General features: G+C 39.4%; 7 protein-coding genes and 4 long non-coding RNA genes across 26 annotated transcripts in view; 5 read left to right on the forward strand and 6 right to left on the reverse strand.

Moving 5' to 3' along the window:
* Positions 1–18,279, reverse strand: part of LOC107202950 — a 22,500-nt gene extending 4,221 nt beyond the window's left edge. For both annotated transcript variants that reach the window (XR_004496942.1, XR_004496941.1), the window contains exons 1-2: positions 18,191–18,279; positions 705–758 (exon numbers count right to left, since the gene is read on the reverse strand). This is a non-coding gene — a long non-coding RNA (uncharacterized LOC107202950). The remainder of the gene's footprint in view (positions 1–704; positions 759–18,190) is intronic.
* Positions 1–21,791, forward strand: part of SYNPO2 (synaptopodin 2) — a 77,590-nt gene extending 55,799 nt beyond the window's left edge. For 2 of the 3 annotated variants that reach the window (XM_015624031.3, XM_015624032.3), the window contains 3 exons: positions 1–391; positions 3,496–5,681; positions 17,003–21,791. The exon at positions 1–391 is cut by the window's left edge and continues 400 nt beyond it. In XM_015624031.3, coding sequence (XP_015479517.1) covers positions 1–391; positions 3,496–5,681; positions 17,003–17,560 — 3,135 coding nt within the window. In that variant the 3' untranslated portion in view covers positions 17,561–21,791. Of the gene's footprint in view, positions 392–3,495; positions 5,682–9,829; positions 16,963–17,002 lie in introns of those variants that run through there. The other variant, XM_015624033.3, reaches the window with a different exon arrangement.
* A 16,064-nt stretch (positions 21,792–37,855) lies between these two features.
* On the forward strand, positions 37,856–53,707 carry MYOZ2 (myozenin 2). 2 transcript variants are annotated; one of them, XM_015624040.3, is made up of 6 exons: positions 37,856–38,113; positions 38,658–38,761; positions 43,781–43,950; positions 45,378–45,507; positions 46,872–47,055; positions 53,263–53,707. In XM_015624040.3, the coding sequence occupies exons 2-6, from the start codon at positions 38,686–38,688 to the stop codon at positions 53,492–53,494; spliced, it is 792 nt and encodes a 263-aa protein (XP_015479526.1). In that variant the 5' UTR covers positions 37,856–38,113; positions 38,658–38,685; the 3' UTR covers positions 53,495–53,707. The 2 variants fall into 2 exon arrangements, with proteins under 2 accessions (XP_015479526.1, XP_018861756.1); XM_019006211.2 differs by lacking the exon at positions 38,658–38,761 and having other exon boundaries at positions 37,926–38,113.
* A 10,776-nt stretch (positions 53,708–64,483) lies between these two features.
* On the reverse strand, positions 64,484–66,045 carry LOC107202951. Its single transcript, XR_001520930.2, has 2 exons — positions 65,928–66,045; positions 64,484–65,778 (listed from the first exon to the last, which is right to left on the reverse strand). It is a non-coding gene; the product is annotated as an uncharacterized LOC107202951 (long non-coding RNA).
* A 196-nt stretch (positions 66,046–66,241) lies between these two features.
* Positions 66,242–95,292, forward strand: USP53 (ubiquitin specific peptidase 53). 2 transcript variants are annotated; one of them, XM_015625306.2, is made up of 16 exons: positions 66,242–66,346; positions 73,112–73,794; positions 75,519–75,611; positions 77,491–77,625; positions 78,717–78,830; positions 78,917–78,999; positions 79,307–79,412; positions 79,835–79,981; positions 80,536–80,685; positions 81,149–81,320; positions 81,944–82,093; positions 82,720–82,863; positions 83,257–83,983; positions 85,938–86,011; positions 90,742–90,853; positions 91,634–95,292. In XM_015625306.2, the coding sequence occupies exons 2-16, from the start codon at positions 73,651–73,653 to the stop codon at positions 92,634–92,636; spliced, it is 3,354 nt and encodes a 1,117-aa protein (XP_015480792.1). In that variant the 5' UTR covers positions 66,242–66,346; positions 73,112–73,650; the 3' UTR covers positions 92,637–95,292. The 2 variants fall into 2 exon arrangements, with proteins under 2 accessions (XP_015480792.1, XP_015480793.1); XM_015625307.3 differs by lacking the exon at positions 66,242–66,346 and adding an exon at positions 66,664–66,802.
* A 1,453-nt stretch (positions 95,293–96,745) lies between these two features.
* On the reverse strand, positions 96,746–97,890 carry LOC107203330. The gene is made up of 2 exons (XR_001521125.2): positions 97,662–97,890; positions 96,746–97,338 (listed from the first exon to the last, which is right to left on the reverse strand). It is a non-coding gene; the product is annotated as an uncharacterized LOC107203330 (long non-coding RNA).
* Positions 97,891–98,037: 147 nt separating this feature from the next.
* LOC107203052 lies at positions 98,038–179,480 on the forward strand. Of its 4 annotated transcripts, XR_004496977.1 has the most exons (9): positions 98,038–98,387; positions 103,716–103,791; positions 111,679–111,768; positions 136,875–136,903; positions 137,399–137,457; positions 145,193–145,246; positions 165,099–165,184; positions 174,983–175,112; positions 178,282–179,480. It is a non-coding gene; the product is annotated as an uncharacterized LOC107203052 (long non-coding RNA). The 4 variants fall into 4 exon arrangements; XR_004496979.1 differs by lacking the exon at positions 103,716–103,791; XR_004496976.1 differs by lacking the exon at positions 98,038–98,387 and having other exon boundaries at positions 103,623–103,791.
* On the reverse strand, positions 99,508–101,507 carry FABP2 (fatty acid binding protein 2). The gene is made up of 4 exons (XM_015624378.1): positions 101,400–101,507; positions 100,544–100,716; positions 99,840–99,947; positions 99,508–99,614 (listed from the first exon to the last, which is right to left on the reverse strand). Exons 1-4 carry the CDS (start codon positions 101,464–101,466, stop codon positions 99,564–99,566), a joined length of 399 nt encoding a protein of 132 aa, XP_015479864.1. The 5' UTR covers positions 101,467–101,507; the 3' UTR covers positions 99,508–99,563.
* PDE5A (phosphodiesterase 5A) lies at positions 106,305–212,440 on the reverse strand. 8 transcript variants are annotated; one of them, XM_015624367.2, is made up of 23 exons: positions 211,796–212,440; positions 209,592–209,681; positions 163,166–163,268; positions 143,538–144,120; positions 142,777–142,866; positions 136,349–136,420; positions 135,173–135,262; positions 133,818–133,955; positions 133,276–133,343; positions 131,183–131,291; positions 129,395–129,479; positions 126,447–126,622; positions 125,002–125,061; positions 121,744–121,890; positions 120,139–120,264; positions 118,820–118,914; positions 115,580–115,667; positions 114,361–114,461; positions 114,194–114,271; positions 113,768–113,831; positions 113,471–113,545; positions 112,911–112,994; positions 111,451–111,591 (listed from the first exon to the last, which is right to left on the reverse strand). In XM_015624367.2, exons 3-23 carry the CDS (start codon positions 163,246–163,248, stop codon positions 111,457–111,459), a joined length of 2,547 nt encoding a protein of 848 aa, XP_015479853.1. In that variant the 5' UTR covers positions 163,249–163,268; positions 209,592–209,681; positions 211,796–212,440; the 3' UTR covers positions 111,451–111,456. The 8 variants fall into 8 exon arrangements, with proteins under 8 accessions (XP_015479852.1, XP_015479851.1, XP_015479853.1 ...); XM_015624371.3 differs by lacking the exons at positions 209,592–209,681; positions 211,796–212,440 and adding exons at positions 165,340–165,410; positions 166,747–167,076; XM_019006312.2 differs by lacking the exons at positions 209,592–209,681; positions 211,796–212,440 and adding an exon at positions 180,429–180,533.
* Positions 212,441–235,959: 23,519 nt separating this feature from the next.
* On the forward strand, positions 235,960–239,989 carry RPL7L1 (ribosomal protein L7 like 1). The gene is made up of 7 exons (XM_015624376.2): positions 235,960–236,070; positions 236,193–236,301; positions 237,888–238,051; positions 238,218–238,355; positions 238,597–238,706; positions 238,868–239,080; positions 239,339–239,989. The coding sequence occupies exons 1-6, from the start codon at positions 236,054–236,056 to the stop codon at positions 239,074–239,076; spliced, it is 747 nt and encodes a 248-aa protein (XP_015479862.1). The 5' UTR covers positions 235,960–236,053; the 3' UTR covers positions 239,077–239,080; positions 239,339–239,989.
* Positions 239,990–240,427: 438 nt separating this feature from the next.
* On the reverse strand, positions 240,428–242,840 carry MAD2L1 (mitotic arrest deficient 2 like 1). The gene is made up of 5 exons (XM_015624377.3): positions 242,722–242,840; positions 242,381–242,527; positions 242,173–242,293; positions 241,736–241,839; positions 240,428–241,268 (listed from the first exon to the last, which is right to left on the reverse strand). Exons 1-5 carry the CDS (start codon positions 242,804–242,806, stop codon positions 241,096–241,098), a joined length of 630 nt encoding a protein of 209 aa, XP_015479863.1. The 5' UTR covers positions 242,807–242,840; the 3' UTR covers positions 240,428–241,095.
* Positions 242,841–288,358: the final 45,518 nt, after the last annotated feature.

The raw sequence follows: 288,358 nt of genomic DNA on the forward strand, positions 1-288,358 counted from the left end.
AAGTGCCCCCCTTCAGGCAGAGGACCCAGTGCAACACATGATGGGAGCAGCTCCCTCATTGCAGTTCCTCTGGGTGTAAAGGAGGGCAACATCCAGTGGTCAAACAAAGTAGTCCACTTTTCTAGCAGCAAGGAGGTGAAGAGGATCCAAGGTGCAGCTCCATCTATCCCCAGGGTGGAGGTGATCCTGGACTGCTCAGACAGGGAGAAGGAAGCGCCCAGGTCTCAGTCTGAAAGGGGGTGTGTTGATTCTCAAGTAGAAGGAGGGCAGTCAGAAGCACCTCCTTCCCTCCTCTCCTTTGCAATCTCACCAGAAGTCACAGTGCAGGGAGAAGACAGCAAGCACTCGGAAAAGGAACACAGACCTCTCAAGCACAGGGCAAGGCACGCAAGTGAGTATGTCCCATCTAATCATTTGCACTGCCTGGGGGCATCTTTTGTAGCTTTTGATATAATTTCAGGATTTAGAATGCATTAGGGAAAAAATGTTTAGAGATTTTTTTCCGGCAGTTTTCTAACTTTCCCTGTCTCTTTTTCTTTCAAGTGACATTTCTGTTCTTGCTTTATATATTTTTTCAGGGTAATACAATGCTCCTGGTGATGAGCCAAGAGTGTACCCATGCCTTAACTGTGGCTGAATAACTTTGCTTAGTAGACTTCCACTTTGAAATTAACCCATGACTTTGTCCAACTAAAAATACTTACATCTCCAGAAAGGGCTGAACTCTGCTGGTCTTCTCACTCATATTCAGTGGCAATCTGTAAAATATTAACAAAAAGAGCAAGTTGCTTGCACATGCCTAAGTGAATCCTGTGGGTTTCTCCTTTTATAGCAAAAGCTTTGCATTGCCATTTGCATCATCAAAAACCAAAGCCATGCCACTGCTTTGAAAAGTTAATAAAAAAGTCTAGCAACAAATCTTAATGTTGTCTGCAGAAGAGATTTTGACAGACACCAGCATGTGTATAACTGTTACATGATCCTTTTGGTTTTGTCAGCCTTCTCTAGACTGTAAAGCGAACATGTTTTTTCTCCTGACTCCCAGACCCAGAGGTCAGCTTCAAAATGTGTCCAAGAAGTTCACATGGAAGCAAACTTGCCACTGGAGCCAATATTGATTAACTGGGTGTAGATGTGCATTATCTATTAATTAACCTATGTATTTCTTTGCTATTTTATTCATCTGAGACCTTTCTGTTGGTTGCTTGCTCCTTCCCAACAATGTGAAGAATCCTGTCTGGGGATTTAGTAGCAGTATGTCAAAGGTGCTTGAATGTGTGCAGTGAGATACTGTAGCAACAAACTATTTCATATGCAGCGTTGGAACTCCTCTGCTAACCCACTGCTAATTCCTCTGGAAGCATATTTTTAGCATGATAACCATTTGTGTCTCATTGGCAAGTGGATTAGGCTGTTACTTATACCTAAGTGTCTGTATGCAACCCACATATTTTGGCCATATTAAATGAAGTATAAAAGAAAAGTGCACATGCTTCACATTTTGGCTGCGAAGTCAGAACCAACTGTGGGACTATGCCTGCATTTCTTAGGGAATTGCTTGCAGTGCCTTTTATCTTAAAAGGCAAAAGTACAAAGAATGAGCTACTTTTTTACATGATAAACACTTCTAAGAATAGAAGTCCTGTCCTTTTCCCACATCAACCATGACAATCTCAGTCCCTTCTAAACTGGTGGCAGGTCATTATCCTTAGGAATCATTAATTGGATACATTTTTTTTGCATCATTATTATTATTATCATCATCATCATCATCATTATTAACCTATCTACATATTAGAAAAAACAAATTTCCCAGCACAGTGAATACTCTGTGTGCAGCAAATACTCTGTGTGTGTTTTCTGCCAAAGTAGAAGTTATAATGCAGCATTTAATTTTGAACTAGAGAAGAATTTTTTTTATGGGTCCTTGATCTCTTTAGCGGAAATTTTCTCTGTAAATATTATTCAGATTATATTTACCTGAATAGGTAGCATTCTAACACCAAACCCCATAGTTTTGGAAAATACCTTCAATGACTATTGTAAGCAATTGGATTGTCAAAGGACTGAGCCAAGGATTTTGTGATTTGGCTCACCAACAATAAAATATTACAAATTTCTGGTTTGGGTGCCAAGCTCTTTTCTCTTTTACACATTCTTGTGAGGACCATTGGTCCAGTTGTGCAGTCATCTGGCATAATGGCAAAACTCCAATTGTCTTTAATAGGAGAAGTATCAGACTCCATCTACTGACATAGCTAAAAGGATCATGACTAGAAAACACATTGCATGGCCTTCTTTAATAAGTTTGCTTTATTTATGCCAGCAAAAGATACTAAATAATTTACTGTTCTCTTTTCTTTTATCAGAGGCATGTTTTTTCCCTTATGACTATTGATTTATTCAGGAATAGCTTTAAATTCCATGTTTTTTGAAGGGGGGAGCTCTTGAAGCTGTCATTGATGAGATTCAGTGGTAGAGTACGAGCAAGGGAAAGCAGCAGGGACATCCCCTGACTAGCACTGCCCCGTGAGACACATGCTTCATGTCCCATTATAAGGAAGCAATCATGCTGATGTCCAGTGCATCCATCAGCTTTGCAGCTGCATCTGCTCCTCTTTCTCATGAGCTGATGAAAACCAGTAGTTTATGCTTTCAGAAACACAGTTATTGATACTCCAGTGAATAGCCTTGAGAAGTTAGTTTGAGTCTCCTTGGTTCTATTCTTCAATGTGTATTCACTCTTGCCACATTTCCAAAATAAATATTCTGTATATTTTATACCTTACAGAACTTATATTTCAGGCAAGTAATGCTTGTTAAAAGACTGCAGCCTGCTTTCATTGAGTACCACGGACAAACTCCCACATCTACCAAGGGTCTGAAAGTCAATGCTGATATTTTCTGTGTATTCCCTTCTGGATGTATACTTGTTTTTAAGCAGCTGATAGGCAGTAGCATACTGACTTTTAGTAAGTTTGCAATCTGTAAGAGTAAAATAAATGCCTGTATGGCAGAAACTGCTGCCACTGTCAGACAGGATCTGCTCAGTTTCATTTGGTCTCGGATATTAAGCAGCCATGGGCCTGCCTGCTGGGAATGGCTGCTGTAAGCCTAGGAACTTGTAGTCAAATACTTGGAAAATACCAGACCAGAAATTGGATAAATAAGAAAATATCACCTGCCTGTTGGTGCTGGGAATAAAAATTAAGAATGCTAGAAATAAAGACATGTGTAATGTTCCTGTTGAGCTAAGAGAGTCCTAAAGAAAGTGATGCAGCCTTTGAACTTGCATGGGTGTGTCTCCAAGGAATGCTGGGTATGGAATTTATAACACAGCTGACACCGTGAGAAAAGCTAGAGTATAATGAACTTTCCATACAAAAGAAATGTTTTCATATTTAATAAATTTCAGTACAGAAAAATACACTTCTTAATCAACTTGTGATTTCATGGGCCGCACGAACTTAATGTGCACTTTGGTTCTTTCCACAGGGCTCCGGCGAAGCGAGAGCCTGTCGGAGAAGCAGGTCAAAGAAGCCAAATCTAAATGTAAAAGTATTGCACTGCTGCTGACAGCAGCTCCCAACCCCAATTCCAAGGGGGTGTTGATGTTCAAGAAGCGCCGCCAAAGGGCGAGGAAATACACTTTAGTCAGCTACGGGACTGGGGAGTTAGAACGTGACGAGGACGAGGGGGAAGAGGGTGAAGGTGAAGAGGGGGACAAGGAAAACACTTTTGAGGTGAGTTTGCTTGCAACGAGTGAGTCGGAAATAGATGAAGATTTTTTCTCTGACATTGACAAGGACGGTAAGATCGTGACGTTTGACTGGGACAGTGGTCTGCTCGAGGTGGAAAAGAAGACAAAAAGTGGAGAGGAGATGCAGACGCTCGCAGACAGCACAGGGAAAGGGGCCCTCATGTTTGCCAAGAGGAGGCAGAGGATGGATCAGATTACAGCGGAGCAGGAGGAGATGAAGGCAAGCACAGTGCAGACAGAGGAGCACAGGGAAACCACCGTGACAGAGAACTTCCAGAAAGTAAGCTCTTCCATCTATCAATCAAAAGAGGAGGAAATGTCAAGGCAGCAGACCTGTGTGAGCAAAAGCTACACAGACGTGAGCCAGAATCACAGCAAAGTGGTACAACAAAATGGCTTTGGCTTAGCACCCGGCACAAACCTCCCGTTTCAATCCTCTGGAACACAAAAGGCAGCATCTTTGAATAAAACAGCGAAACCCTTCCCTTCTGGAGTTCAAAACCGAGCAGCTGCACCATTTTCCCCTGTAAGAAATGTCACCAGTCCCCTTTCGGATGCAGCAGCACCGCCTCCTTACTGCTCTGTCAGCCCACCTGCTGAGGCTTTCTACAGACCTGTCTCAGCTCCTGTGGCCAGCAAGGCTGCCCCGCCCGCGTGGGCAGCCACCGAACCCACGGAACACATCGCCTCCAGGGATGAAAGGATTGCCGTGCCGGCCAAAAGAACCGGGATACTGCAGGAGGCAAAGAGAAGGAGCACTTCCAAACCTATGTTCAACTTCAAAGACGCACCCAAAGTAAGTCCTAATCCAGCCCTGTTGTCCCTTGTACACAATGCAGAGGGCAAAAAGGGGACCGGAGCTGGTTTTGAGTCAGGACCTGAAGAAGACTACCTCAGTTTGGGAGCAGAAGCTTGCAATTTCATGCAGACTCAAACATCTAAACAAAAGGCCCCTCCTCCTGTTGCTCCAAAGCCTTCACTCAAGGTGTCTCCTTCTGCTGGTACTCCAGTTTCACCAGTTTGGTCACCTTCAGCTGCGGCTTCCAACAAGCCTCCTTCTTTCCCAGCACCATCCTCACCTCAGGCAGCGTATCCTGCACCACCCAAATCTCCACAGTATCCTCATTCTCCCGTCCATCCCCCAAGCACTCTCGACCTTGCCGGTCCTTTCAAAGGGCCTCAGGCCAGCCTGGCGAGTCCAAACCTTGCCCCCAAGGCAACACCAGTCACCCCAAGTGCTGGAGAAACAAAGCCTCCCTTCGAGATGCCACCAGCTATGAGTGGGAAAGGAGCACAGCTGTTTGCCAGGAGGCATTCCCGAATGGAGAAGTACGTGGTGGATTCAGAGACTGTGCAGGCAAACATGGCACGAGCCTCATCTCCAACTCCATCTTTACCAGCTTCTTGGAAATATTCACCTAATGTCCGAGCACCTCCACCCGTCGCTTATAATCCCATCCACTGCCCTTCCTACCCTCCTGCTGCTACCAAGCCTTCCTCTAAGGCTGCTGCTGCTACCAAAAACACAAAAAGAAAACCTAAGAAAGGCCTCAACGCTTTGGATATTATGAAACATCAACCATATCAACTCGATCCATCTTTATTTACCTTCCAACCTCCTAAGGAAAGCCTTGCCATGAAGCAGACATCGAAGCTGTCCACTTCAAAGCAAACACTGCCTTTACCTACCTACCTTCCACCTGGTCCTGGCTCTCCTACAAGGGCCCGGCCTTCGTCGGTGTACTCCGTGCCAGCCTACGGTTCCCAACCTTCCTTCCCATCAAACGCCTCTCTCCCAGGAAATGAATCATACTCACCCACAGGCTACTCTGCGTTTTCTAAGCCAGAAACCACCACATCCTCTTTGTTTACTGCTCCGAGGCCAAAATTTTCAGCCAAGAAAGCTGGCGTCACTGCACAGGTGTGGAAGCCATCGGTTATTCAGGAGTAAACCCGGTAGCAGAAACTTAGTGTCCGTTTTGCTTGCAGTCACTGGTTTGCAGTGGTCACCTGGCACACAGACTGTGCCAGTGGTATATTCCTCAGCTTACTTAAGAATGTCAGATGTATCACCTCAAATCTGGGTCCAAAATATTTGAACTTTTTAAAGGAATTAAAATAGATGGAAAATTTTAGCACATTCATGCATTTTAGCGGGTGCTTTATGGACATGCCATCCTGAAATGGAGAGGTACCATTGTGTGAAGTGAGCAGGACACTAAGTTTTTGCTGTAGGACTACAACAATAGAAACAGTGAGCAATATTCCCTGGTATGTCAAATTAACAGAGAACAGCTTTCTTCCCATCCCTCTCCTCTACTGTGTTCTAATTACGTAGGGATTTGAGGACTTTGGTGGTTGTTTTTTTTTTAAAGAAGTGCCTTATTAACTAATAGTAATATCTATTATTAACACAGCATAAAATAGATACATTGTTAGACTCTGACTGATCACTAACAGAATGCAACTGGATAGACCTTTAGCCAGCACAGAGCCTCATGGAATTCATTCAGAATCTGTCCTGGCTCAAAGGTCCTTCCACAGGAATCTGATTGATCAGCCAGGGGCTTAGCTTGTAAGCTATGTGGATCAGCTGTGATCCAAAATCATGAATTGCCTCTGTGATTTCACAGAGAACGTGCTATAAAAGATGCTGGAGTGTTACGAAGACTAAAAAGAGGTGGAAAGACAGCTGGACAAATTGTTTCAAGTTTCCCATTTTGGGGAAATTTCACATCCCACATGCAGGCATATTTTTAGCCAGAGTTTGCCTTGAACCCAGCAAGTATGAGAGAAGCCTGTAAATCAAAATTATTGAGCAGTCAGAGAGGTGAGCTGGGTTTTGCAGCTGCAATGTAATGCACTGGTTTCTTGTGAAAGCACAGTGACTCAGAGCTGGAGGGCTGCATATAGTGTAGAGTGCTGATTCTTGCTCCCAGAGTACTCTGTGCCACAGAAATTACCAGTAAATCATGATTATGAGTATGTCTTCCCACTGGCCTCTTGTACACTTTTCATTATTTTCTCTTGGGCCTCTACAGTGCTTCTTCCCACTTTAACTCTTTTTACTCTGGTTTTATCCTTTTATCTTTTACTTGTCGTATTGGGGACTAAGGATTGAAATACTGCTACTGGGGAAAACTTTTAAGAGCCTGTGGTCTTGAAATGTACTGTATAATCCTGCAGTGGATATAGAGTGAATATTTGAGTAGTTTAGCATGGCTTTCATCAGCATCAGTGGTGCTAGGGCTAAAACAAGGTGCTGTTCCTCACAACTAAGGGAATCAAAATCCATCCCAGGTGTGATCTTTAAAGTGTAACTCTGTGAATAAAGATGGCAGAATCTGTTGGTATATTTGTTTAAACTATCACTGAGCTAGTTACAGACCAGATTATGGACCTTGTATATCATTGCAGGGTTTCTAGAACTATCTTGACAAAGAAAACATTCCTAAGTATGAATAAAATCTCTGTGGTTTGGTCCCATGATGATAATTCAAACTGCAATCAAAGATGAGAAGAATGCATTTGGTTGCACATGCACAAAGCAGGCTGAATTAAAACTCTAATCAAACCAATAAAAAACACTCCTATGAATTTTGGACCTCCAAAATTCTACTCTTCCCTTCAAATTTTAGATTGGGATACTGACTGCATTAGAAGAAAATGACCAAGGGGTGTATCTCCCCCTTAAAATTCGGAAAAATAATAGGAAATTCAGAGGGAAAACAATTTGGAAAACTCAAGGAATATTTATACTGCATTTACCTGGAAATAGAAAGTAGCAATATTTTAGTCCTTTGAAGATCTCCTTTCTACCTGTTTTCCACTGTCAATATCTGTACTTTTCTTCTATCATTAAACTTGTCCCTTTCCTCTCTGTCTGTTTGAGGCTTTTTCTTTTGGTTTGGCTTCTATTTTTTTGTTTCACTTCTATGCACAGACTGCCAGTATATTTTTGGGAGAAGTTTATTTCCTGTGCTGGCCGTTAATATGAAATCTCCTCCCTCCCCTTCCTCACCCCTTTCCTCCTTCCTTTCTTCCCTTCTTCCCAAGTTCAATCTGGAGTTGCACACACTATTTTTAGGTAGCCTTTAAGACACCAATATGTACTTGGGATAAAGATCCCCCACCAAAGGTAAGTAGTGCTGTGAAGAGACACAGAAATCCAATCAGCCTCATGTTGCCTTCCATGTTTTTTTGCTTAGTCTCCTCCTGTAAACCACATCTGTAAATTATAATCACAATTCTGTACTTGTTCACCCCACCACCAAAAGAATATTTCCCTAATGAGATTTATAGCAGCTTTTTTCTCCCTCAACAAATGTTGGTGTTGATGCCTGTGGCAACGAGACGCAGGAACTTAGAAAGTGCATTTATGCTGAAAAGTTGATCACATTTGGATTCAAATACAAGTATTTCATATGGCCTAGAGCAGCAACAGAAGGATTTTTAAAGCTCCAATAAGGGTTAAAAAGAAAAGTCTCAATGACATTAGTGCTCTTAACCACGTTTGGGTCTTTTGAAAATCTCATTCAAAGCCCAACTCTGAATTAGATTTCTTACATACGCATCATTCTACACACATGGGACTTGGATCCAGCTTGGCTTCAAGGCTCTTTTTACTGATCAGGTAAGTCTTTAATTCTTGTTAATATTTCAAAAGACTGGTCTACCTACAGTAACAGGTTTATCCAAGATGTAATCTCTTGTGAAGCAGATATTTAGAGGAAAGCTGAGCTGCTCATTGTCATGGATCCAGATGAAAAGCTAAAGACAAAGCCAAACGTAGCTGAAATGTCAAGGAAATGACTTGATTGTGTAGGGGAGCCATCTGAAATTTCACTTGGAAAGGGCAGTGAGCTTTTGTAAATGGTTTTCTGAAAAAGCTATTAGAATTATTTTATATGATATGGCAAGGCTGCCAAGATGCAATTGTTGTCTTTGCAATAGAAGCATATCTAACAGTGAATTTTAAGCCATCACCAATAATTATACTTCCAGTATGCTCACATTAAAAGAGGAATTTAAGTGGTTTTTGACTATTTTAACACATTTAATTACAGCACAGACTGGAAGTATTATAATGCACCAGTTTTAATCTCACATTCTAGACAGCCTTTTCATAAAAACAGCTACCTCAATCAAGGGTTAATATACCTTCAATTTATGATTCAGTTATTAACATCTTGCTATAAAACTGAATTGAAAAGTTTTGTTTTGGAGATGAGTGGCTTTCAGACAGAAAGTTCAAATTTCTGCTGCAATAATAAAACATAAAATTCAGCTCAGAACTGCTTAATTCCTCCTCCCTTCTCTAGGGGAATCACTCTTACCATGTTCCTGCTTGCCAAAAAATTATATATTATGAAACAAACAGAAAGAGATTTCATTGAATTTTTCCTCTAGAAACATTTATAATGTAAATGTTACCATCTCTTACAAGCCTCATTCTCTTGCTTTCTGCTCTCCTAAGGAAGAAACAAAAAATAAGAGGTTGAGGTATCAGCAGACTCAAATAAAAATAAAAAATAGGAAGTGTGGAGCGTGTGTGTGATTCACATAGAAAAATCAGTGCTAAATGGCAGAGTAGCAATTTTGAGATTAAATACTACTGGCATTAGAGGGAGGCAAGATAGGGGGACAAAACTCCACAAAAAAAGAGTGACTACCCAGGATAAAATACCTGTCCAAAGGATTTTGAAATACTGAAGCTAAAAGAACAATCAGTGAGAGGGGCTCACCTATTCTGCATATAGAGACAGCTGACTATTTCCAGACTTTTGCTGAATTTTTTTGTTGAACTCTGATAAAAGATTACAAGCAGTTTACCAAGTAGTTATAAAGCAGTTATCAAGAGAACTTGACACCAGGTGATGTGATCTGGGAGGAGCATTGTTTATCATTTATCCAGGATCAGAGCTCAACAAAGACCCAGCCTGACCATCACGTGCTGCTGCTCCAGCTGTTCTGGAGTGGGGAATGCTCTGTACACTGTGAGGCAGGGGAACGGCAGGGGAATGACAACAACTAACACTATGCAAAATCTCTCTCCTCTCTTTTTTCCAGGATCCTTTTCCAGATTTGCTAGCTTTAAAATTCCAAACCCTTTGGTTCTAAAAAGATTCCCTCTTCCAGTCTTGCCTCTTTACATGATGCAGCTTTCTTTACCTGAAGTCAAACACCCGGGATTCCACTGATTGCTTTGGTGGTTTGGCACGGCAAGTGCAAATCTTAATCACGCAGCTTGGCATAATGATATTTTATAATGACTCTGCTCAGCTTGGAATGGAAACACTATACAAAGAAGAAACTTGACAAATCCTGAAAAACCTGTGGATTCAGAAGCCCTGAATATGAAAATATGGGAGCCTGGTAATTTCACAGCAGTCTTGGTGCCACCATCACAACTTCACAGTACCCATGACAACAACTGGTCTTATTTTACAATAGACATTACTTTTGCATGCCATTACATAAAAGAGGAGTTGGAATCGCTCAAGAGTTATGTTTGACAAGTGGTTTTCAGGCTGATTGCTTACTAAAAGAAGCACTTCAGGTTTTTATCAAATGATTTAAAAAGTAGGAAAAATCCTGAAGCTCTATGTTGAAATTATCTCTACAGATGCAGACTTGAACTCCTCCCTTACAAGCTAAGACAAACCATATGACAATAATCTCATGGGTTTAATATTTGCTTCCTTAAGTAAGGCAGGCAAAGACTTTATGTGCTAATCAAGTCTCCAGTTATCCTCCACAGCATTTAAAGGAAAAATCTATTCCTGGTTGTACTGATCTTGACAAACTTTTTAATTGAAGTGCATGCAAAACATCTGTGCAGGTTTCTCCCTTAGGCTGAGAAAACTCAGCTATGAGAAAATAGCTGAGTTTTCTCATAGCTGACTATCAGGAGGAAGGCTGACTATCTGGAGGAAGGCTTCCTGTGTGGGGAGTTAATGTAAAACCAGCATTTTCAAACAAGAATCCTTAGTCTTTTGTACATTTTAAGATAGAAATCTTAAACCAGAGACTACCCTCATAATTACAGGCAATTAAAAGAGAAGATTCTATAAAATAACCTGAAAATAACTAGGTCATTTCTAAATAGGTGTCAAGACTGAGCTGTTGAACAGTTGGAGTGTTTCTCTTGATGTTTCCATCTAGATCTGAAACAGCAGATTGTAATGGTTTTAAGAAACATACAACAAACAGAAGAAAAGGAGGAACATAAGTGAAACAAGAAGTGAAATACATTACCAATCACAGGAGCATGTTGGATTACAAAGGGTGACATGGAGCACAACACTCCGTTTCAGTGTGAACTTTAACTGATGGAGAAGCAAAGAATTCAGCACAATTATATTAGGATCAAAAGTTTCCATACAATGAAAACCTATGGGCAAATCTTTTCAGTTTTTTAAAAGAAAGATTATTTTTTCCCCCAAAACCATAAATAACTGCTACTCATTTTTGGGTTTGATTTGTGAGAATACTACTTCTCACAGCCTCTCTATGCAGGTTGTTGTTGGTACATGGCTCCATACTGCAAACAAAAGAAATCTGGCACCTGGGTACACTTGGTTTTCTTCCTAGAGTACTGAAGTAGTATTGATGCAAGCACTGACACTGTGTATATAAAATTATGAGAAAAACAATATTAAACACTATGGTCTGGATCGCAAAGGCACTTGGAATTCTTGTTGCCTGTGTCAGCTTAATCCAACCTTCTTGGGTGTTCATGTGGCCAGAACATCTGCAATTATGTCCTATCTGCTTTTTTTTTGCTGTAGGATTCCACACGGGGATGCCCATCTGACAAGCAGCTCTTTGCTGCTTTGTCTTGACATCATCCCATGCTCAGCACTGTTCTTTACTCAATGCACACTCTTCCAAAAGTGACCTTCATACAGAATTATTTTCTTACAGATTTTTGCTGTTAGCACCCAAAACCATTCAGAAGTTCATCTTTTCACTGGTGCATTCTACAAATGAGTAAATAATGCAGGGAGTGAGCAGCAGTGACACCAGGACACTCTGTAGCCCTGGGTGTGCAGTTCAAGGCATCTCCAGAGCCCAGCAGCACAAGCACAAGTTACTCTATGTGACCCTTAACATCCCTCTGTGAGTGTGAACAGCTGACAGACTCCAGGTGGAATTCCATAAAGGGAATCCTCAGTAACCAGCTGTGAATTCCAACCTTTTTTACAATACTCTCCTGTGTTAGAGAACCCTAATATTTCCTAAATGAATCCCTGAAATGGCACTGGTGGGGCAGAAATCCTGAAATGTAATCAAAATGTATCAGCACTGGGCAATGGTGCTTTTATTTCAGAGCTTTGGAACAGCTGACCTTCCAACTTCACTAGCATTGCTTTGAGGTAGCTTTTTAAGACCCAAAACAAGCCCTGGAATACTATCACGGAGCATGCTGTAACAGGGGGTTTGAACCACCAGGGACCTGAATAAAACCCTCCTGCCTCATAGGATATGGGGCTGGAACAGCTCTCAGCATGAATTTTCACACACAGGGACATTTACACTGAAATATGTGATGCTTCAGACACCAAGATTTGTGTCAGAGCAGTCCTAAAGAAGGCAGTGGTACCACGTCTCAAGGTGGAAAGGTCAGAAGAGAGGGCAGACTTTGCCCTGGTAGCTGTTCAATATAAAATCCAGAAGGTGGCAGCAAATATTCTTCCTTACAAGAAATAATTTATTCCGAAGAAATCTAAAATGTCTATGGCCAAAAGTTTCAGACATTTGCTTTCTATAGGCATAAATGGGCTGTATTTTGAGAACTGCACATGGATAAAGATTAAATGATAATGAAAAGTTGATTTTCTTTCATATTGCGCAGGTACAAAGTGAGCTAACTAAATAATTTATGGTAAATTAGCAGTAGTCTTACGTCTTTTAACCACACAGGAATTTTGCAGTAGTGAAGGCCTAATTCTAATAATTTACTTTCCTCTTCTACCACTACTTGGCAACTAAAAAGGACTTTATTTTCATAAGCAAAATTTTGTCACAAAGCTTATGTGAGTTGCCACAAAAATTTATGTGAGATGGCTGACAGTAACTGCTTCATTCTTTTGAATTCTTCTCACCTGAAATAACACCACATTTAGAAACAATCTGAATTTAGAATAAATTAGATTCCAGTGCAAAAGTTCCCTATAAATTTTCAGAATCAAACCCTGAAAAGACAGCTTTGAGGAAGTCAGGATCAGGCCTGAACTCTGTGATTCTAATCTATTCCTGGTCTCAGTACAGCCACTGACAAGGTTTTAGTTGTTAGAAAGGTGACATTCCCTTCTTCCCCAGCCATTAGCCAAATTTCTTCATTCCCATTTTAGTCAACTGTAAAATATTTCTAGAGTTTGAAATAAAAATTATTTTCCCATTTTATTTCAAGATTTTTGGTAGCTGTATTGTAAAATCGCTGTAGCATTTACTGCAGAGCTGGCAGCATTTCAGAGAGAAATTACTTTTTCATTACATAAAATTTATTAAATGCTTTGGGACAAAAAAAACCCCAAACTATAATAATATTAACAATATGTCTCCCTTCCATACTCAGTTAAAAAAAGCTGAAGAGCTTCTTTCATGTTGAAAAAAATGGAAAGAAAAAAATAATTTTAATGCATAAAAATTCATTGTAATTTATTTTGTCCTATCATTTTCCCAGTGGTTTAGTCTCTAACTTCAGTGGCCATTACAAGCCCATAGAAAGCCAAAGGAGAAATGCATTGCTCTGGGCTTTTTATAAAGACAGAGTCACTTTCTGAGATAAAACAATTGTTTTACCTGCTTCCTCCTCCTTTGTCCCCTTTCTGTGTAAACAGCATCCAGGTGTTATTGTTAATTCAGATTTTAATGTGCTTTGATGTGGGATTAAATACCAGGACCATAATGAAAAGATAAAAATAAAACTGCTTTAATGGCTTAGACACCAAGGCTTAACTTTTTCAAGTGACTTCATTAGGGAGGAGTTTATGTGGAGAGAGTTTCACTGGACTATCCAGAGTCCAACCTGTTTTTGTCTCCTTGACTGGAAAAAAGGCAGCTGTGACATGTAAACACACACACAGAGTTTTCTCTTACTGAGATGTGCCGCCTGAGACAGAAAAACAGCTGCTGGGAAATCATTTCACTAAGTAGTATTATGCATTCTTATTTAGACTGGAAAAGGAGAAAAAAAAACCTTTCTGACTCCTGCCTTTAAAATTTGCACTATTTTATGAACCTAAGTATTTTTCTTTTTGTCTTTGAGCTTTATATAATTAATAAGAAAATTGAAATTGCTCTAAGCTACAAATAACCCATTATTCCTGACTATTGATTAAGACATTATTGACTCAAACAGTCACACTCATCCATCTTACACTAACTAGATCTATACCTGCACACACCTAAGTACTGCTTTTACATTTGTTTGCTTATATATGGAAATAGTTACTTTTGCAAGTAATATTATACAAATTTTAATTTATATTGACATGCATCTTATAAATATCAGAGATTCTTGCAGTGCCATAAATGTTTGCTTTAGTGAGCAGTTTATAACTAGTTTGCATTTTCAAAATCAGTGTTAATCTAAACCTAACCTAAACAGTTTAATCTGTTTGCACAAACACCCAAAGCACCCAGCAGCTGCCAGGATTCTGTGATTGCAAAGGACGGCTCTAAATAGCCTTTCTTCTTCTTCTTCTTTGCATTTAGGAATCCCTTTCCCCTCAATAACTATTGTAGAAAAGGATTTTTCCTCTGAAAACATCCAGAAACTGGAAAAGAACAAATTAATCCATTAACAAATTAACAAATTAATTTAGTGTAGAGTGTTCTAGTTTATCTTACTGCATAATAATTCAACATTCTGTTGAATGTTTTACCAGAAGATTACAGGAATACAAAATGTGATAAAGTAATAATTCTGGTAGCATTTCACTTTTCTCTCCTCCCTTGATTTCTGAGGTGAAGAATAGAAAATCTCTACCCCTCTTTTTATTTTCTTATAGCTTAAGGGAGACAGAGGGGAGAGTAATTATTCCCTATTTACACTTCATATTTTCCACTATGTCTGGAGTTTGTGCATTGTTTCTAGTACATTGCTTCTAGTTTTGCTTTACCAAAGCTAGAGGAAACAGATGTGCATTTTCACATTTTGGAATTTGAAAATTAAAACGCAGCTTATTTATTATAGATAATATTAAAAGTATTTAGAATTTTTTTTCTAAAATCAAGCTATCAAGCAGGAAATGGAAACCCACACCAGAACTTCAACAAAATGATTCATTTTTGATAAAACCCTATCAACTAAGTGAAACACACTTAGTGACTCATCATTCTCTGATTAAACTCTATCAAATAAAATCAGTTCCTGCTTTATAACTTATGGTTACACCAAAAAGATACTTCCATAACTTGATGAACTCTGGAGTTTTTCTCTGAACAGGACAGACTAAACAGTATCTTCATTTAAATGTCTTGAAAAGCCAGATAATTTATCCAACACTTGTTTCAACAGTATAATTTCCCTCTGCATCTCTGAAGTCCTACAAAGTACTCACAGGGATTTGAACTGGAATTTCCATTGAAAAAGGGGGACTTTTCTGTTCTAGAGCCCTCCTGAGAGGAGCTAACACAAGTAGACTAATGAGGTGAACCTATTTGATCAACTTTTTCATCCCTTTCCACAACTTTATCTTCTCAATTGCTTTATATTCTTAATTACCACTTAACTTCTTGTGGTTTAGGTTATCTGATTAATTTCTAACATGGAGGGAGGGGGGTGGATTAATAATGTTGAGGAGTTTCCTCTCTGGAAATGCAAACTGGAAATAGCTGATCATAGCTAAGAGGTGAAAGGATGGTCCTGTCAAAAAGCATCAGTGGTGAAACTTGTCAAAACTCTCATGACATAAACTCTGAGTGTCACTCCACCTTTTTAAAGAGATTCAGGCTAAATACAAGCAAACTGACTGAAAATGATGAAATCTGAAGTCTCTTCCTCAGTTTCCATCTCTCATACAGAGGGCTGATATTACCTGAAATAAAACCTGAAGCAGTGGTCATTCAAGTTCCTTAAATGCAGCAAGATCCTGTGGCAGAAAAACTTAAAATGTGCATTTCTATGTGAATCTTTGCTAGATCAGCTATACCTTGAACGATCACACACCTGGTTGACTGCTCTCTAGCTCATGCTCACAATGTTTCAAGTTTGGGAAGCTCATTAGGAAAAATAACACTGGGCAATGTTGTTCAGATTCGTTTCTAGCAAAGCCTCTGGCAAAAAGAGCCAGGAATTTCACAGCAGATTTCAGAATTAAAGGCATTTAAGCCTGAGGACATGAATCAATGAATGTTAATCGCTGGTTTAGGAACCACCTTTACAGAAGCTCTAAGAACCACATCATTTGTGTGGCACAGAGAGCAGGTCTGGCTTGGGGACAGGCTGTACCTGCTTCGTGTGCTGCCAAATGGCTGCTGCAGCAGAACCTTCTCACAAACACAGTTTCTGTTTCAAAGTGCTGCATTACTAAGAAGATTAGGATTTGTCAAAAATGAATGGATTGCTCCTATAAGTGGGTCGGAATGTACTGAAATTCTGAGGGCATTGCCTTTTAAAGAAGCCAAAAGTAGCGTCATGTAAGGGTATTAAGTGAATGATTGCATTAACGCCTTTAATTGCTTGTGTTCACTTTTGTGCCCCAAAAAGGGGCACAAAAAAAAATAGGATAAGTCTAATAATTTCCAAGTAAGAAAAGCCTTTCTTAAAAGGAGATTGCCAAAGATATGTTCTCAGACAGATGTCCTAGACAGAGCCTGTTATCAAATAAATTAGGCTGTGCCTAATGTTAGAAAGAATCTAGTAAACACACACAGAACTGTCACAACATGACTCCCTTCTGCATTAAGAATGGTCTTTTCAGAGCAAGGCACACCAGCTAAGTAGTGGGCAAGCTGCACAGTTGCTAATGCCACTGTACTTTTTCAGGAAAAGCCTGTCTTTGGTCTGCTTACTTTCCTCAAAAATTCCATTTGCTGTGCCTTTGTTCCTGTTTCTTTCTCTGCCTCCTGTCTTTCCAGTAAATTACAGTTCTAAAAGATACCTGTAGACATAAAAAGGGACTTGCCAGGATGTCACATGCCTTCAGAGTCTTTTGTTCCAGTTTGGAAGTGAAGAGAAGGGGCTTCCTTTCTTGCTGTTTAGTAACTGTATTTGGTATTTTCTCTCCCTAGGGAAGAAGTAGTGGCCGCTCATTATCGCTTCCTGGGAGACCTTCTTCATTCATTCCTCGAGCCATGTCTCCGACTTCTCCTCTTGTATTTCAGCCCGCCCCTGACTACTTCAGCAAGCCAGACACAGCAGCTGACAAGCCTGGCAAGAGACTGACTCCCTGGGAAGCAGCAGCCAGATCTCCCCTTGGCCTGGTGGATGAAGCATTTGGTCCCCAAAGCATGCAGGAATCCATTGCTGCTAACGTGGTGTCGGCTGCTCGCAGGAAAACGCTTCCTGAGCCACCAGATGAATGGAAACTTAAAGTTTCTTACGAGCCTCCAGCCCCCAGTGGTAGCGTAGCCTTACTAGGAGGGAAGCAGTCAGGGGTTCTATCACCCCAAAAAAGCTCCCTGACTGCCCCCAGCCAGGCTGGCCCTAAGCTGCAGTATCCCTACTGCACTCAGCGCTCCACAACAGATCCTGATATATTATCCATGGATTCCAGGTCTGACTATTGCTTGTCAACAGCTGATTCAAACTACAACCCACAGCCAAGGGGATGGAGGCGTCCAACATGAGCAGCTCAAGGGCCTGGGGCATTTTCCCTTCCTCCAGCTCAGCAAGCCCTAAGATTTGAGTTGGAGAAGGAAAGTTTCTTGCTGGCCTGATGATCTCTGAAGTAAAAAAAAAAACAAGGAGACAAAAATTGAATGGAGCACAGTTTTCACATGTCTGCAGTGCTAGCAGCCTCTAGAATAGACTCAGTTTTTCAGAGTTAACCTAAGATCTCAGTTAACCTAAGATAGTTCTGTTTGTCAAAAGGCAAAAACACGCATTTCTTAGGGTGAGGGAGGAGATCAAAGTGGGTCAATCCATGTACTCGATGCAAAAATCTAGCAAGGATGTAGAAAGTGACAGAAAAATGCTTGCAGTTAAGCTAAAGTTGAAAAAAAAAAGTAAAATAAGGGCATTTTAAAACCAAGAAGTATTATACAGGATCTTGTAGGTTTTCTGAGTGTGTTTGACATGAGTTCCAAGTTACTAAACATAGTCACATTTGCATAAGTTCTAATGGAAGTGGATGACTTTGAAGCAGTGGCTTATTTGCCATATGGTTTTTTTACTGCATTTCTGTAATGAGCTAAGAAAGTAAATCTGTGAATACTTTCACTGTGGCAACAGTTAAAATACATCTGTGGCAATGGTACCTGAATCACCACAATATGTAGATGCAGGAAATCGTACACAGTCACTCATTTCAGGTGGATTTCAGGACACTTTCAGTGAAGTTTTACAGCTTGTAATTAACCTGAAAGCACCAGGAAGAAAGGCATTGTTAATAGAGATCAATACCATGATACTTGAACAACAAAAGAGATGAGGAGTGTATTTAAACTGGATTGCAAGATATTTTTGTAATAAACTATCAAACAAGTCAGAGGCTGAACAGCCTTTATTTCTCTGTGAAATGCACTATTTGCTGAGCATTTACTGCTCCAGTGCCTGGTAATCCAACTGGCTGAGCAGTTATTTGTGTTTCTGAGGTAGCTCAATGTTTAGAAAGCTTTTGAGTTGTATCTTCAGTTAGGAAGACATAGATAAGTTGTTTAGCAAGGACAGTCCCTGCTCTGTGTAGAAATTGGTACGTGACAGAGGGTTTCTGATACGTGGTGCACGGCGTGAGTCTAGGAACAAATATTTGGGTGGTTGGTTATACCTAAGTGATGTTGATGGATCTGAAGGGATGGTGAATAATTTTTGCTGGTGAGACATACCTTGCATTTGCAGCTTATTTAAACAGTAGAAATATGTGGCTAAAAATGTATTCCAAGCTTCCTGGGTAGTTTAGATGTTGTTAAAGCATTAAATGAGCACCCCGAGTTTTACAAAGTGCTGTCAATCCTCCTTATTTTGTGGGGAATTCTTGAAGGATCTGTCAAGCACAGTCAGCTGAAATTACTGCAGAAGCACTGTTAACTATCCTTAGTTGCAGTAAGGCTGTCACTGGGAGTGAAGGGATTAGATTAGAAAGAACTAAAGCATATATGTGGTAAGAAAAAAATAGTACAAACTATTCCCATCTGCAAAGAATTTTCACTTATAGCAGTTATACAATGTAATTGGTATGAAGGAGAAAGGAAAATTAAATCCAAGTTCATATGAGCTGGAACATCCCCTAAAAGCAAATAATTACAGGGAAAATATAGCCTTAATGAGTTTAAGTTGGCAGAAATTCTGTAGCCAAACAGAAGTCTCCCAAAAATTCAACTGATCCTTCTGACCAGTCAGGAAATGAAGATGCGAGTGGTAAGTCTTCAGAATAGGATCATATTGCTATAGCACTTTACAGATTTATTTCATGATATGAAATTTGCAAAAAAACCCAAAAGTGATTTAGAAAAATTACATGAACAAGGCTGCCATGATAAGCCTGAAAATGAGTTTTGCACCTCAGAGTTATATATGCACATAATCAGAGTAAATTTTCCTGCTGCACAGGCAAAAATAGGTGTTTCTTCACAAAGACCCTCAATGTCCTCATATATCACAATTGGGAATATTCCACCAGTGGGGCTGTGGAAGTCCCCTTAGCCTTGAGGGCTTAGCCTCAGATCTAACCCTATTGCCCTAGAAATACATGCCAAATCTTCACTTAATTTCAGTTAAATTATAAATCAAATTAAAATTCAATGAAATTTAAAGTTCAGGGTCATCAAGACCTTAATTATTCAATAAATACCAGGGCATATGCATTTCACAGAAGGCCTACATTCTGAAAACTGCATGCCACTCACATACTTTGCTGACCTGTGGTCCATATTACCATAACAAAACAAGTTCCTGTTTTTAGGTCAAGTTCAGGTTTCTGTTTTTAACTGTTTCTTTTACATCATTAAACAGAAAACCAGATTAATAAGTTTGCATATTTTTACCCAACATCATTATTTTAATTCTAAGAATTGAGCACCTAATTGTTACATTCCCGTTGAGACTAGTGCTGTGAATTCTGAGGTCATGCATCTACCAGAAGCAAGAGTGTGCTTAAATTTAAGGCACATGCAATTAGAAATTGCCAAAAGCATTTTTAAATGTTGATGTTGCAAAAAAAAGTTATGATACAAAGTGATCCCTGGAAAGGCTTTAATGCTGTTATCACACGGCATTACAGGAAAACATTCTTTAGGATGAAGCTCTAATTTCCCACCCCAAAAACTCAACAAAAATGGAAGTGAAGAGTTTCAGACAGGATCATGGACTTTTTGCCAACCTTTCTAGAATAAAAAATGTGCAGCCTTATAATTTCATTCTGTTCACAACTAGGAATTAATCTCTGAGTACTTCTGTGAACATAAGAATTCCTGACTCTGAGTTACATGTAGCTTTGTATCTTATGGTAGATTAATTTGAGTGTTTAATGTGACCTACCCCAGATTTTTTTTTTGTCCTCCTGCTGAGGATTTCTTAGCTCCCTTTTCCATGTGGATTCTCCCATATCTAATATGGAATGAGTTTCCAGTGCAGCATTTCCCTCAATAGCAACACTGGTAAGTGGATCTGGCCTCCCCAGCGCCATCTATTTTTACAAAGTCTGTGGGCAATGGATTGTCTCTGAGATCTGTTCCTCTGCCACAGAGAAATGGGACTAATAAACATTTTTGAAGTTATTAATGGGAGGGCAGACTTGAGGGCAGGCATGCAGACAGATCACACAGCCATGTTTAGAAGGAAATCAGGCTAAATCCAGATTGAGACCATGTAGTGATTTTGAAGATAGCAGCAGACCTGAACCAGTAAATGAAATATTAATGCATCAGAGCTTTAGAAGGACCCCACGGCATTTTTCACTTTCTGTCCTTCACCCCATTCCTCCACTGCATCTTTCTATCAAATAGTTGTGACTGTTGTGTGTGAGTTCTAAATATATTAACGCAAGAATTTCATACATTTGCTTTTGAATGCACAGATCTGCTCAGTAAATGTGAGGAAAAACTTCTCTCAGTATTTTAAATCGTTGGCTTTGTGCTCACCCTCAGAGGTGTCTCTGTTAACATGAAGAGCATTTGAATACACAGTATAACTGAAAATTTAGTTTCTTTAGTGATGTTAGATGATGATGTTCACAACTCTTGTTCATAGTTTGTTTTCATTTTGGTGTGCTTTAACACAACCAAATATCTATTCACACTGCATTTCTGCCTAGTAGCAAGAGACTGTGTTATCTTTATAAAAGACTTTTCACTTCTGAAGACTTTTGCTCATTGCAAAGGACACTTTACTTGAAAGTGCATGCCAGCGATGTAAATTGTATCACATAATAAAGTGATTTGACCAATCAGATGAGAAACACAATTGTTTTTTCCCTAAATTCTTGTCTGTTTGTTTAAATAATCTGAACTCAAGTAAAGCCTAATCTCTTTTTTTTCTGCACCATTTTTAGACTCACTGACTTTGCCTGTCAGTGACCTCTTGCTGGTATGAGCTTCTAGAAGCTTAAATCAGCATCAGGTCAAAAGGCAACTTATCAAATTTAGTGGAATTTCATTTCCATACTGACTAAGCAGAGGAAGGAAACGCAGTGAAGCACAGTCTACCCAGGTTAAATAATACAAAAAGAGTTATTTTTATTGTTTGAACATTTCACCCCAAAAATCTGCTACTAAAGTCTACTTACTATACTTACTTGTCTACTTTACTTGCACCTAACCCTCTGATTAGTTCCTTATTCATTCTGTATTATTGTTGTTTATTCTCAATTGAAACATACTGTTCAAACATGAAATAAATATTGTGAATAAATTGTGAACCCAGTCTGTACGCTATGCAGGCTATTTGGATAAATAGCTTTTCAGGAAATAAGGCCACCATATCCAGTCTAGCTGTGGCAAGCCAGATCAGATTTTCACTGTAGACATGAAACGAATCCCAAAGCAGTTTTTGCATCTATAAAGCAAGCAGGATTTTGTCCCCAGTAAAACAAAAATGATTGATGCATGTAAAACTTGGGGAACTGAAAAAGCTCCTCTTTTAAGAGCTTTGCCCTACAAAGGATTTGCAAGGTTACAAGAGACCCAGTACTATTCCTTTCCATGGCTACATTTCCATTCTTCTTTGGTAAGTTCTTAAACACATCATAAAGCAAGCAAGCATAACCCGGATTCACAGTTTAACATAACTCCCTTGACTTCAGTAATTTGCAACAGATTAAAAATCTCTCTGCCAGGTGAACAGTCATAGGTTTTGTAGGGTGTTTCACTCTCCAGAGAATGTACCCTGGGTTTCTTGGAATACCCTCGATTTTCTGGAGCATTCATCAATGCTTAAGAGCATTTAAAATTACCCCACTGTGGCAGACTGCTCCCTTACTGAATGTGAGGCTGCTGGAAAGAGGAATTTTAAGTCCAGAAAGGTGGATGTTTCCAGGGCAGTGTCTGGTTTTCCTCAAACTGAACATTTTTTGCTATGAAATTATTCCCTGGATATATTATTGGACCTTAAAAAGAAGCCTTGTGTTGCTGCTGAGTCAGAAACAGCGCCCAAGATGCTGGAAAATGTCTGGTGTTTGTTCACACATTTCCAGTCCTAAAAAAGGACTCAAGTATTTCACACTCCAAACAAAATTACCTCGGGAGTGTTTGTGTGCATGCATGTCAATTTGTGGGGGTTTTTTATGGAGAAAGAGAGGTAATGGTCAATTAACAGATGTTCATGGAGAACTAGGAGAACATACTGTGCTGCACTGCAGTGCAAACAGCTGGAAGGTTACAGTACACTGACACATATAAAAAAGGTGTTGATAAACCTCTAAATCTAATTTTATCTTTAAATCAAAACTCGAGGGTAACTTTGTCTAAATACTGCAGAGGTTTGTGACTAATTTTTCCCCTATAAATAAGGAAACCAAAGGAATGATGTGCTAACTGCTGGACAAAAAATATTGTATGTTGTAAATAATTTAAACCAGGCTGTAGACAAGCAGAATTTGCCCAAGGCAAAAATGGAAATTAAGAAGCTTTACAGAATTCAAAATCTGAACAATGGATGTATTGTTTCTATATATTCTATATTGTTTCTTTATAATTGGTATAGTTTCACAGCATGAACAACCTCACTGAACTGTGGCAGCTATAAAACAATTGCCACTCTTTATATTATAAACAATTGCTAAGTCATCTTCATTTTAATCATGCAAATATCAATGGATCACTTGAGTTTAGTCTCAGAAAGTCAATTATTTTTGAAAAACAAGAATCAACATAAGGTCATAATATTCTTAACTATGTGATATTTCTAATGTTTTGGGGACTTTTTCTAACAGAAGAGCTCCTAAGCATAAACTCAGTAGGTTTGATCAGGTTCTCATCAGATACTCTGATTTGTAGTTCTGTTCAAGACAGTTAAATTTAAATGCAAATATTTTGCCTATAAATTAGTTTGTATACAAACACAGGACTTGAAACTCCCTAGTGAATTACTTGTATGCAAAATGGAATATTTTTAAGAAGATGATCTATCTTGGTAAATTTTATAGTTTCCAAGTGATTCCCCACCACAGATCCACATAATTTCATGATTTTGTGAAAGTTCAAGATTACTTTCTCCACTATGTCTGTGGAGTTCACCATTCTTTACTTCCTTCTTCAGTTTAAAACCCCAAGAGTTTTTCCATGTGGCAGTAAAATTAAAAGATTAGTGTAGAAATTAATGAATCTTCCTACTGAATCAGTATGCCCTGAGAAAACTTTTATTTCAAAAAATCACTAAGAACAAAACAAGGCAACAGAACTCCTTTGACCATGTGGAGCAAAATCCTGATACCAGCTAAGTCAATGGGAGCTGGACTAATTTACTGCTTGTGCCAGCAGGGCAAGGACTTCACCTCACACAAAAATGTGCAGCACCACAAAACATGACAAATTTATAAGTACTGAATTGGTGTCAGCAGTTCTGTAGATTTTTGTAGCCTGTAGAAATAAAAAATGTGATTAACAAAACAATAAGACATTAATCAGAATTTGTAATGTTATCTTCTCTTAGGAACTTGCTCAATGATGTGCAAAATTATGGAGAGTTGTCTCTGCTGAGACTCTGCTGAGGCTCAAGTTGCTGTCTTGGCCTCCTGTATAATCAGTGTAGAGGGGCCATTCTTAAAAAGAAATTAACTCCATCCCCAAATAAATGCCTAAAATAGGAGGACTGGAGCACCAGGCATAGCCTTACACCACTCCAAACTCACCTAGGCTTGCAGAGATCTGTTTGGATAATTCTGCACTTGAGAAATGGATCACCAACAGAACAGAAAATCCAACCAAGGACAGTGAAGAGATGATTGCTGTTATTTTGAGGGCCATAAAGTTCTGGAAGTTTAGGCAGATACTTCTTCAAAATCAACTTGGAGGTTTCTCAAATGAGCAGATCACCACTCATCTCTTCCTGGATTTGAATAAGCTGCTGTTTACCCTGCAGAATTAGGTACAGATCACTGTGTTTTGGATGTTTATTACTGGAGTTGGATGTGAGTCCTCTGCATGTAACCTCAAATGAACAGCAGTATGAACACAGGTTTGGAGAGCAGCAATCCAAACAGATAACATTCAGACAGTATCAACAGTAGCTTTATTTTTCCCTGTGACCTTTATAATAATTTTACTGCTTTAAATGCTCTGCCATAAACTGTGTTCTGGAGGGCAGAAAACACAAAAGTAGTTAGGACTAAGTTCACAACTACAATGAGGATTATGGGCACTTCCAAGGAACATTGTAATGTTTTTCCCCCTCAGATAATAATTTGATTGTTTGTACCTTTCGTATTTTTACTTTCCTGTTTTAAATTCTTGCCATTATTCATGACCTCCCTTTCAGATGCTACAGTGTGTATGAAATGCAAACTTTTTGACAAAGCTTACAAACCTCCTGAAAAACCACAGCTAAACTAAATACAGGAAATACATTATATTGAACACTCACCTACATATCCACAGGAAGCTCACAGGCCACAGAAGATGTGAGGTAGGTAGAGAGCAAGAGGGGAAAAAATAAAATCATGTTTTACCTGATAGAAATATACCAGAAAGGTTCTGTTATATCAGACTGTAGGACATGACAGGTTTCCAAACTTCTATTTCCCTCTACATTTTAGGGACTGGGACAAGGATGGTCAGTTTGTCGCTAAACACTTCAAGTTTGCTTACACAGTTTTATCAGATCTATTGCTCTAAAGTTTTGCAGAAGGAGACAAGCACTTGGACTGAGCCTAGTGCTGTCCAACAGAGGGCAATGGTACACAATCCATACAATCCATACTATTTGCTCTCCCTGACAAAGCCTCTGTTCCAACAGAGAAGCTGTGGCACAGTTAGAGATCTGTGAGGACGCCAGACACCAAGCAACGCCATTATCAGCACGTCCACTGGAACTCAAATGCCATAGAACTTTAAAGCTTGAGCTAAGTCAGATGGTATAGGAGGCATTCATACAGCACTATTTAATGAGTCCCACAAAGACAGTAGCTAATTGTTCCTGACCTCAGCAGCACAGGGTGGACAGATGTCATTATCTCGTTTTACCAATGGAAGAGAATATGGAATGGAAAGAACACGTGCACTGCCCAAGGCTGTTGGGACAATGGCAATGCTGCACTTGGATGGGGACATTCCTGGCTCTTACCTTCACCTATAATTCACTGGCTATTTATAGCAGTCATGCATTCTTCACAACCAGCACAATTACATTCCTACAGCTCAGAAAAGGAAGAGGAAGGAAGCTCCAGGTCCTTTGAAGAAACAATCTAGTAATCCAAGAGACAGATCCAGTTATTGCCCAGACTGCCAGACAAAATTCACCAAATCCCATGAGAGAGAATGTAAGGCTTTGGAGTTGTTTACTCAGAGTAACCACAGCTGAGTGAACAGAGATTAACCTCAAAGGGCAGTAGAAGGATTAGTTTAAAATATCAGAATTAAAGGAGTCCACATTTGCTCACCATAATGGAAGCCCTTGTCTTCTCCCACGTCACCATGCTAGCCTCACCGAGAGCCTGTAACAAAGCAAACAAAACCAATCCAAAGGAACCAAATCTTAAGCTCCTGTTAAATCATGAGCCTCCCCATGAGCCACTGCCAAATCATCACTGGCAATGTCTTCAGGCCAATGCCTGTTACTAAGGAGCACATATTGTTTCTGTATCTGTCCGAACAGCGATGTAAAACATACACTCAGCTGCTACCAAGGGGATCAACCCTGCCACTAAAGGGAAAAGAATGGCACAGCCATACTCAAAGGCACCAAATGAAGGCATGTTTATACCAGGAGTCACTTCCACTAACCTGGGGAAAAGGTGACACACATGAAAAATTATGAAAGATGGTGCAAGAGTTTCTCTCGTGCCTCCTTGAATACTGCTTTAATAAGAAACTGTGATTAATTTAAAAACGAGTGAGCAAAACTTGACCAACTTGCCACTTCTTTCTCAACAAAGTGGAGTTAACAATTAACTTCTCCTTCTTAGCAGGTGGCATAACAATAAATGTAGATAAAATCAGTTTGCCGACAAAGTATTTTGATGAACAAAAAGCTTAAAGAAAAAAAAATAAAAATCTGTGCTAATGGATTAGCAATACTAATTCCTGGAATCAGAAACCTCCCAGAAAGAGAGACAACAAGTACATAAACAGAAAACAGCACAAGCACTACTAGAGAATCTTTTTTGAAAGCACAGTGGCAAGAACAGCCTTAAGAAAATGAACAAATGTATAATCAGCTCATGTGATTACGTGTCCACCAGCTCCAGCCATTTCCATGCAAGACACTGAGGCACAGTCTCTGGGGGAAAGAGAAGGAAGTTGGCAGAATTCAAATGCATTATGTGCACAGTCAAAAGTCACGCAGACTTTGGTGTTTTCAGCTTCCTTGCCACGCAGGTCTAAGTTATCGTCCACTTGAATGACAGTACTAAGTAGCTCTTTAATTTAAGTTCAAAAAGTAAACACAATTCAGGGGGAAAAGCAAAAACTTTGTCATCCCTAATCACACATCCATGTCTCTTCTTTCCTATTGCTCCAGAGCTTGGCTGTTTTTTCTAAATCAACTGTCACAGCATAAAGATAAATATTTCCCCAATAAAAAACCTTTAGCCTTTGTATTAAGTGTGTACATAATATATTATACAGATCCCTTTTTCCTAGTGCAATAACACTGAAGAAAAAATTCTGTCAGAGTTTGGATCAAAGGGAGTCCACATTTCTGGCAAGTTTTACTCTTCAAAAAGCCCTAAGTCCTGCACCAATGATTTTTACTCCAGCAGTGGGTTTTTTGAGGGGGGTGGAACTGTAAAGACAACTCCAGAACTTTGCCAACAGTAGTTTCTTTTAGTTCTGTTCACTGTTCTAGGCAAAAGAGGAATTTGGAAAAGCAATTTAGCTGCAAATGCTGGCAGCTTCTGTTTGATTTGACAGATAAGCTTTATCTGAATTAAGGCGTGTAAAAGTGTTGGCACAGTAAGTGTTACTCCACTGGGCACAGTGCCCACATTTGGGGCAGCTCAGGTAATGGAGAAATTACTCAGGAGAGCAAAACACACATGTACAATCCCACAGTGCATTCCCATGCAGTGTGAGGAGTTTTGATTCCACATCTGTAGAATATCAAGAGTAAGAATGGAAAATATCTATGGCATGGCTGGACTCTTGTAAAATGGAAAATATGAGATGGTAGGAGTTTTGTTTTCTGCTAATCATCTAGCCAGCTCATTAGTCATGGCATGCCTCTAAACACAGTGAATCTGTGAAGAAAGAAACAGGAGCAGCAACATGAAGAGAAAATGCAGCACATTTGAGGAGTGAAATATTCTTTCTCCCATTTTAAAATAATTCTTCTTGTAAAGATGGAAGCATGGATCAAACTTTGGCCTTTGATTCTTCACATTTAAGAGTCATGTGAGTTCACAATTATTTGGATGCAGCAAATTACTTTTTATTAAAAAGAAAATTAAGGGAGCAAATTGGTGATGATGTAACCCAGCAATTTTCACTTCCAACACCATTACTCACACTTGGTAAAGAATAGTATCCAACCTATTGAACATTGATTTATACTCCAAACAACCTGTGAAACACCTCTTTTCTGTGGCAACCTGCTCACTGATCTTTTCTGCATGACTTCAGTAACAGCTAAAGAAAAAAAAAGGGGGAAAATGCCAAGAATTAATCACAAACCCAGGTATTATCCCTAAAACGCATGCAAAGTGGTACAGTAGATGTACTTCACACAATGAAAACTATTGCAATTTTATGCATTGAAAAGGGTCAAATTGATAGCTATATTTGGGGATATAATGCAGTTGTGATGTGTGATAGTTTTAAAATTTATACTTGCTTAAGTTAATGATACTATATTCAGTTTCACTGACTAGCAGAGCCTTTTAAATGGGTTTGGAAACAGTACTCAAATTTTTGAAATTTTTGAAAGGTAAGGTCATGACATGTCTTGATGACACAGCAACAAAGAAATGGTACTTCTAATTCACCACTGCTAACTTAGAATATCTGCTGAACTCTACATTTCAGCCATGAAGTATTCTAATTAACTTCAAAGTTTATGGCATCACCAGAAAATACCTAGACACTGGAAATGCCACAAAGCAGAGCAGCAACATTATCCATACCTCTTAGGGAAAATTCACTAAATATGGCTGCTAACAATTTGCATTGCTGACTGCAGAAATTAGTTCCCTACATGTGAGACAAGGAAAAAAAACCACCCCAAAATCAAATTGGTAGTTTGTGTTGTTTCAATGGTGGCAATAGTGTTGAACTTTTTTCCAAGTTGGATTTTTTCCACAAGGAGACCACTTTGGTGGTGAGCAAAGACCTATCTTTTCCCTCAGCAAAATTAATAGTGACAAGAGAGAAACTCTGAGCCTTCCTTGATAATGAAAATACCAAACAGAAAACAAGTTCAGCCAGACCATAAGCTGAGAAGTGAGGCCTACATCTCATTTTTGATTATTGGGAAAAAAACACAACAGCAATACACCCACATCTTCTCTGCTGAGTGCCTGTGAAAAACACCTAGAGAAGAACCTTCACAAATGCCAGACTTAGAGCTTTAGAACTAACCCCTTACTAATAAATAATTATTCTGTGACTTTATTAAACAAATAATATCTGAAAGCTTCTAAAACACATCCAGGTGTCCCTGCCTCACAAGCCTGGTTGTTAAATGACATCCAATGCCTCCAAGGTCAGCAAATATTGCATGGTTGCAAGAGGAACATCCCTTTCTTTGGTTGCATGATTGTCAGCTGAAGATGACCCGAGTTTATTTGGATGACATCTTTATTTTTACTATCTTCACTGTGTAAGGATTTAATTTCTCAGCCAAAACTGAACAGGTCAACAGAAAAGCTTGATTCTTAAATACTCAATTGTTTGAATGAAACTGATTCATTTTGCACTAAAATTGCTGTCTTTTTTGTATTGTATATTCATTTGCCAAAATACAGAATGTGCTCTTCCAAAAGACCAAAGCAAATTTCTCTCTCTTCAGAGGTCAAATAAGGAACAAATTTCCCTTGCACAACTAATACAGAATTAACATCTTATATACACTTAAAAGAAAACTCAGTCTGTCCTAAGGGTCAATTTTCCTCAGATCTCTTTGCTGGAGAAAACTGACTTCCCAATAAAGGATCTGTTCCCCGAGAATCATCTACAACTAGCCTTTAACTTACTCTCTAGGTTTTCACGTGTCCTGAATACAGAGAAACAGAGAGTTACTGAAAAATGTTGGTCCAAGTTTGCGGTTTGGTAACCAGCAATCTCTGCTTCAAAAGTCCTTTTGCCCAGTATCGCATTGTGAAATCTAAAAATAGCCTAGCCTCTCTATTTACACTGCTGGATAAGGTAAGTCCCTAAATTCACATTCAAAGCATGTAAATAAAAATGGCTTTTCAGAAGCCCTGAGATCTGAAAACAGTAAATGCCTAAATGCCCATCACGTCTTAAAATCAGCCCCCTGCTCTGTAGCCTGCATATGGTGCTGCATATGCAATTTTGGACACCTAGATTTAAATGCTTTCTAAACACAGTCTCAATAAAACTGGTGACAATCTAAGTTAGGAATTTAGAGGCCTGCTGGTTTCTCCCAGTAGAATAGGTGCTTTCTAGCTTTTCCAGCCCAAATGTTTTCAGATGTAGGAAGAACAAAATAGGCAGCAGGTTCAACGTTACCCCCAGGACTCAGCTGCAGGTCCCCCTGCACTGAGCACACGCTGTTTCCACTGACGTTCAAGCGAGCTCTGCATGTGCTAAAGGGGAAATCTTATTTGGCAAGTGACACTACCACACAGCATTGCAATCCACTGAGTACAGAGACAAATCCTGCTTTCATCCTTCTGCAGCAGCAAAGCCACATTAGCCGACACTCCCTTCCCTGAACCAATCGTGGAAGTATCTTTGTTTTGATTTAAATATGTTCCTGTGCAGGAAGGGCAGAGGACGGTGATTTATTTTCACAGAAAAATATGAGTGGTTGTAATGATTAATGGGAACATAATTTTTCATAACACTGGGATGCTAAAAAGAGAAAGAAATGTGGGACAAGTTATGTAATGTGTACTTACTGAAATATGCTTCATGTCTCTGAAAGGAGACATGATTTGCCATCTCTGGAGTGAGCTTTGCTACTGAGGGAAACTTCAGGTGCCTTAAATCAGAAATCAATTCCCACTAATTTAGTCTGATTTATGGCAAAATGTTCGTCAAAAACTACTACACCCAACAGCAGAATACCCACTGCATGACATATTCCCACCTCAAAAAGAACAGTATCATCCCTGTGACACGGAGGCCTAAAGCTCAGTGACACCAATGAGTACAAGAGCTGCCTTGCCCCAAACCCCCGAGGATAAAGCAAGGTTAACACAGCTGCCCTCTGTGTCACGACTGAAGGTTCCTGCAGACTATGAGACATTAGTCTGAATCATTTACAAATAGCAACTGTACCCAGAGGAACAAGTGTCTTGGAAAGAAACCACTGTTACCTAGGATGACACTTCTCTTGGAAGCGTGCTGAAGTTTCCAGGACAGACTCACTTCAGTTCAAGGGATTAGAAGGCATGTTCACAGAATTTTTCCTCAGGGCAGTGCAGAAGTATCACATCATTTCTCTATTTTTTCTTGTGAAACAGGATTAGGAACTCGTGCACATGTCTCCATCAAGAAATGGGATTTTCAGCTGTGCTCTATGGGGCACTGGGGCCAGCCTTCAAACTTGTATTATGGCCTACACAGTGACTTAAGAAAAGAAAGAAAAATTATCCATGTTCCTTCTCCTGCAGGCTCCTGGTCTTCAGAGAGAGGTGTCTCTTCATCCTTTCTCCATCAGAGAAGCATGGACAGAGGCTTCCAGGCTGTGAGTCCAGTGAGGGGCTGTGGGAGCTCCTTTCCTCAAGGGAAAACAGAAAAATGTTTTTCACGTAATGGTTATAAAAAAGTGGATTCTGATAGAGTCTAGAGCTTTGCAAAATAAGTAATTAGAAGTTATGTTAGATTGTATTCTTCATTTAGATAAAAGAACATGAATAAACCAAAAGCAAAAAAAAAAACCAAAAAACAAACCTCAGAAGATGGTGATCTCTGGATACAATTACTCTTTATATAAAGCTTGTTATTATACATGAAGGGGGGTTGTTCTTTCTGGAGAACAAAAAATACACATGAATAAGCTGACACCCCAGTAAGTTTATCAGCTGGGGGAAAGAGAGCAAGTGATTAATGAAACCTGGGGTTCTAAAGGAATCTTGACTTTGGTTGTCAAAACAGAAGTCCACTGAAGCTCTATGCAGAGGTCCCAGGCAACTGTACAGAGGATGAAATGACGGAGGAAGAAACTGCAATAATACTGGAAAATGCTTCTTTAATAGATCTGCTCCAGGAAAAAGTGTTTAAAATAACTGAAACACGTCAGCAATTAAACAGGTACTGTATTACCCTGCTGCAGAGTGCTCCTAGGTGAAGGCAGTGGTTACCATAAGGTATTGTATCGGCCACAGAAATGTTTTCACAGCAGGGCTACCTTTGGCTGGCATCCAGAACGCCTGTTTTTGAACCAAATGTTGATAACTGCTCTCTTTCTCAAGTGTGGGAAAAAAAGGGAAACACCAAAGTAAGCTTTTCCACCTTATTTGTGCTGGTTTTGTTTTGTTTTTTTTTCTTTTTTAATATGAGGGTATTTTCCTGCCAGTTATTTCCTATGAAAACACTTGGCCAGCTGATTCCTTCTTGGGCTTTTTTATTGACTATTTCCTGCCAGCACAGTTCCTGTGTGTGCACAACAGCGTTCCTACTTAGCCATAACTCCATCTCAACCTCTGTGCCTTCACACTCACATGATGTTCTCAGCTTGGCAGACTTATGTTTAATTTGAATTGATTTCAGCATGAAAAGCTATATAAACCATAATTAACAACCACAGGGCTTGATGGTACTCATGCCTGGATGTAAAAAAAATAATCCAAATACTCTTCTTTATGTTCAAATTTGTTTCTACCCCTACAAACTTTTATTTGCTCTTTCAGACCACCTTTCTGTTGAAGTATCCTTGAACTCATGCTTCAATTAGTCCAGTCTTGCTTTGGAGCTGTAATCCCAGCGATCAGTAGATCAAACGCACATAAAATTGAACAGGTATTTACTGGTAGGATCAGGAGCTTATTTTTCTTTAAACCAAAAATAATTTCCCCTTACCCCCATTATTATTTACCATTTTTATTTATTTTATTATTATTATTTACCAGTGTTTACCATTTTAAGGCTGATTTTAAGTGGTGGCATTTTGCTCTCTTCTTTGTTTATTTTGAAGAGTTCACACTGTCCTGACTTAAAAACAAAAATATGAACTACAAACTACATATAAAGGAACTCACCCTTCTCATAACAAAAGTCTCTTGTCTTCTATGAGATAGATTCAAACCACCTAATTTATAGAAGTTAGATCAACAAGATACTTGCATCTTGAGTACTGTCAGCATCACAAGCCAAGCTTGTAGCAGCCTTAGCAGAGAAAAAAGAATTCAATGTTTATGAAGGCAGCAAGTTTGGGGGTTTTTTTTCTGAGTCAGGAGCAGCAATGTTGCTGTCAGAATTTAATCTCAAGTTTTAAAGCTTTTTTTTTTCCTTTTTTCTTTCTTTCTTTTTTTCTTTCCAGCTCCTGCATTCATAAGGACTTGTATCTTCCAATAGCTTCTTTTCAGCAAATTGAAAAGATGTCTGAAGCACATGTCAGACAAAATATACTTATATACTTTCCCCACAATGCAGTTAAAACCATACATTCTTTAGAAACCATTGTCCAGAAGATGGCTCTTCATTTTGAATGGCTAGATTTGTCAATACAAATTTAGGAAAAGAAGTATAAAACTAATCCACTGATCTGATAGGAGCAGTGGAGCTCATAAAAATCAGATACACAGAGAGATTGGCCTCGGATCTGCATCTTCAAATATTTTAAAAACATTCTATATACTTTAACCATTATGACATGTATTTTGGACTAAAATTTCCCCCTTCACCTTCAAACACAAAACCCCCAAGATACTCTGCCAATCTGATGTTTGGCACTCCCCAGCAAACAGAAGAAGTTCAACAACTTGGCAGAATAGTCAGTCTTTTCTTTGAACTCCTATTTCATTTGGAATGCTTCCTTTTGAAATCACAGCGCCACATGAAAAATAACAAAATAAAATTCTCAGGTATCCAAATCCTGTGGTGAAGGCATCTAAATAGATTCTCTAGGTATGGAGAAAGAATTTGGAATTGAATGCAGTATGAAAAGGGTTTATCTGCAAACATCAACCTGCCAGAAAGACGTGCATGCCCTACAATATTTAAGAGGAAAGGATCTTCTCTTTAAGAGCCCTTTATTCAGGCACTCTCCATATTGGTCACACTATGTCAGACTGCAGTGTTGATTCAAGCAGGGAGAAGACTTGTATCCTTTTGATGGAAGAAAAAAACAACCCCCAAAGCATATGTCAGGCTCACAGTGCCATGGACCACCCACAGAAATGAAGGAGTTTTCAACCAGTGACCATCAGAACATGCACATACCGAAATAAAGCTCCCTGGCCAGCTGCTGGCTCTGATTAAGTCTTTGACAGCACAGGCTGGTGCTTGTGGCCTCAGCCCTGGGGATTAAATCAGGCTGTCGGCTTGATGTTTTCTTAAAATGCCTATTTCAACTGGAAACGAAGCATGAAAGTGTCAGACAACTGTAAGTAATAAACCTTGAGGAGTCACCCCATATCTGTTACCCCTTTAGGCTCAGTTGCAGCCATACCCACACCACAACCACATCTCTGGGCTGCTGAGGCAGTTTTCCCACTCTCAGGGAATCCAGTGCCTCCAAAAATGCAGCTCCATCCCCACCTCTGCACAGAAAATATATTTCCAATGTGTCTGTACTAAATGCAGAAGGATCCCACAGCATGGAAAAAATGAAGAAAACTGAAGAAATGCTCCTATTTTTTTATGGATTATTTAACTTCAATCCAATGCAGACCAGAGTCTCCAATGACTTGCACTTACAGAACCATAAATTTCAGTGAGAAGTATTATTTAACAAGTAAGATAATTAAACCAGCCTGCTGGCCTGTGAACAAAGGCAATATTAATCTGTCATTCTCCTTCAGGTCTTCTTCTATTACAGACAATGCAGGTAAAATAAGGGGACTTTTTTCCTCAGGCTTTTATGTGAATTGTTACTGGGTCTGATGTGGCAAATGGAAATCCTACAAAATAAATCATTCCATTTGTTTTAAAATACTTGAGGCTAATGAGATTACTAAATCATATACAAAATCTTAGAATGTCTTCCTATGGATCCCAGATAAAAAAATTCTATTCTTTGGATCCTGAACAGAAAAACGACAGTAACAATAATTTTGAAAGCCTATCAGATTATTGATTATACATTATTGAATACATCAATGCCTCAAATGCAATGATCTTTTGCCAATCTGCTCAATGTAGCTACAGAAAAAGCACCAATGAAGCATATAATTGAAATGAAAATACTTTATTTTACATCTGAAAAAGAAAAAAAAATCCCTAAGCAAAAATTCCAGCTGGACATATTTGTAAAAAATTGCTTTTCCCACACTTTTCATAGGCAGAGAAGGATATTCTACATAACTCTACAGTGGTCATTTTATTTTTTTCACTCAAACATATTTTAATTTAGAAGTGCAAATAGGGAACCCTGTACTGCCTCAGTCAGACTGCAAGACATATTTCATGAAAATTTATGACAACAGCAGCACTCGGTCTCATTTGCAACACATGTAGGAGGCCTAGGTTCAAAATTTAAGTAAAAATAAGACTGTAAGTACACTAAGATCTATGAGGGCCAGTTTGAATAAAACAACTGTTGGCACTGTATGTCTACCTAACTTATTATTTGGCTCAGGTATTTTACAATAAGTTATACCTGTGAATTGCTGTCTGAAGCACAGGTGGACACAGAATACACAAACATCAGCCTCATCATTAATTAAACAGCAACTTTGTCATTGTCTAGTAATTAGAGTCCCCTTTTTTTCAAACAGATATTGCCTGTATTGTGAATTATACAATACACATACATTAACAGTAGTTAATAGAATAATTATCCTGAATAGCTAATTGATTTAAATTCATGGCATGAAGTTAGGCAGACATGGCAGTCACAGTCTCAGGTTAAATTTAAGCACCTGTTAAGAACTGAGGCTTTATTCAACATTTAAATTGCCTCTGTGGAGAGGAGAGGAGAAGCAAAGGATGGAAAAGGAGAGAAAATGAGGGAGAAATAGCTCAGTCTTTTTCCACTTGCCAGCCTGGGTGTCCTTTCTGGTCAATTATACAATTCAGAGGAAGCAGTGTGGTGGGAAAGAGCTCACAAGGTGCTGGAAAAGACCAGACCCAAAGGAAAAGTCTTACTTAGTTAAATAGAAATGTCCTAAAGGAAGAAGGGAGGAAAATATTGCCCTTGTTACCAGACTGACTAAACATCCTAGTTTGCCACAAATAAAGTCGTTCTTCTCATTGACATGCAGGGTTTAATTTTTGTGATATCACATGATACTGTAATTGTTCTTTAGCTTTTAGTGACATATATATATATATATATATATATATATGAATGATGTTTCAGCAACTTGGTGTATTTTATGGTGCCCTGAGCCTCTTTGAGCATAATAAAAGAAAGCAGCATTGAACAGGATCAGTTCTAGTTTTGCACTCATGACAGATAAACATTCTTTATTTCAGCTGCAATGACATGCTTAATTCTACTTTGGCTAAAAGCAAAATCTTTACACACTAATGAATTAAATTCTAGGATAGTCACTCTACAAAGGTTTTTAGCACTCAACTTAAAGCAATAAAATTTATGTACTTTTTAGTGTTTCAAATACTTAGTTTACAGGAATTGGAATAGACTAAACATGAGACTATCCCATTTGGGATGTCTCTTGATATTTCCTCCTGGATTAAACATTTAAGTCAGTATCAATCAGATGAATTTGCACTTTATAATTGCTTTTGGATGTTGCTTTACTGAATTGCATTTGATATTACCCCCTCCCCCCCAACCCCCAATTCATCAGGCTATTTTAACATTTAAGTTCTTCCCTTCAATCCCATTTGACAGGCTGATGGTGAACCCCTGAGACTATTCAAAATTGTTAGTTGAACAGATAAGATTCAACCAAGACTGTGACAACACTTGTCAGCACTTTTAAAAGTGTCTGATCCAGGCACAAAAGCTAGGAAAAATCACCAATCAGCAATAGCAGCGGGTTGATTCTGATGGTGAGGATTAAAAAGAACATTTCTTTGGGGCAGAGATGGCCAGGATCTCAGAAATATGTTTTGCAAAGCTAAGCAAAAGGAATACAAAGCTTGAGGGAAAAAAAATGCAGTTTTTCAGTTGGACAGGCAGACTTTCAGGACATTGGATCAGGCACATACATTTTATCTGTCTCAAAGCGCTTCTTGCTGGTAAAAGGTCTGCACGTTGTGCTGGTTTCTTTTATTACTCTCCAGATTCCCTTTACAGTCAGAATTCCTTTCTCATGTCATATCAGGATACATGAAATTTTCTGATCAATCCTCCAAACCAATAAGACCATTGTTTTCCATAACAAAAAGGAACTTCCTAGAACAAACTCAAATCCAAATCAGAAATACAAAAACTTCACCTTGCTTTTACTGCCCCAAAATTCATCTAGCTGCATTCAGACAGAAGGGCAAGGGGGGAATGTTCCCTTCTGCCACTGTTTTACTCTGTTCAAAGTTTGCTGATGTCTTGAAATGTCTGTGCACTACAAATCACACATTTCTTTGATAAAATGACACAACACTATCCTGGAATGCTGGGTATTAGTGAGCTTCAAATTGCAGAAGGTTTTTTGTCCCTAATGCTCAAAGAAAGTGAAGGGATTTTGAGTAACGGTTTGCGAGGCGTGTGCTCGTTGAGCAATTACTCCCCAGCACGTATAATGCTGAAGAAAATCTCATTTCTTTTCCAGAGCAGCCTCTGCATATCAGCCATCTGCCACTGACTTTAGCCATCAGCCCCTACAGAAGCACGGTTTCATCTTTCACTGAAGGATTAGCCCATGCCATTCTCATCCGCTATAGTCTTGCCTATCTATACCCTTAACGCCTTATTTTTAAATGTCTCCTTCCTGATTAAAACGCACAGGTTATAATTCTCAGGGGTGATGAGAAGATGAGGAGATGATCTCTACAGCTACCAGGGGGGGCATTCCATCAAATTTTCAGTCAGCTCTGAAAGGGATATAACCTCTCTTTGTTGTGGGTGCAGCTGAATCTTTTCTGTTCTCTTCTTTTGCCAGGAAGATATGAGTGGCTGGAGTGTTGGATTCTATATATAACTGGTTGATGTCAGCTGGATGCCAACCCCTTTGGAGAGGATCAGCCCCCCAGTTTGTCTCAGTACTAGGTACCATGCAGATCCCAGCACAAGGGTACAAACCATCCAGGACCAGGCAGGTCATCCCCATGCATAACTAACTTCTGAAGCCTCAGCTAAAGGGTTGACATCGCTTTTTATCTGCACAACAAAACAGTAGGGTAAGTGTATTGTTTCCTGAAATGTTTTGACATTGTTTATCCTACAAACTGTCATATACAAGACATTTATGTAACCTCTTGACTCTGCAACTTAAAAGATGTTTATATTTTTCTTATACAGAAATGCACCTTCTTTAAAGATGCCAGAGGAACTAGTTTCATTCCTCAGATTCTTAGATTAAAAAATTTCAAAACGTGACATTTCTGAAAACATAAACCAAGATGTAAATTAAAATTACTTAGGAATTTACATCTTGTAGTATAGTGAGTAGATGTGAGAAGGCCTATACCACTGACACTGATTTTTGCTGAAGAATTTATGTAACCAGCTCAAAGTCCATTCCTTTGAATCTTCTACCCATCAAAACATGTCCTAACATCTGTCTGCAAGCAAGGACTGCCAGTGCATTTTGCAGTGCAGTATTTCTCAGTCAGAAACCCCTGACTTCACTCTTCAGCCGTTCTAAACAGGCTGTTGGAAATGAAAGTTGGCCGAACTGTGCGCGCTGGCTCAACAATATAAAAATGTGTTGTTTTTTTGCAGCAAGGAAAAACCGTATCAGGAAATCACAATGTTATCAGACTCTGCCCTGGCCAAAGAGAGGAAAGAGCAAGCATCAGCCATTATGGATGAAATACACAGAAATGGTATAGCACTGAACCCAGCTTACTGCATATGCAATGTCCTCTAGCCCTCCCTAATACAGTTTTTTAATCATAGAGTTTAACTCTCTTACAGCTTTGTCTCTGGGTGTTTTGCCATAAATAATCTTGTGGGAGTATCATGCTGCCTATGGTAACTAATCCTTTTGTAGTTGCCTCTTTTCATTTGAAAGCTATTTTCAGATGAACAACTGCTGTGGAGGAATGAAGTAATCTAACAGCTGATGTACATTCTGCTAGGATAGCCTTTCAGAACATTGTTTGGGGTTAATAACATGACTTCATTCCACTTTAAAAGGCTATCTTCTAAGAAATATCATGATCTGTAACCTCTATTTTTTTTTTCTCTGTTTCACTCTGCTTTTTTTTATATAAATGATAAAAAAAATTGACACAAATCTTTACATCTCTGTTCCTCTCAAATCTTGTCTTTGTAACTAACACATTTTACTAGCTTTTTTGGCATTCTCTCTAATGCACAGCCACCAATTAATCTTTTCTGACAAAAATTTTACTTCTCTGTAGTTGCACTGATGAAAATGCAGGCACTTGTTGGAAGGTTGTTTGATTTTCTAAAACAGGTTCTTGATGTTATGCTTCTAGCATGACACCTCTAGAAGCAATTAACTCAGCTGGGAATACAAATCTGCTTGGCTCTCATTAGGCATGTGCTGGATGCTTTTGGAGAGCCTTCCAATCCTGCCCATGAAACCTTTTTTACCATCTACATAAGAGACCAATTTTCTAAAAGTGATAAGCACCCCACAAGCTTCACTGCAACCACAGGGAGTTGCATTAATATTTAGGATTTATGAAAGTTATACCACTTTTGTGGGATGAAATATTGAATTCCAGTTTTGAAAACATTTAGAGTGGACTGTTGTTTCAAAGATCTTGTGGTTGGTTTCTGCACTCACTCGATGACCACTGTGATTGCATGAAGAGGAGGGTGAGAGACTAAAGAATTTTTAGAACAAGAAGCTATGAGTTTGCCTGGTCCTACTCCTTCTGATATTTCCAGAGATTTTTTTTCTCAAGTTTCTATTTCTAAGCAAATACCTCTTTTCTATTTCCATTCTCCACTGAACACGCACTCAGATCTGAAAGCCAGCCTGTCCTTCCAGATTTCATTACAACCCCTGTTTTTTTGGGTTTTTTTTTGGTATTGTAAACCCAAGCACTACATGTGCCTGAAATAGCCTGTAAGCTCTTCAGGGCAAAAAGAAAAAAAAAAAAAAGTCTTTCATATGTTTGTTTGGAACCAGGCATTTCACATGGTAAATGTTGCTACTATTCATAGCAATACTAATAAATGTAGCATACAGCCCTTGAAATCATTGGTGTATCTGGATAATCTGTACTGATGCTTAACATTTGCCTCACATAATCTTCCCTTTTATTATTTACGTATTATCAGATTTGCTGTCAAGATTCATACTCATAGTTATAGCAGTTTATCCTGCAAGATATGCTGTGATATGTGGCCACTGAAGGCAATTCTAACTCTTCAAAAAATTCTATTTTTGACTCTTCTCTGGATGCTTGGGTATTTATATGTTAAGAAAAAAATGAAAGTCCATGAAATGGGCATGATAAGAGACTAAAATTTGTACAAGCTCAGTGAAGCCAGATAGAAAACAGAAAGATAAACAAAGCTGTGGTGACACAAAATAGAAGCCAGTTCTTTGGGACCAAATCTGAAAAATCCTCAGAAAAACCAAGGAGAAATCTGGCATTTAATTGGCTAGATTCAGTTCAACTAATTTTTGACATTTTGTTTTGCCCCGATTCGTTAATTCAATTACCTTAATTTGAGATCTAGAACGTGAACTGCTGTATTTCTGGGCTTGGAATCACTATTCCTAATGACAGTCCTGCAACTGGTAATTACATCAAAATTAATTGTACAGTTCCAGTCAGTCTCACAGCCCTGTGAAACTCTCCACTGCTAACACAGGTACACAATAACAAAAGGCTCTGTAACACAAACCCTAGCACCTTGGAATGGTGTAAGCATTCCTACTCCACTTTTATTTCAGGCTTTTTTATTATAATGCTTTCAGGTATACAGTGACTCTCCACTTCCTTGTTAAAAGATATTCATAGCAGAAACATTTGTTGGTAAACCCCAAAACCAGCCAAGTTTTTTGGCAATGTCTGAGACCACCTGGGCAAGACTGGTGAAGACTGAAAGTCCACCTCTGCTGTTGGCTTGTGGGACATGACTTTGTCCCGTTTTTTAGAGAAAATTAATCATAAAACACTGCAGGAATAGGCACCAACTGTAAACCTTCTTACAGTCCCAAAGAAAAACTGCCTGATAAACCAGTCTGTGCATGCAATGACCTCCTCAAGCCCTTGGTTTGTCACTTGTCAGACTTGGGCTAACCAGAACATTTCTAAGACTACTTGGTAAAGGTAAAATTGAATGTAAATATATATGTTAAAGGAAGCCCTTGGAGCTCATCACTTAAATCCCACGCCCAGTTATATATTACTTCTTAAATGCATTCTTCAGTATCTACATGATTAACTGTCTTTCCTGATGCAGTTAAAAAAATCTTATTTATGATACTACACCAAACATACTTTCTAATATTTATTATTAAATTTTGTAGTCCAGATAAAGATATTTAGAAGTTTGTACACTGAAGGATTAAAGGAATATTAGGTACTGAATCCAGGGAGAGCTGTATAAATCATATTTACATACAATTCACTGTAATTTTAAGCACAGGACAAGAAGGACTTGACAGGAGCAAATTAAAGAAATTAAGCTGAAAAGTTAAGATTAGGATTAAACTATGAATTAAGCATTCGATATTATCTTGCAACGTCTATCTATGACATTAATGTCTTCTTTCTCTCATCCCCTAAATGTCCTCCTCTCATTCTCCATCACCTTATCTGCACTGACACTGAAACTATCCCTAGACACATCATAAAGCTAGACAGATGATTAGATTATACTTGGCAAGGAATTCAAATGAACTTTACACTTATGATTTTGGGATGCTGCCTGGATACACAATAGAACACAACTGTGGCTTACAAAGTAGCTTGGAGCCTTCAGTTAACATTAACAAGAACAGTGTGTATGTAAGGGAACAGCAAGACCCAAAATAGATAACACCCAGAGTGTCCCAGAAGAATCCCGAGTGCTTTGGACAGAGCTGGGCAGTTGCCTTGGCTCCCCGGTCTCTGAGGATGTGCACGCTCCCCATTCTGTGTACAAACAACAAAAGCTTTTCTGTCTGAAAGTGTTGCTGATCCGTGGGGTGAATATCTTACTTCTTACTAACATAAAACCATCCAGCAGTCTCTACCCCCACAGTCATTTTGAGAAATGATAAAACAAAAATATGACTTGAGGTGTAAACTACAGGCCACAGGCCAATAACCAGTGCAGTTATCTCCACGTCAGAGCCAAAATCCCACCACTATCAGTCACTGATAGGGCTACACTGGGCAAGCTGAGTCATTTTCTTCCATGTTAAGAACCCTCTGTTTTGTAACTAGCTCTTAAATAACAGGAGGTTGTTAGGATTTATTGCACACACTATTTTTAAAGGAGAAGTGCACAATCCAGCTCATGATAAAGTTAACTTGCACTTGTTCCACTGAAATCCACTGCAAGCATTCAATTGAAATTAGTGTGGACAGAAATGGATCAACAGTGATGCACTCCAGGGCCCATCAACTTGTTTGATTTACTAGGTGGAAAACTCTTGTCCATCCAGCTTCAGCTAAATATTTAATATACCTGTCTCCATTAAGTTTTCCTAAATGTCAGCACATCACATTGTTTTTCCAATATAAAGTTACTAGGAGACACATGCCAGGCTGAACATGCCGTTTACTCAAAACAAAACCCTTCATATGCAATATTGACTTTGGCATCAGGTACCTTCTGCAGTTAATTAATTTGTAATGTTAATTTTAAACTGGGCCTCCTGTCTGCTTAGTCTCACAGCAGGGCACACATTATGTATAATTTGTCCTCATTTCCTTTTAATGTAATAAAATACATGTCAAAGTTCGTAATTTTATATCCTGGGGAACATAAGAATATGTGAAGCATAGAATGCCCTATTATTGTTATATTTCTTAAATTCTGCAACATTCTAAGCAAAAACAAACAGAAAATAGTTTATTCAGTGTTTAAGTTTCTGTATTCTAAGGTTTAAGTTTCATCTCTAGGTTGGGGACATTCAGTGAGAGTTCAGTCACTAAGCAATTCCTTGCTTGGTGCCACCAGCACCCCAGCTTCCGTAACACCACCATGAAGATGACCACAGGAATTCTGACATTCAGAGTTCTTTTTTTATGATCCTGATTGATCTCCCCTTCCCTTGCTTATGCATTCTCTTTTTCAAATTCCACAGGATATGAGTAAAGACATAGAAGAAATTTTTCCCAAGTGGTGAATCAAGAAATACACATCCAGTACTTCAGCTTCCGCTTAGGGAGAATAAAACCCAAAATGTCCTAAATTAATGAATTCCTAGAAGCACCTTGTAGTTCTTTGTTAGGACTCTCATTTTCCACACCTCGAGCTTTATTTGGAGAGTTAGTTTAAAAATGGTATTTAATAGAGACTGGTAGGTATGTTTAAAAGAGGTTATCTCTTATCTATCCAATGCAGAAACTTAACTGAAAGTTTGATGTGGGAACCTGGGATCAGAAGGAGTTTTGTTCCCAGTTTCAGCAGAAGCCAGTTTTTACTAGCCTGCTATTAATATAGTGTGTAGGACACTATAAATCTCATCTTGATAGCAGCTACTTTGGAGCTTGAGGTGCTTATCCTCTTTGAAAATCCAGGTTTGTGGTGTTCAACAATCTCCCCCAAAATTCTGGAAGAAGGCTTAATTTCACTAACACCATGTGACACTGTGCTATGTGCTAGCAAAATATGCATGAACATGTGCTGGATTTCAGGTGCAGAGCATGGAATATCAGACATTTCAGACAAACAGAGGTTTGTACTTACCCATTGCATTGCAGTCTCACCCAGCCTGAACCTTGGAAAGAAGGTCAGCACACCCAGAGATATCATGGTGGAGGAATTGTCGACGCTCAGCAACAGAGGGGCCAGGCTCTTCAAGAGACGCCAGCGGAGATCTGACAAATACACATATGAAAATTATCATTATGTGGCAAACAAACCAAGAAATGTGAGTATTTTGTAATGACTTCTTAGTGATTCTACATCGGGCTCCTTGGGTGCTCACAATACACATTGTGTGTGATTTACTTGCAGTTTCAGGAAGAATAAAAGCTAAGTTCTAGAATGAGGATAAGAAGAAGTGAGCCAATTGTATTTTATTAATTGAGATCCCATAGGCAATTAAAAAAACTAAATTTACATTTCTTTTTATATGCTATAAGTATTTCCAACATCTTTGATCACTTGCTCACCAGAAGTTAAATTACACTGGGATAAAAGGGGATCAAGTTTGAGCTTTGATAAATCTGCCTTTTAAAAATATATCTGCACAAAAGAAATCCTGTATAAAAAAATCTGAATAACTCCACTGAGCACCCAAGGCTATTATTAAACACTATTATTTAAAAGCCCATCTATGAATACTGTCCCCCCATTTCTCCCTCTATTGAGGGATTAGAAGCTACACAGATAAATTCTGAGCACACCGTCAATCCTGTCAGAATTCTGTACACAATTCCATGATTTTGCTACAGTCTGACAGATCCACTTCCCTCTAGTCCACTTTTCCCCCAAAACCACAAAGTACACATGGTTTACAGTTAGTATGACATTCCAACATATGAAAAAATGATGCCTCTGGCTCCTGTTCCCTCCCCTAAGTGTCTATTTAGCACTGCTGGTGGTGCCTGCATCATCTTTAGGATTCCGCCTGCCAAAGTTAATCTTTCTAACTTACTTCAGGATGACTAGAAAACATTCTGCCTTGATCATTTTCTTGTTGTTGTTTCAAGTTTAAACAAGTATTATTTGTTTGCTTTCCTACTTCAACAAACTCTTACTCTAAACCAGTCTATATTTAAATTGCTTTTAGCCTATGTGTCATAGCTAAAATAAGATGCTGACTTCTTATGAGACTCTAATTCTATATTTATGCAACAATGATTAAGCCTTCAGATGTTTCCTTAGAACCGATATCCCAATAGGAGGGTGGAAAATAACAGCATATCATGAATCTCCAGAAAGTGACCTGCACTGAATTTGTTATTTCTGCTACAAATAAAGGAAAAGACAATCCCAAACAAAAGCAGTTCAAGAAATGCAGCGAGTTTTCAACCAATAGGGAAGAGATGCTTTGAAGAATCAACGCTTTGAAACTCAAAGGGCTCAAACTTGCCAGATTTCTTGACCCTTTGGGTAGCATGGGTGCTCTGTCTGGCACAGAACAGCTTCTAGTGTCTAGTGACTGAAAAAAATGCTCATTTTTGGTTACTTAGGCAATTGAAGTGTGAAGGGAATACTGTACCAAACAGCAGGACAGCGTGCTTTAGGACTGTACACGCTGGGAATCAGATCTGAGCCATAAATCAGAGCATTACTGCAGCCTCCCCAGAGAATCCCATGCCTGAAGTGCTATTTCTTCCTGTCTGAATGCAGCGTGGAGAGCCCATCCAGAGTGTCAGAATGGACGGCCTCAGTGTGGAAGGAATCCCCCAGCATGCCCCGATGACACCTCCCAACACGCCCGACCCCCGCAGCCCTCCACACCCTGACAACATCGCCCCAGGTAATATGTGAGTCTACACACACTAAACACATTCAGTCTCATTTCATAACAAAGAAATCACCATTTTTAAGGCAGTACCTTCACCAAGGATGGACTAATGGACTAATATTAGAAATAGACACATTTGAGTCGGGTCAGAACTTCTCCCAGAAGTGTAAAGTGATGCTCTTAGTTGATTGTGTTCATTTTTAAAAGATCTGATTTACCTTTTGTACTACATCTCTCTAAACTGAAAATGTATCTTAATATCAAGAGAGACTGCTCCCATATATACAGGCCTTAAAAATATTGACAAAGAGATCCTCTGATTTAAAACCACATTTATATACTGATTTTTCCTTGCCCAACCATTGTTTCCAATATGAAACACCCTGCTCAACAGTCAGCGAGCTATTCATTGTACTTTAATTATCCATAAATGTAAATCCAAAGCCACTAAGTTTTGCTAGAACCCTTTAGAGAGGAGTAACTTTAAAAGGAATTTGCCTCTGGCTGCATAAACTGTTCTTTTTTAAATCCTTAACTGTGAGGGTACTGTTGGCTTTATTTAAAGGAGTGAATTACAAGAAGGCCTTATTTTGTATTCTTTAAAGACTAGAGAAGGCTAATTTGTTTTAATTAATTTATTCAGTGATATAGCCCTTCTTCCTGTTTATGAATTATCCATGAGCAGACCGTGGTTTTTACAAATTCATTCTTTGTTCAGAATTACTCAATGCATGTTTTGTGCAGACCTTTTCCAGTCCATGTAAACTAGGTCAGTCCTGCTCTGCTGGTGACTGCTGAGGCTCTGCATCCCTTGGCCAAACACAATGCAAACAGAGGTAACTTCCCTTGCTAAGACATGATACAAATCTTCAAGCCTTTCTTTAGGCAAAAAAGCCCTGGTTAGAGTAAGCCATAAGGAGATTTATGCTTAAAGAATGAAATAGCATTCATTTAAAGACTGAGATGTAGATATACTTGTGGAAAATTTCACTCAAAGAGGTAGAATTATCTTACTTTAAATCAACAGTCTCTTTTCAACATCTTTTTGTTAATTTAGCCCGAGGACTGTGTAGATACACTCTGTGGTTTCAAACAAATGCTTACAACAGAAACAAATTTATAAAAAACCAAAATAAATGTAGGCTCAAAAGAAGTTGGAATACTTCTTTTAGAGCAGTTACCTATCTAAAAGGCTACAAATTTCCCCTGCCAGATCTCTGTTTCTGTGTAGCTGTGGCCTGGTGACTTTACCCAACTGTTCATTTTAACTCGCTGAGAAATTCTGCTGTGTTTGTTCCTGCTCAATGCAGAATGGTGGCAAGGAAGCAGAACACACAAAGACTCATTATAATCATTTTACCTTGATCACACTGCAGGATATTCTGGACCACTGAAAGAAATTCCTCCTGAAAAGTTCAACACTACTGCTGTGCCAAAGTATTACCAGTCTCCCTGGATAGAAGCCATTAGGGATGACCCAGAACTGCTGGAAGCTTTATATCCTAAACTTTTTACACCTGAAGCAAAGCCGGAGCTGCCTGACTACAGGAGCTTTAACAGGTAATCCTGAATGAACACTGAATTTTACTGACCAGAGGAAAATTACTGTGAAATAAAATGTTTTTACACCAGCTTTAAAAACCCTACCACCTGTGTTTGCAAGTGTATGCATAAACATGAACACTCACAGAGATTACAAGTGGTTAACAAGAGCATTAAGGAGCAGATTACTCTATCTCTAAGGCATGGGCCCAAATTCAAACTGTAGAACTAGGAATAGAAGCTAAATTGCAAAAAAATATTGAAAGAAAGGAAGAATCAGAATCCAGAGCCCAGAGAAGTTGTGGATGCCCATTGCTGGAGGTGTTCAAAGCCAGGCTGGATGGAGCTCTGAGCAACCTGTTCTAGCAAAAAGTCTCCCTGCCCATGGCAGGCGGGTTGGAACTAAATTGTCTTTAAGGGACCTTCCAACCCAAACCACTCTATGATTCTATGATTCTGTGATTCAGTGCACTCAATAAATAGGAAATATGAGCTTCAAAGTCCTTGTTGACTTCAGTAGGTATGTTATTGTCAGATCTCTCAGGCAGAACTTTGTTTCTAAGTTGTATAATGCAAAGTACTCTTTTTCTGTTTCTTTTTTTTTAATACAGCTCACATGGTTTCATTTTAGGCAATGATGGTGCAATGGACTTTATCCCACAACTAATCCCTCACAATTTTGTTTTACTGCTGTATAACATTCTTTATTTATTTGACAACCTTCAGCAACAAATTAACAGATTAAACATTGTTTTACTTACATAGTAACTAGTGTATCATGGCTTTCCCTAGAACTTCTAGCTACATGGACAACACTGAGTTTCTGAAGTTTTAAAGCAAATTCTTACTCGTGTCTTTTGCTTTCTTTCATTGCATCTACACTATTTTTATTTACTGAAGTAATGGACAACCCTGCTGAGTTCTAGACAGCTGAGCCAAACCAAAGCCCCTCCTCAAAAGGCCAGACAGCAATCTATTGAAAAACAAAATTGCTCATGGCAATACAAACTTAGAGAAAAATACCACAAACATCACTTGTGTTCCTGATGTTGATGTGGGCCTCAACTATGAGTGCAAGCACTAAAACATCACACAATTCAACACCAAAATTGGCACTGCAGACACTGCATTAGTTCTGATTTCCTAGCAGCAATATACAGTGCCATGTTAATAACTGAGTCTGTGTGGCACCCTCTTCCCGGCAGACAAAATAGCAAATCCAAGTCAGAGATGTGCCACAGCTGCCAACATCAGAACAGTAACAGCACAGTTTATGTACTGTGCTTATTGTAACCTAAAAAACCCATAAATTTAAAAAAAAAATAAAATAAAGAACCCAAGAAAAAAATCTGAAGATACAAATAGATGGAGACAGAATCAGTTCTCCCTCTTACAAGAGGTGCTAGTCATTATTGTGAAGGACAGCATCAGACAGGGCACAGAGACTCCATTAACAGGGATATGTGTCTTGAGACAGTGTCTGATGGCTTCTTTGTGGATTTTAAGGCTGTCTCTGTGGCCCTGTGTTCTGCTAGCTGCCCTTTTTACAACACTAACTATTTGGATTTCTTTCTATGTGGAGTTTCTTTATGTATGACATGGCAGAACTGTGACTCACCATTCTGAATTTCTTGAACATATGTGCATTCTTACAAGGGAAAAGTCAATATTCTCCCTTGTAACTGCCATAAAAAACTAAAAAATTTGGCATGTAAATCCAGGCTGTGAAATTGGTAAATCCAATCTAAAAAATAAACATAGTTCACCACAGGTCTCCTTCTCATAGAAAAAAACTGATATCCAGTAGAGAAGGATGGCTGGTGGTCTTTGCTGTTATAGACTTATGTTTTCTAGCAGATTCAAAAAGAAATGGAGAATCTGAAAAACTAAAATTCAAGATAATAATCTCTTGGAGATGATTTTGCAGCCATGATTTAGATGTCTACACTCCTAAAAATGCACAGGAGAGTGTCTGAAGATGGGATTTTAAACAGCACGCTGTCATGCCAGCAGAAGAGGACTAACTGGACTTCTTTGTCTAGATCCTACTAAGTCATTCTGTGCATCTAGGTCACAGCATCCTTGGCCTGCTTAATTGCAGTCTTGGAGAGAAAGCAAATGATACTGTATTAAACAATTAAAGTGTGATATAATGTCATCATTTTGTTATCAGCGAGGGTATCTATCTAGGCTTTCCATCCTGCCTCATCATCCGCTAAAGTGCCATTGTGTTTGTTCTCCTGCAAAGCACTGCTACAGTCACCATTAGTCAGGAGGGGGTGCGGTTAACAGCAAGCGTGAGCCATAGGATTCCCAAGGGAAATGGCCCTGAGATCCTTCCCGGTTCATTCACTGGCGTCTGTCGAAGCGGCACTCAGACTTTACAAACCAATTTAGGCTCCTTTCAGCTTTCCTTGTTACACAACAAACTGGAAAAGCAGCACAACCTGAGCAGGTAGGAAGGTCTGATGTGTTGGAACTGCGGCCCACATTCACAGCTATGGAGCATCTTCAGCACTAAACAGCATCCAGATTTTTTCCCCCACTGTCCAGCAGTGAAGAAATGACTCTGGATGCTGCAGCAGTGCAATTTTTATTACACTAAGGAACTTTTAAAAACAAATAAGGAATTCATAGAGGTATTTTTTGGAGTCTAGTGTTCGTTTTAAGCTGCAGGGACTTTGCAGTGCTGGCAGGTCACTGGAGGAAGAGCCATGGTGGCAAATGTCAGGAGGGTTTGTGCAGTGCAGCAGGGCTGTCAGTGAGACAGGCAGCGGTGCCTTGGCTGGGCAGAGGGGACTGGGGCTCAGAGGGGCTCTGAACACACTCTGAACACCAGGCTCCTCTTTCTCCTCCTCAGAGGTAAAACAAATCTGTGCTAGCAGAGAAAAGCAGCAGAACAGACCATGCCATCTGGCTTCTCTTGGACATTCATTCCTATTAGGATTGAAGAAGCATTTACTAGTGGAAAATCTTTCTTGTCGCTTTTACCAGTGTGGAAGCACCAAGTAATTAATCTGTGGGAAAGCAGCATGAATCTGCATTTGCTGAGGAGTTTATAATATTACTTAAATTAGTACCTTTATTCCATCTGCTTTCTTGGAGCTGGATAAAATGTCAGAGGTAGGATTATGTGAGTAACATACAAAGCACCACATCTTACTCACATAGGACAAGCAAGTCAGACTAGTTCTGCCTCTCCTACCAGATAAATTCTTGCTCAGCTTTCTCAATTCCAGAAGACTACTCTTTCAAAAGCACTACAGGAATTCAGTCCATCTGGACTGGGCTCTGTTTTCATTGATTCATGGATTTTGAAGTCTATTGTAAAATGGTAAGATAGAGTCTCACAGAAATTTTGGGTGCTAACTTGAAGTGATGAGAGATTAGTGGGAGCTGGGTGCTTAGCCAATTCCTTAGCACTCAAATACCTCTGTGAAATTAGCATTAGCTCTTGCACAGTGAAGCTCTGAGCATTTTGCAAGGTCAAAGTCTTTGCTCTTATGTCTCATTTTTTAGTAGAATTAAAGATAAGAAAAATGTTCTATGAATGATGATCCTGCTTTAAAACGTGAAACTCACATTTTTTGTGGTTATGTAACCAGAGGTGCTAATCTAATGCAGTTAAAACATTTCTTCACTTTCCCAAATCATTAGCTACAAGCTGTCTCCTATGTTGAGAAAATACAATGTTCAATAAGAAAGACTAAGGGTAAAAAGTTAAAAAGAAATCCTGTTAAAACGACAGCTAAAAATAAACATGATTGTGCCTGCTATTGTTAAATCAAGCACCTACTTTTTAGGAATATGCAAAGTGAATATTAAACAATCTGTTACACTTCCTGGTGCTATTTCCTATGGCTCTGAACCAGCATTTCCACCCTTATTATGAGCAATGACTACTGGAATTTTTCAGGCATGAGATTTAGGCTTCTATACAATGAATCAGAGCTCAAGCAGCCCAGCTGATGTGCACACAACAGAGGTCATTACACCACCATGTTGTCAGACAAGTTATTGCTCCCAAGAATATATTTACTGGTGCTGTGAAGGAAAATCAACATCTCCTAGCCAATTACTGTACTCTCCTTTCTGTCAATCATCATGTGCCCCTGGCCTATAAGGCAGGAATGCAGAGTTCTCTGAGGCCAGACTTTGGGTAGCAACTGCAGGGGGGTATTTTGCCACAGAAGATACCTGAATTTCCAAAGAAAGCCCTCCTGCTTTTGTTACATACAGGAACATGGTCTATTTAGAACCCATAAATACCACAAAGAGGATGTTTTAGACAACAGAATTGTTTAGCAATTTATACAACTATTATAATTCTGTTTATTTTAATTATCCCTTTAATATACATATCAATGATAATTAAACATCACAACAACGTGAGAATGTGTATCGTAATTAGGGCAGCAATTAAAACAATATTTATTATCCGGTGAGATGTAGATCACTACATTCACTCTGTGCCAATTACCAAGCAATTACTTTTAATCAGTATCATACGGTATCCCTGTTGACATTGTGACCTAGAAGACATCTCCACAAGAAGAGCTTGATACCACAGGCTCGATACCAACTTTGGATAAACAATTTCCTTTGACCTCAAGAGAGTTTAATGCCTGGGCTGGCTGCTGCTGCAACATCTTGTCTTATCATCATTTGAGATACATTTTTAGAGCTTAATCCAAAGCAGTGTTCTTCTCTCAGGGAGGGTGCAAGCCCAGAGCGTGCATGATTTTTTATATCTCCCAGGATTGATGCTTTGGAGTTAACACCATCCCCTTCAACAAATGCTGCTCTTACCAAAATGCAGTGAATCATCCATGTAATGACAGAGCAGCACCACTTCTATGTCAGAGATGCATTTTTCTGAACTAATCTTTTTGTGTGTGTGTACTTAATTCTTAGTACAAAACTTAGGGGTTCTATCCTGCTGAAAATTCTAGACAGACCTTCAAATGCTCTCTTTTAGTTTCTGTTGGTATTAATTTCTCTGGCCTTCTGCTATAATACCTGGAGCCACGGGAATTATATTCCATCAGATCTCTTCTTCTATACCACACATAAAATATACCAAGGGTGCTGAAATTCCATTTCAAAAAAATTCATTTTCTCGTGCTATTGTATATCTGGTTTTGCAGAAATCAGGTGCTCTTGTGCAGTTTAAAAATCTGACACTCTTCACTGGCTAGAAAATATCCCAGCAAAGTTATGCAGCTGATTAAAATGCAGAGCACATACCATAGTCTGTTTGTTTGTACAAAGGAGGCTGGAAGAAGTGACAGGAAAACTCAAGTTGTTTTTTTTTTCAGGCTGAAACCTGTATATACAAAAAATCAGGGGAGGTATTTGGAAATACTGTTGTTTTAAATTATTTGCAAATGCATGTGAAAGTCAGTTCCAGCTTAGTATTCCTTATCTTTCAGTTTCTCAGGTTTACTGCCTGAGGGAAAATTTACATTTAAATAACATGAAAAATGCTGGCTGAACAGTGTTTCAAGGTTTAGTTACATAAACATTTTCTTCAGAAACAAAGCTGGTGTATCAAGTCCTCACCCATTCCCTCCTTTCCAGAGCCTGTTGTCTTTGGCTGTTCCTTTCTGCTTCACTCATTAAGCTCCACTCCTCTTCACTTGTATTGCTGCAACTGTTCGAGCACACTGTTACAAACCAGATTGTTGAAATAATTTGGGTTTTGAAGTGCTCCTTTGTTTTGAAGGGCCTTTGTTTAACCCAGATCACAGAAGTGACCCGAGTTTATAGCACAACCCACATACATTCTAACTGGTTCAACAATATGGTGCTGAAACACAGCGTAGTGGGAGGAACAAGGAGCTGAGGAGAGGAGAAAATGGGGTGAGAAGTTTCTGAACTAATTACTTGCTAGAGAGAATGTGTTGAGCTACAGTTTCAGACTTATCAACTTATCACCAACAAAATAAGTTTAGTAACTGTGACTCACCAGTTACAGGGTTTTCTTGCAACATCTTTTTCTCTCGGCTTTTCCATCCATTTGAATTTTAAAAAAGGCTTTGAGCTTTATCGTAGGGGAAATTAATCAGGTCTTAAAGAGAATTTCCCAGAAAAAAGTCAGAATGCTTTTCTCCAAAGCTTGAGAATGTAAACAAGGAATTGGAACAAAAATCTGTTATTTTCAGCTTCTGGCAGGAAAAATATTTTTAAAATCACATTTAACTTTTATTTCTCTGATATCTACAGAGTTGCCACTCCCTTTGGTGGTTTTGAGAGAGCATCAAAGCTGGTTAAATTCAAGGTACCAGATTATAATATGCTGATGCTAAACGATCCCAGATTCATGATCCTTGCAAACCCTCTTGCTGCCAGAAGATCCTTCAACAGGACTCCCAAAGGATGGACATCCGAGAATATCCCTGTAGTGTTCATTCAGCCTGCAGAATCCAACACTGTTCCAGAAACAGAGGACCTGTGAGAGAGGCTGCATTCTACATGCTACAAAATGCTGAAAGCTGCACATCCGTGAATTTTTGGTCCAAATATTAATAAAGCCTACTGACAAAATTTTCCCTTGGAAGCTGGAGTATAAGTAATAATGTGGGATGCAGTGTCTCTTTTCTGGCACCCAGTTTCATCTGTAAACATGAGCTAAATAAAGTAACTTGGAAAATATGACAGTGATATTTTCTATTTGTGTTTACATGTTCTTTTACTTTCTGAAATCTTTGCATGTCATTTAAGAACAAGTGTACCAAGAAAAATGAAGTGACACTACTCTAAAGGGCCTTGATAGGTACGGAAATTTAGGGAAAACAACCAAGCAAACTCTGCATTTAATGCAGCCCAGGTTCTGCCTGCTTAAGATAAGTTCTGACAAAACAACTTTCTTCCCAAACCCTGCCTTTGGCCCAAGGTAAGAATCGTGTCGTTACTTCAGTGACAGCAAGTTCAGGCCATTTTCCACCTTTCTGACTCTTCCTCAGCTGTTATGATGCACATCCGTGCCTGTGTCACCTGGATTTGTTTACAGAAAACTCAGTAAATTTGGCAATGACAAGGATTACGTACTGGGATGAAAGAGTACAGAGGTATTTCCTGGATGTCTAGAATGTTTGTATTATTCACAAGTAAAAAGCCCAGCAATGACTGGTTATGTCAAACATACAAAAATAGTATCACCAAGCTGTGTTAGCACAAATGCTTTACTTACTAGAAAGAAATGTCATAGATCTTTCCCCCTACATCTATACTGGGACTTAAAAGCATGAGAGAGTCCTTGCTCTTGATATACTGACAAGCTCTGACATTTTATAAATATCAGTATACATGTTCTTCAAATGTCATTTCAAGGCAGACAGCTGGCAAAGGAAATTTTGCCATCCATTTCCTTTAATTTACTTTGTCACACAATTTTCACAAATAAATGTACAGGTCCTGAACAGATTTAAGACTAAAAAAAAAAAAAAAATCCAACTCATTGACTGAGAACACTTTCCTAGCAAGGGAGCATCTTGGGAATCTTAACTGTCCACATTGTACAACCATTAAATGGACAATGACCAAATATGAGTTCTTCAAAGCTAAAGATGCAAGACCAAAGATAATAAAAACTTGGTGAGGTATAATACAAACAAGTTCTGGAGGAATTAGTATTTTATGAGCATTCACAAGGCTGTTTGAAGAGAAATATGTGAAAATTGGTGCATAGCACATATACACTGAGGACTGTGAAGGGGGGATAAATCATTTTTACTGTATTCTGTGTAAAAAATAAGCTATACATGCAGAGCATGCCACCTTGCTTCTTACACAGCACACATAATGGCAATTTTAATTCCCTGTTTATCCATGAATCTACTGGAACAGAACGGGCTCTGGAGGCTTCAGATGTTTGAAAGGCACTGAGCCTGATATTGACATGTGTAGCCGAAGGTCTGAGCAACAGAAATCACCGACAGCCCTTACATTCTGTCTCAGCCTTCTCAAAAGAGCTGTGTCACCACAAAACCGGGAGCTCTGTTCCCCTCCCAGCTCAGTCTTTAGCTGCAGAATAGGAGCCCTGTGCCTCCTGTCTCGCAGCTCTGCCACCAGAGAGTTACCAGGCTGGAGCTCTCCCTGGAAGCTGAGCTGGCAGGGAAGAGTCTCAGGCACACCGTTCAACCTTCCCGTACTGAGGGGCTTGTGCCAAACCACCTGCTGGGAAGAGGCCACTCTAAACTCCTCAACCGTGCCTGGGAAGGGTTTGGGAGAGTGCTAATTGGCAGAGGGAGGGCTGTGCAATGTGCTAAGCATTCAACAGCAGGCAGGAGCCAGTGCCAGTGTCCAGGAATGTTCCCTGGCTGCATCAGCCTGGATGGAGCCTCATTGTGCAAGTCCCACTGCAATAAACAAATCCCTCTGCCAAAACCCCAGTCGTTTGCCACAAAGGAACATCTCTTGGTAAGACTGGGAATTCAGAAGTCCACTGTTAACTTCATTGGGATTTAGGACTTGCATTTATTTCCTCGGACTGTTATATTGCACTTGAAATGTATCCTATAACCAAAGGAAAGCTGTAGGGGGGCTCCTGAAGGCTTCTTTTAGCTGTAACAAATACAGCTGCAAGGAGAGATTGAATGGGAAAACACACAAATAACAGATTTACACCAACAGAAACAAACACAAGTTTGTAAGTATTTCAGGAAAAGTGCATTTAACACCACGTACATTATATGACAAGACACTCATATTTGCTTCAAAAAGAGGAAAGCACTGAAGCGTATGGTGAGAAGGCAGAAGTATGGTGAGAATAAATATACAATAAAAACACCTAAAAGTCTCAGTTCCCAAAGTCCTTTCACCTCATTTTTATTTACATTAAGGTACCTGTTGCAGCAGTATAAAGGGAACTAAAAAATTAACGTAAATGTTTTCACTAAAAGTGTTGAATTGAGAAAATACATGTGCTATTTCCCAGTCTATACAAAATACCCTATGATCAAAATATGAAAAAGATAAATAAGAGATGTACATTTTTAACTAGCTCCATGTCTATAAGGGATTTTAAAAACATGAACCTTAAACCTTTTTTGACATGAAAAGTCAGGGTTCATGGCCTGTAAAGTCTGCTCTGGAGAAAAGAAAAAAAAAGAATTAACTGCATGCTCCCTTCTTAGAAGTCTGAAATATGTCAGCATGTCTTGGCTGCTTTCCCTCCTGCATGATCCATACAACTGACAATTGTGGGCATAAATTATTATTCTATTGTCTCAAAGTATCCCTGTGTTTAAATTGGTTTAATACACATTGTCTCAATCAGAAGCAGGAAAAACACACTGGAGACAGAATTCTACTCCCAGTGAAATCAGAGGTTTTGGCACTGCCCTCTGTGCAGACAGAACTTGTATATGGTTTTTATTTCATTGCAAACATGCATTTGCAGTCAGAATTTATACTTTGTATTCAGCATCAGAATGGGTACTTTGGATTACAGAGCTGGGTCTAACTGTGTAGGTAGTTTCTTTTGCATTTTACATATGGTGAAGTGCTAAGAACCCTAATCATGCCTTAGAAATACTCTGGGAAACTGCATGGAAATGCAGGGGGAAATGAGCCCATATCTAATTAGATCCCTTTAAAATGATTTTCAGACCAGACATGAATAATCTGCACTCTACCTCAGCTCTTAGATGGATGGCCTTACTAACCAGCACAAAATATTCTGGGCAGAATAACCAAGAGGAAAAAACAGACTTTCTGGAATACATTGAGACTGTGGAGCATAAACCCCCATATATGTTAGATTAGAATTTCTCATTGTGAGGCCCATAAATTATAAACAAACTAGACAGAAACACCAGAAGATCCCTATAAGGCTGACAAGTCACGTAGCACTGCCTCCTTCATTATTCCCAGAGGCTACATACTGTTCAAAACCAAATAAAAAGTGATCTAAATGATTTATAAATAGTGTGTTTGCCACAGAGCTGTTATGTAACTGGGTGTTAGAATATAGATTTTAAAAAACAGTTACAAAATGCAGCATACTGGTAGAGTTTAAGAAACAAAAAATTGCATGTAAAATACTTTTTCTAAAAGGAAATTAAATGGCCATTGAAAGGGTGAAATCCTTCCAAGGAAATAATGCATTATTTTAAACAGCCTGCAGACTAAGTGTTCAGAGCAAGGAAAACTGCTACACAGCTCTAACCCTTCTCTCCAAAAAGAAAAAGAAGTTATCACAGCTTAAGAGTACAATAGAGGAGACTCAGAAGACAAAAAGACAAATAGAACTTTACTGCAAGGACACAGTAATTAAACTATCTCAACACAAATAAAGGAAGTTATGACAGAGGTCTCCACAAATGGTATGGAAAAGATGATGAGGGAACAATAACACAGGAACAAACTGACTCTTAATAAAATGGTAAGGAACCAACATTAAAATTAACGGAATAAATATTTTTTCAAGAAATGGCTGGTTGTAGAATCTGGTGCTATAAGATGCTATGGGTCAAAAACTATTAATAACTTCAAAACAGGATAAAGAACTTCATAGTGGTAACTATGCCTGTTATAGATAATGGCTACTATGGGATCTGCACCTGGAACATAGGAAGTGTGTGAGAAAGATCACCCCACACTTACCCCATTTCTTTCTATAAATATCTTCTACTGGGCACCATCAAAAATCTGGGAAAGAAGGATTTGTCAGTGCTGTGAAATACTTCCCATCTCCCCAAAGCCATGTATTTAAGTACCATGTCAATTCTAGCATGTGCCGTTAGTACTGATGTTCATTAATTTATATCAAAATATCCCAAATTAGGGGAGCAGTCAGAGCAAAGTCAATTCCCACATGGAAATGGGGACATTTAAATGTAAGCTGGAACCAGAGAGAGCCAGGGTTAACTTAAACCTCCCACACAACATATGGGCACTGCAGGGAACACAAAAACCTGACCTCAGCTACGCCTTTGGCAAGACTCCTGATCCTATACAGAGAGCTCAGGTTAGGACACAACATACACAACTTTCTCCTCAGTCTTCCCTTTAATAAAATAGAAATACTAATGCAGGCTCTGTATAAAGCTTTCTTTTTATTATTGTATGTTTGGGGGTTTGAGTTTTGGTTTTTTTGGTGTGGTTTTTTGCTTGTTTTTGGTTTTGGGGGTTTTTTTCATGTTAAAGAATTAATTTAATGGTAAAAAAAAGGAAAGTGAAAAATAGCCTTACGTGAGTACCTGCATAATATTCCTAGCTATGGTGTATAATGAATGCAAGAAGCATTACAAGTAGAATAACATTCTACTTTCATTTTACTTGAAATACTGGACTTCATTCTACAATGGGCAGACTAACTAATAAAAGTATCAACAAATTTGTATTTGATTTTTTAAAATAAGATGTAACTTTAGCTATTAAAAAGTCCAAACGATTTCTCTTACTGTTATTTTTGGACAAAACTATAAACTGAATTCAGGATGAATTCACAACCTTTTTGTTTTCAGATGGAAATTGGATTTCCTGAGAACAGGCTATTCATCCAAAATACCTAGCCCAGAATTTGCAATACTTCTCTACCGCACTAAGACACTGTGAGACAAAGTTAAATAGCACTTGCAAGAGGCAGAGGATTTATAAATCACTGTAAGAGTGAAAATAAGCCCTGGTATTGTGAGCCAACTATTCTTTCAAAAGCAAATGGAGATTAAAATCTTCGATGGTGTTTGTACAAAGAACAGCTTGAACTTTGCCAGTTCAGAGCTGGCTGTACTCATTAGCACAGGAATGCCCTCAGGCTGCTTTGCATGGAAGGTATAACTTAGAACTGCATTTCTCTGGAGTTCTGAAGGACATATGGACAGTCATCTCCAAAATAAAAAATAAAAAAAAAAAAAGGAAGTTTAAAGTTTCAAAACTTGAGGAGATCCTGGGTGCCAGGAGGCTGACCATACCCAGTCCCCATAGTGGGAAGGCTGTCAGCCATGCAGAAGTCCAGAGTGTATCATTCCACTTCCCTTTCCTTTGAAAATATTTCCTTTGAGAAGATTGAGAAGTTAATCTAGGCAAATACTAACTTGAAACAGTAGTTACTGTGGTCATTACCCTGCAGATTACTGGAAGATGACTATGCAAGATAACTACAAATGATTATAAACAAACATTTGAGGCATGACAGGCTCTTCCTAGGCTGGCCTACTGTACGTCAAGGAGCCAAGTAAGGCTTAATTCCGGCAGCAAATTCCAGCACTATGTCATTCCTCAAGTTCTTAATGAGAACATTTTGACTATTTGCTGGCAAGGGTAAAAATAAGAACATGTTGTACGTAAAGGAAGGAAAAGAGCAACCTGAACTAAAATGGAAATGCCTATTTCCTATCCCAGTTTTGCAGTGATGCAAATCCTTTTCATCAGTGGCTCGTTGCTGAAAAGGAAGCGATACTACACAGAGCTGAAAATGAAAAGTCTCCTTATATTTAACAATGTCACTTTATCATTCGTTCAGATGTGCCTTATAAAACAGGCAGAAGGAAAGGAAAATGTGGAAATGGGAAGCAGCAGTGGGAAGGAATCAGCAAAGCAGACCTGTAGCTCTAGGGTTCTGTGAGATGAAGTCAGTGCTGTTCTAGAATGTGTTCCTTGCACAAGACATTTTCTCTTAGCAACATTTAGACACCTCAACAGTTAAAAAACTTCTTCTAATTTTCAATCTAAATTTAGTCATACCCATTTTAATTTCTTATCATAATTTTTAAAATTAATTAATACATGCTTCATTTCCCATCACATTTGCTTCAACCGGTATATTCAAAGACTGGAAGGTCTTTTATGCTTCAGTTGTCCAGACTAAAAAATTCAAGTCATTTTAGTCTCATGTCCACTCCTCTCATTTAGTAGGGATTTGAAACATATTTTTACAACTCCTCTAAGTTCAATTTCTTGCATGTGTATTCTAAGATTTGTTCTATTCTAAGGTCTCACTGACTACATGTACAACACATGTCATTAGTACTGTTTTATCTGTACAAGAAGTGCAGGGCTGAAACTATTTGTGACCGAGTTCACATTTTCCACAGTGGCATCAAATCAGTGACTCACATCCACTCTGTCTTTGGCTTGCACACCCACTTCTTTAAAATTCTCTCATCTTCCATCCGACAAGCTCTGAGCTTTTATCAGGGAGCCTTTCCCTGAGGGGCTCTAACAGATGACCTTGTACTTTATATCCTATCCCATTTTATTTCTCTGCTCCTCAAGCTCATCCAATTAGTTTGGCATGACATCACCCTACAGGGACTCTTTCCCCACTTTGTGATGTCAACAGAGCTCATTAGCAAGTTCTAGTTTTTGTTCCAGGATCACCAATGAAAAAATTCAACAGTATGAATTTCATTATCAATTTTTGGACAGAGCTCCAACAACTTCTCCCTGCCGTTGAGTGTAACATATTGCCACCTTTTCCTCTGGGCTATTTCTTTGTCCATCTGACACCTTAAACATTCCGCTTTTCTTCAGTGTAATAAATTTGTTTATCTAGGAAGCAGTTACTGTATCACAGAGAGAAAGTAGGTAGGTCTGGCATGGTCTGTCTATGGCAAAAATAGAAATGTTTTGTCCTATTTACTTCTACATTTTTTTCCCTAAGAAGTCACTATAATCTTTACATACTGTGTTTTAACCCTGTTATATTTTACTTGGGTAAAGACTGAGGTGCATGAGGAATCCAACTAATGGATTTTAAATCAAATAATGCTCAGTTTCTCACCCAGGACAAAATACAAAACATTTTTTGCATTCTATTATCTGAAGAACTTAATGTATTTTTTATTTTTAATGAGACAAAACATATATTTTGTATGTTATATTTTGTAATGTCTGCCACTATATTACTCCTAATTTTATACTCACTAAATTCTTCTCTTTTGTTTTCATTTTACTTCATGTTGGGTTTCACCCTGAAAGTTCAATTCAACCACAGGAGTTGTCTGTATGAATCAGATGTCTCTTTTCTTTTTCTGTTGCAGACACCCATTCTTATTGGTATACATGCTAGGAGGAAGCAATAAATGAGACCTGGAAACTTGAAAGGATTCTTGAAGACTGATGCAATGCTAAAAAAGATCATCATAAAAACTTTATTTTTTCAAGAGCATCCAGATGAGGACACAATTTTAAGCAGCTGTCAGATATACACAGCATGCACAGAATTGTCTTATACTTCGTTAAAGCAACTGACTTTAAAAACAGAATAGTCTAAAATAGGAAAGGATTTCAATTGCATTGTTGTTCCACAGAAGTAGATTATTGGACTGGAAATTGGATTATCCAAGAGGAAAAATATTCAGTTGCAAGACTTACGCAACCCCCACCCTTTTCCTTGTTCCTAAAGAATGAAAAAAAATCAAGAACACAGAGACCTTGTTCCAGGCCCATTATCATCAAAAAAGTCTGGAGAAGAATGCAAACCAATGTTTCTTTTTCTCAGGGTGAAATTCTAGGGGACTTCAATGAAATTGCTTTTGCCACCCCACTGAACATCGTAGCCCTTGAAAGCTACCAGGAAAAATTGTATAGTCAGGCTAATGTACAAAGAATAAGAGCAAAATATCTTCTGTTTATTCCTGCACCTACAGGAAGAAAAGTTTAAAAAAGGTGGCTGTGCTCTATGAAAGTGTCCACGGCTAACTGAGAGGAGGAGAAAAAATATCAAACTTGACCAGAAATGCTAGGCAGTTTTTTTTTAAACTTAGCTAAAATGAACCACCACTTAACACTCTCTCATTGCTTCTGAAGCTTCACTTAGAGCTTTTAAGATGAAAAAAGCCAGTGATGTCTTTTTTCAGACAAGATCCATTTTCTCCTTCTTTCATTCATGTCTTCTTATGTCCTCAATTTACATGCATAAATTTTAGGCTCTGTGCAGGATGTGGGAATGAGATCAATCGGATGAGTAAGCTTCATGTGACTGCTTGCTACAGACTACATGAGGAAAACACTGCTAGAGTGTGTTTAAAAGAAAGGTTACGGGAATAAGGTGTTCATGGTAGGGAAGATCTGAGCACTGGAATGGAGTTAGGTAAAGTTCCCCATAGGAAAACACATCCTCTTGCAGCTTACTGCAAGCTGAAGGTATATTTTTCATTTGTTTTGCTCTTGTTATGGATCTTTTTGTGGCAAAACAGCTGAGCATACAGCCTAGTGAACTTGGGCTAAAGTGCTGTGGGGGCTTCCCTTCAGAACCCATGGAAAATGCATATGATTGCTATTTGATGCCACAAATAATTAAAAATCCTGTTTACCTTTTCTCTGGTTCTTCTCCAGCTTTATGGCACTCCATCCTGCCAGGGTGTTTTCCTTAAATCTAGCAGGATTATGCACAGCACTGAGCAAATCACTCAGTTAAAAAGCACTGCTCCTGGAGACAAGCAACTGCAAGAACATATTGGAATTGCAAAGATTTTTTTTCTCCTCTCCAGAATTGTTTTAACACACGATCTGACAGTACCCCAAAGGCTTAGAGAACTTGGAAAAATCACATAACCTGAACCCTTACCTTACTTAATAAAACTTTATCCTGCTACAGCTTGTGCAGAGTAGGGCCCAGTGTCCCTGGTATCTTTCAAATTACATTTTCTTCTAGGAGAATGATTCTCTTTATCCTTTTTTCTCTTGAGGAGAGTAGCCAGCCTCAAACACTCTCTTCAGAGCTCAGTAATTACTTCACAACTACATGATGGCAGTTCCCATCCACTGCAATGAAATAAGTTTTTCAATTAAAATGGCATTATCTCTTAAGTGTCTTAAAGTCGATGCTAAATGGTACTTGATCACACAGAAACTGTTCATGGCCAGTAAAACAGACTTGACCATAACAGGCAGTGTGATGTGTGGTGCTGAACTAAATTCAGTGGAAACACTTAAAAAGAGAGCTGTAACTAATAAAGCACTCCATAAATCCTGCATGGGCTTGTGGAATTTTCTGCCTCAGACCTTACACGTAATTTCCTAGTTTGCTTTTTGCAAAATACTCCGGTAAGTACAGACATAGTCCCTGTTAAGTACACAAAGTTGATTTCACATGATTAACAGCTCATGAAGAAGAAATATCCATGCAGAAGAATGACCATGACAAAATCAATGACTCAATAAACTCATTGCTTAACTATTTTTAAAAAAACCCTCCAAATTTTAGTATTCTACCCCTCCAAGAATTTGAGGAGGCATAATTTTTTATGAAACATTTGAACCTGAAGAGGATTGCAGTTGATTTCAAAGGTTGTCGCAAACATGTTCCAAGCATTAAGAAGAAATATGAAAGAAATTAGAGAACAGGTGTTCCAGTAGAACTACAGGTATGAAAATGTTCATTAAAAAATGCATATATATATATATATATATATATATGAAAAGATACAATATAACTTTTTTTCAGAGGAAGAAGTCAGAATTTATTTACAGAACAGCCATTGGCAACAAGATTAGAGATGACCCGGGAATAGGAAAATTGTAACACCAAAATAAATCCTTGTGTGCATCTGTAAAACACAGATTTGTAGCTCAGTCATTGATGAAAACAATGTGTGACACCTGCAGCATTGAGGAAAAATATTTAATGCAATTACCTTGGAAGATTTTGATGTCTCCTAACTATGTTAAGACTTTTCTTTTGGCATGTAGCTATCCATAAATGTGTTTTACCCTGGAATGGACATATGCAAACCCCCAAAGCCCTGGATATGCTTAAGGATCTGGATAAGTTCTGCCTCCTTTCCCTCCCAGCTTGGTGGTTTGTGTCACATCCTGAACTCCTTCAACTCCTCTCCTCCAAGTTCAGCACCTCTTCAGCTCTCCATCAACTCTCCAATGTAAAAATCTATTAACTAATAATAACAAAGTGCACTCATAAACCCACAGAAACATTCTTCTGCATCATGCCTGGCATATATGCTGCACTGCCACAAACAGCAGCAGGAAATCATCTGCCCTGGTAGCATTGTTTTGTATGTGCACCATTTATTCTAATTTTAAAATTCTTCTGCTACCTCATTTAGGGCTTCCTGTGCTGCACCTGTGTCACTCTCTGCCTGAACTGTGTGTGGAAGGCTCTGCTAAGATTCACTGCTAGAGAATCTTAAAATATACTATAATCAAAGCTCACAGACCGTGCTTACTCCCAGAGGAAAAAAAAAAAAGGAACAGAAGAAACCAATATAAATCCTAAGGGACTTGTAAAGATTAGTGGTGAAAAACAAATCCGTGCTGAAGAAAGGGCAGAGGCAAACACGAAAAGCAGAGTTCAGGGAAAGCAAAAATATCAAAATGAGGTCATAATCAGAATGAGGTCATAATCCCACTTTGGGGGACACAGATGCCTTTGCTTGACTGGCTTTGCAAAGAAGTAATGCAGGGATCAAGGACTGAACTGACACTACCCAAAACAATAAGCAGAATGCATTTTGTAAGTGTACAATAACAAGATGCATGAACAGAAAATTGGATTTTTAATTGCCAGGTTAACTCACTGACTTTCAACATGTTTTAACCCTTAAATCTCTAGTGAGAACCTCTCAATAAACAGCTAAGAAAGAACTACACAACAAAGTAGTGCCAGGATACTGTATGAATCTTAGAAGAATGGATCAGATATTCAATTCCCTTTAAACAAATCACAAATTTAGGAAAACAGACAAGCTAATATGGTATCTGTTAAAAAATTAAAAAGCATCTGGTTAAAACATCCTAATGGTTCAAGAAAAAAACATCTTCTACAAATCCTGAAGTAAGTAATTCAAATTACTTGGAAGATGACTCCACAAATAATTGAAAAATGTGGCTATCTATCTATTGATCTAGCTATATCTAGATGTGTAAGACAAAAGTCTGGAAAATTTAATGGAAATCGTTCCAAAGAAACACCAAACCAAAAAGCTGCTGAAAAACTTAGGAGAGTGAACCTGCTAAAATGGCTTTGCTAGTGGGCGTTTTACACTTGCAATATAATGGAAGAAACTGTAGCAAAAAGTAATCCGAGGAAAATGTATCCATTTAAAGAAATGGATACAAGAACAACAAAAATGTCATATTTAACGCAGTGAGCTAATTTAACAGTGCCTTGTATTCCATACAGTCATTTTGCAATCTGGATGACCTAAAGTAGTTGCAGAAAGGGAACTTTACAGGGAAATTATTTTATTTACTGTTGCAGAAGATGCTGTTGGAAAACAGGACATGCTCTCAGGCACAGATGCATTTTTCCTTTCCTAGAAGACTATCAGAAAGGCAATTGGAAGAGAGAAAATACATTGTATTGTATTGTTGTATCCATCAGCATGTGCCAAGGATTGATGTTGGGTGTGGTAGCACCTAAAATATCATTGCTAATCTAGAAATGGAACGTGTTAGTGAAATCTACGTGTTTATCCAAGAAAAAGATCATAGCAGTGGAATATAAAAGGTACTTGAGCAACTAGAAACATGAGCACTTGTGGATACGGAATTCCTATCTCAAATAACAAAAGGAAACACCACTCCCTGGCTAACATAATAGACCAGATAAAAATCAGAGGGAACACAACTTTGGGGCAGTGACTTTGAGGCAGGTGATGGATAAAGTACTAATCACACAGGATCTTTCTGGGCCGCACGGAAGCCAAACTCGACTCTGAGGTGGATGTACACTCGCGTGGGGTGCGGCTCACAGGTCGCTCGATGCCAGTGCTATTCCACGGGCATCCCAAGGAAAGCCAACGCGCACAGCCAGATATCCTGCAACGAGAACTGGAAAACAATTGCTGGAAAAAACAAGCGCCGCCGCGCTCATTTTAACGGGCTGCTAACTCCAAACCTGAGCGCCCCAGGGGCGCCCGCTGCGCCCTCCAGCCGTGACCAGGCGGGGAGGGAGGAGCGGGGTTGCCAGGGCCTCTTACCTCGCCGCGGCTCCCCCTGCGCCTTGGGCAGGACGCGGGGATCCGAGCCCGGCTCCCGCTCCAGCCCCATCGCCTCAGGCGCCATCGCGGCCCCTCAGGCGCCCCCCGGCCTCGCGCGCCTTCCCGCGCGCGCACCGCGCACGCGCGCCGGCCGGGGGCGCGGCCAACGCCTCCAATCGCCTCTCCCCTCCCCTCCCCTCTGCCTCCCTCTCTCTCCCGGCTCGGGAATATCCGGGATACCGCTCTGGGAAAGCGTCCCGGCTGCCTCCCCACTGCGCAGGCGCGGCGGCGCCGGGCCGGGGAGGGGAGCGCGAAGGAGGAGCGGGAAGCGGGGGAAGCAAAAGTTGCCGTGAGGGCGGGGCCGCGCCCGGAGTCGCCGCCGAGAGGGGGCGGGAGAGGAGCTGCGTGAGGAGCCGCCGGTGAGCCGGGGGGACTGAGCCGGGGCTGGGATAGGGGCTGAGCCGCGGCTCGGGCAGGGCTAAACCGCAGCGGGCAAGGGTCGGCTTGGGCCAGGGGTCGAGCGCTGTTGCGGCCGCGGTGCCGAGGTGGGGACGGAGCGCGGAGTGCCGAGGAGGGACGGGACAGCCGCGTCCTCCCGGCCGGACGGGCGGCCGGGGTTAAATCCCTGCCGGGGCTGCGTGGGCGGGGGTCAGCGGCAGCTGCGGGGCCGCGGCCGGCGCTGCCCCCGCGCCCTGTGTGAGCGGAGGGGCCGCGGAGCCGGAGCGGGGACCCCGCGGGCGGCGGTGCGGGCTCCGGGCGAGCGGCGGAGCGCGGTCAATGTTCAACGCGGCGGTCACATGCCCACCAGCGAGTTCTTCAGGAGTGCTTCCAGAGGCTGTCTGTGTGTCCGTCTGGAACAGGAAATGCCGGTACAGGTAGTGTTGGAGCTGTTTGAAATTTAATCAGTTTTTGCAGCGTTTTGGAGGCAGGGTTGTTTGCTGTGTGTTCTAGTGCAGATGGAGTTTCGGAGGCGTGTGGGTAGATGTATGCAAATGTACGCAAATCACCTGGTTAGCATCTGGTCTAAGTTTACCTATATCCCTTCCTTTGATTTCCAATGCAAATATTTTTAAATCAGCTTTTCAGAGGAACTGTGACTTGTTCCCTCGACGTGCATTTTTCCCTTCCCAGAACAAGTGCGAGTTTTACATATCTTTACTTAGTGCTTTATTTTGCTCATGCAGCCCCCTATCAAAACCACCAAACACCAAACCACTTAAGCTTTCTTAACTTTGAAGCGACTAGGATTATTTTAAGAACAACAACTTAATCGTGCAAACAGCATTGTGCCTGATTGATGATGCAGTATCCCCTTCCACCCCAAGGCAATGGAAAATCCCTTGACGATTTTATGATTACCTGCTCTTTTCTTATAGAATGAAAGGGTGCTTTTTGCTGTCAAAAAAGTGAGACCTCACGTTATAATCTGACTATAAATTAGTCTTGTCAAAGGGTAAATAATCCTTTCTTCCCCTAACAAATTGTTGCAAAGTAAGAGATACTGATTATTTTTCTTAAGTATCGAGTTACTTGCATAAAAAATTATTATTCTTGACCAGTGAGATGTTGACAGTAAAAACACAAAAAATAGGCACTTGACTTTCATATCAAGCCTTGATAGTGCAGAATCTTTTTTTGGCCATACAGTATGCACCATGTGCTACTGACAAAATTATTTGGATGTGCAACCTGGAGGGTGTCAGGGTATTGGCACTCTCCTTGGTTATTCCTTGGTTTATGCTTCTTGAGAGGGTAAAACGGTTTAGTCATTGAGGGATGTAGTGGCGGGAGCAAAACCCATTCACAGAACTCTTCACAAACTTCATGGTTTGGGCAGAAACGAGTTGGAGTTTGTTTGGGCCGGGTTAAATGATGAGGTAGGAACAGGATTTTAGATGTGTAGACTGAGTGAAATGTTTGTTGGAAGGTTTGTACAGGATATGTTAATGTAGAAATATATGAGGTATAGTGATTCAGACATCCAAACTTTTTTTTTTGTCAAGCCTATAAAATATGTGTGGGTTTAAAGATGATGCTCTCATTACCATTCCTTGTAACTCAGTTTAGTCATTTTTTTTCCTGGTAACTTAAGAAAGCATCTTTTTGAGGAAGAGTGGAACTCGGTGTTTTGTATACCTGTTAATGATCAAACATCTTCACAGATCAAACAACTGAAAGGCCAGGGCAATTAATCTGAGATAAAAAGGCAAGTGTGAGTATGGCTGTAAAGATACATTCTATCTTTCTTAGGCTGGGGGAAAGAGTACATTGTAGTCTTTGAATAATCGCATGAAAAGCAGTAGGAAGACTGAGAAACAAAAATCTTCTCGGTAGTGTCTGTGTGATGATTCACTGTAAATGCTGGCCCATGTCATGGGCTGGGAATTTGTGTTCTCCAAGATCTTTACTCACAGTTCCCATTGTAGCTATTTCTAAAGTCGGTTTCTCCTTGTAACAGATGAGGGAGGCTGAGCTGTGAACCTGTTGTTTTGGTTTTGATGCAAACAGGAAAGTTTTTATTGGAACAGCTTAAAGCAAAAAATTGTACACTTATACAAAAGCCATCTGGGATAGCATCTACACTTCTGGTTCTCCATCCTGGAAGGATACAGAAACGTGTGACGTGCAGGAGCAGTGGTTTGGCATAGGAGGGACAGCTAAGTAGGCAAGGGCTCGAGAAGGCACAATAGAGATCTTGAAAAAAGAAAAAGTCTGGGTTGAAAATCTACAGGGATTGTTTGGAAGAATTTCTAGAGGAGATATCATCAAATACCCCTTCAGTGTCTTGGGGACTTGTTGAGTCAGTGACCAAAGGAGAAAAAATGTGTCATACCAATTCCAGTCGGTGGTAATATTCTGGCACTGGCCTTTTCTTGTAGCATTGTTCTGTTTCTTCTTATATCTGTTGCAAGTCAGACCTATTAATCAAGTTTTTCCTCCCTCTCTGATGTTTAAAATACTGAGAATTTGCATTCCTGTAAACATATTTCTGTGGCAACTTCTGAAGTGAATAATATTATTTCCAAAGACAAAGACTGGTGGCTACTAAAAGTATTACATGTATCTTAGGGTGCATGAGATTGGTTGACAAATATATTTAACAGGGGGGCTACAGGTCAAAGGGGACAGGATCTGTGCAGGTGCCAAAAAAATTATGATTCAGCCTCATTGAGGTGGGTGTAAGAGATTATTCCTTTCAAAGTTTGGACTTTTTCTACATTTAAAAAGCAGCTTCACTGTTTATTTCTTTTTTAAAATGTAGGGAAAAATCCTTACAACCTGCAGCACTGTCACAATACAAATCATATTTTCATTCTGTTCACAAAATTTGGCAATTTTAAATGTCAACCTTTAGAACTGAGGAAAACACTTGAATTCTTGCATTTGCAAGTTGTTGAATTTTTGATGAATTTCATTCTGTTAAGGAGGAGACGGTAACCCCAGTCCTAATAATAGTAGCTCATTGCAGAGAATTTTAGTGGCTTCCCATGATAACTTTATTAATATATATATATTTCATCACTCTCCCTTCACAATTTTTGTTGTCTTATGTTTAAATTCCTAAGTTACATCAGATAGAAATTGATTTCCCAGAGCTGTCAGACTGTTGGGTGGGGTTGCCAGGCTCAGCTCAGAGGCATGAACTGCAAGCAGAAGCAAAATGCTGTGTGGCTTAGAAGTAACCCCAGCACAGGGCATGAGAAAAGGTTTGCCATTAGTAATTTGTGCAACACCCTGAGAACAGTCAAGTGAAGGCGAGAAGATGTAAATAACTATTCTTCAGCCAAATTTCAGGGATAGAAACCGTCAACAACTTTTGAACTTGTTGGCAGGTTTCCACTCAATTTGACAGAAGGGATAGAAGACTCAAAGATGATTATGTACTTAGAAAGTGCATGAAAAGAGGCAGCTGGCTGGAAGAGAGAGACCTTGTAAGATGATGTGAGGAGCAGAGTTGGCTTATGCCCCAGCTAGGGAGAAAACTGGGAGAACTTGGCCATGAGGCAGAAAATTATCAGGAGCCCTGATAATACCGGGCATTGGTAGTTCCAGTGTTAACACAGCCAACTGTTTATCTCTTCACTTTTATCTCGATGGATATCAGAGATGCTTAAACCCAAATGTGCTTGTAGAAAGTGATTGTTTAGGCAAAATATCAGCTGCACTGATTTCTAAGCTTCTTTAGTGACACTGCTTCTTAAACTAAAGAGTCTGTGCCAGCCACAGCTACGTGCTGGGGTGTACCAACCAAGCAAGGTGATAACATGAGGTTCTGCTGACAAGTGGATTTGTTGTTCTGGAAGCTGTAAAGGCAAGTGCCAGGAATTTTTGACAGGAATGTGTTTTGTCCTGTGAGGCTGCACAGCTAAGGGTAGCCAGGTGCTTGATGAGATCACCTGTGACTGAAAAACAGTGACTGAAACTGGACAAGGTCAAAGGAGTTAGGCTGGTAAATAGACACTGGTTTGAGAGCTTATAGCCCTTGTTTATTGTCTTTGGTTGAGAACAGTTTTCCACAATCAATTCCTGTAGTTGGAAGGGCAAGAGTATTCCCTAATTCTCAGCTGCTAAAAATCTTCTGTAGCATGTCAGTAACACTGTGTGAAATAACCCTTTTCCTGAAATATTGCACTTACTGAAGACTCAGTATGGTTCAATCACAGAGTGTTTGGGTTGGAAGGGACCTTAAAGATGATTGTGTTCCAAACCCCCTGCTATGGGCAGGGACACCTTTCAGTAGATCAGGTTGCTCAGAGCCTCATCCGACTTGCCTTTGAGCACTGCTAGGGATGGAGCATCCATGATTGACGGTCTATACTCTGTCACTCACACCTTTGGCAAGCCAAGAGCTTAAAAAGTTCTGGTAAACCCCAGAGGTTAATTATGCTACAGTGCCCTCAGCAACACTGGCTTACCACAGACAAGGAAGAAGTCTTCAGGTCCTAATTATAGTGCTGTTGACTGCTGAATTTAGGTTATGGAAGTCTGATCCAAGTCGCAGTCACCTAAAAGTTCACTCAGACTCATGGTAGGTGAAGCAACCCAAACTGCTCAACAGCATCACTTCTCTCGTTTATGGAGCCATCTGTGATGGGGGTAGGCTCATCAGCAGATGAATAATATTCTTGTTGGTTTTTTGGTTCTTTTTCAAATCAAAACTGAGATATTTGTCCAGTGCAAATTTCAGAACAAGATGCCACTATAGGGTTTCTCATCTTGTGGAGAGTCTGATGACAAATTAATGCCATTGCTTCTGGCACCATTGGAAGGCTGATCTACCGTGCCTCTCTTCCTAATGAATGAGGAGCCACGTACCTTAGTATTCGAGGCAGTGGAGAAAAAATTTGCAGTGGAACTTTTACATATGAAAACTGCAATTAATGTGTTCTGCAATTTATTAGAATAAGATTGTGTGATAGATGGGATTTTGTATTCGCAGCTTTGTGGATGTGAAATTCAGCAGGAAGCATTTTAATGCAATGGGACAGTAACACAGAGCTAATCCAGAAACATTTTTTCATTAAATTATTGCAGTGAATCATTATAACTTTAACGAAGAGCCAGCCCAACAGCTCAGTGCTTGGTGTGTGCAGTGTTAGTTGCAGGGCATTCCTGAAATGCAAGAGAAAATTACTTCCTGTAAGTTCTTAGTAAATGAATGCTCTTCGTCATTATCCTAAATTGTTCCAGAAAACTCTTGTTTCCAAAACAGAGTGTGTATTTCTGAGAAGATATGAAGCTGATACACATTTCCAGCTACATTTTCTTTTCCTATCCTCTTTCTGAGTTAACTGAAGTGAACATAAAGAAAACAAAATTGTTACATGATGTTCTGTCAAGGTCAGTTTCCAGCTTGATTTCAGACTCCTCGCTCAGCGCTGCCACAAATCACACTTACTATCTCCAGTATTATTAAATCAAATTACTTACGGGTGAGATACAGTAACATCAGTAAACAAACAGAACTCATCCGATTATTCATGGGGCAAAAGAGATTTTTGGTTAGGTTCCATTTATTGATTTTATTTTTAAATACAAGCAAGTACCAATGTTTCTCTTAAATAAAGGGGAATAGTTTTAGGGTTGCAAGACATCCTGCGGGTATTTTTGAAAGCCACATATCCCAGCTGTACATTATTAGAGAGCTGTAGAATGGTTTTGTGTGAATGTGGTGTTGCTTGTTCTGAGCTGAGCAAAGTTCTCTTACAGTTTATACAGTATTCCAACTACACATTTAGTTTTTGTTTTTCAATGTTCCTCATTAATTTTGGTAAGTTTACACAGTGGAAAAACTGTAGTGAGAAGCTGCAGGTTTTGAAATGTCACCCTTTTTTTTTTTTTTTTTTTTTTCCCCTTCTTTCTTTCCCACATATGCAATCCCAGTTGTGTTGGTTTATTTAAATTTATTCTGTTCTGTGCTGTTCCTTCAAATGTTTGTGTGGGGGATGTAGTAATGCCAAACCGACAGAATAATCCATTGTTGTGAGAGGATCACAGCTTGGGCTTCACATGTGGTTGTGGGGTTGTTCTGGAAATGGACTCACTTAACCTTCAACATGCTCCTTCAAGAATTGGAGAAGCACCCTTTTTTGCTGGAATTTGAAAAATCTTGGAATTGGTTACTGAGTCAGCAACCAGAATGTTCTTGCATTGCTGTTAGCACTGTTGTTTTGGGTGCTTTGAGAATGCAGCCAGGTTAATGACACATTTATGTAGTGTTTAGTAGGCAGTACAAACTTCTGAAAGCTGAGTACTAGCTGACAATCCATCCATAAAATTAAAATCAAAACCAGCTTAATTTTTTGAGTGTTGAATAAAAAGATTTATTTCTTGGTAATGTTTTTGTTAGCTTGAAGATTCAAAGATTGAATAACTCATGTATTATCTTTTTATAAGCTGTTGCTGGTTACTAGGAGAACCTTTACAGCAATTTTTTTGATCTTCAGAGATGTGAAAGAAATTAGAATAAATTATGCTAGATAAAATAACTCCATTTTTATGCCTTAAAAACAATTTTAAGGTTGTGATTTCTTCTTCTCTTTCCTGGCTATTTCATCTTGGCTTTTTATTTAGAGGTTGTTTTAGCCACGATCTCTTTCCTAATTTAGAACCTCTTTAACATTTTGATTTTTGGTTGTTTTTTTTTTTTTTTTTAATAATTTCTGTTTTTTTTCTTATTTCAGGTTCACTGGAAAGAGCATGAAATAAACATGGAGTCTTCTAAACTAGAATATATTTCAGGGCTTACAGTTAGAAGTAAAAAGAAGATGGAAGAAAATGAGAGAACTGGAGTATAACACTGACAAGAACCAGTTCTGTGATACATACATATAAACTTTTAATATAAAAAAACTAATGATTTATAGTAATACTTTATTGATATCCCTGGAAGAAGTCAGTTACTGTTCAACTTGTTTAACAAGAACTTTTATTCCAATGACTTTTAACATGTTTTAACCTTAACTGGACACCTTTATTTATTTATTTTTTTAAGCCTGAGGGTTAAAAACTTTCTTCATCTGTATTTTTTACTGGGGGACTGATCCTGAAGGATGGCTCACAGCTGCTCATGGAAAATGGACTTAAGCCCATGGATGGTTACTACTGCACAGAGTTGAATGGAATGCCATGACTTTATGGTAGAACCACCTTCTTTGCCTTGCACCCGTCATATCCTTAAATATTTAAGCGTGAACATCGTGATTATAAACTCTAAAAAATAATGGCATGGGTGAAATTCCTAAGAAAACCTGGGGGTAACCTTGGAAAAGTTTATCAGCCTGGAAGTATCCTGTCTCTGGCCCCTACTAAAGGCTTATTAAATGAACCTGGACAAAATAGCTGCTTTCTTAATAGTGCTGTTCAGGTAAGAAAAAACTTCATCTATTGAACATTTTTTGAATAGACTTTCTCAAGTGTATGTGTGGGAAACAAAAATGGCAATTGTAGGACTAAGACACTGTATGAAGCTAATTTTATTCAGCATTTAACTGTGAAGAATTGAGAGTATTAATACTTTCTTTTGCACAAAATTTTATTTGCATGTGTCAAGAATGTCTGAAAAACTTTCCTTTTGTATCTGAAAACGTAGGAGTTAAAACTTTAAAACTTTCTGCTTGAATTTTAAAACTAATGTTCATGTCAAACGTAGCAAAATCTACTTCCAAAATTTACACAGCACTTTTTTATATGGGGCAACCATTACTACTTGTATTGACTAGGACATTATTTTTATTAAAATCTCATTTTCTCAGAATTAGCACATGAGGCAGTGATACTGGGGAATATCAGGATATGCACATATAATGAGAGCTTTGATTCTAATCTTAGCAAAGATTTGGGGAATTAGAGTAGGAGATACACTTGGTAGCAAAGAAATACAACTTGGAATTCTCTTTATAGCAAGATACTTCTTGTAACGCTCAGATTTTGGCTCTGAATTTAATTTAATTTTTAAATTGTACAGAATTATTTGTCAAACTGGCAGTGGGTTTAATAGAGGCATAGACTATCTGAAAGTTGGAAGACTTAAAACTGGCGTGGATTTAAACCTAGGAGATATGAGAGGTACAATTATGTGGTGTGTATGGTATCTATATGTGTTTAAAATAAAATTATACTGTAGTTTCAGTAGAGCATTTGCTGTTTTGTATCCAATGGGAGCAGCATGACCTATATTCTCTTGCAATTCTGCTATTTTCACTTAGATGCCCTAAAATGAGTAATTTTTAGTTCTAGTTTAAGACAGTCCTACAACTTCACAACACAGTGCTGTTTATCAAACAGTGGCAGATGGTTGGTGACTGCCCTTTTACAAGGAGGAATGTGTTCCTTTATTTTCTTTTAACCTCTGCTCACACTTTAGACCTGAACTTTGGACTTGCAGTCTCCAATGCATCCTATTTAATTTTAGCTTTTATATTTATAGATAGGATATATTTTTCTCCCTGGATTTGCAGCTGTTGCCTTACTGTGCCTCTGGACAACTCATTTTTAGGGGTTTTATTTTTATTTTTTTAATGGACAACTTTCTAAACTGCTTCACTTCATGTGTACCCAAGACATTAGATATCGAGCTCAGTGTGGTGTAGCCAAGCCATTACCTTTTTGTAGGGTATTTACACAAATAAGAGGTAGAAACATACTTGTGTAAGCACCAAGATTATTTTGATCTGTGGAAAAACAAATGTATTGCAGCAATCATTTTGATAAGAGACCGTAAGGATATAATATGGGACTTAACTCTTATGTGGAGCTTTAAGAAAACTGCTACAATCTCTGTACAGAGTTTAGATTGCTGCTTGTTTCCTTGAGAGTACTTCAGCTCTTTCTCCAAAATACATTGTTTCAAAAAGTTTCAAAGACAGATCTAAATTTTAAGTCCTGAATGTGAAACTTTCATTTCTGTCTCTGTAATTTACCAAGCTAATGGAAAACCCCCCACATTTCCTATTAAATACCTATTAAATTAAATATTGGTACTTGAGTTGTATGTTATGTGAAATAAAAGAAATAAATAAAATCTTCTGTAAATTATGTTAAACTAAGAGCCTTCAGAACTGATTACTTATTTTCTCTTTATTTTTACAGGTATTATGGCAACTTGACATATTTAGACGAAGTTTAAGAGGTTTAACTGGACACGTGTGTCAAGGAGATGCCTGCATATTTTGTGCTTTAAAGGTAGATAAAAAAATCTGGGAAAAAAAACATTTTTCAAAATAAGGGAAAAATAAATAGTTTCAAAATTCATGTCTGTATCGTACCTATCTCTGAATATGACCAAGTAATTCTTGTGTAAAGAAGCAATTTAGTTTTAAGGACATTTTTAACAGATGTTTGTAAGAGAAATATTTTTTTTGTATTTAAAGAAGATATTTTGCAGGGTTCTAGGTTGGTTAGAATGGGATAAGTTATTTTTTTAACAGTGTAGTTGTGATATTTAACTCCATGGTCTATGTACTGAGCTCAAAAAAGAGAAGCTAATTTGTTTGGAAATATCTGTCCCCAGGTGTTCTGCACACTACTGGTTTTGCTTTCTTGGCTTTTTAAGATACTGGTTGAGTAATTCTGTTTGTTCTGCGTTCAGAATTTTGTTCATTTGAATTTCCATGCAATATATACACTGCATGAGGATAAACACTAGCTTGTTTGTGACTTGGGTGGATTTTTTGGTTGGGTTTTTTTTGTGGTCTTGGGGTATTTTAACTCTTCTTACCTGTTAAAGAGTGAAGGATAATTTATCTCTGTCAGCCTCTCCTATAAACTAAAAGCATAGGCAATAAATTCTGGGACTTGGACTGTGCAGGCCACCAAACTGAGCATACCTATCTGCACACCTGCTTATCTCTACTGGATGTTTGGGGTTTTTTTTAGCTGGACATATAAAGTTATGTCGCATACCAAATATATGACCTAGCAGCCAAAATGGGAAGTGACAAATGTTTTCAAAGCAGATCTGTTAAAAACTTCATTTTGAATGTTTACATGGGTACAGTGTCTGTAATTTTTGTCTGTAGTCCCTGCTTTTTGTTTTCAGAGGGAAGATTAAATACTCTAGAGACACCCTGGACTGCATCATGGTTAAAGCAACACTTTTTGTTAGCAGCGAAACTTTGCTTCTCTGTTTTATCTTTGCCTTCTAGCCAACAGATTTTAATCATAGGAAACCTATGTAAAGAATGCATACCCTTATTTATATTTTACATGACTTCTCCTGACTTGCTTTGTCTTTAGTCTCTTCAGTTCTCCTTAAAGTTTGGCTTAGAATTCTTGACCAGGGAATACACCTTTAAATATCTGCAAATCTGTAATTCATTTAATAGCTTTTAACTTTCAGTTCTTTCAGAATCAACCTCCTTTACTTGCTAAATGATGAGCTCACTTGGAGGGCTATCTCTGCCAAAAAGAAAAGTAGCAGCCAACTGTCTCTTCTGGGAAATGAATTAAAAACCAAGTGCAATTTATTATCATGTTCCAGAAGTGAGGATATTGACCTTTTCTCTTGTATTCTGTGCGCTGGTTCAGCACTGAGCTAAATTCATAGCAAGGATTATTGGCATTCTTCTAATTGATGGGAGGTTTTGCATATCCATAATTTTAATAGAGATATACTGCCCTCCTAAGCAGTAAATATTACATAATTTAGTGAATCATGAGTGGTATTACATTATGCCCTAAGAAATACACACTATCTGTAGACATGAGATACATATGGATGAACTGCTGTTCCAGGGGCCAAATTAAAAAAAGCTGTATAATTACAGAACAGGGCTTGTGTTGCCTCAGGGAGCTCAAGTCAGTCACTGTTAGTTTTGTATTTTTTATGTTGTTGTACAGGTTCAGTGTTTAGTTTGGTACCATAACTTCTTGTAGAGGGATCAGTAGCAGAATACAAACACAGTAACTGGAAGAGAAAACAGTAATTTTGGAAGTTACGTGGGTCTATAAACATTATAAATATAAATATTTCAAATATTTATGCAAGAAACTGTGTACTTGTGTAGAACCACAGTGTCTAGCCAAGCTGATGAAGCTAAGTAATCACTGTGTTTCTTCCTAGGCAATCTTTTCACAGTTCCAACACAGCCGAGAAAAAGCCCTCCCGTCGGATAACATGAGACACGCCCTTGCGGAAAGCTTCAAGGATGAGCAGCGTTTCCAGCTGGGATTCATGGATGATGCAGCAGAATGCTTTGTAAGTGTTTTGATGAGAGTTGAGTAAAATTATGTTAGTTTAGAGGTTTTGGTAGCTCCAGGGTCATGGGTAGGATTCAGATGACATGATCCTGCTGAGCTTGTTTATGCCAGTTTAGGGCAACAGAGACATGGAGTAAGTGTCAGATAAGGGGTTTGGAGTACTCTTGCACTTGTTCCATACTTTACTCCCTTAGCTCTGTAGCTCAGGTAGAGCAGGAGGTTGGTGAGGATGATGAGCTCTAAGTCACTCCTAGAAATACTTTGATGGAGAGAAAGGGTACTTTCTCAGGAGAAGCACCTATGGATTTGAATATATTATCTATTCCTTGGAGTGTTGAATCACCAGCTATTGAAACACAGTGTGTTACAACTGGTCAGCTCATTGTCAAATTCTGCTGCAGAAGACATTTCCATTTTCTTACCCAAGAGTGAGGAAATACTTGAAGATCTTGCTGTGGTTACTTTCTGCTTCAGTCAAGTGTCTTACTGAAAAACACAAGCCACTACTGCAGCCTGTGAAGGTGTCTCCAGATATCACAGAACTCTGGTGAAGAGGTCCTGATTGTTAGACAATCCTTCCTAAGAGGTCCTGTGTTAGACAATGAAAATGTTCACCATAAAACACCTGCAGTATTAACCTTCAGACATAGATTTGAGGGCCAGGAAATATGGTGCCTGCTTCAGTTACTTTCAGCTTTGGACATCCTTTGGGAGTATCCCCAGATTAACTCCCACCTGCTAGATGTTTCTTCACATACATAGGAAAATCCAGTGCAGAACTCCTGAAAGAGGCTGCTTGAAATCTTGCAGTCTTGACAGGGAGACTCTTATTACTGCTCCATCTGTTCAAAATGCATTTGGACTCCTGAACTAATCATCTGTCTGATCTACCTGAATAGATTCACTTCTTCCCATTACCTCTGGTAATTTTTGTCGAAAGGAGAAAATGGCCTTGCTGATTCAGGGGACAAACTCACTGCAGCCATAGTATTTTGGAGTCAAGAGGCATAGCTGGAGTACTAAATTGTAATGTTCTTAATGTGTTCTGACTTCATCAGTTCAGTTTACATTGATATTATTTCTTTTTAGGAAAATATCCTTGAGAGGATTCATTTCCACTTAGTGCCAAACAGCGAAACAGATATGTGCACTTCCAAATCCTGTATTTCTCACCAGAAGTTTGCTATGACACTGTATGAGCAGGTCAGACCTTAATTTGACTGGTTTAACAAATACCTTGTTTTCTCTTTCCTGAATACATAAAAACAAAAGTATTTTTATTTTTGTAGTGTGTGTGTCGCAGTTGTGGAGCATCATCAGATCCGTTGCCTTTTACGGAATTTGTGCGTTACATTTCCACCACAGCCCTGTGGTAAGAGCTTTTATTCTTGTTACTCCTTTTTCTAGATACACCCTTCTAGTCATATGCAAAGCATGCCCAGAGAAGGGCTTTTAAGTGTTAAAAAATTAATGCGTAATTTTTTGCTGCATGTTTTTGAGCTACTGTTAAAAAGCAGCATTTGGATTTCAAAAGCAAGGTGTAGGCAAGGCTTGACAAAAAAATTTGTATTGCTACTGTTTTACCACTGTGTGTTTTCTTTTTAGTCATAGAATACAGTTAATTGAGATCTGTTACTCTTTAGAAGGGAGATTCATAGTTATGTAATTTATTTTTGCAGTAATGAAGTAGAAAAAATGATGGAGAGGCATGAACGTCTCAAGCCAGAAATGTTTGCAGAATTGCTGCAGGCAGCAAATACTGCTGATGACTACAGAAAGTGTCCTGTAAGTAAACAAAAATGCTGCATTACTTTGGGATCCAAGGGAGAACTTTTTAGGATTTTAAATCAGGCTAGAAGTATTCCTCTAAAAGAAGGGTTGTGTATTGTGTTGCTGTTTCAGAACAGTCAACTTAGGGCAAACAAAGCTCTTACACTTATGTTTTATGGTTACAATTAGAGATTTCTGTTTTAAGGTGGTGATGGGATATAGAAATTAGGCTGTTGTCTTCATCAAAGTGTTTTTATGGTGAAGAATGTTATCCTTAAATTGTTAGAAACCAACACCATGACTAAATTTTGGAATTAAAGATGTTGTGGAGATGTTTTTTTGAACTATTGTTTTTTCCTGTGTAGTGACTCACCTTTGGATTTCCAATTTTTAAACACTTTTCCTTCCCTTTATGGTTTTTGCTTCCTTTTTGATAGAGCAATTGTGGTCAAAAAATAAAAATTCGTCGTGTTCTTATGAATTGTCCCGAGATTGTCACCATCGGTTTAGTCTGGGATTCAGAACACTCCGATCTGACAGAAGAGGTTATGCGGAATCTGGCAACACAACTTTATCTTCCAGGGGTATCTGACCTAAAACTTACTCTTTGCTTTTTCTAGAATTTAATTTTACTTTTTATTTTATTTTTTGTATCTGAATATATAAAAAATAGAAATATTCGTGTGTGTTTTTTATAAGCACGACTTACCTTTACATGAAGTTTATATATTTATATAAAGTTTATGCCTACTTTTATGGTTCTTTATAGTGTGCTACTTGATGTAGTTTCTGTGAGAGGAAAAGGTCCTGCTGGAAGTGTTTTGTTCCTAAGTACCATAATTAATCTAGGAGACTTCCAAGTTGAAAACCTAGGTACATAATTTTCAGTTTGAAATTTGTGAAATTATTCCGGAGCATTAATACTTTATTCTTTGAAATATATAAAAAAAAAAAAAAAAAGCAAAACTGAACAAGTTAAAATGGATGTAGTAGAGCAAAAATCAGTATTTACACTCAGGAAAAATTGTATAATGCAACAGGATATTAAATATCAGTTTATTGGTGTAATGCCAGCAGTAGGTCAGGAAATTGAGGCTGTGTTTTACACGTGTTTTAAAATACGTAATCATTTTTACAGCTGTTTTATAGGGTTACAGATGAAAATGCCAAAAACAGTGAGCTTTTTCTTGTGGGAATGATTTGCTACACGAGCCGACATTACTGTGCCTTTGCCTTTCACACCAAGAGCTGCAAATGGGTGCTGTTTGATGATGCTAATGTGAAAGAGGTAAATATTGGCTTTACTCCTACCAAATTTTTGGATCTTTTCTTTTCTGGAGAGGGCTCTTCTGACACCAGTGTTGAAGAAAGTCAAACAACTGTTTTATTTTAACAAACATTCGGTGTAAGTAATTTTTTTAAATGGCTAGAATTGATTTCACTGCTTCGTGGTTGTGCCTTACAAGTGGTGAATGTTTCAGAATGTTTGTGCACTTGTCTGTTGTTGAGTTTTTACTTCTTTTAATGAAAAAGAGGATACTGGCAGCTGTATCCATAAGGATGATCTGATTTTTTAGCCCAGATAATACTCATTCCATCTTTGTTACAATTTATGTGAACCACAGTGCTAAAGTGTTGTATCTTCACGTACATTTGGAATTAGGCTCTTGCTTAATGAATTACTCTTTCCATTTTTGGGTTCAGCACTATTGATGAAGTTTTGGGGTTTTGTTTTGCTGTTTTTTTCTAAGATTGGAACAAAATGGAAAGATGTGGTGTCCCGGTGCATTCGGTGTCACTTCCAGCCATTGCTGCTATTTTATGCTAACCCAGATGGCACAGCTGTGTCTCCAGAAGATGCACCAAAGCAGATTATTCACTGGTCTCAGTGCAAGGCAGCAGGAGGAAATGGGGAAGACCTGGGTAATTAGATATATCTTAATTTTTTTTTTAATAACAGTATCAGCTCTATTTCTGAAATGGGGATTATGAAGGAGAAAAAATGGCTTGGCCTCTTATTCTGAAATACTTTTGTTAATCGTTATCCAAAGAGTCTCAAAAGAAAAGAGATTAGTGTGTATACTCATTGTACCTGTTAATAAGGGGATACAAATTGAGACTAATGGGTAATGGGAAAAAGTATCCAATCTTTTGGTTCTGTAATTTGTACTGCTGTCTCAGGCTGGCTCTTTAAATTTAATGGTAAGCATAACTTACAAGGAACTTAAATAAAAGGCAAATTGAATTTGACATGCTATTCTTCACATCATGTGTAGCAGCAGAACATAGATTACTTCAGGGAGCAAAGAATTGAGTACCCTGTTTCACTGCAGGCTACAACTCTAAATATGGCAGTATATAAAATATTACAGAACCTTATTGCCTAATCTATTGGAATGCAGTGTGGGTTTTGGTGATGTTTCTCTTCTGGTTTTTTAATCCACAACTAAAAAGCTTGCACTTTTTTTTTTTTTTAATTTATTTAGATATTGGATATTTAAATTTCAAAGCTTTCTATTTCTGAAGGTAAATATGTTGTTTTACAGGATTTGAAAAGCATTCTGCTGCTAAATCAGACCATGTGAAAGAGAATGGAATTGTAGATTCCACTAATCAAAGGAGTAATAAAAAACTTCAGCCAGATAATCCAGCATTCAGTAGAAGCCATATTCAAGCAAGTGGTGGCAGAGGTCCAGGTATGCATTCCCTACTTGCACCCCCAAAAAAACAGACCCGATATGTCTTATTATGAAATATTTCAGTTGGTAGCGTTTCAGGTGGGTTCTAACTCAGGACTAGAATTATTTCTAAGGGAAGAATCCCATCACTGACTCAGTTGTTAATTCAAAGATTTATTTAATGTTTAAGTAATATCTGAGTATCTGCCATGAAATGTTAACTTTTCCAGAGAGAGCTGTAAATGCAGAATATTTATTACTCTTGTTATTCTTTAACTAAAGTGGCTCTTGAGGCCTTGTTCCATTTCTCAAACACTATCAAGCTTTCCAGTGATGTTGCTGATTAAAAGGCACATTAGTGACTTGGGGCTGAGGTGTGGCTCTGTGGGTCACTGGCTACTTGAGGAACACTTTTCCCCAGCAATCCTATGATATCACCATTATTTGTAGTCCTGCATGTTAATGGACTTGATCTTACGGTTGGAAAGAAATCTCAAGTTGTTAATCTGTGTTAAATAATTCATTAGTCAGTTTAAATAGTCCTAATAGTAAAAACTAAATCTTACTGTCCATAAGTATGTTTGTGTGTTCTGGTGATGAATGACTTTGGAGTAATGATGTTTGACAAGAAGTATTTTTTGTAGCCAAGTTGGGATACGGCGAACACAAGGACAGGCTGAAGGACTTATCCAGAGAGTGTGCCCAGAAAGCTGCTGACATGAAAAGCTTCACATCTTTACGGAAAGACGCAGACAGAGGACCAAGGAAAGAGTCTGGGAGACAAAGAGGTACGTTTTAAAAATATAAGCAGAGAACCAATGGATTAAATAACTTTGTGCATCAGTGCTGCTTGTGCAGATTTTTTTCTCCTTTTAAGAGACCACACTGTAAGAGGAGGCTTTCCCAGTTTGCAGTATTCTGAAATCCATGCTGGATTTGTAGAGATACTGTAAGAACTGTTAAACAGTATCAGTTCCATGACTGCTTCCACCCTGGAAGTGTTTAAGGCCAGGTTGGATGGGGCTCTGAGCAACCTGGGCTGGTGGAAGGTGTCCCTGCCCATGGCAGGGCAGCTGAAACTTTGATGATCGTTCAAGTCCATTCCAACACAAATAATTCTATGAAATATTAATGAGAACTGTAATGGAATTTTTTTTTTTTCCCCTTTTTGTTCTTGTAAGACTTGATTGGGGAAGACCGTTCCAGTGCTAAGTCAGGGTCTCCTCCGGTTGGAAACGGACTGAGGCACTGCGCCGATCAGCGGATCTACGGCAGCCAGGGAAGGGGCCCCTACAAGCACGACAACCAAACATCTCACCAGGCAAAGCTTTCTGCACATGTGCTTGGATCAAACAAAACAGAACCTTTTCCTGCTGGGGAGAAACCAGCGACAAGGACACGGACCGACGGCGTCACTGGCTATGACACAGACACCAGTCAAGACTCCAGGGACAAAGGAAGTATCAGGAGCAGGAGTAAAGGCTGGAAACCAATGCGAGAGACATTGAATGTAGACAGCATTTTCAGTGAGACTGAGAAAAAACAGCACAGCCCAAAGCACAAAGCAAACCTGAGCAGTAAATCTAAGCATGAAAAGGAGCGGAGCTTTAACCACTGGCCAAAGGAGAACCAAATACAGAAGGGTTTAATGACTATATATGAAGATGAGACAAAACAGGATACAGGAAGTCGAAGTTCACTGGATTCTGAGGGAAAAGGGAATGCTGAAAAAAGCAAAGGATTTACAGAGAGAAAAATCCATGGTGATAACTGGCAAATTCAGAGGACAGAATCTGGGTATGAAAGCAGTGACCATATCAGCAATGGATCTGCAAATCCAGACTCCCCTGTTATTGAAGGAATCAATACAACAGATGCCAAGAATGTGAAGGAAAGTTCTTCCTGCAGGTAATGCTAGTGCTCTTAGAGCTTGCATAGGTTGTTTTTATGGAAAAATAACCTGTTCTAACCTTTATGTGTTCTTCAAAACCAACACCACCCAGGAAAACATGCTTTGAAACTTGCTTGAAGTCAGGTATGTGGAAAGCTAAAGTGTACCTTGAAATAAGGGTGTGGGCAATTAAATGTTCAATTTACCTTCACTCTGGTTCTCTTTGGGAGGCACTGAGCCAGTTATCCAGGCACTGAGCCAGACCTGCTGAGCCCTGCTGAGGGGCAGGGTGTGTTCATTTGTAGTAATTGATACACTTCTTTACTTAGAAGTTTTTTAGACTGTGTGTAAGTTTCCATCTGTAATGGAATAATACAATGTCCATATTAATCACAGCTGTAACATTGGTACAGGCCCTCACAAGGAGATGGGAATGGAAGCTGGTGAATCTTGGATGCTGTTACCAATCATGGTGCAGAAATTCAGTTTCCTAGATATCTCAGATACATATTGATCACTTGGTAATTGATTGACCTGTCTGAAATAAATCTTTGCTGAAAAGTGTAAAATTACTAAAACTGGTTGGACTTGATGATCTGAAGAGGTCCATTCCAACTTAAATTTATGTGATGCTGTGGAACAGAAAGTTATAATCCTTCCACATGGGGTTTTCAGTCTTGTGTATCTCAAACTGTTTGTGGAATGCAGATCCTTCTAAAACCCATTCATTCTTCTTTCAGATCTTGTTTGTATCCATAAAATGGAAAAGCACAGCTGGGAACCCAAACCTAGTCTCTTTGACAGATCTAATTTGCTAGATCCAAGCAAATTTTCAGACATATATTTTCATGGCAACTTATTTCACAGGAAAAAAATGACAGCAAATACCAGGATATGAAAGGGCTTTGACATTTCTGCCCTTGGTCCCACTCTTTCCCTCCACTAAACTGTACAAAATCCCACTATGCAAAAACCCAATGGGCTTTTAATGGTTAATGACATAATCACATATAAAGCTACTCCAACTCCTGGTTGTATTTTTAGTGTTTGATGGTTGCCTCATACAGTGATTTTGCACAGTTGAAACTGTCTCGTTTTTAAGTATGCCCAAGAGGCAATGGGGCACCCAAATGTGTCATTTTGTAAGGGAGAATATGATAAATTTCAAACAGTGTAGTTCATTAAGAAGCTGCTTACACTGTTGTTTCAACATTTGTCAAATAAATAAATTTTATCAAAATACAACTGACTTCCTAGGACTTGCAGAAGTGCTTTAAATGACTGGTAATTTCAGTTGGCTTGCAATACCTACTAGTTCCCTGCTAACCTTTCAGACTCTGTCTCATAAATCCCCAAAAATACAAATTAATTACTTGAAAGTTCTTTTAGAAAGTGGAAAAATTACTGTTTTGTTTTTAACTCCACTCTTCATGTTTCTTTCTGTATTTTTCTTGTTTTCCTGTCCTTTCAATAACAGGGTTTGTTTGGAGTTTTTTTAATTTAACTTCTGCCCCCGTGTATCTTCTTCCCTGCCTTACTCTTGTAGAAGGTAGAAATTGGCAGGGTGTTTGTCAGCTCCCTATCTGGATTAGTAGTGCATGTTTTCTGCTTATCTAAACCAGCAAGATTTAGTAAATTCTCTAATAGTTTTTTTTTCTCTCCTTTTGGGTTGTGATCTTCAATCAAAAGCTGTGATCTTCCAGTTTTATTCCAGTTTGAGGGAAAAAAAATAAATGAAAATCCCTATGAATGAGATACCAAGGACAATCACAACTTAGAATAATATTTGTTATCAGAACAAAGAATTAATGAATAGCATATTATCAAATTAGGAAAATGAACAAGATGATATGTTGATTAACAGTTTACACTTACTTAAGATATTGATAACTACAAATAAATTGGATTAGCTGTCCTGTGGTGTCTGTCAACAGTTTCATTGCTGTAATCATATATATGCTTCTTTTACAGTGAACAGAACTTGCCAACCAAAAAAGCTGACAGTGTGGTACATTCAGTACCCCAGCAGAACAGAAACTTCCATGGTAAGAACCCATATAAAAATAAAGTTTTCAAAAACTATAGTAGACATACCAAAATTTCTCTTCCCCCCTCCAGCCCCAAAACACCCTAACAGAGATGACATGGTAATTTGGTTCATTCCCTGTGATTTCCCCACAACCTTTTCTAAGAGATTGCTTGGTGAAGAGTAAGCAAGACTTTTTTGGTTTTGTTTTGTTTTTAATGTCTGGGTGGACTGTGGCACCATTTGTTTTCCTCCTAGATATGAAGCAGTATCAGGAAGAAACACTTGTAATAAGGAAGTCTCCTTCCTTTTACATACTAATATGTCTGCTGGGGTTTTATAAAGTTGATAAATGCCTTGGCATATAAATATTACAGGTCAGCCTGAGGCCAGCCAAAATCATTATCTGCTGTTGCTGAAACAATGGGAGGGTGCTTGTACAAAGAGGGGCAATAAATATTAGGCCACTTCCTCAGGAAACATTTGATTTTTATAGATATCATACTTCTTTTCAAATAACATATAGTAGAGTTTCTCCTAGGACTTAAAGTGGAGGTGAGGGTGTGTTGCCATAGCACTTCTACCTTTTCTGTCCTTATTCCAATTCATTTTTTGGTGCAGAAAGAGAAATAATTTGGTGTTTGCTTATTTTGACAACACAAAACAAACAAACCAAACAAACAAAAAAAAAATTCAACCAAATTAAAAAAAAACCAAAACCAAAAAAAAACCACAAAAATGAGTAGCATAGAATGCAATGATCTGGTTTTGAGATTTATTCTGCTTTAGTTTTGTATTATACCATTCTTATCAAACACAGTTGGATAGGAAGAAGGGAAGAAAACACCAGTGAAAAAGACATAAAATACCTTTTAGGCATGAAAAATTAGTGGGTTATGCACAATCTCTGGAGAGCATTTAAGAATACTTAAAGCTTTCAACATGCATCCTACATTTTCTTTAAAAAACTTTAGTGACTCCATGTGATCCTTGAAGGTATCATAAAGAAATTGATGATCGGATCCCACCTATTCATCTATTCTAATTCAGTAACTAATTATTTTAAATAGCTTCTTATGAAAAATTCATGTATTTAGCTCCATTTGGAAAATAATCCTTTTAATGGAAGTGAACCAAAAAGAGATCTGAAGAATTTGGCAATTTGACATGTGCATGGGGATAAAGATTTATTTGGACTTGGTTTTTTTGATTGCCAAAAGGTGTCAGGACAGCTTTAGCCAAGGACAACAGCAGTCATTTGTAGGTATCAGTTGTATTACTTTTTCTGAATTATTTGTATTATTCCACCTCTGTATAAGTTGTATTATTCCATCTCTGAATATTGAGACGTGGATTGGTAGGTAAATACCAGACAGACTCACAGAAAATAGGACTTTAAAAAACAAATGCTCAGTCCTTTCTGAGAGAGGAATGGAATGTAAGAAATCTTTGTTAGGCTCTCATGGCAACTCCAAAAAAAAAATGTCTGAGTGGCTTTTTATGTGTGGAAAAACTTCTTATGGAAATAATGTTGGTCATCTAATTATGCTCACCATTTGTATAACTGTACTTTACCAGCTCCATGTTTTTTACTGGAGCTGAATGAGGCTACTGTTGAGCACTTGAAGAATTCTGCTCCTGACTTATAAAAATAAACTTATTGTCAGAATATTATAAAGATAGAAACACTGAATCACACAGTGAATTGGGAGAGCAAATGGCTGCTCCTTACACGGGCAGTAAGCAGTGGATAACTGTAGTACTTAGGCAAAGGTCCCACAAGGCAAATCCTTAAATTGTGTGGTCAGATTTTGGCAGGAAAATGTAAATATTGAGCAAGCAGATGTAGTATCCATGATTTATGTTAATCACTTTGTGTTTATGAAGTCTGAACTTGATGAGCTGAGGAGGCAAAATTTTTTCTGAGTATAAAGAACTTGAAATATGAGCAGTGTGAGGACAGAATTTCCAACCTTGTGTTCTGCAAGTTAAAGCAAGATTGATAATTTTGATGCTTTTCCCATTGTTTTTTAATTGTTTTCCCACTGTTCAGTTTAATAGCATGAGACAAGTCAAACTGAAATCTAGAAGCATTCTGAAGTCCTGCTTAGTGTGTGAAGAAGAATCCAAATTGCCTTTGTTTATGTTTCACTTCAGAAAACCCCACAAACTAATCATAACTCTGAGAAAGACAGCTCATATGCTTAGGAAAACTGTATATTTATAGTAATAATTTAAAACATGCAACTGCTCTTAAGGAAATCCAGTTCTTACCCTTATGGTGCACTCAATGTACATAAATATCAAGTTTAAAGAAATGAGTATAGAGAGTTAAAACTTGTAGCTACTTAGCTTATTTACCATGAAAAAGAAACAAATAAATGCTTTACTGGAGTGTCTTTAAGTGATAAAATAAAGATACTTAGGAAAGGTTTTGCTACTGAATGTTGCTCCAGAAGTAGAGTTTCTAGTATATAAGGATGTCATTTTTTTTTTTTTTTAGAAGATTTGTCACTGTATTTCAACACTAATACTCTATTTTGAACAAGTTATAACATACTTCCTTGACTCAGAGGTTATTGTTATTCCACATTTCCAAAACTTCCAATAAATTTGCCTGTAATTTCAACTGAATACAGAAAAATAACAGAGAGGAATTTGCCACAATATTTATTACAATAAGTATTACGCTTTGTTGTTGGGGTTTTTTATTGACAACTTAGGGAATATTAAAAGAAAAAATAAAAATCTAGGAACCATGCAGCTGAAACCCATCAAGCACAAGTTGAATTTAATGTGGAATTGAGTTTTTGCTAGAGGTTTTGTAGGAGTTTAGTATTTATTTTCATTTGGGATTTTTTTCTCCACAGAAGCTGGGCAGATTTTGGCACAATGAAAATAGTAGACAAGACCTTTCCTGTCCTACCTGTGGGCTTTGTCCTACCTGTAGAATGGCCATTAATCTCTTGAAAATCAGGATTGACTATCCAGATGTGCAAATAGATGTCTGTACATCTTAAAAGCAGACTGGTTTATTACCTTTCATTTATTGCTCATCTCTTAATGACCCATTGATAAGGATGTGGGGCTTGTGTGTCCCGTATTTAGATTTACAGAGAACTTGGAGCCAAAATTCCCACCCGTGCATGGCTGTCCTGTCAGCAGAAGGGAAAATAACACATCTATTTTTAAGTTGGCTGGAATTCCACAGGCACAAAGCACCTGGTGCTGCTGGATGTGCCCGAGGGAGCTGCTCGCTGGGCTCTGCTGCCGTCTCCCGGCCACCTGCTGCACTGCCCTGGGAGCCTGTGGACACATCCAGGAGCTGGGCTTGCAGTGGAAATTATCACAGCCTGCAGCAGAATGAAATGTTTCTGTGTGAAATGTTACCTCTGTGTTGGGTATCTCACTGTTAGGCAGTTCTCTGTAACACAGATGGTTTTGAACTCTCAGGTTAATTATTTGTCCCTTGCATGGGCTCATTCAGTAAGGATATTTTCCCATTAATAATATTGCTAAATTTGTGGTATTGTGTATTGTGACATTTTTTATTATTATTTTTATCTCAAGACTTGAGGAAATCCTTGAGGATATGGGGGCTTTGTCCCTTGTGCTATGTGCTGCTTTAGCCTCTACTACCTGTGATCTTGGTCAAAGAATTCATTCATGTCTTCAGTCTCCTAAAGATAGGGCAGATACTGACCCTCAAAATGGCTATCACCAAACAGCAACACCCAAAGTTTCCAGTTTAGTTCTGCTCTGCTCTTGGGATTTTGGCTCATATGTTCATGAGTCTAAAGGTCCAAGATTTTAAATATTTAAACTTAGGGGGAAATAACAATTAGGTGTAGTAGTTATAAGTCTAGTCTGTACATAAACAAAATAAGTCATTATATTAATATTATTATTAATAATAATAAGTAGCCATTCTTGTGAGTGGCTTCAGAGCAGGTGACTGATATTAATGGGCTAATCATGGCATTAGCAAGACTATCTCTAAACAAATAGACTGCTGCTTGTCACTTTCCAAGTGTTTTATTCTTGTATGGTGTTGACACAAATACTTCAATGCTTCCTTTATTTCCTGCTCACTCAGCTGCCTTGCTCAGAACTTGTGTATTTTCAGGGAATGATTCTTTGCCTGGGAATAAAAAGAACTTCTGGAGTGGGAGTGCAGTGGTGCTGGCCCAGGCATTCAGTGCTGTGTTTGGGGCACGTGGGTGTCAGTGTTCTTTGTCTACCCAGTGTCCCTGTAAGCTTCACAGTCTGCTCTAGGGTTTGAGTTGTTAAAACCTACAAACAACAGAACAACCTAAACCACTCCCAATCTCTGCAGTATTCATTCTATTTAATCATTGTAACACAAATTGAATTTTTACAAGTCATAGTTTTTATTTTGTAATTTAAATGAAGTTGGATGTTTGAATAAACACTCTTTTAAGAAAAGCTTCCTTTGAAAATGTGCTTTTAGCCAGATTAAATATTAAGATAGTCTTGAAAACATGTCTACAGGACTTCAAAATTGTGATAATACCTATTTTCTGGTAACAAGGAAACACAGAAAGTTTCCTCCAGATTCTAAGATCTGACCTTCCATGACAGATTATCTTCAAAATGGTTATTTTGACTCATCTCAAATCTTGAAAGAGATTGTCCTGTTGCATTTTATTTGTTTCTGTAATCTCTGAGGAATTCCAAAGAAGGTATTGGGTTGTATATCTATTGATTTTGAAATATTTTCTTTTCTAGCCCCAGATTTGAGAAAAGACCAGATCAGTTCTGAAGTTAACTACAGACCTCATCCTCATGTTGGTTTTCCAACAGAACTACATTTGCAGGTGCCCAGTCCTCCAGTAAAGAGGTAACCAAGACTGGCATATTCCTCTGTAATAGTTTAAGAAATACTGATTTCTGTTATGTTAAAATGATTGATATTAAGCATTGATGAGTTAAGGCACTCAATGTTTTTGACAGGCAATTTCTTTTGAATTTGGTATGATTGATGGGTCTAAATTCTCTCTGTCTTTAATTTTGATGCTAGCAATGTCACCAAATAGCTTAGATGTTTTGAAACCATATTACCAGAAACAGAGGGATTTAACATTTTGGACTGTTAACTGTTTGGAATTCTATGCAACATGCAGTACTAACCAATCTGTGGTCAGTCATCCCATAAAGCTTTGAAAAGTTTGTCTGGAAGGGGGGAAAAGTTAATTTGTGTTCAGAAGGTACTGCTGTATCTTGTTTCTAATATGAACTCTTAAGTGCTCAGTTATCTCCTAAAAACTGAGAATCTAAATACAAATGTATCAACTTAAAGCAGCATCCAGTATTTGAACAATGGATGTATCAGAGTCACACGGATGTTTAGAAGAAAACAGAGGTCATATTTGAAATAGTCCTGAATGTTGAAGCAATTTATCTTAGCTTCTTGGGGCACATTTACATTTCAAATGAAAGAAACTCTGGAGTAATTTAACTCGACCTCCAGGGGCTGTATCCTATTGAACAGATCCTAATTCTCTTGTCAGTTTGAATATTTCAGCAGTTTTACCAAGGCTGTCTTCAAATAAAACCTCTGTTATCTGAGTCTTTTCATGTTTTTATGGATATTCACATTGTACATGGTTTTGTTTTTTAGAGCTGAAATACCTGAGACCAACAGGAAATTTTTCCCATCATCAGCTCTCCAGCCAGTTGTCAAAGAGATTGTGAAGTCAGATAGCAGGAGCAAAGCAAACGAGCCGAACTCTTCCGAGCGGCTTCACGTGGACAGGTTTGAGAAGCTGAACGCGCCAGTGTATTGTGCTGACGGCGTGTCCCACCCCTTCCCAGACAATGCCTGTGGCAGGAAGCCCATCCACAGTGACCTTCCTCCCCCTGCCCAGCCGCAGTCCCATCACACAAGAAGCGTGTCCCATCACACTCTGGGTCCCAAGGTGGGGCTGCTGCCCTGTGCGCCTCAGAACCTGCCGGAAAGGCCGGCGATGCCCCCCGCCCCTCCCGGTGAGCACTCCGGGCACCTGCTCCGGAGGGTGGATCCCCTCTGGGTGCCTGAAGCCGTGTACCAGAACATTCCTCCCCCCTTACCTCCGAAGAAATATGCTCTGGGCACTTTGGCGGGCTCAGAGAACAACTCGGTAGCGGATGTAAAATCAACGGAAGCGTTGCAAAATAGCCCATTAAGGCAACCAGGTGCACCTTCAAAATCTGCATCAGAAGCAAGTGCAGTCCCAGCTGAACAAAGGCTTAAAGAGCCCTTTCCAGGGAACGAAGTGTTTGTTCATAAACCGGATTCTCCACCTCGCTTATCAGTTAATGAGTTCTGGACCGTGTCTGAGAACATGCTGAAGAAAGGACCTCGTCACGCGGGACCCAGCCCTGGCTACCCAGATGGGAACGACAGTGTGTCCCTAACCACTTACTTCTCAGTAGACAGCTGCATGACTGACACCTACAGGCTGAAGTACCATCAGAGGCCCAAGCTGTATTTCACAGAGAGTGGAAGCTTCCACAAGGAGAAGCATCCTCCAGCAGCAGGAGCAGATCTGAATGCCACATACCCCGCCACTCTGGAGCCCAGGCATCCCACCCCTGAACCGAGGTACAAGGCAAACGCAGAAGGAATACACTGCAGTCGATAGGTTCTTGGAGAACTCTGCACCTGGATCTGACTTTGGCATTTCATGTAGTCTGTAAAGAGGCACAACCTCAAATCTGTGTGTGTGTGTGTGAGATAACCAGGTACCCAGCTGACTGTACTTGCTTGGAAGTTGTGACTGTTCAAACAAATATGCAAATAGAGGCCAACAGAGGAGAAGAGGTGCTAAACTTGTGGTTCTTTGATTTGTTACTCTAGTTGCCTTAATGCTTACCTCTGTTACTCAGCTTGTCTTCTCTGGTTTGTGTTCCATGTGGTCCTCTGCAGCAGCAGGATCAGCTGGATGTTACTAATTCTGTAAGATCTGGTTAGCTGCAGTGTAAGAAGGGTTCCTTCAGACTGTGGTCACTGTTCTTGGACTAACAAAAGGGATAAGCATGCTACCACAACTAAGGCAGTACCTGTAGTCACAACACAGCAGTATTTGTGCTCAGAGGTAGCAGGAGGTGACATGGTATTTTCAACTGATGTCTCTCAGAGTCTGTGCTTTCACAAACCTTCAAGTGTCTTTAATGAAAGTTTACCCAGAGGATTTATTTTTTATTTGAAAAGCCTTAATAATATTATTTCTTTAAAAACCATTTTGGTTTGCAAATATTAAATGAGACTTCCAAAGGGAATTGAAGAAATCTGCAGTAATATTTTCCTATTAATACCCCTGCTCTGTTTAGTGTACATTTTTAAACACATCAAATTTATTCACCCTTAAAGCTGTATACTTTTATTAAATTTAACCTCCTAAGATACAAACCAGTATAACAGAATAGGATGCTAATTTTAAGTGCAGAGTTATGCAACTATGAAAGATTGTGTAACATTTTAGAAGTATTTCCTACTTACATTCAGTTCAGACTTACTCTACTATTGCATGCAAAGTCAATGCTGCTATTTATTAAACTCCCCTTTTTTTTCCAGCTTGACATTTTTGTTCATGGGGATCACACATTTGATTCTTTTTTTAATTTATTTTTTTTACTAACACGTTTTCCCATTTGGAACAGTCCTACTCATGGATATGGTCTGTGTTAGCAGATCAGGCTTGAATGTGCAGCCAGACTGGTGGCTAAGGGGGCACGGAAAGAAGAGGTTTTTGTTTCTCTTCTCTGTCACTCTGCCTCCAGTTTTGGCAGCTCTGGAATTTACCTTGTCTTTTGTTAACCTGACTTATCTCAGTAACAAGGAGGAAGATTTATTTGGCTTTTATTTGGTTAGTTAAGTCAGTGCACAGAACCATCTAGTGAGTGCTGAAGCAGCATCGGCAAAGCCTGACACAACCCAAAAAGTGAAGGCAAAATTTTTCCATTATTCACATTAGAGTGTTAACTTGGGGTGCTGCTGATTACACCTAAACATCAATGCCTTTTATTATGAAAACAATGCAAGAAGGTTAAATATGCATAATAAACACTCTTACTTGCACTGTTAGTCAGAAAGGCTTTTTTTCATGTTTATAACCTTATGTACATGTGTTTTACTGCTTCAACCAAATGATGGCAATTGTTTAGCACAATTATCCAAGGTAAACATTTAAACAGTAGTTTTGGCTATTCTATGGCGAGGTCAGGTTTGTTTTTTTTTCTTTTAAATAACATGTACTTTACAGTAGAACTGGAATATTATATGTATGCATAACAAACCAGGTATTTCAGATTAACCTTCTTTCTACCTTCTTGATCAAAATTCATTGTAGCACTTGGGCAAAAAAAAAATTCTAGAATTTATAGTGAAAATACTATGCATGTTTCTGTTTGGCTGCTAGTAAACAGCAACTTAAACAATGATCCTTTTTGTAAGAAAATAGTTGAATACAGAAGAACACTAATAATGTAAGAACCTGGGTGATTCCTATTGTAATATTTTTAAGAGAGATTTCAGAACCTGTAAATTAAACTTTTCTAGTTCATCTAGCCATGTTACATAATATACATAGCCAGTTAAGTATAACTGTCCTCTAATATCTGTGTAAAAACAAAGATGATTGGAATTTGTAAATAATGTATAATTTGTAAAATGTTTTGCAAAAAAACAAAAAAGGTCTTGTATTTGAAATGACAGTATTTTTATGTATGGATAGCACAGCAACAACTGTGAATGATGTTAGAACACTTATTTTTAAACATGCATAGCAATGTTGATACTTCTGTACCACGAGCAATATGAATGCCTCTTACTGATACCAATGAACTCTGCTCCCAGTAAGCACAACTGGTAAACTCTCTAAAGTCAGCAACTTAGTAACTTAAAGCAGTAACTTCGGTGTACTTGACTCTCCTGCTTAGCTCAGAACAATCTTACCAGCTTCCAGCTTCCTCTGTGACCCAGTTTACCAGGTATTTCATGATTAAATAGACAGCTAATCAAGGCACCTTCGTTTTTATATTTGACTCTGCACTCCATGTATGTATGTACGTAATATTTGCTAACTAATATGTGATAACTCGTTTTAACTTACCTAGGGTGCCTATTTATTTTTTTATAAATGTCCCCCTCCAGCTTTAGATTTGTATGAGAGACTAGACAATTTTTGTAACAGTAAAGATATTAACAAGTCTTGTAATTAATATATTTTTCAGTCTTTAGAATTATTTACTTGCAAAGTTCTACTTGTTCAAAATATCAAGATAAAAATTTAAAATCCTCGTTGTCTGTTCTTTCTGTGTTCCATGTTTAAAAAAAAAAAAAAAAAAGTTGACTTTCCAGAACTACATTTTTAAAGTGACAGATAACGCTGCTCCTGTCATGGTTGAAAGTTTTTGTGGAGATGGTGGTTTGGTTATCTGAACAGTAAAATTCTTCTTCTGAAATATTTGTTCATAAAGCTATTAAGTAGATTAAACTTTTTAAATAGCTATGAAATGCATAAAGCCATTTTTATACCATAATCCCACAGACTGGGTGACAAGTGAGTGACAGATCCATGAGCTACCTTACTCTCTTGACTAGGGATAAACAAAATTTGCCAGGGTCTGTGTACCTGGGAGCTCCACGTGCCTACGGAAAAGCTGGAGCCCAGTGCAGCACAAGCCTGCACTTTGTTTGCTCTTAAGTTTTCTGAGATAAACAAAACATTTAACCTCAGATCTGGCTGAAGGAGAAAACTAAATTAGTGGAAGACACCTTGAAATTCAACTTTTTAATCCTTAATAGGCTTTAAATCTCACCTGTCTTCCTTATCAAAAAAGAAATGGAGCAACATTCCAGTCCTTTCCTGACAGGTTGTTCCCTGGGGATTTTACTTGTGATATCATGCCAGAGAGTGGGGTGGTAAAAAATTATAGTGACTGTATTTGTCTCTTTAATGGCTTCATTTGAAAAACTGGAACCCCCATTCTGGTGTTTGTGAGAATGCAATCACAGTTCTGGGTTCCTGTGCACCTTGAGTCAAGATATCTGATCTTACAGGTACCAGCAGCCAAGATGCTAAATGCCAGCAGGGCACAGCATCTCTGTTCTTACAGCACAGCTCTGACACAGGGAACAAACCACTGCCAATAGCAAAACTGTCTTAACAATCAAATAAAAATAAAAGGAAAGAGCATCTGTCTATTTTTGCATCCCAAATCCTATTTAACCTCATCCTGGCCCATTTTTTGTGGGGGAAGATATCGAACCTCTCTGTACTTCCAAGTCTCTGCCACTAGTTATTTTGTAATATGTACTCCTGGAAAAAAAAAACAACAACCAACCAAGCATGGATTGAACTTCTCAAAATTACAAAACGAGTATGCCCAAAGGAAAAATTCTAAAGAAAGCTGAACCCCTTCATCCATAGTTTGAAAACAGTCTTCTGCCATACCTGCCCTAGTAAAAAGCTCAGCTTCTATTTGTTTGTCCAAAGACTGCAAGAGACTCCTGCCTTTAACACAGGCTCCAAAGTCTCCCTCTAGTGAGACAGAGGAAATTGATGTTGAAAGCTTTTAATTACCTGTCACTGTCTACTTAGAGCCATCCGTGGCCAGTGAGGAGGAGGGAAACTTTATGTGTCATCTGCCAGTGCCTCAGGGCTGCTCTTGTCAGCTCCTCCTTCACAGTTTCTAGCAAGGAAGTCAGAACCTGATTTATCTTAATTGGTAAGTGAGGACAGGACACTGCTGCTGGGTTAAACACTGACATGTTTATATACATATATATTTATATTTATAAATACCAAGCCTGAGAGGGCTCAGTAACTGCTGAAGGTAAAGAAAGAAAAAACAGAGGACAGTATAATAGAAGTTCAACCAGCATCAACCCATGAGGATTAACTTTTTGGAAGTAGAATGGCTGGCTAAGCTCCATCTCTTGAGGGAACAGGTCTGAGTTATAACTCCAGTGTACACAATAGCTGGGTTTTATTCTCAGCCACTCTGCAGGGTGTCCTTGCAGTGGATTTTATTCTAACAGTGAACACTTCCATTCCTGCACAATAAACTTTCGGGACTGATCACAAAAACACCATCAGTCTCTCACACATAACCCTTAAGGCACAGTTTAGGACACAGAAGCAGGATACAGGTAAAACCTGAACAGCAACACTTGTGACACACAGAGATCTATTGCCACACAGTATAAAAATGTGCCTCCTCCATCGAGGCTCAAGCGGAGTCGTGTTCCCAGCTGCTCGTCCCGCACAAATGGTCCTTCTTTTCCACCGCCTGCGTTCCTAAGGTGCGAAATGGGTGAGAATTCCCTTGGTGGCAATGGCCCTGCAGGGAACAGAAAAGGTCTGGTTATGTTCCTAGTGCTGTACAGCACTTCTGAAGATACTGACACGTAAATAGCATCCATCACACCTCCTGAACGAAGAGCGCACAATAAATCTCGCAAACAAATCAATAAAGCTGGGGATGGTTTGGAATGAGTTTCCCGAGAGGCATTTGCGCTCCCGCGGCCTTCTGAGGCGGGGCTGTGGGAATGCCAAGGCTGCTCCCAGGGGCCCGCTCCTGAAGCGGACCCTTCCCTCCACAGGGTACAGCCCGCCGGGCCTTACCGACAGACGGACGGACAGACCACGAACGCCGCTCCTCACCTGGGCCGCGCCCTCAGGGCAGCAGGTAGATAAGCAGGAAAAGCGCCAGGTCGAAGAGGATGAAGAGCCACAGGTCCAGCCAGTAGGACTGTCCCGACAGGGATCGTGACAGCACCCGCCCGCCATCCTCCTGCTGCCGCTCCTGCTCCCGCGGCAGCCGCCGCGCCGCCGCCTCCATCACCTCGGGGCCAGAGGAGCAGCGCGGCGACCCCACCGCGCAGGCGCCGCGGCTCTTCCGGGTGCGGGGCCAATGAGAACGGAGCGCACGTACTGCGGCCACGCCCCCGGCAGCACGCGCGGCGGCCCCGCCCCTCCCGCCTCAGGCCCCGCCCCGCCATTTTCCCCTCAGGCACCGTCCCGCCCCTCCCGCCTCAGGGACAGCTTCTCCATTCCCGTCTCAGGTACAGCTCCTCCCTTCCAGCCTCAAGCACCGGCCCGCCATTCCCGCCTCAGCCAAAGCCCCTCATCCCCGCTTCAGCCAGAACACCCCCTCTTCCCGCCTCAGCCAAAGCCCCGCCATCCCCGCCTCAGCCAAAGCCCCGCAATCCCTGCCTCAGCCAAAGCCCCGCAATCCCTGCCTCAGGCACCGCCTTGAAGGGCGGGCCCTCGCGGCAAACACGCTGGAGATTGAGTGTTCCTGCCTGTCCCTCTGTTGTTGGGACAAGTGATGCTTGTGGTGTTTCCCCAGTGCTGGTGACTGACATTCCTCCCTGCTGCTCCTGCCAGGTGAGATGCGGGCATTGGGGAAGAGCAGGCAGGCGGTCAGTCCTGTCAGACCGTGCTGGTCTTGTCCTGCCACCTGAGCTGGGGCTTGTGTGGAAATAAACATTGACGAATTCGTCCCGATGCGGTTGCTTGGAGAGCAGATGATGCCCTGAAAAAAACTAGAGGACCTTTTGGGAAATCCTGAAGAAGTTTAGGATAATTAAAACTGTTTTAAGATACCCTCCTCTCCTTGAAGGTTAGCTGGAGCTTGTGCACGGAACAAGCGCGGAAAACTTCATGTAGGTAGTGTATTCTGTTGTTGTTTATTTCCACAACACACAGTTGCAGGAGTAAATAGAAATAAATGAAGTTGCACCACCTGATGCCACACTCACAGATGGGATGTGTCACCCTCAGTCCTTCCACTTTACTCCATATTGAAATCAGGGCTGTTATTTTCGTGTCCAGAAAAACGACCAGAAACCCAGGAGTGTGTGAAACAAAACCTTTCTCTTGGTAGCCATTACCCCTTTTTAGCCTCAATATTAGGAGATATTAAGAGATTTTAATAAGAAATAAGGCAGATGGCAGGCCTTCTGCTTCTGAACAGAGCTTACTTTTGTTAAACACTTAAGTGTAGCAGTTTTCCTTTGTAAGTTCTGTCAATAAAAATAAGGATGGATTTGTTGTTATACAGCAAGTATTGGTTACACATGTGCAGTAGATGAAGTATGTTCCAGATTTGAGGCAAGACAATGGCAGTACTTCCCTTATAAGTGTTGTCCCCATCTGTATGATCTCCTTTATTTTTGGTTTTCCCATGATTTTGCTCAATGTTAAATACACAGAGAAACATATAAATGCCTTTGTAAGGAAACTTAAGTCTTCATTTGAGAGCTTGTGCAAAAAATATTGAAGTTCTGTTCATGCAATATAGTTTCTGCAGCTTTTTGTATTGTGACACTTCGATAGGACTTAGAACAAAAGACATTTTAGCATTTGGCAATGGGGATTTGTTTCTTCAAGGCAAAACAGTAACATAAAGAGCTAGCCTATGTTTACAGCAGAGCTAGGTAACTGCAGCTAGGGAGGTGTTATGAGGGGATGGACAGGGAAAAAAAAACAAACAACACAGAGGAAGTGTAGAAAATGGTCTTTTATTGTTCCTTCATTCTGGTGCAGTTCTGTGTGAAGTGCTTAGCCCCTCTTGAAGATCCTCTTGGACTCAACTCCTTCATATACGTAGGTCTGTTAAAAAATTAGGAAGGAAAATCAGTGGCTGGAATTGCAAAGTTTCATTTCCCAGATACGGTTCAGAGAGTTTTAAATATTTTATAGGCAACTGAGAATTTTAACTAAAGATAAATTAAGCTATTTGGCTTGAAGAAAATATTTTCTACTTTTAGGAAAGCTCTTAAAACTTCTTTTGTTCATTTTGTTGCAAACTTGTGTGTAAATGATTTTTTAACTCACCTGAACGAGTTCATCACCCACGATTTCTCTGGTTGCTTTAAGTACCTTTCCATTGTCTTTTCTGGTAAATGTGCCCACAAGTTTATTTCCTTCCAGGGTCCAAGTACCCTGTGATGGGAAAAAAACCCTCAAATAATTTGCAACAGTTGTGACACTGATTTGGTTTAAAGGCTGTAGAATGCTTAAAGGTGAAAAAAGCTTAAAACAGTGTAATAGTGCTTTTTAGAAAGGCTGTAAAAAAGAAATTTTAATAAAAAACATTGGCTTATTTAAATACCTAATAGCCAAGCTAGGTGTTTTTTACTGGTCAATACATCTTATTTCAAATAACTGTATCAACAGAGATCTGTAATTTCTTGCAAATACCCACTCTGCACTCTAGGTGGTGGACTTGAGTATTGGAAGAAGTAAAATTGCAAATCACCCGGATTTCATCTTGTGAAAATTGCTACTTGGCTCTGCTTTTTGGGCTCTCTGGAATCCTGAGATCCATGGTACAGTGTTGAACCTCTAACAGTAAAGACTCCCTTGTGCTTTGGTGTATAAGCTGCAAGAATTCCTGAACTATCAGGTTCAGGAAAATTTAATGGAATTCAGAAGTAAAATTGAAATTAAAAACTAGGAAGACAAATTATTCATCTTGAAACTGCACATTACAAAGTCATTGTCATAAAGTAAATATTGAATTATGTAGGAAGACTTACAGAAAGTTCAGTCCCATCAGCCAGGCTGTACTCAAAGTTGACTCCCAGAGTAAATTCAATCTCTATGTTTCGGAAGTTGCTGGCTTCTTTGACATTAAATTTGTCCCCATTTTGTTGGATGGTAATCTTCAGATTATCATGGGCTCCCAGCTTTCTTTTCATCATGCCAACACCTGAAAAAATCAGTTAAATCAGAAAAAACCCCAAACCTCTGGAGCATCACATTTGTCCCTTTGAGTGAATTCTGTGTGGCCAAGTGAGTTTATTCCAGTGTTCTGACCCAAATTTTTGCCTTTTGGTTTTCATCGAGACCATCTTCACTGGTACACATAAAATACAGATCACTGTCTTAACTGGAGTGGTTAGATTTATATCCATATGATGCACAATTTGTACAAACTTTAAGTAACTATCAGGATGTTAGAATGACTTGAATCAAGTGTTTCTCTGAAATTGAAGAATGATGATTCTACCCTGTGTAGTTTTACATTTGTTCTATGTTGCCAAAATAATAATAAAAAATGATAGTTCAGCTATAGAATTCTCTTTAAAGTTTATCCAGTCAAGTTATCTGAGCCTTTCCCTCAAATCCATACTTAGAGATAATTTTTTTTCCTGAAATAAATCTGGAATTAGTTAAAATGCTTAAGATTAACAAATTAAAGTTTAATTAAAATCAGAACATTTCTCAGCATCTTCCCCCCCTACCCCAGAATATTTTGAAACTGAATGCAGAGGCAGAGCAGCCAAGAGTGAAAGGACAGGCTGGCCTGAAGGTAACTCTCAGACAGTCTGAGTTTGTATTCATCTGGAGTGATATTTTTCCTGCAGAAGGGGTTGGAAAGGTGAGCCTTACCCATTGCCTCCATGAACTTCTCATAGTTCTCATTTCTGTCAATTTTCCAAGTGCCGTCGAATGCCATGGCTGTGCCTGCAGGAGGGCTGCTCTGCAGGGACGAGTCTTTGCACAGGGAATTTATGTACTGCCTTATCTTGAGAGCAATTTACAGCATGATGTGGCTGAGTAAAGCTCAACTGCACTGACCTCTCCAAGGAGAGGTTTCCTGTAGTTTAATCAAATTCCCAGTCCTGACCACGCTGCTTGCTGCATCTTTCTTATTGCCCTCAGATCATGACAGAATCTTTATTGCTTATCTCAATGAAGAATTGCTAACCCATCCATTCTATCCACTATGTGGAATAAAAATCAGGTGTCTAGTGAAAGTAATAATTAAACTAACAGCATTGCTTGACATTTTTTATCTCAGTTGCATCTTCATGCTTGTGGTAGAGTCTTTAAGCAACTGGAGGTGATAATATTTACCCAACAGGACAAAGACAAGTCTCTATTTTGTCCTTTATAATTTTTCTGTTCTGCTCAGCATAACAAGCATGGGACAGAGGATTTACTGAATGTCTGCAGGTTGTTTCAGGAAACTCCTCTTGCTGCCTGTCTAACAGTGAGCTGTGACTATTGGGATGATAGTCTCTATTCATGTGATCACTTTTTAATATATATGTAGTTAATTCTCAGCAGCATCTACAAATTCTCTTCATTATAACACATTCAGTGAAGAAACCAGCCAGATGGAAGGTGTTCAGGCTGCTTACTGCTGAGGGTGATGAGGGAAGTGCCTCACAATGTGCATTTCACAGCAACAGTTCGGTCTTGGTGTGTAGTTTTCATATGCAGGGTTCTTTTCCCACAATTTCATGCTGGTTTTGATCACCTGAATAATTAAAAAAAATATTTCAGCCTGGGCCCTGTGCTGTGCCAATCATGCATTCCCATCTTACCCTTCAGCCAGCTCAGAAAATGGGCAGGCTTCATTCTAAGAATCAGATTATCTGATTTTATTGCACTGCTGTGTATCTTGACCTTTTTAGTTATCACTGTCAGTCTTAAGTGATCTCTGTAGTGTATACACATAAATAAAACTACTCAGTGTCGAGTTATAGTTCATCCAAGCTGCTGTTACATAACAAAACTGATAACTTCCTTTACAGTCTTGGCAGAAAGGTTCTTTCTTACAGGTTCTTTATTTTCTGCTGTATTTAGTAGAAAATTGAGTCCTAAAATAATGTGAGTTGCTCAATATTACAAAATATGACTTTGGTTTTTCTTATGTACTGGAATCATACAATCTGTTCTTCATTTGGAGTTCTTTTGTCTTCTTACAGTAGCTGGTTTTGCTTCTAAAATCACAGTTAAAATCAGTTTTATAGATTTTCTTAGTTGGAATATTCCATGACCTTTTTCCTCCTTCTGTCTCCCTCTTCCTTGTGTGGTTTTCAGAACAGTGCCTTGAAATCTTATTTTCTAGTATTGTTGTTTTCATGACAGTTTTGAAAGCTAAGGGTGTGTTCTTGGCTTTGTGGCTTTCTTCAACATGCCAGCTTCAGAAGCCTGAAAATGGACAAACTTTCTAACTTTGAAGTTTGATCTTTGGATAAGGTGGATGGCAATAAATTATTAACTTATATGGTTATGCCAACCTCATGCTGCCAACCTGTGATCATTGTAGCAAGGTGTATTGTGATGGCAATTGAGAGAGAAGTTCCAAAGATCAGGGTGACAAAAAGCCTTTTGCAGTGGGTTGTATTCATCTCTCCTGTTTATTGTTTTGTGGTTTGTATTTGAGTTGTTCTGACTAAAATTAGCTAGGACAGTAGAACTGTTGGGTTGGTTAAGGCTTGGTGCCAGCATAAACATAATATACTCATGAAAATACTGATTTATATAATGAGATATTAATTCCTTATAAAACCATGCAGATTGATTGTTCAGTATTTATGAACAATTATCATATTGATATGATAATTTATCAATTTATTCAGTTTTCTACTGAATGATTCTTCATTATGTCTTGGGATGAGTTGAAAAGATGGATCCCTTACTGGGAAGTTTCATTAAGCATTTGAACCACAATACTCAATTTTATATCAATGTGGCAAATAGTTCTATGCCAGTAAAGTCAACTTAAGCATTACAATGGGTGGCCTAGCAACCAGGAGCTTGATGGAGCCTAACTAATGCCAGGTCTTGGATAAATATTTTCAAAGTACATATTGCAGTTGGGTGTTGCATTGCAGAAGGATTACATCCTGCTTGGAGTTTTCCTACTCCAGCTGCCTGTTTGCTGAATTTCTGCTTTTATTTTGGTTCGTGGAGGATCTCCTGGATGCTTCTGATGTGGGATTTGCTCAGCAAGAGAATTCAGCATTTGAGGATTACCTAGAAATTTCCAGTGAGTATAAATCCATTTGTCTGATTAGTTAGTAGTGGGCTGTGGGTTTTAAAATTTGCTCTTAAACTGTCTGTATAGACTGATTTTTAATTCCTGTGTAATGGCTCTGATCTATAAAATGCTGCATTTTGGAGAGCTTTTTTATTGGAGAGAACTGAAGTGCAGGAGTTAAAAAGATCCAGGCTGAAAAACCCTGGAAGCAAAATTTAGGATTAAAACAGTAACAACCCTGGTATTTACTTTATCAGTTTCTGTATGCTAAAATGAATCCTAGGATTACCTAGAATAATAGAATCTGGCCTTGTTTCAATGAAAAAAGGGTGACAGTGAACAATTGCCAATAAAAATAAGTGCTTTTTCGGAAAAGGTTAAATTAATCTCTGAGTATTAGTGCCATTTGACACTTGTCACATAGTGACTGATACACCAATTGCCCTGTGGAGCTTTTTGTCAGGCTTTTCTAGAGGGTATTTAAATTTACATCTGAATATTGCTGTATTACCCAATTTCTTTCTTTGCTTACAATATGAAATGTGATCATAGTATGGGGTCAAGTTATAGTCCAGTGAACTAAGAATGTGCAGTATTGAAAGTCTGTATCAGTCATTTCAGTTTCTCCAAAATCTGAACTGCACTTTTAGCTCATTTCAACATAACTTTTTAATCACTTGAATTTAATTACTTAATTAAACTCTTTCTCTTGGTTATAATATAGCTCCAAACCCCATGAAAGGTTATTGTGATTATCTGGATTAGTGGCTTGAATCTAATTCCGTCTGTAAAATGGTGAGCTTCAGAGTTCTTCTGAGTGCAGCAGTATAGCAAGAGAGCACCCTGTTATGGCTAAGTTATTTAAATGCTTGTATTTGCAAAAGGAAAAGATGGTTTCAGATTGAAAATTTTTTCTTGGCTTGGGCATCATGTGTCTCATGTAAAAGCAGAAGAGACACCCAGGTTCTGGTGCACTTTCCAGCTCAGAAATGGACTTTCCATGTGTCCTTGATCAAATTAACCCCTGTACTTATCTGTAAAATGAACTTTCCTTTCATTAAGAAGCTCCATATATCATAAAATAAATTGCCAGTGACTTCATTAACTACTACAATAAAAGCATCCTGGATGCTTATATGTAAATGTGTGATGTGTAAACTACACTTGGTATGATTTAACCATGGATTTTACTCCTAGAATTTGATGGTGTCAAAAAAGAGAAACCTCTGTTAGCTGTAGATTTTTCAGCCATTTTGCAGCCATCATGAACTTGGGGTATTTTTCAACTGAAGCGGTTCTGAAGTTCAAAAGTGTGCTAAGAAATGCTGCTCTTCTCTGAGGGGCTGAAAAACACAGTGACTGTCAGATTCCCTAAGTCTGTCCCTAAAGCTTACTATCAGAACAAACTCACTCATGTCATTTTTTTCCTAAAAATCTTAAAGGGTGAGGTTTCATGGGAATGTGAAATGCAATAGGCATCACCACTGCTGCTAAAAATGTGGCTAGAGGAAAGAGCTTTTATCTTTTCTATTTGTTAATGAGGCATCAGATCTGTACCAAAAGAGGAAGACCTGGTGTAATGTTTGTTCACCTCTTCAACAAAAATGCCCTCGCTCAAGGCCTTGTTCTTTCCAGGGCTGGGTAAGAAATGGATCCCAGAGCTCCTGCTGCAAACACTGCCACTTCTCAGAAGGGAATTGAAACCTCCAGCAGGCCAGAAAGGCTGAGCAGCAGCACCACTGGTTGGTGAGGGGGTGGAAGGATTGTAGTCCCCACAGCAGATTGTGGCCTGATGTTTGCAGATATGCACGGGCAGTTGTGCAGTTCCACTCGTAAATTGCAGTTGGTTCGAGCAAAACAGCGCTTGTGTTTTGTGCTGAGCTAAATCCGGCCCTTCATAACTTCTTGAATGAGCCTGCTGTTTGTCAGGGGTGTACATACTTTTTGGTTTTGCCTAGAGCTAAAAAAAGTCAAGCCAGAAGTGTTGCTGTGAAGGACCTAATAGGCAAAGAACAGAAATTGCCAAGAAGCCCACTGGTCCAGAATTCTAGAAGGATCAGCAGTTTATGCAAGATGAGGCTTTGCTTGTCAAAAATATTTTTTTTTCTGAAGTTTTGGTTGAAATCACTGTGCTGACTATTTGTATCTCTCTTGCAATTGATGTTCCCCAGGAATTGATCCGTGGGGGCAGAGGATGAAGGTACATCTGTGTAACTCTTGTGTTTCCTGGTTCTGCTTTCTGTCAGAAATAAGCTGGTCTCTGACAGCTCTCAGGAGGTGCAGCTCCAGTGCTCTCTAGTGGTCACTGGCACTGAATTATTTGGTGTGGTTTTGAAACAAGAACTGCTTTAACTGCTGGCTGATCTCAGTAGTACTCAGAAGCATCTTGATATTAACAGATATTTTTCTCTTTAGGATTTCTAGGACCTAGAGAAGTTACCATGAAATATAAATTCAAAGAAGCAATGATTTGAATCAGGCATTGAAAATTCCACCTCGATAGTATCAATTATAACAAACAGTAAAATTTAACATCGTCCTTTTTATTTTAAAAAGCATGAAAACAGTACAAAGAGAAGAATGAGGAAATAAGTAATAAGCAGCAGTCTGATCACAGAAAATAAGCTGACCCTTATGTTCTCTAGCAGCTGTACAGTAAGTAGGTCTAATGATTCTCTTAAGTAATGTAACTAGCTTTATTCTAAGAAGTCATAGGACAGAAGCAAGAGAGAACACATAACATTCAGAAGACTTTAATACTGCTTAAAGGCAAAACATAATATACAGAGAAACCCCTTAACCTAGTACAAAAATACTGTGCCCAGAAACTATATATTTGTTCAGGTATTTTTAAAAGATAGAAGAATACAAATGGACAAACTCAGTGACTAGTGACTGTGATTAAGGATTTTATTAAACTGTGGTAGGAATGTATGTTAAAACTATTTACAGTGCATTTCAAACTACATTCTTTAAGAGACACATGCAGGTGTCTGCCATGTGAATACAAAGAGGACTCAAATTCTAACTTCAGTTACATCTGTAAGGTACCTTGGGCATCAGTGGGAATAGCTGAACCAGCAAAGAGCAGGTGAGGCAGCTGTCACCAAGGGTAAGGGTTTGGTCCCTCTTTACAGGTAAAAAAAATAAAGGTGGATTTAACCCATTCTTTCACTTTCTATACAGCTCCCCCTGAGGTAAATGGGAATCACAACATTGACTTCAGGTGGGCATCTGAGCAGGTGTGAGGCCCTGGCTTGCCAAGCTCGTGCTGTGGGAGTTTGTGGGAGCCAGCAATTGCAGAGCATTGTCCCATAAATACACATTTACAAACATTGGGTACTCAGATATGAGTTTCTCTATGGAAACACCCTTCCTTATGTGGAAAAGAAACTTTCCCATGCAATTTCCATTCAGCTTGCAATGACCAAGATAAAATGTCCTGCAATTAGCAAGTGTCACTAATTATCAGGACAGATTCTGTGACGTTTCTTCTTTCTGTAAAAATCCATACCGAAAAACTCAGCCCTCGCTATTTACCATACTCTGGCCAAACTTATTCTGCTATTCAAGCTTATGTTTTAAATTAGTGCAAGCCCCTGAAAATGTACAGCAGGGAACTGGGAAATAAAGCTGAAACCTTGTGGAATGTAAACTGCATGTAATTTGACATGAAGAAAAGACCTGCAGCATCACAAACTCTGAATGAATACTTCCTACATAAGTTTGCTTGAAATATGAGGTCTTTATAAAACCTTTAGAAACATGTGGATTTATTACAAGTGAGGCAATTTTTGTTCCATAAGAAGTCTTTGCTATGTTTTTATGCATAACTGGAAGAGACAGCGGCTGGATCACTCCTCTCATTTTAAGGGCATAGATCTGATTCTTCATTATCTTTCTGTATAATGAGTTGGAAAATAATTTACCTGGTAATTTTGAAAAACCTTATGTATGAGTTAGATAAGTGCCCTGAATTTGTCAGTTCATGCCACTACCAGGTAAAATGTATTGGGTTGGAATTGAAAAGATGCATGCAATTGTCAGGGGGTGATGCATATAAACAGGCTTTGGTTTTCTCTCAGAAATCAGCTATCATCAGTGAAATTAATTGTTTCCTTTTATCAGTAGCTGACTTGTACATGTGCTCGGTGAAGATATGAGTAATCTGCTCTTAACTATAAGCTGCTTCTAATTAAAAATTAACACCATCTCCAAAATCAGCATTACATTATTCCCCCCACCACCACCACTTTCTGTAACTGTGTGAGAGAACAGAAAACCTAGGGCTTCTACAGGTAGTATTGCATGTGTGGCTAATTTCTTGGAAGAGAAATGGCACCTACAAGCTCAAGAGTCTCACTGTTATTTGGAATTAGAAGAGGTAGGGTTAATCAGTAATTTGTGTGTATATTAACACAAGTAATTTTTTTCAGAACAAACCAAGAAATAAAAGTGTCCTTTAAGCATTCAGCTGTGCTGTGGAGTGAGTTTGAAAGAAAACATGTTCATATCTGAGATCAAGTAGGATGCTAACTCAGTTGTCTTCACTGAGAGGAGTATTTAGAATTAGCAGGAAAAATTGTTGTATGCAGAGAGTTAAATCTCAAATGTGACAATGGTTTCAATGGACTTAAGGCTGAACTGACAAAGTGATAAACTCCATTTCAGCTGGTTTCTTGTGTAAGCACACTGATTGTTACAACTAGACAATGTAAACTGGGGAGAATGTGTTTGAGAGCTGACTGAAATAATGAGATACACAGCTCACAATGAAATAATTAACAGCTGTGTGGCTGTAAGCCACCAGCTGGCTTGGAAAATGTTGAATTCTGAAGACAGTGAACTTCAAGCAGCAAATCTGTACCTAGTCTGGGTTGGGTTGTTTTGGGGTTTTTTTCCAATATTGTTCCCTATCTAAATTATGAAAGGAAGGAGCTGTTTCTGCAAGGGATTCAAACAAAGCCATGACATGGAACCAGCACACTCTGATTTTGCCTTCAGGCAAAGAAAAACACTTTGCAAAAAAGGCTTTGAATTTCATGAAATACAGCGCTCTATGCTTTTAAGGTTCTTAAACCAGTAGTTTAAAGGCTTTGGTTTTGTAGAAATATATACAGATACAGGAGTGTTATGATATTTAAATGTTTATTTGCTAGGGACTGTATTTATATGTATGTTCCAACATTTATGGTGGAAGGGATTCTGAGGGATAAATGTGTATGGATATGTAATTAAATATATGCACATATTGTATAACTGTTCATTTTAAGTGAACCTTTAAAAAAACGTAACATCATGCCCTTTTTTTTCAAGTCAAAGGTATGAATCCAGCACTCCTTTGTAGCATTTATAAATTTAGTTATAATAAAGCTTTGCTGAACACACAATATAGCAAAGAAATACTGGAATATTAATGTCAAAGTTACATCACTGCACTGGGATATCATCATAGTTATCTGCTGGGTTGTCACCATGAGTTACTAGTCCCAACCATAATAGCAAGAATACACCTTTATATACATATATTTTATTCCTATTTATATTAAATATGTATCTCATCAGCATAATAATTATATTTCAGTATCTCAAGCACTCAAGGAAAAGACTATACAAGGACTATGCAAATCCTGAAGCAGAGTTTTCTGTTTATCAAAAAGTACCTAAAACCTTTATTTTGGGGGTTGTGTTGGGGGGTGGGGGCAGGAATACTGCACAACAGGAGTCCTGGAATTTTTAGTGAGTGTTGAAATCCATCCTTTTTTTTTTCTTTTATTTGTTGGGGCAGAATAAGGAGAAATGCTTCTGTAGAAAAACGTTTTCAAATTCACAGCTGCAATAATTTATTATTGGTGCTCACTAGAGAAGTATGAGATAGGACTGACTCAGTGACAAATAATTTAGGTTATTGACTAAATATCAGAATACCTTATCCTACATTTAAAAAATATCAACTCTATAACTCAGTATCATCTAACATTTTGAAACCTTTGCTTCATCTTTCCTTAGCTTCTGGCATCGTTTATCTAAATGAAGAAACTGGTAAAAGGGGGAAGTTTTCCCCATCTTTCTGACCAGCTCTTATGAGTTGGGTTGGCAAGCTCCTGGGAAGAAGAATTTATTGCAGTTTCCAGTAGAATTTCCTGGTTTATTGTGATAGAACTAAATTCCCACACTTCAAAGTGCAATGCCAAAGGTGCTACTTTTGCCAAATACAATTGCTGATTTTAACTAAAAAACAGTTATTACAGATTAAAAAACTGGAACATTTTGTGTGTCTCTGTGCAGCCAAAGTTACATGTGCTCTAATGCATTTTAGACTGCTGCTGACTTTCATCTCCTTATCCTGTCTATCTGAAGGGTTGTATTCCTCTTTTGGGATTTGTCCAATGTGTATATTTTCTTTTATTGGGTCCCAATTCAAAACCATTTTTATTAATCATCTTCATTTAAATAATACACCAATTTTTTTTTTTACTAGTGCAAGTTAATTGATTTCTTACTTTTCAGAATATTAATGCGTCACATACAAATGGCAAATCCCTGTAGCACTCTGCTATTTTTGCTTTTGGTATTATTTTTTTCCTATTTCTTCCAGACACTATAATTAATCATTTTGTTAAAAATGCTTTTTAAGAGATGTTAACATGAAATTTTCTTCTAAGTGGTCAAAGCCATTTCATGGTAACACTGGCCTGAAGAATCAGTCATTGATGGTCACCAGGAGCGTGCCCTTCCTGCATCATTCTGATTCAGCTTTTCACCTCTTGCAGTCATTCTCTTCTGTCTGTGATCCAGTCTGTTGGGTTAGATGATGTTGAAATCAACTTCCAAATGAAGTTAAAACCAGCATACAAAAGCAATCCTGTTTTGTGTCCGTTTCTCTGCGTGCTCCTTGCAGCTTTCTGTGGGAGCCCTTCTTCCGTGGCAGCCTGTCGGTTACACAGGGACATCTCATCCATCTTCAAGCAGTTCCCATTGGGCTTGGATAACTCAGACACAAGACTCCCAAGATTCTCATTGCCTAGTAATTCACAGAGGTCTTAGCCAATGTGTTATTCCAGCTGAATAAATTTCTAAGACTTCCAGCTAATATGGAAAAAACTCAAACCCTACTGGGTGCACAGATTTTGGGGCTTTTCACCTCAAAGCCCAGTTCTGCTTTCTGAGAGAGGTTAGCAAGTTTATGCTGGAATAGGCACCCCAGAGCGAGTCCCAGTCTTTCCTCTGAACCTCTGGAAAGAGAACAGGCAAGACTGCTCAACACTTTTATAACACAACACAGCAAGATGGGAAGAGGGAGAGAAAAGGTGCAAAATGCAGTAGTCTTTCAGATACTGGCCACAACATGATCACTAAACAACTATGTACATCTGTAAAGCAACAGGCTCTCAAGCACAGTCAGTGCCTGCACCAGTACCTTCTTGTGGGGTGGGGGAGCAAAAACCACCCCTGCAGGTCTTTTTCTATCTCAGTCAGATGTAATAAAAGAAACATACTGTCTTCAGATAATCTTGGCATCTACACAGTCATGCTATATCTTGAAATGTGAAAAAAATAATACAGCAGTGGCAAAACATAAGCCAAATTCATACAGTGTTTAGCAAAATGTAGTACTCCCCTATTACTGTGTCTCCTACGTGAACTTGAGCTTGTGGTGGTGAAATTGGCATCTCAGTTCCGTTTGCCTTGGTTGCTTTCTCCATTAATCAGGTTCTCTTGCTGCTCAGCCAAGGCTTGCCATTTCTGCCTGTTTTTTCTGCAGCCATCCAGCAAAGGGGAGCAGGCCTCTGAGACGTGCGTTAGGGCCTGAAATAAATTGAGAACATGGAAAACAGATTGCATTCAATTTTTAATTTAAGAATGGAGAATGAAACATGTCTCTCGTTTTTTCAGATTTCTCAACTCAGGAGAAGACTTGTAGATCATTAACTGCACTGGATACCTAACACAAGATCTGGGTACAATTTGGATTGGAATCACTTGGTAAGTGTACATTAGTACATATTTCAGAGTAAATAATTCCAGTTTTTCTAGTTGTTTCATAAATGGAAAGGTAAAACTCTCCCCTGGCAGGAAGAAATATAGATGTTCAGGCTCTAGAACTGTGGGAATTCAAGCCTGCTCAGGTGTTCTGTTAAAGAGTTTTCTGTTTGTCCAAACTGTGCCTTTCTCCTACTGTAGAAAGTTTTCTGAGGCTGCAAAGCAAAGGCTGCCTTATTTTCCTGACAGTTTCCACAGCACAGAAACACTTGATTTTCACAGACAGCAGGTAGTAGCTCCCTTTCTTTATGCCTGTTTCCTTTGAACTAGTGAAAGGGCATTCTTTTTAGAAAAGTTTCTTGTGTCAGAGAGAAAAATTCAAGTAGTCATGCTGTTCCTTGCACTGGAAGGTTCTTAAGAATTCGGTTATCTGTTAATCCCCTTTCTTTCTCTCACCTTGGTTTCTGTAAAATACTTGCTACAGTTCAAATGAACAGACTTTCACTCTAATGTTGTACTGGTTGAAAAAAAACAACAACCCAGAAATCATTATGTTGTGCTTCACACTATATTTGGCCAAGCAGTTTCTCATACAGTTTGTAACCAAGGCAAAAAAAACCATTTCAATGAATTATCTCATGCAATACTTTGGTGTGTGATGAAAGAGAAGAAAAAGAATGGATGGGAAGTGTTGGGTCAATTTCCAATACATAGCATATCACCTTTTGTATGACAAATTCTGAATTCTTTAAAATTTCTAAACATTTTCCATCAATACACTACCTGGATACCATTCTTTCCCTAGAGATCAAAGCATTAGTTTTGTGACTTGCCCTGATAAGCCAGCATGTAACACCAATTGCACAGAGGAACAAGGTTTAAAAAAACTGTGAAAAACTGTGAAAAAATACATTAATCAGACAAATACATAACTAATTATAAATACGAAAATAATAATTTCTTCAATGAATAATTATTGAGTTATGAATAATTTCTACATATGAACCACATGTAATATAAAATAAAAAATATTTTCTAACTAAGGGGCTAGTTTTTAATTTGATTTTTATTCCAATTGTAAATCTGTGTCTACCAGTGAACAGCTCTGGTTTCAGAGACTTGCTGTTCTTCCTTAGGCACCATACCTCATACAGCTGCAAACAAACAGCATCTATGAATCCAACCTGCATGCTGGGAATTTTGTTTTTCTTCTCTCTGTTCATTAGATCCTGCAGATAATAAGTAAACAAGCTCTGTGTTTAAATGCATTAAATAAAAAACCAAAAGCAAAGACAATCTGGAATTAAAAAGCAGCACCTTAAACAGCACAGCAAGCTCAGCACAGTGGGGGAACATTACAGGTGTTATAATGAAGGGAATTGGACTGCATGACTTCCCTCTGGAGATTGGCTTTGGGTTGACAGAGCCGAAACAGCCAGGCAAACTTACTGGGTTTGGATAGCTGCAAATAGGTACCAATTTACGAATGTATTTCAGAGCCAGTTTAGTAACACTGACTTAGAGGAAATAATACTGCCTGTTCTTCTGGTTCACAGATAATGACACTTTATTGGTGTTTTGGAACCACAGAACAAAACTGACTACTAGGAAGCCAGGGAAGGAGCTGGTCCTCTGTTGGGGTAGTGGGAGAAATTTTAGGTGCCATTTCCAAAAGACATTTTGCAAGAGGTGATTCTGCACTTACCGTGGGTTCTATGTTGAGTTCCTTCCGCTCTTTATCTCCTTGATCAAAGAACTCAGTAGCCACAAGCTCAGCAATCTGTAAGAGATTTCACTCATTGAGAGCTCTAAAAGTTTCCTTGCTACCTTTAAACAAGAGTGGTTCCTACCTCTCTCTCCTTAGAATTTATCATATTAGCCCCCCAGACATTGTGAGACTCCAGCTCAGCATTCCACCACTGCCTTTGCAATAAGAACTGGGTGGAGGAAATGAACTTTAATGCAGTTTGCATTTAGGAAATCTTAAAAGTTAAGCACGTACCCGTTGCTGAACGGGCCATGGTTTGGTTATGGCTGATAAGTCACAAGCAGTCATCAGCATTGCTCTGCAGAACAAACAGAAAGAAAGGGATAAATTAATCTATGTGAAATGTATGTTGTCACCAAGCTGAGGACTAGTAAAATAGAATATAGAATTTCAAGGAACATTAAGTCAGAAAAGTGAAATTAATGAAAGTTCTAAATGTAACTCCTTCACATGCTATTTAACAAAGTTTCTTATACAGAAAAGGTTTTACACTTAGTATTTCAGACCCAGGGACTTCAGTGACCTATGTGACAGGCCCAGCTTGTACAGACCCAGAGCACAAAGACCTGCTGGGTTTAATGAAGATCACAGCAACACAGCATGGGAAATTTGGTACCCAGTAATATTAACTGACTTCTTGATTCACCTGCTTTTACTTACAAAAATAGCTCCTTTTGTGAGGGATCTTCCCAATTAAACTGCTTCTTCCTTAAAAGTTCGAAAAATTCTCCTCTCCTCCTTTAAAAGAAGTTAAAAGATTTAGCAGGATGCTGACACGATGCTAATATCCAGCAGTGATTATCCAGGCAAAGCTTCCTCTGACTTACTTGATGTATAGTGCCAGGTCTGTGGCAAGAATGGCTTGTTTTATCATTTTCAGTGTAGCCTTGTATTCTTCAATGGAAAGGCTGCTGAGAATCTGATTTCCCTTTACAAAAAAAAGCCAAAACCAGTGCTATCAGTAAAATGGGCAGCAGCACACCAGTTTGCTAAAGTGTCTCTAAGTTACCAAGTCATTACGAGTCACTTGCTGATTTCTGAGGTCATTCTTTTACCCTCCTTCCTCTTGCAGATCCCCTAGTTTAAAAATAGAAATTCCAGTCTTCTTGAGCAATGGCAGAAAGCCGCACAGTGGCGACATCATCACTGACTATTACAAAATGAAACTGCAAGCAGAGCAACATCAAAGCCTTCAAGTCCATTTCATTCATTAAAATTAAATTTGTCACTGGCTGTATCACAGCTTTTCCTTCCTCTTCCTTCCCCCTCCCCTGAAGCAGAGGAATTATAACAGATTCCTGTACCTGCCCATGCACCTCTAGCAAATTAAATTATTTTCATTTTATGAAGCAGCATAAATAACAAGTTATTAAACAGAAATATGAGCTCAGCAGCCCCGTGTTAAACCAAAGCACTGCAGAGCTGGTGAAGTGGAACTCGCCTCCACTGTTTTCCCCTGTTTACCTACCTGAACAGCAAAGGCTCACTGCAATACAAAGGATGCCAGAAGTACCTCAATCTGTGGCACAAAAGGAGCAGTCCTTTGAAAGGACCGTGAATGCTAAATAACAGGTCTTGAGAATTAGTTAATAGCATCAAAGAAGAGGAATGTAGTTTCATTTACATATTTACTAAACTTAGGTTTGGCTTCATTTTGGAATGTCAGCAGTGTTTGGTTTGGTCTCATCAGGGCTGCTTTGTGTATGTGTAGGCTGGAATGTTTTTTTGAAAGGAGAGGAAGGACTGGTGTTTGTTTGGTGGTTCCTAAGAGGTCATGAAAATGGCAGCAAAGCCTTTTGTTTCCTTTGGTCCAAGGAAGCAGGTACTCAGAAGGATGTTAGCAAGGCTTCCCTTATCAGGCAGCACTTGGAAGGCTTTGGTGGCACTCAGCAACAAAACTGTGATTTCCATGTTGCTGCCTTTGCTTTCTTTACCCAAAAAGGAATAAAGAGCACTTAAGAACATGTAAGGGTGGGATTCTATCCAGAGCCTAAAAATAGAAAGTAGAATAGTTTCCTTCAGCATACACAGGAATGTGGCACTCACTGGACTATTCAGGATCATAAGGCATTGATCAAAATGATGATGCTCCATGATTGAGTGGCAATACAGCTGAGCCAGTGGATGTTCACTTCTGAAGAGGAAAAAGATGGAGAAAACAAATTAGACAAACATATTAATCATCCAGAAATAACTTCCTTTTAACATCCTCTTTGTAAAAATACAGATAAGAAGTTAATGCTGCTTTGTCAGAGCACTGACAGCTCTGGTTTTCTGCCTTCTCTACCTGTAGAGACCAGCTACATGCAAGGAGTGAGAATGTAATACTAAGTTTCAAAAGGAGTGGAAGTTCCTTTATAGGAAGCAAAGGTGACACAAAGAGTTCATTCTCAAGCACAATTTAGGAGACATGTCCTTAAACACCTGCCTGGAATATTTAGTCAGCTCAGCTGCTCAACTTGTAAGTGATAATGCAAACCTAATAGGAAACCCACTGATACCAATGGAAAAATTCCTGCTGACCTCTGCAATGTGGTGCTGGGCCCAAAATGTTGATCAAGTAATTTCCTACTGTTAGTAACTGTAATGGTGTTTCATCATCATTCATTGTTACCTACCCTTTGCCCAGGGTAAAATCCAAAAAGGAAACTGCTTAGAGGCCAACAGTGACATTGATTCTATTACAGGCAGTGAAAAATAGCAGGAAATCAATTGTAGGCACAGAACATAAAAATACTTTAATGCAAAAAACTTAAAAATATCTTAGTCTAGAAAATAGGATTTATTGTTTGAATTGCTTTAGTCAAAGCTCCCTCACAGAAGCTCCTCCTCTCTTGAGGATTTTCAATTTCTCCCTGTTTTTTGCTGCTCTGTCTTTATTTTCAACCCCTGGTCCCACATCACTCATGTCATCTCTTCAACTAAATCTGGATTCTTCTGGAAATTTATTTTGCTGATGATCCTGGACCTATTACTCTAATTATAATCTGACCTACAAATGTTTCATCATGTCAGTACCTCTTTTTAACATGTAATTCCATGAGATTTTCTGCATGGTTAAGGACCATTCACGTGGCTTAGTGGGTGCAGGATTGGGTCCCTGTGTGAGTGAGTGCACACAGGCTGAAATAAAAGTCATAAGAGAAGACTCTGGGGATTTAGGAAGCACAAAAATGTGGAGAGAAAGATGGAAAAACAAACAAAAACACAGAAAGGGAGATTAAAGGATGCAAGCCCCTGAGGAATATGGGCTGGCTGCCCAGCACCTCCTCTGAGACCACCACAGAAGGGGCGTAGAGCAAATGTACTCATGTGTTTCTGTAAGGAAACAAACCACAGGATGGTGCCAACACATGCTGGGTGAAATTCCCATTGAATTAAGTGGGATGCATATTGTGTGTCCCAGAGTTCATCCTGACTGCAGAGAGAAATATGTGAGAAATCTCTTAGGTTATCTTCCCAAGTACTGCTCCAAACTAGAGCTTGCTTGGTTCTCGCAGACCCTGGCTAGGGCTGGAAATAAATTCAGGTCCAGATTCTGTAGTGGCACTTCTGTCAAACCCCCACTCCAGGCCAAAGGGCACCGTGCCTTTCTGAGCACAGGGGTTTGGTTATGCAGCTTTCTGTGCTTCCTACTTTGCATGTGGGATTGGAGCAAAAAGAAAATAATGCCCCCCTGCATAATTACCAAAAGGCCTTCAAGCAGTTCCCCTTCTGTAACTTCTACTGCCAGGACCGTTTCAATTTTTGAAACCCTGCTGCTTAAGAAAAAGAATCATACACTGAATATCCACTTTTCCTGCTTCAAAGGAAAAAACAAAAGGGATTTGTTCCTAGAAATAAAAACTTTTGTATTTAGGTTTAAAAAAAAAAAATGTGGAACTTTCTGTTGAGAAAGGAATTACTAAGCTATAGCCATCTCAGCTTTACAGCATGTGTAAATGTTAGATTTTGCTGTCTATGACACTTTCCCAGGACATTTTTGAGAGGAGATGACGCATCTCCAGATGTCTTCCAGGAAATTTATTTTTAAATAAATAAAGCAGAAATAGCTAACTAGTTCAAATCACTGCGAGGCTACAGTTACTGCTGGAATCCTCTATTACCAAACTAGAAAAAGGTCACTCTTCTAATGTTCTAATGTTGTGGAGTTTGGTTTTTCTTTTCTTTACACATCAGTTAGTGCTACCCCAAACATATAATTGTGAAATGCAGGAGTTCTGCTTCAGCTTACTTATTTTCTGTCTTTCAGTATTCTGTACCTTAAACAAGCTTTTCCTCCCCTACCATCTTATTTGACACACAGTGACAACAGCAGGCCACTTCTTCACAGGTCACTTCAAAACCATCCTCCAGCTCTGCCAGAAGAAGATACAAGCACACATTTCTGGCTCCCTTTTGCCCATCTCTGATCACACCAGGACACACTGCCACATCACAGGAATCACATTAAGCCAGGGCTTTAAAGCAACTGAAGACTCGTATGTTGTTATTTGAAGTGATACCAAATTGGGCAGATTTGAAACTACTAGTAAATTCTAAAAACACCCAATATCTTCAGTTCAAAATTAAAATATGGAGAAAATTTTAGACTTGTTCAGATATTTCATTTTGATAATTTGAAACCGAAATATTTTGTTTAGTAAAAATATTTTTTCAATATTTTAAATATACTTTGCCTTTTTTTATTGTAAAGGCCTTTCTGTAATTCTAGATTGGATCAAAGTTAAAAAGTACAGGTAACCCACAATCAGTGCAGAACAGCCATACATTTTAAATGTGATTTTAACCATGTAGCTTATTCTAAACAACTTAGAATTCTTGAAAAATGTGCCTAAACCCAGAGTAAAACAATCTGAGTTCAAAACAGTGGGGAGACACCTTTGTATCAGAGGGCTGCAGATCTCAGTGCTGTGCTGGCCTGGATGAGAAGGGAACAGCTGGGTTGGGCAGGGAGTGATCTGAAAAGCTGCATGTTTCCTACACGCCGTCCCTTGGAAGCTGAGGCCTTTTGCTGGCACTTTGTGGGAAATGGGGGAGGAGAGCTGAGGAATGGGAGCAGGAAAATGCTGTCCCTGCACAGCAAAGGGTTCACTTCATCTGCCATCATAGTTAGGCAGCATCTTTGGACTTGTGAATGGTTCTGCCTGTTCCTGCACTTTCTGCTTTGTGAAAAGCTGCTCCTTTGCACAGCCCCACATCATTAAAGCAGTCAGTTTGTACCTAATTTAGCTCTGTACTTGTTCACTCGCTTGTTTTTATTTAACTTCTCTCAGAACCGCTTACCTTTGTATGTAAGAGTTGTTCACTCCCCTGTGATCCAGATCGTGGCTCAGAGTTGCTATCAGCAAAGCCAGCGTTTCTAAGTCAGTCAGTTTACTCTGTATGTGAAGAATAATGCCAAAAGTGACTTGGGGGTTTATTTAGTGGAATTTGTTTTATATCTGAGACCTGTTCTTGGTGCAGTCAAAAGACTGTTTGGCAATGATAGATTTTATGTTTCTGCTAGGAAGATGCATCTCCCAATGCTTGCCTTTGCCCTCAAAGTAGAAAAAAATTGAGTTATGTTCAACACTGTTCAGACTCCAGAATCTAGGCCAGGAGAATCAGCAGGGAATGAATCCAGTGTAGTTAAGAATAAACAATTTATGGAAATTGCAGTGGAGACTGTCAGGATTCCAAAAATAGCAGGCCAACCATCAGGATCATCAGGGATTGCTCGACCGCACACAGCAAAACTACCATGTCCATTCCAACAGGGAAGGAAGATGGATGTCCTTGCTGGTGTCTCTTCCAGCACCTTTTGTCATTTTCATTAGTGAGATAAAGTTTGTAGAGGAAAGAAATGCTTCTTCCTCATTGGTATTGGATTTTGGCCTAAAAATGGGATTTTTATTTATGCTCTCAGAAGTGCTTGCCCTAAAGTAGTATAAACCAACTAGTAACACCAAAGTGAGCAAACACATTTATTCAGAATGAACAGAAACATTCAGTTTCCTACAAGAATATAAAACAAAAACCTAAAAACATGTTTTGGAAGAATCTAGAATCAGTATCTCACTTATTTAGATGATCATCTAGCCCTAATCAGAATGATCAGGTTATTTTTAAAATTATTAGGAGTCTTTTTAAGTGAAAGGTTGAAAATTTGTTCAAAAGCATTGGAATGAACATTTATTTATTTCTATGTTTTTATGGTCTGTTGTTTATCTAAAGCTGTACTCAGCTTTGCATTTGAACTTAAAAAAATTCCTGCTGAAAATTTTAAGGAAACATCCTGAAAATGGGTCAGCCTTTTCTTCTCCACTTTTCTGACTTGCTTGTAGCATAAGCATTAACTTTAAAAAAAGGATATAACCACGTACATGCCTTATTTGAGATATTCCCATTGGGAACATCCCGATCAGCACTTCCAGAGGATTTAACTGAAACAGGGAACAAAAAAACCGCGGCTGCAGTTTCACAAAACAAGCCCTCATAGCCCAAAGTCCTCAGCAGATGATTCCACTGGCAATACCATGGAATAATGAACATCTTATTGACATGACAATCAGAACTGGTGCATCATTAGAGAATTTGTCTTAATAGAGGAACTGGAAATGTACCTGAATTTTCCCAGATTTCAGAGCAGCAAACATGCACTGTGCTGTGTTAAAGGCGTGTCTCCAATTGTGATAAGCAACATTCTTCCGATAGTTTTTCTTCACACTTAAAATCCATCTGCAGAGAACCTTTAAGAAACAGCATCACATAGATTTGTTTTCATAAGAACAGATTTCTAATACATTCAAACTTTCTTAATCCCCCACTTGGAAGCTCTCTTACTGAAAAAAAAAAATCCATTTAACTCAATTTTAAGTTCAAATATAACACCCTTGTAATTGTGAACACAGATAAGAACAGGCTTACACCCACTAGTACAGCTCCTAATTGAGTGTGTAATACTTATGGCTTTGGGGCTTTATTACCAATGGCTGAATGTTCATATTAGAAGCACTGTTGTTAACTCAGAAACTGAGGTTTGTTGAGATACCTGGGAGAAAAAAATCTTTGTTTATAAAGACATATTTGATAGAGAAAATTTATTTAGTTATTTAATCATCTTAAGAGCTGTTCTGAAAATGAACACGCAGCTTTTTCCTCCTATCAGCTTGTTGAATCCCAAACAGAACTGGACTTTGGAAAGCAAGTAAATATGATAGAAGGATTACTACATTGCAGGGTAGTTTCTTTTTCTGTGCAGGAGGAAAGCGTGTCCTGGATGTTTTACTCAACAGTATTAAAATTTAGGGTTATAATTTTTATACATATATGTGTACATTTATTTTCCTTACCTGTTTTATTTTTTTTTTGTAAGGAAGTGACAGATATGAAGTTCAGGTAGTAATTTGAAGTTGGGACATGTTTGTTAAGGTTGTTGACCTTACTACAGAGGTGAAGCTAAGTACGAGGATATTCTAGAGATCAGATTAGGTAATAGAGCACTTTTGGCCCTTGAACACTACTAATCTAAATTGGTCTATAAACTGCTGATCTAGAAAATAAATACATGTTTTCTTTAACTAATGTGTTTGCCTATGAAGCCCTACAAATTTTGCATTTTGATAGAAATTTTGAATGCTTTGTTGAAAAGGTTGTAAAGCAAAAATAAGGTATTTAGAAATGAAGGTTTCTACAAACAGATGTTGTTTGCACTGAGTGGAAGAAGCTGGAGAGATTTTCTGTTTTACCTGTCTTGATCACCTCGGACAGATGAGGGAAATACCCAGAGCCCATCCAAGTTTATCTGCTTCAGTCTTTACTATCTCCATAACCATGAACTTCCACCTAATCTTTAATCTATTATTTTGTAGGAAAAGAATAAGATAATTACTATCTCATATGGACGTAGTGAACAGTGCTATTGTCCTCCTAGTAAGAGTTTTTCACTTCCTGAGAAGTTGCTATCCTCTCCCTTCTCAGTATTCTGTTTTCCAGTCCATTAATCATAGACTTAAATAGATTAAAATGAATAGATTCAATTATTAAAATTATTAATCCTCCAGTAAAACCCAACTGAGGACAGACCCCAATTCTTCATATACCTTCCTAGTTTGTTAATTACTCTTTAATACAGATGTCCAGTTCTATTTGCTGTGGGATCATTTCACTGCTCTGAACTCCTAATAATTAAGCTTTTTCTGTGGGGCAGTACTTGGCAGCAATCATACCTCGTGTTTCATTTGGAAATTTTGCACCAGGTTGAGGTCTGTGAACATTCGAATTGTGCACAGCGTTGTTTCAAAGTCTGACAGCTCAAAGTCACTGAAGTAGAAGTCAGTCAGGTTGAGAGTTTGTGCAGATGGCACTACAGCAGCCTGGAGAAGAATGGGAGAACACAGCTTAGCTTTTTAGAGAAAACAGAACAAATACCTGCTTTTTCAACAGACTAATTAAAAAAGAGACACTAAATCGTACCTTCACGTGATACTGAAAACTGATGATTGCTTCTCATTTACTTCCCCATGCTTCTCTTATTTAACATTACTTTATTACCTTGGGTTTAACAAGCACTTTTCCATAGATCAAGGGAATAAGGATGGAATTACCTGGTCAGTCTGGTTATCTGAATCACCTGAGGCAAATTGTAACCAAAAGTATTGATGAAATTGGGAGAATGAGAAAATAAGGCAGTGGAATTATATGTTTGTTTTTATGGGTGTGGAGACAGCAAAATCTGTAACTGTTGGCATTTTTCTAAAAATGGTGAGGAAAGAGATGTCAGTAAAACAGATTTGCTAACAGAATCCACATTCAGCACGATGGGAGTCAGAACATGTCCACAGGCAGAGTTTTCTCAGGGCTAGAAACCTGAAAAATTAAAGTTCATCTGTGATCAGTAATTTTTAAAACCCATGGTCCGTGGTTTGGGTGCAGATTGCATGCATCCATAAACCTTCAATGTGAAATTTGAGATTACAAGGTAAACAACACACCTCCCCATCCTATGCTTTTAAATCTGAATTTTTAATTGTCCTTAATATCTCCATGTATTGCATCCCTTTTCTAGGTATAAAATAGGGAATATTTCTGTCCTTCAAAATACCTGTGCTGAGGTTATGCTAAATCTTATATTAACTCTCATACTAACAAAATAAATACTAAGTCTTATACTATAGAACAAAATTTAGTATCATTTTCTGCAGCAGAATAAAAGCTGGGGTTCTCAGTGCTGCTGCTTTAGAGCTGTTTCACCTCAATATGAGTGTGGTTCAAAGAAAATCAGGTAAATCTGAAATGGTAAAGGAGATAAATCTTTGTGTTTATCTTCCTCTTGGTAATTATAAGGGAAAACATTTCTCCAGTGTGGGAAGCTGTGTCCCAGAAGGCTGAGGAACAGGAAAGGAACCATTTGTCAAGATCTACAATATTAGTACCTGAAACATGCAAATCCATAGAATTATGGCTGGCAGCCTCTGTTCCATATCAGTTCACTGTCCTCTCCCTTGTGTGTCAGGATCAGGAAGTCACAGGAGGTTATGAAAAAGGGTATTGACACAGGGAAAAAAATGCACCATTCTTACACACTTCTTGTGGCAGTAATTTTGTGTCCCTGTTTGGATTCATGTGGGATTTCAGCTGTGAGCACGTGAAAGGCCTGCATGTTCAGTGGTAAATAATGCAACCGTTCAGCAAAGCTACTGACATATTTTTGAAAAACCTCAACTGCAGGCTGGGATTTCACAAGGAAAGGGGCTGGAAGGAGACAGAAGGAGCTCAAAAGAACACCTCACACCTCACTTCATTCATAATTTATCTTTCCCTTCCTTGATCTCCTGCCTTTTACAGCCACAACAGTAAGTTTCATTTCAGCTGAAGCATAAAACCCCCCCTGCACTCTATAGCAGTTTATAGTGTTGTTTAACCGGATTAACTATTTCCTTTTTCACTTACTGAAGCCACTAGAGCCTCTGCCTCCTGTTTTACAGCACAAAAGTTCATCAGCTATTTTAATTTCAATTTATTGAGCCATGGTTTCTGTAAATACATTGGCCACAAAAAGGTGGCTTTGGAAAACGTTGAGACCACTGTGTGGCAACTAGAAAGACTTTTGTTTTGTTTCATCTGCTTTGGATGATAAAATACAGCTTGCAGACAGTACTAGGCTCAAAGGAGGTAACTGATGCAATAGAACAGTTCTGTAGTGTTTGGAAATGATAATTAAAGTAAAACATTTGACTGCATCCAATGCCACAAGGCAGATAATAGAATAGAATAGTGTCAGTTGGCAGAGCCCTACAACCATCTTCTAGTCCAACTGCCTGATAATTACCTCTTTTCAGATTATTTAGAAGCAAAAGGTATATCCAGAAAAAAATTCAAACTATTTTGGCTGTCTTGATACAACAATATGAGTGCAAAAAATAAAAAATAAAAATTCCATGTGTGCAAATAAAAAGGCCTGTTCTTGTGCTCTGGTATCACCTCAGACAGCAGTGGCTGACAGGCCAGGACTGTGCTAGGAAGCTGTGGACAGTTAAGCCATGCAGGTGGACACTGGCCCAGTTCTAGGTTTGATGTGGCTCTGTTTCATTGACCAGTAACGGTGTAACCACAAAGATTTCACCACAAGCCCTGAAGAGAAACCTCGGGAGAGGAGCTGCACTCTGGTCTTGTCATGGCTCTTTATTGATGAGCAGCAGTGTGGTAGGACTGAAGTTCAAAAATCTCTGTGACACCATTCTAGAAATATCCTTAGTTTCATCCCTTGTTATGTCATGCTACCCAGCTCAGATCTCCTATGCCTTCCTTCCTCTCCATCCCTCCCTTTTGTTTTCATGCAGCAGGGGTGATGCCACTTCTCTGTAACAGCTGCTGAAGGCTTGGAGAATCTAAGCACATGCTGTGCTTTGAAATGCACTTGAAATCCTAGCTGTAGTTATTCCTTAGGCAGTGGCTTCTAAACACAGAATTAAACATGAGCAGAACAGGACGCAGAAAAGCAATCATAAATTATTTTTTAAAAAATCATTGCATTAAAAATTCGATACAGAATTTATACATAAGGCCATAACCTTGCAACCAACACATGGGATGTTAGAAAGGTACCAAAGCTGTAAGATATATAGCATTCAGACTTAACTGCAGAATGGAGAGTTCTCAACATCCTGCTTCTGGAATACTTCATCATTATGAGTTTGATACTGACATTGCACCAGCTGTGACTGTCTCAAACTCCTGAGAAAAATCAGCCAGCACAGGTCTGGTTCTCTCAGTGCTCTGGCCAGCTTTTCTCTCTCACTGTAGACATTGTAATAGTTCACTTTTATGTGATTCAGCTCAGGAACCTGTCAGCATAAGCTTCACTGTCATTTTTATTTCTAGAACATATGCTTCTACCCCTTTAGGGATCACATCTGTGTACAGGACTGCTCTTGGTTCTTCTATTGAAGCAATATTTCTAAAGTAATAGTAAAAAATTTAATTACCACTGTTACCTGCAGCTCCCTCGTTTCCTCCTCAGCAGCAGAAGCGTGGTAAGAGAGAACCTACAGGAAGGAAAAAGCAGCCCTTAGTACCAACAAAAGAGCAATGTGATAACAAGGTACTTTTCCTAGAGCAGATCTTGCAGCATTCCACTGCATTTTCTGATGAAATTTTCTGTCCATGCAGAGCCTGAGCCAGTTTTAGGGGAGCTCTCTGAATGCATATCTGCATTCAGAGATATGGGGAGAAATCTGCATCTTTTACACATCTCCCACAGCACAGAATATTCACGAGATAATTAGGCCAAGAAAACATAAATAGCTTCTAAAAAGAGCAAAGAATTCTGATTTTCTCTTTGGAAAGTTTTCATGGCCCACTTTCAAATACAAATAATACACGAAACAGCTCTTATTATGAGCCTGACATTATTGCCATAGTAACTCCTTCGAGAGTTTATTCAGACATGAAAGCAAGTTTTACCCTAACTGAGACTTGGCACAAAAGTCTGAAAGACAATATATTCATTTTAAATTAAAAAAATAAGCTCAGATTTTTAACTATTGAGAACATATGACATGAAAATGTTACAGAGTTTTATTTTTTTGTAACAAACCCATTTTATATGCTAACCTATAATCTGGCTGGAACTTCTTATATTATCTATGAAGTGTTATACTAAGAGACAGAATTGCTAATTTGCCATAAAAGCAAAGGATTTTGACAATAGTTTTACCAGCTTTTTATTTAACATGACCTAATAAAGGTTTATTTGGGAACTGTAATGTTTCTTTTAGAGGACACAGGGCACATAATCCCATTTTAGGAGCTCTGCAAACACTCTGTTTACATAATGAATGTTAGGAGATCCAAAGTCTACACATTTTTCACTTTCTGCTTCAAGTTATCACCCCTGAGTAATTCAGCTTCTCAGACTAAAGCCATGAAGGCTTAACAGGAGCCAGTTCAAAGGCTGGGAGCAGGTGATGTTCATCATGGTATGGTTTGATGGAGTCTGAGGAAATTGCTGCTAACCTACAGTAATGGTGCTGTTACTCCTCACACTGGTTTGTCTGAAGGACTGAGCCAAAATCATCACAAAAACCCTCAGACAAGGAGAGGAAGCCCCTTAATCTGCCAAACCATTTCCCTCTTCCTACGCAATGGAATGCACCCACTGTGCTGCCAGCGTGCAGCCTCGAGGAGAGGAAGAGATGCCTCCAGCTCCCCACTAAATCTCAGGAGTGAAGTTAGGACACAATTCCCAATTAAAGAGTCTGCTGGCAGAGTCAGAAACAAGCAGAAAATTCCTGAGCAGCTCAACAGCCTAAATGCTGCTCTCCTGAGGGATATCTCCTGAGTAGCTGCACTTAAGTGCAGAACAAAGAGAGTCTGGGGACCATAAGGACCTGTTTGGGGCTAATTAAAGACCACCTAGATTTGGGCTCACCTCTAATGTCACCATCTGTTTGGCCATGGCTCTTTCTACAGCCTCGTACATCTGTGTGTTCTGGATCCCCAGGCCACAAAAGATGACAAATGCTTCCAGGAATTCTTCATCATTTCTGTTGAAAGCCTTGATTTTTCCTGAGTTTTCTTCCATCTTATTCACAATCTGGCAAACCCCTATGCCAGGACACAGAAATGAAAACAAGTATTACAGAGAGCATGTCACCATCAGGAATTAAGTTTAGGACAGATTAGCCTACAGTATAAACCACCAACATACATAACTGACACATAGGAATGCTGTAGGATTTTCCTTTTCTTTTTTCCCCCAAGGATAATTTCAATGTATCATAAATAAATATTCAAATATTATATATATATATATTAAATTCACATTTATTAGGATTTGTAAACCAAAAATGTAGGGCTTTATAGACTTGATCATCCTGTGAAATTCTAGGGTCGTTTTCATCCTAACTTTTATTATTAATAGTATTCTAGATTGATTTAATCCCTAAAGACAATTTGTCCTTTGGATGCTAATTAAATTTTTGCAACCACGCCAAAAGAACATTTATGAAAGTCAGAACAGTGGTACACAGTTTTTGCTTCCTCTTTTGAGCCAGTACTAGGATTTTTTTCAAGTAAATGAACTAAACAGGGAATACCCAAGTTGAGGTTCAAAGCTGAAGTACACTCGCTCATTTTCTGAGGATGTGCTTGAATTACAGCCCCTTCCAAATACTACCCGACTCCTTGAGAAGCATCTGACTGAATTCAGCTTCTTAGGTTCAAACTTGCTGATATTTACATTTGTTAATTTTCTGTTAAGAATTTCTGGACTTTTCTGTGCACGTGTCATTGAAGAAGTCTGACAGGTAACTTCTGCCACACCTTGCTGCTTTTTAAATACCTGACACCACTGTGAGCAGGAGGAAATTCAGAAATACACTTCCCCTTAGTTTTACCTGCTAAGCAACCAGAATATTAATTAGAGCAGCTGTATTATAGGAATATGTTGTCTTTGGCCAAAACTACTTTGGGGGTGAATACTGTCTTGAGGGAGTCCAAATGTTTTCTCGCTCCCATGAGCACAGAAGCTGCATTTTTCTGGCCAAGTGCCAAGATATCCCAGCTGCAAATTAAAAGTTATGAAAAAAATTACCACGTGTGCATCTTCCCTATTAGAGTAGATGACAAAACTGAGGAAAAGAATGCACATGCAAACTGTTGTTTTAGAAGAATTTTGGCCTCACAAGTTTTAATGTCTGGTGACAATGCAACATTATCCTGTTTCCAAATTTTATTCTGTTTGGAGAACTTAGTATCTCCTCTAAAGACACCAAAACTATTACAGCTGTAAGGGAGGGGATTGGGGTATCTGAATATTGCAAACAGAATTCTGAACCTTTATGGAATGAGATGGAAAGGAATGGATCATTGAATCACAGTACACAAGTGTAATCCCATCAAAAAGGGTTAATTCAAGTAAGGAACAACATTAACTTCCTCAGGGGAAAAAAGAAGCTGACTTACAAAACTCTTTAGGCAAATCCCATGAAACTGACTTTCAGATTTCTGTTTAGTACAGCTTATGACATTATAATTATTTCCATAGCAACTGTGATGCAATGAACACAAGATTCCCAACAGTGAATATGCTGCAAAAGTAAATGAATTCTTAAAAGGCATGGTATTTGCACATAAATGTCTCTTAAAAAATTAGAGAACTACAGCAAATATACTGTGTATTACTTAAGTCTCTTCAATCTCTTTCAAAAATTCCCCAAAGCACTGAGAGATCCACTGATTACAAATAAAGGAACTCCAAAGTCTTTCACTGGGACACAGCTATTAAACTCACATCAAGATTCTGTAAAGCTTTTACCACATACCTGTGAAATGCACAAGTCAGGAGAATAAAGTTCTTTCCATCTTTCTTGCTAGTAAGATTTGCTCAGGTTTGATGTGGACAGTTTTTCCTACCCCCATCCCACTTCCTAAATTCTGGTTTGGGGTATCCTAATCTTAAAAATAATTTAAAAAAGAAACCAGACTTATAATAATAGTCATACATGTCACGTAGTATTGTGAAGGAACTTCTGGGTACTGTCCCAAAGATAACTTATTGACTTTACCCTATTAAATAACTGAACATGAGACAGCTGTGAAACCATAAAATACTTCAAAGAGCATTCCCCAATGAGAATGACTCAGATTTGAAAAGCCCACCTAAATGGGTGGCCTGACTGAAACTTTCAGTTTGAACTTCAATAGAAAAATCTCAGTAGGAAAAAAAAAAGCAGATGCAACTGTTTCATCAATAGCTCACAGCATGGTGAAATATCTCTAATTAAAGCTCCACAGTTCAGTCTTCATCTTGGCCTTCTAGGGTTTGTTGGAATATTTAAATAAAGTAATAAAAGAACTTGTGAAAGAAACTAATAGCAAAAGAAATTTGAGAGAACTGCATTAGTTAAAGATGAGGTTTCTCTTTATGTCTCAGATGTGTAAAAACTAAATCTGTCTCCACAAAAAAGGGACATCATATTTGCTCTATAAATTGGGCCATGCAGTTTTGCCATCATTCTCAAAGAAAATAATTTTAAGACCATTAAAAAGGCATTCTTGGAACTCTCAATATTTACTTGCCGAATTTTTTAAAGCTGATGAAATTGGATCCATGCTCCTATCTAAGAATCAGTATATTTTATTTGCTGTTTTCTTGTGGGCTCCTGATGCCAGAAACCAAGGCTAACACTCATTCTCTACTCTTTGGCAGCTTATTAGGTGAGCAATTTATATTCAAGGTTGCAGTGGACTTATTAGTTGAGAACATCACAATCTTCTCTCCTGGCTTGAGATTGCATGTTGCTGTGATTTTACTGTGGAGCACATAAATATATGTAAGAAATGTACAACATTATTTTTTTTTCCCGAGATACCTACCTATCACTTTATTCTTTTTCCCATTTTTTATTGGTGTACACAGCAAACTCTTTATGCTCCGATTTACATTTTCTGCAGTGTCATTCTGTTAAACAAACAGAAAAATATGGTTACAATTTTAAAGGCTGTTTTTCAGCTGGCTGAAGTGATAAAGCTGTAGAACTGAGCTCCACAACTACTCTTGGCTTACATCTTCCTTCAAAAAGCAACCACGTGATTAACAAGTTTGCACACAAACAACAGGCAGGAAAATTACTACAGCTAGATTCAGCATTCTGTACTCTTCCCAGGACTTTGCAGCATGTCCTGTGCTCCAACAGAAGGAGATGAATTTATTTGGGGAGTGGAAGGATGGAACAAAGAGATAATGCCTCCTTTTCAAACAGCTGGGGAGAAAAGGCCACAGCTCTGCTCTGACCACTCCAGGAATAATGCAGCATTTGTTGAGAAGGACATGTGCTCTGATCTCTAATTGTGTGTGACACCAAAAGAAATGGGCACATGCTCATATTTCTGATCAAAGATTATCTTTCTTTTTTTATATTGTTGCTTTGTGCTCTGGTACTGTGCAAGGACTGTACAGAGTATCTTGGCAGGATTTTCATGAGATGAATGTGCTGTTGAATGTCCTCCAAAGAAAGAGGCAAGCCAAGGTTTCTAGGGCACTGGCAACACCTGGGATTTCCCTCGTGTAAGGGTGCATCAGCTTTCTAAACATTTATCCTACAGCCCTGCTTTGCCCTGCTCCTGCAGTAGTGCGAGTGCAGTCTCTGTGCTGCTGAAAAACATGATCCAGATTCCTTCTAAAAGCACCATTGCTTTCTTCTTTATGGGTTTATTTTACATACATAAGGTGAATTCCAGGTGAAGAAAAAACTAAAAAGAAATTGAAGTAACTCTAACCCTACTGACCAGCCTGTTTCCAACAAAACATTGTTTGGATGATTCTCAAGGTATTAATTTTATTTTTAGATGTCTTCAAAATCATCACCTCTTTCTTTATTAATCTGTTAATCTATTAATCTATACCATATATCCATTGGATTCTGTCTGTACTTCCAGTCCTGCAATTAAGACAGGGTTAGTCTGAGAACTCAATTCCTGTGTTGCTCAATCTGTCACAGAAACCCACTCCAGAACATCCAAGAAAGCTTGCACAGGAAAAGAAAGGGAAACAACCCTGTCCCTTCTTTCCACTTACTGGAACAATTACACTGAGCACTGTCTTTTCTGATCATTTTGTTGTGTATCTATGAACAAATTTTGGTAAAAAGCCATCTGCTGACATAGTAGCTCCTCTCCCTCATTTACCTTTTGCCAACAAGCTTAAACGTAATAGTAGGAGCAGACATCTTTCTAATTTCTGCATTGAAAATATGGGAAAATACATAATTAAAAGTTTTCTTTTAATTTTGCTACCTGAGCCTTGCCAAGTGACTTTCCCTCCTCACTCTCCAGTATCTCTGTGCTCAGTCATCTACCACATCACCAGCTCACTCTTTGGGAGTTTTGCCTAACACTTCCCCAAGAAAAGTGAAGTTGATCCATCTCCACTGCAGCAAAGAACTTGGATCTGTAACAATCTTGGCCAGAATGAGATGGGAGGAAAGGATAAAAGAAACTTCTGAGAGCCTCCCAACACTCATTGTGTATTTGCACCATTTTAACTGGGGCCACCTTGACAGAAATAGTAAGGGGAAAGCAAAAAAGCTTTAAAAGTAAAACAGAAAAATATTTTCCATTTCTAATGGAATTTTTCAATTTCAAACCCAAGCTTATTTTACTTACTGTCCACGGAAATCTTCTGTCTTTGCAGACATCTGGGATGTTGAGTGGCTCCATCGTGTTCTTGACATACTGAGCATACATGTAATTGATTTTGTTTGTGTCATAGTCCCTGAAGGATACAACATTATTATTGTGTGCTTTGCATAAAAAGGAGTCATTTCATTATACCAGGCAGGTAATATCTTTCCCATATGAGAGAAGGATATATAGATACAACCAATAGATAAATAATGGAGTCAGAGTTCAAATCCCGCATCCTAATCCAGCTGTCAGCACAAAACTGCAGCATAGATTGGTGGATGCTTTCCACCATTTCTTTTATGTTCAACAACATTAACACCGAACACCAAACTGAAGAAATAAACAATTCCCTACAGTTTACACAGATGAAAGATAAAGAATGAACAGCTGGGTTTATATGGAAATAAACAGAACTATTTGAAAACAAACTGCATTCACAAATCCAGTACTCCTGAAAAACCAATACTGGATTAAATTCACATATTAGCTCAAGAGACTGCAGCAGGTATCACTTGTGAATTTTCTGCTTCTGAGTTCATTTCAAATTTGTTCTAAAAGTAAAGGGACAATCAGTCACATGGAGGTTGTGTTACTGAAATAGAACTGTCTATTCCAAATCGGGACATAAAGTATCTGTACAGAATCAATCATCTCCACTTCTTCAGCCACAGTTTATTTAAGGTATTTTAATCCTCTTAGACCCTTTGCCTTGCCTTGGAGGAGGACCTATGTCCTACTTATAAACCTATACCCATCAAGCTCCTGTAGTTTCCCTCCAACATTTGACTTGACTTTCCTTATCCTCCCGGTGTAAGGATGTTCCAGGGCCAGAGGAGAGGAATTACTCTTTCCTTATTTCACACATACAAGGCAATGCCCCACAATTCTGAAAAACAGTCTGATTTGGGGCTTGATTCAGTGTCCTTGATTGCATAACGAGGCTGAAACTTTTATATTATGTAAAGTAATAGTTCCCATCTAATCCATGTCATTATATTTCTGCTCTTGCCTGAAACTGTGCCCTTCAAGCATAGCAGAAGTTGTAACTGCAAGGGTTGAATCACAGTGCAGTCGTTGGCATATAATTGTGTTTTCTCATGAACAAGAGTCTGATATGGCAACTAAACCTCCAAGATTCCTCTTCCCTATCAGGTATGAGAAACAAGTTTGTGGTGGCCCATACAAGCAGTAAATAACATTTTGAGTCTGTTAACCAGTCACCATCAAAGGGATAATGAGGAGGAAGGGTCCATTCTTTGAAAGCAGAAAAGGACTAAAGAGGAATTTTCATTTTCACCTGTGATCTTACCAGGCTGTTGTACCCCTGCACTTTCTGGCTGAACACTGTCTAAAACATGGCTCAACAGCTTTGAGTTGCTCAAGTCACACACTATGGACATCATTCTCATATATATGGAATTAAACTTGATGTAATAAATATTTACTGCAAAACAACATCAAAGGAACTCAGAAAATCTGTTTCCTCCCTGCAAAAAATATCTGTAGTAGAGCATTTTATAAGCAACTGGGTCTCTTTCTGACAGTATTTCGATCAACTGCGTTTGATGACAGAGACAGTAATTGCCAAACTTCAAAAAAGAGGTTTGGGCTAACTTTGGGAACTATTTTATCTGGGTATTTTAATTCAGCTCCTTATCTCTTTCTTTTCCTCTCAGTTGAACTCATTAGTGGTTTCCCAAAGATGAGTGGGAGTTAGAACTTCAGGGCTCTAATCTTGATTTAGTGGGACATGTCCTTGAGTCATCTTCCTTATCTATGAGATGAGGATAGCGATTAAAATAATTGATTAAAAGCATTATTTTGGTTATTATCTACTAATTTGCATATGTCTCCTCTACACCATAGCTCTCCACACAGATTTCTTTGAAATCAGTTTCAGAGCAGCTCCTCTGTACTTTTCCATAACTTAGCCTTGAAATCCAAATATGTTCTTAGACTGGCAAAGTGAAGAGAGCAAGCCCTACTCTTGCTCTGCTCAGTGGGTTTTTTTAAGGCAAGAGAGCTGGTCAATAGCCACTGCAGGATGAACAAGTCAGAATTAATTGGTTTACCTCTTCAGATTTTCAGCTGAATCCTCTAATTCTTCAGATTCCATGTGAAAGACACTAGAAAATGTATCCTGTAATATCAAGAGGATGTTTGAATACACAGGTGTGTAAAGTTGTCATTATTTAGAACAGTATTACTCATTAAAACCTTGTTGCAAGTTGTTATCAAGACCTGCTCTGTACTAAAGACAAGTGTAAGATTATTTAGCTTCATTCCACATCTGTCATCGAGCTGGATACTGGATCCTATCATAAAGGTATCTTTTGATACAACTTTAAATATCACTGTACTGTCTTGAATCTCTACTCATGACCCAGAGAAGAAATTCTGGTATTTACAAGCCATGCCAAAGTTATACGTCAGCACAGAAATGTTTTAATTCCACAAAGGCCAAAACCTCTCATGTTAACACCCAACCTGAGCAAATGCCACGAAAGAAAAGACAGAGAATGGAAAGACTACAGAACGTATGAGAATGGAGGGATGCTCACCCCACTCCCAGGGAATAAACAGTTCTGCCTTCAGACAAAATAAACATACTCACAGGACAGTCTTCATCCACTATGAAGATGGTACACCTCTGCACCTGCATGAAGGATATTATAGTGGCTGCTATCTTCTTCAGGATCACTTCCAAAGACTGCTGCTCTTCAAAAATCAGGCTGGCAAGGTCAAGAAGGACCTGAAGAAAAGGTCGTTTGTGAGGGTTTGACTAATGGATTTATGCAGAAATTACCGTTACTGGTGTCTTGAGTCTTCTCCTCTCCCCTGAATCAGGGAAGACAATGTTTATGTCTGTGACCAAAAGTAAGTTTTGGCTCTCACAGAATGCAAGGTAACAGTATTAGCCAATTTGACACTTTTTATGGAAGAATTAAATAGCATAATAAGCTGTCTGATTCAGTTTTCTGTCAGAGAAGCAGAATAGATTTAGGCATTAAAAGGTCAAATGAAACATATGAAATCCAGACAACACAGTTACTTGTCCTTAGGAAACCCATTTTCCTATGGCTCAAGTGCGCATTCTCAAACCAGTGATATTTACACTTTTTAAGACTTCTGAACACAGTTATTCTTGGTTGTAATTCTAACAGATCCTAATTAACTCATTTGGTGAAAACATCATTTAGTACAGTCTGCTGTATTTCAAAGCTGCTGCTGAAGTACTTAGGTGCTCAGATATGCTCATACTTTTTTTTTTTCCTCACAAGAAACATGAAGGCAGTTTAATAAACTATCCAAATTTGTACCAATTTACAAACACTGGTAGTCAGTTGGAAACTCAGATCTACAGGAAATCTTTAAAACAACTTCTGTCTAGTCTTTCTCTGAAACATTATCACATCATACAGGGCAGGCATATTCACCCATAAAGGCCTTTGCATTAATAACCCATCAGTTACAAAGCTGGCAGCAAGCAGAGCTATGGCAATCTCAAGGAAATTCAGTTTTCCATTTGATCATTACTGAAAACACAGTTAGTGCCTGTTACAGTGGTAATTGCCCAAAGGAACAGTCTGGATGGCCTCTGCTATTCCACAAGGATATTCCTGCCTGTAATTTCTGGAGTCTGACACTTCTGGTTTTTTAATACATCAAGTGAAGCACAGGATAACTTCAGGCCATATCAAGTGTATTAACATGGAATGAATTTTCTGATGTACAGCTTTACCTGCTTCCCCCTAGACAGGCCATTTCTCACAGCCCGGGCTGGAACGTGCCCAGCCTCTTCCTGGCGCAGCTTATGAGGGGAGCTTTATCAGAGACACACAGCATTCCGTCACAGGGATTAAAAGCAGCCAAGGAATAACTATCACATCAGAAAGAGGAAGAGGAGGCGCTGATAACTTGCAAACCCTCCTAATTTCTGTGTCCCTGGGACAAACCCATTGGCCGTACCTGATTGCGCCTGTTCTCGAGCAGAGACGTCTCGTACAGCTGAGCGTTGTGAAGAACAATCCCACAAAAGGCCAAATATGCTGCAAAATCCTGGAGAAAAATGAACATCAACATCTCACAGAGAAAACATCCCACAGCATCCAAACTCTATTCGAAGATAAGCTACTGCAACGTTTTGTTTTCACTCTCAAGTATTAATTGATATTTTGTTATTTTTGGCAACTGCACGTTCAGGGTCTGGGTTTTTTCCAGCTCCTTGTAATTTCTTATTTCCTCAAGAATCCCTTCTTTTTTTAAGCTAAACTCTGAAGAACATTATCTTGGTATGAGTAGGGTTCATCTGAAAAGCAGCTTAGAGGGAAAAATAATTGTGCAATAATGCATATTTTATCTAGAAAAGTTGACCACAGCAACTTGCCTTTCTGAGGGAATTCAATCCCTTGGGAAGTGAAAATAAAAATTTGCTAACATAGCAAATGCAAAATTTTTTTCCTCATTCTGGATGGGATTCATTCTGATAGCCTGCAGATAAGCAGTGTGCATTTTGTTTTAAGGGGGAAATTCTCAAAGAGAAAGGGTGAATTCTGATTCTTTTATTTATGATTGATAAGTCAACTTCAGCCTGAGCAGAGCCTGGCTTTTGCCCCACCTGTCTGAACGTGAAATCTGGAAAATTCTGAAAAGCAACTGCACTGGGATAATTAGGAATCAATTCTGGCTGCTCTCCTGATTCTCTCATATATATTTTTCATAATTTGTCTAAAGCTTTTTCCTGCAAATGCTATATACTGAAAAGTGACACAGTGTTGAAAAGAGAATCACGCCACAAATTTTAATATTCAATTTATGTTTGTTGGGCTTGCCAGGAGAGTTGGAACCAATTAATTAAAAACTATATCCATTGAAAGTTATGAAAGGGTTTTACAATGCATTCCAGTAGAGTAAGCCTGTGCTTTAGAGATATATGACATGGTGATCCTGAAATGAAATTATTTCACATCCACATTTCTCATGGCCTCAAAGAAATACAATTGCAATATTGCCAGTAATGTTTATTTTCTCAGAGATGTTTAATTTTCAATAACTTGAAAATTTTTGAGCAGCAGGAAAATGAAAAACATATCTATCCCCCTTCCCCTACGAAAAGCAAAGAGACAAACATCCAGCTTTTTATACCTTTTCATCTTGTTCAGTGAAAGTGCCGCCAATTCCGGATTTCTTGTTGATTGCTTGAGCCACACCAACAACCTGGGTATTCAAAATGGAGAAATCAGTTTATTTTTAGGAGTTGGATTCCATTGCTAGGCATATTTTTATATTTTAATATATAAATATATAATATAATAATATCTAATTTATATAAGATAAGTAATGATCATTACAGGTATTCACTTGGTTGACTATGAAATCAAATGGTTAATATAATAAATCTCTCTCTCTCATGCATAAGCATTTCCTAGATTACAGGATTTGAAGACTTTAGCCTTTCCCTAATATAATTCTGTATTTCCATTCCTTTTGAGACAAAGTATTATTAATCTGACAAAGTATAATGCAAAGCTTTTAGATATTTTCAGGTTTTTTTAGCATTATTACAAAAACTGACAGAAAAAGCTGCAAAGAGCTTCTTTTGTTTGAAATGTACTTAGTGTAATACCAATGCAAAAGACTAATGGTGGTTTTTTTCATCTTGCTTTTTTAGGATAAACATTATCAGAGGAAAACTCTGTGGTGAGCATGTTTAAAGAGGTGTATTTAACCATTCATGGTCAAGTTGTAACTGCTAAACTGATGGAAAACATGTGGTTTTATTTTTGTAATGGAGAAGAAGGCGATTTACTGTCTCTCAATCCAGCATTCCCAAAATACTGATGCTTTAAGTAAGGCCATTGTTCTTTGACATGAATCGCTGCCAACTGGTGGCTCAAAAATATCTGAAATAAAGCTCAACTGACAGCTCCATTCCATACAACCCCATTTTTCCCACAATCAACCTCTTACTTACTTCAGTGAGGAGTATTTCTCATCCAGTGGAGTTCCTTTCTGTAATAACAATGTACCACCAAGCCTGTATGCTTCTCTGTCAGACTTTGAATGAAAGCAAATCCCCTAACCAGTTAATATATGCTTTTATGTTAACCTACATGTTGCAGAGGTTGATGCTTAGACCTCTTCTCATGCCACTGTCCTCCCTGGGTGCTGATTTAAATATTTTTTTTTCCCCAGTTTTGATCCAGCATGAGCTAAGACAACTTCAATGAGGCCAGAGGCTTTTCACCCAAAAGGTGAGTGCTTTCATGTTGCTTGTTTAAATACATCCTCTCCATGAAAGGAAAGTCTGCAGCGCTTAAAAGAAAGCTATAAGAAAACAGTAAAAGGACCATATGAATATAGGGAAAAAAAAGACTATTTAGGCTCCTTTCATCAGCACTCCAGGTCTCAGATACATGAACAAAGGCAGGTGTTCCAAGAGCAATGGTCAGTTTTAGATGTTTGGTAAGGTCTTTCAATAAAGGATTTTAACTGAAGGGGAAAGAAATAATGAGAATAAACCTGCAAAAATTTCATGTTAAGTTGATTAGGATAAAAATTTTGTGCAAATGCAAACCTTCCTCTTTTTAGTTGCTGTTTCAGTGGCATTCTAAGCTTCCAGACAACTTTATGTTGTGCCCATTTCTTTTTCATACAAAACGAACAGTTTTAAAATTAAACTGGTCCAAATTCTGGCTTCATTTTTATCAGCTTAAATTTCAGTGCACTTCTCAGAATTCCATAGAATATGGTGCAGACAGTAATGAGAAAAACTTCAGACAGGCATTTTTTTAGCTATTGGAATCTTGCCTGCCACCAGGTAATTAGGAGAAGATGTAAGAAACCTGAGAGGATCTGCTCCTGTTACTGAAGTAATTATGTAATTAGGACAAAAGTCAATCATGTGGTAGCATTTGGGGCCATGGAGAACATATGCCTGCATTTTAGAGAATACTAAGCCAAGTATGAAACCCAAATCCTCATTTTTAAAATTTATTCTAAACAAATCACCAATAGCAATAGGCCAAGCCTGTGATTTCCAGCTGGGAGTTATGTTTGCACCAGCAGAAAAACTGAATCAAAAGGCCAATTGCTCTGGGCTCAGCTACACAGGGAGCTAAAAAAGCTCAAGATATTACTCTGGACTGAAGAAAACCAAGGCTGAGGGAAAGACTGAAGTAATTGGGATCCGCTTATGCTTTGACACCTGTGATTTTATGGCCTAATCACTGAAGTAAGCAGTGTACTGTGGAGTGCTACAAGCTCCTTTTCCTGAGCTTTCCTCCAATTTGGACTAGGCAGGTGGGGTTCTAGAACACAGTATTATCTAGAGGAATCCTGCTGTTCCCAACAAGAGCCTTTTCCCAGGTTTGCTCTATTCAAGGAGCCCAAGGGGTAAGCAGAAGGAAATTCCCCTTGGATCATAAGTACTTTGCTATTTTCCATTCAGATCATATAATCCACACATAGACCATAGAAGCAAAAAGCTATTTTCATGATGGAATTTTCCCCTTACTTTCAGTCCCAAGGAAGGACAGACCTTCCATCAGTTGCTGATTCAATACACACACGTTTCACCACATCTGAACACAGCTTTCCTGACTGCATTCTTCCTGGTAACACAGGTGATCTTCTGTTATAAATACACTCTGTTTATCACATCTTCCAATGCTCCACTTGTTCTCTAACCTTTCTTTTCTAGCTGTGCTACTTTTCTAACTTAATAAATCCTGATCCACATTACAAGGAGAGATTTCTTCTAATTATCAGAGAGCTTCATTTCTACTGTTTTCTTGCAATAGCTGAGTCCTGCCTCTAAAAGTAGCAGGCTACCTTGAGTACCCAGTAGGTGACAACTGATAGATTTCATTGCTGATGACTCTGCTCTGGAATTTATATGGATGGTTTCCTGCTGCAATTTTTTGCAGATTAAAATTACAGGCCTAACTCTGTGAAAGCTGTTCCAGCTCTACAGGCAGCTGGTGCCTTTTTCAGTAGGCTCTTACTTCAGCTGACTTCTGATGTAATTAATTTTGCTTCTTAAGGAGATATCTTTTTTATTTACTTTGCTGGCACCTGAAGGAAAATTGCATTAAAGCCAAAGAATGGTAACAGAAAATGGGAAAATGGGCATTTTTGATAAGAGAACATACCCACATTGGAAGACAAAGTGGTATTGACCTTACTTTGCTCTCCTGGTCTTGTGTAGAGGTTGGATTCAAGCTTATAAAATTATCCTGCAGTGACAGAACTGTATTTACAGACTTTCATTTTGTATCAACAGAAATTTCACATCCTTTTCTATCATTCATGCCAACAGTAGCCTCCACGCTTTGCAGCAGTCTATCTACTATACTGTGTCTCAGCATAAGCTGAAAATCCATCCAAAAAGCAAATTACTGTCCTACATAATCCTGCAGCAAGACTGCTGCCAGAACTGAGTTTGTTTAAAGTCAGCTTGGCCAGACTGCTCTGTCCTGCAATGATTGGGATGTGTGATATCTGAAGGGTTCACTGGGGGAGAAAATAACTACAGGTGACATGCCCAGTCCCATTTTACACGATAAGATTCAACAGGGGACTTTCAAAGGCTGTTATAAGTAGTATAACTTATAGTTATACTACTTATAGTAGTATAACTCCCACCCCTGATTTGGTGGGAGGAGCCTCCCAGTGATAGGAGATAGGGCCCAGTAAACAACAAACCAAACAACTGAGTGAGCATTGTAGGAAACAAAACCCAAAACAACATTTCCCTAGCTGATTACTAGGAAATTCCATCTTCCAAGCTTGGGAGAAACGTCTCAGTTAATTCAGCTAAAAGCTCCATATGAGAAAATCCTACGGATTTTAGTAGAAATTAAACTGACATTGACTTTTGTGAAAATTACTATGCCCAGCTCAAAGAAAAAATAAATAGCAGCAATAACAGAAAAAATTGTGTCACTCCTGGAGATGATGTATGGTAGCTTTGGTGGCTCTGTGCTTCAGAGACCATCCATTCTCCAGGTATTCCAAACCTGCTGGAGAGCTGTTCTCAGTCTTCCATCAGCTCTGGAGAACTCCACAAATTGGTTTAAGCTGAGGAATGGAGTAAGGATGTCTATTCCCTATCCAGTCCTGTCAAAGTGACTGCTTGTTTACAAGTGTCTACAAAACCATGCCAAAGGTAAAGTTGTCTTACTGCACTGCACTGAGTCTCATTGTTACTAATTCCTGGGTCCTTTCCATGAGCTCTTCTGTGAATCAAATCGTTTTCATTTATGGAATTTCTTACTAGCTGTTATTTTTAAATGAGACTTTGGTTTCTCACACGCCTGATGGAAATATAGGCAAATGTGAAAAACATCTACTGGAAAAATCTCCGTACTTCAGCAGGCCCAGAGGATTTAGTAATCAGCATGAGATTTTCTTCCTCTCAATTACTGACTCTTTTGTTTTAAAAAAAATACCACTAATACTAAACAAACAAACAGAAAGCCCCAGTTGCTCCTCTTTCTCAGTGTTTATTTTTGGATGCCTTCCAGAATCATCTTTTGACTGCAATTGCTGACATCCTGGGCTAAGGCAGCATTCACAAGCATCAATATTTCTAGAGGGGCTTTGGGGATTTTTAAAAGGTTTCTTTTTATTTTAACAGGGAGGAGCCAGTATTCTGGTTTGGTTGTTTGGGGGATTTTTAAACAGAAAAAGCAGCAGAATGGAAAATTAAGGACTGACTCACTGACTCCCAACATCTCTCCAAGAAACATGTCAGTCATTTGTTACAGAAAGGATGAGAGAAACCTTCTGGTAGAGAATGTAAAACTCTGAAAAAAAATTAGGAACTGCCATCCTCTCCTGTAAGAAATCTTACAGTTTGACACCTTCAAATTATTGCCTATGAGTGTAACACTCCTCAAACTTCAGGTTGGCTGCACTTGTCAAAATAAATTCCTGCTTCATTTCCACTTGCTGATGCACTCAGGAGGAGGAAGCTGGCTGAAGACACGGCCCATTGCAGGTTTATTCAGCCCTTTAGTCATGGTGGACTGGACAAACAGACTGCAGCTCTTATTCCTTCCTCACCCACCACCAGCACCTGGTGAGAAGAGAGCACTTCCACACTCCCCAGCCAGCAGGGCTCAGTAGCTCATTTCTGTGCCCATAGCATCTTTTTCCATTTGACAAAGAGAAAATGGCATGGCTTGGGTGAAACTGGAAGCCTTGCATCAGTCTGACATGGACCACTGATCCCTGACAGTTCTTCACATGGCATCTGCTTCGCTCATCTGCTGGCCCAGGGCCAGCACTGGCTGCTGCCAGGTGGAAAGAGGAAGACTTTGAAGAAGGAGTGGGAGTAGGAAGGGATCAAGTGCTATCCTTGGAAGAACAGAACAAAATAAGCTGAAATTTGCAGTACGTGAAGAAAGGAAATACTGGCTGATCATCTGGGTCAGCTATAACAAGAGTCAATAAACAAGTTAATGCAGGAGTTTAATTCATTTAATTAAAAAAAGATTCAGTGCAGTAGAAGTCAAGATGACACTCTACAAGAGGAGTGAAAGATGGAAGAGCAGAAAAAAGAAGGTATGATGTCTTCAAATCAATCTTGGCAACATTTCTTTTTGGGAGCTTGAGCTTTCTGGAAGCAAACTATAAATGCTCTGAAAAATAAATGAATTCCAGGAGAACAAAATCTCCATTTCAAAGCTCTAACACACTGTGTGGAGAGCCTTACCTTTTATGAGTATTCTAAAAACTGGTGATGTGGCTGAAGGCCACTACAGTCAGGATCAAAGAAAACCCAACCATACTTTCCTTACTCCCTAAATCAAAGAGTTCATCTCATCTTTTCCCCATTCATTGGATTGCATGGACTTCACTGAATTCACTCCTCAAATACTCAGGGCAAGAAGGTGTTGTTAGCTCATAATAATAATTCTCCCTACTGCAATAGCATGAGACAGGATGAGAGAACTCCCATGAGAAACAGCATGAACAGGAAATATGGACAAGAGTTCAGTGAGCAGATTCACACTGTTTCAAATTAGGAGTGATTTAAGTTATGGCTCGAGGATGACTTTTCTGAGTCACATTGACACCGTGTGTTTTCAGTGCCTGGCACTTAGCTCATAAGTAATAAATTAGGAACCATGTTGAGTTAAGGGAGTGTAAAAATAATCAGGTTTTTAGACAATGATAAAACCCAGTTTGTGCCCTCTGAATGAAGCAATATAGATACAAGCTAAGCTGAAGTACAGGAACTTAATCACAATTTGAGATAGACCAGTAAGTGTGCAGAGAACTTTAATGCTGACAGATACTGAGTACAGGAAGCAGGAACAGCACTTCTGGAGTTAAATACATATATTCTACTGCTACATTTGGGATTAAACTCTTCCTGACAGTTCCCTTTGGCTTACATTACCCAGCTAGATAAGATAAAATTACAGTCTAAACAAACAACAAAAGTCCTGCTTAAAAAAAAAAAAAAAAAGAAAAGATGGTTGGTAGATGATGACTGCCAGCTAATGAAAGTTTAAAGCATACACGTGACTGGAAAGTGAAATGATCCCAAGATTGGAGCTTACCTCTTCCCTGTGATTCTTTATTGGCATACAGAGAATGCTCTGAGTCTTATACCCTGTGATCTGGTCAACTTCTGCATTGAATCTTGGATCCTGATACAAGAAAAAAATGTAATCAGTTCTTTTTCTTTCTTGGTTTATATATTAAAAAAAAAGTTCAATATTTTATTTGACTGTTACCCAGGATACGAAAGGTTTCATTACCTGCCAATAATTATATAAAGTTTTTACTACCAGTGTGTTAACAACAAAAAAGCATTTGTGTGGAACTTGAGTGCCAATAGATTAAGACCACTGCTATAAAAACCAAAAACCCCAAACCCTAGGAGAAGCTTTTTGTTTTGAGCCTAGATCATCATTGTAATAAATATGCTCATGGATTAACCACACCTAGTTTACCTTTTATCATCAAGAAGAAATTACAGAAATAAACTAAAATATGTGCGCCCACAGAGGAACATAGTTTCATAAAAGTGGTTAGTGGTTTTGTTTTTATCAGAGATTGCTTGTTTCATTTATTCACCTCAGTACTGAACTCTGAATAATCACCTCAATAGAACTCTGATGTTTTTAGCCCTAGCTTCACATTTCTGTATGCACTTGTATTTACAATACATGCATTACAACCAAAACCATGGTGTCGAGTTTGCATCTTGACCGCTTTAAGTCAATACAGCACCAAATACAGGCACTAAAATGGCAACATTCCAGCACGTGGTGGTTTCTTTTTCAAGAATTGCTGAAGATAAATTTCCTTGGCTTACCTCATAGGCATTCTTGATGTTGAGAGGCTGCCCTATGGCTGCCACGTGACCCACAATGCCCTTGTTCCACTCCAGGCGAATGCAGTTGTTGGAAGCTTCTTCCAGGGTGGATCCTTCTGCCACGTCAAACAGCCTGCTCACGAGAAACTTCTCGTTGGAGCTGTCCTCACACACCAGGAACAGGGAATAGCGATCGGCTGCGATCAGCTCGTGGATGTGTAGGAAGATCTTATGGCAAAGCGCTGTGACATCCAAGTGACTAGAAATATCTTTCACAAGTTCTAATAGTCTCGAGCACTGATCCCCTGCACTGGTCTCAATCCTTGGAGATTGCAGAGGCATCTGTTCCTTCTTGTCAGAGCCAGAGAGGAAGCTCACTGCTCCTACCGAGTCCTTGACAAAAATAGGCCTTAAGGGCCTGTCAAATTCAGAAGCGGAGATTTTCCTTGCCGGTGTCCCAGAGTTGGTGGTCTCGGCACAGGCAGGCTGGTGACAGGCACAGGCTTCGCTCTGGGACTTGGTTCCCTCCTTGCAGACTGGGATGGTGTGAACTCTCTCAGCAAACCATGCATTAACCATTTCTCTATAAAACAAAACCAAAATTACAGGGAATGACGTGAATTGAAAATCCTCTAGCTGACACTGTGAAAGGATAACTAAACCTTTTCAAACAGAGGACACTGATGCACCTTTAGACTCCGCTGTATCAATATTCTCCAATTTTATGCAGCACTTAGCCCACATTAAGCAGTAAAAATTTTTGCCCCATGAAAAAAAACCAACAAACTATTTTTGCCTAAAGGAAATACCTGAATAGGGCAGAGGAGGACCACTTATGCTGTGGCTTTCAGAGTACAGATCAGAAATTTACACCACCATTTTTTGACTGAAAAGTTCCAGTCCTTTCTACTCCTAAGATTTGGATTTCTATATAAGACATATATAGATATATTCATTTGAAGACAAAATTTTCTGTTTCTAACCTCTAAAAAGATAAATTCTCTGTCAATCACCTACAGCCTCTCCTATTTTTCTGTTGCCAATATACTGTTTTTGAGTTAACTTCCCCTACCCCTCCAAGTTAATAAAAAATGCTGGTTGGACTCAAAGCATAAAAATTTTACTTAAAAACCATTAAATAAACATGCATATTACTAATTCAACCCCCTTCAAAATAAGAACAGACTGTTTTCATGAATCTCTACTATTTCCTTTCCTTGACACTCATTGTCTAACTCAACCCTAAAACTGTATTTTTAAGAGCTCATCACTAACCAAAAATTGGCATTCATCTCTAGTATTCAACTGTGCTTCTCAAATTAACTTTGCATTAGGAAACCAATCCTAATAATGTCCTCACTAAATACAGCACATTGTTACAACATAAGCACACTTTTTTATCATTATAATATTTTCTTGTCCGAAATCGGAGGGGTTTCTGTTTCAGTTTCTTTTTGTCTTTTGCTTGGTTGGGTTTTTTTAAGTACAGGGCTTTTTATTTCATACATGCCCTCCTCTCAGAAAAAATGGATTTTTGCTGTATTACATAACATAACGAGCCTAGGAACAGCAGAAATCCTATTAACAAGTCTGATCTTTTGGAAACCTTTCATGGTGGTCATGTTTTAAATTTGGGATATTTTTTATTTGCTCAGCAGACCACAGGAATTCAGAGAGTGAAGCTGAATGAAGCCATGGAACTGAGTCAGGTTAGTCAGCCGCTGATCAGTTACACGCATCGGTGTACGTTACACGTGAAAAGCACTGTACAACAGTCTTATTTTCCTTACAGCACACCTTGATCTTTGCTGTAGGATGCAAGCACAATTAACTCTTAATTCAAAGCAAAGTGATCAATTAAAACCTAAAGTCAAACAGTCCAACAATGCTATTTGTAATAGCAAGCCACAAAAGCAAAGTCATTTGACTTCTTTTAGGAAGGCTTGAAAGAGATTTTTTTATCACATATCATTTAGAGACCTCAACAGCAGGCAAACATGCTATAAAAAAAATGAATAATTAGAAACCAATGATCCTCCTTTATTAAAGCAGTGATACTTATTTTTTGTGCAGTAACCTCATCCAAGTGTTTCTTGAAGTGAAGCAAAGAACAACAAACATATTATTAGAAATTTGACTTTAAAAGTATTACTTTCAAGTACTTAAACAGGATAAACATTAAATGGGGGAGGTATGACCATTTATTACTGCAATGAATAATATGATTTGCATAGGACAGTGTCACATTTGCAAAAGCTGTTTCACTGAGAGTCAAAATAAGAAGCTAGCATTTGGTAACACTTGGAATTTTCATTTAATAGACTGAATGAGAAAGAATAAAAATTTTCAATGACCAAAAATATCCTTAAGAAAATTAAAAAGCTAAAGGTACAAAAATCTTTATGTAAATATAGTACAACCTCTAAAACTGATGCTGCTAACTGATGTTAGCAAATGTGTTATATGGGGGTCCTTTTGGTTTTACTCTGATCTCTTTATAATAAAAAATTTCAAAGAAATTTTAGCTTCTCCATAACAAAACTATCATCTAGCACTAAGGCTGCAGAAACAAACCTGAAAATGCCAGCTGGAGGCATTTAAGCCTCAGACACAAGAAGGTAGGTATAGAAAAACTGATAGTTTTAAAGAAGATTGGTGATTTGACCCAGATTCATGTGTCTGCTGACTTTGTTTCTGAGCAGTGAGGGCTGGCATTAATGGAAGGTAAGACTGAAAAGTAGCAGTAATAACACAGTACCAGATGGAGGGTGTTCTCCAACAACTGATGAGGCTCAAAAACCATGTAATTGAAAATGCACACGTTTGAAGGCATGTTTGGAAGTGAACCTGTGCACTTGTTGGGTGACAGCAATTCGCAGAACAATCTGATTCACTGCTTAATTAGTCCTGAGGAAAGGAGTAAATATAAAAAGCTATCATTCTCCTGATTTACACTGAATTTACATGCGTGGATGTGTTGGTACAAGACACAAGGCAGAGAAAGAATCTGAAATTACCCTTCATGCATAAAGAAAAAGCTACAGCAGAAATTTGATTTATCAGTAGAAACCTGTCGTTTTATTTATTCTGCCACATCGTGTTACGATTTCCCCAGGCCTTAATGGTGTAGCAATAGCAATCAGTAAGAACAATGTCCTCTGAATGCTAATACCTGTTCTCAAGCTGTGGCCATGAAATTACTAATTTTTTTTACCCTCTTGCCTTTTTACTGTGTAAAAGAAGCATGCTTTTCTTATGGAGGTTATTGAGGGATGTGGAACACAGCTGCAAAACCTTTCACATGAAAGGAATTATGTTTAACAAGAACTGACTACTTGTTGGGTATCAATGCTGTTTGTAAAGCACTTAAACATTGAACAGAATGATAGGTGGAGCTGCATAATTATGAGTAACATATTCCTGTCCTTTAATTTCTCTTGGGTGATGGTTCAATAATTTGCCAACAGTGCGTGGTTCTCAGAAAACTCTTTAGATTAACAACAACTAATCCTTAACTAAATTGGGTAAAGCATGGTTTTCAAATTCAAGCCTTTTAAGCATTTTACTTTGGGCAACAGGAAAGCCATTCAAATTCAACTGGAAAAAGAACAGTGTTCAGTGACCTTTACGAAATGCCTCTTCTAACAAGGAAACTATTTAGCTCCTTTTACTCTCCCAGTTACACACACGGGTGGAAGAAGCAGCATTTCGCATGAGCTGACGTATTCTAACGCTGTTTAAAATCTCTCGGTGTCTTGACATGCGTTCTCTTGTTGACACTCAGTCCTATTTAACAATGCATGACAAGAAGGGTATTATGACTAACACAAGTACTCTCAGAGCACAGAATTAGCTCAGCAGTTATCTGACACCAGACACATCCTGAGCCACGAGTGAAGCTCCTGGAAATCAGCAACGAGTGCCATGTACAATTAAGAAGTCATTTTAAAAGGCCTGCAGGAAGAAGTCAACACTTGTGACTATTCATATGAACAGTCTTCACTAAGCATTGGCAGTGTCAAGAGCTGATTGTAAGGACAAAACTCTGGCTGTAGTATCGAAGTTGCAGGAGCAGATACTGATCCATAGTGATCCATGCAGACAAACTCAATGCGGTGTCTCTATCCCACCATGGCAATCACCATGAGTTGAGGAGTTACAGCACCCAATATTCCTCATGACCAAGATGCATCTTTGCTGCACTATGATCCTTTAATACGAACCTCCACTCAAGAAATATGTATTTTATCCCAGAGCTCACGAACAGCAACAGTAGAATATGAAGTTACTATTTTTTAGTCACTCCCATCAGCCAAATCCAATCTTTCCTCTATAAAACATGACAGTAGTGACTGCTGAATTTGGCTGGTGACTTCATCAGCAGATGACAAAACTGGAAAGGAATTTTGAGATGATAGTGCTAAGAAGGGGATAAAAATGCAATGGCAGGCAAAACATTGAAGAAAAAAAAAAAGAGAAAATATGGTGTGATCCTCCCCTCTATCACTGCTTATATACAAGCACACGTAATCTGCAGTACCAGAGACCTTGTGAGCTTCAGAGCAATTAAAACACTTTGGCCCCGATTTGTTAAATGCTGCACAGAAAGTAGACCTGCCCCCAGAGCAAGAAGTTTTTGGTATAAATTGGCAATGAAAATAGAAAATCGATGTTTGAGAAAACACAGGGACAAGGAAGCAACATCCATTGAGCCAGGTCATGCAGGAGGGCACATGTACAGCTGAAGAGACTCTTCCTGTATTTCCTGGGCTATGTGCATCAAACCATACTGACACAACACTAATTGCTATGCTACTCATACACTGGGAATATTAAATAATTCATTGTACCCATCTTTGCTTCATTGTGATTATCTTCAAAGCACACAACAGACTTCTCAAAAAAACAAACAAACAAACACAAAACCCAACCCAGTGAAGGTGTCTAAGTATTAAAAGCCAGGTTGTGATTGTCTTGCTTACATACAGCCACACAGCCTGTGTAAGAACACACCAAGGGGATCATTGAGCACAACTGCTTGGCACCTTTGGAGAAAATGTACAAAAACCAGAATGCAAAGGTAACGCTGAGATGCAACAATGACAGTAAAAACTGCACGTTTCTTGCCTGACACAAAGAATGTGTAACACTTGCAGTTCTGCAAAACAGAACACAGTGATAAGCAGTTTTCAGTGAAACAGCAAATAATTCCCTGTTTTCTCTGTTGCTCACAAACCGTTCATAAATACAATGTGTAAGGTTTTAGTAGTTACGTGGACTGTTCTGCTAATTTTTCATTCCAGCCACCAGTTATTGGTAACACGCTTCAGGAGAGGGATTACAAACTTGCCTACTAGAAAATGCCAGCTTTCAGTGTCTGAATTCCTGTAGCCTAATCCTGTCGATGTTGAAACCAACAATATTTCAAGCTAAACTTTGGAACTGTTTTCTCAATTCCCTTCCATAAAATAACCACTAGATGTCTTCAAATTTCTCTCCAGCATCTTGACATAATTTAGACACAAAAATCATTTAAAGCATTAGCAAAAACTCCAAAACTATTTGGTTTCATCAGAGGAGTTTTAAATGCAAAGCCACCTGGATATTATAATTGCCTTCCCATTTTCTTTCTAGTATTTCTTCCTATTTCACAATCACATTCTAAGTGGTTTTGTCTCTTTTCTAGCAATGGAAAGATTTAAATAAATTGTATAAGGCCTCATTAGATGGAAACAGAAAACTGACTGTAAAAGAAGTGTTTTTAAACTGACTAAAAGAGTAGATTGATAAAAACAATTGATGTTTTTCCTTAAACCCTTCCCAATTATAGTTAGTGGAAATGCCACTTCTCACAGTGGTAGGCAAGCAGTTCTGGAATATGAAGTACAACAGTGCCAGTTTTTTAGCACAATTCGGTCAAACATATTAGCATGCATTTAGCTTTAAATATTTCAATTGGCAGAAATGACTTCTGTTTGGATACAGTTCTTAATTTAGAATGCTAATTCTTGATTCAAACCATGCTCATGAGACTGAAATAACTTTATAGAATGATGAAATTTTCATCTTGTCTGAATGCTCTTTTTTTAAATAGAAGGCAGAGATTGCTTTATTAGCAAAAGTATTCAGATTGGAAAACTAACACTGACAGCTATTCTTGGCTATTTTCAACTTTTGTTTAATAACCTAACTTCAAGCTTCACTTTTTACAAGAAAGCTTTCTTCCACAGAATAGACTTTCTACTTGCACTATAAAGAAAGACAGAAAAAATCCTCAGGGATTCAAGTTCAAATTCTAAAACCTGACCTTTATTTCTCCTCCCTATGTTTGCTTCTTGCTCCAAACTAAAAAAAAAAAAAAAAAATTAAAAAAAAAATTAAAAATAACTAGGTACCAAATGGTTTTTTTTGGGAAAGCAGTAGGAAAATTCCAGTAATTTCAGTGAAATGTAGATTAAGAGTTAAATTCCCACCTGCTTGGAGATCTCATGTAAATCTTCGGCGGTACTTCATTTCCACCTGAATTCCTAAACCAGGGGTTAGGTATGACTGAAGTGCTGCAGAGGCTTTGGCTCTCCCTGCTGGGTGAGTTATCCATAATACATAGATAAGTGGGAAAAAATATGTATCTTTTACTAAGCAAATATATTTTGTGGTGATATTTTCAGTGCCAATGTGAAATTACAACCATTGTGTTATCCACGAGGGCATCTTTTCTGGCACTTTGCAAATAGCTCCTTTTGTATTTAATGCCCTTTTTAAAATATGGTTTTCTTCAAGTCAACCATATCAAAGAGAAAGCATTCCATATAAATTTATGTATGTTTCTTTTCCAGTAAGAAAAAGAAATACTTCTATACTGTGTTTTTAGTAATTATATTTTTACCACAACAAAACAAAAAAGCTTTAGTGGTGAAAATGAAAACAGGCAGTAGCATCTTAGTTCAAGTCAAGAATGTATTGCCTAAATCCTCCTCACATGAGGATTCTTCAGCAGATAGCCAACACAGAACCTTCAGGATCCTTTATAACTTAGAAATCAAAGAAAGGTGTCAGACTTTCTTGAGTCTCCTGCAGAGGCAATGTATCCCTCAGCTCCACTTCTCTCCTCAGTTGCCAGGAATTTGACCCTGTTCTCTAAAGTCTCCCCAGCTACAGCCAAAAAACCACCCAGCAATGGAAATGAGATTTCAATGCCTATTGGCATTATCAAAACTACTGTAATATGGTAATAGTTACCCTGAAACAGGAGGAGGCAAAAAAGGATGTTAACTGTCAGAGTGGTTCCCTCCATCTTATTTTCTACCAATTGTCTGAGGTTTACCAGTGTATTTAATTAATGTATTCTGCACACCCAGTTGATTCTTTGTTGCATAGGGCAAGCAGAACTGAGTGAAAACACATTCTCCTTGTAGCTACTCTCAGTTTCTGCTGACTAGTTCATCTCCATACCAAAGATTCTGTGTGGGAGTTCAGTTTAGAGCTTTGGGCGAATTTAAGATGTAAATAGCTAGAAAGTGGTTTCTTATCATTTCTCAAATGACAATTTCTTCAGTCTACAATAATTGCTGTTTTAGAGATTTTTTTCCAAAATACTCCAGCACTCATCTCACTTTGCAGTTATCTCACTGTATTTCCAACAACAAATGCCAGAAGAAGTCAATAACATTTGCAACTTGATGAACACAGGTAACATTCCTCACCTTCCTGAATGCTTTTTGAATCAGTAGTTAAAAAATATTTTAGGCTCACCTTAAAACTTTGCTGTTATCATGAAAGGCATAAGGAAGGATATGGATACATTATTTATAAGCGGGATAACTATAAACATCATTACACCAACAAGAAAACTTTCCAAGTTTTCACAGAAATTGATTTTTTTTTTCCTGTACTTAGTTCTCAGAAAAGCTCAGTAAACATCCAATAAAACCAAATAAGTGGGAGAAAATATTCTCATCCCCTGCATTAACACCACTGCTTCCTGTGGGTTTCAAGCCATGCTCCCAATAATCAGTGGGTCTGCAGCCCTCTTGTAAATGCTTCATACTGGGTAACTTAGAAAAGTAGCAGCAAACCCCAACTCTCTGCACTGAATTCTGTGCCTCCACTGAAAAGCTCCTTCAATCATGGAAGTTCAAAGCTCACTGTCTACTTGCCAAGCTCATGTTAGGAGCATATATGGTTGATACCGATGCATTTCGAGGATTATTACTTTTTAAGAAAAACTCAGGCCACAGCACGTTTCAGTGCAGAAAACCTTGAACAGCTTTTTCTTTGAAAATCAGAATTTTCACTCAATTACAAGAAATTAAGCACACACACATTACCAATGCCTAGAATGCATATGACACGTAATATTTAGGAGATTCAACTTCAGATAGCTGGCTCAAACTGCAAGACATTTTTAAAAGTTCTCCAGACAGAGACTAGAAGGCAAATGTCCCGACTAATGTAGTACCACATTAGTACATTATAAATTGATTATCCACCAGCCATCAAGAAGGAAAAAAAACCACCCCAAACAACTGTGCTTGAGTTTTTTCCAAGTAATAAATGTAGTTGATATATTCAAGTAGTGCAATGTCTGAATTTTAGCACAGCTCCCCAGTAAACACCAGTTCTGGAATCCTCAGTGAAGCACTGTGAAGTACCATATTGTTAAGAACATCTATTTTTGCCAAATACAACCCCACCTTTTTAAATCTGTAAATATTTTTCAAACCTGCTAATAAGCCAAGATGTATTTATAACAAAATAATCTTATTCGTACTGAAGGACATATAAGATTTGGGACAATAATTTGTCTTCATCATACCATATATTTAGGGGGAAAAAAAAGATAAAGGCAGATAAAAGCTGCCTGTAACAATACAGTTACCTCCAATTGAGAGGAGAAATTTTACTTTGGCTGTTTTGGCAGTCTGCTACTTCTGAGTGCAAAGAGGACTAAGAGAGAATCACTCCCATATTTTTAAAACAGGGACAAACAGGAAGTCAGAAGTACAGAAATATTCCACAGCAGGTTGAAATAAGTGTGATATTTGAGCATGGCAATGCATGGGCTGTTTTTTTCAAAGGAATGTAAAAAGATAAAACTTCAGGAAGACAAAACCTGTAATGAATTTAGCCATAAATGTGACCAAAAAAAATACCCCAAAACCCTGCAGATTATGCTTTTATAGAACCTACTTAGAACAATCATAGTTGTAGCAACAAAGCAGAATCACCTTACTTGAAAATGTTTCTGCTTCTGGGAAGGCAGAACATGATAGGAAATTCTAAAACTTCGGGAAGGGAAAAATAACAAGAAGAACTGGGAAAAAAAAAAAAAAAAGCTTAAACTTCATAGGAGCGAGGCATTTACAAACTCTTGACCCTGAAGTGTGCAGTACCAAACTCTCCAGCCAGAAGTTTTGTCAGGCAACAGAGCCTCAGTGAGGGAACCAAATTCATCTCATCCCCGAGTGTGCCGGTGACACATTTCTCCTTTGTTGTGCTGCACTTTGATCATCCTGGAACAGCACCTCACGGATAACAGCTATTTATATTGCCTCCTCATGCCACTCAGCTCCCTGGTACGAAATAAAGTAATAAATAACTCATTCCATACCTTCCTACTGATGGGATCCCCGTTTATTCACCTACTCAAAGGAGAGAGGACTCAAAGCTATTCACCTGGATTACACACTTGAAGGACTGCAGCCTCGCACTGCTCACGTGGAATTCAACCAACGCGGTTTTATCGCAGAATATCCGTAGAGCCAGCCCAGCCTGGAAGGAGGCTGGGATGTGGCCTTCCTGCAGCCACTGCCAGCCTCGAGGCATTGCAGATCAAAATGCAAGGTGTAAGCCCTTGGAATGTGCTCATCTTCAGCAACACACCGGAGAGGACAGAGGAACACAGGCGCACACTTGTTAAGCTGACAACCTGCAGCCCTTCTCTCCAAGAATCCAGAACATGGACCAGGGAGCGCAGAGACTCCAACAGATGTCACTTAATGAACACATTGTGAATAGAAAGACACAGCTTTTAAAGTGCCACCTTGCCAGAAAATACAATTTCTATCAAAACCACGACAACAGTTTTAATGCCAAACTGCCCTATGCAAACTGGATCAGGAGGCAACTATTCAATTGTATGAGATGATAACCCTAACCCCATACTTTAAAAACACCCACAAAACATACATCTTCTAAGTATTATTTAGACACCTAATTAAAACTTCTTTGTGTCTGGAAATTACCAACAGAACTACTATATAAAACACTGTGGGAATTAATTAATTGCAGAAAAAAAAGATATTAACTATTCAACTCTCATTATAAAACTGTGAAATTAGGTTATAATTCAAAGCTCATTAATATGAGTGTAAACAGCTTGTATTACGCGGTCATAGATGATGGAGACATTGATCTTTTCCTATTCCTATGTAGAAATATTTGAGAAACAGAAACTATCTTTATCCATTAGCAATTGTGCCTCACAGCACGCAGCTGAATATGCCTCTGTGCTCCGCAAGATACCAGATTAACTAACTTCTTAGACTATTGCTTTCAGGACCTGTGAGAATTTCGGCATATTATGAAACATAACAAAAAAACACCAACCCAGAAACAGTAAATTATGATTAAAAAAGAATTGAAACTAGCTCAGGGAACACTGCTTTACTTGAGAGAGTAAATACAATGCTAAGTAGCAAAACATTAACAGCATGGTCTTTGTTCAATGTTTGCTGCTCTGCAAAGATTCAGCTAAAACAAAGCATGGTATTAGATGGTAGGATTTTCTCTTTTCAAGCCCTAAGTAACACTACCAAATGGAACTCTAAACCTCTTTGCAAAGTACAGCAGTTCTTTCAAGCCACTCATCTCTACATGCTATCATCTTTGAACCAACATACAGTCATTTATCATTTGTCTTTTCAAACACAAACTTACACAGAACAGAGGTATTCCTTATTATTTATAGTTTTCTATACATTCCATGCAAGACAGCAGAGAAGAGAATTTTGAGACAATTGCAGTGTTTCCATCATTTCAAAAACATCACAGAATTGTTGCCAAGCGAGGACTCGGAAGTCCACAGTCCCTCTAACTGCAGAGGCATTGCCATCACAGAGACTCGACTGGATTGTATTTTCCCAAGCACTGCCTCGTTCAGAACAGCACAAACATAAAACTGTGCCTCGGAGTGAAAAAAAAAGAAAGGGACTAACCAAACCTGCCCATGGGGAAAACCAATCTGACACAGCGGTTGCTATTAATTAGCATTCCTATTTGTTCAGTGCTACTTCCAGCTTCCAAAGGAAGTGTGACCGGCTTAGCTAAGAAAATGCTACTTCTCAAAGCTGCTAGCACTCTATTTCCTGGGCAAACAAGCTGCCCTTCAGTGCCACACCACGCACTGGTGTTCTGGAGAGCATCAAGGTTAACAACTTCCGTCTATGCATCCTGCACCTATGTACAGCCTTAAAAAAAAATAAATTCAACATTTAAAAGACATTTTAAAGGCTTTTTTTTTTTTTTTTCCCTCTGTTAAATGACCCTAAGGAAGCAGCAGCAGAAGAAAGGGGACTGCCTGACAGATGGTCACAAGCAAGCAGGTGACCCCTGAAGCTTTCCAGCTCTCTGCGAGTCAATTATTAATGGGGATTTCTCTTCTTACCGCCCCATCCCATGCAGAGAGGAGCAGCAGCAGCAGGAAAACCTCATTCAGAATACATCCATCCCCTCCAAATGACTCTGGGAAGAAGCAAACCAGCAGCGGTGAGCAGATGGTGCGAGCGGCTCGGGAGCCGGGAGCGCAGCCGAGAGGAGCGCGGCGAGTCCGCGGAGCCAACCCTGAACTTCCTATCCCGAGCTCCCGCTAAGACATACCGTGGGAGCTGCAGATGGCCCGGGCTCTGCATCCCCACGGCTTTGTTTATCGGAAAATATTCAAAATGGAAACCTGACTCCACTTCTAAAAATAGCCGAATTTACTCCAAGTCAACTTGAAGTCCCGCTGTTGAAGTGTGTGACAACAGTGAGCAAATACCTCGTCTTATCTCCAAAAGGCAGCATGTCAAGCCAAGAGGGGGGAAATGCCCAGACGAGCTCTTCAGGTCCTCAGTATCGGGTTCTTCGCAAGAACCGGCACCGAGAAGGGGCGAGCGCGGAGCGGCCGCCCCCGAGCAGCGGCAGCGCCCGCCGGCCCCGCGCCGCCCCCTGCCGGCAGCGCTCCCGCTGCCCGGGCTGCGAGCCCTCCCTGCCCGGGCTGCACCCCGCTCAGCCGGGCAGCGAGCCCCCCCTGCACCCCCGCCTCCCTCCCGGGGGAAGGCGCAGTGTCCCAGAGGCGCTCTCCCCGCTGGACGGGCTCCCGAGGAGCCCCCCTCGTCGGGCGGGGCTCCGGTCTCGAATGCACCGCGCAAGGCTCAGCAGCTCCCTCGGCGCTTAACCCGTGGCCCTGGCCGGTGTGGGGGGCCGCCCTCATGTCAAAATAAAGGTGACGAACCCACAGGGTGACGGAGCTCTTGGAGAGCTGTGCTTTGTTTTGAGATGACTAAGTACTGACATAACCCGCCCTCCCCAAGACATCAGATGCTCTTTGAGGCTTCTACCTAGTCGCAGGGCGGGGAAATACATAGTTGCTCGCTACTCACGGGAAGTTGACCGTGTCTGTTTTGAACGGAGGAGAACACAAAATAAATGACTGGAAGCCCAGGTCAGGGAGCTGCGGGGCTGGGACAGCTTCCCCGAGCGGTACCGGGCGGGGCGGCCCGGGGAATGACGGCGAGAGCCCGCGGGGAAGCGCCGCATGTGCCCTTCGGTGGCAGCCGCACGGAGCTGCTGCGTGGTGCTTTCAGTTCTTGCTCTTTCGAGAGTGGGGGCGGCGGCGGTGGGGTGGGAATCGCTTCTTTTTATTTTCTTTGGAGGCAGCCAAGTGCAATGGAAAAGAACGAGGTTTTCCTGTAAAGAAAGGAACTGCCTCTTGCCTCTATCCGCCGCCTCTCCGGTCTTACCTCGTAGCTTTTCTAACAAAGTAAGAGCGGGTGAAGTCGCCGTGATCGTCCAGCCACGCTTCCACCGCTTCCTGCTCCGGCTCGCGGGGAGAGCAGCGCTCCATGCTCCCGCCGCCGCTCTGCCGCCTCCTTCCGCGGCTGCCGGCGCTGCCTCCCCCGGCCCGGCCCGCTCTGCTTTCCAGCTGCGGTGCCCGGAGCTCCCACCCCCGCCTACGTCCCGCTCCCAGGTGTGCAGGCAGCAGGAAGCCCGGCCCGCGGCACCTCAGCGCATCTCCGGCCCGGCCGCCGGTCCCGCAGCGGGCAGAGCCGGCTCCACCTCCACCGCGGCCCCGCCTGCTTCGAAAAAGTGGTAAATCGAGTGTCACTTTGGAGGGTTCCCTTGTCGGGTATCGATGTATGTCTCTGACAGACCTCAGCCTGGGTACGGGTACTAAAGCTCTGGCTTTACCGTCCTTCATGCCTACAATACGGCTATTAGATCCGCTTTAGACTCCGAGTAAGGAGAGCCTAGCTTTGAGGATGCTCAACACACAGCTCCTACTTTCTCAAATTTAGACAGCTGGGACTGCAATTTTGGTTAAAACTGAGCACCGCTTTCATGTATTGTAGTTCCATTCTATGATGTGCACGTGCACACATTTATAATAATTTATACTCTGCAATCACAATACACCTTTCACAAGGTCTGATGCGTATCTATGGCTTCCTGTGTTGCCACACGTGCAGTGTCTTTGAAGGTAAGATAACAAATAGCAGAATGTTTCAGGGGAAGGGAATTCAGAGTCTTGTAAATTATTCCCCTGTGTAGTCAATTGAGAGCTTCATATTTTGTACAAAATATTTTGTGCTGCTCTAAACTCCCTTTAAGGTGTATACAGACTCCTGATACAGAGATATATCTCCTGTGTGCAGAGAGGTGGGGTTCTGCAGCTTGAGAAGGAGCTGCAGCGGGAACTTCACAGCAAAGGGATCAAGAACCTGTCCATGAGCTTGAGGGAAAAGTTTTATCTTCTGTGTCTTTGTGTCACATCTGTGTGTAGCACTGACTTGGACACGTGTGTCTTGGCTGTGAGAGTTTTTGTGCAATAGGAGGCACACAGAAAGGGAGGTTTTACATGAACATTACTCTAATTAAGGGAATCTCAGGGGAAATGTTGTGCATGGTGACCAGAGAGCAAATGTGAAGATAAAGCACGAGCCAGTTACACACAGCACGAGTCAAGCTGCTGTTCAAGGCAAAGACAAATCTTTCAGCAGGGAAATACAGAATTAGCAAGCAAACTGCGCAGACAGACGACATGGCAATAAGTGAAGCAGATGTTTAGTGCCAAAACCTGGAAAGAGTGGTAGGTTAGAAAAAAAATAAAATAAAATAAAATAAACCCGTTGTGTAAATCACAGATTTCTGCATTAACCATTTCATTCCAGGAAAAGAGTTCTGATGCTACAGCAGACATGGCAGTTAAAGCTCCTAAACTAGGTAGAGGTTTTGGAAAATGACACTATGTTAAAATGGTTAAGTATGTAAAACATACAATTATAGAATGCAGATTTTATAAGTAATTGAGATGCCATTCACTGAATGGTCTTACATGGAATTTGATCATGGTACTGCTCATCCAGTCTTGAAAAGCAATTGCAGAATCATCAGAGGTGATCCAGACAGGAAAAACAAGGAGGACCAAACACATGGAAATATCTTTTTTGTAAAGAGGCAGAAAGAGTTTGTTTGCAAAAGGAGAAATACAAAGATATAATTTAATTACTGGTATTTAAAAAGTAGGATAGTATTTTCTCTCTGTCTCATAGGAGAGTAACAAGGTAATGGTCAATGCAATTATGTCAGCTGCAATAGATAGCGTCTCATTTCATGTAATTAGGAGTAGCACTAATAGAAATAAGCATTTATCCTGTGCTAACATCCAGTACACCCCAGTCAGGAGCAGAGGTTGCTCCAAGGAGTACTGTAAACATTAAACATTAAATACCAGGGCCAGCTGAGGTGCATCCAGCAGCATCCCTTTACTCCACATCACAAGGAACAGGGACCCGTGGCTGCAGTTGCTGCTGCTGCTGCTGGGGCCCTGCAGATAAGAATCAGTGAAGCCAATGCAAATTATTATCTTCCTGTAAATTCAGTGGCAAAGCAACAGTTGAAAGGATTGCTACCCAAGCAAAGAATAGCATATTTTTTCCCAAAAGAAATAAAAACAGAACAGCTGGGGGGAAAAAGGGATGTCTTCTCCTTATCCGATGAATTTCCATGAATAATAATGAACACGTTGTTTTCATTTTTAAGGTGACAGGAGGGGATGAAGGCCAAGCATAACAAAGAATGAATGGTCAAAGTGGAAAAAGTCATCCATAACTTTGGCTTCCAAAGTGCTCAGAAAAAGCTCCGTGTATCTTAGCTCTCGCCCAGCTTTCCAGTTTGTTTCCAGAGCTCAGAGGATAGAATTGATGTGGAGTAGCTCTAAACCCAAGAAGGGCTTGTAGTAATGACACACAAATAAAAATGTCCAGTTCAAGTTTAGAAGCTGCTTGAGAGCTCAGTGTTGAAGCCAGGAAGCTTTTCCATCAGTAGGCCATGCTATTGCTGGTGGATGGAAAATTATTTAGCTGAAATCTTTCATCTGATGTTTTGCAAATATTGTCATGTAAGGAGATAAAAAAGTGTGGGGGTGTTTTTTTGTATGCTCAAGGCACATAAATTAGAAATTCTGCTAACTCAGGATAATTAGTAAGAATAAATAAGGAAGTATGTAACCGGAGGAAAAGTGTTTATGTGATAATTTATGCTCAAAGAACTCTATATTTATTTAAATTTATTTGAAATTAATATAATTCTATTTAATTTCCCTTTAAAAGAGAAAAAATAACATTTCAGATGTCAACATTGTTAACTTGTCTGACTTATTCATTAGATGAATTGGAGCAGCATTTAGCTTTGCTATGAAGTGGGAATTGGCTGTCTTTCTACCATCTCTTTAATCTGGAAAACAGTTGGTACATTTTGGCTTCTAAATCAAGTTTAGGACTGTGCTATATGGCCAGTGAGGTTAGAATATGATAAGGCAGAGGAAACTATTCCACTTCTTTATTAGCCAGCACTTTCACACTCATCCAGTGGAAGAATCCTAATACTAGTGAGGCAAGTTTCCATTTCCCTTCCATTCCGTTGCATAAGGAGAGTGAAATAATAACCAAAATCCAATTATTTTGAAATCCAATCGTTATTTAGCGATGAAAATACTAAATGATGAGAATGTCTTAAAAGTTTATTCTCTCAGCTCTTTCCAAATAATTGCTGGAAATGTTTCCCCAGAGCTGCTCAGCAATTGCATAACCTGCCCTCTCCTCTGGGATAACAGTGCATACGTCCTACAGGAAGCCATGGAAAATAGTAGCTTCCTCCTATTTTGATTTAAATGTGATTGAGCATTTGCGTCAATCAAAGTACCAGGAGAAATTATTGTTCACATCAGGAAAGCAGCAGCTTCTCAAAGCGGTTTGTAATGCATGGATATTTGTCTGGAAAACACTGTCAAACTTTATCTCCTGAGAAATGTAAGTTAGGATTTGAGTTTAACATATTAGCATTTGATATGTAAATCTATCTATGTGCCCAAATTTTAACTTCTCCTGATTTCTATTGGAAATCCCCAGATAAGCTGAAAAGCAAATTGTTAGCAAGTCTGTCTCTTTTTCTCAGCCTTCTCTCCTTTAAGTTAAGTAGTGCCACATCTTTCAGTTCTTCCTTGAACATCATGTTTTCCAGCCCTCTGGTCATTCATTTTCACTTTGGGCATTCCCCAGATTGTCTCTCCCATCCCTGCAGTGTCTCACCAAACTAAAATGAAGTAATCCAGCTGAAGGTGGATCAAATCTCAGTGAAGTAGAAGGAATATTTTGGGTTCCTTGCGAACTCTGCTCCTGCTAATACAGTCACCCTTGCTCGTGCCTTCTTGGCAACAGCCTGATGTTCTTGATTTCTGTACTATATGTTCCCTTTTTTATATATATACTTGCCATGTACTCAGGTGCTGCCTGTGTGTTTACTTCTGACTAACTACATTTTCTTGCTCTTGAACATTTTTAATTTCATCCTGTGCTTGCAATACGTCTCCAGTTTATCAAGACAAATTCTATGCCTGTCCTGCAATGTGCACTTGGGCAAGCTTGGTGCAAGTTTGCTGAAAGGCACTGGTCTGGGCAGTGATGATGGGGTTTGATGCAGGTAGGTGAAAATGTAGGTGGATAATGTATACAAAGAGTTTGGTGGATTTTGCCTGGGAGGTGGTGGGTAGGTAGGAAATGTGTAGGGGAGATTCATTCCAGGCCCTTTTCAATGGCATATCAAACCTTTTCTTTATTTACAATGATACTTGGCTTATTTTTAAAGAGCTTCTTAGAAATTGCTTTGTAATTTTCAATTAGCAGTTGCTCTTATTAGTACTTTTACTAGTAATTGGGATTTTGAATCGAAGTATTTTCTTTATACCTAGTCTAACAGATGATATTGAATCAAATTATAAGGGGCTTGTTTTCCTAGTTGTGGTTGTTTGGAGATGGAGATTCAATGGCAAATGATATAAATGAAGAATCAGTCAGATTTTTTCCAAGTACATGCCACTGCTATTTGGGCATTCACTCTCCTGTTTCTGTGCTCATATACCACAATCCTCTGTTGAACTTCTCACATGTTAACCTAACAACTGGAGTTTCTGAAGGCCCCCTGTCATCACAAATTAGTCTCATTTCTCTCAGTAAAATCCTTGGTTTTCTGGAGCTGTTTTTTCAGGACATTCTCCCAGTAATGATCTTTTTGAAACCACAGAGAGGTGTAGTAACACCAACTCCTGCGTTGTGGTTTAATCCACCTTGGGCAATAAGAATAATTTTGCCTACACTTTGCTCTGGGAATGTGTCTGCTTGGGCCTATTGCTCCTATTTCTTTCTTTTCACAGTAGCTCCTTTTCAAAAATCATTTCCTATGTTGTAAATGAGATTTTCTTTATTTCTTTAATGCAAAACTTAGATTTCTCTGTGTTAAAATATAGGCCAGACCTCACAAAGTATTCTTAGTTGGTCTATATTAAGGGCCTGCCCTTCATGTTATTTATAGCTCTATAACTTTTTGTAATTTGCAGCTTTTTCCATCAATAATTTTTCATTTTTGTTCAGATCATTCAGTATGGTTTGGGTCCATTTAGAATGGACCAGGCTGATAGTATACATTGCTGGGGCTTTTATCAAAAATCCTGTAGACTTGTGAGCCAAAGCCCTAATGAAATCTTACAGGAGTTTACTTTATCAAACTAATTCATGGTCTCCTGGGAAAATAGGAAGGTTTTTTTTATTCCTGACAAAACTAATTTTCTGTGTTGACTGGCGTTAATTGTACTATCATCCTTTCATTGTACACTGATTTCTTCCTGTACCAGCCTTTCCATCAATTTCCCTGACGTTGATGTCAGGCAAAATGATCTGCAATTTCCTTATTAAATAATGGAACAATGCTTGCTTCTCCTCTGTCTTGGGGATCTTATGTGGAATTTCAAGACACGTTCTGCTTAGTTTGGTTCTTTTTAATTTAATCTTTTAGGGTTTAGGTTTAGGGTTCATACCTGTTAAACTGGTATTGTTTTAGTTCTTGATGTTCTGGAATCTTAGTAGTGAACATATACATTTTTTCTTTAATAGATCACATGAGGAATATTTTAGTGGCACAGAGCTGGTGGAGTATTATGCAGTGGACATAAAAATTGTTTTCAGGGCATTTTAGGAATGCACAGACATATTCTGGTATTGAAGGAAAATGTTAATCTCTGTGAAAGAGCAACAGAAAAATTAAACATTAAATACAGCGAATAAAAGCATTATTAATGTATAACATTAGTATTATAACCTAAAGGTATAACCACAAAATTTTCACTGTTCTGAACAATGTGAAAGGAAAATGTGTAAGAGATTAATTTGTAACTAAGGCTCACTGCAGCACTGCTAAATGAATATAAAGGGTTTGCATAGCATTTTAATTATACTCAAGAAGAAAATGCATGGGAGCAGTCAGAGTGAAAAGAGCTTGTAAGGACTGTGTGTCTATTTCTGAGTGTCCCATTTGATTTTGGTTTTTTGGGGAGGTATGGTGTATCCAGGATTCTTCAGTGTTCTTCACTTTTCATACCTATCCCTGAAGACGTCTGTGGTGTTGATGTTTGGCCAAGGGAATCTGAAAGGGATTATTCACAATGTACCATTGCTGATCCCAAATCATCAGCAGCCTCATTGAGAGGTTTTCCCCACAGTGCCTGTTCATTCCTCCTCGTCTCTTTTTTTTTAAAGCTTTGGCTGATGTGAGCATCTGGAGCTTTCAAAACCTTTTGATACTTGGTAACTAGTTTCTCTCTGTTAAATAAAAGAAGAAAACTATTAGAGCAAATCAATGAAATTGATCTTTAGATTCTCCCATCAAATAGCTTGGGGTCAGTATCATCCTGCCTTCCTGAAAAAGTGAAACTGTATTTCTCAAGTAACTAGTGAGTATTACAAGAGCTGCTGGGTCCAAATTGAGATAAGTACCAAGCTTTTCACGTTTGATGCCGCTTTTCTGAAATTGCTACTTACATTTCATCACTGGCAGGTTGCACACCATTAGGTTCCTGAGGCAGGGGCTTCCCATGGCCATGTTTTTCTGCAGCCTTTAGCATAGTTGATTCTTCATATGTGGCTGTAAAACCAGTGCAAGGGATGAATTAGATCCATTTTTGTTGGAATCCAAATATAATTTTCATTGCTTATGAGCTTTTTTATTAATCATCATCCCTCCATTAGATCAGTGAGGACAACAATAGTTGTCATTGGTGCTGTACTGTAGGTAGCTATAACAAAATAGGAAGCTTATGGAATTTCACTTAGGTTATAGAAAAAGTTTTTATTGCAGCTAAAATTACAGAAAATGAGTCACTTTGTTTTAATACTATATTTAGTCTTCTAAATCCCCAGGGAGCTGATTTTCAGTCTATCTTTCTACAACCACAAGGTTTACACACTTCTGGCAGCTTATACCAGGTCCTAGGAGAGGCAGGAAGAGTTGTGTCAACAATGTGGCAGATGTCATCTGGCACCTTTGCTCCCAAATGGATAATGTGAGCATCTGACAACAGCGTGCACCTCCCTGTGTACCTACCTCTTGGTGTAGAGTTAATATGGATATAAGTTTTCCTACTCTTGTTTATTTGAAAATTTCAAATTTTGCTTTTAAAACATATGTTTCTTATTTGTAAGAATAAACATGTGCTAGCCTTTTCCAAATGAGCAGAAATCATTAAGATAATGTAAATATGATAATAATGCTAAATATAGGAAATCATGGATGTAGGCTTGAAACATAGGGCAGATGATAATCAGCTCAAGGTAAATTAGTTATGCTCTCATGACTCTGTCCAGCAAAGTTAAAAGTTTGTCATTTTTTTGCTGTATTAAGTATGTTTAATTAAAATATGGTAAATTAGTGGCTGCCTAATCTACTGGCCTGGGCTCATGGTGAAGGAGAATTACGGCCACTCAGCCCCAAAAACAGGTCGCTGGCTCAGCCCTGCCTGTTCACTGCTGTGGCACCTCACTTTTAATGGCCTTCACTGTAGATTTTAGAGCAGGGGAGAAACAAACTGTGTGAGAAGAAAGCTGCCAGAAAGAGTGAGGAATGTGGAGACAGCAGGGTGGAAATAAGCACATAATTTTGCTAAACTCTTCCAGTACGGAACAGTATTAGGGAGGCTCTTCTAAAACTTCTTCCAGCTGCTTGTGAGCTACCAGCTGTGCATGACATTCCTGATTTCTGGCTTCTAAGTTTGGTCTCTTTTTAGAACCTTGAAAAAACCCATTTTTATTTGAGCCTATTTGATTTATTTTAATTTGATTTATTTCCAGAGTAAAATGTTTGTGTGGAAACAAGTTTGTGGGGTATTCTCATGGCTCAAATAGTAATACAAGCACCCCTGAGGAAATGAGAAGTGACACAGCATGGGCCAGCCTGTGAGGACAGCTGAGTGCTGTCCTCAGTTCATCCAGCTCTGAGCACATATATATTCACTGCTGTTTTCCTCCTTTCCATGTGAGACTGGGTGACAGAGGTAGAAAATGGATTGAAAAGCAGGATTTTGTGTGGGGGGGACATAGTATCTCTCTGCCATTTTGCTTTCCTTTGTTAGTGATATAGAAGAGTTCCTGTGTTCTGTGAGAATTTTATGCTACCTACACATTGCCAGTATAGTGACATTAGCAGGTAAAAACATGGGGGAAGTATTGCAGTACTGGAGTTCAGTACATTCATACAGACTTCAAATTCATTTATACTGTGTTATCTGAATTTGCAATGTGTGCCTTTTGATTAGAACTGCCAGCATCTATTTTTAATTTGACAGTTGAATTATGGGTTTTGTGAGGAAAACCTCACAGCTGATTAAATTTGTATTGACAGGATTGCATTCTGCATTAACAGGAAAACAGGTACTTCAGGTCCCCTAAATCACATATTTTCCTTTGCTCTAACTTTAAGGCCCCAAAAACCCAGGGAAAATCAGGAAGCATTTGCCACCAGATTCTTTCAGTGTAAAGGAACCCAAACATGTCATTGCTAATTGAGTAAGTAGCTCTTTTGATTAATTTATGCCTTCTTTTAATCTGCTCTTTGTCTTTCAGATGTGGATTTATTTATCCTTCCAGCATTTCTGTCTTGGGCAAAATATTTTTGTTAGTTTATAGGAGATAAATCAGAGCTCTTCCCTCTAAATACTTACTGGCTGACGCTTAATTTCTTGATCTCTGTCTGTGAATAAGTCTGATCATGTTTTTCTGCTTAAAAGTACTCCTGGGAGGTAAGAGAATACAGAGCTGTACATAATAAAAACCATCAAAAGAAAAAAAAAAAACAAGACAAAAACTAATCAATCTTCTTGGTGGTTTTGAATTTTAGTGAGGTTGAAAGATGCTGATTTTCTGTGGAGTAATATTCATTTTTACTGATACATGGAGTTTAATCTTACAACCAGGTAAAACAAATTTTGGCATTCCTGTAATCTTGTAATTCTATTTCTTGCTAAGGGTTGAATTGTTTAGAATGGAAGGTGTATGACGAAAAAAAAGAGGATATAAATATATCTATAGAAACAAATGGAACAGGAACTGGAATTCTATAATGTTGATAGTTACTAATAAGGAAAGGAAATAAATACAAGTTGTTCTTAAACAAGCTGGTAAAACTGAAAGTGAATGCTGCAAGTTCTCCCAAGTGCTTCCCAGCCATAAAAACTCACAGAAAGTAGACTTTAGCACAGATACAGCCCAGCTGAGCATCGAGCTGAAATGTGCACAGTACTATTGTTTCCATTTGCTAACAGGCCTGACTTGCTTCAGGGGTCCCTGCATGTTCTGGCTGGTTTTCATTCCAAGTGGCTCAAAGCTTTAGGACAGTTTGGTCCCTTCACATCTCAGTAGGAAAGCTTTGGATTGAAACAGCCTCCCTCATTCTTAGACAGAGCTTCTTTCTTTTTTCTTCTATTTATTTTATTTTATTTTTTTAAAAAACTCCCCCAGGATTCTTGCTGTTCCTGAAGAGTTATGCTCATGAATAGTAATATAAAATAATTTCTGAAGCTCTTACTACAAGATAATTAAAAAAAAGATGGGGGTGAAGTAACTGAAATATCTTTCAGTTTGTGTGTTTATCTGTGTCTTTGAATATCTATCAGTTCCTGCAATTCCAGGACCCTTCAAATTCACTAGCCAGCATCAAGCACATCCAGTGGAAAGACAAATACAACAAAATACTGTGAACACCTCAAAAAGAGTAGGTTTCCTGTTGCAAAGAGACACCATTTTCATGCCTTCATCAAGAGTCAGGGCATCAGTGACCATCTCAGGAGGGGACAGCACCCAGGCAGCAGAGAACCTGCTGGTGCTGGAGCTTCAACTGGAGCTCTGCACAGTCCCAGGAAGGTGTTAATATGATTCATTTAAAAACCTGGCAGCCACAAGATACAAATAGAAAAAATGCAACTGGATTTATTCTGATGCTCCCAGAGCAAACAGCTCTCCTGCTTCAGGCTAGACTCTGCTTTCTTTCTCCTTTTCCTCTGCTAACACTGAGCTTGCACATCTTACCCACTACTTGCAAGAAGAGTGTGGAGACAGCAGAACTTTCTTACCTTGACTAAGTTTGCCCTCTTAGTTTTAGTTTCTTTTGGTAGGAATTGGAGAAATGTCCCTCTGCACATTGACCTTCCAGCTCAAGAGGGAAGTTCTTTTCTGGTGTAGCTATTCTGGTGTCCTCACCACATTTCACCATATTCCATTTTGTTCTTGCTCTTATCATCACCAGTGCTTGAAAATACCTTACACTCTAGTGCCAGAGCAAAATAGCCTCTTCTCTTCACATCTTCCTCAGGAAACTCTTCTCTTCAGAGACACGAGTCAATAGCAACAGAGAGCCATCATTATCTGACCATGCTGCTGCTTCTGTTTTGCTGCTCCCCTTTTGATCTGGCTGTGCTCTGCTCACAGACCTGTGCTGCTTAGCAAAGGTCCTTGGGACACGGACCAGGCCTTTGTGTTTGGTACAGAGTGTTTCTGTTCTCTGGCTGAATGTCTTGACCTTTAAAAGGCAACTCTAAGGTTGTCAAAATGTGGTTTATTTAATCAAGAATCTAATTTGGAGAGAGCAACTCTCTGTTACAGGCCCCAAGTTCTCTTTGTGTACTGTTCATGCCGACACAGCTTTGCCCACACAAATGTTCAGGGACCTCAAATAAAAAGAGCAGTAAATAGAGAAGAAAAGGCATTCAAAATGATGAGGAAAGGTTTCTTAATATTTACATTCTTCCTTAGCAAAATGGGTAACTTGAATTCAACTTAATCTGTTTTTATTTCAAAAATGAGAAAAGCACAACCGATACTTTCCTCAGCAGAGCAGATTAGTGAGCTCCAGTGAACTAAGCACAACACAAAGAAATGAAGCAATTTAAAGAAAACAATTAAAAGTAAAAACATTTGAGTAATCAACAACAGTGTTCCCTTCAGAACAGGGCATTACAACAAAGCTGCTTGTGCTGCCAGTCTTGTTGATTTTTACTGACTACAAAGCAGAATAGAAACTTTCTCCATAAATCCCTGGGTGCTAATGCAGGAAGGTGGCTGTGTAATCTGAGCTGTCTGACCCTGGCAAAGGAGCAGACTGTAAGCTCACTGCCTAAAGAACTGATTAAAAAATTCAGTGCTGGGAGGAGAATTTGCTTCTTTATTAATGTTTATCAGACTAAAGAAGTTAAATAACTGAAGTACTATGAGAAGTGCATAAAAGCAGGGGAATAAAAGGAAGAAACCCCTGGTTTTGGGATGTGCCATGGCCTCTCTCACAGAGCCTCTCATTGATCTGCCTTCCAATTCATCCTGTCAAACAGCTGCCATGGCCTGGGGTCCACAGGCAGATAAGCAGCACCATTCATACACCCTGCTATCCTGAGCACTGATGCTTTCCCTGACTCCTGGTAGTTCCTAGCCAGCTTCCAGAGCTTTGGCAGAATCGTTTGCAGATGTCTGACACACTGGGGTGACACAGAAATTCATACAAAAGGGATATGAAGTTAATGCATAGTTAATACTGTTGTCTTTATCTCTGTGAAGTATCTCCAGGAAACGATATGTGCACATTGCATTAAAATTCCTTCTTGGAAGGTATATCCAGAAGTTAAGGAAAGAAGCTTTTTTACTAGCATGTGAGAGTTTTAATGTGCTGTCAGTGTTGGGGCTGAGATCCTTATCCACAGAGCACAGTGCACAGCTTGCTCTTCAAGGACCCTTTTAACGTGCCATTCCAGGCACCTCCAGAGCCCAGCAGGAGGGGAAGGCTGGAGTGGCATCCTTCTCTTCTCAACACCACATTTTTGATTTTTTTTGACTAAACCTCCCCAGTAAGAGCTGTCCCACTCAGGCCAGTCCCACAGCATGCTACCGTGTCCCTGTTCCTCCTCAGCAGTTCTGTCAGGGTGGTAGGAAAGCTCAGGATTAATGCCAGTTTATGAAAGCACAGAATTTAGACCAAAGATGTTTCTCTAAGTCTCTACAAGAGTCAGTAGAAACTGAAGTGGCCATAAGTATACATTTACAGGAAAAGTGAGAAGCAAAGTAGTGACAGACAATGAGTATTTTAACAGGAGAATCAAATTTTTCCCTTTTCACCACATGTTATGCAAAGGACGACGGTGAGCACTGTATTTGCTGGCAGTGGAGGGAAGTCTGGGGAATCTATTCATTTTCCTCCTCATTTAAACAAACACTCTCAGAACCATGACCAAGAAAGGAAGCAAAAGTACTTAGCAAACTTATATTAAGTGTTCTAACTCAATGTTTGTATTTTGCTCCTGAAAAATATACTGACTGTATTGATAGCACAGTAGTGTCCAGCTCCTGCAATCTGATGTGGGAGAGGGCTCAGAGAATATTTTTAACCTTGCATGGAAACCTAGTTTTATTTTCAAAATACCTGCAATTCAGAACAGACCGAGCCATTTTGAAGCAAAAATTGCGTCCTTCAAAGAAAGTTCATACAATTCCCCCAGGGTAATACTGTCTGGAAGAAAAAGGAACTGGTGCCCAGAGATAGGAATCCCTCCAAAGAAATCTGTCTCTTCTCCTAACTTTCTAGTGCTTTGGGAATGTGATCATAAAACAGAGGTCTTGTGAACACCAAGAATATTCCTGTAGAAAGATGATTTTTTTTGACCAGGTAGCTGTCTCAGATAATATCAACCTGCTACATAATGCCATTGCTAGCTAGGATTTTATAGATTTTTTTTTGATGGATAAAGCTGTGACTTTGCTTACTAATCAGGAAGCTTTTGCAGATAAACAACAATATTTATGAAATTATACTCCATTCCCTTAACTCTGTATTTTTGACTATCAAGCCAGAAGTTCTCACTTTGGGGAATGTAAAGCAGGTTTAAAATGTGACTGAAAAGATAATTTGGTCTTGAGAAGCCAAAATATTTAAATTTTGTTTACTTTTTATTCTCATCTCATAATTTTTAATGTTTCATGCTAAAATTCTCTTGTGTCAAAATAAACTTGTATTAGTTAAGGATGAGCTGCAACTCACAAATGCAATCCCCAGAGAAAAAGGAAAATCAATGAAGAACTGATAGGGTTTTTTTGAAGGCTACATCTGAAAGGTTTGGATAAAAGATTGTAATTTCTTTCCATAATTTATTATCCCCACTATCAAAATAATGTCCCTTCTGCCAGAGAAGGGATAAATCATAAACTGCATTGGATGGTGGCTGTTGTGTTTTTAATCAACAGTGTTGTCACTGCGTGGCTTGATTTTCCTCAGGAAAATCCCACATCTTTTGCAGAGTTGAAACAAAATGTTTTGAACTTATTAGCTGTCTTGAAATCAATTAGTCATAGCGATGAAAAAGAGGCAGAATTGTGAAAGGCAGGTATTTTATGGTGAGGAGAAGCTCATTATTTTGACTTTCTGAGATAAGGACAGGATATGATGCACAGATTCCTCACTAAGTGCAGAATCCAGTAGAAACATCACAGGCTCAAGAGCAGAAATGGCTGTAGAGGTATCTGGATACTTCTTTGCTGTCCCCTTCACCATCATATTCTCTTCATGACTGAAAATCTAATTAAATCCAAGAAGATTCGTGGGTCAAATTCTCCTCTCTAACCTGTGCTGTGTGTTTAGAGTGACTCATTGCACCTGGGTTTATCTGTATTTATGCAAACCTAGTATAAAGGAGAAGCTTGGTGATAACATTTTGCCCTTGGTGGGAGATTTGCACCTGAAGTGCTGTTTCTATCAAAACTGTGAAGAATCACCAAATCTGAATGATGGTAATGTGTTATTTCAGTTTGGCAATTTTGCTTTAAAAGCTGTTACTGTTTTTCTTGAACCACCAAATTCAGCTTTTTTCTAAAATAACGTATTTAGTGCTTCTGTCCCACAATAGTTTGCAGAAATGGTCTTGTCTCTGTCTCCAGTGCTGTCTTGGGAAGACTTAGAAGTGTCCATCAGTCTGAATATGTCTGAGTGACTAATCCAGTGTATGAACCCTAAGAGCAGCCCTGAGAACTTTGCTACCACACAGGAAGTGATGTCAGTGAGAACTCAGTGTACATTTGGGTTATCTGTGTGATCTAGAGAAGTAAATTGATATCCTCTGGAATCTGTTCTGATGCTTCAAGAACCTTATTCTCCATAACTCTGTGAGCTTAAATCAGATTTGCATTGGTGAGGTTGCTCAGAAATAATAGATACAAAAGGGGAAAAACAACAAAGGGTCTTGACGATTATTTCTTGGCAATTCCCACTTCTCCTGAGAAGCAAACACACAAATGTTTTTTAAGAAGTGACGCAGATGTCGCCTCACGTCCATCGCTTGGGAAGGCGCAGATGGACTCATGTTTGGAGAGAAAACAACAGGCAGGGAGTTTGGAGAGGAAAAACAGTCTTTGATATTTTGTGGCTCTCACCTTCTGATAGAGGTGAGCACAGGCAGAGGGGCAGCAGGGCCATCCCAAGCAAGCGCTTCTCCCTCTGTGTCCAGCGCTGCCAGGGCTGCTCTCAGACAGAGGATGCTCTGCCAGGCACTTTTGGGAGAAGGGAGAGCGTGAGGGGCACAGGCAGGTTGTGGTGGCATCTGGCCATCAGCTCTGTCCCAACACTTGTGCTGCCAGGATAGCGAGAGGGATGCGGGGCGAGGGGCTTAGCGAGGGCTAGAACTCCAGTCTCACCCAGCCTGCTCTACAAAGACTTGCTCTTTGAATTGGCTTCTTCGTGGAAAAGGAAATTTCCATCTCACCAATTAGGTAACACAGAAACAGTGCACAGACCAGAAATAAAATAGCTGTGGAAAGAAGGGGGAAAAGCTGGAGCTGTGAACCAGAGTAAGACACTGAGTTGTGTAGTGGCTCAAGCTCTCAGTTACATGAGCGGGGTTTCCAGCAGTGCAGTTCCTTCCTGGATACAAGTAGGGATTTAGTTCCTTCTGATTTCCTGCCATTTTTGTCTAATTAGCTAATTTACTGACTTGGTAGACAAAGAGAATTCCTTACCTCCATTTCATAAATTAGGATTATTTTTATTTATTTACTTATTTAATTAGAATTATTTATTATTTGTTAAAACTAGTTATTTATTTATTTATTACTGAAAAAGATGCTGTTAATTCATGATAAATATTCAGAATCCCATATGGATGAAGCAAATGAATCACACATGTACTGAACATGGATTTGAAACACCAGCCTGTCAGTGTTATCCAGTGGAATTTGGCCAGAAGTTGCACTACAAATATGTGGGATCTACTTTGTCATAGGTTATATTTTGCTTGCCTTCTACACTAGAACACTGATCTCTGATTTTGAATCATTATTTTCCCGTGTATTCTCATTTGATATATGCAAATATGTCAGTGACTGGAAGTGGAGAAGGTTGGCAACTTATCTCTTCTAAGAGATCATCCAGGAATCAGCAAACTATCAAACAAGGGTTTATTCCTATTGCTCAAATAAGAAGGATTGCACTGCCTGCTTTGACATTCCCAGCAAGGACAGCTAAAAGTGTATCATCCACCTATGGCTTGTACTGGAAAGAATTTAGTTTCCTTTTGTAATTTAGGTGTAAAAGAGTATAAGGGCCATCAGACAAAGAGGAAAAGGGATTTAGTCTGTATCAGCTGAAAACAGCAGGAAAAAAGAGGCTGTTATTTCATCACCAGTGTGTAGATATCTATTGCATGTGATCTCTGAAAGATTCCTTAAGTCTTTTGAGAAGTCTGGAAAAGTTCATATCTATTTCATCTGTATCTATACCTTTATCTCAAAAGTTTTTGTACACTGCCCTAAAGCACTCAGTTATTAGGGCAAGTTCAAATTCCTTTCACCCACTGCAAGAATGAAATTGTCACTTTGGAACTTGTCTTCTATGAAAAGAAAAAAAAAACCAAAACCAGCCTGTAATTCTTTCTGGGAGCTTAACCAAAAAGTTTTCAGGGAAAATTTTCTGTTTAGGGGAAAACACTGAAAAGCCCCACATGGCCCAACCTCAGCACACATCACATGTAGAACATACAGTAAGAGCTCGTGGACACTCACAGGTCCTGAAGGGTTCAATAGCAAAGAAATGGTTAATGATGGGATAGCCTGTATTCCATGCAGCCTTATAAAGGATGTTTTCCTGATTTGTTTCCTATCCCATATGCAGGACTTGTTTTTGTCAGCCAATCCTTAGTGAGGCTGCTGAGCTGGGCCCCACTCAGGCTCCAGCAAACCACAGCCATGAGGTTAATGCTCCCCAGTGCAGATTCATTAAAGTTTCTCATCAAGACTTGCCTTTTCTTCAGCAGAGGTTACTGATCCATATAATTTGATGACAAAGGTATTCGTGAAATTTGTGCTAAAGAGATTAAATGTGCATTTAGAGGAAAAAATCCAAAACCAACAAATCAAAATATCTAGTAATACTTAAAGTAACATGGTTTATTTTGAAGTACCTGTTCTAAGGATTTAACTACCTCCAATTTATGTCAAAAATATTAGGAGAAGGTAATCTAGAAGTGTGATCATGACAGAAACCTTTATATCCAGTTGATTTTCAGCCAAAAGAAGACCAGTGGTTTCTCCCCATGTCTTTTTTTTCCAAAGCCTTATAGTACTGTTTGTTTCAGAGGTACGGCCTTCTTGAAACCAAAGATAGCCAGGAAAAAAGAACAATTTAATTTACATTATAATTTGCAATTTAATTTGAGGCTGAGAAGACATTCTGAGAAGCATGGTAGTAATCCAGCAGAGGGAGAGTGAGATAAATAAGCCTGCACTAATGTCAGCACTAATAAGGATCCTGTTTTCAGCAGCTGAGGCAGAGTGGTCAGAAACAGCTCAATTATGTCTGTGCTGTACCACAGCTCGTGGTGCAGATAAAACCAGAGAAACCTCACAGTGTCTGGCTCTGAAGGCTGGCAGCAAAATACTGGAGGCCATTCCAGATGTGCTCATTGGGAATTTGAACAAATTCTTATTTTCTTTCAACTTGCAAGGAGATGCAAAGCTTTCTTTCAGTCTCCAGACTTAGAAGATAGTTTTAAACAATGACACACAAATACTTGGGTCTCTCGTCAGAGGCTGCTCCAGGTTCAGTGACAATTCAGGAGTTAAGGTGTTCTGTTGTGCCATTTGCTGGATTGGAATTCAACAGAGCTGTTACATTTCATCTCTCCGAGCTTATTTCTCCTCCTTCCCCCAGGTAGGAACTAATAACCTAAACCTGTAAGGTAGCCTCATCTGTATTACAGATACCTCACAGCTCCTAAATACAGTGGGAACAGCTCTTCAGGTTCTCAAGTGCTGTTGTGATACGCAAATAATATTAAACATTGCCTTGAGACATCACTTTTCATTTTTTATGGTGAGAACAGAGATGTGAGTGTGGAACTCTGAGGAAGACTTTGGGGCTTTATAAATGCTGATCTCTTTAAAGCTGAAGCTTCATCTGTGAGCTTAGAGGCATTTCAAATAAAATGCTTTATTCTTTCAGGGGGTTTTTACATGGATGTAATTGGTCAAATATGTACAAAACCTGTCTACTGGCCTTGCCTCTGTACCTATTTAGGGAAGCAGAGAGGCTGCTTCTATAAATTATAATAAAATGTACAAATTGTATAGCAAATTACAAACATTGTAAAATGTTGTCTGAAAAGTTCAACCAAGCACTAGATACAAATTGAATTTGAATTCCAAGATTCCAGATAAACATATTTTTGTCTCTCCAGATTTATGAGCCGCCCTTGTTCTCCACTAATTTCCTCTTAGTTCTTGGAGGTGTGTTTATATTTGGTTCATTTGGCCTACTCAAGCATCCTTTCTACGCCAGTCCCGAAGTTTGATTTTCCAGTCAAGTACTCTTCTGGGGACACTCAGCACATCAATCCCTCAAGGGCTAAATTTGGAAAGCACAGCATCAATTGTTATCATTAACTGCCTTTAGAGTACATTGGAGTAGTGAGAGAAGTGATAGATTTTCCAAAGCTTCCTAGAGAACCATTTCCTACTTCAGACCAGGACACATGCTCTGCTATCTGTTTAATCAAGTAACAGAAGGAACAGTCCTAGTCAAAAGCCAGAAGAGGAACAATTATCTGGTCAGATAATTTGAACATCTTTAAAATTTGAATCCACAATGCAACAGAGTATAATTTCATTTTCCCCCAGACATTAAAATTATTAATAAGAAGTCACTATAAATTATGAATAGTACAAAGTGTTCAAACCAACTCAGCTGTAAATTTCTTTTGGCAAAATTCCAGAGGTCTACTTTGGTCTTCCAGAGAAGATTTTTTTGCCTGATACTGTGCTGCCTTTGCATTTCTTTTGTTTTAGTATCAGCAAAGAGAAGCAGAAGGCTGGACCAGCCATTCTTCTGGGCAGGAGCTGAAAAGATCAAGAAAGACTCCTGATGTTATCTTGAAAAAGGATGTAGGCTACTGGCTAAGGTTGGGAGTAATGGGAGGTGAGTTATTTCATAACTAGTTTGGACAGTTTCCATGAGCTGGTTAGAGAAAAATGATATAGTTCTGAAGCAAAGAAAGCACAAATAGCAAATTACTCTAATGAAAGCTTTTGTGAGCAAAGCCTTTCATTACAGCTATTCCAAATGTGCAAAAGGGCAAAGTAACAAGGCTAAATACATTTTGTATTTTCTTAAGCAGTGCCCAGTGTCCCTTGAGCTCCATTTGTTCAAGTAAGTAGGAATATGGTGATGCAAAAGCAGATGGTGTTTGCTGCTATTGGATGACAGATGTTCCCTTATCCCTGAGATTATACAGTTAAGTGTGATGCATTTATAGCTGGGTTATGCAAAATACTGAGCACCCTCAGCTTGCATTAGCGGCTGGGGCAGCTGGAGGGGCTCTTGGGAGTCAGGGACCTTCTTAGCTGAACTCTTCTCCTCAGCTCTTGATTTGGAGATGTCCTGATCATCAGTGTTCAACATCTTTGGGATCAGCCTGCAGTCACCCTCGCTAGGACTGATATCAAAGACCTTCCCTCTGTGCATGGATCAAATGCCGAGGAACTCTGTTGATGCAATTGTGCGAATGTAGCAATCCCACTGACAATAACTGTGTTGAAACACACGTCTCTACGTTGCACAGAGGTGGAAAGGAGATAAGATAATCTCAGTGCTCACTAGAAAATTCTCACTATAAGCTAAACAGTTCCAGATGCTGGGCAGCCCCACCTTTAACTTAACACTGCTGCAGTGTAGCAGCGTTTGGTGAGCCCTCCAGTCAGCCCTGATCCTCGCTGTCCCTCGAACATGGCCCTCCCAGGATTATCAAACGGGGCTCCTCATCTTCCAGCAAGGTTTCTTTTGAAATGGCAAGAAGCATTTTTAAATTTATCTATATGGACTCTGAGATGAGGCTGGCAAATGTATGAAAGTCAGATTTAAAGAGCCACCAGAGGAGTGCAAAAGGGGATATCCCACTAATGGGAATTCTTATAAAATTCATTAGGAGGAATTTTTCCACAGTCATTGTTTATCAGCTAAAAGTCAATGAGAAACCAAGCTCTTTCTTATTTCAGGGCTGATTGTGTAGTATAAAGTACAACCACCTATTCTTAACTTCTGCATCTTACTGCATACTCTAGATGGATATAGTTACAAAGCAATAATTTAGGACACCATGCCACAGGAGTTAATTCATCCTTGCCTTAAAAGTTCCTGGATTCTTGTTGAACCTTAGCTTTGACCTTCTCTGAATAGAAACAGGAGATAGAGACTTCAAAGCTGATACATTTCCTGGGTGACAGAGCACATGACCAAGTTTCTGTTAGCACATAGTAAAATAAATTTTCAACAGTTAATTCCAATTGTATTTAATTTTATATTTGAGTGCTACAAATAGCAGGGTTCCTTTGTATAAAATTGTAACTTTGATTTCACTTGATGGTTTTCTGTGTTTTCAACTGCAGATTTTTCTTTTTATCCTATGAAATACTGTCATTTGAAAAAAAAAATAAAAATCAAGGAATTGCTGCTTAAAAAAAAAAGGATAACCTATACCAGCTCCCTCTAAATTCTTCTCTTTCTTAAACAATGCTGCATTTTTATGTAAGCAATACACATGCCAGACACTTGCATGAAAAATATCATGTGTATAGTGCACTTCATTTATTTCTTGACATAACAACATAAGTTGAAAAAACACAGCAGTTTGCAGGAATTAAGTTAGGACATAAAACAGACTATTTATGTCAAGAGAAGGAGACAATTTGCATTAAAAGCAGAGAGATGACGACTCGCTACATAGTTCATGCAAATCTAATGTGAACTTTATGAAAACATGAGAGGGACTCGCTGCAGCCATGTGACAAAACACAGAGCATTGTCACCCCAGTCACACAAACAGTACTGAGTTTCACTGTGGAGAAACCCAAATTCTGAATGTCAGTCTAGTAAGTGCACAAAGCCCATTGTTTATGGAAGTTCTGGATGTGAAAGTGCCTCACCACCTCCTGTGATCCAGGAAGGGTCTAGGGCATCACTCCCTGGCAGCAGAGTTTCTTTCCCACTTTCTGCAAAGGGAGGAATTCAGTTGCTGCAGGACTTCAGCAGGCACTGGTAAGAGTTATAGCAGCATATTGAACAAAGCATATTGTCTGCCTGAAATCATAACAGAATTTCAGGATGAGCAGGGTGGCATGAAATAAATATTTGAGGTTCAGTCCACTTCAGGCAATTTGCCCAAAATAATAGATGATGGTTAAAAATTATATTTGGTTTCCAAATACCCATCCAAATGCATTTTACTTGGCAGCTTGACAGAACAGTCATTTTTAGAATTTTATGCCATTAAAATCAGAGGTCAGATAAAGTGTAACTATCCAAACATTAGACTAATTATTGCTACCCAGTGTCTGTCAAGGGCTTTGTTCCTTGTCAAGATGCCTGCACACTTTAGCATGAATACTGTAACTCTCCTTCACTAGCATCCCTCTTTTCCTTCACCCCAACCCACACACAGAGTAGCATTTCAATAAGATTCTTCACACTGTGTCATAAATATTAATGACATGGAACTTAGAGCTTGGCATTTTTCACTAATGGCCCTCTTCATCACAGTTTCACCCCTGGACTGCAGCCAGCCCCTGTGTAACTGGCTGACATTTTTTTAAAACATACTACTATCAAAGTGAAACAAAATACTGAAACAATTTCTCACAAATTAAAATTGTTGGCACATCCTCTCTCCACATTGTGTGGTTGGGATGTCATTTGGCATGACTTCCTGAACAATGCCCATGTTGGCTTGGCATGGTTTATCTTGTAATTACAGTTTATGCTTTTCACCTAATCCTATAATAGCTCCAAATGAGCTGTGGATGGACATTTGATATAAAAGTCAGCCTAGTTAAAAAAATAAATAAATTAGTACATATTTCCCTACAATCCAACTTTTCTATGAAGCTTCCAGAAAATCTCCATAGAAAGATTGATACCGTTGTTGGCATTTCTTAGTTCCTGTGATTATTTGCATCGTTTCTGTCCTTTCAGTCTGAGCTGTACCAGTCATCTAAAATTGTAAATTAAACAACAAACAATGTTTTGGAGATATTTATGGCAGTGTTCAAGATTTAATGATTTAATTTTCTGTTGTGTTTCTGCCTGAATGAAGCATGTGCAGCTCGGTCTCTCCATACAAGGTAACGAGCCTTCTGAACAAGCTGCCAGACACTGACACACTTCCTGAAACAGCAAGTATGTGTTTGCTTCTTCTTAACCTTCATTTTATATCTGAGTTGGGACCACAATGTTCACATCCCACAGGCTTGAGCCTTTCAGTTTCTAGATCATCACTGAGGAACTGACATTTCACTGAAACAATAGGGTGAATGAGAACAATAATAATTTGTCTTTTGCCTTCAGCGGGAAGCAAAAGTAGAAGGTGGATAAACAGAAACATATTCTGGGCTCATTGAAATCAAATGTATTTCACAATGTAGTGTGTGTTAGAACTTTTAGTGCTCTGAATTAAGCAGAATATAGAGCAAGCAGAACCATGGGATGGTAGGGCTGGAAGGAATAAGAAATCACCTGATACAAGGCAAAAGCCACAGCCTTTGGAGGGTTCCTGGCAGGCATTTGTCAGCCTGCCTTGAAATCTTCATTAAGGATGCACAAAACCTCAAATTTTCCTGCTGTTCATGGCCCTTTCATTACAAAATATGTCTGATAATGTAACCTGAATCTTTCTTGAATTTTATCTTGTAACTTCTGCAGACACATAAAATAGCCTTCTACATGTCCGAGAGGCTGTTATCAAGGCTTTCCTCAGTCTGTTTGGCTAAATATCCCACTGTTCCAATATTTTACCCTAATTCATAATTTATAGATCACTTCATCATTTTTATTGCTGTGTTTGGGACTGTCTCTGACCAGTCCATAGACTTCTTGAAGTGTGGTCCCTGACACAGCCACAGCAATCCAGCTAAAGCCTTATCAGTGCTGCTCTAGCAAAAGGGTTCCTCTGCAAGCTTGTCTGCTATCCACATTCCAGAATGACACTGTGTTGGCAGCAGCGTGACGTTGTTAACTCCCATCCTGTCTGGTCTCAGATGTCATTTCTGTCCTTTCTATCTGAATTTCCCCCTCCTCAGCTATTCCACATTTTCTGTCTGAGCAGGTTATTATTCCTGAGCACGGTGCTTACGCTTGTAGAAGTCAAAAAAGATTAAAAGTTTTCCGTTTGTATCTCCAGTTTGTCACAACTATGTGGAATCCTATTCTTGACCTCCAGAGTACTGGCAATGGACCAGACTTCATTTGTCTCTAAGTCAAATGAGCCTCTTCTGTGATGTGACCCTTGGGTAAGGAGTGAAGGCACTGAATAACACTGGGACAGACCCCAGTGGAACATCCATTTGATACATCCCATTTGATAAGCTGTGCACTCACACTGGTCATTCCTTTTTCCCTAACTTGCTGTGGTATGAGACAGTATTACAGGCATAACACTAATGAATGCTAAATATCTAAGATTCATAGTTTTTCTTTCTGCTTTATTTCTCAATAATACAGTTTTGAAAAAAATTCCTTAACATGGAGTAAACAGGGGAACCTTTGAAAGCACATATTTAAAATAACATATTTTATATTGTTTTGTTTCTTCTTCAACATATAGAATTAAAATACCAAGAAAGTTATTTTGTTCTGAATGCTCTTACTATAAGCTTGTGCATTTTAAAAGTCTGCATAATTTAATGGATGGGTACCAAATGCAACTTAAATTGTCTTTGCCGTATGAAGACAAACTCATGATATACTTCAAATTCAGGTAAGTATTTGAGTTTTAGAAACTTGGAGCATTTGCTGACTGGATTTCATCTACTCTGAAATCTCCAGCCATCCAGTAAATTCAAGGTCAGGATGCGAATGCTTGGATCCAGAATGCAAGATCTGGATCTGCAAGATTTTTAAGATTTCAAAGTTCTGAAAATTTATGAGTGTTTGCACTTGGTGTTTTGGTTTGCCTTCTGCTACTTACATCTTTTTTTTTTTAATGTGTAAAGTGCTTTTTTTTTAAGAAGAAGTGCAGTTATGTCGGGCGTTTATCAGATCTACGCCCAACTGCACATAAAATGGTAATGGACCAGTCCACAACTGTGGAATGGGCTGTGATATCCTCCTGTTGTTCAAGGCCTTGAAGTATTTTATAAACTCCTACTTTTAATTTATACATGTACTCAGAGATATGGAATGCTTTGATTCTTAATTTAGAACATTCATACCATGCTTTGTCTCCAGAAAACAAAGGCAGCTCACCTAGGAGTTCACAACTCGGAAGGGCTGTTTCCTTTCAGTGCTGTCGCCGTTAGTATTTCCTATACAGCAGGAGCCCAAGTGTGAAGTGCAAAACTCCAACTGTTCTGTAGGGGGGAAGCAGAACCATTGCTGTACTCAATTCTTTTTGAAACAGAAGGAGTGGAGAATTGTCTGGCTGAAGTAAGAAATGCAGGGAAAAAAACCTATAGTGTCTGTTTTTAAGGCTATCATGGAATAACAGTGGAAAAAATTTGACTTGTAAGGAAATTGCCAGTTTTGGGTGATAAAATATTCCATTATAAAGGGATCACGGCACCCTGCATTTTCATGGTACATAGTTTCCTGAAACCCTAAACCCTTCCTAAGTGTTAACTAATTCACTTTGTAATTCTCCCTTTAGGGAAAAATAGTACTTTCAGACCTTTTTTGACAGATGTTGAAACTGTCTCTGGAGGATGGAGTTGTATACCTCAGTTCAAAGCAGAAACAGATATCTCAGCTCTGGGTTGTCTCCTCTACGAATATCAGGTTTAATCCTACAAGTTGGCAAGCACTTAGAACAGCCAAGAGGTGAAGGAGTCCCAGACTTTGTACAAATACTCATGGCCCTTTTACAAGTAATACTTGTGTTTCTGTCCTGCAGAGAGATTTTGGAGTGATATTGGGTGACCTAAACTGAATTTGTGTATAATTTGATATATTATCTTCCCAGTAGATGTTTTCCTGGTGCTCACCCAGGAAAATCCTTGTGCAAATGGGTAAATTAGCAGCACTGTTGCCATTACACAGGTGTCACAAGCTGAGCTGGTGAGCTCTGCCCTTCCAGCACAAGTGAACTGGGTCTGTTACCATCATTCTTGTGACGCCCTGGCAAGGAAGAGCTCTTTTTATCTGAATTTTTTTTCAAAGTTATTATTTCAAACAGCTTGAAAACTATTCCAGTGTGGAAGGCTAGGCTGTCAGCATGGAGCCCTGATGCCTGATGTCTTCCCTATGAGTGCCTCAAGGGCCAAGCTGTTGTGGTGAAATGCAAACCTGAAGCCAGCCAGATTTATTTCTGTCAGCCTATAGCTCACTGCAGTTTGTTTGAGCTGAAATCTGAGGGCTTCCAGTGAGGCTGGAGCAAACAGAGCTCTGGGTAAGCACATGTGGAGTTTTGGTGTTTGGGGTTGGTTCTTGCTTGCTGTTATGACCCTACAAGATTCCTGTAAGCCCAAACCCAGTGCTGGGAGCTCTTTCAGAGGACAGTGTGTGTGTGCAAGGAGCTGTGGCTTGGCAACACGCCCAATTTACTTCCACAAGTAGGAACTAAAGATGACATCTTCTTGTGTGGCTGGATAAAATACATATCCTGCCTTACAGCTGAGGACACATGCAGAGCCTAAATCACAAATCTTCACCAAGAAACTGTTTCTAAATAAGTGGATAAGTGTTGGCCAATTGTTTATCACTTTTTTACTGCTGGTATGTCTTACGGGAGACCGGATGATTGGAGCAATGCAACAACATTACAGGAAAATATTCACCCTTTTCCCAGCAAATGCTTGCACTCATTTTTGTTTGCATGTTGTGACAATATGTTTGCAGAAAGTGACTGTTGGACTTGAAATTGAGGTTAATTTAATGATGAGATGGAGTATATTTGAAACAAATTTAGTCCGGAAGGCTATCCGGTCAGGAAAGGGAAACAATATCAAGGAACTAAGTTGAGCAAACAACTCAGATACTGAATTGTGAATATTGAGCACTCAGAAAAATTTCATATGGGTTGACATTGGTTATCTTTTTACAACTAAGAGGAACTTTCTGAACTATAAAGGCTGGGTGGTGTATTGACCAACAATTCCTCAGTATGAAATTCAGCTGACTCCACTGTCCCTCTGTTCTCGGTCATGCACACTTCATAGAGTATTACAGCCAAAATAATTGTTTCTATAGAATAAATTACTAAATTGCTAAGCAAAGAATAAAGAATATTTTTTGACACAACTTTCCTTATAGCTCTAACCATGGAAGTATCCAATTTTCTCATATTTATGTAAATGAAACTCAAATAAGCAATCTTCCCGTTGCATATTCCCTTGGTCTATCTTGCAAAAATCATTAGGGGACAATTTTTCCACAAAAAAGAATGCAAACTGCTGTCTGCTTGTAAGTTTGTGATTCATGCCTCCTGTCAAGACTACCAAACCAGTAAAAACACTGGAATGTAAAAAAATAAGCATGATTATGTATTTCAGGAAAACAATTTTCTCAAGAATGTTTCTGGAACAAATTTTCAGTGTTTAGCTATTTCTAGTTGATATTTCGGTGATGGAATGCCTACTGGCCCCAATTTGTACTATGGAATTGTCCCACAGGACAATACTTTGCTGTAGTGTGTTTAAGGTGTCTTTTTTTCAGATTCTTGTAGCAGCAAATCCTTTAGCAGCTCATTACTTAATGGAAACTAAACAAAGCTTCTTCCAGGAAAAAAAATGTTGATCTCTATCACCCCACAGTGAACTTCTCTTGTTAAATACATAACACATGCTTTTGGAAAATATCCTCAGTTTAATCTGTGCAGTGTAAACTCCAAAGACAAGACCACGTCCTCATTCATCCATCTTACATGGTTCAAAACTCCAAACTTTCTGGGAAAAAGAAAAGGAAGTGCAGAAGATACTTTTTATGTATACAAATCTCCTCGTGTGATGTGACTAGACTTTTGTCTGTTGCTCCTAATAAAAATAGCCACCTACACAAATGAGAACTCAAGGGAAAGCTCTTATAAATAGGGATCCTAGAGGCCCTGGCTGGCCTTCTTTGCTCTCTGCTAACAGATATTTCTTTGGGTGTTTTTCCATTTCCTATGGAAACTCTTTCTGTTTTTTATTGTGCAGAAAGCAATGCTGGCTGCTCCCTCCATACATCGTGACCTTATTGCTGTGTCTGTTTCTGCCAGAGTTGCTGTTCCATAGCTTTTCTGTTCCACTGGAACTGCCATGACCACTGGTATTAATTGTGCCAGAAGAAGTATAGAGTATAATTTAGGTGCAGAAGCCATGACCTGAGCAGCTGATAAGTTATACACAGGTTTTGAAAAGTATACAATAATGATTCTGAGCTTTGACCATGAGTATCATGTACCTCATGTACAATCTCAATTCATTTGGAGCAATGCAGTATCAGGAGGAAGGATGCTTATAATATTTCACTGCTGCTGTCACTTGCAGGGATGCAGTCCACTGTTTCAGTGGATCTGTGCTGGAGATCCATTCCCCACTGGCTTTGGCTTATGGTTTTTGCCAAAAAAATAAAAAAAAATAAAAAAAAAATATTGCTAGTGTTTCAGCAGGAAAATGTTTGTGCCTGGAGTTGAGCAACCATAAAACATAATGCCATAAGTCTCATGGAACAATGAATAAAAGAAAAGGGCAAGTTATTTTGCAGATGTATTTTGAAAACATGCTTTCAAAATGTTTATCCTTTCAAAGCATTAAATTACAAATTTTTATATCTAGTCATTACTGTTCTGACTTTGCACTGTAGGAATACATCTTGCTCCTGTCGTCCTTACTGTATCAGTGATTTATTCCCTCAGGAGAAGTCTCAGCATGTGGAAAAGAAACTATTCCTGAAATCAGTGAACTCTATTTTAAACTGGCAAAGCAAAGTTGCTCCTGTTTCTCCTCCAACTTAACCCGTAATTCCTGGAAGTGTACAGTTCCCAGATATAAACGTAGAAAATCTAAAATTAAAACCAGATCACTTGCCTATTCTTTTGAGGATTGTGGAATTGCATACTTTGTGTTTATAGTATAGCTGCTATATAAATATAGAATATATAGCAAAATACTGCTTATGCCACATTTGTGTTTGTGGCTTTTTTCTTTCAAGTAATCACTTGTGATTTATGGTAATATTATAATAAGCTAGGACAAAATATTGTCTTCTCTAAGGAATATATGCTTTGAAATAAGTGAATGAACCAAGCTATTAGATAATGCATGAGATCCACTATCCACAGTTCTGTGCTGGTTCTTGGAACTATATTCAGATAATTGGAGGGCCATTTTCTCAGTACCTATAGTGAATGCTTGTTTTTTTCAGAGGAAACCATTTTCTTTCTTAATTATTTAGGGGGAAATCTTCCACAGGGCATATATGTATGGAATAGCAAAGACAGTTCTTTCAGAGGATCTGGAAATACCAAATAAAAAAGGATATTATCCAGAAAACGGTGGCTTGTCTGGCAATGCTTTAGCCATCTGCTGAGAGTGTGAGTACTGAGCGTCCAGTTTGCATATTTAATCTGCCAGAATGGAACTTAATTGTAATTTAGTGCTTTTTTTCATAGCTTTCAATAATAGAAGGTGCTGAAAATTCTACTAAATTGGGTGCATTTCACATAGATTATCTGTCTGGTCCTGTCCACTGACATGACCTAGATTCATTATTTCATACTCACTCTTATGGCCTTGGGCACAGATTTAAAGCCATAGTCATGGGGACTAATGAGGCATGAAAATATGGGAAAACACCATGAAAAATTAACCAAATGGTCCACAAGGTCAGTCCTGCTTTATAATTTTTGTAGCTGTTTTGTATTCTATTCTATTTTGTTTGGCAGAAATCTTCCATAATCAGGATCATTCCATAATTTTTTGACAGAGGTTTTTATGAAGTTTGGGTGATAGAGTTTTTAGTATTATGATGAACTATTTTGGATTTGTTTAAAAAGGAACTTGAATGCTGATCACCCTCAATAGATATTCCCAACAGAATATTAACTGCTCAAAATATCCGAAGGGAAAGAAATTTTTCCATGAACATTTCAATAATTCTTACAGTCTTCCATGAAAATAATACATCTTAATGAAATAAGGGCATAGACTGCTTTTTAATTTCCCAAATAGGTTTCTGTAATTGTGAAGTCAGGTTGTGCTGAATGTTCCCTGATAGTTGGTCATGAGGGACAAACTGATAGGGATATGTGCTAGAAGATCCCTTATCAAATCTAGAGCTAATTAGTTAGTTGATGGCCTAAAATGTAAAGAAAAATGATTAAACCAAAAAGAATAGAAACAGCTGGTATTTCAAACCTAGTAACAAAGGGGTATTAATACAGAATGAAGCCCTTGTCTGTGCTTTGATGTCTTTGACTCAAGTCCTTTCTTAAGAAAAAGCATCAAACCGCTCATATTCCAGCATTTTGTCATCCCTGTAAAAATTCCAGCTGCTGTTGTTGCTGAAAGTGCATAAACAATTTGTTGTGCAGCATGTGCAGTGTCCTGCAGCACTCAGACTCGTGCTGGTCACGCTCCCAGCGCACCATTACCTCATCCCTGAGCTTCAGCAAGTCTGTTGGTAATTCTACAAGAGTTCACCCCTTGGGCAGGCAATAACACAGCACACAGAGACCGGGATGGATTAACAAATAAATATCTACAGAATGATTCCTTTCCTGTTGGTGGCGAATGCCCTTTGTTTCTCCCACCACTATCCTTCCACAATGTATTTTTTTCAGGGTACATTGAAGGTGGATATGGAAGCAGTGCCATTCAGAGACCATTACAGAGAAAAGCAGGAGCTGTAAGGCTGATTAGAGCTGTTATCTAAATGCCCCCATTACCCAAACAGGCATCACATTGGAAAAAAGGTCAGACTAATCCAAGGAAAATAATGTGAGGAGAATACTGTAGGTGTTGAGTGCTGTGGGGGTGAAGATGCACTACACTGTTCATTGTATCCTCTGGCTCCCTACAGGACTTTCCAGCACATCCTCATATTTCTGTGCCTCAGGTCAGGCAAGGACTGCACAAACTCCAGTGATCCCTCTCTGTTCCATCATACTTCCCAGCAGGGCCAAAACTGGAGAAATTTAATTAAATCTCTGGAATGTCAGGTGGAAGCTAAGAAAAAAACACATGGCAGCTTAATATTCTATTATTCTGTTTATCTTTTTTAGGTCATGTGTTAAAACTTGTGATCACTCAGACCCATGATAGCAAAGTCAGACAAACCCCATTAAGGGCAGGGAGGATAAAGTTTGTTTAGGAAAGGCAGGAAAATAGGGAGACAACCATGCTGCTCTTCTACATCCTCTTCAGCCCCTGAGGGTACATCACCTGCCCTCAGGACTAGCCCCAGTTTTTAAAAACAGAAACAAATACAGAAGAAAAATCATAATTTGAGCCCCATCTTATCCTTTCCCCTTTATATCCTGATAAAAAGAGGGAAGGAAGCAGAATTAGGAAGAAAAAGCAGCAGAACTGGGGGAGTTTGAGAGGAGAAGGGACTGATGCAAAAACAATTTCTCTTTAAGAACTTGCTCAAGCTCAAGGTCCCAAAAGTATCTTCAGCAACTCTTGACTCATAAAAAGCTTGGTGTGGTAAATATTTCTATTTTCACCTTCCCTGATTTTCAGGTTTTATGACTTCTTAAGGGCATTGTGATATATCAAAGTTCATCTCTCTATAAAGAGTTCATGTATGTGGCTGTGTGCAGCTTTTGTAGAAAAGCAGGGAGGAAACCTGGGGTGCTGGGTCACTTTGTCACCATGTTTAGCCATGTCACTCACTTTGGAGCTAAATACCTTTAGGGTGTAATGACATGGACACTGCATTAGCAGCAAAAATATCGATTCCAATTACTTGCGATTTCTGTCTGCTGTAAAAATGAGCCTTCTTTAGTAGCTAATGAAAGTAGCAACTAATCCTTTACCCAAATTTAATTTTATTGCAGAACTCTGTAGGTTTGTACTAGTTTAAATATTAAATTTCCACCTCAACAGCCTCTTTACACAGGCCAGGCCAGATGTGCATCTGGTATAAATTAGCATTGCTCTGTGGATGCTGTGAGAGACAGGAAGATTTCTATCAAGCAGTGCTCAGTTCCTGTATGATTAAACATATATTTTGTCAATCATTTGGGCATAAAATGCTTCTGAACCAGGATTGCTTTCCTGCTACTCTGGAAATATTTTCAAATATATGCAGCAAAATAATGTCAGGGCAATGAAAGGATGAAGTAACCTCAGGCTGTTTATTCAAATAATTTTCATCCAAGCAAGTAGATTTCTCTGGGACTGGTCAAAATGTTTTGTTTCAAAATTTAGCATAATTTTGAATACCAAACCATGCTTGAGATTAGGTTTAGCTACATTCACTTAATACTTCAGTGTCACTAAGTGACACGGTGTAATCAGTTGGCCAAAAATTCAATTATTCACACAGCTCTACACAAGCTAGACAAAAATTTCTTTCCCTGACATTAATTTCTCCATCTTTTAAGGATTATCTACTCCCTGGGTATAAAAGGGCATTGCTCCCTGAGCCCCTGAACCCATAACTATTGGTTCTGATCTAGAGCAGTGATTTCAATCCATATCAAATGGAGAAAATCTTTGTTTAGGCTTAAATTCAAAACTATTTTTGTATTGCCTTGAGAGAAGATTACTGTACAAAATGGCACAACCATGCATATAAGATTGACAGATTTCTTGAGATCTGATTTATAACAAATTCTGAAGTTTAAAAATCTTTCTAGATTTCTGAGAAATATGTTTTCTCAGAAGACATTTTCTGGATTTCTGAGAAAATGTTGTGGAACATCCCAGTCCACACCTCTCCACTGAATGATCATCAGACATCTGAGATCCTTCAGAGCACCATTAGTCCTTTTACATAAGCAATCTCTGGCAATAGTTCAGGTCTAAACTTTCCCCCTGGAATAAATAAATACAACTTTTCTAAATAAGTATTTTAAACAGGCATTATAGCACTCTTCTAAAATACTCTTTAAAATGCTGTGTCTCTCCCTCTTTTGGAGTTCTAGGCCTTGATTTAATCTTCTCATGTTTTTCATTACCAAATACTTACTTCTGCTTCATTTCTTGTTTTTCCAAACGTTCCTGGTGCCACAGCACATTAAGGGTTCCCCTAGCAACACAAAAACACACTTTTCCTCAGAGCTGCATCTCCGTGGTCTAAAGCACTTAAATTATGGCCTCTCAGCTACAGCTTGTTCTGAGTTTAATTAAGAGCATTTTAAAATAATAATGACAAAGTTCAGGGCATTCTTTGATCTGCAGAAAACTGAGCAAGGGGGTCATATCTTGAGCTTTTTGTGCCCAGATTAGCAATGAAATATTTGCATCCAGACTTTGTTTATACATTAAAATGTAATTGGATCCTAGGTTTGGACTTTACATTCAGTTTTATTAAATGCTGTCTGTATTGGGGTTGGCACTATGTGGATACACAAAAGCTTTAGCTGAGGACTACCAAGTGCAATGAAATCTGTTTATACCATTCTGTATTTATTCTCTGTCACAATATTTCAGCTCTCCTGGAGTTTTACATGCCATAAGCAGAAGGATGTGTGTATGCACACACTTCAGTTTGCTCAGGTTTACCCAAGCCTGACTGCAATGAAACAAAGAGAATGCGTTGACATTCGAGATCTGTTTCACTTGTTCCTAGCCCTTTCCAGCAGCACAGCTTGAATGCCTGCACAAAATCCTCCTCAGAGCAGTCATCTCTTTCCCCCTAAATGGAAAAAAAATTCCTAAGAAAAATAACTAATTGGAATAATTAACCTTAATTTATTAAAACTACAATGAGAGAATGCAAGTAGGGAAACGTAGTTCTTCTTCATTATGATAAATTCCTGAAAAGTACCTTCTCAAAACATTTTCAGTACAAAAGAAAAGCTCACAGCTTTGATCCTTGCAGCTTTGCTTGAGTTTGTAATGAGAGAACTTCACTGTGCTGGATGGAACTTGCTGAATCCTGGTAGAACACTTATCTTTCATTACTTCCTCATTTTTCCTGGCACATCATACTATTTATTTACAATAATCTATGCATATCCTGCCCTTCCATTAGTCTTGCACCATTAAAGCTTAAGAACCGGATTTGGGAAGTGTCTTCAAGCCAAATTTCAAATCACTGATTTCAAGATGAGGTCTCAAACCCATAAGGTAATAAGCAACAGTTGTTTGTAAAACTTTCCAGGATGGGGAAAAGGCACCAACTATCAGAGAGCTATGAACTACTTTCTCCTTTTTTTATCTCCTTAGTCTTCTCCCGTGTTACTAGGCAGTAAAAATTCAAAGCTCTGCATATAAATAGTGTCTGATTAACTCCCAAAGTAAGGCAGATGCATTTGTGGTGATCTCATTGTTTGAGGTGGGTAAATGTAGTGGAAAGATAAGTTTTCTTACACAAAAAATATAAAACCTCCCAGTATGGTTAATTTCTATCTTTGGTCCCTGTCTATGGGCAAACCCAGTTCATTCAAGGCCACCAGACAAAAAAAAAAGGTTACTAATTTTACACATTTGGGAGCTTTTTCAAATTTGGAAGAGTTATGTACATGTGAGTGCCTATCCACACAGGTCTGATCCTAGAAAAACACTCCTATTTGTGACCTTTTGACTATCAAGCTTTTTTATTTCCAAGCCTGTATGCTAAAAGTAAAAGAGCTCTGGGTTTATTCTGGGCAGATGTACAGAGGAAATTTGCAAAAGCAAACTCTCACCTTTCCTTGAAATGCTGCTTTATTTACACTGTAGAGTAATTGAATTGATATGGAGCTGCTGCTGAAGGATTTGTGAGGTATGGAAACCTTTGGAAATCCTTTCTGTAAGAATGCTCAGTTCCCTCAGGTAGGAGAGAGATGAAAGATAAGAAACATAAAAGATAAAATTACAAAACTAATTTCTATGAGTTAATGCTAAATGACTTAAAGTTACCACTGATACTTAGATTTTCTCTTTCTGGTAGCATTTACCTTGTGAATACGCCTGCTGTTTCTGCTGTATATGATTTAATTTTAGAATAATCAATTATGATCAGAGACACATTTTTCTTTAAAACATTAGATAAAATTTGGTTTTGTTTTACCTTTCTGTAATAGTTTTTCCCACATGAAGTTTTAAGCATAACTGAATGAATTTTGAAAAAATAATTCATTTTAGTGAAAATATCTTTGAGAACTCTGTCTGGAACATAGGTTTAGGATTAAAGGAGTCAGTAGAAATAACTGAATGTACCTACCGATCTATGACAAATATGACAAATATTACTATTAAATCCTAAGTCTCTTTCTGTTTACCATTCTTCAGCCTCCCCAGTAAATGTTTTTGTGATGTTCTGTTGCAATTTTCTTAAAAGAGGATGGATGACTCCATTAGAATAACTTCAGAGAAGAATAAACTGAACTTTTTATTGTACTTAAAAATACACAGCAAGTTACCATGGCATGGAGACAGATAAAATAAATGTAGGTTTCTAACATTAATTCCCCAAGTCTGTTCTGGAGGCAAACAGCATTTCCAGTTTGATTCAATTTGTTGTGTATATTTCCCCAAGCTCTCTTTCATTACGCTGCAGGGTGCTTCAAACATTAGGAGAGCAGTGAGGAAAGCTCATCATTCTCACCCCTGTTGGTACTGGCTTTGTAGATGGAGAAGTGATTATACAATCAGGATTCTTTCTTTCCGCCTGTGCTCATCTATAAAGCAATGGGTTGTCAGCTCTGAACATCAGTTCTGCTTTTGCTCTTGGACATTTGAGTCTTTGATGACACCCGAATCTGAGGATGCTTTGAACTGCTACACAAATGCCAAAGCAGGCCACTCCATCTCTGAGAGGATAAACTGAGATAGAACAAAAGTCAAGAAAGTTTCCAAGAGAGGAAGCAAAAAGCTGGCTGTTTATTCCCAGCCAGCTGTACTTGTCTCTTTCTCTGTCTGTTTGACTTAGTCCTGGCTCAGCTCTCTCCTTGTTTGGGGTTTGCAAGTATGAATGGGTATTATGACACTCTGTCTCCTGATGGTTCCATGGAAATAATTATGAGGAAAGGAGAGGTAGATGGAGTTACTCAGCCATTTTGGGTTTTAGCAGATATCCTGAAATTTCATACCCAGACAACCCATGGCACACAGTTTAACATTGTCATTGCCTTCATTCATCCTCTTGCATTTCTGGTGTGTACAAGAGGATTGCAACAAGCAGTTCCCAGCTGGAGAGATTATATGTGGGTTGCCATTGTGAATAAAGGTTTATGAAAAGCAAAATATGCAATCCCAGTTGCTCATTGCAAAAAGAAGGAATGAAAGGCTGTAAAATAAATATTTCAATGAATTAGTACAGAACTTCAAGCTTTCAGTTAGGAGCTCTGCAAGGTACTTGAGAGATAAATGGAAAAGCACTGAACTTAAAACACCAACAGTCTCCTTCTTTACCTTCCTATAATATTCTGAAATAGAAGCAGCTTAACTCAAAAGTTAAGTCCTAACATACAATTATGGCTGTGTCACATGCCGGGAAACTTCCACTGGGGGCTAAAGGGATGAGAACCCCTGCACACACCAGGTGCATTTGCACAGCCCCTGTACACCCCTTTCTTCAAAAGCCCTCCCTTCCCTGGAAGTATTTTAATTCATGCTTCTCATGCCTCTGTGATGTAAAGAAAACCATTTTGCAGATGAGAAATCTGAGTACTGCATATTCACAGCCTGGTCTCCAGAGTTAGTGCAAGAGTTCAGCCTAATCTGAAGAGAATAAGGCCCATGAATATTCAGGAACTTTGCAAATGGATAGCAAGGAACAATCCTCATGGGCTGACCTGGGAACAGGATGTTGCTCTGGTGATGTGCAGTGCTTTAATCACAATGAATTTCCACTAACCCAAAACGAACCTCAGGCCGCGATCAGGAAAAAAAAAAAGGCTCCTTTGTTCAGCAGATTTCAAAATTTATTATGTTTATGTTTGACTGAATTATTTATCCATCATCTGGAAACTCAGGGATGACTGAAAAACAGTTCAGTAGACTGATTTTGGTGAACTTTCCATTAAACTCAGGAACATTTGGGTTCTGTTCTCGCATTCCAGTTCCCCCCAAAACCGCTTCTTGTCCCTGAAACTGAAATTGTTGAATGACAGGAAGGTGAGCTAAAAAGCAGATCTCAAAATTTTTCTTGACAGTGATGGCAGCAACAGGACCAGCCATAAATGAAGGATGAATTGAAGTGATAGGAACAAAAAACTTGTTGCCCTTCTCTCTGTGTGGCCCTGCCTCCCTTGAGTGCCATCCCTTCAGGCAATGTAAAAGAGTGAAGTAATGAAATTAGAAGAGTCTTGGCCGATTTCACAAGGAAAGAATATTGTCCACAATGGCTTCAAGTCTTTTTAATGTTTGACACAAAAAAGTGTGTTCTCTATACAGGAGTACTTCACACCTGATGAGCTATAGAATGGTTTTCCTGATGAGAATCAGAGCTCAGTTTTACACATTTGAAATGATAATAATAATAATTAAAAATATCTCACACTGATTGCATTGCAGCAGCATGGAAAACTTGTTTGCTATGGGGAGCAGCTGTACATATTGCTGTGTTTTGCACCTTCAGTAAAAATTAGCTGGATAATGTTAAATAGAAGGTATTTTGATGCAAACCTGTGCTGATTTTACTGTGTCACTGATTCATCAGCTAAAAGAATTTTTTAAAATGTGTTAATTTTTAAAGTTCTCTTATATAGCTTGAGTATATTTGAATAACTCTGAAATAAAACATCTCTGTACACAAAAGGAAGCAAAAATATGCCTAGAGCATACCCAGACTTCATTTACTATGCCTGCAACACAAACTTTTCCTCTGAGCAGAGCTATGTAGCTCCACAGAGTCATGTTAATAGTGTCATTAATCTTCCCTGCAGTAATCTGTACCTCTCAGCTTTTACACATTCAGCACCTGGGGCAGATTTGACCTGACAAGTTTGTCCTTGAATCCTATCATTTACAAAGCCCACATTCAAAAAAACTCTCATGTATTATCAGTGCTGCTGTGTTTTATCAAATAACTGCCACCAGCTCCTGCCTGAAATAGTTCATTTGCAAAGCTGTTGCCACCAAACTGTGGAAACCAACCATCAGTCAAGGGCTTGTTTTGGTGCCTTTTTCATAGCGAGAGCAAATGAACTGCAGATGGAGCACTGTTTATACTTTCCCATCATCTCAGAGTGCCGGGAGCTGTCGCTGTGATGTCACTGCAGTTGGGCAGGACACAGAGAAGGCAGCAAGATTGGAAATATTTATTTATTGGGTTAAGGCTAGTTTGACTTTTCTATATAAAGAACACCGAGGGGCTGGAAATGCAAGGTACATGACCTTGCTTTTTGTGTAGACCTATAGGGGAGACACCACACGGTGGAAAAATGTTTGATGCATCTGCTGATCAAATTGAAAATAGAAAGAACTTGTTCTTAGAGTTTATGTAGCTCTGTGTCAGCAGGAACTTCTGGTTGTTTGGGGTGGGGTGTACACCTGAAACCTCTGTCACAGAAATACTGGCCTTTCTGGCTGATTAAAATAAATAGTATAGTCCATTCCCACCCTCAGGTGTCTATCCATCTTTGGAAGTGGTTGTTTACTGACTGGCTTGTGTTGTGCATTAATGTGCAAAGCAACATTAACTGAGAAAATTGATCATAGAGTTTTTCCCTTCCTATAGCTTCATCCATGGATCTGTGCTTGCAGCAGGAACGCTGGAAGTCACACCAGTGACTGAGACAGCCACTGGAAAATCTCATAACAGAGAGCTGCAGAGCACACAAGCAGTGATAAAGCAAATAAATCAAGGTTATGGTATCATGAAAGGAATTTTGTCTGCCTGGCCAGAAAACAATTTTCTTTACAGTATTACTTCCTCAATGTCTAGCTAGTGTTTTGTGCTGCTAATTGTAAAAGCTGCAAACAAAGCATGTGAGCTTACTGTAATATTCTCTATTAGGCAAAGATCTCTCCAGCAACTTCTACGAAGCTTTTTGTGTAACTCTGCTCTCGTAAGCACAGAGTTAATTTCAGCTAAACCAGTGTCTAGTAGAAATGTGGGAATGAGTTTTTCATATGGCACCCCATGTAGGGAGAACAAATGTCCTTTGTTTTTATTTTATTGATGAATTTCCAAGGCATCCATGCTAAATGATTTTGTTCTGCCTGTAGTGTTTAGTGCTCAGTTTCATTGCTGTCTCTAGGAAAGTGCATTATTATGTGTTTAATGGTCACTTAAGGATCACTTAAAGTTTTTATTACAGTAGGCTTATTAATAGTGCACAGCTTATTTCTGGAGAGGTTCCGTTCCGCTGTTCGTGTTTAACTAATGTTTAAAAAAAAATGTGAAATTTTAAAGATGTTGGTAATATCTCTGAATATTTATGTTGGAAGGGATTTCAGGAAGTGATTTAGTCCCATTCCTCTGCTCCAGGCAGGGCTAATGTCGACATTAGAACAGGATGCTCGTGGCCTTTTGCAGTCATATACTCGGTGTCTGTTTCCCAGCCTGCCCAGTGCCTCTCTGTTGAGCCCCAGGGAAATGTGCTCAGTGCAGCCACTCAGTTCAGCTCCCAGGGAGCCTTCGAAAGGCTTTGGGACCAGAGCTGCTCCCAGGTGCTGTGACCAGTGATTGTGCATCTGCCAGGGTGGGCCCAAAAGCCTTTTTTAGCATACTTGGTTTTCTCCTGCATCGAGCTGGTGCTTTAAGGCAAAGGAAAGGAAATGTTCTCTGTGGTTCCATAGGGAGAAAAAACACTGTGGGATGTAGTTTACTGAATTATCAGGAGGGGCAGGTATAGGAAGATATTTTGGAAGTCAAAACCAATAATGAACTTGCTTTCTATTCACTGATCTAAGGGGCTTTTCTGCTCCTAATTCATCACCCTTTCTGTCACTAATATATTCCTTCCCTGAATAATTAGGTTTGCATTAATTCCTCTGGCTGACAGGAGAATCCTGATTTTCAAGATCACCAAAGTAAATACAGCCTGTATCTTCATCTCTCATATCCTTTTACTTCAGAACTACTTACTGACTTTCCAGACTTGGAGAAAATGTGGATTATCCCACCCAGTGGGTTTCCCTGGTTCTGCTGAGCTCGAGATGTAAAAAATTAGAAGAGAATGCAGGAAAATGGGACCATATGAGAAGTCTGTAAGAAATGTTCCCTTCCTGGGGCAATGTTCCATGATAATTGTGATAGCCCTGAGAATCCTCCTGCACTGTGGCCAGGAGGAAACAATGAAATACTCCAAGTCACAGAAAAAAGAGAGCAGTCACTGTGGTGCAACTACAAACCTGCACAGGGGAGGACTTGCCTGGGTAATTTAAAAGATGTTTTTACCCTCAGGCTAGATTCTAACTTTGGCTAGGCTGGGGTAAATCAGGCATAATTTTACTGACATCAAAGGCCCTGCTCCACAGGATCTAGCTTCATCTCTTGAAGCTGAGGTCAAACCCATTAACTTTTCTAGGCAAGTTCTGCCCAAAATGAATGGGTGGAGCAAGGTCAAGCCTATGATTTTATTTTTTTCACTTGGGCACTTGCACAATTTGGCATTCACATCTGGCTTTGTCTTTTAAAGGGCATTTCTTTTGGCATCTGAACTGGCAATTGTCTGTCCACAACTATTCAGCTGCCCAGTTTTGGATGGGGTGGGTTAGGGGTAGGCCAGCTTGAGAAATATAGATGCAAAGGGGTATGTAGTAATTTTTAGGATGCTGTAAGAAAACTCTATTGGTTTCTAAGGGTCAAGATTCAGGCTATCATAAAAATGGAGCTCATTTTTTGCCTGTATCAATTTTCTTCTTGCACTTTAATTTAAAGTTAGTGAGCCATATGCAGAGCAGAGATGAAAGTCCCTTAGTAAATGCCTGTGACCTTATTTTGAATGATCTATAACATATTTTATTGTGACAAAATGTAAGTATCAGGCGACTGCTGAGGTGCAGGTCCCAGTTCAGGTGGTTGTGCTTAGCTGCATGTCATTCAGCTGCAAACTTTTATTGTAATTTCAAATTGCTTTGGAAGCAGGGGATTGCTTTAGCTACATGCTACTTTAAACATTTCTAGTAAACAGAAATTTAGCTGCGGTTGCAGTTGCTGCTGTGGGTGTTTAATGCATTCCCATGCAATACCTCGGGAAGGGGCTGATCTGTAAGATGGAATAAACTTAGAAAACACCCTCCTGGAACTGTGCAAAGCCCAGGAGTCAAGGTGGGCTGTATTAAACTTTCTCAGCCAGCAGATGGCAATGAGCTGTGGCACCGTGGCTGGGGACACAGGAGGACCATCCACTGCAGAGCCTGGGAATTGCATGGGAGAAGCAATATTCCTATGGAGCACGTGCTTTAGGGCCTCTGATGGATCTCAGCACGCTGGCAGTGACTGCAGTTTTCTCATTCCAGTTGGTGTGAATCAGTTTCCATTCCCTTGGTTGTCTTTTGTCATTTGCCACTTAGCAATGTCATGTTTTAACGCTCTCCGTGTCCTTTGGGTAGCAACCACATTCTGTTATTTCAGCTGTGAGCCTGATAACCTACTGAAGTGGTGATGGATGTTTTAAAGAAAATGGCAATTATCATGTGCAGTTATGCTGAGCTTGAAATGCCCTGGAGCCAGCGTATCCTGTTACCAGCAATAAGAAATAAGAGCACTGTGCTCACCTAGAAAAGAGATGGTGATAATTTAAGAATGAGTTCTGAGAGATATATTTGCTTCTGGCCTATCCTAAGATTGTAACTTTGTCATAGAAAAGAGGCAAAATTATTAACTGGGATGTTTTTCTGTTGAGGCAAGAAAATAACCTTCAAGGACACCAGCAGAGCTGAGCTGCACTTCTCCCAGTAAGGTCAGCATTAGGAATTCCTCATTTTATGGGATGATCTGGGAACTCTTTATCCATTTGCAGGAAGGCATTCCTCTGTAGGTGTCAGACTTCAGCTGAGCACTTTCATTAGCAGTGGAATACTACAAGAGCACTCAGAGCTTCACAAGTCCTTAACATCTGAGAAGAAACTGCTTCTGAGCGAGTCCCATGTCATGTTCTTCACTTTGAGATCCCAGCAGGGCAATGTGAGCCAAGAAAACTGACCAATGTGTTCTGCAGGAAGTCTAGTGTTTGGTAGTATGTACTGCAAAGGCCTCCTACAACAATGATACTAGACATGGAGTTGCTGTAACAAAGCTGAACACCACAGACACAAAGCAGTGGTGTTGCAGACACTCATGCAAGTTTAACTTCTTCTGTGATGGTGTCAGTCTTTAGTTGGCATTCCTACAGTTTTCTCCCATTTTCTGCTTATTTTTTTTTTTTTTGTACAGCTAAAGTATATTCAGCTAAAGCTCTGACTAAAACATCTTGAGATAATGACACTTGAGCATAATTTCTTGTATGCCCAGGTTCAGCTCCAATCACCATTCTGCAAGTACATAGAATAACAATATACTGCCTTTGGTAAAATGGTGTGATCTAAACAGGTAGAGATGAGAAAACCCCATAGAAAGTTCAGAGAGGGCAGGGAATTAAAAATCCAGGAAAAGACATGGTAACAGTGGAAAGATTGAATTTCATGTAACATGCAGCACGTTGCCTGGCCAAGGTAAACCACACAATAAGTTACTGTACAAACAGAGAATCAAGGAGTGTATCATCTTTTATCTTGAGGTGGCATCAGTGTAGATCTGTTCTAATCACTTTGTCATGCATAGAAGGAGCTCGTGTGGTTCCAGTTCCTGAAGAGGCATGGTAGCTCCTAATTGTTGGAAAACAGATAAAGCTTGTTCTCTGGTTTCACAGGTATGCCTAAAATCCAGCTGTCAGGCCTATTTCTATTTAGCTATGGTTTGGAAGGTGTCTAAGTGGAATGGCAGTTTAATGGAGCATCTGGATCTCATTGCAGGCCTGCTTTTTGTTTTTGTGTTTCTTAATTTATTATTATACTTTCCAGCTGGGCTCGTAGATGCACAAAGGAGACGAGACATGGCCCCAAGTCACAAAGCAAATTTGTATTCCAGCTTAAACTTGAAAGTTTCCTTCTGCCTTTTACTTAAAATATTAAATGTTAGACCTTCCAATACTACTTGATGGTATTTTTACTTGTCTCTTGAAGCTTATCTTATGATTAATAGATAAACATTCCTCGTTTTGAAAACAGTTTTTTAAAGATGTTATAGAAGGCTTTAATTTTTTTTCAGCTTTGTTTTGGTCCACTGCTGCTTTTTTGTAGGAATAGTTGCTATCTATTTTTTTTATTCAGGAGCATGTCAGGGGTGTGTTTGTGATTTCAGGACTCCCAGAGCTACTCTGTAAAATGTGCTGTATGTTACAGGTAATCAGTACTTGACTCTTAATGTGGATGAAGAAATAGCAGAACATGCCAGCTATTGACTGCATTATGTTGTTTATCCTGGTTATGAGTCTTCCTGCAGGCTGTTCATCCTCTCACTATCCATTCTCCAGTTATTTCTGACAAACTTTCACTTTGAAAAGAAAAAGGCGAAGAGTTGCAGTCACATTCACGTTCTGATCATTGCCTGCTGTGTTCCTCCCTCACAGGACCCAAGTTTCTTGTCCTCCCACTCTGTTAAACTGTGCCAAAATACAGAATGTGATTGAGAAATAATGTATTACTGCTCTTGTAAGGAAATAAGGAAATCCAAAAGGAAATTCCACTTGTAAGTCTCTTCAATTCTGTTAAGGCAAACTGTATATCTGGTTGTCTGCTTGGAGGGGAAAACTGAAGCCCAGACACTTAAATTAAGTTTAAGGTGTGTGTGACCTTGGATGTGCCGGGTGTTTTCCACATAAGTACGTTCTTGCCATTTCTGGTATCTGTGGATCATGTCCTTGGAACTGCTGTGTAATACAGCCAAATCATTTCCATGGGCGTGAAGTGGAAAGACAAGAAATTGATCCCAGGGTTTAATCTGAATGAGATACACAGTTTTACAAGAGATTAAAGCAGGCTCTTGAGACAGTAAATAGAAATACACCCAGAAGCAGCCATTTGGGTGTCAGGTCTTTAGATTTATATTCATGCTCACAAATCTAATTACTGCTGGTGAACTGGAAATATCTATACCAGCTCCACTCTTCCCTAAAATGCTGCTGATCCAGCAAGTGCTTGTCAAACCTCAAACACTGGCCCAATTTCTTTTTGTTCATGATCCATGCAGAAAAAAGACTGGGGTTATTCCAATTACTTTTTATCACATCAATGAAATGGGAAAATTTCTCGGAGTTTTTTGGAGCAAGATGTTACCTAGTGCAATTTACAGCAGCCACATGGATGTTTTGTCAGAGGAGCTGTTCTTCCACATATTTTCTGCACCCTTTGCTCCTGCCTCACCCTTGAACTGCTCCTGAGGTGAAGTAATGTGGAGGTAAAACCAAAAAACTACAGGAACACGAAGGAGACTCGTGAGAGCTGGGGGTTTTATCCACTTAATTGATGACAAACTCTGAAAAATGGATGGGACCTAATTGCAGCTGTAATCCATAACCTGTGGTTCTCATACATGCAGCTGCAAGTATGATGGTTCCTTCTCAAATGTCTGCATTTATTCCTGCAGTTCTGAGTATTGCAGTGCAATGCCTTGTCACTGTGTAACTTTTCTCTGTTCACTAAAATTCTCATGCCCTCACCACAGATTGACAAGTTTCTGACTCACCTGGTAATAAAATAGAGTATTGTCAGGATCTGAAACTCTCCATATCACTGGCCAACCATCAGTAAATGCACAAGCTCTCATTTTGGAGAGCTCCTAGGATGCTGTTGGGATGGATGTGAGAAATTCTGGCTGTGTCAGCCAAAAAGGCAGCAGACAAATGCCGAGAGAAGAGCATGCTAACAAGTGCAGGAAAGCAGCAGGCTGCCAAATGAGAGCACGCAGAGCATGGTGCTTTAAAAAGTACTGGAATTTGTTACTTTATTCTAATTTCCTGTGTTTTGAAGGTTTTTTTTTTGAAGCTGTGATGGCACTGGAGACAGTAGTGATGATGAGCTGGAGGGAAACATAGCTTGTGTGCAGTTCTCCATCTCAGAAAATTTTGAAACCTGAATCATTTTCTTCTGGGAAATCTTTTAGTGCCAATTACGTTCCAAAAGAATTTCTGAGGCAGCCTGCCCATCCAATTTCTCTCTTTTCCAGCTTATGAAATAGCAAGCTGATAGCATGCATCTATCCTTTTGACCCTGTGGAGCATAAGGCAGCTGAAAAGCCACTGGGCTGCCCCTGGAAGCTGGGTTATGGATTCTGGCCAAAAGCATGGAAGCTGTAATTGGTGTGGAAGATTTTTCTTCTCTTAATCACGCCTTCATATTTGAACCCTTTCCAGTCTTCCCAAAGAACAAGTCATTAGCCACTCCTTTGGAAGCAGAAAGGCTTGAGGCAGCATAGCTTGAGATTTGTTTGACCTTTCAGCTCTGCTTTCCTCTGAGCACAGGATTACTTCTGCTCTGTGCAATTTGGATTATGTAGGGATTCAAACATCTGAGAGAGCGAGGGAAATTATAATTTTTTTTGTCAATTAATGAGACTTTTGGGGAACCTCTCTCTATTGTCTGGTATGTTTTTCAGGAAGTTTGGTGTTTTCAGAGTAGTTGCTGAAGTTACTTGCATGAAAATATGAGGGGCTTGATTAGAATGTGAAAGTCTGAAAATTCCTTCTGCTAAGGAGAGGTCTTATCCTGTGATGTGTGTTGAAGGCAGCAAATATTTCACAGCCTGTTCACATCAGAAAATATTTGAGAAAAAATTCAGTATGCAAAAGGAAAGAGTTAAATTATCAAAAAACATCAAGAAATGGGTTATACTTATCTGATTTGACTGTCCAAAAGAAAGAGAACACTGCTTTCCCCAGGCCCAAAAAGAGTTTGCAGGATTGACCCCTGAGAGAAACTGACCCAATATGTATGGGAACAAGAAATTTCTGAAGGAGCTGTCTCTGCCAGAAGAGCTGCTGCAGAGATGTTCCTCTTAAATGAAATAACACCATTCCTGTAGGAATTAAAATCTGACTAAAATCACTAATGTTATGGAAAATACTCCAAAACCTACACTGTGTTGTTCTGCATGCAGTTGCTCCAAAAGACCCCAAAGAACCAAATGCTGTGACTTAAAGCCAGCAATAGCAATTCAGTAGGTATATAACATCTTCCAGTGTATGGAAACAAAGTCAGGGCAGCTGATTTAATTCACACAAAATAGGGACTTTGGTTGGTATCCTTCAGTGATTGGTTGTCCTATTTTTCGTAGGATTTGTTTGATAATAGCCAACTGTAAATACCATTTGTACCATGTAACCCCGGGTTACTGTGATTCCCACCCTCCCCCTGGCTGGGGGAATTCGGGTTTGATCTTGAGTAACTGAGACAGAAGTACCCAAGTACAGTAAATCCAACATAATACTTTCTTACCCCAAAATACACATTCCAAAACACTGGAAGAACACAGCATTTTTTTCCCTCTGTATTATTTACTCAAAAACCATGAAAAATAATACAGTTCAGGAAGCTCACGTGTGATTAAAGGAATGTACTGTGCATGCACCTTAATATGTAACCTACCTAAAGTTCCAATTGTATTAGTGCATAGAGTCAGAGGAGAAGGGAGTTCTAAAGGCAAAGCAGGAGTTGCTCCCAGAAAATGGGAGGGAGGCAGTCTAAAAGGAAACTTGACTGGGATTTTATTTCTACTTTGCATACAAGGCTGTAGCATGTTGGAACCTCACATGCATTCATGCAGTATTTGTCTTTTAAGGATGACTAACATTGTGAGAAAAAGGTTTTAATATGCAGTTGGAGCCTAAAAGAGGCACCTGGAAATAAGGGATCTAAGTCCATGGTGTATAGTCTGCCCTGGAGCCAGGATAAATTTTTTCCTACATGTGGCTGAGGAGACCGAGGCTTGAGCAGAGCTGGCTGTTAGGGGCATGCTTTTGGTGACAAAGTGACACTGTCCCTCCTGGAGCTGCCAGGTTGTGCTGATGTAACCTGCTCTGAATGTGCCACTCTTCTCTACTTTGTAATCAATTTGGAGGGGTCACTGGCCATGCCAGGCATCTGTGTAGCTGATGGGGTGCATGACTCCTATTAAACTGTCTGTCTCCAGCTTGCATTATCAGGTTACTTTTCTTTCAGGGGCCTGCATAAGAGAACAAGCCTCTGCCCGGTGCCAATTATAAGTACAAAGAAAAGCCTTTTTGTTTGGGTTTGCCTTTGATGTGTGTCGAGAGGAAGCGTGCAAACCACACCGCTGGGTTAGCTGACCTCTCTGCGGTGAGTTCCACTTGCATTTACTTTTCAAATTGCTATAAAAAGTGAAGGGTTTTCAAAACCGTAATTCCAAATTGTTGCCAGCACAATCCCCAAACAGCTGCACTTTCTGCTGGGAAATGCCTTGAAGGCTGAAGGAAGGAGCCTTCCCTCCAGGCCGTGGGGATGTTTTACAGCTGTACGTGTGGCCACGAGGTTAAAGTGACTTCCTTGGAGATCCCATCCATAGATGGGCTGGCCAGGCACTTTTTGTGCTTATGAAGGATGACCTTGGCCCGTTGTCCCAAATGCTGCTGTGGGGGTTGGAATGTGATGATGGGAGATCTGCACATCCTCACCTTGCAGAGGCGCCTTTCAGCGCCCTCGCGTCTCTTTGCGCACACTTCCCGCATTTGGGGCCCTCCCAATCCCTAGGGACAACCCAGAGAGAGCGAGCCCAGGGCTGGGGACATCCCTGCCAGCCCGAGGTGCTGAGCGCTCCCAGAACTCTGGAGCAGCACAGGAGCCCTGGCTGAGACTGTGCTGACACCAGGTCTTGTTTCTGGTCACTCAAGCAGTGTTTGTTTGACACACCCTGAACTTTCTCAAGCAGCTCTGAACTGCTCAACTTCAGAACTTGACAGACAGAATTATTTGACAACTAATTTAATAAAAGCTCTGCAATTAACAGGCTGAATTTGCGTAGCTCGTGTTCTTCAGGGCCTCATCTGAAGGCTTTGCAGTTCTTAATGGGCAGAACTTTGCAGATGCTGCACTGATCTACTAAGCTCTGCTCTAATATTGTTTAAAAGTAATTACCCTCACCATCTTGTTTCTGCTTTTCCGTGTCTAAACTATGCAAATTCAGGAAGCTGCCTCTTGCACATGATTATAAATTGCTGGCTGGGGTGAGATACCTAACAGGCATCTAAAATATAATAAAATATTAAATGCATTTTCATATTGTGCACGTTCTGTTTACGTATTATTCACCAGGGACTCTGAATTTGCTTCACAATAATAACCACAAAGGGAAAAATTCTTTTCTCAGTAATGAACAGATACAGCAGAAGGCTTTTGGCATGTAGTTCTTCCCTTGAAGTATTTTGCCTGAAAAGGGTATGAAGAAAATCTCAATAAAATATTAAGATTTGACCTATTGCTTATTATGTTTGAAAAGCACAGGAGAGAGTCATGGCAAGAACAGGAGGGAGAAAGAAAGCAGGGTGCCAAGTGTATCCCTTAAAAATGAAATTTTTTTGATTTGTTATTAAGAAGAACAGCAGGTTTTATTAGTGGCATATAAACACTGAAACCTGGAAGTGACAATTAACAGCAGCCCACGGCTTGTTAAATCCATGATAGAAGGTTATAATTCATATGCCATCTGGATGTGGATATTTTGTTGAGGGCTGCTCTCAACATGAGCTTATCACTTGGTGCAAAATATTCTCTTGCAGGAACATGTCTCAAAGAACAGCAAAAGAACTGAGGGGCAACAATTTTCAGGATAAGAATCGATAAATTCTGTCAAGGAAGGAGATGACTTTATTTTCACCTTTGGCTTATTGATACTACTCTGAATTCAAAAGAAATTTCACTTAGATCCTGAAGTCTGAGTGGGACTGGTGGTCTGTTTAGACTGTGCCCTGCCACAGACTTTACCTACAAAACTCATTCTGAATACCTGGCAGGAAACTGAAAATGGGAGAAAAACATAAAAATGAAATATTAAAGATAGCTTGATGGAATCTACCAGCTCATCTGACACATAAAAAAAAAAGATGGGAAAACTCGTTATATTTAGGCAAATAAAATAGAAGACAGGTAATGTGTCATACATATTACATAACAGAAGATAAATACTAGTGAGAAGAGATTATTTAAGTGATAACACTGGCACCTGAAAACATTCATGGTGACTAAAAGCCATTTTAGATTTTAAGTAGGAGAGGTCATCAATTTTTAAATCAGGGAAAGCCCAGAGCCTTGCAGAAATTTAGCCTCAGGAATTGTCTGAAGCAAATCAGTTTAATTTAGCATTTAAGAGAGAGAAAATGCATATACAAGTGGCAGCAGAAATTAAACTTTCAACTGAAATCACAGATGAGGAGCTCAGTTTGTGAAACACAGCACACTACTTATAGAAATGTTAAGTCATGGATCTGAAGTAATCTGATGTGGATGTCAATTATTTGAGCATTCTGTAATTAAACCCAGACTTTTCTGATAGCTGTGGCTGTCTCCCCATTGTTTTGAAGTGTTTGACCTTGAATAATATTTGCTGAAGTAGATGTCTACAGCCACAATATCACACACCATATTTTGGAGTTGTGGAAAGATGATCTCACCAAGGGCACACACAACCCACAGCCTGCTCCACGGACAGATGTCAGCCCAGACAAACAATCTGATTTTCATGTATTCTGAAAGTGCTCTCTGCTTGCATGGACATTCAGAGATGTTTTTGACAAAGCAAGTCATCACTTTTCCTGCTCTCACCAGTCATCTTTACAGTGGCACTTACCAAAGATGTGTTCTCACCTGAGATTCACCCATTAGTCATGTTACTGACTCAGCCAGGCTTCCCAAAACCTGGCCTATGTCTCCTATCAGTTTCTTCCTTGTGCATCCTTTTTGTTGAATTATTCCTGATCCAACTCTGTATTAAAGTAATTCTGTGTGTACATAGGGTGTATTTTATACTAACAAACACATTTGCTTATTTTGCTAAGGACTCTCAGGAATCATCTTTAATTTTTAAAAAATGCTGCATTAAAATTGTAATTCCCACTGAAAGCACTAGGGCTGCCCCAACAGGCCATTAAATTACATGAGATTTAGGTACCACAAGATCCTCCCCTTAGCATGGGAAAGATATAAAAGAAGCCTTAATTAGTTTCAGCCCAGTTCAAAATGAGACTCTACCACACCAGCTCCATAGTGTTGTTTTTAGAATGAAAAAGTGTGAAAATCACAGCTGGGGACCTCAAAGTCAGTGAAGCCATTCAATCATTGCATATATTTGGAACACTGATGTTTTTGGTCTTATGAGTATTGTAAGAATCACAACTTTCATCATGCCTAAATGCAAATCTCATAGAAATATTCCTTACAAACTTAAAGTCATGAAGCAAATTGATTTAGGGTTGGGGAGACTTTCTGTTTGGTTTCCTTTTTAAAAACAGGGTCATCTCAGAAACAAGTTTTCCTCTTTCATTTTTCAAGGAAATGGAAGAAATTGTTTAAAATACTATGCCAGTAAAAATACTGTTCTAATATTTTAATCCTTCATATTTTCTGTTATATTCTGTTTTCTGTGAAGCACAGTCTGCATAAAGAAATTCAGCTGCAGGAACCATTGTTTAAAGTGGGAAGCTGTCAATTTCTGACAAGTTGCAAATAGCTAACTTGAAAAAATGCTCCCTGGTATCTTGCCCTGAATGAAAAAGAACACATCTCTTCTGACATGTGTTCTTGTTATCTGCTGATCTCAGCATTTAAGAATGTTTCAGAATAGGACAGGACTGTATTAAGGGAACTTGGATGGGTAAATCCTCTTGTGGCCCTTTAGGAAGTTATAATCCACAAAAGGACTTCACTTGAAGGAGTCTCTTCTACTTAGAAGGCAAAAAGGGGAAATTAAAACTCCCTATTGCAAACAGCTTGCTATCTGATTTTTCCCCTCATGTGTAGCCAGATTTTTCTGAGGGAAAAACTTGAATGATAATTGCTTTTTTCCAAAGCAGAGCAAGGATTTTTTTTTTTGAACAGATGCTGACTGATTCTGTTGTGTGCAATTGGACTGGCAGCTCTCGGAGTACTTGTTCGGGGCTGCCAAGTTATGAAATGTTTGAGGTACAAGCAGAGTGTGAATAAAGCTTTTATTGCTTTGAATAAGACATCTCGGCTCAAAATTCCCTTGCTTACATTTGTGTGGATATTAATGACCTGTTAGTTAAATGTGGATATGAAAATGTCAGATGGACTAAAACAGATCAAATCATATTTCTTCTTAGCTTTGCCCTTTAAATGTTTTATGGTTACTATGACTGGGTGTCCCTCCTCTTCTCATGGTTTGTGTTACATGGTCACCTTTTTAAATACAGATACAGCCACAAATCACTGGCTGCTTTTATTGTCATTTATATCAACAGAGTTGTTGTCTCTGCTTTCCTAGACTAGGGAATAATTTCTAAGTTGGATGAGTGAAGAACTCCTTACATTCTTCTTTATATTTGAGATGATATCTCTGAAAAATAGCAGGTTTCCCAGGGTCTAAAATATTTTAGATATGCTAGGAGAAGCTTCAATTAATCCTCTTAAAATCTGTCTCAAGACTTAAAATACTTTTGTTGTTGTTGTATTTTCAGATTCTAGATTATACTTTTATGTTTGCTGGTCTTTTTTTCCCTGAAGAAAGTTTTATCATTTAATCTGATTGAATGATTTAAAAATTAGTGATATGACCAGTTTTTCAATTCTCCTTTTTAAGTGAGGACAAGTAGGAAAGGCAAATATGGAAGAATTTTGTGTTTCAGAAAGGAAATTGATGCATTTAAAACACATTGAAAGAGATAATGAAATTTCACTATTTTATAGAAAATGACTGTATCATTTTCAACCAGACCTAGCTACTAATACCTATTAATGATATTACTTAAGTGATTACACAGCATTTCAGGAATAACTGATGCTAGAGATGGCCCAGTGAATTTGAAGGTTGCTCCCTTTCTGGTGCTGCAGCACAAGCCTGATCTTGACAGGATCCTGGGCAGTAACACTGAGCAAGTTCAGTGTTACAACAGCATTGTATTTTGCTCTTCTTGTCTCCACAGATTCTGAAGGCTGTAAAATTCTCCCGTGTTTCGGATCCTTTTCATAATATTGTTGTGTGATACTTTAATGGTGCAAGAGTTGTGTCAGCACCCTGTGAGCCAACATCTGGAAACCATTAATGCTTTGTGGAGCACAGGATGGCACAGACACCTCTGATGCATCTGGAAAGAGCAAAACCTGTCTGTTGTGCCCTGGTAGGGTGGGTGATTGCCAGGGGAAGTCTGGGGATCTCTCTGATTCTTCAGACAGACTCCTGGCATGTGTACAATAGCTGAACCTATAGTATGACCAAAAACCTAAATGCTGCGTGGGAAAAGGATCTGGAATATTCTTCTCCTGGTTTTTGTTAGTTACAATCTGTTAGTGACAGTCCAGTCTGTAAAAAGTGACAGCTACATCTTTGTGGATGAATTACCCATGCAAAACAGATCCGAAACCAAATGTTTTGGACTTAATTGCATGTCTTGCATCACATCTGATTTATTGATGTGCACAGTGGCTCTGTGGCATACGGCAGCAATCACAGGTAGGATGTCTTGTTATGTGTGACATGAATCATACAAGAGTATTTTTCCATGCTGACATGGTTCATCTGCTCAAACTTAAAGAGCTCATTTAGCAGGGCATCTTTATTTTTCATCTCTCCTTTATTCTGTTGTAGTGGTAGCATCAATGAATTATTCAGCTCCGAATTCAAACCCAAATATTTTAATCTTGTGGAACAATTTATGTAAGACCAATTGTGTCTGATTATTACGTATTTTTCACAGAATCTAGAAAAGCTTAGTCAAGAAGAACAAGTCAAAAGTCAAGAACTGTTGCTTTTCATTAGTACTTTTCACTGGACACTTTCTTTGTTTATTAATATCATAACTGGCAACTCTTATCAAGCTCCCTTGACTCTCCTGGTGCTGCTAAGAGCTGGGACTGTTCAGGCTGGAGAAAAGTGCAGAAGAGACAAGTAGAAGTGATGCTGTCTTTTTATTTTATTTTATTTTTCCAGAATGCCTACAGCTGTGATTTTCCACTCAGTGAAGATTATTGCCCCGAAGGAACGAAGAGTAGGCAGATGCTCAGAGAACAAGTGATATGGATCTAAGAAGATATTAAGACCTGCAGCTCATGACAAACTAAAATCTTTTGCAAACAGAATTACAATTAGCTGTGTTCTGATGGGATTTGTGAGGACTCGGAGAATTCTTGGTGGTTCAGACAGAGAACTTGAACTTCTCCTAATATGCCTCGTTTTCTGTCAGCTATGCAGAGGCAATGGAAAACATTTGTCAAAACAGATGGCAAGTTTAGCCCCCCGCCACTGAATACAAGTGGGAAGTTCAAGGTCCAGTTAATGGCTGCTGAGCCAAGAAACATTTGGAAACTTAGTTTAGCATTGAATAGACCCCAAAGAATACACTGTTACAATTCCAGGATCCGCGGCTATGGCCAAGCTCCGAATGCTGCGAACAGTCATTTCACAGCTTATGCTTCCAGCCAGAACGAAGAACTGCTGAGGTGCACAAAAACTGAGATGTAGCAGCTAACATGGTTTTCAGGTTTTTTTTTTGAAAAGACATGTTTGACAGCTGCTTCAGACCAGCAGAACCTTTCTTTGCCCAGTGCTTCTTGATATTTTACTGCCACTCAGTTGCTTTTCCTACACTAAAATAAATATTATCTGGAAAGCAATTGTGTGCATAAAATACACAAGGAGATGAAAGGTGAAAATCTCTGGTTTTTCTATTAAATCATACTGGCATGTTACACTGAAGTAAGTTTCACAGAATCTCTAGTTTAATTGTGGAAATTATGATCTGTGGAGCTGAAAGGTTTTAATTGCCGGTGGTGTAACTACTGAAAGCAAAACAAAGTCACAGAGATGTTTTACATGCATCCAGTCCAACAAATACTGGTGTAATTTGTGCTGATTAATAATGAAAAATGTTCTTGCTATGACTGAAACTATCTACTGTTAAATGAGCAAAGATTACTTGCCTGAGTTTGGAATAAGAACACTGAGAAAGCTCCTACAAAGTGTTTGTAACAGTGATCAGTGCTTTATACAGACCCTGATCAAGACCCTGATAATTTAATCATATAATAGTTTAGAAAAGTAGATTTTTCTTATGGAATGGGTGCAGTAAGTCCTAGGTTAAACTGCATCATTTCTGTCTCTCCCTTTGCATCCCCTGTCCTTACATCAGGAACAAAGACCAGAACTGTAGCACTTGAAAACACAACTGACCTCTCAGTCTTGCTCACAAGTCCCTGTCACCAGGAGCAGAATGTTTCTTCCCAGTCGAGTCTTGCTGAGCTCCCTTCTTCTTTCTTCACACTGAGGGGAATGTACAGCAGCAGCTTAAAATTGAGGGCAAGGGCTAAAATATAACTTTTGTGGCTGATAATTGTCAGACTACCCACATTTGTTTTCCAAAGTTTCACAGGAATGATTTCCTAAGGATTAGTTAAGGATACCTGATTATTTTACTTTTTTTTCCTTCTAGTATTTCACGAACCTGCAGGATGGGTGTCATGAGTGAAAGCCAAGTTGCTGTTAACTATGTCTTAAGGTAAGCTGTTAAACACCCAATGTTGTTACTTGTTTTTGTTTATTTGGAGTTGTAAAGAAGCACTGATGTGCATTATACCCTGAGTAACTTCCAAGTGAGTATGGAACAATGGCAGGTCCTTAATTTCCATACCAGTGATTTCAGACTGGACCTAGAGACCAAATTAAATATTTAAAATCCAGGCAATCTTATAAAGATGTGCAATTCTTCCACTTCAAAACCCTTTATGCAACAAGTTTGGCCAATATGTCACCATTGCTTCCCTCAAAGCAGAACTGGGAGATCCGTGAAGAAAGCTGTTAAGTGTTCCCTTAGGATTTAGGCACTGCTGATCAGTGCAGCAGCAGCAGCAGCAGGCAGATGTTAACACACCTCAGTTGGCAGGAAGATGCAATTTTTAGATGTCTGTGTGTTCCACATAACTGTGGCAGATGTACAGTGAAGCCCACAGAGCTGTGGGAGCTAATCACTAATTCTGAGGGTCTTGGATCTTCCTGACAGATAACAGCTTGCTGTAGTGGCTGTCTCCAGAGGCTTGCTGATATTTGGAAGCAAAACATTTCAGTGCTTCTTTTCTCGACAATACCTGGGATGAATTTATTCTACTGTTGTCTAAAGATCCCTGTGGACAAGGATCTATCTTGAAATGGCTGCAGAGATCCAAACTGAGTGACGAAGAATTGTGGTTGCCAAATTTGTTTACATAAATGGGTTTTTTAGCTGAGACTTTCACTGTGTGGTTTGACACTAAAAGAAGTCATTCCTGGATTGAAGCACTGGGAAACAGTACAAGGGGATAAAAAGGGATGTGCAGAACTAAAAAACAACTATTTTAACTATATGCATCATTTAAAATAGGAAAAAAAAAGTCATTAAGTGAATTGCATTTTTCCAAGTCTGACTAAGGAACAAGGCATTTCTTCTTGGATTTATGAATGTGTTCAGTACTGTGCAAACAAAAGAAATGCTCTTTTGGGTTTATATTTCTATAAACCTAGGTTCTGCCACTTTAATCTACCAGTGGCAATAATGCAGCATTTTATTTCCTGATTTGTTGTGACTATTAAACCTATGAGCTTGGATAATTTTGTTAAAACACAATTAAAATTTTACAGCTTGCCTAGTTATCCTCCTAGTCAAATTTGTCCTCATTTGAAAAGGCTCTTTTCTAATTTTGACTTATTAAATTATGTGAGAAAGATCAAAGGTTCCCTCCTGTTCCTTATTACAGAGGATCAATGGATCAGATAATTCAAGGTTTGATAAAATATATCAGTGAATTCAGCTGTATGCAGTAATTATTATGTTAACAGGCCATTTTCCAGTAAGAGTTAAACTCCCAATCCTTTTGTAAACAGCATCAATATGTGCTAAACAAGTACCTTTTTCCTGTGGAACATGGTTCTGTTTTTATTTCAAATTTGAAAATGTCCCGTGTCCTTTTCAGTTGCTAAGCTGTGTGATTTACTAACTGCTCTCGATGGATTGTATTGGCATCCCATCAGGACTGCATTCTAGCCTTCCTCCCTAAAATACAGGCAGTTCTAAGAAAGCAGAGCTGTTCTTGTGAAAACAGCATTTATATATTTCTCTTGCATGTTTATCCTCAGCATCATCTTACTGGGAACATGTTTAACCTGCCAAAAGCTCTTCTGAACTCTGACTGCAAACCTTTCCAAAGTCCAAATTTCTCATGCAAACGCCGTATGACCTCAGGTAGGTAGAGAACTCCAGGTTCTCTGAGCACGTTATCTGCAAGCAACTTTTTACTTTTTTGAGCCTTTTGGCTGCTGCATATTCAAAGCCCTGTTTACTTATTGCCCTTGTCATCTAGTCAGACTGCATAGCTTTGATCCAGGCAGTTTGCTTTCGGTCTTACCTCGGGATTCACAACCTCATCGTGCTGAGAAGTCTGACCCAGGCGCCTTATCCTGAAAACCTGGGGCTTTGTGTTTGTTTGATTAACTCCCATGGCTTGCAAACGATCCAGCTTTTGTTCAGTCGCTGTTCTGAAGGCTGGTGCATGGCTCTGCACGGCTTGGGCTTTCCTTAACCAACATATGGACTATAATATATTGTTTGTTTTGAGTCTGATGTCATGGGAAAAAGTGTTGCTTCAGTCAGTATGGAAACTTGCCCAGATACGTTCGACTTGTTTCTTCCTTGACTGTAGTATCTGCTTGAAACTTTTCACTTGCCTTCTAATGGTTATTCCTGCTCATCCACAGGCTGTTTCCAGTCCAAATATAGTGCTACTTGATTGGAAAAATCCAAGAAGCAGTTCTCTTTTTGGCACATTTTTAACAATCCCAGCTAAATCCCTTCTGAAATGCCACGGTCCAGTTTGTCATAGAAGGTCACAGGCTTGCTGAGGCTGTCCCTCTGGACATTTCAGCGGCTTCTGGGTCTGCACAGCTACAAAAACTCAGCTGAAATCTGGAATGTTTTTCAAACCCTTTCTTCCCCTCCCTCCGAAGTGGCGGTGAGGAAGCAGTGACCGAGGGTATCCTTGTGAAACTCCTATTGACCCCCAATATGGAATGTGCAGCCAGGTCAGGGCTGCACTGGGGTCTTGTGTTTGGGGTTTGTTTTTTGTACTGAGGGAACCTTTCAGATGATGTTTGGGAATGACACTGAAAAAACAGCTAAAGTGATTTTATTTGCTTGTCTGCATAACTAAAGGATATTAGTCAGGGCAAACTAATGTAACTCCAGTGATATTAATAGAGCTGAGTTAGAACAACTGGAGAATAAGCCCTTAAATTCCAGGGAAATAATTATGGTGCAGGCTGAGTTTCAAAGGCTCTAATGCTGTCTAATAATGTTAGGAGTTTCTAATACCCAACTAATTCCTAATTAGCTTTTCCTTCCCTGTCAACTCCTCTGTTATGCCTTTTTTGTTGATGTCAGAGCTTTGCTGTAAGAAAACAAGAACTCTGTTTAAGATAAACCTGCCCTGAGCTGTGCCTACAGATGCGTAGTACTTGCCCAGGACAAGAGACTCAGCAGGCTCAGGGCTTGCACACTCCCATTTGAAACACTCCAAAAAAAAAAAGCAGTGTTTCTGCTTTGTAAATACCAACTGGGATTTTTTTTGTAACTTCTAACATAGCTGATTAGGAATGGATTTTCCTGGGGATAAAGATACCATTCTAACTTGAGGGTTGTCTCACTGCCAGATTTCAAGCTCCTCTTATAAATCACTATGGCTCTTCAGAAAACAGATGAAAAATATGAATGTTGGCAAAACCACCACCTCTCACTAAGTTTGTTCCAAAAAGGGCTGAACTATTTTCTACCAAACTTTAAAAAAAAAAAAAAAAAATAATTTTTTTTTAAAATTGCCAATTCAAAGAAGAAGAAATTTCAACCTGGATACTTGAAATTTGGCTTTATAACTTTTCACACATTATGGAATTAGGGCTTTCTCCATGCCTAACTTCATCTAAACACTCCAATTTTTGTCTGCATTAGAAACTTTATGCAATAATACGAGGAACTACATGTATGGAGGTCTTTGCTTGGTTTAAACTGGATTTGGAGGATCTTCTGAATACTATCAAAACAGTGAAAAGGGTCCAAGAACCCAGCTTTTCTCAGGCAGTACTCATCACAGAGGGCAAGTGTGTAACTCCACCAATGCTTAAATTATTAAAATAATGCATATTCTATTATCTAAGGCATTTTGGATTAGTGCTGTGTGGGGAGCTAGGTTATAAAACAAATAAAGAGACCTTGTAGAGCTCAGTCTGTCCTGGACACCTTAAAATGCAATGCAGAAGACAGCAAAATAAATCCATCTGCAAACAGACTCAAAATAAACCACTTGAGTGCAATTTTCCTTTTATCCACAAGCTAGGACAGTGCTTTTTGTTACCTTGTCTAATCTATTGCATTTCCAGGTTATCTATCAACACAATTTCAGTTCTCCCCTTGCATAATATGATAAGAAAGAAGCCAGGAGCCAGGCAGAGGATGTACTGACCATTGTGACACCTTTGCAGCATTAAATGGCTTTAGCTCAGGGAAAAAAAAGTACCTGGCCTTTGGAAAGACCTCTTGGCAGTGACAAATGTGCACGTATTCTGATACTTTATGTCCTGAGATTTTTTCTTAGTTACTGTTCTCGATGAAAACAATGTTTTTAAAATAGTGGAGATGATATCCAGGATATTTTTGCTATTTATAATTCCCATTGTTGCAGCTCTCTGGGGATGATTAGGTCGGATGACTTCAGTGGTGTGATAGCTATTGACATAAATAACTTTTCAGAAGATTTCCTTGTGACTTCAGAACAAATTAACCAGCAAGAAAAACATTTCTGAAGGAGTTTAGTTACCTAGCCATTTTCTGAATACCACACTAGGCACTGATCTGCATGCAGAAGAGATAAAAACCTTTAAAAGTTAGTCTTTGAGTGCTTGGGATTTTCATTTAAAAAATCAATTATCAAACACCTAGATCCCATTTTCAGGAGTCTTGGGCTCCTCGGTCTCTCAAGCTTTTCTGACTGTTGTGTTTTCTGAGAAACTTAGAGAAAAGGAAGAAATGCTCACCTAGATGAAAGCAAAAATAAGCTGTATTCATCAGTGATCAGAAACAGGGTATAGTTCAACCAGTTGCTAGGGAAATCTTGCCAAGGGACATGTCATTATCCAAAACTCTCCACTTACTTGAAGCGTACCTAAAGGTTTGCTGTTGGAAAAGGTCTTTCCTTTGAGATTTCCAGTGTTTCCTGGTTTCAGCCAGGAAAGGAATAGTGGAAGAAGTGCTTCTCAGTCTATTTTGGTAATTCTGATCCCTAAAGAAGGGAGGTAGAGACATGGTGTGTGTTGAAAATAAACTAACCAAGTTCTAATTGCTCTTTCATATGAGTCTGTTTCATTCAGTGTTTTGGTTGCAATTTTAAATCATGTTTTTGTGGACTAATGATGACAGAGGACCAAAGATTTCAGTTCTAAATAGCCAAAGGGGAACCTGCTTATCATTCTTTCCCTTTCTGATTCTCCAACTTTGTGTGCCAGTGGATGTGTTTGTACAAGTACAGTTGGATAACCTCATTAGCTTACCTGTGAAAAATTGAATTCTTACACCTATTTGGTATTTGATTGAGAGACCTTGGATGAAGAATCTGGTCCTACAATTCAATTATTTAATCAAAAGAGACTTCCTTAAGTCAGCAACACAAAATGCTGAAATCTTTGAGGGGCTCTGACTCTTCACAATTTTCAGTTATTTAACTTAAGGCAGGAGCTGCTTCCCCTTCATAACAGGTCTACAGAGGGAATCCTATAAAGATCAGCTTGATTTATTGAAAACACAGATATTATATGGAAGCACTCAAATCTTTCTTTGAGCTAACCACAGCTCTTTCCTTTAGCAGGATGAATTTTATGCCAATGAAATGCTCACCATGCCATGCCATGTCATTTGTTCCATGGAATCACACATGTTCCTCAGCCCAGCAGTGCTCCATGCACCTAGAAACTTCCCTCTCTGAGTGACAGCCCTGTTTTTCTTGGAGAATATTTGAGAAGTGTTACAGAGCCATCTAAAATTGGAAACCTCCAGAGAAAGAGCAAATCCCTTGGTCAAGGAAATATGAATATATTTGAAATTTAGTAAAACCTCAGAGACTTGCTGAAGTCACCTAATCAGTCAGCAGGGTTTCAGAGTGGGAACAAGGCTGGCACCGTGCACTCCCTGGTGCCAAGTGACTACAGTCCTTCCCTGTCATGGTAAAATTAATGTGTTGCTTAAGGTAAATGAACTGCAGTGAACCTTTCTGGGAAAAAGAAAAAAAAAAATATTGTTCTTAATTCACTTGCATAATGAAAGTATAGGGGATTGATATGTTTTTACAGTGAAATAAGTGCATTGTCTTGCTGAACACAAGCCACATTACTGAAGATGGTGGTGACAAGTAACAAATACTCTGGAAAATGTAGGAAAGGCAATTGTAGGATCACATGTAGCAATCTACCCACAGGGGAATGTTTCCCTTCATTAGAGACTTTATAATTTGGAATTATAGACTTGCATCTTTTCAAGGCACTTTTCTTATTTCCAGTTTAATCTAGATGACATTGCTAGCCTTGATATAAACTCTGGGAGATGAAATCATGTCTGGGGGAAAGGAGGAAGCTTCACTCTGTGAGACATTATACATGCTAAAAGATAATCCTTGGGCAAACTGATTATAATACAAGCAGCTCACAAAAGTAAAATATATCCTGTGTAATATTCCAAAAGGAGCAATTTGATCAAATCTGTTCCTGCATCTACTGCAAACTGAAAAGCTGCTTTAGTTCTGGCCTAGTTTTCTAACCAGAAGTTCCCCACTGATGTTTCCTTGGGTGCAGATGAAGAAGAATGTGCCTAAAAAAAGAGTTTATCAGCATTAATTTTCAGTTCTACTCATTCCACCAGTAAATGTGTAAGTGCAGTGTTGTTTCCTCCATTCTTCACTTGTCTGCAGATTTTGGATGAGTTGGAGCATTCACTGTCCATATGAAACACGGGGCTGAGACTATTCCAGAATTTGGTTGGTGTAGTGAGCTCCAAAGCTCTGCATTTCCACCCCTCTATAACAGGTATTAATCTGGGTATCTTTACCAAGGGAGGAGGTTCTTGTGGGAATATACAAAAAACAAGCATGATTCTCTCTTTCTCTTTTGTCCCAAAATCCTCTACTTACTCCACCCACAGCTATTTTGACTGTTTCTTAAAATATTTTCTCTTTGAAGTCGCTGATTAATGCTGATGATTATTATATATTTGGTTTTGTTTCATGAATTTCTACTTAGATTTCCATGAGGTGATTAAGGTCTTAAGCAGACCCTCTGCCAGGACTTAAAAATCTTAAACAAATTTAAACAAATTCACTTTTGGCCATCAAACCAGGTATTGAATGAGGGGATAATACACTTACTATTCACCTGAGGCCTTCAGGTGCTGCTGTGAGCTAAATCTCTCCAGCAGATCTATAAAACCATGAGGAGAGACTTGGCCAGTGGATTATGTTGCCAGTCAAGTGTCATACTTTGGCATATTTGACTAGGATTTCTCCACTGGAAGTAAAGGATTCAAAAGAGATCCTGTCTGAAAATCAGAGGGATTTGTTGCTCCCCCTGGTATTTTTGGAGCAAGCTGATGAGGTGAGACCCTACCAAGTGGGTTCTTTGCTGCAGAGAACTGGCCCTGAGGAAGCTGACACCTGGCAGAGTGGGATGTTCCTCCTTTCCCTGTGCTGCTGCTGCTCCCTGGTGTGTGGGAGAGGTCATGGTAGAAATCCTGATTTCATGAGTCACATTAGATTCCATTTTGCTCATGTTTGCTCTAAGTGGATTGTGATATTGACTGGGAATCTCTATCCTTGGAACTGAGAGAATTTTTTTAACCTCACTGTGAAATTTCGTACAGATTTAGAGATTTGTTCTGTGAAACCATCTCTGTTGCTAAAAAAAAGAATTTTACTTTTCAAAGGTCAAATCACAAGTTAACCAATCTCTGCTGCCCACTTGATCTGAATTTACTGCTTCCAAAAGATAAACTCTTTGATTACTTCTGTTCCCTGCAGGCAGGAGGGCAATGGATTTGTTCAAATTAAGTTAATTTTCAACATTAAAAGCTAATCAGAAGTAAATACAGTAGAAGAAAAAATTTAATAAAAGCCACTTTCCGCTCTAGCTCCAACAAAATTTCTCTCACTTCCATGTCCTGCCTTGTGACACAAGGAACTGTCAAATTAAGTAAAATAAAATAAAATAAAATAAAATAAAATAAAATAAAATAAAATAAAATAAAATAAAATAAAATAAAATAAAAACAAAGGGCAAACAATCCAGTCTCTAGGAAAAATAAAAAGCTCTGAAAATCTGTTTGAGTTGCAAATAGGCACCTTTGCTGATGCATTCAGGATGCTGCCAGGCTTGAATTGCAGATGGCCCCTGTTTGAAAGCCGATCGAGTTACAGCTTCATCCACCAACAGATGGTGAGCAGGACAAGGCTGGTCTCACTTTTCAGGGCTCTCTCCTCTGCACTGCCTTGGCCACAGGCTGGGAGAAGCAAGGAGCAAGGTGATCCTGAGGGAACACTGCAGGCACTGGGAACTTTGGTACCTGGCTGGGGCACCTGGAGAGAAATCACAGCAGGGTGGTGGTGGAGGGGCCGTGTGTGCCTCTTGGAGGGCGTGGGAAGGTTGCTTCAAAAATGACCCCTGTGCCAGAGTGTTCTCTGGCTATGAAAGAAAGAAAGATCTTTGTGAAGGGTAAACTGTCTTTTGCCACATGTGCCCCTCTAGGAAGCCTTAGTCCCATCACTTCAAATGATGGTGAACAACAGATTTTGTCTCAGCACTTATAACATACCTGTACCTATGCATCTTCTCCTTGCTTCCAGTATGCAAATTTATTGTAAATTAGCATGCAAATTAATTGATGACGAAGTCCCTTGCAGTGTCTTTTTTATGTGTCCTTTGTGATGTGGGGTGTGGGTTTGAGTTTCAGGCTTTTTGAGGAGACCTTATTAAAGATATCACTAAGATACCACAAACAAGGCAACGGCTTCTATGCTTTGATATTTATATTGGCTCCTGACACACCTCAGATAATGAGGTTTCTCTGCATCAGTTTGCATCATAAATTGTCATGTAATTTAGTCTACAAAGAAAATGTGCCAAGGAACATCTGAAAGCTCTTGGGCTTTTTTGACAGACTAAAACAGCAATGCAGCCACAGTAAAGGCTTTGTGGCGCTCTGTGGGGATGGATGAAGAGGGTAGGAGGGAGTTCCATTTACTGAGGTTTCCACAGAGCATATGAAAACCTCATCATGCTGTGGGGAAATGCAGGGTCTGGATATTTCTGCTGGTAGCTCCCCACACTCCTGAGATCAAAAGGTGTGGGCAGGGGAAGATTAGTGGCCTGCTGTCCACTGATCTGCCTTTGAGGCTGCATTTACCTTCAAGCACAGGTGAATCTCTGTGGACATGAGGACATCAATTATCCTCAGCCCTTATATTTCCTTGGAATAGCTAGAAAACTCATTTCTCTAAAATAATGCTCATTACAGACCCGAGTTTTCCTCTTCTCTTGTTTAATAGAAAATAGCTGTGGCCTTGCATAAGAAACCAGCTGAATTTAGATTTGGGGTTTTTTTCATGGCTTCCTCTCCTGCTCATGCTGCAGACTTCTCTTGCTCAAAGGAGCTGGCACATCATTGCATTTTTGCAAAAGTAATGGGTTCCTTCTGAAGGCATAAATCAGAAAGTCCTAATAAAACACAACAACCCCAGCAGCTGATATGTTTTAGAAGCAGCTGAAGATGAAAAATCCTTCAAACTTGTTGTTCTCCTCAAACAGCTTGTGTTCAATCTGTTCCATACAAACACAGTAGGAATTAACCTTTCCATGTGTTACTATAGGACAAACACCACCCTGTGGATGTGGATGGTTTCCATTGTGGAATGCTCCACTAGTACATAATTGAAATATTAATCTTTAGACCCCAGTGCAAAGAGTAAATTACTTTTGCACTGCATTCCTTTCTACAGTTTGACACCTTTTCAAGCTCATTTGTCCATGACTCTTGTATTTTCTTAGATTTTTTTTCCTCCTTTCCTTTTAAGAGTTTATTAGTTCACAAAACCTAAATTACGGAGTTTATAGAAGCTCTTCAAATAATTAAAAAAGGTTTGGAAAATAAATTATCCAGCATTCAAATGTTTGCAAGTACTATAGGCTTTAGTGAGGTAGTGGATCATCTGCAGCTATTTATGGAAAGTTTTACTGTATCTTTTAATGTCAAGCTTACAAACAGTGGCCTTGGAACATTAGGATAAAACCTCAAGTTATCTGCTGCCCTACTTTGATTCCCATGGTGGTGTCTTTCAAGAGTTCTCTTGGCTGAAAAAGGAAAAAAAGGCTTTGATATATGACTGAATGCCTTAAGGCACAGAAGCAGGGAGCTTCTGTCCTTGCATAAATGAGGAATGACAGCAGCAGACAGGAGGAGAAAACTTCAGGATGAGATGTGGGAAATCTCTAGATGCATCCTTATTTTTATGACTGGTTAATGAAACGGTGGGACTGGGATTCAAGGTGGATCCCTGTTCAAGCTAATTCTAAAAGTGAGTAACTGTGTCTTTGTCATGAACCTCATAAAATGCTTTTGTTTAGGTGCTTGAAATGAAAGTTCTTGGATATGAGGCTCTTCTCAAAACGTGGCCCTAAGTCAGTGCAGTTCTGAAGAAAGATTAATTCGGTCGGGTGGACACAGACATCACTCACTCTGGTAAGAACCTGCCACTGCACATCTGGGAGCAGTCTGAACATGGGTCACTTCATAAAAATGTCCTTAATCCTACAGATTAAGTGCAGTAACAAGTTGGTAGTTTTTGGCATAAGGCAGAGACCTGTGATAACCTCTGCGACCTCTCTGGGAATTACAAAGCAGGTAGAGAGTGGTCCCTGAAAATGCTTTATCTTTTATGCTCAAGAACAACCTCAGCATTCTCTTCCTTTATCTTAACATTCCAAATATATAAATATGACAGAAAACCACTAGAGTTGCACTCCTGATAAATTGCCACTGTGACCTTCACCATGCCCTGGAGTGTCAGCTTCATGTGATATCAGCTAAGGCTTTGTGTCATGATTTGTCACTTGTGCAGCTGCCAGATGCTCACAAATCTGTTGACTCTGAAATCTGACGATAATAGCACTGTGGGAATTTAATAACGAGTCTTGGTTTGTTTGTTGATCTTGATCTTAACATCCATAACCTGAACCATTTTTAATATGCTGCTTTCTAGCAGACACTAAGCAAAAGGTGAGGACAGCCCAAAGTAATTATTGCAATGGCTAACCCATTCCTAAATGCTGTGTATGAATGACCATTAAATTTCCACATATAAGCACGGTGTGCTAGGATTAATTAATATTTTTGTTAGGAAACCATAGTAAACCGATATTCACTTTTGTAGATGCCCTTTTAATAATTTCAGTGCACCAGTAACCTAATGCTTGGAAGAAAATACTACCTCAGCAGTACCTCTGTAATTAAGATTTCACCTCCCAGAGTCAGGCTGCCTTCATGGAGTGTGCTGTCATGGAGCTGGACACGGCTTTGTGATACCCGATATTGTTGTTTCAATGCAATAGGCAACTTCACATTCAGCTGGAGCAGTGCAAATGATAATATTATGGCCTGACAATGTTATTCTTTTAGTGGATGGTTTGTACCTCTAACAAGGAAAGTTTTATGAAATTTGTATTGGCTTGATTTACAGAAAATGTACTCATTTAGTGGTTCACTTTGACATAACTCTTCTATTTTTTATTACTGCTTGGTGCATAGGAAAAGAAAGGTTTTAAATTTTTTTCTTTCTTTTTCTTGCTTTTGTCTTTAAAATGCTCCAAAGGATCTCTGTGTACAATGTGGTTTCAAACAGAAAAATATATTATTTTTGAACAGGCATTTTGTTTTAGTAAGTATCCCTTTCAGGATTCTTGTGTCTTTATTGGTATGAATGGCACAGCTTCAAAGGATAAAGATAAATACTTCATTCTTAGCATTGAAAACAACCTACTGTCAGCAGAAAAGCTTTTTGAACTGGTTGGAGCCTTGATCTGAGAAGTTATTAATTTCTGACATCTCTTAGGCTCTTTCTTTTCAGCTTCCTTTCCAGCCAAAACAAATGGCACCATCCTGCTTCGAGCTGGGGCTTTGGGGCAGGGGTGCCCTGGCAGTGGGTGTGGGTCTGTGCCAGCCTCGTGTGGGGCACCTGGAGCTGCAGCCTCTCAGTGGGGTCACTGCCTCCTGCCTGGGGTTACTGGCAAATTCCTGAAATCTCCTGTAGGGGCCGGACTTCTCATTTATGAGCTTAGGCACCCGGGCCTGGAAATTTTGACTTGTGCTTTTTCAATAACAGGAGTGCACACAAGAGAAACAACAGCCTTTTGTTCTGAACAATCTTTTTCTGAAAGTGAGATCTAGGTAGAAATTTGACCTGTAGACATGCCACCTATTTAATTTAAATGCCTTTTATGTTGTTGTTTTTTTAAAACCCTCCAATTTTATCAGGCTAGAACATCAAAATCAATCTCTGATCTATTTTCCTATCACACTCACCCCTGAGAAGGAAGATTTTGCCAGGAATATTGTGTGGGGCAGGCTAGAGATTTAAGCTTGAGGCAGTCATGGAGTCCCAAGAGGGACACTGCAGGAAGAAAGCAACAGGTCTGGGTGTGTGAATTCTGTGCCCCTGTGGGGAAGGGACTTTTCCCAGTGCTTCTCTGATTCTGGGGCAAAGCCCAGACTCCCTTTTCCACTTGAGTTATCTCACTGCAGGTCCAGCAAGGGCATTGTGAGTCCAGCACTCAGTGAAACCACTTTCAGCCAAGACTTCAGGAACGGCCTTGTTGTGCTCCTGAGTTCTCCAGTATTCCAAAAGCACAGGTCATATCTTAGGGGTGCTGGTTTGAGCTGTTTGCTGCTGTGACACTTCCCAGCTGAAGCACTAGGAATGGTGAATGTGGGGAGGTAACACTAAGGGATATTTGTGTGGTGTCAGTTGACCATGGAGGGGAAGGGAAGAAGCAAGCCTGACATTTCATTTTCCTGCTGGTTTCCTCCCTCTTTTCCATGGGCTCCATGCCTCTACGTGAGGGCAAGGAGGAACTGCCCAGCACTGTGTGAGCTCAGCTTGGCTCTAAAGCACCAACAAAAGTTGTATGGATAGGTGTTTGGAAATAGGCTACTCAAAGAATATTTACATAAAGCTTTTAAACATTTTCTTTCTGTTCAGCTCAAATTCTAACTCCTTGAGCAGGTTCCACAAAAGACCATTCTTGAAATCAAGTTCCTACACGAGATTTGACATCAAGAAGACAAAATGACAGTTTGTCCAAATTAATGGACTTGAAATCTGCTTTCCTCTGGGAAATGTTTAATATTGTTCCTTGATGATTTGGCAGATCACAGAAGAGAGTAATGCTTTCTCCAAAGTTATGTTCTCTACTTCTGAGAAAAGAAGCAAAGACAAAATGTTCACTGTGTTTATCCTTAGAATCCCTACTGGACTCCAAAGACTTCCACAGATGAAGGGAAATTTAAAGTTCAGGGTCCTCAATAAGAAAAAGCAAGAGTCTTCACTTCACTGCTTTTCTATTAAGTTCACTACTTATTAAGATTCTTAATCCTTAGCTATAATTTTTATTAATATTTTAAAATAACTTCCATCATAATGTAGCAGCTTTCCATTTGGAGAGCTTACAAATCTGAAATAGAATAATTTTTTTCTTTTCCTTGAACTAATCCAGTGATAAAAATAAGTAGGTTTTCATATTGCTGGTTTTGACAGCGAATGCCTAAACAGACCCCTTTAAAAAAGGTTTTTACAAAGCTAAATGACTTCTATAGGTGAAACATAAGTGAAAAAAAATAATTAGCATGAAACCTATTTTTGTACCACCACTGAACCTCCAGTTTCCATGTTTTTGGTGCTGGCTGCAACCCCAAAACCAAGTATCCCTTTCCTAAGTGGAATGTTTTCAGCAGCTCAGAAGACAACATGCTCAGGCCTCACACCAAAAGCTGCATTTCCTGCAAGTCGGTTCTTTTTCTCCTAACCCAGCTTTTCTTTGAATCTGAAATAATTTTCAGTCTCATTGCCAAGAATTAAGTTAACCCTTGTGAAACAGAGTTTGAAACATGTTTCAGGTTTCCTTTCTTCCTTGAATAAAGAAATTGGAGCTTGTGAAGTATCCTTTAATCATGCATCAGCCCAATTTTTTTTCAATTAACAATTTAATATATGGCATCTTCCGTTGCATTTTTCATTATTGAGGGAGTGTAAGATAGTTTATTTATAGGCAAATACCTAATAGAGACAAAGAGAATTTTTAATTACTTACTGGGTATTTTGTATGTATCATATCTGAGCAGTAACCTAAGGAAAAGGTCAGTTAAAAACATCCATGGTCTTTCACAACAAAATATTTAATTGGAAGGATCTAGGACAGAGTCCTTGGTCATATCCAAACTAAGAGAGTAATAAAAAATATCTTCAGCTAGAAAACAGATGTTTCAACACAATTCTGTGTGATAGAAATGTTTGAAAGAGTTTGTTTTAATTCCTTGTGGAAACAAAAGCAGATTTTGAAGCCTTGAGTGCAATCACAAGATGGATTTGTCCTTGGCTGGCTCTGCACTTGAGCCAGACGCCAGGAACTGCTGCTGCCCCCAGCTCAGCTTCCCCTGCCCATCCTGTTGGACTGGGCTTATACTGGGAACCAGTGCTCCCCAAACCCTGTGGAGGAGAGACTGTGCTTCCACTAGATATTGGGGAGCTGCTCTGCTTTCAAACCTAAAGCTGAGTTTTCCAAGCTATGAAAGAGGGATGGTAAGGAAAGGAAAGGTACCCACTGAAGAAATGGAGAGATGAGTCCTACCAAAACCAGGGAAACCAAAGGCAGAGTAGATTAGGAATAGCAGTGCAAATTAGCATTTGTGCTGTCTGTGAAAGGGTAGGGCTATTGTGCACAGTGGAAATAACCTGTAAAACACATGTGCAAATGGCTGAGACCTCCTGGCTGAGAGGAGTTTGGAGAGGAGTAAATGGCTCCTCCTGTCCCAGCTCCCTCAGGGAGCTCCTTGTATGGAGACCCTGACACGTGTGGGCAGCAAAACCTGCCACAAGGCTTGGGTGGGTGAAAATGACCTCAGGCAGGCCTTTGAGTTGACCAGATAAAGTCTTGCACCTGCAAGCAGCCCTGCTGGGCCCCAGAGATGGTCACTTCCAAAGTCTTTGATCCATTCCACTTCCAGTCTTTGATCTTTTTCTCCTTTCCTCTTCCTTTTTCTTTTCTCCTATTAATTCTCTTTTAATTTTCCCACCTACTCTAACCCCCTTTTCTTGTTTTTTCTTCCATGCTTCCACACTCTTTCCGTGTTTTCCATATGCTTTCTTTCCTGCTCCATTTTTCCCCCTACATTCTTCCCTCAAGCCATGACAGCTTTTAGTTACAATGAGAAATGACATATTGTGAAGGTGCTCTATTTTCCAACCTCTTCCCATGCTCACTCCGAGCTGGGAGCAAAATGTTCCTGGTGTGCTGCCAGCTGAACCTCTCACAGTGCTACAAAGCTGGCTCCCTCCCATGCATGTACTCCAGGGATGCACTCCCACAGCACGAGCGTTTTGTCAGCTACTTCCTACGTGGCTGGTCCTCTCTTCCTTTCCAGCAGAGGACTCAGCAACTATAAATCAAACTATTTACACAAACTGTCCTTAAAGCCCAGAGACAGGAATTCTAGTTATCAAAACACGCCTCTTTCTGGAGAAAATGGCAAAAAACCTTCGATGTACCAAAACATATGTGTTATTGTCTTATATTTATCATGGAATTTGGATGTGTTTGAGACAGCAGCATCATTGCTGCGTTCACTCCTCTGCATGGGTTGGGATGAGGTTTGTATTTTGCATTTTCTTTCTTCTTGAAGATTATATGGGGATCTAATATCATCTCCTCATGTTAAGCAGGCAAAGTCAGACTGTCTTCCTTACAAAATATTAAGAAAATACTTTGTTCCACTGCAACTTTTGGCCTCTTTTTGGTTAGCAGCTGTTCACATCTTTTAGGATCGTAGGCTTTCTACTTGACATTTTTTTGCAAAGAAAAGCAGACGCCATCTATAACCTCAACCATCATAAAAATTACTTAAGCTTTTAGTGTAATTTCTTTCCTCCCTTTACTTCCAATTAACGCATTTGAAACATACATTTTTTCTCTCTTAAATGCATTCTGAAATTGTGGAACTACTCCTGCTTCCAGCATTAGTCTGCAAACAGAAAAAAAAAATGCATAATATTCTTTGGGTAGGATAGAAACAGGAAATAGAACACGATGCAAACTCTTGGCTCATATGAATGCTAATTTATAGCTTTAAATCATTAGATAGTGGCCCAGTTTCTGTTTTTAAAATTAGATTCCCTTTAATATAAAGAGGCAGAAAGATAAAACATTTTGTGGTGTTTGTCAGAGCAGGGGAAGGCACAAAGCTCGAGGAGGAATGTTATATAACATGTCCCATAAACACTTCTGTATTTATAGTAGTTTATTAATATGTCTTCCTCCTTCTGCTGAGATTGCAGGCCTGGAGATCTATTCCTTATACAGTGGGTAAGCAGGGCTTTACCTCTGCTGTACAGTCAGGGCTTAGGCTCTCCCAGTGTCCAGTTCTTGGCTATGAGCTCAGAGAAGAGAAGTCAGTATCCAGAAGAGTCAAGTCCCACTTCTTTGCTGTCACAAAAGCAGCTTCATCTTTGCTGTTCAGATATTTTGGGAAGAGTTTAACCATTTATCTCTGCGTAAAAGGACATGCTAACAGTAAATACATCTCCTCTGGCTTTCTTTAATTAAGTTTATTTCTTCAAGTATGTTGTTTCTATATTTATGGTAAGATAAAAGAACATGCAAGCCAGTTGGAAAGAGCACTAATCTTCTTTTCCAGGCCAGGCTGTGAAACAGCCTTGGTGTGTCTGGGCAGCACCTGGAAGAAGATTCCTTTCCCATGAGGAATTTGCCCTAACAAGACCATCTTTCCAGCTCACATGGAACCCTAAAAGCTGAGCTGGCAGAGTCCCCACAGATAAGTGCTGCCCACAGATAAATAGTCCATCACTCCCTGTCACAGCATCAGAGCAAGATACATGTCTTCATTGTCAATGTGCCAACAGTGGGATGTTCTAGCTTAAAAACTGCACTGCAGACAATCCCTGATTAGTCCCCAGCCACACACAGCTGGATTTGCAGCAATATCTTGCACAGATACAGCAAAATCCTCCAGGACTCATCTGTCCAGATCTTTCATTGAGTGATGCCCATGTGCTAGATATAGCTACTCTTTCTTTAGGGATTTATTCTTTTGGTTCCTAGAGCTGCTGGCACCTGTGGCCCTTACTGGTCTGGCTGCATGCTCCGTGCTGCCTGTGGCCACATCCAAATTGTGAGCATATGGTGCTCCCTGTTAGTCCTTTCAATTATTCCTTCTGTCTGCCTCCTCACAGCCTTGCAGTTCCTAAGGAGTTCTGTGCTGTTTTAATTGTCCATTTTCTCTCAGGAAATTCAGACCAAAGGACATAAACATATAAAGCAAGAGGATTTTAAATTGCTCACGTTTCCACTGTGCCTGTAATTAATTTGCTCTCAAACTGAGTCCACAGGAGCGTGCTCAGACTTGAAATTTGGTTTCTGGGAAGAGATAGAGGAAGAAGCTGGGTTTGAGTCTTGCTCTTATGGCCTTTAACTCCTGTGTGAAAAGCACAGGAGGTGAAGCAGTCTCCCTGCACCAGCACCAAGGGATTTGGATTATTTCATAGTGGGTGAATGATCATGGGCATTTTGTCTGTCTGGCACAGTCTTCCCAGCTTTTTCCACGGATGACTTGAATGCCAGGACCATCCTGCCCCATCAAGAGGCACAGCTTCAAGCTGGAGCATTGACTTTGAGGCCCTGATCATGAAACAGTAAAAAAATTGGGGTGGAAGCAGTTCCACTTCTGTTCTGTAAGCTCCTTGCTCCAAAGACCCTGCAGAAATGTCAGTTATTGTTTGGTATTATTCTTGGAAAGGCATGTGGGCAAAATCCTCTCAAACAGGAGCTTCTTTCATAGCTATCTTCAGAGCAACTCTAATCACATTACATTTTCTGTCTCATCAAAGATCCCAGATGCCTCTCAGGTCATGTTTAATGCCTGGATGTGTTTATTATGTTGATGGTAACTTACCTGCAGAGCATAATTATGGGAAATTCCTACAGCTGGTGATAAAGTGCACAGAACTGGTCACCACAGGAGGTTTTTCCTCAGTTGCAAGTGAATCCTTGAGTCATTCAGAGAAGTGGAGACCTTTTCTGGGGACACGGAGCTCTTTTAACAGTGCCTGTTTTGTTGCAAAGATTCCTTGAGTTGGTGCAGTAACATTTGGTAAGTGAAGATGCATTTCTGTTTCTTCCACACTTCCTTGGTCCTTTTTTGAATTTTCAGTCCCACTGTGGAAGCTAAGGATCATTTCCATATTTGCCAGGTTTCTGTGGTCATCTATTTCTTCTCTTGTCCTGCCTCCACAAGAATTGAGGGTCCTTCTCATCTGTGTCAGAGTGAAAGTGTTTCAAAATCTCAATTAACAGTCGGGCTGTGCTGCTGCGCAGGCAAAGTGCAGACGATAAAGCAATATTAAGCCATAATCCAGTTTTAATGAGACTGGGAAAAAAAATAATAGAGGAGCAACTATGAGACTTGGTACAACAAATATTTACTTACTGTATGCAATAAATTTGTTCATTACAGGCTGGGATTTCACTGCCCGCGTGTAGAGATGGGATCTTTGTGTTCAGCTGCCATGCAGATCATGGCAATACCTGTGTTGCATACACTTAATTTAACACAAACTGCAGCATCTATTACCCTGTAAATTCTCTCCCAAGAAGAGAGAGTTTACTGCTTAACTCAGATTTCAGTGAAATCAAAAGACTAAGTTTCTCAAAAGCTACGTTTGAAACAACCAAAATGAAAAAAGGAAAGATCACAAAGAATTATGACTATCCCAATAAGAAATAGCCTTTTAAAAGTGAATAATTTCCTAGGCAAATAATATATCTGTGGGAATATTTTTGCTTAAAGATTTTGCTTAAACTTTTTCTTTCTTTCCTCTTTTTTTTTTTTTCTTGTCAGTCCTAATGAAAATGCTACTAATAAGTAAGTGTAACTTAAAAAGTTCATTTTTACAGAATTAGCACGGGCCTCCTGTTATGTTGGAAAGAACATGAGTTCAGCTGAAATTAAGTTTTGGGCTAAAGGGCACGTTTCTATTTTAGCTGTGCTTTAATTGCTCCCTATTAAATTAGTGTTATATAAACTAAGATTTAGCATAGTCCTATTTTTTATCCCGTTTTACAGTCAGCATAATAAAGATCCAGTACTTGATGACAGAAAGTAACAAAATACACACTGTCAGAACATGTGGCCAAAGCTGCTATTTTGGCTGAAAAGGCACTTCTGGAAGGAAGGGGAGCTCTAGAGGAGTGGTGGAATTTCTGATTCAGTCTTTCTGGTCAATGCAGTTTGAAATCTCTACCAAGTGCTCTGATACCCCAAATACAAAACCATAAGAAGCTACTGGGATTTTTTAGGTGCAAAAGTGTGCTGGCTTGCAATAGACTGACATTCTTATTCTTCATGAATAAACCTAAAGATACCATGTTTAATTTCTACCCAACACCAGCATTAGAACTGCAGGCATAAAATGAATTGCTAACAAAGCAAAACTTATATTTGCACCACTGGTAATTATTTTCCTTAATATATTCTGGGCATGTGTCTTCCAAAGGGTATGCTAAAGCAAGGAAAGAGATTTAGGAGATGGATGATAAAATTTTAGAAACCAAATAAGCATCTAAAACTTATTAAAATGGGTTAAGCTCAGGGGAACAGTAACTTAAGCACTAGATTTTAATAGAATTTGGAAGGGATGAAATAGAGTATTTCACACCTTATGAGCAGCAGCCACAGAACTTATCAAGCATACAGATCAGATATTTTGATTCAAAACTGAGTTTAAAAAAGAACAGGAAGAATGTTTCCTGTTGTATGTATTTATGTGAAACACTTTTAATGACCACTTAGGGAATAACATGAAGAAAAGTTTTATTGGCAGATAGTGCAGTTTTCCAAAGGACTGTGAGATTTTAATGCCACTGCTGCTATAAGGGTGTGATAAGTTTGGAGAACTCTGTTAAAGATGCACAGTTCTTGGTCAGGCTTCTTTGTATAATAAAACTTGTGTCATTAAAAGAGAGGCTGCAAGAAGGCACTGAGAAATTACAGTCAAGCTGAAGAAACTATGCCTAAGGTGAAAATAGACAACAGACAAGTATCTCATAGTTAGGAGTAGAGTGAAACTGAGAAACAAGTTAATAACAGCAACAAGTGAGGCTAAAGCATGGCTGTCTCTGTTGCATGCTTGCTGTAACCCATCTGGGCTCTTCTCAGGAACAGTCCGTGATCACACAGACCATATGTGCAGCAGCATCTCAGCTCAGTGAGCTGCTGGTTTGAGCTACTCATTTCCTTACAGTCACTGGGGTTAGTTGGAGCCAAAGTGATATTAATTTTAATTAGGGTGAATGAAGAAAAAAATATTTCCATTTGTTCTACTAAATCCCCTGAATTTCCCTTTTAGTTCCATATGGAAAACCTTACATTAATTTCCCAGTGAATTTCTGTTTGTTGAAAGAGAAAGCGGTGAAAGAAGCCCGTGTGTGCTGGCACAGGTGTCCAGACCTCAAAGGCAGAGGTAATTATTCAGAAAGCAGCTTGTAGATGTGGTGTCTTGTAAACTGGAGAAGAGAATCAGCAACAAAAAACCACATGCCCAAGGGAGCACTTCCACAATGCAAATTCAGAAAAGCAAAACTTGAAAGTGGTGTCAGGAATTCATGCGCTATTCATCATCTCGAGTGTTTTCATTGAAACCATCTGGTGGGTGATCTATAATAATAATAATAAAATACCACTAAATCCAGGTGTCTTCAGATCATTACAAAGAGATAACAGGATTGAATTCCAGCAATGCCTTCCAAGTTTTGAAGAATCCATGAAGAAGTGACCTCTTTGAATTAAATCCTTATCTGGATCAAAATGCAATCCTGGGGCTACAGCACATCCCAGGCTATACTGTACTGCAATGTAGTCTGCAGTTCTTAGGCCTCACTAGGATGGGGCAGGAACCATTCCTGGCTTTTTCCTGCCCTACATGTCCACTTTTTCTCATAGAAATCAGGGTACAAAAGGAAGGAGAGGAAGGTGCCAGGAGCTGAAAACAGCTGTGGGAAATCCCTGGAGCTGAGCTCCAGCCCCAGCCTCAGAACAGGCACCTCTTCCTGCCCCACGTTCCTCCTGACACCAGGAGTAGAATCACATCGTGCATTTTGTCAATCCATTACACTGCGCCTTGTTATCTTTATGCTGAATCCTGCAGATAAGGTGTTTTCATTCAAGCTTATCTCCCAGAAAGGGAGCCAGTCTGGACCTGGAGAGAAAGAGGGATGGAGAAGCCATCATTTCCCATTCTTTCTTCATATTAAAGTGTTTCGGAATAGAGATTTTGAGATTTGGGAATGCAGTGAGTTTGAAGGTATTCATTTCCAACTCCTGTCTAAAAGCTTGTGAGGAATGATTTTTCTTTGACAGGGAGATACTGAGAGCTGAGTTAAAGCAATTAAATTAAGCACTGTGAAAATACACAAAGCCTTTCTACATTGGCCATATGGGGAATTTAGGAAGACTGTGAAAACACCTGAAATGAAAGCACCAGGATATACACAAAGTAGGTCAGGTTCTTCCCTCTGCTGCAGATTTAAGAGCCTTTTCTTCCTTGATAAAACCTACCTGCCTAATCAGCTCTGCCTCATCACATAGCACCAACTCTTACATTAAGCAGTGCCTTGACAAAATTGGCTTAAAGAAAAAAATAGCATGTATGTGCCAGCATTTTTCTGCTACAACTGCAGTGTGTCAGATGCCAAGGTGGGAGACACTGTTTTGAGAATTAACATTTTGACAATTACTTGATAATTTTGATAATTAACATTCGTTTGAAGCATACCTGCACCTCACTGATTTCTTTCACTATTGGGTTTGTGTACTGACAGGGGCTTATTCTTACTATTAAAAACCAGGAAAAAAAGATAATGAATCTTTTTCTATACAATACATAAAAAAAAATAAATTACAGTATAATTAATATGTGTATAAAAAACTGGAACTAGCAAGACAGGCTTGTTATCCTCCTTTAGAAACAGGACCTGGTTTTTCTTTAGGAGCTCTTCCTAAGGAAGTCTCTTGAGTCAGAAACTCAGGTGATGTGAGAACACAGCATCTGATTTAGAAAGGCCTTGATCCCACCAGGGGTTATGGAAAACTCTTAGGGAAGAATCAAGTCGTGCTGAGCACAGCAAGAGGAGCAGCACAGTTGCTTTGGATTTCTGTGTTTTATTCCTGTTGAGGCATTCTCCTCATCTCATACCCGATTTTTCCAGGTGAGGGAGTGCCCCTGCAGTATCAGTCTGTCAGCTGATTGATCACTGTTACTTCTGGACAGGGATGCTCCAAGCTGCTGGAACCAAGCAACTGGGCTTGGCTTGCTGCAGGTGCTCTCCACAGCTGTGGTCTGGGCAGTGCTATCCAGAGTTACACAGCTCCTTGATTCCCTTCTCACTTATTCCACCTCTCCTCAGGTTTTTTGGCAAATTTGCCTCATCCTTCTAGCTTTTAGACAGTGATAATAGATCACTGCAGGAACAGGATTCATTTATCCAAAGCTCTTTAAAGACTGGAAAGGATGGACTTCAAAGGCAGGAAAACGGGATGCAGTGCAGCTGAACAGGGGAGAAGGGCATGCATTCAGATTTAAATGAACCCTTTTGTATGCAGGCAAAGAAACTGATTTCTGTCTGCCTTTTCTGATATTGTGCTATAATAGCAAGGACAAATACAAAATGGGATAGATCTCAGTTGATTGGAAAGATTAGAGCTGAGCTAGCAGAAAGGCCAGACCCACAGGGGAGGGAGGGAGATGGGTGGGGATGCATGGCTGGAATGTATAACTCCTGTGGTGGCTAAGAGGTCTGGGTCTTCAATACAAGTACATCTGCTGAAAAAAGCACATTATTTGCTGTGAACCTGCCTCCTGCTACCTTCATCTGAGGCTCCTTTCCTCATGTACTGAAAGAAAGAGGGAGCAATTATCCCAGCATTTATCATTCTACCGACTGTTTTATCTTCCCTCAGACACCTTTCTCCCAGCTGGCAGGTCCAGTCTGTGGAACTGCTCCACAGATGGAAACTATTCCTTGTGTTTGATCTTCTTTCTCTGAACCTTCTCCAAGTCTGTCTTGGGGGAAGATGGGCGGAGGTGTTGGATGGACAGATGGAAGAAAGATGACTGACCAAAGCTGGAGCATCCAAAATGTGGGTGTGAGAGGCTACACTGTGGAATCAGTTTCTGCTTTGTTCTTTACCCCTTCTCTCATAATTTTCAATCACTGTTCTGTTGTTCTAAGAATTAAGCTGATGTTTTTATCCATTTCTAATAATTACGAAATCCTACTCCCATGCTTATTATTTCGCCTTGAGCCCATCATTTCATATAAAATTTGTGAATCATTGCTGCACTTTTATTTACTGATTTTATCTGCTGTATTTCTGCACTCAGCCTAGTAACATCTTCTGCTGTGCCATGAGGAGAATGCTGCAACTCCCTTCCTTTGTTTCAGCTGTGTGTAGGGACACAGCCCCTTTCCTGGGATAAAGCCACAGGTATCTGCAGATCCCTCGGGCTGCAGTGTTTCCTGGCCAAATACCAATGATCTGTGGCTTTATCTTGACTGGGCAGCTGTTACTAATAATTGCAAGCAGAATCAAATATTCCAATCAGAACTTTCCCTGCATAAATGAACAGGGAAAAAATGTGAGAGGACCTTTATAGCCCTGTTGCGTTGTCACAGCACTCAGGGCCACAGCTTCCTTCAGGGCTCAACCCTGCTACAAACCAGTGAAACCACTCTGCTGTGATTTTATAGTATTTACTGCAGGTCACTTCTCACTTAGGGTGTTTTAATCCTTTTCTGATTCCTGTTTCTGCTGAAACAACTGCTGCCTGTTGTTTCCCTAGTCTCCCAAACCGAACTTGCAAAAGCATTTTACATAGTTGTGTCGGTAACCAGAGCCATAAAATAAAAATAATTAAATACTCTGTTTTTTTTTAAATGAATAAAAGTTATTGTCCAGCACCCATCACCACTGTATCAGAATCACTGATGTTTAGGACAGAGAGCGTGATCTGTCAGAACAAAATAACTCCTATTAAGTTGTCAACACTGCTGTGATGAACTTCCTATTTATGTTATTCCATTCCATCTCTTTTTATGGCTCCCCAGTCTGTAGTATTTTTATGGATAGTTTATGCTGTGGTGTACTTGTTGATATGCTTCCACAACCTAAATGGCATAATTATCTCGAAGGTTCAATTAAAAAGTAATCTAGCAAGAGGTAGGATTCCCAATTACTGAGTGTGGGAAAGACTCCTATTCTGTTCTCACTGTCTTTCATCTCAGACATAATTGAATGGGTCTTTCTCCCAAATAAAATGCAAGTTTTCATCCCTGTGGAAGGAGAAGAGAGGTCATGGAGACCTGTGGAGACCACGTATAATGATGCCTATTTTACCTCCACTTTTCTTTAAAGACACACTTAAATTTGTTGTACACTCAAATTGCAGTTGTTCTGTGCACTCTCTTATAGACAATACAGAAAAATAAATTATTTTCATTGCTGTTTATTGTAATTTCAGGTTCACTAGCCAGGCCTTTACAAGTGCATTAGAGGTAAAACAAAATCAATTTACATTTTAATTCTTACAAATGTTTTACTTTGGAAACTTGTAAATAGGTACCACCACTCTTCTAGAAAATGTGAGAACATTCTGACAGATATAAATTTGTAATTTAATATTCATAACTTAAACCTCCAGATATAATTTCCAGGGACAATAATTGTGAACAGTGCCAAGGCTTTATTAGTAGTCTGCTTTTCTTCCAGGGAATTATTCACAATAGTTACTGTAAAATCGAGCTTTTGAAACGGGAATATTTTCCATTGATGCTGGTAAATGAGTAGCACTAAAGAATGAATGGGTCTGCCCCACTCAGTTTTTTTTCCAGGGAGACACAAAGACAAGTTTTTTGTTTTAACCTTTTCAATTTGACATATTAGGTGCTACTAACTGAGGATACACACCTGCATTAGTCTCATCCATGTCTTCGTTACACCCAGGTTGCTCCTTCTGTAGGGAATGTGCAGGATTTCTGATAAAAATGCCCATCTTAAGGAAGCTTATTTTGAAAAGAATAAACCCAAGCATCTATCCACAGTGTTTTTCAGAAATATTTTAATGAAATATTAGTCTATCTCCATACAATTTCTGTTTTCATGAAAGAAAGTCTTGAATCACCCAGCTTTTCTCTCTATTAATTATTGGTTTGAGTGTGTGTATGGTGCAGTTCCTGGGCATCTTTCCAAATCATAAAAACTTTTTCCTTAAAAGATATGAAAATAAGCATAATTTAAGATCACTGCTTATAAATTTACTTAATTGTATTTATTAATTATAATATTATAATTATAATTTATAATATTGCCTTATTAATATATTCCCAAGATTTTCTTTGGCTCTCATTATTAGGAATTTCTTATAGACATTTCAGAATATATATATAAAATACTGTTCATTAAAACAATATAAGCACTGGTTAAAGTTTAACGAGTCAGTTTAAGAATGTTGCTGCGCTGGGAGACATTTTTCATGGCAACAGCGCTTCAAATATTTATTTACTTATTGTTTCCTTGCTGTTAATAATGGAACACCCGAGAGCCTGTTTGCATTTCCCTCCTGTCAAACAAAGCGAGTTCATTCGTAGATTTAAATGGGTCACTTGCTCTGTTCTGAGCTGCCAGGGATTTCAGCCGGTTTTATAAATCGGGGTGAAATTTGTGTAATTACGGAAAAAGTTTCAGATTATTTATTTCATAACCTTGTTGCTTTGTGTCTCCTATCCAAAAAAAAAAATAAAAAAATTTAAAAAAGGCCAGTCGGGGATTTGCTCACCGAGGGCCGTATTCTTCCCGGCATTTTTTGGATCGAGTTCCTAAATACGTATTTTCATATTTTAGGTGTCAAAACCTTAGCGGGCTCATTTAGAGTGTTGTAAAGGTTTGCAGCACCAGCGAGGCGAGCAGCGAAACCCCGTTACCGCTGCAGGAAGCGCACCAGGAACCCCGGCAGCGCACAGCTCAGCCTGAGCCTCGGGCACCACCTGCGGGTGGCGCGGCTCTCACACCGCCGTGTCCCCCTGTCCGCCCCTCTCCCCGGCTCGCCGCCTGTGGGTACCCCCGGGAGAGCGCAGAACCTCTCCCGGCCCGGCTCTTCCCGGCACCCGGTGATTCCCGAGCAGCGCCTGAGGGGGAGCGCCCACGGCCCCGCCTCATCCCCGCGCATGCGCCGTAGCGGCCCGGCAAGATGGCGGAGCTGGAGGAGTGAGTGTGGCGGGGAGGGAGGAAGGGAGGGGATGCGGGATCCGCTGCCATCCGCGGGCTGAGGGCGGCCACGGATGCGACCGCGTTGTGACCGGGTTGTGACCGGGTTGTCCCTCCCACAGGCCGAGGCGACGGATCCCGCTGGTTCCAGAGAACTTGCTGAAGAAGAGGAAGGCGTACCTGGCCATCAAGGCCACCCAGGCCAAGCAGGCGCTGCTCAACAAGCGCAAGGTACGGCGGCTCCCGACAGAGCCGGGTCCTGCAGCCCCAGCTCGTCCTCCTGAGGAGGGAATCGCGAGTGCTTGGAGTTCCTAGGAAATGATCCGGGTGGTCGGGGCCCTCAGTCAGCACCCCGGGTGGGCAGGGATCGTTTTCGGGTTCCGAGGGGAGCTTGAGTGCCTCAACATCTTCTCTGTGTGTCTCTGAGCCCTGTAAAGAGGACAGAGTTTTACGGGTTATTACACCGAAACGGAATATATATGGAAGACTGTGAGTTGTTTGTGTTGGATCAGTGATAGTCAGGTGTTTGCGGCCACATCTGGGAATCTGCAGCGCTGCTGAGTTGTCTTTTCTGCCCTGGATTTCCCTGTCTGAAACCACCTTTGTGTTGTAACCCTGTATGGAAACAGTGCTTTTGGGAGGGTGCATTTAGAGTTATTTTTCTGTTGGAGGAGCACAGGTCATGCTAAAGCCTTTTTCTGCCTGTGAGGGTGGCACATGTCCTAGTGCAGGCACATGCTGTGTGCACTGTGCAGTTCCAGACTGGCAGAGCACAGCAAACCTTTCTAATTCCCAGTCTGAGACCTGTTCTGCTGTACCCCAACTGATGCAGTAGGTATCTGTCTTAAAGCTTTCCCAGTGAATTTTGTGGGATTATGTGCAAAACTCCTGCCATTTTTGATCCTGTGTTTACTTTTTTAAAAGCATCAGTGGCTTGCTGTGTTTCCAAGGTGAAAGTGTAAGCAATAACGTTAAATAGCCACTCCTTAAGATTCTCGTTCTAAAAAGGACCTTACTGATGAGGCTTTGATTAGGTCTGCCTGCTTTGAAAATTCAAACCAATTTCACTGGTGATTTACAAGGTGAAATAGAACAGAAGACACACAACTACAGATTCTTTAATTTAAAATGGCCTGCTAATTAAACCAGTAGAGTATCTTAAATATATGTGTGTAATGCTGTGCATTTTCAAGTGCTGTTTGTATATGAAAACGCTATGACTTGGTGGATGTACTTATTCCTAAGCTAAGGAGAGGCATTTAAACATCTGTTTAATTTGAAAAAGGGGCTTTATATTTTCTAGTAATGATGAAAAGACTTTTTATCAGATGAGCCAGGTGTTGGCTGTTTAAATGAGCAATACTTAATAGTTACTTGAATGTTTGAATTATTTTTTTTTACGTGTGTGCCTGTATAGAAAAGGACTTTAAATGCAGTTATTTTCTGCTGGAGGGTAATTTTGAGTTACATTACAGCATCTGTTTTGCCCACATGTTGTTTCTGGCTTTCCCAGCCATTGCTGAGCTGTGTGTGTAGCTGTGCCTAGAAGAATCCTGGGTCTTTCTCTGTTTTCCCTAATTTATATTTTTCCTGGGGAAGAACTCTTTGTTTGCTGTTCATAAATAGTAGTTTTGTGTAAATTTGTGTGTTGTCCCTTAGTTCTGTCTCACTTGGGCTCAGATAGTCAAATTTATTTTCTTACTGTTTTGAAAGCTAAAAGAACATTGTTCACTACTTCTGCATTTCATTTGGCCTTTGAGATGTAAGCTTCTGAGACTGTTGGGCTGGGTGACACTTGGTTTTCCTTTTGTCTGTAGCAGCAGAAGGGGAAACAGATCCAGTTCAGGCGCCTGGAGACCTTTGTTCGTGACTCATGGCGCAAACGCCGCGATGACGCCCGGCTGAGGCGCATGGAGCAGAGGCCTGGGCAGGCAGTGGCACCTCAGGAGAGCAAACTGGCCTTCGTTGTGAGGATTGTGGAGTAAGAACCTTCCCCTACTCCTTCCCTTATTGTTGCTACCCTTTGTTGTGTCATTTCTACACCAAGGCAGTGGGATCAACCCAGACACATCTCCTTGCCGGTGATCTGAGGCCTTCTGTTGGTCTATGACAGAAATGTGGTTACTAAGAAGTATTTTTTTCCTCAGTATTAAGGGAGTGACTAAGAGGGTGAAAAAGGTGATGGAGTTGCTGCGGCTGAAGAAGAATTACACTGGGATGTTCGTGAAGCTGAGCCCGCTGACGCTGAAGATGCTGCGGACCGTGGAGCCTTACGTGGCGTGGGGGTACGTACCCCTCCTGTGACTTGGGGGTCACTGGATTCTCCAGCTGCTGTCACAGATCCATTACTTGTCCAGTAATGGTCAAAACTTAGTCAGCTTTATGTCTGAAACTTGTTATTGTCCCTTTTCTCATTGTTGTTGATATAACTTGGTTACTTTCCCACCTCTGCACAAGGAGGTGGGATGGGGCTTCCCTCTGCATTGTGTCTTTCTGTTTAAGAATCTGATGTTTGTTTATGCACAGGCAGCCTAACCTGAAATCTGTGCGAGAGCTCATCCTGAAACGGGGCCAGGCCAAGATCAAGAAAAAGAGGGTGCCTCTGACAGACAACATACTGATAGAGGAACATTTAGGTGAGGAAGAGGGTGAGAAAATTGAGGAAAGAGTTAGGTCTTGAGAGTTTAGTCTGATCCGAAAGGGTGGGGAGACACAAAATCTTGAGACCAGCAATTCTGGAGCAGTGTGAGGGAAAATTATACGGTCAGATGTCTCTTTATTATTTTTTCTTGTGCAGGTGGCTGTGGTATCATTTGCCTGGAAGACCTTATTCATGAAATCTACTCAACTGGGAAGTATTTCAAAAGAGTAACCAGCTTTCTGTGGCCATTCCATCTGTCGGTGGCTCGCCACGCGTCGCGGAACAGAGTGGGTTTCCTCAAGGAGATGGGCAAGCCTGGCTACAGAGGTGATGAAATCAACCGACTCATCCGTCAGCTCAACTAGTCAGGTGAGCAGCGCCTGCTGGGTTAATTCTGAGTCTTACCCTTCATTCCCTTTCCTAAGGACAGCCAGACTGCCAGTGAAGATGGTGGGGGGCTCCCTTGGTTTTGATTGTCACTCTACAAAAGTGACCTCAGAGTAGGGGTAACTAATCTAGAGCATGGGTCCTGTTAGGAATCTGCACATGCTGTTGGACACCTCCATGAAGGGTTGGTTCCTGGGAAACAATACAACTTTCTTGTTTATTTTCTTCCCTATTCTGCAGGTTTTTGTGAAAACTTCAGGATCAAGACTCACCTGTTCCTCTTCACATGTACCTTTCCATGGACATAATCTACATGCAATGATCTATATGCAACTTCTCTTGACTGCTGGTGCCTCTATAAAGGAAGAAATACAGAGATGATAGTGGAGATGGACTTCGGGCTGGCCCTTCTTAAAGAAGAAGATAAATTTCTTGTAGAAATTCTTAAGAAAATTCTTGTAGAAAAAGCTACAAGAATGAGCTTCTTGGGGCAATTTGACTTTTGCATCTCTGTAAAAAAAGTGTTTTTTCTGCTCACTACTGCAGACTTCACTCTTTGAAGCACATCTGCTTCTAGGGGTGAGGGGTAGTGCAGTCACAGTTTTGCTGACAGGCAAAAGAAAACACCAAGGTATTCTTCTGTTACTGCAGCACAAGCCCTAACAGTGAATAATATAAGTTTTTAAGTACCTAGATTGTATTTATTTTAAAAAATTACGGGTTTTGTGCTCCTGATTTAGAGGACTGCCTTTTTTTTTTTTTTGTGCTAGATTGGGACTGCTGGAGAAAATTCTTTCCTGGAAATAGGAAAGCCCAAAAAGGTTGTAATACAGTCATGGTGTGGGGTATATGTATTTGATGTTTTTTAAATAAACTTTTGAAATTATATTATTATAACAGAAAGTCCTACATCACTGAAGAAGGGTGAAAAAAACAGGAGTTAAACACTGGAATGAATTTAGTGAAGGAAGTGATAAAAACAACATGGCAGAGTCTGAAAGTTCTAGTGTTTCAAATCCCCAATTTCTTGTTATACAAAATTGGGTAAGAGCACATGAAAAGTTGAATGCTGTTTAACAGGAAGGCAGTGTGCTTAGTCATTAGTTCACTGTGACTGTTTAAATTGTTATTTGAAGACTTATTTGGGGGTAAGCTGTTAATCCACAAATGGATGTCACATGGACTCCACACCACTTGGACTCAGGAAGGAAACAGTTAAGTAACAACACAAGGAGGATGCCTTTTGGGTGTTAAACTTGTGTGACAATTCTAAACTAGGATGTAGCATTCATAAACCCATCTGAAACACAAAGGACTGCAGACTCTGAATTAGAGAACACTATAAAACTCGAAGCTTTATTCTGTAAAACAAGAATAAAAACATAGAAAATGCTGGACAGACACTACAGACAGACGGAATAACTCCATCCCCAGAACTAGAGCCCAGTGGTCGTTAAAATACATGGCTTTATTTAAAGTTTTCCTGATAAACAGCTGCTGCCATTGTAGAGAGGTAAAAAAACTGCTTGGTTGTTTTGTTTTAGGGTTATTTCTGGTAATAAAACAGCCCAGGCTTTTAACATGAGAATTGGCACCCCAGGAATGAAATTATTTTTTTTAGTTGCTACAGAGAACTTAAGACTGCTAACAGAATGCAGTTTTATAATAATTTCAGAATATAAAATTACAGGATCTTAACACAATTCTAGCAGCTAATCCTAGATTTAGGCAGTTTTTCTAACAGAGGCAGTGGTTTAACACACCATTAGTTTAGCTCATACAGTAAGAATTGAACTATGACCATGAATACTTTTTAAAATATCTTTAAAAATTATGCCAGCTTAGTCTAGTGTCACATTATCACAGACAGGCATTTTGTCACTGTGTCATACTTCATCCAGAGGACAGTAATGATGTGTTCATGGCTTAGCTGCATGATGAACAGAAACTATACAAGGTGACAGGATATTTACACACATAGAACTTGCCCCTGCATCTTAGGGAACAGAATCCTTCTTGTAAGCCACTGAGGTGTTGACTTTGTGGATTGTGGTGGTGAAGGAACGCAGCCGAACCTCTTCTGAATTGGCTATGAACTGTGGTCCTGACTCTTCCCACTTTTCTGGCACTGCCAAATCCTTGTCTGTGTATATCAGCAAGTCAAAGGCACCTGGGAGCAAGGGAGAACAAATTCACCATAAGGAGATGGCAGGTTTGGAGTACATCTTCCAGAACTTGAGCCAAGGACCAAGGTTTTCAGAAGTTACGTGAAAAAAATGGTTAAAACAAGTTATATTTATGTGAAGTAATTTTTGTTTTCTCAGGTGTTGTAAATATTTTTTCCAAACATGTTACAATGCTGTGGAGCTGAGCTCTGTGTAACACTCCATATGAACAAATTATTCACAAAAACTTGCATTCCTTAGAGCATACATACAAACTTCCCCAAGTTTGTTAAGCCATCTCAAGTTCTGTCCTGATTTCAGTCTAACAAAGTGCTGCCTCACAAACGTTACGGTGCACAAGGTGTAATAATTAAAAAAGCCTCAGAAAAACAGAAAATATTTTCCAAAGTTGGAAAGTTACTGCAGTTTTTCAAAAGTGTTTGATTTCTTTAGATCAGTCTGGAATACTCACAGGCAGATTCCAAGAGTGGCAGGAAGGTTACTGTGGCAGTTATTTGTCTGATGACAGAGCGAATTTCATCCTGAATTGCCTTCTGAGATTTCTCTCGTGGTCCGCTGGAAAAGGAAGAGAACTCTGGTAAGAGAAAAAACTGCTACTGTACTGAGTTCCCTCTAAACACAGTTGTCTTTGTTAAGCTCTGGTAGACTGTTTGCTACAGTATTTTTAGAGTAGAAAGGGACACTTTTAAGTCCTTAGAAAAGTTAAGTGATAGCTGGTCTCCCTTTATTGATGTTTTTGTTTGTGTGTTCAATCGTATAATGACTGGTTTGCAGACAAACAGAGGGCAGGGCACTGAGAAAGGTCTGAAGGAACAAGTCCATCGGTTCTGTTCCTGCAGCGGTACTCGGGATAGGGAAGAGGGTGAGCGCAGGGGCCGCGGTACTCACTTGTCATCCTTCGCAGTTTTGTCACACTCGATGTCGAACTGCCAGCGCTCCAGGACCTCGCTGCTCTCGATGCTGGAGATGACCACCACCAGGCGCTGCACGATGCACTTGTACAGCCACTCTGCAAGAAGCCACGGCGGTCACTTGGAGCGCGACAAGCAGCGGCAGGGACAGCGGGGACAGGGAAGGCCCCGCCGCCGACGCGCACCTTTCATCTGCTCCGTCACGTTGTTGAGGTAGTTGGCCAGCTCGGGGTCCGTGGTGACCAGCAGGGTGAGCCCGTACTTCTGCACGCGGGTGAAGGTCTCGGGGGGGTAGATGCCCCGCTGGTACAGGATGCTGTTGATCCCATAGGCTGCGCGATTTGGACGGGGATGGAAAGGGATGTGTACCACCTCCCACCCACGCCCCGCCCGGCGGCCATGTCGCCCCACAAGACGCGGCCTCCCGCTCCCTCGCCTTCCCTCCCACCCTGCTTCTCTCCCTCCATCCCTCTCTCTCTCTCTCTCTCGCAGCGCGCTCCCCGAGGTCCCCCCGCGGCTCTCTCACAGAAGAATTCGGCCACGAGCTCGGCGCTGCCGCGCAGGGTGATGCCCTGGTGCTCCCGGCCGAGCTGCTGCTGCTGCGCCGCCATGGCCGCCGCTTCCCCGCCGCCCGGTTCGAATCCGGCCCCGCCCCCGCCCGGCCCCGCCCCTCCCCGGCCGCGCGGCCGCGCTGAGGGCGGCGCGCGCCGCCTCAGGAGCAGCCCCCAGCGGCCTTCCCTCTGGGAATGGCGATTCCCCGTGCCCCGTATCCATGGAAAACGGGCCGCGGGCTCCCCTGGCTGCCTCGTGGGGAAAAAAAAGGGTTTTTTTCCGGCCATGGTCAACTCTCCGTCAGTTCGCCGTCCCTGTGGGCGGGGCTGAGGGCAGCGCGGAGCGAGTGAGGGGCTCTGGCGTGGGAATGCTGTGGGAAGTTGGGTGTCAGCCTTTGCCTAGGTGCATTCGACTTTATGAACCTAAAAATAGTGCTTTCCAGGTATGAATTGAACAAATGCTTCATTTATGATTTGTTGTAAGTCATGGCGTAAGTCATGCGGTAGCTGTTCCAAATGCAAATAAAATGCTGCGAGCACTGCGAATAGGCAGGTGGGGAGAACGTGGGAAAGCAAGATAAACAGTTTTTCCTTCAATCCATAATAACTCCAGAAAATAAAAAAAGAAAAAAGAAAAAGGAGGTTAAGAGGCATTTGGTTTGTTGGGCTGCCTTGGTGAAGGGAATTTGCTGCTTGGTCAAACAACTTCAGTCCTGTTACTGTAGGGAGACCAAGGAAGATGTTTTGCAAGTAGCAGTGGCCATCACCTGGAGGAAGCTCTGGCAGAGGTTAACAGGTAAGAGAGGCTGAGCAAAACAAGTAAATGTTGAAGTATGTTAGTCATATGAAGAGGGGAATTTACAGTCTGCTGGAATAGTAACAAGGTGGCCAGCTAATTAGCTGATAAAATCAGTTACAGGCAAGAAAACGAAAATGAATGGATTTGCTGGACACAGAAGAGCTGTAAATGAAATCATTCCCTGAATGTGATTTTTCCAAAGCATTATTTGATATTATGATTTAAAGTGTACCTGTGTTAGATACCCATATTGCCCTTGAAAGAAACAAATTGAACAGTCTTGAAATGAAGTTGCATTCAAAACAGGAATGTTTATATTGAGGATAAAAACATGTGGTCATTACACAGTACAGTGGGCCAGCTGCTAAGAGAGTGAATTGATGGTGTGATTTGCTTATTTTATTGTAATAAAACACTTGTTCTCAAAAGCTTGGCTTTCTCGAAGCTTGGGCTTTCTCTTGGTTCCAGTTTTGATCCAAGAGGAAGTATGGTTTGCCTCAGGGTTCAGGCTGCTGTGATTAAAACAAATGGTATCGTCCGGAAGTCATGTGCTGAAGTTCTGAAAGAGTCTGAATAATTTAATTTTACCAGGGGAAATTTATTCTGGATTTTATTCACTAGTGATTGTGTTATACATAAGTCTGAATGAAATATTTTCTGAGTAAAGAGTGGCATGTTTCCAAGGTTGTGATAATGGAAGCATTTTTCATCCAAAGCCTAACTTTTAGTAATTGGATTGCTGTGAATATCAGCTGTTTTGCTTAAAACATTATGTACTATGGTGCTCTTACTTATTTATCCCAAAATGGTCTCAGTCCTCTGGGGTTTTTTCTACACTTGGCTTCTTGTCCATTTTGCTTTTGGAGAGCTGCTCATTTTTGTGATAAATAAAAGATCTTGCAAGCGTGAGACCAGGCAAGAAAAGAAGAACTTTCAATTATTATTTAGCATCTTTCTCCTCTAGCTGTTTTCCTGTTAAAATCAGACAGAAGAAAGGAATCCAGGTGTTTCTTGTTTTACAGAGATAATTTCACTGTGTCTCAGTTTGGATGGTTTGCACACACACAGCTGCATATGCTTATCAGTTACACATTTAATCTCTTCTTTACTTCCAACAAGATTCACCTGGCAGGCACCAAGAGTGGCTGGTGACCTCTGTTAGAACTCTAAGCTTCCTGCATTTCTGAGTTTTGGGTCACTTTTCTCTCCCTGGTGCTGGGATTAGCACCACTTTCTGCCCTCATGTTCTCCCTTCTCTCCCATAAAAAGTCTCCAAAGCCTTTGCATTTTGTCTGTTCTGTATCTAAGCTGCAGTTGCCACCTGACTGTGGCCTGGCCGGGTGTGATGGGGACGTGCACACAAGTCCTTGTGTTCCTGAGCACACTCCTTAGGCAGTGCCCGTGGTTTGTGTTTAGGGAATGTCCAGCAGGAGGAGGGCTCTTCAGCTCTGCTGTGGGTGAGTGGCTGATTTGTGACTGGCTGCTTCCTGCCCAGCTCCCAGGGACTCTCACGAACAAGGATGACAAGCTAAGTTACACATTCTGGCACACCAGGAGTTGGCTATCCTTGCTTTAATTATCTCATGATAAAAACTTAATTTTCATAAGAAATATGAAATCTCAGTTGGATTTAATTTAGGTCTCTTACAACTCTTCAGTCATTGTTCAGTTTCTCAATTACAGCTTGTTGTTATGACACAACCTTTTTGATTCTCGTTCTGTGAAGGGAAATGATCTGTATTTAGCTTGGCTTTTCTGCAACATTTAATGATTGTTTCCCCATGACAGCTGTCAGTGAACCATGGGCAATTCGAATCACTGGTATGCCTTCATTTTTTTTTTTTAAGGCAAGCCAGGTCACATTCCCATAGTCATTCAGCACACTAGAAGACATAATCCACTTGTAGAGTTCATTCCCATTATTTAATTATTTTTTAACCTTCAGGAGGATGTGGACAGGTCTCTTCCCTCCAGCATAGCAAAACAGCATGTGAAATGAAAGTTTCAACAGTCTTTGGAGCACTAAAGTTTGCAGGATAAGTACAGGTGCCTCCTGTCAGCTGTCAAAATAAAATTTCTGTCCAAGTTGGCTAATCCTATTCTGAAAGCATAAAACATGGAATATTATTACAAATAGCGATGCTGTGTCCTTCACCAAAGGCACTGAGAGTAGTGCAACAGTGAAAGATTGTCTTGAACTTTAAGTATTCATGAAAAGAAATGGATATTAAAATGAGCCAGTATGGGCAGATAATCTCCACTATAACTTTTGATATGATGAGCAGGCTTCCCAAAGGGAATTCCTTTGGTTTTCAATGCCATGTGGAAATGTTTACAGTTAATTTTCTGAATGTGTTTTGAAATTAGAATAACTCTGGTGAGTACTTATTTCTTTTAGAAAATGAAGGAGCTTTGATGTTTCTTTACTTAAGCCAATATTAGAACTCCATTTAGCTTGAAAGTAGGTATGTCCAGGTAGTGACTGCCTTGTACAGGGAAATAAATTCTTGTCGATATTGAGAGTTTTGAAAGCTCCTTCTGTTGAATGTTAAATAGTATATTTTTGGTTTTGGGGGAAGGTCTTCCTTAGAAGACCTGACATTTTTCTGAAGGCAAAAAAGTTAATATTTGTGACTGTTTTACCTCCGAACTACCAGGAGATGGCAGCAGGCACACGCGTTATCTGCACCCCTTCAGTTTTGGCTGGAAGCACAGCGAGTTGGTTTTACTGTTTGGTACTTTACTAGTTTTACATCTTTTTCTAGTTTTAAAATCATTGTTCCAGAATGAAGGGAATACTTAATGCCCAGTTTTCGTGTTTTCCTTTGGTTGCTGTTGCATTAAAGACAATTTCACAGAGAATGAGTATCTTCAAACATTTCATGTGAGTATGGGAGTCCTGTTTCAGAATTGGGAAGAACAAGACTTTACTGAGCTTTTTTGTGCCTTGAGAACCCCTTAGTGCTGGATGATGTCATGTTACACTGGTAACAGGTATGTGAAATCCACTGAATCCTTCTCTTTACAACTTAATCCCCTTCATTACTTAATCCCCAACCTGGAGGTTGATAGTTTGAAAGGTGCATTTTAATCTGGTTCAGTTTAGCTCCTGTCACATCTGAAGTTTTACTGTTTATAAATCAGTGAAAAACTGGGGAGTTCTCAGGTAGATTAAATTTACGAAGCTGGCAGTTTATCTTTAAATTCAAAATGAGCCTTCTTAAGTACCCCGGAACACCCAATTATCATTTAAAGGTGTATCAGCAGAGACTTTTGGTGGGTCATCAGAAACTGAGATAAAAAGGATCCTGAAGATTGGTAGCACAGTAAATATGCCTTGGTAGTACCATAGGGAATTTTGACTGGATTCTGTTGTGTGGTTGCAGCATGTTAGATGAGAATTGTTGCTTTGTGACTGCTTTCTCATTGTGTCACTTCTGATGTATAACCATGATGGGCTTCTTCAGTTAATTGTGTAGCAAGGAATACAGTGCAGCTTACATAATGCCTGAGAACTGTGATGACTGAAGAGGGAAATACATTGTGAAAAGCATGTTATTTGCATTAGAAATATTTGAGGAAAAAATATGAATAATTCCTTTATTTCCACTTGAAAATTAGAGTCTTTAGGCATTTTTTTTCCATGGTTAGCTCTTCAGACAAGTTAGGTGTCCTGTTGTCAGAATGATAATAATACTGAGAACAGGCATAAAAATATTCAAATTTGTTCTCAAAAGTATTGGACAGTTTAAGAAAACGGCAAAGAATGACTTTCTAAAGATATTTATTCCTGTGTGGTTGTAGGAATTCTTCAGTGAACATAATTTATTTCAAGAAAAACATCCTTTTCCATATGTTTAGAGAAATTTATGTATACCTTTTTTTTTAAAAAAAAAAAAAGAGCAAATTGTCACCAATGAGTCCTAATGGTGAGATGAGCTAAAATATTTCATGAGGCACACAGGCCACATGGGCTGGGACTGTACCCTGAGCACTTCCTCTCCACCTCATACCTGCATCTCTCAGTGCAAGCTGCTTCCTTGGGAAGTCTCATCCCATGGCCTGGAGACAAATGCCTGACTCCTGAACTTTCTGTGTGCCTTCATCAGAACTGATCTGCTCTGCTGGTTCACAAACAAACATGAGCAGTCTGGAAGTAATGTGAACTGTTAAAAATGCCTTTATCTGGAAATCAGAGCAGTATCTGATTACTAGCACTGATGGCTTAGCACCCATTAAAGAAGCTGTCTTTGCACAGGAGCAGTGTTGAGGTAGGTGTGGGAAGTATCAGGTACAAACCAAAGCTTTATACAATTCTGCATCGCATGTGAAAAGTGAAGGAAGGATTTGCTGATACAATTTGAACAAATGCACTTGATTTTCTCAGTCATCCATGAACCCAGAAGGACATCTGATTCGCTGCTTGCTGTTAGTCAACACTGGCAAAATTTTTAGGAGAAAAACTAGAGAAGGGTGTAACAACATTTGCAAGTCCAATCTCAAAATTCAGTTTCCAAGCAGTTACCTGTGCCTCTTGCACAGGGGGGTCTCACCCAAACCTCGTGATGTGACATTGCTAGGAGTGTAAAAATGGAAACCAGATGGCTTGGTAATGTGAGTAGCACTTTGATGCTAATTGCTCCTTACAGCCTTCCTTCAAATCAGATTTGAGTGAAAATGTGGCATTATTGCTCAAGGTAAGCTACTCCTTGGTTGTAATCTGGCAGTCAGTGGAAGGTAGACCACGGGTAGATTCTTACCTTAAGGGTCAGGTCACTCTGGCTACTGAGGAAAACTCCCTTGTGTTAGCTGGGAGTCAGCACTCTCCTTTTCCATCCTCGCTTGCCTGGGACTTTGTATGAGCTTCTGCTAATCAGTTTAGATGTAGACTTCAAATTTCCACAAAGGGATTTAATAGTCCTGCCAAGCTCATCTACACTGAGTTTCTGTAGCTTCTACCGTGGAGATCCCTTGTGCACTGACATCCTTTTCTTTTCAAGAACAGCCTGGTGTCTTTTTGTGGTTTTTTGTTTGGTGTGTGTTTGTTTTTGGTAAAATTTTGACAGTGGTGACAGAACTCACACTCACTTTAACACTATGATATGAGAACAGTCATCCAACACAGAAAAAATTAAAGTTCAGTAACATTACATCCAAAGGAAATCCAAACCCTCATCTCCCATGCCCAGAAAAGTGTTGTCACCAAGCTTTAAGCTAGTTTGGCTGGGCAGCATTCCTCATTCCATCTGTTGAAACTGTGCCCCAGAACAGAAGGGAGTTGAAAATCTATTTGGAGACAGCAGGGGAGAGGAAGAGATTGAGCCTTAATGGTCAGTCCTGGCAAAGAGAGTGGAGAAGCACACTCTAATAATTTGACACACAGCTGTCAAATTATTTTGTGTTTCTTTTACTTTATTTTCCATACATTTTCACTTTGCATAAGATTTTCAACACCAATAAAATTTAAACAGTGGGGTCTCTTGCTCTGAATTAATCTTGTGACAGAGAACCTTTTCTAATATTTCTATTTGCTGATAGTCACGATAACATTTTTGTTGTAAACTGTGTTAAAAACCCACAAATCAATGTTAGTGGGAAATGGTAACAAAGATGCATTGCCCTGGATGGTTGTAGGAAATGAGGGGTATTTGTCTCTTGCTATTATTACCAGAATAATCTCCTAAAATGCTGCAGGGTGACATACCTTGTCTGCCTGTGCTAGTTTGTTGGGTAGAATGCCCTGCACCCCCTTGAGCAGCTCTTTCCCTCACCAGCATGGCTCCATTGCTGAAACTCTGCCTTCCAAAAGCTCCACCTCGCTGTGCTTGGCTGGCTCCAGTTACTGCCACACACGAGGTTTGCATTACTCTGATGGTGTTTAGATTTCCTCTCCTTGGCAGCCTTAACCTTGCTCTGGCCTTGGGCACGTTTTGGCCAACCAGTCTGTGCTGACCTGCAGGTTTTTACACGTTACCCTTGGCGATTTTGCATTATATTTACCAAACAAATTGCACTGTTATTCATAAAGAGAGAAAAAGAATCCACCTAAATTTGCTGCAGATGGCAGAGGACATGCACATGATCACTTCCATTTCCAGTTTCAGCTCCAGTTTTGTAAAAAAATAAGAAAAAATATTTTTAAAAATGCTGATAGTAGCAAAACTGAACCTAGACTGAAACAAAAACCTGTAGCAGACATGTTACATAGATATTCTCCAACATCAAACAGGGTGCTGTAAATCCAAAGGACATGATCTAATGGTAGGTAAGTGTTGTAAACAAAAGTTTCGTGTAACACCTCAGAACATGCAGTAACAAATTCAGTTCTTCGGTTTCATGTACTTCAAGGTGGGGTTGCAGTAGTCATGGTACCACAAATGACATGGGTTTGTGAAAGATTGTGGTGTTTGGGCAATGCTCATCAGACCCCTGCTCGAGAGAGCAGTTCAGTATAAACTGAATTTTACAGCTGCCGAGCACAACTAGAACTGGAAAATTACTGATTTGAGAGTAGCATGGAGAAATCACAAATGGGAAACTACTGGCTGTGCGGGATTTTGAGACCTTCAGAAGATTTTAGCAAAGAATTAAGTTACCTGAAAAAAAGGCCCCATCTCTTAAGATGATGAATTGTGAGTTGGGATGCTTTAGCCAACTTTTAATATGTTAAAGGCTTAAAAAACCCATCTGTGCCTTCTTTGCTAGATTCAGAGCAGTTGGTGTCTGAGCTGACTTGTGTTTGTGTGCACACCTTTCACCTTCACATCCAAATCTTGATGTGGCTTCAGAAGCATTTTGGAAAACTTGACTTAGCTCTGATTTGCAGGGGGCTCCTGAACTACTTTTCAGTAACTATTCAGTATTTAGTAATAGTGACTTCAAGTTACTATGGCTGGATTTGGATAAAAGCTAGTCTGAAACAAAATACTGACCTATGTAGTGCTACCTTAGTTTTTCTTTATACAGTGTATTTCTGCTGTGTTAAATCACTCTTGGTATTTCTAGAATAGGCAGTCTCAGTCCCTACTCAAGCATGTATGACCTTTTCCCTCTTTATTTTCTCACTCTTTGAGTGGAGAAGAGCATGGTCTGGGAGTGTGACATTGGAACTGCATGTCTCCTTTATTTCCCCTTGAGATTTGTAGCATGAAATTATCCATACCTTTAACAGCTCTAAAGTGAAATTTTGTGGGATCAGTCTTTTTCTGTTTTGGTTGTTTTGTTTTGTTTAATTTGGTAAAGGTGCTGTCACTTGCTTATATGCCTGAGTTTTCTTATATTTGGCTTACTGTATTATTAACTGGAACACTAAAAATCATGCTTATGTTGGAATAAGGACTTCCCTTTATAACAGGACTCGTTTTGGTGAAGCAAAATAATTGTTCCCAGAAAAACACATTCCTTCTCCATCAAACCTCCATTCTATTTGACACACTGGCTGTTCATTCTCTGAGAATCTAAAAATCATTTTTAGTGATTTATGGGCTGCTGTTGTTAATATTTCCATGGTCCTGTTAAAAGTGAGTGCTTTTTCCTCAGTGGCCAGTTTTTGTCTTTTAAATAAGAAAAATGTCAATTAAACTAAAAGCAGGTCTAAATCATGTATATACTAAAATTGGCATTGGCTTGCTGGCTGATTTTATAAATTATCAGAATCTTTCCATATCTGAGGAAAATGAAAAACAAGGATCATATATGGAAGTAGGAAATTTGTAAATTTACATGCTGTGTGGCAGTGAAATAGTCACAGGCAAGTCAAGTTTTAAATATTTTAAATATTGTGTTTACTGTGTTACATGCTCTCCCGTTATTTTCTCATACAAAGTTTTGTATTTATATATTGATATATATAGAGATTATATATATATATAAAATCTACACACACACACTTGCTCTGGTGGTTTCCTTTTCCATGATGCCTTTTCCAAGAAATAGAAGGGAGAAGGTTACACATGTACTCAACATGTACTTATTCATAACACATTTTGTTTCCAGCACTTTGAAGGAGATACAGAAACAAAGAATGGTTGAGGTTTGAAGGCACCTCAGGAGGTTTTCTTGTCCAACCCTCCTGCTCAAGCAGGATAATCTAGAGCAGATTTCCCAGAAATGGGTCCACGTGGTTTTTGAATATCTTCAGGGATGGAGATCTCCAGGTTAAACTGTCCCAGCTCTCTTGGCCTTCCTTCATAGGAGACCAAATGTTGCCTCATGTCCAACCTGGTGCCCAGATCCTTTTCTAGAAAGCTGTTTTCTGGCTACTTGGCCTCCAGCATGTCCCGCTGCATGGAGGCTCTTTTATTCTTCCTCAAGTGCAGGATTTTGCACATTTCCTTGTGGAAGCTGATGAAGTTCCTGTCAGCCCATTTCTTCAGGTGGTCGAGCTCCCTCTGGATGGCAGCATGTCTTTCTGGCGCATCAGCTGCTCCTCCCTGCTTTTTATTATCAAACTTCCTGAGGGTACACCCTGCCCCATCACCCAGACCATTAATAAAAATGTGCCAGAAAAGCTTTGGAGAAAGAATTTTACTGAGCAGTTTTTTTTTTCTTTGAGGAGGAAGCCTCAAAATCCTGGCAAATCAATTTGGTAGTTTTAATTTAGTGCCTTCACTGTTCTACAACATGCAGTTTTTTTCCTTGGGCTTTCTGCACCATGGACTCCTTACAGGCTTTGGCCATGAAGGCTCTGGGACTAAGCAATCTCATTGTCTTGGCAGCATTAAAGCATTCACAGCCCCAGCCTTCTCCTACACACCACAGAAAGCCTCCAAGTCCCTTCATTTTCTCATGAAATTTGGCAGAATGGGAAACCTTGGGGGTCTGTAGAAGACTAAAACCTGCCAGATGCATCTGCTTGAGTTTTTTTCTTTGGAGACAGGCTTAGTGACCTTTTCTCTGTCAGTGACAGCACAGTGGTTCTGCTGCATCCAGCACCTGGTGATGACAAGTTTGGCATCTTGGTAAAGAGAAGACATCTTTGGTTGCTTGTGTCTAAGAAAGCAAAATCCTGAACAGAGCTCCTCACCTTTCTGGTGTCTCAGCAGTGGCAAGAATCCTAACTGGTTTTATAATGGTGTGTGAAACTGGCTGTCAGTGGGGTTTGGGGCTTGAACACTGTCTAAGTCTCTCTTCTGTACACTTGGGTAAGTTAACACAGCCAGCACAATATTGCATGTGCTTATGAAGCAGTGAAAGCCTTCAGCCCTGCTTTATCAACAAAACCCACATCAGAGTATCTTCAGGAATGGTGCTTCCCCTGTGGGAATGTTCAGCCAGGCAAGCTCACTTAGTTAAACAATGAAATCAGGATACATTCACAAAAATGGGAAAAGGCTTTGGCCTGATACCTGTGGAGCCAAATGTCTGTCAGTAACTCACCAGAAGCAACAAGAGTAGAGGATGTAACATGAGGCTTCTTTTTTCAATAACTTATCCAAACTGGATACTTTAATGAATGTATGTATTTTACACTAAATTACTCAGGTTCTCTTACACATATAATTGCAACAGCCCCACTCTAGCTGCCCACAAAATGCAGTCTGTTTTCATTGCATGCCAAAAGCTGGTTTCCAAACAAAAACATGTCCCAGAACAGCCTTGGGGATCTGTACAGGATCATTGCAGCTGGGGTCCAGAGCTAACAGTACTCCATGACCCTTTGATGCATGGGACTGCTTTAGACTTGGTTCAAGGATCTCTTCACTGCACATTTCTTGGTGTGCAGAGATGTGAAAATCTCCTTATAGCGTTGGATTTGTGGCTGCTCCATCGTTTCTGCCCCTCCAGCTCATTGAATCTCCTGAGTGTGTGTACTTGCCTTCAAAGGGAAGCTGTGCTGTTCCCTGGCTGTTGATGTGCCTTGGGAGGGCATTGGAACAAGGGTCTTTTCCACATGTGCTCCACAAAGGACATCTCCTTTCCCTGTGTGAATGATTTTTTGGTAAATACTAGCAAGTTCTGTAGCTCTGTTTTGTCCATATGTTCAATATATCTTTCTTACGCTGTTTAATTAATCCCCAGTGCCTTCACAACTCTTACACAAGGGCTGAGATTGCTGGAAGAAAATTGAATTCCAGCAAGTTGGGATTCTTTCACTTTTTGCTCACTTTTAATGTCCATTTTGCTGTTTTGCTATGAAAAACTGAATTATAGTAGTAACCATATCAAGGAAGTCTCAATGACAATCATTCTCATTCCCATTAGCTCTAACTGGCTTCTTAAAAACTCACTATGAAAACCAGATTGTCTCTAATTAAGTTCCAAAGTACCCATTTTTACACGAAGGCTATCCCAGGGGACACTTGAGTCTTTTTTGCAGGTTTCTGTGTGTAGAAATATCGTGGGTGATTAGTGTGAAGCCACAGCATTCAGTGCTGTTACACTTCCCTTAAATGCAGGTATGTTGCTGAAACTTCTGATTATTTAAAAGTCACTGTGAAAGAGGTGATACTGAAGTAGTAAGAGCTGCTTTCTTGGAAGTGTTGCCAGGTAATCTGGACAGAGAAAAGGAATGAGAAATGAGACAGTTGGAAATGGATTCTAAAAAATCCACAGGACAATTAAAATAGCTTAGAAATGGATTAAATGAGGTCTGCTAAGCTGCAAACCTCCTTCAACCTTTTCCTCTGTTTAGGACATTAATAATAACCCCTGTGTAAATTATCTGATGTCTCCTGAGGATTGGGAGACACCATTCCCTCTCCACATGGATATTAGTAAGTTTTCTCCCTGTTCATGAAAACTGTAGAAATTTAACATCTTTTTGACCTCTGCTGCTTTGATAAAAATGTTTGAAAGGGGCTGGCAGAGCTTTAAAGTTCTTGTGAGAGATGGCTCAGTGATGGATATATACATGATACATGAGTGTGTAACTCCTGCTTCCCAAGAGAGCAGCTTTTCTGGATCCTGATTTTGGTCTTCAGACTATTTATTTTGTGATCACAGCCCTGAACTCTGCTAAGAGCTGTTTCTGCAGCTGATTGATAGAATCAGGGAAGATGATAATCTGGAATAAAAGGATAAGAAAGTGCAGCTGTTTGATTTAAGGAATGTTGATGGTTTCCAAGGCTTGCTGTCCATGGGTGGAATATACTGTCTGAGAAAAGTAGAATTGTCAATGCCAGGTATTCTCTTTTTATCTCTTTTGGGTTTGTTTTTTTTTTCCACTTCCCTGCAGTGGTTTCTTTCTTTAGAGGAAAAAATTAGAAAAGCCAAGCTATTTTCAAAGTAGGGGGAAAAGAGAAATGCCTTCTTTTCTTCACCATATCCAGAGGAGAATAAGTAAAACTATGAGTTGGAATTGCAAGATTTGTGCCAACAAAGTTCTATCATGTGCTTTTAATTGTGTGCCCACACACTCTTGTCAGGAGACAAGGTCTCCTTTTAGCCACGTGTCCTTGTCTGTGGTTGCATTTCAGTGCTGCTCCGGAATACCATTGGCTCAGGACATCACTGAGGTCGGCATAAAAACTTTATTTTTAGTTTTTGTGCTTTATGCAGTGATGCTCAACCAGCACACCCAGGAATAGCTGGGTTTTTTCCTCATCAAGTGATGAGAAATAATTCTCTTAAATGGATCTGAGCCTGGAGGGCTGACCAGCCTGCCCATCTTAGCAGCTAACCCAGGAGGGAAGTACAAACTTTTGTGTGACCTGGACAATAAGTTGCTAAGGGGTAGCACCAGTCACATCAGTGCTCCCATGCAGTTCGCAGGACACAGCGAACAGTTAAGAACATCTTTCCAACCCAAAGTATCCAAGGTATTGTTTTTCCATTAATTACCATTTCCCAGTCATGCAACGATTACCAGTGAAGTCTTCTGCATGTTGTGCTCTTTTATTTGGTGTGCATGACAAAGCAGAGATGTGCAGGTGATACCTCTCAGTACTTCTTTACAAACAGATTGTTTACATAATTTTTTCAGTTTAAGTAAGATAAAATCACATTTATTAAGTTGCACTAAAACCTCTCTTGAATCTGCATATGTTCACTTTTGGAGAGTTTTTTTCCCACAGAGAAAATTATAAATAAACACATGGATTTGTTTACATGGGGGATACACTCTATGATTCTAATGCTCTTTGTATCTTTCCTGAGGAGAAAATAATTAGTTTGATTTTGTGTATTTTCTTACGCTTGTTTTTCTTCTGATGCCATCATTTTGTCTTGTGGGAAGCTGTGCTTCAGGAGAAAACCATGTTAAAAATACAGCTAGAAGAAAACTGATCTTAAAGTAATCCTTTGAGTCAATTAAATAATAGTGATCTCAGTAGAACATCTATTAGTGTACATATGATGTTACTGCTAATACAGCATGAATTTATTATGGCCTGGGGTAGCCCAATGAATTCCAGATGAATTCACAATAGCTGGATTCTTAAAGTGCTACCAGGTCTACTTCAGGTTTTCTGTTTCCATGTGTAATTAATACCAGAACTCAGCACTGCTACCTGCTCCTATTTAAAAAGAACAAAACAAAACAAACCCAACAAAACAAAAGACATATTTGAAATCAAATTGAAAGCTTGAAAAGCTGGCCTGAGTCTTGGCATTAATAATTTAAAATGCTAGTTTAGGGTGCATCTGAATACACTGGTTTTACATAATTATCAAATGTTATTAGTTTTTCTCCTTCAGCCAAAATACTCCAAACTGCTTTAATATACCTAGCTAGATTATTAGATTGAAAAATAGCTCATATCATATTTAGAGATACTTAAAAAATTGGCTACAAAGCTATAATTCAGGGATAGCTATGAAAATGTAATGTGTCATCTAAGATTTGTTAATCAGACATCCTAATCCCAGGGAGCAAGCTAGCAGCTTCATCTCATAAAAGTGGGAAAATCTCTTTAAATGGGTACACATTTTTTAAAAATCAGACATGGAAACCCAGGCAGTTTCACCATATCATGGGTTGTGTTGGTAAATTATTTTCTTAGAAATGTCACATGATTGTTGGAAGCTTCACCTACTGAAGTTCAGCATTTCTTGTGGCACATTAAATTGCGCACTGCTCTGTCTGGACCCGTATAGCATCACACATTTTTAATTACATTATTCCAGCTTGGTGCTGGCAATTACCAGAATCAGAAGATTCCTCTGGTCTCTTTTTTTTCCATCAGCCCTTACCACATGGTTCACACAGCGTTTCCACAGATTATTCGAGCAGATGTGAGTGTTGTGTGCACTTCATCAGAAAGCAGCGCGCCAAGGACACGGCAAAAATCATCTCCAATAACTATTGAATGTATTGTTTCTGTGATGATGTAAATCAAATCATGGTCCCATCAGGGCTGTGTCTTTAATGTAGAGGACAGGCACTGGGGAGCGAGGGGGGAAAGTTGGGATGTCTTTATTTTGCATTCAGTGTATGGTAGGAGGAGGATACTTGTATCATAAGTGTGAAATTGAAATTAGCCATTTTTCACTTCCAACTCTTAAGCCAGCTGAGCACTGCAGCACTAAAGTCAGGTGTGTATTTACACCAGCACCGTTTCCTCAAAATTTGCCTAGTCCTGACAGTGAGGAAAATTTATCAAGGTTCCCCCTTCCAGCAATTCATAGTTCAGTGGCAGCTTAGGGAGGAGAATGAGGGTGAATATAAAATGTGGGTAATTTGTCAACAGACTGAGAATGGTCCCTCCTACTGAATAAGAGCACATTTGGCACAAAGATTTAAAAATTAGTTTGCAACTCACAAGCAGAGGAAGTACAAGACACCTTTTCCTTACACAAACATAGTATGAGAAGAAAGGCCACGTCAAGGTGTGTGGAACAGTGCTGGATGACAGAGATTTGTTATTAGTGTTCTTATCCCTGGGACTCCCAAATATGCATGAAGAGAGTGCCCAGCTTTTCCTTCACTCTTGGAAAGAATGGGTGAAAAGCAGGACATGAGCCAACAGTGTGCATTCACAGCCTGGAAAATCAACTCTGTCCTGGGCTGCATAAAACCAGGAGTGGGCAGGTCCAGGGTCCATCAGTCCATGCAGTTTCTAGATCCTCCTTTGAGCTCTGTGCTTTCCACTCACACCCAGAGAGAAAAGTAAGGCAGGAAAAAAAAAATCATGTACCATCTTTTCTAGATGAAGTCTGTTATGGTTTTTTTTTTTTAAATACAGTATTTCCACCATGAGACTAAAGTTTTTTGTTTTTACATGCTTAAAAATAATTTTTGAAGCCTTGTGCAAAAGGGGCCATGAAGAAATATTGAATGGAGATGGAAAAAACCTGACACTGACAAAACCAAAGAATGTAGAAGGAAGCTGTAAAGGAAGCAAAGACAGAAGGGAATAAAGATGAAAAATAAAATCTAAAGAAGAGAATCCACACAATTCCCTCAAAAGAAAAAAAAAAATTGAAAATAAGTTTCAGACATTCAAGTTTTTACATAGAGTGGATGACACTTAGACCTGATATTGCTGGGTGTTAAGTGCAGTTGGACTAGTGAATTTGTACCCAATTACAAGAGGGGGAAAATGTAAAAATGTTTCAGTTTTTTGGGCAGTGTTCAGTGGTTTTTGAGCCAGCCTGTTTTCAGAAAGGATCTGTATCAGAGTTTCACTGAGACTTCAGCTCCAAAGTGCCTGTAGCGTTTCAAGACCGAGGCTAAATTTTAGAGGCGTTTGTCAATGAGGAGCTTTAGTTTCATGAAACATTTGAACAAGAAAGCTTCTGAGTATAATATGCATTGAATTTTCCAGGGACAATGAAATAGCCAGGAAAGGACAGTAACAGTTGTCCTGAACAAGAGGAACTTTTGCACAGAGAGAAATAAATATTTGTAGTTACAGGCTACCTAACGTGTTCCTTCACACCGCTGCTGAAAATATTTTAATGTGAGAGCCTTTCAGAATTAACAACTGAATATTTCACTTGAAAGGACTGTGAGCTAATGATATTCTGCTTTGGGATTCTGCAGTCAAAACCACACACTCACTAAATTTTCATGCAGACTTTGGGCCATGGAGAGATACAAGATACATCACTTGCCAAAATTGCCAAAATGAGGAGGACAGGAGAGAGCCAAGGCCTCCGTTGTGTTGTGTGCCCTGTCCTGTCCCACTGGAGGAAGGAGCTGCAGGCTGTCCTGGAACTGCGGAGCGTGGTGGGCTCCGATCTCGTGGGGCTGGGGGCTGTGGGGCCACCCCCGAGGGCATTGCAAAGCCCAGGCCTCCTCTGCCTTCAGAAACTGCCTTGCTGCTTTAATTTTATACCTGCTGTAAAATCAATTCTGAGTAATATCTAACCTATTATTGACACTTTAGCCCCTGGGGAATGGCTGGGTCTGAGTGTTATAAGCAACCACTGATTTTGGCCAGGCCCTCAGGGCCTCCTGTTGTGGCTGAGGCAAATGTTGCTAATAAACGCCTCCTTCAAAGTGACTTTTCCAGCTGAATCGCAGGGATTCCAGTCACCCATTTGATGGAACTTTAACCAGAAACGTGTTGGACAAATTAAATGTGGGTTAGCCTCTTGCTCTGGACTATATCAGGAGCCTATAAATGCAAAATGTTTGAGGCACAGAAGACCATGCTCTGTAATTAACTGTTGTAGCTCTCCTCGCAAATCAAAAGCAGCCTAACCTGGGGAGCTCAGTGTGTCAAGGCATGGGCACTGGAAGTGTTTGGAGAAGGAAGAAGAGGAAAGAAGAATAGGAATGAAAAGTAAACAACATTTTGCATACACATATTTTACTGCTAGCTAAATGCAAAAGCCTTGAACTTCTCGCCTTGTAATGGAAAAGTCATGAGCTTGAAGTATTTCAATGTATGGACTCGGATTTGGGTCTGTATGTCATTTATCCCATTGGGAAAAAAAGATCCTTATGCTTATCCACTTGGAAAATAGTGATGAGCTGGAAAGGTTTTAGAAACTAGATACAATGATTTAATCTAAGGTTGGGCTGCTCCTGGAATATTTAAAATTTAGTTTAAAACAGCTAGTCCATGGGCTGTTTGACAAGATTAAAATTGCACAGCTGATAGCAGCAAATATGACAGAGCAGTATAGCTGGTGGTTGACTCTGTTTTCAGGTCTCAGCATGGAAGGAAGGATTTCTTTGAGCAGACATCAGATAGCTTTTTTTGTGTTCCTAGTTAGGAGCTTGATGTTTCAAAACAGGGGCTCTCAAGTAATCTAAAGACTTTACTCTAAAGAGAAAAATAATTTGATGAATGGGTAGTGAGCCTTATATTTTAATATGGACCAAAATATTATTTTAATCCAAGTAAAATGAAATATTTGTAAACATTTATTGAAGAACTTCTGTCTTAAATTCTGTCTCAACATTAATAATAAATGTAGTGTAATTCTTCGTCCCTCTCTTAGTCAGCAATCTTCTGGCCAGCATTTGATGTTGTTGCATCTTAAGCTAATCATAAGTCATTAGTTATGATCACATTTTTGGAAAACCTGTGGGAATGCAGTTTCCAGTGATGCTCATGCATATGGATTAAATACATAAATCTGAAAGAAGTGAGACTTAAATGTAAGCTGTTGTGCTGTGATGCTGTTTGTGCAGGAAAAGCTATTCATCAAAGTTGATACTTCTTTGCTTATCTGTCTTAATTTTTAAGTAAATGTAGCTGACAATAATGAGAGAATGATGGAATAATTTGCTTTTTGCATAATGAGAATGGTTTTAATTTCATCTTGTCCTTCCCGCTTTGAGTGTACGGAGAGAGGGTGAGGGGAAGGCTCAATGGGGAGACAAAACTGAGTTGCTTTCCCCCCTTCTCAGTTTAAAACTGCTTCTTTGTCAAAACTTTTATCAAAACTTCTTTGTAGTTATGATGCTTGTAAGACCAGGATATTGGTAAAAGACTTCCATGTCTTGTCCAGAAAGTCCTGGGCAGTAAATATGTGTTTGTGGCATGGACAGGTGAAGCTGGTGTGTGAGCACACAGCCAGGAGGGATAAGCAAATGTTCTTATTCCATTAGGAGAAAAAAAAAAAAAAAGAAAGGGGTTTATAATACTGCATTTTTTTATTTTGGGAGTATGTCTAGAAGTGATAAATGTAAAACCAAGGTGGTTTTGTCCGAGTTCTGTGGATAGGAAGGCAGGACTTCTGGTGAAAACATTGTTGCAGCTCCTTTCCATTGTGGTTCTTACACATTGTTACCATTGATAATGTTGTGAACAGAGCTGGGAGAAAAAGCAGCTGAGGAAAAACAGTTACTGTGGAGAATTCCTGAATCTTTCTCAATCTTCCTGGAAAGAGGCTGGGACCTTGTCATGGATTGGGCATTGGGCTGGTAGGGCTTGCAGGGCTGGGAGCAATGAAATGCTGCATTCTTCCATCTGCCCTCTTCACATCATTAGCCTCGCAGCTAATTAATCACTGCTAATTTCCAGATGGCCTTCCAGATCAGCCTAGGGCAGTGCAAACTTTCAGCAAGGACGAATGACAGGGCTCTGTTATCAAAGTTTCTGGTAAAAGAAACACAATCTAGTGTTTTCTACCGTACTTAAAAGGCTGGAAAACGAGGAGCTAAAGCATTGTTCAGACGTGAATGCAAATGTTCCAACAGAGATACTTGGCATGGAACTGTTTTCTGCGACGTGCATACGTTCATAAATAAGCTCTTCTTAAGCACTTGTTACTTCAATTTCATAATAATGCTAGAAAATCTTCAGAAGAGAGACGAAACTTTCTCACAAAAACTATTTCTGAACGTTTCTGAGTGTTGTGTTGTATTTTTTCTTAACTGTTCCATTTGATACTACATGTAGAAGGTGCAAACAAGTGGGGTTTTTCCCTTGTAAAAAAATGGGTTTATATGCTGTAATCACTAAACTTACCTTTAAGTTTCCTTGTGTTAGAAAGTATCTCATTTTCTATAGTCATGCAAAGAATCATAAGACATCCAATTCTGTGCCTCTCCTAGTGCTGATGGAAAAAAAGGATTCTTTACAAGAAACTGTTTAACAATTCTTGTCTAAATAGAGGTGCTAAATCCAGCTTTTATTAAACTCAGCACCGTGGAAAATTTAGGTGAGATGTAACTGGGGATGTTTATTATGAGAATAAGGGTTTGTGAGAGTTTGCTTTTGAAAATTGGATGTGGGGGATGCAAACTCCCACAGATACGAAATTGAGCAGAATGTTTGCACAAGCTCTTGCAAAGGAAAACACCAACTCTGTACAGCTACATTGCATAGTCTGAATATTTATGTGATTTTCCTGTGTTTGTTTTGGTTTTTTTTTTTTGCTTTTTCATGCCATGGCTGTTAGGGGCCTTCATGTGCTGCATAACACAGTTATGAGAAGACAGGAAGCTGGAGGGGTTCTGGAAAGTAGTGAGTGATAATAAGCATTTTAACTTGAATTTTATCTGGTTGGAACCCCACAAGTCTTTTTAAAAAAAGTCTTGATTTTCTGCTTTATTTTTGGAATATGTTTTCTAAAATATCTGTCCATTTTGGACTGAAATAACATGTTTCATTTTAGGAATAAAAGTTGGTTCCTTATGGTCTTGCAGCTGTCCGAGGAACTATTACAGATTATGAACTGTTTATGCATTTTGTGACAGCTGGCAAGACTGCTCCTCAAAACCAACAATAATAACCAAATGCTGTTTTTTATAAATTGATGTGTTCACATATTTTACTGCTGTGCTGGCCTGTCTCTGTTATTACTTGCTGTCCACCACAGTTGTTAGTAAGAACATAAGAATGAGTTCATGGAAATCTAATATTTCTTTTGCACGCTAAAGAATATTTTAGAAGTGCACTTTCTTGGCAGATAATACTTATCTGAAATGAGTTTCTTTCTTAAACATGTAATATTAATTCAGGCTACAGCTGAAATGATGAAGACCTAAATGTTGAAATTAATTGGCAAGGAATTAATCCTGTGATCAAAATATTTTGCATTCTTGTGTAATTCTTGATAGACCCCTAGTAATTTTTACTTCCTTTCTTAAAATAACTTCTGCACTTATGTTATAAAAAAATGGAGTGTCAGAATGTGGATAAGTAAATGAAAACATACTTCTGTTAATTTTGGGATTATTCATGATTTTATCTGGAGAGGGACCTCCCACATGAGATCTGACTGTGGGCAAGTTGATTATTTGCTCTGGGCAGCCATTTATGTGTGAAATTCCAATTTCCCTCGGGTCAAAACCGAGTCTCACATTTGCTAAGTGTCAGGTGCAAAGTTGAGTTATATAGCTTGTATCTCTTCAAATCTTTTCTGCATCTTCAGAAGTAATGAAGAGTTACCAAGTGATGTGTTAGCTGATGTTATTTTGTAACTATCAGCACAGGGGTGGTTTTTATTTTGTGTTATGCAGCTGGTGTAAACGTTATTCTGTTCAAAACCCTCAGTGGTGTTTGAAAAAAATCACCATCATAAAAAGGGTACATTTTTCATAAGTGTGCTTCTCATAAGTGTTCAGGAGTGTGCTGCCACTGCTGCTGGAATGACAGAACTGCCCTTGGACCAAGCGTGGGTGAATGTGGAGGTAGAGTTATGAATAGTTTCCTCTATGAGAAGTAAACAACAGAATTCGAATTTCTTTATCTCCCTACTTCTTGTAACTCTTGTGTCCAATGAGGTGGGAAGATTTTAGCTATAGAAGGCTATAACATACTAGACAGTGATATTTTAATCTTGCTTGTCTGGAAGAATCAAACCAAGAAAATGATGTGATGAATATGTAATCATTCAGGATGGTGAGTATGCATAATGAGAACATTAGTATTACTAATTTTTTTTTGAAACCTACTGTCCATATATCATTTCAGTTGCTGTGTGCCCTCACTGATGGGCCATAAAGCTGTTCAGTACTCTGTCCTTACACCTAGGAATAACAAGGAAGAGATGATTTTGCTGTACTGTGCCATTCTGTTCCACTGAGTTCCAATACTTAAATATGGTGCTTATCTGAGCCAAGTATTTGTTGGTGGCTGTGTCATAACTCAGTGTGGGCTGAAGCTCCATCCAGTATTCCTGATCTCTCTGGTCAGTTCCTGCTCATTCCCTTTGACCCATCCAACTGCACTTGTCTGCATGAGACCATGTCTGGTCTGGCTGCCCTGTCTCTGTCTTGCTTGTCTTCTACTTTCCTGTTTGTTCCTTCAGCACCTCATAAGCAGATCCTCTCCAGTTCCCTTCTCCTCTTCTGCAGGGTTTTGTACCCCTGATTTCCTCTTCTTTTGCTTCTATGACTTAGCTTTGGGTAATCTCTCAGCAAGAGCACTCAGTGTCTCTTTTAGTCCAGGCTGAAATCTTTGTTGTTCTCCCTCAGTTTCTGGTTTTGAATGAGCCCTCAGCTTGGCTCAGCTCCTCTCCTCTGCTGCAGTTGCCATGTGAGCTGCGCTGCTGCTTCCACTGAACTGACTTCCCCAGAGATTTCCAAAGAAACATTTTGTACTTTTTTCTAACATGTCCTTCATGCTCAGAAGGTGCTCCCCATGAATTAGCAATGGCACTGGAGAGGCTTCACCCTCTGATGTTTCTGCTTTGTCATGAGGTCTACAGAAATATTGAAAGCAAGTATGTAGATGGTGTGCTGAAATAATTCATTGTACTTTTCACTATTTTCTTTTTTTTGGTACTGTTATGTATTTGTTCATATTTGGAGGCAGCAGCTGTGTTATTTTTTGTGAACTGGAGTCTCCTCAGTAATACAAATAATTATTAGTAAGAAAAAAGTTTTATAATAGTATTGTTGATTAAATACAGTATTGGGTATCACAAATATTACAGAAATTACAATGCTAGAATTATAGAAAATTTAGATATTTATTTTCATCCATGAAAAAATTTAGTACAATCTGAATGTTTTCTGCATTCCACATGACTTTATGCTTTTATTTGTTAGCTCTCATTGGGTACTCTCTGGTTTTCCTCCACCCTTGTACTGGGTGACCCCCATATTCTCTGGGGGTCACAGTGAATTGCTTTCAGGTTCTTTCCTAATGGCTTTCACTTGCCTTTCATAGTGTTTTAATACATTGGCTTGAATCTACCTCTGTTTTTTCCTTAAGCTTCTTAAAGAAATGACTGCCCTAGTATTCTTGTTAAATTTCTAAGCCAGTTGGACAATGAACTATGCCAGATCTTCCTTGTTGATTTATTGAATTGAAATCTCCCCACCCTCCAGGGCATGCACTCTGATTTTTATGTATAATAACCTTATTTACATTGTTCTTTCTTATTTCTGGCCAAGCAATCCTATTATTCTCCCAAATGGAGTACTCTGAGTGCTGGAGCAGAGTGTATGGTTTTTAGTTGGCTGGCCTTTTGGAGATCTAGGAGTTCCTAATCACAAGGGTTTCCTGAAGGATTAACAAACAACACATCTGTCCTTTGGACTCTTTTGACTCTGACCAAGACCTGCCCTACTAAGCACATTTGGGTTTCCTCCATCTGCACAAGACTATTCCCGTTGAAGTTTCTGTATTTGTCTCATCTACTTCATTTCAGCAAAAATGGAATGTGAAAGGAAGTGAAATTTGGACTACATTTATATTAGCCTAAAAGTGCAGTTGTTACAAGTGACATTACAAAGAACGTTGTTCTTCAAGGAAGAGCAGTAAATTTTGATCCAGAAACATGGGCTGTTCAAGTAAGGCACCGCTTTTTAAAGTGCTGTTTAAAGGAGAGGCTGAAACTCAGAGTAAATGAAGAAAGCATTTTATGAGTAAACCCAGTATGGTGGACTACTGGAAACCCTTAGCACAAGGATTATAGCTCAGCTTCTTTGTGGGCTTCAGCTATCTTTAAATCCTCTTTGTGCCATCCTTTTTTGTGTGTCCCAGAGAAATGAGCTCCTCTTTGAATGTACTTGTTCCAGTAAGAGAGGCACCTGAGTAGATGCCAGCAGGCAGTTTTTGAGTGACTGAGAGGGCATCTCATGGGAAAGCTAAATCCCTAAATACCTTGTTTTCCTCAGCTAGCTGTGAACCTTTGGTCTGACCAGAGGTGATTTTCTCATGGGTCGAACACCAGTAGGTACAGGAGAGCAGCATGGAATAAACAATCAGGCTTCCTGTCCTAAATGTTTTGGCATTCCTTTTTATGCATCATGAGAGCACTGTGAGACAGAAATGATGGAGACATCATGCATGTGGGCACTCATAGGACTGACTGTTAGCAACTGAAATGTTTTTCATATAATCTGTAATGTTAAATGTCAGAAATGGTACAAAAGTTGGGGTCTCACACAACTGCCACAGAGTGCTGTTCATCATTGCATGCCTTGCTCATCCTTCTACATCCTTTGGTCTTCTGACTTGGCTTTGAAGAGTCTTAGATAAGTCTTCTAATTCTTTTCAGTCTGCTTATTTCCAGCTTTTCAGCAAATGGCAAGTACTTCTATTTATTTCCTTTGCAAAGCAGAACCAAAATTTGTAATTTTTATGTGCTTTCAAAACTGTTTCCCCCATAGATACACTCTTAAAGTCTCTCACAGGGAATAAGAAGGCATTTTTCTTTTTTATTAGATTGTCAGCTGGAGCCATCTAGGAGAACCAGGCATGTGGTGTCCTCCCAAACTTACTAGAGACAAGATGGGCCTAATCTGTGTATTATCCATGATCTCTGAATATTTGGTAGCAAAAGTTCCCTAATGTGGCTAATAAGAAGTAGCAGGGAAGGCTCAGTTTTATATAGAATGTAATGAAGGTGTCCTAAGCCTCAGCACTGAAAAAGATGAGAAAGACAGAAAACTCTTCTGGTAAATATAAAAAAAAAAATTGAAAGTTTGGACCACAAAAACATCCACCAACCTATTCTAGTCTTTCAGGTTTGCAGGGACCACTCACCTTTTTAGTGGTTGCAAGTTTATTGCTGATTTATCATGAGGATTAGCATAATCATGCATTGAGCCCTAAACTTTATGAATCATAGCAGAAAGCTTATTTGCAACTGAAAACAGGCATTTTCAGCTAAGAGTGGGGCTTTTTGGACTTGCTCAGCAAGCAGCAAGGGAAATCTGGCATTTCAGCAGTTACAGCTCTGGATGCTTTTGGCTGTAGAATATGAAGAGTGCACAGTGATTAATCATATTTATACATAATATATAATATAGCAATGTCTGTGTGAAAATAAAATGTAACACAGCAATGTCTGCCTCAAAATCAGCTTTTAGGGTGAAGCCAAGAATTGTGTGGTGTACAGCACTGAGGTCACAGGTACAGTAATTGCAGTGTCACTCTTTGTGCAGAAATTCAGAAAATAGCTTATTGCTGGAGCATCAAAGTCCATGTGGCAGTATGTCTGATTGAATAAAAGGACATCATGAGTCTGTTTCATGTTTTAGGGTTTTCCTCTTATTAAATGAACTTCTCATAACCTTTCAGGAGCATAGCAGGCCTGTCCAGGCTTCATGACTTGCTCTATTTCTCCCCTTGTAAAGAAAAGGAGTAAAAAAATGTAGTCTTTGGTCTTCATATTGCAATTCTCATATTAACATCATCAATAACTTTATGGTGAGAGCTTTAAGGAGCCACTTGAGATACCATATACTGTTTGCTCTTTAGACAAATACTCTGCCTTTACCAGTAAAAGGATACTCTGATGTTGTTTAATTGATCTTCTTCCTTGCATTTGGTTTGGTGGTGAACCTATGTACTTTGTGCTTGAACATCTGGGGCAGCGTTTACGATGAGAAAGCCATAAATTTTACTTTTTATTAGCTGCCCCTGGTTGCAAACCAGATTCTCATCTGAAGATCTAACCTGCCTGGGTCAGAGACATAAATATTTTGGCAAGATTTGCTATCTCACATTACTCCCAGTTTTCAATCCCCTTCCTCACCCCTCAAAATATTTGAGCCATTCCAAACTTCCATCCACTGGGCCCCCCTGCAATTTGCTTATAGGTTTTGGACTTCCCCTTTCCAGTTTTTCCCTGTTAGTATTTACTGTGCTATCTGGAATGGAATTTCCTACATATGGTGCTGCATTAACACAATTCCTAAATTTGACACCAAAGAATATGTTTTGGTTAATGAACGATGCAAATTTGGCATCCCAAGTACTTCACATCCCATCAGGCCCAGGTCACTGGCAGCCTTGAAGAATATGGCATAACCCTTTATCCAAGCAATTCTCCTCCTCATTTAGGAATTACTACAGGCTTTTTATGGAAACAGAAATCAATATTTATCATGTTTCAGACCAACACAGGTAAGAACTGTAAATTCCTAAACCATAACAAAGGAAATCACTTGTTTAATGCCTTATACTGAGGACTGCTTCACTGGCAGCCGACACTGCTTGCTTGCTTGCTTGCTTTCAAGACTGAGTAACTTTTCTTCAGCCAACAATTCCCTTGTTTCTCATAGCCATTCTGATATGCCATTAATCTACTCTAATAGGAGCAAACCCAAATCCCTTTACTCCTTAAGAGCTGTTGGGCCAATATGTCGTCCCATCTGGCCTTTTTCTTAGCACAGAATTCCCAAGGCAGTACCATGCTAAAACTGGCTGAGGGATGAAAGATGATAATTCTTTCTAAGTACATATCAGTACTAAAATGTGCCCTCCCTCTTTCATTGTCTTACTTTATATGTTCTGATAACATTGCTTTCAAATTCGAGATGTCTATATCATATTTTTTAAATGTGCTTTTTATCTAGTGTCAAGTAGTAGAGAATGTCCTGAAAATTTATTGGAGGCCCATAATTTACTTCATACCTGGCTGAGATTGCCAGATGGTTCAAAGTGAAATTTAAAACTATGAATAGAGAATTCCAATGTTTCCATTGGTGTTCCTTGTGAAGCCATTTAACCTGAAGTGCACATCAAAAAAGATGGCTGATGTCAGCAGTACTACATTAGTAGCCCCATGTGCATTAATTCAGAGAAGAAGAATGTCTGAAATGCATTCTATCCCTGCAGTCCAGCCTGAGAATCGTTTCATTAGTGCAAAAGAAATCACAGTTTTCTCAGCTGTAACCCTCTGAGGGTAATATGGGGAGCGTAAGGTGCATGCCGTAGCAAGAAGGCCATTTTCTTGTCACGGCCAGGTGGAACGCAGAGGTTGAAAAGGGATATGAAAACCTGGAGTCCAGGTTCTGATCTGTTGTGGCTGGAGCCATCAGCATGACTCCAGAACTTAGTGGTTTGCATTCACTGAGGAGCTGAGTTGGAATGGTTGTGGTCACGATTGGGTTGGTGTGGGTAATTCTGCACCTCTGAACTCCTCTATTACCTAGTGCATACAGAGAAAATGCAGGCTCAGAGGTCAATGTTTCTGTTGAAACTGAAGCTTGAAATGTTTCACTAACTTTGTTGTAGTGCTCAAGATGAAGAATGTTGTAGCAGGTGTCCTCAAGTGTGGCAGTCTAAGTGTCTGACGTTTTCTTCTTCTCCAAACCTAGTACCTTTTCAGTGCTTTCCCAAGAGAATGTTCAGAGTGTGGTTGATGCTTTAGAGGTGATACTTTCTAAGTACATAATCTTGAGGATTTGGGTAGGTTTGGTGTTAGTAGATTTGAGGATATATCAGCTCGCTTTGTGTGGTTACTAAAGACACTAGGAGTTCAGGTTCCTTTATTCTTATAATCATCTGAGGCAGAATTTCTGACACCACGTTTCTTCCAAATGCTGCTTTTAATTTTTGGTTTTTAATCAAAAATTTTGATTTTTGGTGTAAATTAAGCAACTTATCTTTGATGTGCTAGTCTAACCTACTGCTTTGTACACTTATAAATCTATCCCTATGGAGTACAGTCATTCCTGGAGCCCCTTCTACCTGGTTTAAGTAGGACAAACTAGAAAAGGACACCTTGCTTTTCCTCTGGTCTGACAGGATCTTCATTCTGGTCATCTGCACTGTGGAGCACAAAGATTTCATCCCCCATCTGTGGGTGACTCCTGACGACACAGTGCTACTTCCTTGGCTCATTGTCTGAGCCTTACATGCATTTTACAGGATATGGTCTATAAACCCCAAACACACCACCAGTCAATATGAATTTGCTTTCCTTTTCCCTGTTTTCCCATTGATTTTGAGAGTTTAAGCAGTATGTGTGGAACTTGTTCTCCCATAAGACTAACAACTAGATTTTGAGTCAGGCTAGTTTGAGCTTCAATTTTATTTTAGTCCATGTAAAGTGATAATTACATTCAGTGATCCAATGAAGTTACTATGATATAAAAATATGGGAGATCAGGAATCGGTGTTCATTCAGCCAGTCATGCTGGGTGTACACAGGCACTATTTTAAAATAATTTATTTATACTTTCCTGTAAAACACTGTACTAACAAACTTCTGTGAAGTCACATTTGTGCATGATGATTTATGTCCAGTGATTTCCACAGGTAGATGTGTGTAGCTGTTTCTTTTCTTTGGAGATTTGAAGTGTATTAACTTTATGAACTTCATGGGAAAATTATTGCTTTTTAGAGGGATTATTCAATTACCCACTTAAGGCAAAATGCAATAAATCTTATATTACTCTAAAGCCAAGCATTAATCAGCGGGCCCTGCAAGCATGACAGTTCCCTTCTTCTGAATGTCCAGCAGGCTTAAGACAGTATTCACTGTCTTCATTTCATTCCCCAGAGCTACAGGTGATCAATTCTTGTTATTCTACAACAGTTTTTACTTACCAGCCTCTGTCTTCATCTTTGCAATTTGCTGTAACCCCTACTTGTCCTTATGCATTTTGATTGAAGTTTAAATTCTGTTTCTCCTGTTAAGTGAGGTCAGTACATTCATACAGACAAAGGCAAAATATTTTCCACATAACTCTGAAAATTACACAACATTTAGGAGTGGATTTAAATATTTTAAAGAAATATATTTAGTACAAATGTTTTCTGTTTGAATAGTTGATTTTCAATAGTGGCAAAAAATTATGAAACTCAACTTCGATGCTTTTCAGTAACCTTAAAATCCAGATAAAAAAGTTGCCACTTGTGCTTAAAAAGAAATATTTTTAGCCTAAATATTGATCAAAAAATACATTCCCATATCAGTTATGGTTTCCTTGTTAATGCATGGAGAATATTTTCTGTCTAGAAAGGGAGGAGGAAATATTTAGGAAGGCAAGAATAAGAAAACTGTTTTCTAACCTAAACCTTTGTGTGAGGTTTTATTTTTGCCTTCATATTTTAATGTGTTTTGCACAGCTAAGTACATTCCTGGCAGTTACACTAAACAGCTCGTTCCTCCTCGGTGTCTGTGTGCTGAAGAATTGCTTGCAAAGTCAGTGCAAGCAGCTTTTTGTTTATTTGTACTGGTTATCTTACAGACTGGGAAGATCCTATTACATTATATCATTGCGCTCTGATCAATGTCAACAGTAATGAGAAGCTAAGAAAATATTTTTCGAGGATGTAAGTTAAAGCTGTCTTGCTGATGGAAAAATAGAAATATTCACACAGCAAGAAGAAATCGGAGTGTATTTCCTTGATTTATGAGGTCTTTCTTGCTGCGGTAGTCCGGGCGCTTTTATTGCCAGGTCAGTAGGTGGTGCCAGAGTCAAAGTAACTTCTCGAGCCTCTCAAAGGCACTCGCTGGCCTTGCCATCCGCGTTCAAATGTCATTAACAAATGCCCTAAAAATGCTGTTAGTGTGCTGGCAAGAAAAAGGTATGCTTTTGTGTTAGAAAGCTCTGGTTTTGAATTTCAAGATGCTTGGTTTCATCTTTAAGTGTTTGATAGGAGCTAAGCTTAGAAAGCCAAGAGCTGCAATGTCACAGTGTAGGAATAAGCTGGTCCTGAATCTGCCTCATGTGATATCTGCACATTTTACACAAGAGAGCACTTGCTGCAGGAAACAGAGGGAAATACGAATTTTAAAAAATCAAACTGATGGAAGAAACCCTCAGCCATTCCAGCTCTCACTCCATGTTAGTGTTTGAAGATCCCAAGTGATGCAAATGCAGGTTGGGATGCAGTAGTACACAGCAAGTTTCATATTGGTTCTGTTCAATAGCTACTATAGGCAAAAAGCTTTTTTTTTCCTAAACTATACAACTATTTGAAGGTGAGATCAAATAACTACCTAGGATTTTTCTACATGGGAAGATCATTCCTAATTTTGTGGAGGACCTTAAATGTTTTTAGCACTCATTTACTTGCAGGTATTTCTCAGAGGGAGACGATCAGTGTGCTGGCTTGGTCAGCTGTGTGCTGCTGATTGTTTATTTGTGTAACCTTGGGTTGTGTGTAAGGCTGTGAGCTTCTGCTTTCCAATATTTGGGCTGGGTTAATGTGATGCAGGACAGGCAGACAAACACCTTCAAGCTTGCAGCATCTTCAGTCCTGCTCACACATCCTGGCACAGTATTCCTGCAGTGTCCTAGCCACGTGGCTGGTGGCGTTTGCCCAGCAGGATCTCATCTGTCATCTCTGTGGTAAAGATAATTTCAGAGACTCCAAAATGTTGCTGCATACTGCCTTCAGGATAGGACAAAGGGATTTATGGATTGCTAACTACAGCCCAATTTTTATCTGGGACTGATGAGCTTCTTCAGTTGTCCACTTGGCAGTGCAATTAAGTGACAGGCCTAGTTTATCATACCCTGTGATTAGCACTGCAACCTGGGAGCTGATTAACAAATGTGTGACTCCTCTGCCATTCTGTCAGCAGGCAGCTGGGGCCACCATCTCCAGCAGAACTTGGGTTGTCTGCAAGTTCTTATCACCTGCCAGCCTGAACGTGGGACAGTCAGCCACGATGATATGTCCTGTGTGTCTGACTCCCACTGAAAGGGTTATTCAAATAACCAGTCAGGAGCTTCTTCCTGACTTCACAGCTGTTTGATTCAGGGAATTGAAGCTGTGTGTATTACTCCTTATAGTCCCTGGTTGTTCAAGTAAGGACTCAGAGAGCTGTATGCAACTACAAAGTGTTTTGGTATCTTTCTAGCCAGTGACAATTTGTGCATCCCTCCAGGCTTGTATGTAGCTGCTGTTTGGTCACAGCTTCATAGTATGGTTTAGTTGGTGACAGGTAGAACCATCCTAGTGCAAACCAATTGTGGTTTTGACTACAGCAAATTGTGGTTTTTGATTACAGCAACACAGATTTTAAACCTTCCTGCAGTTTAGTGGAGTTTGAAAATAATTATTATTAAAGGATCCCTTTACTGTTTTTTTGGTACGTCTTCTTATGCTTAAATAACTTTGTAGTCTGCAGTTGGAAATAGTAACCAGGGGAAGAAATTTATTAATCCTGCTGTTCATGAGCTAAGCAGCAGATCCTGGACTAGAACTCCTTTTCCCAAATCTCTGTGAGTTATCCACAAAGCACTTCAGAGTCACTTCATTAGCCATAGCCAGGTAGATTTAAAAGAATTTATAAATGGAATAGCCATGTGCTAATGGATATGAACCCATCAGACCATTTCCATGTTCAAAGAGGTTTGGATTCAGCACTCTGTAATTTCTTCACATCTCTGCATTCAGGCCGCTCTTCCGTTCTCTGCACACATCCAGGGAAGGAAGTAAAGTGCTTCCTGCATACTGCACAAAGTAATACAAAGATAATTTAAAAAAAAAACTAGACAACTATTTATTTACTGGCAGGATCCAGTCTCAGTGCCAGTCCAGTTCATCCAGAAGGAGAACCCCTCCACACTGCAGCAGCAGTGAGGTGGTATGGCTGCTCAGGCCACTGAGTTCAGTGATGGATTAGCACAATCACTTCCTGAGAGCCCAGAAGGCCTCAGACTGCAGAGGACCACCCAGCTCACTGGCTGCAGTCTCTCCAGTCTCAGGGAATATTTCTGACATCCTCAAACAAAATCTAAACTGTAGTGAAGGGTCAGCAGCTAAACCTGTGATATCTTGGAGGCCTAGCAGGGAACAGAGCAGCCCAGATGACTGCGTGCATTTCATCTTGCGCAGTGCCTTGTGGCTGGGTGTTTTCTTCAAGGTTTTGTGGATAAAAAGGGTTGGACTAGATAAAAGTGACTGAAGATTTACGACCACCTAAGACCCCTTTGGTCTCCAATGCTTGGAACCTCGTGGCTGCAATACTCTAATGGAAAATATTTGCTGGCTGGTTAAATCTCTAGCTATTGTAAGTGAAGATAAAAGAAATATTTAATAATATGTTCCTGCTGTTGTCCAGCACATTGCTGGCTGCATGAAAGCATGTGGAGTTCTCTCTGTGGAGGTAACTCAGTGCAATGGGGTGGGAAAGAGGGTGTCACTGCTTATAATTCAATTGTCACAGAGTGCCTGGGGTCATTCCAGCAGACAGTGTGTACAGCTTCAAGGTCTGAAAGGGCTTTTGGTGATGTGAAACATGCAGCTGCTAAATGCTGGATTTGATTTGTTTGTTGGAAGCTCAGCATAAAGAGGATAACTTTAAAAGGGGTGTTAATTCCTTGGCCAGGGACAGTTGCCATCTCACCAGAGACACATGTGTGTAGGATTAGCTCCTCTCCTAGGCCCTTGAAGCTGATCTCTAATATGAAAGAAACATGTTGAAGCGAGCAGGGTCTGTGCTGACCCTCCCACATAAAGGGTAAGACTGGGCAGTGACCATGTGGGTGGCAGAGTGGAAGTTTCCATAAAGTGTGGCTGGGAGCTTCTCTAATAATTTCCATTTACTGTGGCTCCAGTTGCAGAAGGTTGGCTCACTGGCAAGGGCAGTGCCCCATCCCTGATCCCTATCTTGTTCCATCTTGTTTGTTCAGGGGCCCTTGTTTGGGGTACCTAAAAATAACAGCCCTGCTTAATTCAGTGTGACTTGAGTGTGCAAAAGATCAGTGTCAGGGCCATGCCTATTGCCTTGGACACAACTGGGATTTATGGCAGGATCAGAGGTGATGGTGCATCACCATCAGGACATCTACACAGCTCAGTGGGATGGTGATCCATGTAGGAAGGGATGGGAACAGGTTGGTGATGCTGACAGAGGAAAAGAAGCCGTGGTTTTAGGAGTGTACATCCCTGCTTTGACACCCCACATTCTATAGCTGTCCTTACAAAATCCTCCTGGTGCAGCACTGCCTCGAAAGATGCAATCTGCAGATGCTCAATGTGGGCTCAATTTTCCCCACATCATGATAAAGTTAGAGATGAAGTATTTCCATTTGTTTTTATCCATGGTGAATTTTTTTAAAAAAATCATTAAGGCATAAATAACCTCATGTAAGATTTTTTTTTTTTGGTTTTTAAAAAAGATTGTTTTCCTTTATCTGATCCAGGCTTTCATCTGTTGAAACGTACATATGGACACGGTCAAACTTCCTCTGACTAACTTGGAAGCTATTTGAATATTGCAAGTGTGAAATCGTGACCACACGTGTTCTATTAACACTTTGTGAAGGAGAATTGTGTGTATGTGAGGGGAAAATCAGATGCATATATGAGGTGAAAATCTAAGCAGTTGGAAAGAAATAAGAGAGACAAAAATAAGTAAATATTGTGTATGTACTGAAACACAATATAAATTTAGTTATCTAGGCTATCTTCTAGTCCATCATTTCTCAATACATCAGAAAATTGCTCATAATCTACTTGAAAAATAACTGATTCACTCTTAGTAGAAATATTGCAATGAATGTTTTTAATTTGCAGGCAGCAAAATGATGGTGAGAGACTGAAAAAAATAAATATCAGTTCTTAAAACTATCAAAACTGTGCAAAGGTCAAAAGATTTTTCCATTTTTGTTGTAATAGAAATGAAATTAATAGAATATGAATAGAACATGAAATAGAATAGAAATGAAATGTAAACCAAGAAAAAGTTAATGTGGGTTAAATTTTGAAGTACAGATGCTATTTCTATCTCCTTTTGTCCACCTATTTAAACATTCACACACTTCATGCAGCAGTGATAGATGTAGGAAGAGATATTTCAAATATCAGATGACTTCTTTATATTGTGGGACACTTTCATACTTTTAAATTTTGAAGGACATGTCTGTGTGGTGTTTTTTTAAAAATTATTTAACTCAACACCTCCAAGGCTCCTTTATGCTCTTACAAACCCACATTTCCCACAGTCTTTGCAACTTTGGCTGTTGAATGGATTTTGCTGGTTCTGGTACTGTACTCACTTTGGCATGCAAGTCTTCTGCAGACCCTAGTGCAATCAAAAACCAACAAAATTGGATTTTTAACATAGCCACCACATTTACCTGACAAGTAAGCTTTTTCTTTTATTTTTTTATTTTTTTTCCTTTTCATTTTAAGCTTTCCAAATAAGGAATTTTAGGGAAAAGGGAGAGCATGCAGAGGAAAGGGCTTCCAGGCAAAAGATATGAGTAAAAATGTCTTTCATTTTTTCTTTCTCTCTGAAATGTAGCATGAAGTGAGGGCAGTGACTGTGATAATAGAGGCAAATGATAAATGAAAGAAAGGACACTTCAACATAATCTAGATAACAGGAAAATTTTAAATGGACAATTTAACATGAGAGTCTGCATGGAATTATTTTTCATTAAACAAGCAAAGCTTGTGATAATGCAAATGAAATCCATTTTTAGCTGCAGGAAATTTTGAGAATTTCAGAGGAATAGAAAATATGAGAATAATAATATCATGATGGTAATTCACAGCAATTTTAGAAGAGCATAATTGCACAACACAAGCACTAATCAAAGCTCAGAAGAGTACTTTAGCATTCATTAGGAATTCAGAGCTATTAGCATTTACCTTTGTCATTGGGCACCACACAACAAGCATTATTAATTTCATGTCAACCCAGAGCCATAATTTCCCTGATCAGATATCAGTTCATAATAACAAACCACCAAGACTGACTTCTCTGACATGGATTTCTGTCAAGTATTTTAAAAAGAGAGCTTAACTGGGGACTGCTTTAGAGGTAGAAATGTTGTCCTTGGACTTAGGTGATCTCTGAAGGTTTGTGAGCTATCCTCTGCAAGTACAAATTCCATCAATTTATTTGCATCTGCTGGCCTAAAAAAGTTTCAGAACATTGTCCATGCTGTCCTTCTTCCTATCTTACAGGAAATTTTGTGAGCTTCATCCATCTATGTGTGTGTTAATAATCAAATCATTACTGAGCTCTGCACGTACCTTGTGCTGCTGTGGTACATGTGCAACTCATCAGTTGTGCTCCCTGGAACTTCTGACCTGATGTACAGCTCGTCCTGCATTATTCTCTGTTGAGAATTTGTGTCATTTGCTTGCTGCATTTTATTTCTGCCCCTGCTGACTAGCTACACTTTTCTTCTGCAGCTGAATTCTTCCTGAATGCTTAATGTGAGGAAAAAAACATTTTGCAGCTCATACCAAATGGTGATGGAGGTGTAGGGAACCTGTGAGCAAATCAAAGTTAAAGGAAGAAGAAGAATATGAAATATTATTCTCTTAGGTTCAGTAGAAGAAAAGCTGTGTTTTGTGCAGAAAAAGAAACAGACAAAACTAGGTCTGTGAACATGAAATGAGATCCTCTTATAACCCTTTTTATGCATCCTTAAAAAACAGAATCTGTTCTTTTACTATTATTTCCAGACTTTAAAAAGTTCTGTGCCGTATATGTATAGCTCTTGAAGGAAGGGTTGTCTATAAGAGAAGACAGTGGCTGGTAAACAAAAGAATACTTCAATTTATCGCTCCATTAAGCATGATACAACTTATCAGCATGCAGGTGGGTCATGTCCCATTGCTGGAAATCATGAGTTTTGACTTGGCTTTTCCTTTCCTCAGCTCACTCACTGTCACTGTGCCTTTCTGTGGCTTGTGGCAGGATTGTTTCTCTGTTAGCAACTTATATTTTAGCACACTGTTCTGACACCTTGACAGTTCATGCGCTAAATCAGACTTTACAGTTCCTGGCAGGCAGTTATTAGATGTATTGCACTTAATTAACTTTGCACCTAATTGCAAGCAGTGCCGGCCGATTACAAAGGGCATAAATATATTAGTGCCCTGGCTGTCACATCATGAAAATGGCTGTTTGAACAAGTCAAGCAAAAGCAATTACCACATTGTGTGCATAGCCAAGTGTGAAGCAGAGTGCAGGAAGAGGGATGAACTGGGGTTCTCTTTGCAGGAATTGCGTTTTGCACAGCACGTTTCAGGTGACCCAGATGAGCAAAAAGTGTGAGGGAAGATTTCCTTTCATTTGTGTAACCACTTCAGGTGTGTTGAAGGAAGAACAAAAGTTGCACAGCGAGAACTGATGTAAGTTTTGTTGGATGCCTGCCCTGTGTATCTGTAAATAAAATATGAAGATTCCAGCGTTAAGGAAGAAAAGCTAACATGAGAGAAATGCTAAAAATTATAAGCAAAACTTGTGATTTAGAACGACACAGTGCAACTAATTACTTATACAGTAGTTGCCAAAATGAGAATGAAAGCAGAATTTGGTCTCATCTGTGGAGGGATATGTTGTAAAGAGCAAATGTTAGCACTCAGCCGGCATTCCATGGAAATCTGTCTTGTGTTAGCACAGGAAAAAAACATTTCTGCTGGAAAAGTAAGCAAGGCATTCGGAGCAATATTTAAAATTTTGTCAGTGGCTTTGTAAACAAGAGTCTATATGAGAGATGTTTCCTCCTGTATCAAGTTTCTGTTCCAAGCACCACATGCTCTCTTTTGCAGAGGAAAATAGACCATATTCTACAGGTGGCTTAACTTAACTGTTGTTATGCATACAGCCGTGGAGGAATGTTGCCTTCGTTCCACAAGAATCCTGGCCAAGGAGAAGAGCTGAGAACTGTTAAATATGGTAATTTTTTTTCATTCCTTCCCTGCTTTGCAGCAGAACAGCCACTGAATTAGTAGTGTTTTGCAACAAAACAAAACAAAATGGTTTTTTTCTCTTTCAACAAAACTTAATTAGTCATCAGTGTGTAGACAAAGCACCATAAGCCCAGTCAAGGAATTTGATGGTCAACAGGCTGTACCATCTGATTTGTACAAGGTATGTAATGCTTTGTACTGAGGTCACACACACCAGTTTTATATGTAGTGGCCAAAAAAAGGTCACTAGAACTTGACTTGCTCGAGGCAAGTGGAAATAAACAGAGGGAGTCACAACACGGTGCTGAATGAGTGGCTGTAGGGCTTGTACGCTGTCCTTATTTACCAGCTCTGAATAAGGGGAGCTGTGAGGATGTGTGTAAACCTTCCCTAGCCCTGAACAGCCATTCATTGTTATTCACTTCTCAATAGGCTGGCTGTGTTGTTTCTGATAACTCTTGGAAAAGGAGTGGTAGGTGGCCTTAAACAGAACTTTTGGATGCCTTTGCAATTGTACATGCATGAAAAAGTGAGTGGACTCCTTTGTGTGCCACTGCATAAAGTGAGGAGATAATGTGTTTTCAAATACAGCATTACCTCACTGCTGAAAAGATTGCTCAGTTAATTAAGATCTTGGGTGGCCAGCAATTTTTACCCTGTGTAAAATTAGAGACGTTGCTGTAGAGAAATTGTGCAGGGAAGTGTCCTGATGGAAAGGCCTGGGGGAGGCAAATGCTGTCATTGGAGCAGCTTGTGCCAGAGCCACTCCTTACTAATAGAGAGGAACTCGGCCTAGCAGAGAAATTAAATCAGTCAGGGGCTCATGTAGACCTCTATGATTTCAGTTTTCAAGGGCAAAATATATGTTTTTTCACTGTAGTGTACAAGGAGTTACTGTAAAATATTGGGGACTTCAGTCTTCCAATACACAAGGTGAGTTATGTCCAGCACAAAGTGTGTTAAAGTGTTACTTTCTAATTGAATGCACTAGAACTACCGAATAATGTGTGAATCATGTCTAAAAAGTAAAAGTACATCTAAAACTCCAGGCTTTTGAGGCAAATGAAGTAAAAGAGCAGTGAGAACTCATTCCAGCAGAACTGGTCAGTCTTACGTGCTTGAACTTTTTCCTGATATGGGTGGTCCTAGAATCATTTAGGTTGGAAAAGACCTCTAACATTACTGAGTCCACCTGTAAACCTAACACTGCCACCTGTAGAATATTTCACTAGCCCCCACAGAGTTCTTGGCTTTTCCACATTTATTATTTTTGTTCTGAGGCAGAAAACAGAGCTGATTATCTGCTCCATTCATTCTGTAGATGAGATGGTTCTTGGTCATGCCTTCTGAAGGCTTACAGCCTTCCTGGGCTCCCACGATCCAAGGATGCCCTCTTACCTTGTCTTTTGTCCTTTCTTGGAAGCATCTAAAGGAAAACTAGAAACTGCAGTGGCACATGAACAATTCACAGTTACTAAAAGCCCTCTGTTAGACTTTGTATCTGAGCCTGCTTTGTTCCTGAAGCTGCACACTTTGTAGTTTGACTTTTACACTCTGTTGTAATGACTTTCCATCTGAGTGCATCGTGCTGCAGGAAGCTAATTGACTTTGACTCCTCTGCTTCTGTTCTCAGTGGGGGATGCCAGTTGTAATTCTCTTATTGATTGTTTAGAGCAATTAGCGGAAAACAAATTTTTCCAAAGAACAGATAATTTGGTTTTGTTGCTCTCCATCATTAAAGCTACAATTTGTTATCTAAGAAACAATTTGTTATCTGGGAAAAAAAATAATAGGAAACATATTCCATCTGTTTATTAGCTGAAGAGAGACAGGTTACCTCATCATTAATGTCATCGGTAATTAGCACTGTCGAGCTGCCACCATCTGCACCAGGGGCTGGCAGTCCCTCAGCAGCTTCAGATGCCAGGGCTGATTGTGCTTGTCTGTGCCAAACAATGGGCAGGCCCTGTGTGATGCCCACAGTTGTAAACCGTAGCAGGCTAATGTAATTTAACTGGACGGCTTTGTTGTATCTGTGACTGCCACCCTGGGAAGGACACGAGACTTTAAACCTCCAGGGCAACTCCCAGTCATTGGGTCACCAGCAGCAGGCTCAGAATGCCACTCTTAATTAATCAGGTTTCTGATGTCACAACTGGTTTTTGTTTTCATTTGGGACAAGGTTTGGAAAGGCAATGTGGTCAAAGTGGCAGGATCTGCACTCACATTCCATCAGCATCACAGCTCTCCATGATAACCGGCAGATAAACCCTGACATTGGAGAGGCTTCTTAGTTGTTGTTGTTGTTGAGTAGGTAATGTCTTGTTCTGCTTCAGACTGAAAAGGATGAATTCTAATTTACACCAGCTGAAATATCTTCAAATAATAATAATAAAAAAAACTCCAAACAAAAACAGCCAGGGAAAAATGGAAATAATTCTGTAATATTTAGACTCTAGTCTCAGTGTTCTACTGACTTTTGCTTCTGTTATTCTGTTTGATTTTATAGTTTTATTTTGAGGAGAAGTTCTGAAAATTCTCACTGCTCAATAAAATTGTCTGTGAGGGTCAGAGAATCTTCAGAACCCACATGCAGGGATTTGAAGACTTGTGTAAGAATGGCAGTGCATAAGTTGGCATAACGTTATTATAATGTGAATAATTATACATGTAGGTGGTTAAAGGGTTATTTGTTTAGTAGTTTTTCATTGGTGCTCCTCTGTTCCATGCATTAAGTCATGCGGATGATAAATAACACAGGTGAAGGTTAAATGCTTTCTATGGCACATGCTTATAAGCCTACACTGAGGCATATTATTTCAGGAATTATGGAAATCATAATTAGGGAATATATATTAATTGTACTTATTGCTAAAACCTGGACACTTTCTTCTTGAGGGCCAGTGGAGCACAAAGCTGTTAAAAATGTGAGTTCCCACTGACATTGTATAAAAACCCATTTCATACTTGTAAGGTGGAATACAATTTCCAGGGCACTGACAGATGTTTGCTTTTGATACATGAAGCCTAAGTAGATCCAAGGAGAAGTCTCTTCTTCTGATGTGAGAATGTAGACTTGCCATTGGAAACCCTGGATCTCAGTCAAAGAGGAATGAGGAATTTCAGAATCACTACAATGTATTTGTAAGTATGTGGTGTTAGCAAGAGGTGCGTTTGGATCAGTTGGTCTCATAAAAATGGACAGAAATAGGTTGTTGGAGGCAATAGCAAAACAGGGAAGAGTGAGAAGGATGCTGAGAAAGCTGTGATGTCTCAGTTCTCAATATGAACTCCCTCTTGCAGAAAAGGTTCTGGATATATACATATGTTTATATAGATTACATATATATAATGTGGAAGGTGAATAATGTAAGGAAGGAAATGAATCACAGAATATTCCTATTTTCTTTCTCATGACATTACTTTTCTAAAATGTTTATTTACAAAAGGTGGTTTTCACTCATGTACTGATCCAAAGCATCTTGAATCGAAATATTCCTTTGTGTTTCAATAGATTTTAGGCCCAGGCATCTTTTCCGGTGCTTTTGTTTAAATTTATGGCGTGCAAATTTTTACAGAACTTGCTGCCATAAGAAATCATCTATCCCAAGGAGCATACACTAAAGAAGGAATAAACATGCTGTGAAAAAGTCAGATGTTTGATATCCAATAGGAATGGCAATCTATTTATAATTTATAATATTTATCATTTAATGTAATATTATAATATAATTTATATTCTATTTATAATTTATAAGAATCTTCTGTTCTTACATTTACTTTCGTGTCATTTCAGTAGGTGTTTTTTTAATGTGGTGTGCCAATTTGCTTGTTACAGAATATAATTTTAATACCTCATGATGATCATGAGGTATTGGTGTATCGATACAGAAGACAAAGTCGTTTTAGCTTTGGGATTAGAGGAAGAAAAAGAGGTTTTAGTTGTGGTATAGGCATGTTCTAGGGTACAATTGTAACCTTTCAGTCACTTTTCATACCTCATGTGGAAAAACATCACAGATACTAAAGATAAATGTGATGCCAATACTGTAAATCCAGTATGAGGATTTATTGTATTGCTGAGCTCTTTAAAAGGTTAACATTTCTTGGCTTCACTTGGAAGCGTTAGCTAATTCCAGGTGAGTCACCTCAGACAGCAAAACCCACTGTTGGTGGACTTGTATCAGGCAGGGCATGAGGTAACAATTCTCAGGGGGCACCTGTGGATGTGAGAATATTATGTTACTGTGTGGTTACCAGCATTCCTTTATTTCTCATTACTTTATACTGCGCTCTTTTTCGTGAAAATTAATTTCTGTTAATGTCTACAGTCAGGTAATGTACACATATCACTTAATGAACATAATATACCTTCAAATATTAAATTACAGCCTTTCTGCCTCCCAGGCAGACTGTCAGACCTGGTGGTATAAATTAATATGTAATGCTGCACAACTAACAAATTCTTTTTAGCCACTAGAACTGAAAGCAGCTGCCAGAGGCAGGGCTGGAGTCTCCTATAGGAGGCTACTGAAATCAGTAGGAAGACTTACAATGACTTCATTAATTGCTAAAATAAAGCTGGGGGTGGAAAACAAATTAGGGAGGCAGGTTATACTGCTCCATTAGAAGTGGAAGCTCTTCTTGGAGATAAGTGTTCCATCATAGCTTGCCTTAATAACTGTTCCCATGGAATTGTAGGTAGCACTTTGTATATATTCAGCTATATATTTGTATATATTTCACTGTTTTCAGGCTTGAACCACATCCATTGTTTCTACATGAGCTAAAGGGGAAAGCTTAGTGTTGTCATTCTCATCAGAAGAGATGGGAGCCGTGGTCTGAAGTCCAGGGGACTGAAACCATCTCACATCTCCCAGGTTTCCCACCTGGTTATGGATTGTGCTTCGTGGCAGGAGTGGAGGTGATGAGATGTGAGCAGTCCCTTCAGACTAAACAACTAAGAAACTAAACAACCCATTATATAATTTTCATTTAGAAAAATAGGATAGAATCATAGAATTGATTACAGATAGTTTCTTGATTGTAAATAATATACAGAAAAAGGATAATTAATTGTGAAGTTCAATTAAGGAAGGTCAGCCTCAGTGTGCCTTATTTTATTTGTGTCTGTGATTATCACTGGTCAGATGTAATTACATACTTGTCAAATTGCAGCTCTGGAAAATTGTTAAATGTCACTGTAAATTGCAGGTTTTTAAAAAGTAATTATTATATATTTCTTGACTATTTTTAGGTTAAGGGGGTGTTTTTGTCTGGTGATACAAACAAAAGCTTAAAATAATCAGAGGTGACTCAAAACATGCTCAAAATACCCATTTAATTTTAATAAGACTTGGACCTGACTGTAGGAGCAGAACTGTTTTAGCACAGATACAAAACCTGGCAGTTGGCACAGTCTTACATAGATGCCATGGCAAATTAAAATTCAGTAATAAAATTACTGCTCCTTCTGACAAATGAGCAAAGTGATGTCAAATACCATCACTGAACACTCCTAGAAACTATGTGAGCTCCATTTTATAGACAGATAACATCTGGGATCTAACTGTTAATACCTATATTAACAAAGGCTAAAGAGACTCAGAATTGTTCCTTCCCTGAGTAAGTGACCATCAAAGCAGGAATGTGGGCCTTGTTTTAATCATCTCTTTGTGACAATCTAGTTGGATTGTTGAATGATGGATATTTTCCCAGCTGCATTTATTTCTGATTACACACTGGTACTGGGCCCCAAAGCAATGATGTGCCACTGGGTGTGACTTAGGAAGTCTGGTGGGTATTTGTATGGACAGCATCACCATCATCCCAGATGTTAAAAGGAATATCTGAAGGCAGCAGGGTTACTTGCCAGGTTGGAGGTATCAGGGCCTCAGGGAATTGTTTTGGCCAACAGACTCTCGGGAGCATCCTGCATGACCTATGAATGCAGAGGTCTTGGTAAAGCAATTAGGCAATGTTTCTAATACTGAACACCAACTCCAAACTTCTTAGCCTACCTGGTATTTTTTTCTTACAGCTTCCTCCCTGCCCTTCACAGGTTTTTTTTTTTGTTCTGCGCTGTTGTTGGATATATCTTCAGATTTATTGTGTCAGCAGTCAGCTTCTGAGATTCTTCTGAGGTGTGGTGACACTGGCGTTTTCAATCTGTAAAGCTGTCCAGGACACTTCAGCATAACCCTCTTCTGGCAGTGCTGGGTATCAGAGCTGAGCAAAAGCAGCTCAGGTTTCATGGTGCCTGCTGATCTTTATGGGGATCCAAAAAAGAAACCATATTTGTCCTGTCCAGCCTGATGTAGCGTGTCCAAATTCAGGAAAGGGGGCTGTGTGTCTGAGTCCTTCATCCATCACAGCTGCTGGAGGTAAAGTGTAGATGGGACAAAGCCAACCCCATGCAGCAGAGCTAAGCTGTGAGCTAAGGAAAAGAGAGGTGTAGTAAGAGTGGCCATTGATAGAAATCCACTGAAGTGAACAGAAGTGTTCAGCAGGATTGCATCCATAGGAAAACTTTCTTTTCACCTCTTTTAACCACAGGCTGTGAAGCTTCACTCTGTTTCACCCCTTCATATCATGGGGTGTCTCATGTTGAAGAGTTACATCCCACCAAAGTAGAAAAATATCTAGAAAAAATGCACTGGATCTTGTTTCAGTCTCTTTTCTGCTGGGAAAGCTTGGCTGACAGGGATGTAGAGACACCACTAGTATTGACCTGTGAGTTAAGAATATTAGCAGGGCTTTTTCCTTCTTATTTTTTTTAGGTTTTTATGGTTGGGTCATAACAAACAATTTGATTTTGGGCACAGACCCCTCTTTTGTAATTAGCCATCAGACCCTCCCTTTATTGCCATCTTGGTAAGATAGAGAACTGCTTCCTCTCTTTGCCAACTTTATTAGCTCAAATAATTAAAGTTTAGAACTTTACAATCACTCCTCAGTGATACAGGGAAACTTTGCTTTGGCTCATATTCTTTGAGATGGGTGATTTTTGAACATAAGCTTGAGGTGGACAGTTTCACAAGTGCAGTTCTTGGAAAATTTCACCAAATTCTTGATGCAAACAGGCATGCTTATTTTTGAATGTTAGATGTGTATCTCAGTATTCTTTTTCATTCTTTTCAATTCTTTGAGATTTTTTTTTTTTTTGATGGGGTTGATCTGATATAGGAAAAGAGGAAGGCATTTCCAGTCTAGATTGCATATGCAAACAGGAATGGAAATTGCCTGCAGAGCCTTCATGCTCCAAGTGCATTGTGTGATTCTTTTGATATTCAGCCACAAACACATTCCATGTAATATTCCACTCCTTTTGTTTCATGGTATCAAATGAAGACTGAGACATTAAAAGCAGGGCTTAAGAGAAATGAAAAATGTCAGCAAAAGCAGCTGATGAAAACCTTATTAAACAGCTATGAATGTCAGACCGTGTTCCTTGTGTAATGTATATGTTTGTAATAACAGCTCAGAATTCTGCAGGGACCTATAAGTAACGAACAAAATTGGTCAAGCAAAAAAGAGAAGTTATTGGAAACTTGAGTGCTGTTGAGTCCCATAATTTGCAAACTGTACATCTGCATAAAATAAACCTGTGCCCTGCTGGTAGCTTTTATATTGTTCCCCTTGTAGGCATCAATTTGTTTGCAGGGTTGAGTTTACTCTGGTAAATGTTTTATGGTGAGAATTATGTCCCTACTTTCCACAAGTAGCCAACATTCATTGTCAATAACAAGGCCAAATGTAAAACTGAACATGACAGGCAGTGTCTCCAAGGAGGCCCCTTTACCTAGATTGGAAGGTTTCTGTGTTAGCATATTTTTCCCAGTGGAGGAACAAAATGACAAGGGCAGAGAATGATCAAAGCATTGCAAATGCCATGTGGAGGAAGCTACAGTGTGGAATCAAGCCAGGGGACACCACTAGAAGAGTTAGGTGATGGAGTCTGAGAGACAGTGTGTGTGCCCTTGTTTCTGATACTTAGATCTAAGATTTAGAAAAACACTGAATTTCATACAACATGAAATTCATGAGCAAACAACTGTTAAAGTTAGATAAAAAAGCTGAAAATATGAGTGTATAGATTAGAGGGTTTTCTTAAGTAACTGGGTGAAAAAGTTAAAATTCAGAGTTTAAGTTAGTTTAGAAAGCAGAAGACAAAATGGAGGATTTAGGGTGTTGTTTCTTTTCCTTCTTTCTTCTTCATGTTCTTCTCCTAGAGGTTTTTGGGTAATAGTAAGTGATTGGACAGAAAATGCCACAATGCAGCACCACAGGTGATGGGTCATTGGGTAATTCAGAAAAATAATATATGTGTCTATTGTTAATTGGATAAGAATGAGTATAAAGATAAAAGAACTGCTTGGTTCAGGGCCATTTTGTGCTTTCAAAGCCAAAGTAAGCCACAAAGTGAGCCACAAGGCCATTCTGTACCATCAGAAGAAAATGAGCCAGATTGCAGTGAATTGAACTTGTGCAGAAAGTCTGGAGAGACCTGCCAAGTTTTGTGATAACACCCTAATAAACACAAGAAACAAGATCCTAACAGGCTTTGGGGTTTTTGTCCTGACCCAGAGGACTGTGATAAGCGGAATTCCCATGAAGGAGTATCCCCAAGGAGCTCAGCTCAGAGGAGACTGAGAAATCCAGCAAGAAAGAAAAATACAGAAGTGCAGCAGAATCAGAGAGAGAAAAAAGAAATGAAAAAGAATGTTTTTAAAAAGTTACATTAGGCTGTACAAAAGACACAAAAAAAGGGAAAATAAAAATATTGACAGACTCTAGTGAGGGGAATCCATTAATTTGCCTGGAAAGACAAAAAGCCAAAGAGGCTTAAGGAGAGTCTAAAATTAGTAAAGAAACAAAACCTGTTGACTTGGAGCAAAAGTTGCACAAAGGGTACCAGAGTACTAGAAATTACTTGCTTGAAGCTCTTGGAGTAATGGGAATAATAAATAAAAGCAGAAACCTGTGCTCAGCAAGGTTTTGAGATAGGACAAACATGTTTTACTAGAGCCTCAGGCTCTTTCTTGGTCAGAAAATGGTGGTTGGTCTGAGGGAGCTGCCTTGAGAAAACCTGATGATAGGAAGCCAGGGGAAATCATAAAGCTAGAGAAGTTACAGTGAAAAGTGGAATATTTCCTTGCCTCTGGCAATATGAAATGGGAGAAGGGTGGACAGATGGAGGGATGTGGGGGAGGAGGTTACCAGGTTGCAAAGATCTTGTTGTTTTGGAGCAAGAGCTCACTCCTCTGGATGGATTGCTTGGCATGGGGAATGCAGTGCCTGGCAGGTGCCTGTGCATGTGGGCTTGAACTGCACTCCTGGACTTCAGCCATGGGCTTTGGGTAAATACCTTTTGAAATCGTGGTGTTATAGGATCTGCCTTCACAGGACTCCCTTTGCAATAAATAGACTTTGGGCTGTACTCTGGGGGCAGATGATGATTTATGTGCTCAATAATCTTTTTCCTGCCCTGTGGAGAAATCTTTAGATTGGCTAGCAGGCCTAGAATCAGGAAGAGGCCTAGAATGCTAGGCTGCTGATCGAATGATGATTTTATACCTAAGTACTTGAGTTTCTTTTTGGTCTTGCCATCATCAGTATCAGCTTTTTGTTGTTGTTGTTGTTTCTTAACCCTTGCAAGACAGGGACTCACCTCACCTGCTCTTGTGGGCACTGGAGAGAGCCTGGACAACTCCATTGCAGTTACCTTAGAGTGTCAAAATCCTGTTTGCTCCATGCACTGTGAGCTGGAGCTCCAGACTTTTTTACAGCCTGGGTGGTTTGTGAAGGATACTTTGACTGTGAATTCCCAGGAGAAAACAGAACTGACAATATGAAGGCTTTTCCTCAGGTTTCTTCAAGTATTAAGGGAAAAACTATAATCTGTTTGGCTTCAAGGTAAAGAGCGATATTTATACAACTAAGCCCAGGGACATGACACAAAATACTCTTTATTTTATGCTCTGCAAGAAAAATACCAAATGAACTTGTCTACTCTTTATTGTAACAGGCAAATTCTCAGAGTAATGCCATTTAAAATTCAAGTGTCCTCTGGTTTTAAATATCAGTTTGACAGACAGCAAATAAGTCGTAAATTTGGTAAATACTAAAAGGGTGAAAATTTATTTTTTCTACTTGTCTCATGGTTAATCA

Source organism: Parus major, chromosome 4 (assembly GCF_001522545.3).
Source record: "Parus major isolate Abel chromosome 4, Parus_major1.1, whole genome shotgun sequence".
In the NCBI taxonomy this organism is placed as follows: domain Eukaryota; kingdom Metazoa; phylum Chordata; class Aves; order Passeriformes; family Paridae; genus Parus; species Parus major.

Bases quoted from the DNA above. Each gene is read 5' to 3' on its own strand.
- RPL7L1 (XM_015624376.2), top strand. The intron at 238,052-238,217 runs GTAAGAACCTTC...TTTTTTCCTCAG, and splicing joins TTCGTTGTGAGGATTGTGGA to TATTAAGGGAGTGACTAAGA. The intron at 238,707-238,867 runs GTGAGGAAGAGG...TTTCTTGTGCAG, and splicing joins ACTGATAGAGGAACATTTAG to GTGGCTGTGGTATCATTTGC.
- MYOZ2 (XM_015624040.3), top strand. From the start codon at position 38,686: ATGTTATCAGACTCTGCCCTGGCCAAAGAGAGGAAAGAGCAAGCATCA. The intron at 38,762-43,780 runs GTATAGCACTGA...ATTGCATTGCAG, and splicing joins GGATGAAATACACAGAAATG to TCTCACCCAGCCTGAACCTT. The intron at 45,508-46,871 runs GTAATATGTGAG...ATCACACTGCAG, and splicing joins CCCTGACAACATCGCCCCAG to GATATTCTGGACCACTGAAA.
- USP53 (XM_015625306.2), top strand. From the start codon at position 73,651: ATGGCATGGGTGAAATTCCTAAGAAAACCTGGGGGTAACCTTGGAAAA. The intron at 79,000-79,306 runs GTAAGAGCTTTT...TTATTTTTGCAG, and splicing joins ATTTCCACCACAGCCCTGTG to TAATGAAGTAGAAAAAATGA. The intron at 86,012-90,741 runs GTAAGAACCCAT...TTTCTTTTCTAG, and splicing joins GCAGAACAGAAACTTCCATG to CCCCAGATTTGAGAAAAGAC.
- MAD2L1 (XM_015624377.3), bottom strand. From the start codon at position 242,806: ATGGCGGCGCAGCAGCAGCAGCTCGGCCGGGAGCACCAGGGCATCACC. The intron at 242,294-242,380 runs GTGCGCGTCGGC...GGCTTCTTGCAG, and splicing joins CGTGACGGAGCAGATGAAAG to AGTGGCTGTACAAGTGCATC. The intron at 241,269-241,735 runs GTGAGTATTCCA...CCTTGCTCCCAG, and splicing joins GCCACTCTTGGAATCTGCCT to GTGCCTTTGACTTGCTGATA.
- PDE5A (XM_015624365.3), bottom strand. From the start codon at position 156,642: ATGGAGCGCTGCTCTCCCCGCGAGCCGGAGCAGGAAGCGGTGGAAGCG. The intron at 135,263-136,348 runs GTATAAAAAGCT...ATTTTTCTCCAG, and splicing joins TCACTGAACAAGATGAAAAG to GATTTTGCAGCATATTTGGC. The intron at 133,956-135,172 runs GTACGGCCAATG...CCTTTTCTTCAG, and splicing joins TCGAGAACAGGCGCAATCAG to GTCCTTCTTGACCTTGCCAG.
- FABP2 (XM_015624378.1), bottom strand. From the start codon at position 101,466: ATGGCATTCGACGGCACTTGGAAAATTGACAGAAATGAGAACTATGAG. The intron at 100,717-101,399 runs GTAAGGCTCACC...TGATTTTTTCAG, and splicing joins GAAGTTCATGGAGGCAATGG to GTGTTGGCATGATGAAAAGA. The intron at 99,948-100,543 runs GTAAGTCTTCCT...TTCCCATCACAG, and splicing joins CTGATGGGACTGAACTTTCT to GGTACTTGGACCCTGGAAGG.